Below are 288358 nucleotides of genomic sequence, written 5' to 3' on the forward strand. Positions count from 1 at the left end.
GCACGAGGTGAGGAGTAGAGACAGCTGTCCTCTACAGTCAAGTTTTTGCTGTGCTGTGTTTGCAATCTAAATGCAGCTGTCCAACCCAAGTGTCCATTCACAGATGAATGGATAAAGAAGATGTGGCACATATATACAATGGAATATTACTCAGCCATAAAAAGAAACGAAACTGAGTTATTTGTAGTGAGGTGGATGGACCTAGAGACTGGTCAGAAAGAGAAAAACAAATACCGTATGCTAACACATATATATGGAATCTAAAAACAAAATTTCCTGATGAACCTAGTGGCAGGACAGGAATAAAGACATAGACGTAGAGAATGGCCTTGAGGACACTGTAGGGGAGGAGGAAGCTGGGGCGAAGTGTGAGTAGCATCGACATATATACACTACCATATGTAAAATAGATAGCTAGTGGGAAGCGGCCGCATAGCACAGGGAGATCAGCTGGGTGCTTTGTGACCACCTAGAGGGGTGGGATAGGGAGGGTGGGAGGGAGGCTCGAGAGGGAGTGGATATGGGGATGTACGTGTGCATGTGGCTGATTCACTTTGTTGGGTGACAGAGGCTAGCACAGTATTGCGAAGCAGTTATACTCCAATAAAGATCTATTAAAAAATAATAGTAAAAATAAAAATAAATGCAGCTATCTAAATGCAGCTGAGATTACCTCATCCTTCTGGATTTTGCTGCTATTAGATGGTAGAAACTGCTGACTGAGTAGCCCAGCTACCACTTCTGGACTCATGGGAACTAAATCCAGAAAGTATATATAGAGAGAGATACTATGTAATATATATAGAATACATAGTATTATACATATACAACACATACATTATATAAATTATATAATTTATAATGTATAACTTATATAATATCTCATATGACATTGTATAATGCCTAATATGTGTGTGTGTATATATATACATATATCAAAGCCCAATTACTAGCTGCACATACACAAAAATACACAAAAGTTAAAACTATTTATAGATCAAAACAAGTACTTATATGACTGAATTAATACATGGCATGGATATAAAATACCCAGGAGAATAAATTTTAAAGGAATACAAACTTTATCTAATTATAGTTCTTGAGAGGAAACATGGTGGAAAGAGCTTGGTTTTCCTCCAGCTCTGCCACTAACTAGCTCAGTAAATCTACAAGATCCAGTGAGGTCCATAACAAGCTTATGGGTCAGACAATTTAAATTATGGTGAGGCAGGGCACTGATATGTGCAATACAATTCACATGTGCAACAAAAACAAAAGTCCTTTTTGTCCCATAACTAATCACATCTTTATGGGGCTCTCATTCCCACCAATAGTGGAAAGAGGAAATAAATATGACAATTCAAGGTTATTTAGTTTCAAGTTTTAAAAAGCCTCCTTCAGTGTAAAACTTCATTTGAGCAAATAGTCTACTCAAACTCCCTCTCAGCAGCTTTTCCCTCTTTCTTCAATTTCAGTGTTCTCCTATTCCCTCCTTCTTCCCAGTATAGTATCTGAGTATGCATCCTCTCCTCATAGGACTGGGACATCTAGTCTACCTGCTTTCCTTACCTCACAGTTCTACAATGCAAGTGTTGGTGCAGACAGGCTCCTAGGCACTCTCTACCAGCGTCTGTGGAGATGCAGCTAATCCTGGTGATGTAGGGTGTCATGCTGGCCCCTGCTCCTCAATCTCCTAAATAAAGTGGTCAAAAGAGTTCCAGAAATAAATGTCTGAGAAAGTACAAGAGATGGAATCTTATTCATCATTCCAACTACACCCACGACACCAATAACCATTTACAGTAGGTGACTCAACATGTTTTATCTCCAGCCCAGACTACTCCTACATCTGACATATGTAGCCAAGTGAAACTCATATCTCTATATGGTGTCAAATTGAATATACTCAACCAAATTCATAACCTTAATCTCCCCAAATCTGGCATTCTCTTGGAATTCCTTAAAACAATAAGTTCATTTACCATCCCCCAGCTATTCAAGCTAGAAATTTAGAGCTAATACTGGCAAGTCTCTCTACCTCAGCCTCTATATATAATTCATCATCAGGTCCTATTTCTTTGACCTCCTAATTACCTCACAAATCTGCCCCTTTCCCTCTGTCTTCACTGCCACCTCCTGCTCCATGTCACCATTGTCCCTCATTTGGACTGCTTCAAACCAGTCAGGTGGCTGGTTTACCTGTGTCCACTCTGGCCTTCTTCTAATCCCTTCTTCCCACCTCAGCCAGAGAGATGTGTGCCAATCAGCTCACACATACACATACACACACACACACACACACACACACACACACACACACACACACACACACCACACACCACACACATACTCCTCTTAAGACTCTAGCTGGTGTCCTATTACTCTAAGGTAAAGACCAAAGTATTTAACATGCCTCTCAGAATCCTGCGTCTTCTGGTCCCCTGCAGCCTCCCTTCACACACTCCCCTTCACTCTCATTCTGGTGACACTGGTGTGTTTTCAGTCTCTCAATCTGAAAGGCTTCCTCCTGACACAGGGCCTTTGTGTATACTATTCCCTCTGTCTTGAAGGCTCCTCTCCCCACTTAACCCTCCTTTGCCTGGCTAACAGAACTCTTCCTTCTGATCTCACCTGATCATCATTTCCTCAGGGAGCCTTTTCTAACCTTCCTAAAAATGTAAAATCATCTTGTCATATGTACTTCTTCTCAGTGGTAAGTTTACATGTATGTATATGATTTTTTGATTAATGTATCTCTCTCTCACTAGACTGTAAACTTCATGAGAGCAGAAAAATCATCTGTTTTGGTTCACAATTTTCTCCTTAGCACTCAAAACAATGTATGGTACATAGTAAGATGCTTCCGCATATATTTTCATTTCTATTCATTGTATACATAACTGAATGAATAAAATCCCACCAGAAACTGATGATTATATTTTTAAAAACTCAGTTATTGATGTTTGTGGCGTTGACTCTCAACAGGAGAAATGTTTTCAGACCAGAGAATGAGTGCAGTCTATACCACCTGTTCGCCAGGTAACCTTTGGAAAATCAATTACCACAGCAGTTGCGTTATAATAATACCAGTTTTCAAGCACAGGGCTATAGATAAACTGTCAAGTGCTATACAAATGTAAGACATTATGATTTATTAGCAAAGTTTAAAAGCTTATGCAAAGGCCACCAAAAAATACATAAAAACACAAACTTAATGTTGAGAAAAGCCTTATGATTTCCTCCCACATGCTTCAATTTTATATTAGTTGATATTGATGCTTAATCAAATGATACACTGAAATATTTATGGAACATTCTTTAGGTTCCAATACCTTGAAAAAAATCTCTTTATTTCCTATTTTTTAATCATTATTATAGTTAAGTGGGTGAAATCAGTCCCTTCCTCATAGCTGAGGAAACTGAGCTTTAAGAGAGCAAGTACGTTGCCCAAGGTCACAAGCTAATAAGGGATGAACTAGGGTTCCAACACCTGTTCTGTGACTTCAAAATCCATCCATGCTCTGGAACTCTGGATAAATTTAAAGGAGAAATTTTATCAAACAAAAGTAGCATTTCACTTTTTTGTGGAGGATCCATATTGAAACCAGAATTACTAGCCTAGAAAATGGCCTGCAAGAAATATCCCAAACACTTGAGGAAAAAAACTATAGAAATGGTAATCATGAAGAAAAATTTTAGAGACTTAGAGTCTATATCCAGGAGACCTAATATATGAATAACAGATATTTTAGAAGGATAAAGGGAGATAGATGAGAGGAGGTAGTATTTAGACAAATAAAAGGAAAAATGTTTCTGAGATAATGGAAGACTTTGGTCTGCAGATTGAAAGGGCTCTCTGATTTCAAGGACAGGAATAAGAAAAAGAGACACTGAGGCATGCTGTAATAAAGTTTTTGATCTCTTAAGGATAAAGAGAGATATCTTACAAGCTCCCAAGCAAAACAACAATAACAACTACTACCTACACAGGAAGAAAAAAATCAGACTAGCATTTATAACATTGGAAGTTAAACAGTAGAATCAAATCTACAGCTAAGAGCAAAGACTGCAACTTAATTCTATGCCCTATCAAGCTATGATTGCCCTTTCAGGATGTGCAAGACCCCAGAGAGTGAATCACCTATATATTCCATCTAAGGAAAATACTCAGGAACATTAACCAACTAATAAGTGAAACCAAAAACTGACCGAAAGATGGAAAAAGAGAAAGATAAAAGAGCAGTGAAGAAAATAAACATGATGTATTTGTACATAAAGATGGATAGAGATTGACAGCTGAAGATACAGACATAAAAAGATGAGGATAAACTACATGATATTGCTTACCTAAGGGGTAAAGAAGGCTTTTGAAATAGCAGGGACATACTCTAAGGAAAACTCTAATAGGTACTAAATTGTGATAACAAAATGTAGGCATTTGGAAAAACGAAAAGCATTCCAAAAGATTAACGGTAGCAAGAGGGGAAAGAAAGGTGAGAGAAGTGAAAGTATTTTAATGGTCTCATCCTGTAGGGCAGGGAGAACTGGAGAAACAGCATCAAACAATGAGTGCACACCAAGTCAGGGTTTATTCATCTGGTGGAAGACAACCATTACTAAAAGAGAAAAATACACAAGAAATTCCAATTTAACAAGGGGAAAGAAATAGAATGAATATAAACTTAAACCAGCTAGGCTAAGAAAAAGGAAACAGAAGAAATAAGAAAATGACTAATGAAATGCAAAGATTGAAGAAATAAAGTCATTACATTGAATGTGAATAGACTGAAGTGTCCTATTAAAATATAAAGACTGTTGGATTACGTTGTGTACATTTTGTTATTTGCAAACTTGCATTTAAGTTGAAGTGGTAAAGAAGATGGAAAATAAAAGGATCAGCAAGGAGATACCAGACAAGAAAACAGAAATGGCAACATTAATAACATATAAGGTGGAATTTAAGGCTAAAACATTATATACGATTGAAAGAATCACTATGTTTTGATAAAAAGTATAATTGAGGAATTTAGCTAAATCACTACAAACTATACATACTAAAAAAATTGCAGCTAAATATGTGAATCAAAAACTATTAGATATACAAAGAAAACTTGAAAAACACAATTGAAATAGGAGACTTCAATACAATTCTTTCAGAACCTAGTGGTCAAAAGTTAGTTAAGGTTACAGAAAAATTTAATAATACGGTCAATAAGGTTGATTTAATAAATTATGTGGTAGGGTAGAGGAACTAGTTTGTACCAGCTTTTGGAAGCCAATTGTGAGTATCTCTTCCCATCTTCATATTCAGTGATGTCACATTAGTAACTAGAAATAGGTCATGGTGGGAGTATATACACCATGGAAAACAAATGCTACAAGTGCTACAAATCGTATCTAGAGATTTGGTTGTTAAACATTTATCAGCACACCACTGAGTCTCTGCATGAACATTTACAATCAAATAAGGATACAATTTTTCTTGTATATCAATGGAACATGTTGAAAAGTTAATCATGTACTCGATTCAAAAACTTAATGGATTCCAAAAATGAAGATTTTTACAAACTATGTCTTTTTGATCATACACCAATGAAACTTGAAATAAGTGACAAGAATTACCACTGAAAAATTTAGAAACATATTTCTAGTAAGTCTTAGATCAAAAAAGTACAATAAAAGAGAAATCAGTATCATCTAGAAAGCAACGAGAGAACCATTTATTCAGAATCTATGGGATAAAGGGAAAGCTCTTCTTCATAGAAATGTTATAGCCTTAAATGCCTTTATTATTAAAGAAGAATGAGTAAGAAAGAATAATGCAAAGGGGCTAAGTACTAATCTTAAGAAATTGGAAAAAAAGAACCATAAAATGAACCAAGAAGCAATGATGAGAGAATAAAGATAAAAACTGAAACTAATAAAATAGAAAACAGAAAAAAAGGATTGAAAAAAGATAAAGAAATCCACAAACTGGTTCTTTGGAGGAAAAAAATAGATAATTTTTTCCATCAGGCCCTTGAATAAGAAAAAACAAGAGCAAAAGTAAAGCAATATTAGAGTTGAGAAAGGAAATATAACCACAGATGTAGGGGCAATTAAAAGAATTGTAAGAGAATATATCACGAAACTGTTTACGATGCATTCAAAACACATTTGAAAATGCTTTTCCTGAAAGCACAAATTCTTTAAACTGACCTAAGAAAAAATGGAAAACTCAAATATTCCAATCATCATAAAACTGGAAAGGAGATTAAAAATCCACCATTCAAAAACGCATCAACACCAGATGGGGTCATAGCCATGTATTGCTATCTTTTAAAGAACAGACAAATATTTATTTAATCTATTCCATTCCTAGGAAGAAGATGAAAATTTCTTCAGTTAAATTTTGGAAGATAAAATTATTCTAACATCAAAACTGATAAAGGTATTAAACAAAAAAGAAGAAGAAAAAGAGGAAGAGGAGAAGGAGGAAGAAGGGATGGAGGAGGAGGGGGAGGAGAACGAGAAAGAGCCCTTTCCCTTAGATATAAACTCAATAACGACAGGGATGTTTATGCTTAAATACTACAACCTTAGTACCCAGACTGATACATGACATAAAGCAGGTGCTCAATAAACAACATTTGAGTGAATAATGAACCAATTCTCCTCGTGAACATAGATGCCAAAACTAAAAATAAATTTTTTGCAAACAGAATTTGATGACACGTCAAAATATTTATATCATATCAACAGATGCTGATATGATATCCTAATGTCATATAGTATTTTAAATTAACCAGTATTACAGAGGAAATGATATATAATACCAACATTCTTTATTATTTCCATGAAGCATCTAGAAAATCCAGTAAGTAAAAAAAAGTAAAACAATGAATGTGAGCATTAAAAAAGAAAAAAAATAATATGTTATTCCTGATATATGTCTCTATACCTAGAAAACCCAATTATCCTAGAGAAATTTCCATAGGAATTATTAATTGATAAAATCCAAATGCACTGAAATGGGAATAATATCTCATTTTCTAAAACAATGACAAAAAGAAACATGCAAGAGAGCTACTTAAGCATGGAAAGATATATACAAGGTTAGCATTTTGCATTACCATGTGGCAGGGAACGGAATCAAGGAAGAACAGGAAGGAAATGCCAGGTGAAGTTCAAATGCAAAAACTATGTAACAAGTTCAGATTTTAATTTTATTAGTAAAATGGTTCTTAAAAGATGCATTTGTTTATTTTCAATGGATTGCATTGTTCCAAAGGAAGGTATAAAATGAAAGAATTAAGAGGTCATCCTTCCCAACTCCAACTTGAGGTGGTGAGACACAGGTCGAGAGCATAAGAAGCATAAATTTGAACTCCAACATCTCTCCTTCCAGGGCCCTGGCCTACTTTGCTGCGTAATCTTTCTCTGTAACTTTCTATAGGGTTGCAACTTTCCACCTGTGATACATTAGCCATAAGAGGGAAGGAACCGGCCAACCTCAGGTGTGTGCTGCTTGATTAGAATTCTCCACCAATGGGCCCCATCAAGGACTGGTTTCATTCCTCTATGTTGCTACCCCAATAACTGCATGATTAAAATGTTTAATTGTTTACTCTCTCTAAGCTTCTTCTAATCCCACTGCATCACACTTATGAAACTAGTAGTCTTACTCTCCTACTGAAGAGCCTTCATTCTAAAGCAGCATCCTTCCCACCACTAGCCACCACCACTCATCTGACCATGGTATTTGATTAAAAGGTAGTTTATCGGGCTTCCCTGGTGGCGCAGTGGTTGAGAGTCCGCCTGCCGATGCAGGGGACACGGGTTCGTGCCCTGGTCCGGGAAGATCCCACGTGCCGCGGAGCGGCGAGGGCCCGTGAGCCATGGCCGCTGAGCCTGCGCGTCCGGAGCCTGTGCTCCGCAACGGGAGAGGCCACAGCAGTGAGAGGCCCGCATACCACAAAAACAAAAAACAAAAAAACCCCCAAAAAAACAGGTAGTTCATTGAACACATTGAGATAGGCGCTTATATGACATAATCCATGATTGAATGAACATAATTTTAAAAAAAGAAGAAAAGTCATTCAGATGTGTTAAATGATGCTAGAAATGTTCAGCATATTTTACTTTATGAAGTAACAAAAATATTAGAGACTTAAATCATCTTAATTTATTAAGATCAAAATTATATATTTAATCTTACATTTTTGTTATAAATTTTGGATATAAAATATTTTACTAAAAGAAGTGGCTTTTTCTTTTATTACAAAGCCTCTAACTATTAGGAATATTTCTGATTCTGGTACAGTACCAAGATTATTCTTATATTTATTTTCACTATGGCATTATGTAGAAATCCCAGTTCACACAAGTCCATGGAGTAAAAGATAGAAGCACACAGGTTTTATGTCTTGAGATATTTGGATATTTTTAAATTGCACCAACCCAAGAAGTATTCATTGTTTCATCATTGACAACCACCTCTTCCTTTTTCAAGAAACTAAGGGCTTTGATTGTTCATCTTCTATGTTGTAATAGTCCTCCATTGTGTTTTTTAAACTGAGATACAGCTTTGAAAAACCACAAATGTATGCTGTTTTGATTAAAACTCTTTAAGCTATAGCTAGAGTCATGACAGACTAATTTGTTTAGTAAAAATATTGATAACAATTAACATCTAATAGCACAATAACGTTCATCACCCTCAACCACCCTGCTGAAATCAAGGGAGACCTATACGTAGGGATTAGAGAGAAAGTGAGGAAGTCTGGAGCCACTTCCTGGCAGTCCCCACATTACAGCAGAATCCAACCCAGCTGACAGCACAGAACTTACCACGATAAAGGTAAATTTCTTTCTAAAGATCAAGATATCTGGTCTATATACATTTTTTTCTTTTTTTTAAATTGAAGTAGAGTTGATTTACAAGTTGTGGCAATCTCTGCTGTACAGCCATGACTCGGTTAAACACATAGAGACATTCTTTTATTCATATGCTTCTCCATGTGGTTTATCACAGGATACTGAATATAGTTCCCTGTGCTACACAGTAGGACCTTGTTGTTTATCCATTCCAAATGTAATAGTTTGTATCTACCAACCCCAAACTCCCAGTCCACCCCTCTCCCTCCTCCTCCCCCACACTTGGCAACCACAAGTCTGTTCTCTATGTCTGGTCTATATACTTTTTTAAAGTTTGATTTCTCTTATTAATATGAATTTAACCCAATTCCTTGCAAAACAATATCCATTTGTCCTCTCCCTTCCTCATAGTAGTAAGCAATAAATAGCTGCACACTGAAATCACTCTTTTCTAGTCCCCAAATTTCCCCTTTGTCCACCAAAAAGGATACAGATAGACATTTCAGCCCATCCTGACACAACACATCATTGTTAATACTTAATGAATACCCTGCTTTCCCCACGAGAGTGTAAATTCTGTGAAGTCAGAATCCTTGTCTATCTGGAAACCCAATGTCATCATATCCTGAGTATTATATAGTTCCTGAAACATAATAGGAACTCAGTATTTGTGGAAACAAGAAGAGGAAGAGCTGGGAGGGGAGGGGAGAGGAAGAAAGGAAAGAAGGAAGTCAGGAAGCAAGCAGGCATATAATAATAAATGATAATAAATGGTGGCTTATTATTCAAAAAGTAGGTGTGATTATTATTGCTGTCACTATGCACGTTTTATGAAGGGGGTTGTAAATCCATTTGCCTGCATTTACAAAGACATCATTAGTCCTTCAGATGTTTTGTTGGACCTTAGCCACAACAGAATCATATTTCCAGGCTAACGTCTCTGAAAGAAATTTATTTTGGCTTCTGTTTATTTCTAAGCTAAGTATAGGGTAACCATATTTTAAAACAAAAAAAAAAACTGTCTCTGAAGCTATCTGAACCAAGAACAGCAAGTTCTGTTTTTATGAGGAAATGGATTTTCCATTAAATGGAAAACAGTATTTTTTTAAATTTATGTTTAAATTTAGAGTACTGAAAGTCCAATTTAAGAATGTTTTCTGACCATGGAAAGATCAACTTCCCTCAATTGTGAAGAATGCCAATTTTCATTGACTTCATATTTTCACTCTAAGTATTGTGTCCTTCTGAGCTAGGAAAACAAGCAAAGGCATTCTATTAGGCTTTAAAGTTTCTCTCACAGTCCATATAATCATCTCAAGAGTACTGTTCTATTTTAGCACATTTTTGGAAAAGTTATCATACTCAAAAAATATGGCTATTTGTCAACATCCTCTTTCCTCTGTAGCAAGATGGATTTTCCCCTGCCTTTGCTCACCAGGAACCCTTTCTCATTGTGTGAAGTCATTTTAAACTGAAGAAGTAATTCTCCATCTCTGCTGATTTTAACCAGGAATGGAAGTTATGTATCAGGAGTATCAGCACTTTCCTATCCCTTGCCCGTGTCAGACATCACCAATCAATCATGGCAAATCCAGAGCCTGGATTTGATCACAGAATTCATATCAACATAGGCTTTCAGGCAGTCACCTGCAATTAATTAGACTATTTATATGAGTCTAAACTTGTTTTGCCATTTCTGGTCTAGAAACTACCTGAAAGCAGTGAGGTCTATTAGATATCTTAAGATTCATTTTAGTTCTATTATTCATTCTTTTTTTTAACATCTTTATTGGAGTATAATTGCTTTACAATGGTGTGTTAGTTTCTGCTTTATAACAAAGTGAATCAGTTATACATATACATATGTTCCCATATCTCTTCCCTCTTGCATCTCCCTCCCTCCCACCCTCCCTATCCCTCCCCTCTAGGTGGTCACAAACCACCGAGCTGATATCCCTGTGCTATATGGCTGCTTCCCACTAGCTATTTATTTTATGTTTGGTAGTGTATATATGTCCATGCCACTCTCTCACTTTGTCACAGCCCAAGGATCTAGGAGAGACAATTCAAGCAATCTTCCATACTCTAGAATAACAAAACATCAACATTCTTTGTGCTGATGTCAGCAATCAAGTTAGAGAGTAGTGACCAGGTATAAGTTTAAGTAGTAGGAGTTGTGTGTCCTGGGAAAGACATGTAACCCCATGTATCTTCTGTAAAATTGGAATGAAACTCCACGACCTGAATTATACTATTCTTCCCCAACCCAGCCTTTCAGTGATCAAGATTTCAGGGTCTATTTAGATCTTGTATAAATACAAGAAAAATGAATTACACGAGAGGTAGGTAAAATGTATGCTACTAGAAATGTGGAGTAAAGTTGGTCTTGGGGAAAAGGGAATGGAAATAAAATCCTAAGAACAAAGGGACAGAGTATGGAACTAACCCTGCCACCCAGGTTGACAGAACATGGGACAAGAAAGGAAAAAATGCTGCTGCAGGATGGAAGGTCCAGGGTGGGACGATGTGAAATTGATGAGAGGATGGGGGAGAAACAGAAACTCTGCTTCTGAATCTTGGTTCTAGCTATTTAGGAGACATTTTGTTACCATCAGTGAGTGAAGTGATGGGTAGTGGTGAAAAATGGTATATACTACAATGAGATATACAACCAATGATATATGCAACCAGCTGGATATCAACCTTTGGAATCTCCAGATGTTTGGCTGGTTCTATTACAGATACAAGCTAGGGCAATAGAACAAAGTGAGTTACCTCAAGTACCAATACCCCAATACCAAGAAATATCTCAAAATCAATCTTAGCTACAAAATATTTGAATCTGTGACTCTAGAACTATATCCACTATACCTTTTCTAGTTTTCCTCTTCACATCATTTCACATCATGTACCAGAGATGACAAAAATGCTGTCATGAGATGAATGCTGCGAGTGACAGTGCCCCTTGAGCCCCATCATATAGAGAAGTACTGAAGCACCGCCACTCCCTCCAGGACAGGCCCATGACTCACAGCATACCTGCCAGACCCATATGATGGTTTAGGAAGATTCAAAATCTTACCCATATTTTTCTGTTTTGCCAAATATACAACAAAATGAATCAAATGAATGGGTGTACTCAGTGTTCCTCTCCCCAGCACCAAGCTTTTTTCCTTTCGGGAGGGGGCAGCTTTAAGAGTGGGACACTGCCTTGGTTTCCTTTTTAATCTCTCTGCTCTCACATCAGAGCAGTAGAAATCTAGAAACTGTTACCAATTTTTCCCTGGTCCAACTGGATTGCAGGAGAGAAGAATCAAACAGTCAAACCTAACAGTCTGCAACAGTCAGAGTTCTTCTGAGAAGCAGAATCATTCATATATATATCTGTATCCATAAATATATGTATATGTGTATATCCATATACATGGAGAGATACGGACAGATATAGATATAGGAGATACACACACACACACATATATATCCTATGTGTGGTATATACCTATATATGGTATATCCTATTTTATATATATGGAAAGATTTATTTTAAGGAATTGGCTTATTCAATTATGCGAGTTGGTAAGCCTAAAATCCCTAATATAATATTGTTAGTGAAGTATACTTCAATTAAAAAGAAGTCACTAGGGCAGACCAGCAACCTAGAAATTCAGGCAAGAGGTGATGCTGTAGTCTTGAATCCAAAATCTACAGGGCAGGCCAGCAGGCTGGAAACTCTGGCAAGATTTCTATGTTCCAGTCTTAAGGCAGAATTCCTTCTTTTCTTGAAACCTCAGTTTCTGTTTTTTAAGGTCTTAAGTGATTAGATGAGTCCCAATCACATTATAAAGGGTAATCTCATTTACCTAAAGTCAACTGGAACTGTACATGTTAATCACATCCACAAAGTACCTTCACAACAGTATCTAAAGCAGTGTTCGATCAAACAACTGGGCACCATAGTCCAGCCAAATTGACACATAAAATTTCACCATCACCCAGTCCTACTGATGTCTCAAACTATTGATCTTCTAGAATTTAATTATTTACATATCATTCTACCAGAGTAATAAATATATAACTTTTCTTGTTGTAAAAGAAATTCAAGAAATGTCAAAATGATCGTTTCATACACTTGGCATAGCTCTTTTAGTAGTAAAGGAGAAAATTATGTCACAAGTAAGCTTTAGAGTTGTTTAAAGAAAAAGCTCTAAAATATTGCAAGGTTCTTCTTTATAAATATAGGAATAAATTGGTAGAATGTTTTGGAAAGCATTCTAAGGTCAGATATCCAATGCCATATCGCCACAGAAGTACAAGACAGGAATTGAAGCAACACAGGCAAAAATCAACACACACATAATACTCACTACACCAGAAACCTGAGGATTTTTTCCCCTTTTATATGGAAGAGAAATGCAACTTTTTTCAGGAGTTTACATTCTCTGTGATTTTTTTTGATTTCAGAAAATAAGATCAAGAAAAAAATGAAAATGCTTTATTATTGCCAAAAATTCAACAGTAAGTAGAGAAAATGTGGAATTGACTTATTCTATGACACCACAGATTCAACATCCTATGGTTCTAAAAGTCCCTTTCATTTATCCATTAATGTTATTGAACATTATTGCATGCCTGCTATGTCCCAGGCCCTCTCTTATGTGCTGGCAATGCAGAGATTCCCAGCACCATGGCAGAGATCCTGAGAAGGAACTGTTTGTGTTTATGAAATAACTGTGAAGCAGTGAGATAACATTTTTTTCTCTGCATAAATGCATAAACATTGCGTAAATGCCTACCACCACCTGCCAGATAGGTGAATCTACCAAGCTGAGGCGATGTTTGTATGTTTAGGAACATCCCTCTTTAAAGTATGCCTACCTCCTGACACACCCACCATCCACACTCCCAAACCCATTATTTTTCCCCCTCCTAGTCCCTTGGAGTTTTTCCCCAACATAGCGTATCATTTACCTGTGTTTGTCTGTTTCTTGTTTACCATGCTAACTCCCGCTCTTGGCACAGTGCCTAGAAAAGGGCAAGAGATTCAGTTACTTGTTGAGTGAATGAATGAATGGCATTTCACAATTATATATATGCCAAAACCTGAACTGAGTCGAGGGGTTGAAGAAAACATATCCTACCGCCTGACCAAAGAGGCATCCCCAACCATGGGCTGTCTATATTACTAGCCCCATCTTTGAAACATGCTATGCCAAAACAGTGGGGACACTTTCTTAACCTGAGAGAATTAAGATTTATTGCCCTAAGGCATCCACTGTATGTCATAAATTAATGTCTCTCTTATTCATCTAGAATGTTCTATATTATCCTTAGGGAATCTGAGAAAATCGGCACCCAAATCCTCTTCTGTGTTCAGTTGAGAAAGGCTGAGTGGAGGTACCCCACACGGCTCGGTGGCAAACCTTCCAGACTGTATAAATGCAATTACACTGACCAACTGTGCATAATTACTCTTTACTCTTGGCTATCTCCCTACACGTCCTTCTAACCCATTTAACTCTGACCATTTTAATTCTGCACTGGTGGCAGGAACACTCAGCTCTGTCGTTTTAATGCATCACTATGAGGTAACATCTCTTCTCTCCTAAGTCAAAGGCCTCTTTGTCAACTTTTCTAGTGCATCATTATGGGGCCCTGGGCAGGGGGAGTTCCAGGCTTCCAGTCCCTTCTTAGAGTAGCCATGCTCTTCATGCAGTTTCTGATATTTCTGAGTTAGCCATAGAGGACAGTCAATGTCAGGAATTTCAGGAGATGAGGGAGGTGGGATGAGCCTAGAACCCCTCTATCAAGTCTGTTGCATTGTACTCAGCAATAGGAGCTAATTCAGGAACAGCCAGGATACCAGGTGGAGGAGAGGGCGAGCAGTACCGAGCGTTCCCTACGCAGTAGCCGCCTGCTGGCCGGCTGACTCACCATCTTATTTTCCTTTCATCATTCTGAGAAAAATAGGACTCCCTCTCCCTATGTTATGCTGCTCTCGGTAGGAGCCCAAACCTCAAAGAAGCTGGGACAAGAAGGTGAAAACGAGGATGTTTGATCACTTTATAGGAAGTCTTGATATAAGCAGAAAAGAGCCTACTTCTGCTTCCATTAAACAAAAACTGGCTCAGTGGTCTGCTTAATCAGGATACCACTTGGATATTTTCTCAGCTATTTTACCATTTTCATCTTTCAAACATTCTTTCAAGACAGATGTGACAGGAACAGTGCAACCTGTGTGTCTCTCCAGGAACAATAAGTAGAGAATTATTATAGATACAGGAGAGGTGAGTTTTGCATCTATCCTTACGGTGCTACTGAATTTCTAAAGTTAAGATCCTCGTCTAAAATCCCAAGCAGGATACATACGTAACAGTCTAGAGTGGTTTTCTGATGCCATTCCAAATACTTGTGGGAATAAGTGATGCTGATTAATAAAACAAATCATTCAGTTAGAGTTTGTCTTTGTGTGTGAGAGATGTTTGCCATTGCTGAATAGATTGAAAAATAAAAGATCAGCCCTACACAGACTACTCCCTTCCTCTCCAAAGCCTAGTCTGCTGTGGGCGTGTGGACCAGACCAAGTAGGTCCCCATTCGGCATGGTTGACAGAGGAAAATGAGATAAAGTGTACTTCCACACTGCTTGATGACTTTTCTCTTCAGAGGAACTATCAGAAGCATAATGTATTTGGTCATCTAAACACAGTACTTATTAAACATAAATGTATATTGTAATAGCAATAAAAGCAAATACTGTGAGCGAGCAGGCACTATTTTAAGCATTTTGCGTGTGTCAGTTCATTTAATCCTCACAAGACCCCCATGCCATAGATGCTACTATTAATCTCATTTTACATATTAAGAAACTAAGGCACTGAGAGGAAAGTAACTTACCTAAGATCACATGATGAGCAGGTACAGTTGTCCCTCGGTATCCATAGGGGATTAGTTCCAGGGCCCCTCATGGATACCCAAATCCATGCACGTTCAAGTGCGTGATGTATTATAAAATGGCCGAGTACAGTCCCTCCTCCCTCCTTATTCGCGAAACCTGCGGTTAGGGAGGGCTGACTGTATTTTGAAATAATATTGAAACAAAGATAGGTGAAGAACAGTACCTCTTGCCACTAAATTTTGTTTCCATCGTCACTTAACTAAACCTTGGTTTAGGAAAATTTTTATTTTCTCGAAAAAAGAGATAATTCCATGCCTGAGGCCAGGGCTCCTCTCCTAACTATTTGTAGTTTGCGTGTTATATAACACAGGGTGTGTCCTCCTGCTGACAGAGTTAAATTGAGGCTAGTTCTCACTAAATATTCATACTATGGGTGAAGAAAACTGCTATCTGTTCCTGGGGGTTGTGTTACCTGTGGTGATTCCATACTCTATTTCTTTTTCTGCATCAGAAAGAGGAAAATTGAGACTTTTGAAATCCCCAAGAGTTTCCCCCAAATGGCTATTCTAGCCATTAATCATGACTCAACCTAAAAACTCATGAAGGAACCAAGTTGCTGATTCATTCAACTAGCCCTCCTCCCCGGGCCCAGGAGGTGCCTGCTACACCACTTGATCCCTCTGGCTTAGCTGTGCTTAGCAAAAATGATTCCTTACTGGGGTCTTTGCTCCTGGAACATTTAAAAGCACAATTTAGAAAGAGCAGTAGCTTTTAAATACAGTTACATACTGCTTCCCTCACTAGGTGCAAATGTCTTATGAATTTTAAGTGAGACTTTTACCTAAACCACTATACAGACCTCGGTTTCCAAAACAGAATTTGCCACATTTTAAGTCCTAGGTAAATTCTAGCTGACAAATGGCCTCAAGTTCCAATACGTGCAACAAGGAAAATGTATAGCTCCTTAGCTTGTGTTTTACTTCCTACTTCAGTCCCCAAATGATGAGGCTACTATAATGAAGGATTCTAGACTCCCAAGCTTTTAAACAAGGGTCCATTTAGTGCTGGCAACAGAAAGCAACACACTATTTCTCTCCCTTCTCCTACCCCCATCTGCCCCTTGACCCTCCAGATGGAAGCATCTCACGGACATATCCTGTGGTTTATTGAATACAGAGAATTCTCAGACTAGTCCTAAGTACGTGGCTTGTTGTAGGGACTCACGGGTATTTGTCTGGGAGGACACATTAAGAAGATTCACAACACAATGAACCTCATAATCAATAATAGCTACCTTTGAACACTCACTGTGTGCCAGGCACCTTTCTAAATGACTTACATGTTTTAACTCCTTTAGTCTTCACAGGGCAACAATGAGGTAGGCACTCTTCTTATCATCCACATTTTATAGAGGAGAATATTGAAGCACAAAGAGGTTAAGTAACTTGCCAAGGTCACACAGCTGGTTAGAGGCAGAGCCGACCGTTTGGACTCAAGGCATTCCAGCTTCAGAATTCCTGAGTTTAGCCACTGTGTTCCAGCCTCCTCTCAGAGTAGAAGTTTTATGCTGACTGCCCTCCTCTTCCAGGCCTCAGAGATAAAGAAATGGTCAGCTACATACTTGCCTGGGGGTTCGTGGGAGGGGTAGATTTCAGAAAACCCAGTTCTGGGGGCTTTTGTTTGGTTTTTGGAGGGGGCCATTGTTTCTGTTACTGAAAAAAGACTCTTTATAACAAGTATCATAATGTTTGTCTAGCAGAGAACCTTTGGACATGTTTATCTGACCTTCCAGGGCAGAAATAAACAAGAGTCGAGATCTGCATTTGCACTTACAGTTCTGACACATTAAGAATCCAATGAATACCCAAAGCACCAACATAGGTCACAAATGATACAAGCAGAGCAGCATACCTGGAGGGTGGGTGATTTCTAAGCCTGTTTTATCCCTCTGCATCCAAACAATATGGATTTGTTGATAGAAACATGTCAGTTTCAACTTTTTCAGTATTCCTGACATTTACTTAGACTCGAGGAATAGAGAAGAAATATTGTAGTCTACAAAAGCAATCAAATCATTGGACTATCTCCACTACAGAGTTTCATACTGGCAAACTCCATTCCTCTTTGGAAATCCAGCACGATTCTGGAATTTTCAGAGCCTAAAATAGAAACCAGAGTGTAAGGAGAGCTGGAGCCTTATGTATCTTGCTCACAAATGTGTTGCAGTTGCCTAGCAGCAAGTAGGCACTGAATACACCGACTAAACGTTGGTAAATGAATGAGTTGGGACAACAGAGTTCCCTGTGAGTCTGGTTCCATTCCTGCTTTGAGGCAACCAGGTAAGACTCCTATTCCAATTTATTCTAGAACTTCTGCAGGATATGCAACCTGAAACATAGCAGCCAAGGAAAATCTTTGTCCAAACGCATACCTCTAAGACAATTTCAGTAGCCACAGAACTTGTTGACTATAAGACCAGCATCTGACCACAGGTTAAAGGTAAAGGCCTCTGCCCACCCATGTACCACAAACCCACTTGCAAAGTAATTTAGTGTAACTGGTCTTTGGGGTCAGACTTAAATTCAAATCTGAATTCCACCATTTATGAGCTGCATTTTGAACCTCTCTTAACCTCCTGTTTCCTCATCTTTAAAATCAAGAGAATAATTCATACCAGAGTTGTTGTAAGAATTATATTAGATAATATTTTTTAAAGGCTAGCAGAGTACCTGGCATACAGGAAATGCCTAATAAATGGCTAGGAAGAGTAGAATGGGAAGAGGCTGAATACTTTTTCATTCTAGGCGCCTCCTCCATGTAATTTTTTAAAAGGCTCACAGCACACGGATTAGATGATTACCAATTTGTCTTTCTTTTTTTTTTAAAAAAAAAACAGTGGGCACTTGGTTTATTTATCTTCCTGAGACTTAATCTATTTTGAATTTCAAATAACATCCTACAGCTTGGCTTGGGTTGTTATTCTTTTTAAATTTATTTATTTATTTTATTTTTGCTGTGTTGGGTCTTCGTTTCTGTGCGAGGGCTTTCTCTAGTTGTGGTAAGCGGGGGCCACTCTTCATCGCAGTGCGCGGGCTTCTCACTATCGCGGGCTCTTTTGTTGCGGAGCACAGGCTCCAGACGCGCAGGCTCAGTAGTTGTGGCTCACGGGCCCAGTTGCTCCGCGGCATGTGGGATCTTCCCAGACCAGGGCTCGAACCCGTTTCCCCTGCATTGGCAGGCGGATTCTCAACCACTGCGCCACCAGGGAAGCCCACCAATTTGACTTTCAAACAGTCTATGTGTATCCTCCATGTGATACTGAACCTCTCAGAAGAATTGTGATCTCTTCTAGCAATGTGCCAAGGGAGCTTTGGCAAGAGTGGGGCTCATCACCATGGCGCTGGCAAGTCAGTCGTGTTACGCTCATAATGAGAATACGTTTCACTAAATGAAAGGATTTATGTAGTTTCCAGAAATAATTAGCTTGCTGCTAGGCTGGGGTCCTCATTGATGTTACTCTCAGACCACCTTCCCAAATAACTTTAATAAAGAAAAGAACTCTTGACTTTTCCATATTCTGAAGATTTCAATCTAACATGTTATTCTGATAACGTATGGAGAAGCCTCTTAGATTATCTTGGTTCCCGTCAGGAATTTTGTTTCCTGTACTGAGAGCATCTTAGTCACAGAAAATATTTGTGCTTATATGGTGATAAGGGCCATAAAATATGAAAAACATGTTTTGCCTATCAAACCATTTAACAAGCGTACAATGATGATTGCTACCACTAGCAATGTGATCCTAAGAGAAGCAGACCCTTGGATTCAAGGAGGAAAGGAAGAGAAATGAAGCTACTATTTTAAAATGCATATAATGTCCCAGAAGCTAGTATATTTAACTACCATCACTCACTGAGTTTCCCATGTGCCAAGCTCTTTGTTAAGCACGTTTATGCCCACGTTCTCTCATTTAATCATCACACCTATTCTCTGACATGGGTAAAAACAGACCCTATTTTCCAACTGGGAAAACCGCAAGGCAAAAGTTAACTTGCCCAAGGTTCCTTATCTAAGAAGTGGCAAGTTCAGAACTTAAACCCTGAAATCTGGATTTGAAGTCTAAGATTTCTCATGCTACCACTTCATGTTTCCTACTGTTGAATTCAGCAGATGGTAAAATCTTGACCCTTACAATTGGAGCAAGCAGGGGTGTAGGATCTCATTTTCTGACTAATATACAGTAACAGATATAATCATATAGGAGGACAACTTCATGACCTCTCTATGTATACCAACAAAATGAAGGTGTACCCCAAATAGTCTGTCAAATGAGGAATAAGCTAGATCTTGATCTCTCTAGAGATCAACGGGTTCCAACAGAACTCTAAAATCCTGGAGTCTCTACTTACAATGATTTTGTTGTGTTTGTATCATGGTCCAGTTTTAGATCAACTGCTTACATATAGTAAGTTTTCCTCACTCATCAACTTCTCCCAACTCATGGCTTTTCCTCCAACACCTTTTCCGTTTACAGGCATACCTCACTTTATTGCGTTTCACTTCATTTCACTTCACAGATACTGTGTTTCTTACAAACTGAAGGTCTGTGGCAATCCTGCATTGAGCAAGTCTATCAGCACCATTGTTCCAACAGCATCTGATCACGTTTTGCTAATTCTCACAATATTTCAAACCCTCCACCAGCAAAAAAGATTTTGACTTGCTGAAGGCTTAGATAATAGTCTAATTTTTTAGCAATAAAGGATTTTTTAATTAAGGTAGATACATTTTTTAGACACAATGCTATTTCACAGGTAATAGACTACAGTATAATGTAAACATAATTTTATATACACTGGGAAACTAAAAAATTCACGTGACTTGCTTTTTTGCAATATTTGCTTTATTGTGGTGGCCTGAAACCAAACCTGCAGTATCTCTGAGGTCTGCCTGTATTTTCATAAATAGGTTTCATAATCAAAAATACAAGAGAATCATAGCAACACTAATTCCACCCCCCAGGACTAGTTCCTGAAGGCATGCTTCAGACCTTGCACTTGCTTTTCAGACAAGAGTGGAAATAATTGGGCTGCACTAGGTCTATTTTTACGAAATTATTCTGAAGAACAGTCATTAAGTTGGGAAGAGTCTACCTTATCCATCTCCACGGGTTTGCTAAATGAGGACAGTGGTTTGTGAAAAAGCAGTTGTGAGCTTTTAAAACCACCATGTTTCATACAGTAGTTGATTTCTTATACACTTCAGTGGGCCTGGTCTCAAAGCCCAAACTTAAAAGAAAAAGAGCCATCACTAGCTCTATTTTAATAACAATTCTTCTCTACAGTATCCAGAACTATGTGACATGCTCAGAAAAAATATCCTTATAAACATATAAATTCACATCATAAAAGCAATGTTGTGATTCTTAAACTGTGGGGTAGCCTGTCCATTAGTGGGATATTCGTTTTTATGATGGGTCTCTAAAAAGTGGTCCAGAGTGTGAGGTGGACTCGTGCAGCACATGATTTCCCAACAAGGCTCTTTCTTCCTGAGATTTGCAGAGTCACCTCAGTGGTTTTCACAGCTGCAAGTGGTTTAGGGCAACTAGAAGGGTTTCCAGGCCAAAGACGTTGGTTCTAATCCTGGATCTGCTGGTAGAATTCACTTCATTTCAATATATTTCCTCATCTCCAACACGTGTGGTTTGGACGAGATGATTTCTGAGGTCCTCCACGAACCTCAAGCTCTAAGGTTCCTTCTTCTACCCTCCCCACCCCCCATCCCATACACACCCTGGCTTCTTCCCTTCCCATTGCAAACACCACTGGAAACAGGAGTGACATCTCAGACTGGTCTGATGATCAGACTCCAAGATACTGATAGTGGCCCTTTCACTGCTGAGCGGGGTCTCCGTGCAGTCAAATGCCCACTTGGGAGTGGGATGCACTTGGCCGTAGCTCCCTTCCCTGCTCTTAGCCATGCAGATGAAGTGGAAAGTTGGCCCAGGGCCTGTTTTCCGTACGACTCTGCCCTCCCTTGTTCCCTGTCCACAGCAGAGCTCAAGCCCATCTGCAGCCTCCGCTATTTTAGGCCTCGGATTGTGAAACAACTGCATTTTTCCTTACAGTCTCTCTCTCCTCCCTCGCTCTGTAGTTCCGTACCCCTGCTGCTGCGGATGTGATAAACTGGGTATAACCAGCTGGGGGGGAATTAAAAATTAGGCTGATACAGTCCCATTAGCTTTCCCAGAGTTCTATGAACTGAGAGCTCAAGCCCAAACCCCCTTGCAAACATGTAGCTTTTTTCTCAGCTTACTTTCTGCATGTTCCATATGGTTGCCCCTTCCCGGAGAACCTTCTAGGGAGGAGAGGACTCAGGCTGAAGTGAGAAGCAGAAGCTCTCAATTCCTTCGCTCTGACACTCTACTGTCACCAATCATGCCATACCAATGAGATGGTTAGGAGAATACCTTTGAGTTCAGAAACAAATATAGAAAACCGTTTTATCAGAAGTTAGCTTATACCCTAATTAATAGAGAGTTTGCACGAAATGGAAGCTCTTACCTGACAAACATATGGCAAAAATTCCTTTGTCTGAACTAGTTCACATGAAGCTCAAGGCTCTTTTTCTCAGAGTATCTCTAGCTCTATCGTTTTCTTTTACCGTGTGTCTGTCTCTCTCTCACACACACACACACACACACCACACACGCTCTGCAGGGTGACCATGTAGGTACATCACTGCATCGCATTGAGAGGGACTGAGAATTTACTCCTTCCCAGATAAGCCACCTGAACAGGGAGCCTGCTTGGGAAGTCCAGAGGAGAAATAATACAATTGGTCCCAGTTTTTCCTGTCCGCAGCCCACATATACACCCCCTAACACACGCACAGCATCTGGCTTGCACACCCTAGCATTTTCCCACCCAGTGGGAGCTGTGCACCTCGAATCGTTACCGTAGCTATGAAGACTGACTTCTCGAGGACATACCTCTGGACTGAGGAAGTGTGCTGGCCAGAGGCAGCTGCTCGCTCTGCCCAGTGGGGCTCAGGCTACCCTCCTCTCTTGCCAAGTTGAACTGGGCTCCCTTCCAGCTTTTCCCTGAGGGCAGTGACTTATCATTAATGACATTTTCCAGGTCCTTAGCCTCTCATCCTGTCATGGGAATCCTATCATTTGCACACCATTGACTGGGGCCTAAACGCTGCTTTGGGTGTAGAAGAAAAAGAAAGCAAGCTGAAAAAAAAATTCAACAGCCACGTCCTCAGGCAGTTATGAAAACTCAGCTGAAAGGATTATGTCTGGCCTCCCAGAGAAGGAGAAAGAAGAAAGACAAAAAACATTCAAGAGCTGTCAAATTCCAGAGTTCCTTCTGTAAGTCCTTCCTTCCCCTAGTGATAATAAATGCGGGCTGTGTCGAAAATTTCTCATTTTTCCTAACACTCCCTGAGCAATTCTCAAGCTGTTGTCATTAAGCTAATGTTTTCTAAAGCATAAGAACATTTATAGTAATTAGACATGGAAGGCTTCTTACCTTTCCAGAATCTTAATGCCGTAGCCTAGCAGAGGAAGCTAAGGAGTCTTCTCAATTACAACGGCTACTCTCTTGTACCATCTTTTTGTTTTTGTTTTTCAAGAGGATGGGGAGACCCGGGGTACGATGACAAGGTAGCACAAACCTAGGGCAGAGCTGGCTCCCCAGAGAACCCAGAGAGGAAGACCTGTGCCAGGGACCACCCTCTGCACCGCGCCACAGCTGAGAGAAGAGGAAAGATGGGAATTGTGTGACTTAGAGACTGTCCCATTTCACCTCAGTGCTAACCAAACGTTCTTGGTGACACTGTATTCCTTAGAGTGGCAGGCGGTAAGAAGTCATTCTTTCTGGAGTGATCCCATGTGCTTTGTACCCCATCCAGCTTTGTCAACCTAGAGCTCCTCTACATAATGGGCTGCCCTGGCCAAGACTGGTCCCAAAGATTAGATTCGCTACATATTGTAAAAATATTACATATTCAGAGTAAAATCTTCAATAATGCAGAATGGTATATGATGAAAGGTAAAATTCCTCTCCTTATATCCTTTAAGAAATGATTTATACATATGCAACTGATTCTGTAGATAATAATTTTTTAAATATTCAAATGGGGATCACACAGAGCACACTGTTCCATTGCTTGCTTTTTAAACTTAATGTATTTGGACATTTTTCCATATTGGTATGCTCAGATCTAATTTGTTCTTCTTAAGAACTGAACATTGCTTGGGCAGACTGTAATTTAATGAATCCTCTCCTAAGAGACTGTTAGGTGACTTTCTGTTGTTTGTTGTTACCAGCCATGCTGCAGTTAAATTGTTTGTACACATATATTTGTGTAGCTGTGCACGCGGATCTTCGAAGTGGAATCCTAGGCTTAAAAAGTATGTACCTTGTAAATTCTGATAGATGAAGTCAGATTGATCTCAACAATAGTTACAGGTAAAGTGTTGGCTTTTCCACAGCTTGGCCCATGCCCAGTTTTCACCACTAACTGAAAATGGGATTTTATTGTTTTAATCTCCATTTCTTTAATTATGAATAAAATTGGGAATATCCCTACTCACAATAAATCTTCAGTGTGCATTTATAATGCCTTAGTTTTACAGAAACACATTTCCTCCATGAACTGCTTATTCATATCCTTGACTCATTTTCTTTTGGACTGTTCAGTTACTCTTCTGGATTTGTAAGATGATGTACATATATAGGAAATGACAATATCTTTATCATTTGCATCCACATTTTTTCCCACTTTGATCTTTGAATTTTTTTACTTTGTTTACAAGTATTATTAAAATACTAAAGTTTTACACATTTTTAAACGTAACCCAATTTGTCAACTTTGTGCTTCATAACTTCTGGGTTTTATGTCACACCCCAGGAGCTTCCCCACTCCAAAATTATTTTTTTAAGTACTGGTATTTTCTTCTAGCACTTTCATTACTTAATTCTTTAAGTATAAATGTTTTAATAATTTGGAATTTATTTTGGTATAAGACATGACATAAGGATTGTTTCCAAATTTCCAGTTGTCCAAAAATAATTTATTATATGAGGTAATTTTGCCTTAGTGATTTCAAATACTACCCAGCATGTCTAGTCTGAAAACATATGCAGGTCTATTTCTAGAATCTGTAGTCTGTTTCACCGATTTTTTATTTACACCTTGATTATAAACCGACTTAATTACTCTAACTTTATTATGCATTTTAATACTTGGTAGGATTAGTTTTTCCTCATAATTCTTCTTTAGTATATTTTATTTTCAAGCTGGAAGAGTTGCAGGCAGACTCCCTCTTCAAGGGTAGTGGCTTGAGCTTTTGATGACTGTTCTTTAGTTCTGTGAAAACCCAGTTGAGTGGGTCCTTTGGTTGTGCAATGCCCACCCATTGGCTCTGGGGAAGACCTAAATGTAAACCCAGAAGCAATCTGGGGTCTGTCTAGAAATGTAAATTGGGCAGATCTTTGAACAGATCTATGTTTCTATAGTTTATATAGCCAGTAGAGAAACATTTCTTCCCTAAGTGTGATTTATAATGCTGTATTCATATACACGAGTGCATGTGGCAGAGTAAAGTGTGTCTCTGTTAGCATTTGTGTCCAGGAGTTGCAAAGATGGGATGGAAGAGCCAGCATCACAGACGAGCCTGAGTGGAGTCCTGATGCTCTCTTCACCTACAGTGCAAGAGAGAAGGTAAAAAGGAACAGGCCAGGACTGGTGCTGTCCATGCTGGGCCTGGGTTCTTCATTGCACAGTTGGTGTCATGAAAAACTGAATTAGGAACACGAATATGCTCAAACCTCAGACTTCTGGTTTATTCTAGAGCCTTCAGAGAAAACCTTCTTCCTGTGGAGTTTTCTCTACAGGGAATGAATATCTCTAGTCATCTTGGAAGGAGAGGTAGGGAACATGAATGTTTGGAGGTCTTTATGGCAGGGGGGCTAGACTCTAGGTAAGAACGTGCTCAAGGGCACTGCACTATGGACGGTTAGGCAGCAGGCTGGGGACTCCACTGAAAGGGGAGTTGGGGAAAAAGGTACACCTTGTAGATGACCTCATGGAGGGGCTTTGAACCCTGCCACACCTGGAATCCTTTTTGCATTCTCTTTGCTGTTATTCCCTTCTGAAACCCCGAAGTCTTCATAAAGCCTCAGACCATCTAACAGGCAGTTATGGGGGGTTAAGGGAAGTGGCTGTGCCCACCTGGGGAAAACAGTCAAGGGCCATCCAGCTGCAGGACGAAGAGGGCTGGGAAGCAGCAGGCTGGGGGCGAGTTGGCAGGAAATGAACTGACAGAGGGCAGAGGTGGCAACAAGAACCATAACCGATGTCTGTAATGTGAGCGTTTCCCAGAAGCCCCAGAAATACCAACATAGGGAAACCTGGAAACCAGTGGAATTTCTACAGGCAGTCAAATTTGGTCACTAAGGAGAAATGTGACCTCACACCTGTTGAAGAAGGGTCGTTTCTGTAACAAACGTGTAACCTCTTGTAAATACGTTTTGTTCCTTAATGTGAGGTATCCTTTTCCTCATTAAACTAAGTTTTTCAAATAGGCCAGTTTCTGTCTAGGCCTCACCTGACAGACTCAGTTTTCAAATAGTCCAGTAAATCCTATCCAGGTAGGTAGATTCTTTATCCTAAATAGATAACCAAAATTTAAAATCCATCTTATCCAGGTGGTTACCTCAACTCCACTCTTAACAGACGGGGGGCTTGGACATCAATCTTGGCTGCAGCCTTTGCTGGTGAGCAGGGAGAAGTTGTCGTGATGGACAGCTCCGGCATCTTCTCATGGATACTGCCTGTGGAGACAGACTTGGCTCTTCCAAGTACTGCTAAATAAAAATAATTAAAGAATTGCAGTTCCTATGAGCCCACACTATCCTTCTTTCCGTCCTACCCTCCTCTATGTAGGTGAACAGATCTAACCTCCCACCCTCCACGCTGCCCTTAGACAGCCTTTAAAGGACTCGTTCAATACAAGCTTCCTTTGACATTCCCTTCAACTCAGGTTAAACCAGATATAAATTTGGATTTGGGAAGATCCTTGTATCCCGCTTACAGACAACTCTGTAATGCAATTATCACTTAACGTTACCCAGTTCTTAAGCACCCAGGAAAAACCGTCTTTTGGCTCAGTTGCCATTAGCCTTCATGAGTTCACTCATCCATCAAATAAGCACTTATTGAGCATGTGTCTACTGTATTCACAATCTTATACCATGAATAACAGAGATGATGGTAAGAGTAGCTTTCATTTTTATAGTGTTTTTATTTTTTAAATAATTTCCAAATGTATTACCTCATCTAATCCTAAGTAGAAAAAAAATGTCTGTGTCTTAAAATAAATTTAGAATCCTTGGGAAACAATAATATTCCACGCCAATGTTAAAAATATAATAAACTTGATACTTTTTGTTATGTTTTACAAAATAAGAAAATTAACATAAGGTCAGCTTAATCTTAGAAGGATAATTAGAGGAGTTGACTCAGAGCAATTTTTTTTTAATTTTAGAGATGAATATGAGTAAATTTTTTTAAGTTATTTTTCATATAATCACAATATGGAAACTTTGGAAAATGAAAAATAAGACACCACTATCCTAATTGATATTATTAGCATGGATAAGAAAAAAATAATGAAATGGAGTACGTACTAGAATGTTTCCTTCCATTGATTTTTCTAGTATGTACTAGAATGTTTCCTTATATGCTATTTATAAATATACGTGGATATCTATCTATATATATAATTTAATGTTCTGATTTTTAACTAACATTAGGGTGTAAATATTTATATGCTCCCTCAGAGTGTTATTAACCATCATTTTAATACTTATATCACAGTGACTATATCATAATGTACCATATAACCACTGCTCTATTACTAAACATACAGAGATTTCCAACTTTTCAACTATTCTGAGCAAAATAGTCCTCCCATATTGTTGTTTCCTTAAGTTCCCTACAAGAAACCTTTTTTTTTCTTTTTTGGAAACCTATTTTGAGTAATCTATCTTCTTTTGAGTTCAAGCTTTCTTGCTGAAACTATGGTAAGTCCTTGCAAAATTAAGGTGATTAAAATCTTTTTTTTTGCGGTACGCGGGCCTCTCACTGTTGTGGCCTCTCCCGTTGCGGAGCACAGGCTCCAGACGCGCAGGCTCAGCGACCACGGCTCACGGGCCCAGCCGCTCCACGGCATGTGGGATCCTCCCAGACCGGGGCACGAACCCGTGTCCCCTGCATCGGCAGGCGGACTCTCAACCACTGCGCCCCCAGGGAAGCCCAAGGTGATTAAAATCTTAATGAAGATTTTTGCTGCAATTTTCACTAATTTAAGTCTACATCCATTCTTGAATGACTAGTCCTCCACAATTTTTTCTGCCTGCTTTATTCTTCTGCCAGGTAAACAACATATTGTTTTCTGTCAACGGTTTGTTATACAAACACGAAACCATTACCATCAATAAAACACACTAATTAAAATAAAAGTTGGGGTATCTTTAAGGACTAAACATAAAAAACGAATCAGTAGCGAAACTAAGCCTTTTTTCTGGGTTGAATTAAACTGTACAACATTTTGACCTGTGGAATCACTCTGGTGCACTGAAGACAGATTTAGGAAAACATTTTCCTGAGTAATCCAGTGGATTTGCTCTGTTTCTGTTTAGTTTTTGTCTCTTTTCCCCAAGTCTGTTTGCATGAAAATAAGAAATGTTCCTGATTTCCCACCTGCATGGCGCCATTCTGCTACTCCTTTAATTAACCAGTCCTCTTGAAATCACCTTTCACTTTCCTCCCACATTGTTCTAATTCTATCCATAGATCCCGTTGTTGAGCTGTTCACAGTACTTGCTAGCATCCCATTTGGTGGTTGATTTTATAAGCAAAAGCAAATCAACAGTTTTGTTACATTTAAAGTTTCACATCCAGATATATTTACTGCAGTAACTTCTACACATCTTTTTCTTGCAGGAAATTTCAGTGCAGATCATTTAAAAAGTGGAGAAATGGGCAGTTATTGCAAAAACAAATGCTGCAGGATCAAATTCCTCCAACCAAAAATAAATAAAAGGTCCACAGGATACATGCATTTTAAAATGTCTCTCTATAAATGTCAGGATGTTGAATATAACTAGGAGTACTTCGTAAGATTGGTTAGCTATTTAAGCTTTATATACAAAGAAGTTGAAGAACAAATATTTTTATGTTTAATGTTGTTACAAAACAAATACATGTTTACTGTAAATATTCAAAATTCACAAAAAAGCACAAAGAAGAAAATAAAATCAAATCCACCAGTAATACTTTAATATTCTCTGTCAAGAGAACCACACTGTTAACATGATGGTTTTCTTTTTTATAAAAATGGAATCATATTCTACATCAGGATCTACAATCATGCATTTTTCAATTAACAGTATACTGTGAGCAATTTCCTGTGTTATTAGTGTCCTAAAACATGATTTTTATCTTATTCTATATATAAATACACCATAGATTATTTAATTCCCACTTTTTAACAGTCGTGAGGTTCTTTTTCTATTATAAGTAAATGTAATTGTGACCTTACATACATTTTTTGTACATCTCTTATTATTTCCTTAGAAGAGATTTCTGAAAATCTAGAAAAATTAGAAAAATTCCTAGTTTTGCTGGTCAAAAAATATGAACAATTTTAGAAATTTTTAGTAAATGCTGTGGAGTTGCTCATGAAGGACTTTTCATTCTTTCAATCTATGAAAATGTACTGCATCTATTCCTTCCTACATTTAAATTTTTAAAAATCAAGTGTGAATATTGTTAACTAACTTCATCTGTTTGCCTATGTATTCATCCTTCAGTCCCTTTACATTTTAATCCTTTTGTTTCTGTAAAAATTATGCACCTAGAAACAATGGCATTTTGTCCCATCATGCTTATAACTGGAAGAAGCCCACAGTTCATTTCAACCTTAATGCTTAATTCCTTCAACCAAAGACTGTTCTCTCCCAGGAAGGGACTCTAAGATTAATGGAAAATCACCACTTCTGACTGAAAAAAAAAGACTTTATACTCTAAGATAGGCACCTAATATTTTAGCTGCCCAGTATCCCTTCCTTCCCTGAGTTAATATTTTTGGTGGGGCACGGGGGGAACAACACCTGCCCCATCCTCTCTGCTTAGAGCACAGTTGCCAATCAGTGTCCTGCTCCTGGTCATAGTGATTTATTCACCCCTTCAGTAATTATTTATTGAGTGCCTATTTTGTGCCATGAGCTATTCTAAGATCTTGGAATTCAGCAGTGAGCAAAAAATGAAAAAGTTCCTGCTTTCTTGGAGTTTAGATCCTAGTTAGAGGAGTTGGGCCAAATTAGACCAGTTGGAGTTATTTTCTAGAGTTTTACATGCAGACAGTGAAAAAAATACTCCTTTTCCCCCCTTGATTGAGAGCTGTAATGATACAATCCCAGAGCTCCCAGCAGCCATGCCTCTGCCCTGTGATGGCACTAGAAGAAGGAGGCCAAGACATACCGTAGAAGCTCAGAAAAGAGCTGAAGAGTGAGAGAGAGCCACAGTCCTTAAGCTGTTTTGCATCCCCAGACCCATCCCTCTGTTGCCTAGTTACAAGAGACAGTGTAGTGTTCCCTGTCTTTTTTTGTCCGTAACCTATTTGTCCAACACAGACTCTGGTCCCACACTGATAAGTGCCTTACTTTCTTTTCTTCTGTCCTAGAAGATGGAATCTAGGAGTGCTAGAAGCAGGAGATAACATATGCTCAGCTTTTGTTTACGTGTTTGTTTTTTTTTTTTTTTTTTGCTATTAAGTAAAAGTACTAAAGTACTAAATAGCAGTACTTTATTTAAGTATTTCATTTGCTTGTACATTTCATTCAACAAACATTCATTGAGCAACTACTATGCATCAGAGAGTCTCAGTGCTAAGGACACAGCAGTGAACAAAGCACACAAAAATCCCTATCCTTAGGGAGTTCAATTTCTAGTGGAGCCAGATGACAACCATCAAACCAACAAATAGAGTGGTTGGCGATAAGAAAATGCAAGGACGGAAGGAGAATAAGGAGTGCTGAGAAGGGGCAGTCAGGGATCATTGTTTTATTAAGAACAGCCTGGGAAGGCCTTGCTTTTTAAGGGGAGGTTTGAGCAGAGCCTTGAAGGAGAGACGGGAGCAAACCACAGATCACTGAGGGAATGCGATTGGTTAATAGAGGTGAACAGCTGAGGAATGCCCTGACACTGCACAGTAAGTCAGCTCATGCTGTCTATTCACTGGGAAGAGTCTTTGACTCTAAGACAATTAATTTTAAATAAGAAGGAAAGCGGGAGAGACCTTCAAGATGGCAGAGGAGTAAGACGCGGAGATCACCTTCCTCCCCACAAATACATCAAAAATACATCTACATGTAGAACAACTCCTACAGAACACCTACTGAATGCTGGCAGATGACCTCAGACTTCCCAAAATGCAAGAAACTCCCCACATACCTGGGTAGGGCAAAAGAAAAAACAGAGACAAAAGAATAGGGACGGGACCTGCACCTCTGGGAGGGAGTTGTGAAGGAGGAAAAGTTTCCACACACTAGGAAGCCCCTTCGCAGGCGGAGACAGGGGGTGGGCGGCCGGGGGGGGAAGCTTCAGAGCCACAGAGGAGAGCGCAGCAACAGGGGTGCGGAGGGAAAGGCAGACAGATTCCTGCAGAGAGGATCGGTGCTGACCAACACTCACCAGCCTGAGAGGCTTGTCTGCTCACCCGCCAGGGCGGGCGGGGGCTGGGAGCTGAGGCTCAGGCTTCGGAGGTCGGATCCCAGGGAGAAGACCGGGGTTGGCTGTGTGAAGACACCCTGAAGGGGCTAGTGCACCACAGCCAGGAGGGAGTCCAGGAAAAAGTCTGGACCAGCCAAAGAGGCAAGAGACCATTGTTTCCAGGTGCATGAGGAAAAGGGATTCCTTCCCCACATGCCCACAGAAGGCAGAGCACTGCCTAAGCGAGCTCCAGAGATGGGCGTGAGCCGCAGCTATCAGCTCAGATCCCAGAGATGGGCATGAACTACTAATGCTGCTGCCACTGCCACCAAGAATCCTATGTGCGAGCACAGGTCACTACCCACACCCCCCTGGGACCTGTGCAGCATGCCACTGCCAGGGTCCCGAGATCCAGGGACAACTTCCCCAGAAGAAAACACAGTGCGCCTTAGGCTGTTGCAATGTCATGCCAGCCTCTGCTGCTGCAGGCTCACCCTGCATTCCAACTATACTACCATACCCCTCCCTCTTCCAGCCTGAGTGAGCAAGAGAGCCCTAATCAGCAGCTGCTTTAACCTCCTCCTGTCTGGGCAGGGAATAGACTCCTGATGGTGGCCTACATGTAGAGGTGGGGCCAAAACCAAAGCTGAACCCCAGGAGCTGTGATAACAAAGAAGAGAAAGGGAAATTTCTCCCAGCAGCCTCAGAAGCAGCAGATGAAATCCCCACAATCAACTTGATAAACCCTGCATCTGCAGAATACCTGAATAGACAATGAATGTTCCCAAAGTTGAGGTGGTGGACTTTGGGAGCAACTGTAGACTTGGGGTTTGCTTTCTGCATCTAATTTGTTTCTGGTTTTATGTTTATCTTAGTTTAGTTTTTAATGCTTATTATAATTGGTGGATTTGTTTATTGGTTTGGTTGCTCTCTTCCTTTTATTTTCTTTTTTTGTATTTTTAATTTATTTTTTATTTATTGTTTTTCCTTTTTCTCTTTTCGTGAGTTTGTATCTGTATGCTTCTTTGTGTAATTTTGTCTGTTTAGGTTTGCTTTTACCATTTGTCCTAGGGTATTGTGTGTTCATTTTTTTTTTTCTTTCTTCCTTTTCTTCTGAGCCATGTGGCTAGTAGGGCCTTGGTGCTCCAGCTAGGTGTCAGGCCTGACCCTCTGAGGTGGGAGGGCCGAGTCCAGGACATTGGACCACCAGAAACCTCCCATCCCCACATAATATCAATTCGTGAGAGCTCTCCCAGAGCTCTTCATCTCAACATTAAGACCCAGCTCCACCTAACGGCCAGCAAGCTCCAGTGCTGGACGCCCCAGGCCAAACAACTAGCTAAAAAGGAACACAAACCAACCAATTTGCAGAGAGGCTGCCTAAAATCATACTAAGTTCACAGACACTCCAAAACACACCACCGGACACAATCCTGCCCACCAGAAGGACAAGATCCAGCCCCACCCATCAGAACACAGGCACCAGTCCCCTCCACCAGGAAGCCTGCACAAGGCACTGAACAAACCTCACACACTGGGGACAGATACCAGAAATAAGGGAACTATGAACCTTCAGCCTGTGAAAAGAAGACCCCAAACACAGAAAATTAACAAAATGAGAAGACAGAGAAATATGCAGCAGAAGAAGGAGCAAGGTAAACACCCACCAGACTAAATGAATGAAGAGTAAATGGGCAGTCTAAGTGAAAAAGAATTGAGAGTAATGATAGTAAACATGATCCAAAATCTCGGAAATGGAATGGAGAAAATACAAGAAACATTTAACAAGAATCTAGAAGAACTAAAGAGCAAACAATGATGAACAACATAATAAAGTAAATCAAAAATACTCTAGAAGGGGGCTTCCCAGGTGGCGCAGTGGTTGAGAGTCTGCCTGCCGATGCAGGGGATACGGGTTCGTGCCCCAGTCTGGGAAGATCCCACATGCCGCGGAGCGGCTGGGCCCGTGAGCCATGGCCACTGAGCCTGCGCGTCCGGAGCCTGTGCTCCACAACGGGAGAGGCCACAACAGTGAGAGGCCAGCGAACAGCAAAAAAAAAATAAATAAATAAATACTCGAGAAGGAATCAATAGCAGAATAACTGACGCAGAAGAATGGATAAGTGACCTGGAAGATAAAATAGTGGAAATAACTGTAATAGGAGCAGAATAAAGAAAAAGAATGAAAAGAATTGAGGACAGTCTCAGAGACCTCTGGGACAATATTAAATGCACCAACATTCGAATTATAAGGGTTCCAGAGGAAGAGGAGGAAAAGGAACGGTCTGAGAAAATATTTGAAGAGATTATAGTTGAAAACTTCCCTACATGGGAAAGGGAATAGTCAATCAAGTCCAGGAAGCACAGAGTCCCAAACAGGATGAATACAAGGAGAAAAATGACAAGACACATATTATCAAACTATCAAAAATTAAATTCAAAGAAAACATATTAAAAGCAGCAAGGGAAAAGCAACAAATAACATACAAGGGAAACTCCATAAGGTGAACAGCTGATCTTTCAGCAGAAACTCTGCAAGCCAGAAGGGAGTGGCAGGACATATTTAAAGAGATGAAAGGGAAAAACCTTCAACCAACATTACTCTACCCAACAAGGATCTCATTCAGATTTGACGGCGAAATCAAAACCTTTACAGACAAGCAAAAGCTAAGAGAATTCAGCATCACCAAACCAGCTTTACAACAAATGCTAAAGGAATTTCTCTAGGTGGGAAACACAAGAGATGGAAAAGGCCTACAATAACAAATCCAAACCAATTTAAAAAATAGTAATAGGAACATACATACCGATAACTACCTTAAAGGTAAATGGATTAAATGCTCCAACCAAAAGACATAGACTGGCTGAATGGATACAAAAACAAGACCCATATATATATGCTGTCTACAAGAGACCCATTTCAGAACAAGGGACACACACAGACAGAAAGTGAGGGGATCGAAAAAGCTATTCCATGCAAATGGAAATCAAAAGAAAGCTGGAGTAGCAATTCCCATATCAGACAAAATAGACTTTAAAATAAAGACTATTACAAGAGACAAAGAAGAACACCACATAATGATCAAGGGATCAATCCAAGAAGAAGACATAACAATTGTAAATATTTATGCACCCAGCATAGGAGCACCTCAATACATAAAGTAAGTGCTAACAGCCATAAAAGGGGAAATCAACAGTAACACAATCATAGTAGGAGACTTTAACACCCCACTTGCACCAATGGACAGGTCATCCAAAATGAAAATAAATAAGGAAACACAAGGTTTAAATGACACATAAGACCAGATAGACTTGATGCTTATAGGTCATTCCATCCAAAAACAACAGAATACAGTTTCTTATCAAGTGATCATGGAACATTCTCCAGGACAGATCATATCTTGGGTCACAAATCAAGCCTTGGTAAATTTAAGAAAATTGGAATCATATCAAGTATCTTTTCCAACCTCAATGCTATTAGACTAGATATCAACTACAGGAAAAAAACTGTAAAAAATACAAACACATGGAGGCTAAACAATACACTACTAAATAACCAAGAAATCACTGAAGAAAGCAAAGAGGAAATCAAAAAATACCTAGAAACAAATGACAATGAAAACATAATGACCCAAAACCTACGGGATGCAGCAAAAGCAGTTCTAAGAGGGAAGTTTATAGCAATACAATCCTACTTCAAGAAACAAGAAACAACTCAAATAAACAACCTAACCTTACACCTAAAGCAATTAGAGAAGAAAGAACAAAAAACCCCCAAAAGTTAGCAGAAGGAAAGTAATCATAAAGATCAGATAGGAAATAAATGAAAAAGAAATGAAGGAAACGATAGCAAAGATCAATAAAACTAAAAGCTGGTTCTTTAAGAAGATAAACAAAATTGATAAACCATTAGCAGACTCAACAAGAAAAAAAGGGAAAAGACTCAAATCAATAGAATTAGAAATGAAAAAGGAGAAGTAACAATGAACACTGCAGAAATACAAAGGAACATGAGAAATTGCTACAGGCAACTGTATGCCAATAAAATGGACAATCTGAAAGAAATGGACAAATTCTTAGAAATACACAACTTTCCAAGACTGAACTAGGAAGAAATAGATAATATGAATAGGCCAATCACAAGCACAGAAATTGAAACTGTGATTAAATATATTCCAACAAACAAAAGCCCAGGACCAGATGGCTTCACAGGTGAATTCTGTCAAACATTTAGAGAAGATCTAACACCTATCCTTCTCAAGCTCTTACAAAATATAGCAGAGGGAGGAACACTCCTGAACTTATTCTATGATGCCACCATCACCCTGATACCAAAACCAGACAAAGATGTCACAAAAAAAAGAAAACTACAGGCCAATATCACTGATGAACATAGATGCAAAAATCCTCAACAAAATACAGCAAACAGAATCCAACAGCACATTAAAAGGATCATACACCATGATCAAGTGGGGTTTATCCCAGGAATGCAAGAATTCTTCAATATATGCAAATCAATCAATGTGATACACCATATTAACAAACTGAGGATAAAAACCATATGATAATCTCAATAGATGCAGAAAAAGCTTTTGACAAAATTCAACACCCATTTATGATAAAAACCCTGCAGAAAGTAGGCATAGAGGGGACTTTCCTCAACATAATAAAGGCCGTATATGACAAACCCACAGCCAACGTCATTCTCAATGGTGAAAAACAGAAACCATTTCCTCTAAGATCAGGAACAAGACAAGGTTGCGCACTCTCACCACTATTATTCAACATAGTTTTGGAAGTTTAGTCAGAGCAACCAGAGAAGAAAAAGAAAAAAAAGGAATACAAATCAGAAAAGAAGAATTAAAACTGTCACTGTTTGCAGTTGACATGATAGTATTCATTGAGAATCCTAAAGATGCTACAAGAAAACTACTAGACCTAATCAATGAATCTGGTAAAGTCGCAGGATACAAAATTAATGCACAGAAATCTCTTGCATACCTATACAGTAATGATGAAAAATCTGAAAGAGAAATTAAGGAAACTCTCCCATTTACCACTGCAACAAAAAGAATAAAATACCTAGGAATAAACCTACCTAGGGAGACAAAAGACCTGTATGCAGAAAACTATAAGACACTGATGAAAGAAATTAAAGATGATACAAACAGATGGAGAGATATACCATGTTCTTGGATTGGAAGAAACAACATTGTGAAAATAACTATACTACCCAAAGCAATCTACAGATTCAGTGCAATCCCTATCAAACTACCACTGGCATTTTTCACTCACCTTATCTTTGACAAAGGAGGCAAGAATATACAATGGAGAAAAGGCAGCCTCTTCAATAAGTGGTGCTGTGAAAACTGGACAGCTACAGGTAAAAGAATGAAATTAGAACACTCCCTAACACCATACACAAAAATAAACTCAAAATGGATTAAAGACCTAAATGTAAGGCCAGACACTATCAAACTATTAGAGGAAAACATAGGCAGAACCAACTGTGACATAAATCACAGCAAGATTATTTTTGACCCACCTCCTAGAGAAATAGAAATAAAGTCAAAAATAAACAAATGGGACCTAATAAAACTTAAAATCTTTTGCACAGCAAAGGAAACCATAAATAAGATATAAAAAGAACCCTCAGAATGGGAGAAAATATTTGCAAATGAAGAAACTGACAAGGGATTAATCTCCAAAATTGATGAGTATCTCATTCAGCTCAATATCAAAAAAACAAACAACCCAATCTAAAAATGGGCAGAAGATCTAAATACACATTTCTCCAAAGAAGATATACAGATTGCCAACAAACACATGAAAGGATGCTCAACATCACGAATCATTAGAGAAATGCAAATCAAAACCACAATGAGGTATCACCTCACACCAGTCAGATAGGCCATCATCAAAATATCTACAAACGATAAATGCTGGAGAGGGTGTGGAGAAAGGGGAACCCTCTTGCACTGTTGGAGGGAATGTAAATTGATACAGCCACTATGGAGAACAGTATGTACGTTTCTTAAAAAACTAAAAATAGAACTACCATACGACCCAGAAATCCCACTACTGGGCATATGCCCTGAGAAAACCGTGATTCAATAAGGGACATGTACCACAATGTTCATTGCAGCATTATTTACAATAGCCAGGACATGGAAGCAACCTAAATGTCCATCAATAGATGAATGAATAAAGAAGATGTGGCAAATATATACAATGGACTATTACTCAGCCATAAAAAGAAATGAAACTGAGTTATTTGTAGTGAGTTGGATGGACCTAGAGTCTGTCCTACAGAGTGAAGTAAGTCAGAAAGAGAAACACAAATACCATATGCTAACACATATATACGGAATCTAAAAAAACAATGGTTCTGAAGAACCTAGGGGCAGGACAGGAATAAAGATGTAGAGAATGCACTTCAGGACATGGGGAGGGGGAAGGGTAAGCTGGAATGAAGTGGGAGAGTGGCATGGACATATATACACTACCAAATATAAAACAGATAGCTAGTGGGAAGCAGTTGCATAGCACAGGGAGATCAGCTTGGTGCTTTGTGACCACCCAGAGGGGTGGGATAGGGAGGGTGGGAGGGAGATGCAAGAGGGAGGGGATATGGGGATAGATGTATACATACAGCTGATTCACTTTGTTTTACAGCAGAAACTAACAGAACATTGTGAAGCAATTATACTCCAATAAAGATGTTAAAAGAAGAAAAAGCAAAGGAAGGGAAAAAGAGAAAAGCATTAAAGGCTATTGTAGATTTAGTTTACACTGAAAGCTTTTTTTTTTTTTTTTTTTTACTATCACCTTTAAAGACATGGTTGATGAAATGTTTTTAAAATTCCTGTTCTTTTGGTAAGGAGATAAAATGTTATCTCCACTAAGGGTGGGATATCAAAATGATCCTTTTGGGAGACTTAATAAGAGATCCATGTCTGAGTGCCCCTGGTGTCTAATTTAGCTCCCTTAGCATGGTCCTTTCCTAAAAAGTCACTGAGAGTCTAGTTTCCACTGGATTGAAATTTAGAGTGGGGTGTCCTCAACTGAGATGACAAGAGACACTGACACCCATAAAATCAGGCAACATGCACAACCTCAGGGCCAGAAAGACCAGAAAGACTGTGTGTGTGTGTGTGTGTGTGTGTGTAAACATATATATATGTGCTAATGTGTATGAATATATATACTAATATGTATGCATACATGTAGTATATATATACATACATCATACATATAGTGTGTGTGAATATATATACATATATACATATATCTAACACTGAGACCCAGGGTAAATTGAAACAAGGCTTCCCTTCTCTAACAAAGATAAATGATTCCACTATTAGCTGAAACCCCAAACTCCTCCCCTCAGAAGAAGTGAATTATGAATGTGCCCAGAATTGCTGCCCTTCTAAATCACAGGCCCTCCCTTTCTCTATATCACGTGTTTATGAACAAAGACAAGATCAAATTAAAATGCTCAGAGAGCCATCGAGAGAGCGCCTGGATTTAAAACCGTGGAGAATCTCAGAACCAACTTGTCCAGTGACGTGTCACTGTCTTGTGGGCTGCAACCCTGATGGAGGAAAGCCTGTGAAATTGGTCAATCAGAGAATCACAAATGCCTTTTAAAACGTGATGCCTTTCTTCCCATTCAGGGCACCCTTTATTCATAGGCACCTAATACCCTCTTCTATCCTCTGCTGCTTGGCCTTCATTTCCTCACTTGTAAAATATAATGGTTGGATCAGATTTTCATTAAGGTCCCTGAAGCTTGAAGTGATAAACTCATGCACTCTTCAGTGTTAGAACAAAATGATCACCCTGTAAGGACTGCACTCAACACCAATACTGAGCGCAGCTCAAAAGAGCTCCCTCTGGTCTATAAGCAAGACATTTTTTTTTTTTTTTTTGCAGTATGCGGCTTCTCACTGTTGTGGCCTCTCCCGTTATGGGGCGCAGGCTCCGGACGCGCAGGCTCAGTGGCCATGGCTCACGGGTCCAGCCGCTCCGCGGCATGTGGGACCTTCCTGGACCGGGGCACGAACCCATGTCCCCTGCATCGGCAGGCGGACTCTCAACCACTGTGCCACCAGGGAAGCCCTAAGCAAGACGTCTTAAACAGCTTTCTACTTAATTGGAAAGTTTCATATGTTCAGAAGAAACCAGTCCAGACTCCTTTTTTAAAAGAAAATCTTCTAGTTAGAAGAAAGAGGAACCATTTTCAACAATATTGGGAAACTCTGAAGTAAGGTTAGAAATCCTGTGGCAAGTGATAAAGTACCACTCCCTTCTGTGATTCACGTGTGGATAGAACACAGGAAACCCAGAGGCAAGCTGAAAATAGCCCCAAGCACAGAGGCTGGGAAAGTGATCAACTTCTGCTCCCCAAGACTCCACGGGCTGGGACTGGCCCGAGAGAACATCCGGGAGCCGAGCCCTGAGGGCACTGCCATTCCACTTACTTCTACTTACTTCTACTGTTTCCAAGTAGATGGTAGAGCCCAATTCTGCTCTTTTTTAAAAAAAAGTAAATAAATAACATTTTACATAAAAAGCACAAGGCAGCAGATGATAATCCTTGCCCTTCTCACATATTTCTACCCCTATAAGCCTACCTGGCAGACATAAGTTACCCAACAGATGCACAAACTACCTGAGAGGGGATTAATCCTGGGAGGGAACTTCTTCACTCTCATAAGCTGCATCAAAATTCAAAATTCCCCAGACCGTGATGCTGAATGGAGATTCCCAAATCTGCACAGACCTTCTGACTCAGAAGTACGGAGCCCACTGCAGTCACCACGCTAGGTCATACTTCCACACATAGAACTGAGGACAGCAGAATCATATCATAGGGAACACCCGAACAGAAGGCCAAGACACTGAGGTTCTAGCCCAGATGTCACTGTTAGTTGTGTGGCGTTAGGGATTACTTTTTCAAGGAGTCTCTCTCTAGTTCAGTTGTCTAAAGAATCGGTATGAACACCTTTATGGCCACTCATACTTCGGTTGTATTTGACATTTAAAGATGAAATCTTAATGGGGCAATGACTCTCCTGGGGAAATATTGCATTCACAGCACAGTTCCAGGCATCTGGAGCTAGCAGGAGGGAGAGAGACCCTGCTTGTCCCTGAGTCATAACACGTGGGCAGCCACTTGGCATCAACAGGCAGGAGCTGAACCAGTTCTCATGCCCACACTGCCACATCATCCTTGACTGTGAAAGTTCTAGAATCAGTCCAGCACCTGGGTGTGCAGCAGGGTTACCCCTGACATGGCACAATTAACGTAACTTCTCCAGGATATCTCTGGGGTCATTTTTTTGCTCATTCTCAATCTTTAAGTGCCTATCATGTAAAAGAACCTAGAGAGTTACTACAGATGCCAAGTCAAATAAGACACAGCTCCTTCCTTCAAGAATCTACAGGTTCAGGACTTCCCTGGTGGCGCAGTGGTTAAGAATCTGCCTGCCAATGCAGGGGACATGGGTTCGAGCCCTAGTCCGGGAAGATCCCACATGCCACGGAGCAACTAAGCTTGCAAGCCACAACTACTGACCCTGAGCTCTAGAGCCCGCGAGCCACAACTACTGAAGCCTGTGCGCTTAGAGCCCGTGCTCCGCCACAAGAGAAGCAACCTTAATGTGAAGCCCGTGCACCACAACAAAGGATAGCCCCCACTCACCGCCACTAGAGAAAGCCCGTGCACAGCAACGAAGACCCAACAACAAAGAGCCAATACAGCCAAAAATAAATTAATTAAATAAATAATAAAATATATTTTAAAAAAAAGAATCTACAGGTTCGTGGGAAAGACAGACAAGTTCACAGGTGACTAGAGTCCCAGGCGACATGTGCTGTGGGACAAGTGAGGCTGGACGGCAGGTGAAAGTGGTGGCATCTAAGCTGGCTGGGGGAGAGAAGAGGCAGGGGAAGCTAGCCAGAGAAAACCAGGCTTCTCTGGAGTTGCGAGGATGTGAGAAAGCCAGCCAGGTGCATGAGGTGGACAAGGACGTAAGGGACATGGAACAGCACAGATACCATGGCATCTTCAGGCAACTGCAAGTGATTTAGTTTGTCTGGACACAGGGTACCTGAGTGAGAAATGAAGCTCTAAAGGAAGTAAGAGCCAACATCCGGAAAGTCTTCTGTGCTAAACTAGTGAAAATTATAAGGAGACGATGGTGAAAGAGTCTAAATAGGGAATACCATGATAAGAACTGCATTTTATAACAATCCCTCTTGGAGAGCACAAGGAAGGGCAGGTGGGAGAGGAGCCAAAATGAAGGCAAAGAGACCCGTTAGAATGTTGATGGATTGATGCATTTGAGAACTGCACAAGCCTGAACCAGGGCAAAGGCAGGGGGCTCCAGAGACAGGAATGGAGGTACAGCCTTGAAAAGATGGGCCATACAGGTTGGATATGGTAGTTGAAAAAGAGAAGAACCCACTATTATTTAAAAAAAAAAAAAAAAAAGGAAGAAAGAGAAAAGAAAATAAAAGAAAAAAAGAAAACAAATTCAATGAGAACTGGAAACATTTGGTTCAAACATGCTAAATCAATAGTCTGATGAGTGTCTGGGTGCTGTCTTCTGTTGCCACTCTGAATCCCTCTAATGGACAATTCCTAAGTTAATGTGTCAGGAAGCTAATCTCCTCTTGGACATAGACAAGTAAGGCAAAACCCGAAAAGGGCTTAGAAAAGTCAATGACGGGAGAGCTTATATCTTCATACAAGAGAAGGAAAAGATGTCAAACCCTCACATCACGTGGCTAAAGCTTCTTCAGGAAATACTATTTGTCACTTCACTGTGCTCCAGGATGTCGGCCACCTCCATCCACTGTCAACCAACAGCAGGATAAAAAAAAAAAAGAGAGAGAGACAAGAAACAGGAGGAATATTCCAGAGAACTTCATACCATTGAGAAGCAAGGAAACAAGATTAACTGGATTAATAACAGAAATAAACAAAAGATAAAAGAAAAATCTTCCAAAGCATCCCTCCCTCTCACTTTTCCAAACCCTCCACTCATTGCATTCACAAAATACCTTCTAGGAAAAGTTGTTGATGTGTTTGTTTTATTCCAAAATAATTAAGGCTCAAGGTATTGGTGAAGCACAGAGAGGTTATAACATGAGAATCCCCAGGAAGTTCATAACATAAGAGTGTCAGGGAATCATGTCACAGACCACGTCAAGGTCATGTGGCCAAAACGCTCCCTTAGTTTTGTTTGCATTCTACTCCTGCAGCAGCAAGAGTCCTGCCAAATCACTAGACTGGTGGAGGGACAGGACACTCTGCTGAGAATCAGGATATTTGGATTTCAGTCTCAGGTGTGTCATGGAATCTCCCTAAGCCTTGGTTTCCTCCTTTGTAAAAGGAGGAATTCATAATCCTTGCCTCTTCAACTTCAAGGGGCTCTTGGTAGGATCAGATTAAGAGAAGGTAAATAAAAATCCCTTTGTGGGCTTCCCTGGTGGCGCAGTGTTTGAGAGTCCGCCTGCCAATGCAGGGGATGCGGGTTCGTGCCCCGGTCCGGGAAGATCCCACATGCCGCGGAGTGGTTGAGCCCGTGAGCCATGGCCGCTGAGCCTGCGCGTCCGGAGCCTGTGCTCTGCAACGGGAGAGGCCACAACAGTGAGAGGCCCGCGTACGGCAAAAAAAAAAAAAAAAAAAAAAAAAAAACCTCTTTGCACATTACAAAATGCTACAGTAACGTAAGTCTGTTTAATTGTCACTCTTCTTATTATCATCATCAGAGGAAGTGTGGGCTAGTTCAACCAGCAGAGCGTGGGTGGTCTGAGCCAAATCTATCTTCATTCCTGAATATAATCCCCAATCCCTCACCTCCTTCTTAAGGTGAATTACTATGGTCTCATTTTCATATAAGGAGGATAATATTTGTGGAAACTAGTGAGCTTAGAACAATAACAAATTTGTTCTAGTGCTCATTGTGCTTTTTTTTTCCTTTTTCAAATTTTATTTTAAATGTTTACTTTTTTTAAAACATCTTTATTGGAGTATAGTTGCTTTACAATGGTGTGTTAATTTCTGCTTTATAACAAAGTGAATCAGCTATACATATACATATATCCCCATATCTCCTCCTTCTTGCGTCTCCCTCCCACCCTCTCTATCCCACCCCTCTAGGTGGTCACAAAGCACCAAGCTGATCTCCCTGTGCTATATGGCTGCTTCCCACTAGCTATTTTACGTTTGGTAGTGTATATATGTCAGTTCTACTCTCTCACTTCGTCCCAGCTTACCCTTCCCTCTCCCATGTCCTCAAGTCCATTCTCTACGTCTGTGTCTTTATTTCTGTCCTGCCCCTAGGTTCATCAGAATCTTTTTTTTTCTTTTTTTAGATTCCATATCTATGTGTTAGCATACAGTATTTGTTTTTCTCTTTCTGACTTACTTCACTCTGTGTGACAGACTCTAAATCCATCCACCTCACTACAAATAAGTCAATTTCGTTTCTTTTTATGGCTGAGTAATATTCCATTGTATAAATGTGCCACATCTTCTTTATCCATTCATCTGTCGATGGACACTTAGGTTGCTTCCATGTCCTGGCTATTGTAAATAGTGCTGCAATGAACATTTGGGTGCATGTGTCTTTTTGAATTATGGTTTTCTCAGGGTATATGCCCAGTAGTGGGATTTCTGGGTCATATGGTAGTTCTATTTTTAGTTTTTTGAGGAACCTCCATACTGTTCTCCATAGTGGCTGTATCAATTTACATTCCCACCAACAGTGCAAGAGGGTTCCCTTTTCTCCACACCCTCTCCAGCATTTATTGTTTGTAGATTTTTTGATGATGGCCATTCTGACTGGTGTGAGGTGATACCTCATTGTGGTTTTGATTTGCATTTCTCTAATGATTCGTGATGTTGAGCATCATTTCATGTGTTTCTTGGCAGTCTGTATATCTTCCTTGGAGAAATGTCTATTTAGGTCTTCTGCTCATTGTGCTTTGTTGACCTCAGATGGATGTTACTGAATATGTTTCCATTTTATTTATTTATTTATATTTTATTTTTGGCTGCATTGGGTCTTCTTTGCTGCATGAGGGCTTTCTCTAGTTGCGGCGAGCGGGGGCAACTCTTCATTGTGGTGTACGGGCTTCTCATTGTCGTGGCTTCTCTTGTTGCGGAGCACGAGCTCTAGGCACGCGGGCTTCAGTAGTTGTGGCATGTAGGCTCAGTAGTTGTGGCTCACGGGCCAGTAGCTGTGGCGCACGGGCTGTGTTGCTCTGCAGCATGTGGGATCTTCCCAGACCAGGGCTCGAACCCGTGTCCTCTGCATTGGCAGGTGGATTCTTAACCACTGCGCTACCAGGTAAGTCCTCCATTTTATTTCAACGTGTAGAACAAACAGAGAAATACACGTCATGGGCCTCGCTGCTGTGAACTGAGCACATCTCTCATTATTTAGAAACTATATGAACAAAATTCTAGGAAGAAGCTTGGTTGATCCCTAAGAACTAATGGGTTTGCTTCTATTTTCTCCTAGTTTATGGTACTTCTCAATAAATCAGTAAGTCATTTGATTACTAGTATGAGATTCCTTGTGGATAAAATGGGATTAAAACATTGTAACAGAAATCACCCAGTAAGTAAACTCCTTAACAATTCCAAATTATTCTTTGGATTCTGGATTTTTCTTAATGCTCCAAAACAGATGAATCAGTGTAAGTGGTGATGCTAATGTCCTCTGCTATGTAATCCCATCCTCAGGAGAATATGCCAAGAAAGGAATTGATTATAATCAGAATTTCATGCCACGGTAGCTTAGTCATACTCTTATACTAACATCTAGTTCTAAAATAATGCCTCCCCTCTTGGCATATTTACAGAAAACAAAGAGCAGCAGTGAGATGACAAGATGCACCAAAATCAAAATAAATGAATTATTCATATTTATTGATATATCTAAAATGATAGCAGCAAATCAGGACATGTAAACTACTGATGTATCTAAACAGCACTGCACATTTTAGTGATGAAGGATCTAATGAATCATCTAAATGTCTGACCTGTGTAATATATAAACATCCAGACTAATGGCTATATCCCCCCTCCTTTTGGTCAAAATGTATTGGACTCCTATAGACCCCAGGCAAGTGTAGATAGGGAAGGAGTGTTGTGTAACAAGCATAACCATAATGTAATAATCAGTAACAAAGTCATTTTAGAATCACAAAGTATAGAATGACAAGGGGAGAGACTTCTGATCAGTGGGCAGATTTTTACGGACACTGCTCCTGAAACAGCCCTAAAACTTAAAATGCTGGATGAAATCTTTTAAAACCTTTAAAAATTTATAGCTGAGCTTGTGGGGAAAGAAGAAATACAGGTCAAAAGTAAGCACCAATCTACCATTAATCCTGGGAGGTCTAGAGCTGGGATTTAACAGGCATAAGGAGGCTGGAAACAAACCTATGAGAATAAGATAAGAGGTCAGTCAGAGACCTGGAACCGCTCCCCCCACCAAGGATTTTCACCCTTGAAGGAGAGGACAGGAATGCCTGACTCCCTTGGCCTTGGCCGTGGAAAGAGCTGGGGAAAAGGCTCCTTAGAATTCTTAATCATAAGTTCATAACCAGGCAAATTGGGGCTAAAACTCAAGTAGCCTGCGTGGCCCAGGAAAGCCTAAACTAAAATTTTAGTTTAAAGTGGTTTAGGTTTGTTATGCCCCCAGGAACATGGCATTAGCAAAAGAAAATCCTTTCTGTATTAACATATTTTAGGCAGAGGACTCAAAGAATTTAAGATAAAGTTCCCAGGAAATTGAGCACACAATGAAAAAAATCCCTAATCTTATGAGGTAAGAAGACACTATAGTAAAAATTCAACAACTGGGGGAAAAAAAAAAAACCTATAGAATCAAATCCACAAAACTTCAGGTATTGGAATTATCAGATACAGAATACAAAATAAGTATGTTTAATATATTTAAAGAAATAAAAGAGGCTTCTTCTTAAGTATAAGACAAGAACAAGTTACTATCAAAATTGACCTGACATGAAATAGAACTAAATAAAATTTCCACTTTCGATAATTACAGACTAAGGAAAACAGGCAAACCCTTCCACCAGGGACAATTAGAGAAGCAGGGTGGAATGTCAAACACATCTGCTTAGGAACACTGGAGAGCTCACAGGATATTGAGGAGTGTGATGCAAAGATTCTGGGATAATTGGTGGTCCAAGAGTGTTGGAGGATGCTGTTCTGCTATGAGTGTTTGCCCATTCCAGGAGAAAACTGAGAGGTGGGAGCAAAATGGTCTAAAAGAGCTAGGTAGTTAAGTCCAGGGCATGCCAAAGGTGAAGACCGGTGAATGCCCCTAGCTTTGTTCTAGGGCCTGAGGAGCTACACTCAAGGAGTAGGAGTTTCCTAGAAATCAATAGGCTTTCACAGAGCCTGCAGCTCAGCTTCGAATCATATCAACCTCTGAAGCTTATCTTGGATTCCTATGTCCCCAGATGCCTAGCAAAAGCAAACTTAGATCTTCACTGGAGGAAGATACTATCACCTAATGTTATTTTTGCAAACAATTATTTCCACAAAGAAATCCATAACAAAAAGATAAGAGAGAATTCTCATTTGTTTGCAACTTCAGAAATACCACTTTTCAGTAACCTCGGAGTCAAAGAAAAAAAATTCAAATGGAAATTTGAAGGTATGTAAATTGTTTTTTAAATGACATATCAAAACTTATGAAAAACAACTAGAGGCAAATTTATAATTTTAAAGCATGTATTAGAAAAGAGGAAAGACTCAAAATCAATGAGATAAACATCCTAACGTCCATCTCAAGAAATTACAAAAACATACCAAATGAAGATAAATAGAAGATGGAAGATAACAAAATTAATGAACTAGAAATAATACATACAATAGAAAATATCAACCAAGCCAAAATGTGTGTGCTTTAAAAAAAGGAATAAACTTATCAACTCTTGGAGATATTAGTCAACTAAAAAAAAAAAAAGAGATGAGGACTTCCCTGGTGGTGCAGTGGTTAGGAGTCTGCCTGGCAATGCAGGGGACACGGGTTCAAGCCCTGGTCTGGGAAGATCCCACATGCCGCGGAGCAGCTAAGCGCGTACGCCACAACTACTGAGCCTGCGCTCTAGAGCCCGCGAGCCACAACTACTGAAGCCCGCACACCTAGAGCCCTTGCTCTGCAACAAGAGAAGCCACCGCAATGAGAAGCCCGTGCACTGCAGTGAAGAGTAGTCCCCACTCACCACAACTAGAGCAAGCAATGAAAACCCAACACAGCCAAAAAAATAAAGAAATTAAAAAAAAAAATTTTTTTAAGAGATGAATTAAATAAATTCCTATAAAATAAGACTTACAAAAACTGATACAGAAGGTATAGTAAATTTGCAGTCTACTAACAATTTAAAAGTCTGACTCTGTAATTAAAAACCTTGTAACCCCACAAGGCTCACAGAAAGTTGGCTCACAGGAAAATATTACCAAAGAATATACACAAAGTGTGAACACGACCCAATTCATTTTATGATTCTGAAACCATGTAGGACCCTATGGGGCCCTCCCAAGTATATATACAGGCCTTTCTGTGCTCCCCATTTCTTGTTTGTAGGAAAAAGGCTTCAGCCTCCTAGACCTTCTCTGAGTTACAAAGGGCAGGTTCAAACAGTTAGCAACTAGAGGAGTGAGGGAACACAGAGAAATGAAATGCAGCGATGGGGCGGGGTCCTAGTTCCTCTTTGGCAGGTGTTCATAGCAATCTGATACGTACCTCTGAGTTCTTTTACAGGAACTATGGCCCCCACCCAGGTGGAGGATGGTAACTACAGGCTAAACACAAGAACATGGACCCCAAACTGGTTGGAACTAGAAGGCTAATGATTGAGATTCCTGGAACACCACCCTGTTACCTCACCACCAACCAGTCAGAGGAGAGTTACACTCCCTGTAACCCTCCTCCCAAATTTTGCCTATAAAACCTTCTTCCCTGAAACCCACTGGGTCGTTCAGGTCTTTTGAGCATGAGCCACCCATTCTCCTTTCTTGGCCCTGCAATAAACTTTTCTCTGCTTGAAACTTCAATGTTTCAGTTTGTCTGGCCTCACTGGGCATCGGGCATGTGAACTTGCTTTCGGTAACAATACCATAATAGCTTTATTATCAAAACTTGAGAGACACTGCAAGAAAGAAAGTTACAAGCAAAACCTCAGTCCTGAACACAGACACAAGAAATCCTAAACAATATATTGGCAAAACAAACCTAGTAACTTATTTTTAATGGCTGGGTTTGGTGCAGGGGTTTTATACAAGAAACAAGGTAGGAGACTTTATTTATGAAGATAGAAAGCTACATTAAATTAGATTGTGCACAATAAGAAAACTAATGACCCAATTAAAAACTGGACCAAAGACCTTAACAGACACCTTGTTGAAGAAGATACACAGATGGCAAATTAGCAATATAAAAGATGCTTCATATCGTATGTCGTCAGGGAAATGCAAATTGAAACAACAATGGAATAGCACTACACACCTACTAGAATAGCCAAAATCCAGAAAACTGACACCACCAAATACTAGCAAGGATGGAAAGCAACAGGGACTCTGATTTATTGTTGGTGGGAATACAAAATGGTGCAGCCACTTTGAAAGACAGTTTGGCATTTTCTTACAAAACTAAACACACCCTAACCATATGATTCAGCAATTGTACTTCTTGGTATTTGCCCAAAGGAGTTGCAAACTTATGTCCACACAAAAACCTACACATGGATGGTTCTAACAGCTTCATTCATAATTGCCAAAACTTGGAAGCAACCAATACGTTCCTCAGTAGGTGAATGGATAAATAAACTGTGGTCCATCCAGACAATGGGATATTATTCAGTGCTAAACAAGAATAAGCTATCATGCCATGAAAAGACACAGAGGAACCTTAAATGCATGTTGCTAAATGAAAGAAGCCAGTCTGAAAAGGCTACATACTGTGGGATTCCATACCATATGATATTCTGGAAAAGGTAAAACTATGGAGACAGCAAAAGGATCAGTGGTTTCCTAGGGCTTGGGGTGGGAAGGAAAAAAGGATGAATTGGTGGAGCACAGGGAATTTTTAGGTCAGTGAAACTATTCTGTACGATACTATAGGGTAGATACATAACTTTATGCATTTGTCAAAATCCATAGACCTATACAACACATAGAATGAACCTTAATGTAAACTATGGACTTTAGTTAATAATAATGTATCAGTGTAGGTTCATCAATTGTAACAAATGTACCACTGTAGTAGGAGATGTTGACAATAGGGGAGGCTATGCATGTGTGAGGGCCAAGGGGTATATGGGAAATCTCTGTTCTTTCCACTCAGTTGTGCTAAGAACCTAAAACTGCTCTAAAAAATAAAGCTTATTTTAAAAAATTAGACTGCAGTATTGATGAAAAGATAGAAAGAGCAGAAAGTATAAGTATAGAGAGCCCAGAAACAGACCCATACACTTATGGAAATTTGATTTATGACAAAGATAACATGGCAGAGTAGTGGGGAAAGGATATTACTTACAATAAATGGTCCCAGCACAATTGTAAATCCATTTATAATAAAAGAAACATAACCCCCTAATTCACACCATACAGAAAAATGATTTCGAGGTAAATTGTAGATCTAAATGCAAAGCCCAAAAATAAAGCTCCTAGAAGGTAATGAAGAGAATATTTTCATGGTTTAAGGAAAAGGAAAGACTTCTTAAACCTGACACACAAAATGGTAACTATCAAGGAAAACTCTGACAAATTTGAATAAATTAAAATCAAGACACCTTTAAGATAGTAAGAAGATAACCCATGGAGTGGGAGAAGTTCTTAATATTATTTATAACTGACAAAGTGCTCATGTCTGATGGACATTTAAAAAGAAAATTATCCCTACAAATGAATGAGAAAACGTCAGACGACTCAACAGAAAAATGAACAAGAAATTTGAACAGGTACTATATGAAAAATCTATCCAAAATGCTGATAAACATATACAAACACATGAAACCTCATCGATGATCAGAGAAATGCAAATTAAAGTCACATGAGGTACTACTATATACCTACTAGAAGGGCTAAAAGTAAAAACAATTTTTTTAAAAAACTTGACAATACAAGCTATTGGTCAGGATGGGAAGCAAAAGGAATTCTCACCCACTACTGGTGGAGGGTGTAAATTGGAAGAACCACTCTGGAAAACAGTTTGACATAACTACTAAAATTGAAAATATGCAGACCTTATGACCCAGGAATTCCACTTCTAGATAGAGATCCCACATAAATGAGTGTAAGCGTACACATAGTGCAAGAATGTTCCTTGCACCATTATTTACAGTTGCTTCAAACTGGAATAAGCCAATGTCCATCAATAGTAAACTTGACAAAGTGTGATGTGTTCATACGATGAACTATTATAACACAATAAAAACGAACAAGATAAAGCTACACACTGAACCTAGGTGAATCTCACAAACCTAATGTTGATCTAAATAAAGCAAACCTGGAACACTTTAAAAAAGATGGTTCCAGGGCTTCCCTGGTGGCGCAGTGGTTGAGTCCGCCTGCCAATGCAGGGGATGCGGGTTCGTGTCCCGGTCTGGGAAGATCCCACATGTCGCAGAAGCGGCTGGGCCCGTGAGCCATGGCCGCTGAGCCTGCGCGTCCGGAGCCTGTGCTCCGCAGCGGGAGAGGCCACAACAGTGAGAGGCCCGTGTACTGCAAAAAAAAAAAAAAAAGATGGTTCCATTTAAAGTAGCTGATTTTTAGTGTGATAATTTCTAGGTCCATCCATACTGCTGCAAATGGCATTATTTCATTCTTTTTTATGGCTGAATAATATCATGCTAAGTGAAGTAAGTCAGGGAGAAAGATAAATATCATATGATATCACTTCTTTGTGGAATCTTAAAAATGATACAAATGAACTTATTTACAAAACAGAAACAGACTCACAGACATAGAAAAAAATCCTACAGTTACCAAAGGGGAAAACGAGGGAGGGAGTATTTTAGGAGTTTGGGATTAGCAGATACACACTACTATATGTAAAATAGATAAACAACAAGAACCTACTGAATAGCACAGGGAACTATATGCAATACCTTGTAATAACCCATAATGCAAGAGAATCTGAAAAAGAATATATATACATACATATAACTGAATCACTTTGCTGTACACCTGAAACTAACACAACATTGTAAATCCACTATACTTCAATAAAGAAAAAAAAAAAGATTGAGTTCTGACCCTATCAAAAGTGTTCTAGTTAACACTTGTAAGAGAACAAAGCAGAGAGAACTTTAACATCTACACAAACCAACAGGACAAACTGACCGATAAGAGTGTATATACCTCGGGCTTCCCTGGTGGCACAGTGGTTGAGAGTCCGCCTGCCGATGCAGGGGACGCGGGTTCGTGCCCCGGTCCGGGAAGATCCCACATGTCGCGGAGTGGCTGGGCCCGTGAGCCATGGCCGCTGAGCCTGCGCGTCCGGGGCCTGTGCTCCGCGGCGGTGAGGGGCCCGCGTACCGCAAAAGAAAAAAAAACAAAACAAAAAACAGCACAAAGAGATAAAGAGATAAAAACATGAAAAAGTAAAGAGGCAAGAAAAATTACATGAGTTCCAAAAATGTCTGTTGGGAATTCATGGAAGAGAGAGCAGAGATAAGAAGGGAGAAACAATATGTTTAAGATACAATGTTTTGTTTTGTTTAGTTTTTTGAATTTTTATTTTATATTGGAGTATAGTTGATTTACAATGTTGTGTTAGTTTTAGGTGTAAAGTGATTCAGATACATATGTATGTGCCTAAGAGGAAAGATGAAGGAAATGGGACTACAGCATAATGTTCTCAAATCTGATTCTCTTTTCCCTGGGCAATGCCTGCACCTGGGATAAGAATGTTTGGCGGCATTCCAGGGAATCGATCTGCCTTTCTTCCTTGAGCCCATGTCCTGTAGCTTCTACTAAAGATGCTTTCAGTTGTTCCTGAGAACCAGGATAGAGAGTGCTTTTTTGGAAAGAGATAGAGTCTGATGGCAGAGTCCACTATATCAGTTCCTCCTGGGCAAAATAACAAACTACCCTTAGGAGTGCCATGAAGAGCCCCACCCCATGAGTGAGAAAATAGAAAAGCAAGTCCAAATGAAATAAATCGAGGCCATAGCACAGAATGCATGGCATCACAGAAAGAGTAGGGAGAAATGGAAGGAAAGCAGGGAGGAAAGAAGCAGAGAGCAGCATAAAAGCAAAGTGAAAGAAGAAAGTGAGGGAACAAAGAGAAGATTAGAAAGCTGATAACGACAAGCAGACAGCGAATGGTCCCCAGTGAGAGTAGGTCGCCTCCAAGATGACAGCCCAAGGAGCAGCACAATCAGCAAATCTTTGGGAACTGATTGCTCCAAAGGAGAAACCAGCAGAAATGGCTAACAGGTGAAGAGATGGAGTACGGAGAGACACCAAGACCCTGTTCTTTGGCACATCAGCTTTTGCCAGCTCCCTATGGATCTAAGGACAAAATGCAGCGTTTGTGCAGGTCTACCTGTAGATATAATGGCATAACACGTTAGGAGTCAATTTTGTATAATTCTTTATGTATAGAGAGTAGAAAAGAATGACTAATAGTTCCATAAAAGTATACATTCTCATGAAACAATTCTAGAAATACTGAATGGTAGAAAAAAAGACGATAAAAAAGTACCCAAATCCCACCTACTGGAGATTAGCATTGCTACCACATTGTAGACATCATTTCAGGTAAATCAGATATGTCTATATCTATATCTATCTATATATACACATATATATATAAACATATATATATATATATAAGCACACACATCTAAGTACACACATACACATATATGTCACACACATAACTGTATGCATGGTTGGATGAACAGAAGGATGTACACAGATACAAAACAAATAGATAAAAGATAGAAAGAGGAAGCAAGCAAGCAAGCAAAAATAAAAGACAAAGGAAGGAAGGAAGGAAAGAAGGGAGGGAGGGAGGGGAGGAAGAGAGAGTGAAAGAAAGAAAACTTTTGCAAAATGAACTTACTCTACCTGCTGTTTTCATTAAAATATTTCCACGGAGTCACATTATCTAATGTGGATACAGCAAAAATTAAGATTGCTAAGACAGAGAACATTACTCACCACTCAGTTCTACAAGGGCTAAGTCAGAACCCACTGCAGCTGACCACCAACAGCAAACCCAGAAAGGAATTCAGGATGAAAAACAGGATGAGGCACTCTGTGCTTCCTGAGAAGCAAGCCCTTCAATAGTTAGATGCATACTTCAGGAAGAATTTCAATGACCCCAGATTCTCACATCTTCCCATACACAGAAAAGCACTAAAATCATTCATCTGAGATATCTGTTCCTCACGATTAGCAGCAATCTTTTACTAAGATGTATGCTTGACGGCATGAATTTCCTAACCAAAAATCATGTATAAACTCGTTCCTCCCCTACCTTCTTGGAGCAGTTTCCTCAGAGCTACTGAGTAGCTGACTCTCAGGCTCTAGTCCTCAGCAAGACCCTGAATAAAACTTAAACTCACAAATCTTACGCTTTTTTTAAAGTCAACACTACGCATTTCTTTCACTTACACATATACAACCATACACTTATATAAAGAGAGAGAAAGAGACAGAGAGGAAAATTAAAAATTTACATAGTACAGACATTTCAACTTACCTTCCCTTTCACTTAAGGAGCATGAGAGACATTTCTATCTGTTCCTCATTCACAGTCAAGGACAATGTACCTCCGTAGGGCAAGTATCTCGCTGAACTGAATAGGAGCTTTGGCATTCAAGAGGACATACTGTTTGCATAATATGCCTCCAAACACAAACTTACTACCTTACCTAGTACTCTAATGAGGAAACAATGATTTCTTCCAAAGCTGGAGATTAAATTGGCCGTGCTGAACTTACTAAGCAAAAGTGGCCTTCACTGCCACACACTTTCTGAGATTTTCAAAGAAAATTTTGATTACATGTAATATTCACATTCTGGGATCATGTTAAAACCTATCTCTTAAGCAAGATAAAATTTTTCACTATAAATTCAGTGTTCTTGAAATTTGCCGGAAGTTACCAAAGAACTGAAAAATTACTAAATCTCAAATCAATATTTCTGAGAGTTAATTTATAAAAAGGAACCCAAACAAAAAGACATAGAGTTATTTTTTTAAACTATGCTAAGATCCTTTCTTAATTACTTATTTTAAGTTTAGTTAATGCCTAGTCATTCCCTTCTTGAAAGATATGGAAATTAACACCATACTTTCTCCCACCATCCCTCCCTCAATTCCCACTTTTTATTAGTTACATAATTATTTTACATTGTCAAAGTTTATAATATTACAGTCTGTTCTGTGGTCATATTCCTCATAGCTGTTTGGTCTCTAATTCCATGAGTTTCACCACTACTCCACAAATCATGACATCATCATCTATCTCTTGATGTACTACATTTTGTCATCCTGTAGATTTTTCAAGATTGGATCACAGATACCACGTGATTTAGAATGTCTGTTTTTCACCTTTCCACTTGCATAACCAAGCCACTTGATATTGGTAGATACTGTTCCATTGTCTTCAGACACTGACTGGTCCCGTTAAGAAAGCTGGGATCAAACGTATTTTTCCCTTGTATAAGATCTAAATTTTCTGACCACTGAATTTCCTTTATTCCTAAAATATAGTAATTTCTCCTAGATATGCCTTAACTATCAAGGTTGTTATTTTTTTCTTCCTAGGATAAACTGTGTCTTTTTTATCTGTAACTTCATGTTTTTATTTAGTTCAAAAAAGTTGTCTTCTATTATATTTTTACTCGATAATTTTTCCTTTATGTCTAGAGTTATGTAAGTATGCAATCAATACTCCTTGAATGCATAAATGATATGTTGGAATACTTTTTCTCTTCCATTTATTGTTCTCTTCTTCAGAGAATCAATTCTACTTTTGTTGATTATGCTTTCTCTGTCTTCCAATCTGACCACTTTTTTAATACCTTTCTTTTCTTTTTTTTCTTTGGCCACACTGTAGGATCTCAGTTCTTCTACCAGGAACTGAACCTGGGCCCTCAGCAGTAAAAGCACTGAGTCCTAGCCACTGGACCACCAGGGAATTCCCATATACTCTTTTTAATATCTCTGTCTTTTCCTTTTTGTCTTTGTGATTCCTCAAGCCTATTCACCACTTTTACCTCTGGCTGTGTTTGCAGCACTGTGTCCTTTACTCTTGTCACTTCTGAAGTGTGCTTCATCTCTGTAATGATTTTGTTTCCTTGCGGTTCTTCCCTAAATTCTACTGACACACTATTCATTTCCTGCTTGATGTATTATAGTCTCTTCACAGAACCCTTTGAGCTCTCTTTTGGAAAACATAATGTAATTTCTTAAAAAATATGTACACTTATTTGTCTGAACTCTTCCTTTCTGTTGGTAGTTTTTGGGGGTTGATTCTTTTTGTGATGTATTTTTTTCTACCCTTTAAAATGGAAATAGTGAGTCTTCTTTAAATGGAGCCAACTATTGGCTAAGGAATAATGTGGACAGGGGAGAGCGATCTAGAGCAATCCACAAAGTCAATTCAGGTTCATGGCTGTGGACACAGTCTCACTGAGTCTATCTCAATTTATATGGTGGGCTGGGAGCTCTGGTGCATATGTTAAGCTAACAGTTTTAATCAGAATGAAAGGAAACAGCCATCTGGACACCTTCATCCACTTTGAAAGGGTGCTCATCGCCAACATTCCTGGCTGATGAAACATATAGATTACCAAAGAGATTGGAATATATACAGCCCCTGCTGTGGACCCATCACTTTCAGCTACAGGCAGACCCCTCTATCTTTCTCCAGCCTTCATGTGGAGTGAAAATTCATGGAGGTTAACACTTCTGCTCAGTGTTGTTCAGCATCACAGTGGAATATTTTCTCATCCCCAGTGAAATACTGAAATGGTAATGAAAACTGCTGGTAAATAATAAACCCAGGGATAGGCAGGGGCAAAATGAGTTAGAACCAAAAGATGTGTAACTGAAAGGGGTGCTTGGGAGAGGGAGAAAGGGGATGACTCATACTCAGAATTATGCAGGAGGCAGAGTTAAGTGTATAAGAAACTCTAGTATTGGGATTTAGAGCTTGAGTACTGCAGAATTTCAGAACTGATCTGTGCCACTGGTTAGACAATCAATTACGCTCTGATTACGCACATTTATCCTCCTGACTCATACTTCTAGTACCTACATGGAAAAGCCAAAAGCTGAAGAAGGATTCAAATCACAGCCCTGACTGCTCTGCTCCTTCCCAAGTGCTTCCTCTTGCCATTCCTAGGAATTCAGAAGCCCCAACTGATTCAGACCAGGAGCTGAGAAGCGGTGGGGAGGGGGGCGGTGCGGACGGGGACATCAAGGTGGAAGGAGGAGGGTGTGGTTGCTGAAATCTGCCAGAGGGCAGATCCGGAGGTGGGAGACCTAATGCTTTGCCCTGGGAGGATGTCTGCCCTTTGTCTCTGAGGGTTAGTGCCGCTGTCCATCAAGTCCTTTCTAGGTTATGAGTAGGTGAAAAACAGCTTCCCTGCTCTCCTTTATCCTGCTGCTGTTTGGATGGATTTAGACAAGAGGAATATCCTAGACTCTGACCTCAGCTCTACCTTTTACTTCCTTACTCCCAGGGTAAACTTCGACACTTTAACCTCTCTGGACCTCAGTTTCCTCATATGTGAGAGGTACAGTCCACTGTGTTTAAAATAAATAGGCTACAAGGATATACTGTACAGGGAATATGGCCAATATTTTATAATAACTATAAATGGAGTATAATCTTTAAAAATTGTGAATCACTATCTTGTACACCTGAAATTTATATAATATTGTAAAGCAACTGTATCTCAATAAAAAAGAGAATTAAACTCGCAAAAAAAAAAAAAAAGGAATGTCAGTGAGACTTTTCTTTTAGAGATGGCATCACTGCCAGTGAGAACTATTAACCTGGGTCTCCATAGGGCATTCCTCACTTAGGGACCTGTGTCCTGTCATAGCATAGAAGATATCCTGGGAATCTAAAGAATTATAGGATGAGCCCTTTAGGTTTGGGACATTTGAGAGAAATCTGGGGCAGTTTGGGGCAGGTTGCAGTTGGGGCCATTTTATTGTTTCATTGAATATAAGGGGTTTTCCCCCCTGTTTTTCATTCTTTTTGCCACTTTAGGTGAGGTTTTTTTTTTTTTTTAGGTGAGTTTTAAGGGAGGAAAGAGGAGTAAAAGTGCTTTTACAAGTATTTAACCAGAAACTCCCTAAGTTTGGCTTAAATATTTAGCACATTTTGATTACAATTCACAGTGTATGTGCAGAGGGAGTTTGGGGGTTTATAGCATTGAGTTTCAAGTCAGTTTAAACACTGCTCCCATCACTCCTGAGATCTTGGACCAGTGACTTAATCTCTCTATGCCTCTGTGTCTCCATAGGAGAAAAATGGAGATAATAAAATCTTAATGATAAGATTATTTGGGGGCTTAAATAAAATAACCCTTTTTTTTTTTTTTTTTTGCGGTACGTGGGCCTCTCACTGCTGTGGCCTCTCCCGCTGCAGAGCACAGGCTCCGGATGCACAGGCTCAGCGGCCATGGCTCACGGGCCAAGCCGCTCCGCGGCATGTGGGATCTTCCCGGACTGGGGCACGAACCCACGTCCCCTGCACCGGCAGGCAGACTGTCAACCACTGCGCCACCAGGGAAGCCCTCATTCCTCATTTTGTTTTTGTGGGTTTTTTTTTTTTTCCGGTACACGGGCCTCTCATTGTTGTGGCCTCTCCCGCTGCGGAGCACAGTGTCCGAACGCGCAGGCTCAGCGGCCATGGCTCACGGGCCCAGCCGCTCCGTGGCATGTGGGATCTTCCCAGACCGGGTCACGAACCCGCGTCCCCTGCATCGGCAGGCGGACTCTCAACCACTGCGCCACCAGGGAAGCCCTAAAATAACTCATTTTAAACTCTGAGCGAATAGGAGGGGAACCAAAAAAATCCTACTTAACTGTTATTATAAATTTGCCTTAAAAGTGCCAGTTTAAAGAAACAATGAAGTATTGGTTGATTTGCCAAACCTAAATCTGGATAGACCCTACTAAGGTGCAGAAGGAACATAAGTCATCCTCTTCCTCCCGCAGGTATTGGAGAAAATAAAATACCAAAATAGACAGAGGTGGCACACCTCTCCTCTTTATAGCCATGCAGTTTAGGAAGGCTTAGAATGAGTGACTAGAAATTTTCTCAAGTCCTATATAGAATAAGGTAAGGTACAGAAGGAAGAAAAGGAAGGAAGGAAGGAAGGAAAGAAGGCTACTTCTGCCCTAAGAATATAAGTTGCCAATCTTATACTCTCACTGACCTGTATTATTTAAGAATTTTATTTCCTACTATCTCTGTGAAACCAACTTATAGTCATGCTTGACATTATCAATTGATTTCAAACTTAACTTCCCCCTGGTATCTGAGAAAAGGATGAAGCCTGAAGAGATGACAGCAAGAGATATTAGGAATGTAAGCATACAAATTGCTCAATATCAGGCTACCACTGGGAGCTGAGCATTGCTTCACTGATGGGAGACTGGCTAGGGAAGCAGTGATTGTGAATTAAAGAAAGAGCTTTAAAACTGTCTTCTCCTCTGTCTATAGACAGTGGGTGAGCATCCAGAGCAGATATTTGTCTGTTACAATAGATGGAACAGTTCTTTAAGACATGCCTTTATGGAGATGCCAACGATTTTATGAGAATGACTAATCCCAATTTGTAACAAGACCCATGTACAGCTTTACAATACAGTTAACTTAAGCACATGGACAGGCAGAAAATATTTAAATGGGTTTTCCCCCAAAAGATGCTCTCTCCTTAGCTCTTCTACCCACGTTAGTCCACGTCCCTGTGCTGATTCATTTTACAGCATAAAGGAAGTTTCATTTCTTAGCTTTGGGGAAAGAAACATAACTCCCAGATTGAGTTTAAGTTGAAAACAGGGATCACTATTAAACATCCTCTGTGGATGTCAGTGCTTTAAATGTGTAACTGTCCACTAATCATGCTCATTAATCAGGGAGGCTAACTACAGAATAGCTGCAAACAAAGAAAAGCTCTGTGAGGAAGATCTGTTTAGGACACCTAATGACACTTTTGCTGGGGGACTTCTCTAAAAACAGCTAAGGAAATAAGCTAGAGACACATAATATTCAATAGGTCAGCCTTTCTATTAGTTGAATTTGCATGTTTTTATCTTTATCTTTTTATCTCTTAAACTAAGGAAACAACGTCTCAGAAGATAATTAGGCATCACAGGCACCATGAAGCCATTCATCTTCAAAGCTTCTGCCTGGCAATTTGATACGTTGAGACAACTTCAGTTTCTTAATTTCCTTCATATAGTTATCACTTAAATAACTGGAACAAATTTTCTACGTCATATCCTTCCCTATTCATTTATAATTATCCAATGAATTGAAGTACTTTCCCTATTCATTCATAATTATCCAATGAATTGAAGTACTTTCCTGTAATTTCAACCATAATATAATAAGTGCTATAATCAGATAAGTTTAAAGTTTAATCAACTCAAACTTCTATATCTATGGAAATCTTTTAGTAATCTAAATTAAAATCACCTCGGATACTTCACTCACTCCTCTCAATGGTATTTGGTAGTTCAAGGAGGGGCATGGTGTTAGCATTCAATGGCTTTGTATTGTATTGAGCGACAGTTATTTTCTTTAAGCACAACATAAATTACATTTTAATATTTCTATAGATTTCCATATTGACAAGAAGAAAGCAAAGCAAATTTACTAAATAAATTTGAACGGGATGGCCTAGTGTTATTACATCTCCATACTTTAAGGACATGAATTTGCTCACTTAAAAGCCATCTGATGAAATTCTAGTGCCTGTATTTTGAAGGGCAGGTAAGCTCAGTCTCATTAGAGTCCATGGTGACAGTCTGGGAAAGCATATTCAAACTGCACTTCGGGAATAATCCATTTTGTTGTAAAAATCCATTTATGATATAAATACATACACACACACACATATACACATACACATACATTCAGGTCTACAGATCTATTGGAGGCAAAAGTCTACTAAATTAGGAAGCCACTTCTGCAGACAGTCTCTCAGTACACAGTGATATCAATACTGTGAATTAATTGATGCTTTTTTCCAGTTATACATTCTATGCAGAAAATTATAAGGAAAGGGAAAAGAATAGGCTATAAATCGCACTCACTATTAAAAAATACTTATCATTAACATTTTGAAAATACAGAATAGTATAAAAAAGGAAATAAAAATTATCTATAATGTCAATATTCAGTAATAACCACTTTAACAGTCTGGTATACACACGTATACATACATACACAAGGACTTACACATATAAGCTTTTCTTCAATTGGGATTTTACTACTATATATGCAAATGCAGCTTCTTACCTGGAAGTTTTCACTTGAAATTGTGCCATTAATTTTCTTTTTGTATTATGTACGGTCAGGCCACTCAAGATGGCTGTTCTCTCGCTCTCAGAACATCCTCTGCGCGACCAGTGGCCTGCTTCTCCTATATCTTACTCACCTGACTGACCTTCCTATGTACTTGCCCCAGGCCCCAGCTGGTGATTGTTCTTATCAAAGGGGCCGGGAGGGGCGTGCCCTTCTGCTAGTTTCCCTGGTAACTAATGAGCCCACCTGACATCAATTCTCCTTATAACTGGTAACCTCTCCCCCACCAACTCCCAGCGAAGACTGCCGCCGCGTCCTGCCCATCATTCGCTGCACGTGGTGGGGTGTTGCTCCAGGACCTTGCTTCAGACGTGTAAGCTCCCCCCTCCATTAAATCACTGATGTCTCTGTTGCTGACTCCGAGCTCTTTCTTTGTTCTTGAAGCTGGGCAAGCACAGGCCTCGTAGGCCTGCGGGGTGCAGCCCAACATATTATTAACTATATTTCCAAAACGTGTTTATTGTTAATGGCTGTTAGACTATAAGCTCCATGAGCATAGGGACTATCTTGTTTGTATAACCAGTAACAAGTATGACATAATTTATTTAACCATTTTCCTATTGTTTGACATTTAGGTGGTTTCCAAATTTTCACTGTCATAAAACAGTATTCTTTTTTTTTTTTTTTTTTTTTTTTTTGCGGTACGCGGGCCTCTCACTGTTGTGGCCTCTCCCGTTGCGGAGCACAGGCTCCGGACGCACAGGCGCAGTGGCCATGGCTCACGGGCCCAGCCGCTTCGCGGCACGTGGGATCTTGCTGGACCGGGGCACGAACCCGTGTCCCCTGCATCGGCAAGCGGACTCTCAACCATTGCGCCACCAGGGAAGCCCTACAGTATTCTTAATGTATGACTTTTCCCAGTCTTTCCCCATTACTTGACAGCTGTTTTGTTTCTCTCTCTCCCACACTCAGAGGGGAGCTCTATTTTGCCTGTTGAGTCTTTGAGCTTTTGTGATGCAGATTGAGAAGGAAAGAGGTGAAGCTGAAGTTGAAGAACAAGAGGTGTGTGGGCGCTAGGAGTGCAAGAGGGATTTTCTGAGAATTTTGGAGGACAAGAGATGTGGGAGGTAAAAAGTATTGCAGTGGTCTGTGTAGCCTCTTCACTGTGTTCTTAAAATGTAAGTACAGAAATTGAAGTGAATCAGGTGGGTTTCTTTGCCTGCCCAACATTCATCCTTTAGGATTAGGGAATCCTAGCTTCTGAAACAAACAGCCCCCAAATCTCAGTGGTTTAACATCATTAAAGTTTAGGACTCGCTCATGTCACTGTCCTTTGGGGTGTTCAGTGGGTGAACTTCAGGTGGTGACACAGGAACTCAACTCCTTCCATATGGTGGATCTGACATCCCACAGGGTCTCCGAGTCTTGCACTGGTCCTTCTACATCCTGCGTGGAGGTAAGGAAGCAGAGAGAGCACCAAGGGCTCGGCAGGAGGTTTAATGGGCCAGACCTGGAGGTGGAGTATATCGCTTTTGCTCCGTTCTGTTTTCCAGAATTCAGTCAGGTAGCCCCCATCTAGCTGCAAGGGAAATTGAGAATGTAGTTTATTGTGTCCCAGAGATGGCTAGTCTCTGTTATCACTTCCTATTCTCTGAAGTCCTGATAAAACTGTTACTCAAGGTATCTGTGTTCTCTTGGCCAAATGGTAGACGGGGCCCAAGTAAGGCTATTCGGAATCTCCTTCCTTCCCAATTATTTGAATCTTGAGTAGAGTGATAAAAAGATGGAAAACATTTGGGGCTGGTTCATTCTGATGACAGTGCCCTGTAATAACCCTTCCTTCCAAGGAATGCAGGAACCATTCCTTCCTGCGAGGGGGACCACCGTAGCCTGGGAACTGTCTTTTACAAGAACTAGATATTCGACTTTTCCTTCATATCCATAATCTACCCACATCCTTACAACAAATTCCTTTGCTGCCTAAGTTAGCTACAGTTATTTTTTGTTGCTTATAATCAAAGGACCCTAATACAGAATTTGAACTCTCTTTGAATTATGTTCCTTTGTTATTATTACTCATCTGTGTTTCTTCACTTATAGCACCACTTTTGGATGATGGTTTTATAAATGTTACAGAAATAATGTTGAGATAAACTGATGTGTACATAAATCTTTACCTTATTTCCAATAATTTTCCTAAACCAAATGCCTAGACCAAATATATTTTTAAAAAGCATTTTAACCCTAATTATGTATTTCAGTCATTTAAAGACCGATACAAAATCTTTTCACATCATAAACATTCCATTTCAGCTTCAGAAATTGTGTTTTCAACATTATAAGTAATAGCAAACACAAGAAAGCACTCATCACACAGCCTAGTGTTAAAGTTAGGTGATGAATCTAATCATAAGTGAGGAAATCCTTCCAGAAACTTTAGATACAGTGTGAGTTTTCTAGAATGCTGTGTCCTCAGTTGCAATAGGATGGCAAGAAAACTTGTGTCATATCCTTAGTGAGCCATCAGTCGCTTATTTGCTTTTGGTCATGGTCAATTCAGATCTCAGTTTCAGTGGAAGCCATTCTTGGTCCTCTCTCTTTTATTCGTGTCTCTTTTCCTCCACACTGGGACATCTCTTAACCTCCGTGAAGCACCAGGCCATTAAGGTCTGCCCACATAAGTCAGTCAGGTCTTTATGAAATTGCCCAGGAGGTTTTGCTGTTGCATGAAGACAAATTCTTTCATAGAGGGTTGGTTTGTCTTCTTGGTTTAGGAAAGAAAATAGGAAAATCTGGCATACAGATATTCATGTATCCCAAAAAGAAAGATAAAGAGAATTTTTCTTTTTAATTTCCAAAAAGAGGAAAAGCTTTTTTGAGCCCTGCATACCTTGGGCAATTCTTTTTTTTTTTTTCATCTACAGCATTACACTTTATTGACATATAATAACCAACTTTTAATAACACTTTATCATTGTAAAGATCTCGCCCTTTTTTTAAAACATCTTTATTGGAGTATAATTGCTTTACAATGGTGGGTTCGTTTCTGCTTTATAACAATGGGAATCAGTTATACATATATATATATGTTCCCGTATCTCTTCCCTCTTGCGTCTCCCTCCCTCCCACCCTCCCTATCCCATCCTTCTAGGTGGTCACAAAGCACCGAGCTGATCTCCCTGTGCTATGCAGCTGCTTCTCACTAGCTGTCGATTTTACGTTTGGTAGTGTATATATGTCCATGCCACTCTCTCACTTTGTCACAGCTTACCCTTCCCCCTCCCCATGTCCTCAAGTCCATTCTCTAGTAGGTCTGTGTCTTTATTCCCATCTTACCCCTAGGTTCTCCATGACCTTTTTTTTTTTTTATCTTAGATTCCATATATATGTGTTAGCATACGGTATTTGTTTTTCTCTTTTTGACTTACTTCACTCTGTATGACAGACTCTAGGTCCATCCACCTCACTACAAATAACTCAATTTCGTTTCTTTTTATGGCTGAGTAATATTCCATTGTATATATGTGCCACATCTTCTTTATTCATCATCTGTCAATGGGCACTTAGGTTGCTTCCATGTCCTGGCTATTGTAAATAGTGCTGCAATGAACATTGTGGTACATGACTCTTTTTAATTATGGTTTTCTCAGGGTATATGCCCAGTAGTGGGATTGCTGGGTCATGTGGTAGTTCTATTTTTAGTTTTTTAAGGAACCTCGTCTCATAGCGTTGTGGATGGAAAAGATACTTGATACGATTTCAATTTTCTTAAATTTACCAAGGCTTCATTTGTGACCCAAGATATGATCTATCCTGGAGAATGTTCCATGAGCACTTGAGAAGAATGTATATTCTGTTGTTTTTGGATGGAATGTCCTATAAATATCAATTAAGTCCATCTTGTTTAATGTGTCATTTAAAGCTTGTGTTTCCTTATTTATTTTCATTTTGGATGATCTGTCCATTGGTGAAAGTGGGGTGTTAAAGTCCCCTACTATGATTGTGTTACTGTTGATTTCCCCTTTTATGGCTGTTAGCATTTACTTTATGTATTGAGGTTCTCCTATGCTGGGTGCATAAATATTTACAATTGTTATATCTTCTTCTTGGATCGAGCCCTTGATCATTATGTAGTGTCCTTGTCTCTTCTAATAGTCTTTATTTTAAAGTCTGTTTTGTCTGATATGAGAATTGCTATTCCAGCTTTCTTTTGATTTCCATTTTCATGGACTATCTTTTTCCATCCCCTCACTTTTCAGTCTGTATGTGTCCCTAGGTCTGAAGTGGGTCTCTTGTAGACAGCATATATACAGGTCTTGTTTCTGTATCCATTCAGCCAGTCTACGTCTTTTGGTTGAAGCATTTAATCCATTTACATTTAAGGTAATTATCGATATGTATGTTCCTATTCCCATTTTCTTAATTGTTTTGGGTTTGTTATTGTAGGTCTTTTCCTTCTCTTGTGTTTCCTGCCTAGAGAAGTTCCTTCAGCATTTGTTGTAAAGTTGGTTTGTTGGTGCTGAATTCTCTTAGCTTTTGCTTGTCTGTAAAGGTTTTAATTTCTCCATCAAATCTGAATGAGATCCTTGCTGGGTAGAGTAATCTTGGTTGTAGGTTTTTCTCCTTCATCACTTTAAATATGTCCTGCCACTCCCTTCTGGCTTGCAGAGTTTCTGCTGAAAGATGAGCTGTTAACCTTATGGGGATTCCCTTGTGTGTTATTTGTTGTTTTTCCCTTCCTTGGGCAATTCTTATACAATAATATGCAACTGTGAAATTGGAATAACTGTCACTGGGTAAAATTTACCTCAGCTGTGGCCAACTCAGGCAAGTATTTTGTTATTGTTGTCCAACTTGTGTTGCTTGAAATACATTCTTTATCAAAATGTTAGCATAAAATGTTTAATTAGTATTTAACCCAAAATATAATATAATATATATATTTAAAGAAAAACAGGCACAAAATTAATTAACAATAGAAAATTTTAACAAAGCAATACAAAAGTAGGAGTGAACACTTTTAATAAAATTAGACTGAAACAAGTCTTTCTTAACTTGAAAGAAAGAAGAAAATGAAAAAGCTTTTAAAAGCCACTTAGCAAAAAGTCCTCATAGAATAATTTTGTGAGCAAATTTTAAACATCTATACAGAATAAATTTTGTTACTGAGCACTGGAACAGTTTAAAGGAAAAGGAAATATTCCAAATACATGGTACAAACAACATTACACTATTGCCAAATCTTACTAAACTAAAAGAAAGCTACTGACCAATCTTACTTATGAATGTCAACAAAAAAATATCCTAAACAAAATGTTAGTAAATAGAATTGGATAAGACACTGAAAGGATAGTAGATCATGAATAAGTGTCATTCATTCTAGATTGCAAGGATAATTTGATATAAGTAAATAAGTTAACATACTCTTTTAGCTGCCAAAAACATTTAATTCCAAATCTTTTCCTGATTTTTTTAAAAATTTGTGAAGTTGGATGGAATGGATATTGCCTGAATGTATAAGATAAATACATATTGAAAATTTAACGCCAGTATTTAGTGGATAAATAATGGAAATGTTTCCATTAAAGTCAGAAATAAGGATTTCTTAGATCGTCGCAATTATTTAGTACTATTCTGAACATTTGAGACAATGCAATTAATCAAGGAAATGAGATAAGAGGTATCCATCCTTGAAGGGAGGATGCAAAATTATCATAATTTCCAGCTAATATAATTTTATACTCATAAACGCCAGGAAAACAAACTGTAAAACTTTTGGAACTATTAAGAGTATCAGTAAGGTAGCTAGTTTTAAAATAAATATACAAAAATGCAGTCAGTCTTTTCGTTTACCAGTGATAACTAGTGAGAAAACTACCATGTTTACAACAACTAAAAACAAAGAAAATCAAATAGAAAAATAACTGAAAAGAAATATACAGTAATACAAGTTATAAAACTCTACCAATGCACAAAAATTAACTCAAAATGGATTAAAGACTTGAACATAAGACCTGAAACCATAAAGCTTCTAGAATAAAACATAGTCAGTAAGCTTCTTGAAATACATAGGTCTTGGCAATGATTTTTAAATCTCATACTAAAAGCAAGAGTAACAAAAGCAAAAATAAAGTGGGACTACATCAAATTACAAAGCTTCTGCACAACAAATGCAGCAATCAACAAAATTAAAAGGCAACATACTGCATAAGAGAAAATATTTGCAAATCACACATCTGATAAGGGTTTAATATCCAAAATATATAAAGAATTCATACAACTGTGGTGATCATTTCACAGTGTATACAAATATCAAATCATTATGTTGTACACCTGAAACTAATATAATGCTTTATCAATTATACCTCAATAAAAATGAATTTAAAGACATACCTTGCTTCTGGACAGAAAGATTTGGTGTTGTAAAGATGTCACTTCTCTTTAAAATAGACTACAAATTATATGAAATTTCAATAAAAATCCAACATGACAAAAATCACTTTCAAGTTCATCTGCAAAGACCATAACAAAGGAGAGGTAGGGAGGGGACACACACTTTCCCTATTAGATAGTAACATCTTGTATTTAGCAGTAATAGTAATAACAACAACAGCAACAACATGGATGGTATTGGCATAGGAAAAGACAGACTGTGAAGCGGGGCGGTGAGGGAATAGAAAATCACAGAAACAGACTCAAGTATTATGAAAGCTTAGTGTTGTTGGTTTGCAAACTCAGGAGCTTCCTGGGTGACATTTGAAACTGTCCCCCCCACCCCTCCATGAGGAGGCAAGCCACTCCCTGTTGGTGGGTGGCAGGTTTAATAAGGAAGGGAACTTAACGATGCTTGCCATGGGTGGCTGCAAGATGAGTAGCTCTCTGCACCTGCCCCCCAGAATCTTAAAAGTTTATACAGAGGCCTTAACTGGGTTCAGTCATGCATACAGTCCAGATGGTCTCAACAACACAATACTCTCTCAAAGCTGTATCCTTGAAGGGCTTCTAGGTGGGCAGAGTAGGTGGTACATACATTCTGAGGATAGGGAAGGGGGCAAGAAGTCTCTGATTGCCCGGTGTCCAGCTTGCAGGTCAACTAGTAGTCAGGTCCTCACCATGACCTCCTCCAACAAGTGTATGATAAATGTGGCATTTCAAATCACAGGGGAAAGATTTGCTATTCACTAAATAATTTGGGGCAACTGGCAACTTAAGGGAGAAATTACATCTCATGAATTCAATTCCAAGTAGATTAAAATTTTTAATAAATGTCAAAAGTGAAACAGAAGTCTGAGTACACATTTTTAATAACAATAAAGTGCAACAAGTCTTTCCTAACTTGACACCAAAGCCAGAAACCATAAAAGAAAATGCACTTACATAGAAATTAAGTACTTCCTGGCAGCAAAAACAAAAACAAAATAACACAATTATAGAAGTGGAAAAAACTTAGAAAAAACTAGTAACACACAGGATGGACAAAGAATTACTACTACAGGATGAAGAGCTCTTACAAATCAACTATAAAAAGAAAAATGGTCAAAGACTATGAATAATCAATTCATGAAAGAACAAATTAAAATGGATGAAAAGTATGAAAAGATGTTCAGTTTCATTATTTTCTAAAATAAAAAAAGAACAACAAAAAACAAATCTTTTTAAACCATAAGATTGGCATCAGGTGAATCAAAGGTTGGTCTAGAGGAGGCAAATTTTTACCTCCACCCTCTTACTATTGTTGGCTGGGCCTGAGAATTAAACTGACATAGACAGATTAACAGGAGAAAAGTATACACATTTAAATTAAGTTTTACATGACACAGGAACCCCCATAAGGAATGAAGACCCAAAGAAATGGCAGAACCTACATGCTTTTATATTAGGTTGAAAAAAAGAAGCAATTGTGGAAAAGTAACTAAACACTGTAGAGAGGGTAAAGGAAGGTAAGAATTATTTGAACAAGGTCTGTTTGTACAGAGTTCTTTCTGTCTCAGTTCCATGTCTCTGGTGATAAGAACGTCTTCCTCTTTCCTGGCACAGAGATCACACCTTTCCCATGGGAGTTTTATCTCCTGCTTTCAGGAATAAAAAGGAGGGTCTGAATGCCCATCTTGCCTCTGCTGTTTCTCACATGCCTTTAATGCAAAATAAGCAATATGCCATATCTGCGTATTTTGGGGTGACATGGTCTGAACTCCTTCACTGGCAAAGGGGAAAAAAACTGGCATTTTTCCAAAACTTCTGATAGGGGTATGAATGGATACCTTTCTGGAAGGCGTTTTTATCAATCCATATTGCAATTATAATGGCACAACTCATTCAATCCAAGATCTCATATGGAGAAATTCTCCACAAAGACATAGTTACAGCATAGGGGGGAAAATGCATAAACATGCCCGTTGTTTTAATAATGATAAAAGCAAAACTGAAAAAACAAAACACAACAAAATGTCCGTCACTAGGTGATCAGTCAAGTAAATGAGACACTTGGCTACCATTAAAATTTAAGGCCGTAGTTTTTTATCTTTTGAGGTGGAAACACGAAATCAGCACACTTCTGAGTGGGGAAAAAAGTAGGCTGCAGTAAAGGATGAATTCATTTATAAAGCATATGTCCACATATCTATACATGTGTCCATACATTTAGAAATCTGGAAGTTTATCTCTGGATGGTGAGATTTGGTGATTTTATGGTCTTAATGGTTTTTTTCTCATTTGATTTTTATTTGTTTATTTACTTGCTAAATGAGCATGTACCCTCTTAACTGTAAAATATTAAGCTTTTCCAAAATAAGTCACCTTGCCAACCAGTTCCCCAACCCTTTTGGTTCTGTCCCTCCCTCTACACCAACAGTAGCACATTTCTTCAGTACTAAACTGCACATTTTTTTCTCACTAGGAGCCATCTTAAAATATATGGCATCTCACAATTGCTGTTGGCCAGGAGGCTGACATGACATAGCTGTCAGTGCCTGTGTATGTGCAAACGTGGTTATAGTTATTCATATTGTCATCACTTCAGTTAATTGCAGGCATCACTGGTACTACATCTGTTGAGCATAACTGGCATTTAAAATTGCTTTGGTTACTGTTGCTACATAACTAATCACCTCAAGACTTAATGGTTTAAAACAACCATCATTTTATTATCTCTCACAGCTTCTGTGGGCCAGGAATTCAGGAAGAGCTTGATCGGATGCTTCTGGTTAAGAAATCTCTCATGAGACTGCAGTCCCATAGCGGCTGGAATCAGAACAGCAGAGGCGGAGGGTGCAGGAGCACCTGGAAACTGACAAAGCATCTTTCTCTCTTTGCTAGTCTCAGGGCTTCTCCATGTGATCCTTCTGAGTTAGAATAGTTTGGGCTTCCTTGCAGCATGGCGGCCACAGACCAGCCAGACTGCTAACATGGAAGCTCTGGGCTCTAGAGCAAATATTCCAGCAAACGAGGTGGAATTTGTATCATCTTTTTCAGACCTGGCTTCAGGAGTCATGCAGTGCCACATCGATGCTTTCCACTGGTTACACGCAAGTCACAAACTAGCCTAGATTCAAGGAATGAGAAACTAGACTTCCCCTCTTAATGCGGCAGTAGTAAGCTTCTAGAAGCACACGTGGGACAAGAGTTATTACTGTGATCATCTTTGGGGAAAAAAATATCTGCCACAAAATGTTCTCAAAAAGATTATACTTGCGTTTAGCATTAAAATGTAAAGTTATCGGGCTTCCCTGGTGGCGCACTGGTTGAGAGTCCGCCTGCCGATGCAGGGGACACGGGTTCGTGCCCCGGTCCGGGAGGATCCCACATGCCGTGGAGCGGCTGGGTCCGTGAGCCATGGCTGCTGAGCCTGTGCGTCCGGAGCCTGTGCTCCACAACGGGAGAGGCCACAGCAGTGACAAGGCCCGTGTACCGAAAAAAAAAAAAAAAAAGTAAAGTTATCTTAAATCCAGAAAAGTACTACATGATAAAAACAAATCCCTTTCTTTATGTCTAACAGAACTCTTTCAATAGGTGTAAAATAAAACTTTCAAGTGATAAGGGAGCGGTGTCTCATAGTTTAATTGGCAGAATTTATTCTGTCTTGGTGTCTATTGCAGAGATGTCTTCCATTCGCCCGTTCGGGTCCACTTCCCACACTTCTCCTTGTGAAGCGGATGGACGTGCTCCTGTGCCCACTGGCTTCAGGTTGGGTTGGACCAGTGGAGAGGCCCGGCAGGAGATGGGTGGGAGGGTGGGAGGGAGGGAGGGCAGGCGGACAGAGCATTCACTTACCTGTTCTCTGCCTGTGAGCTCCTGACTCAGGCTGTCGCTTTACAATTCGCTCCCCTTCCAGGTTTATGTAACATCCCGCATCCCTCTTTCTTTTATACTAAGGTAGTGACAGTTCCTCAGATGTTAGCCCTAGGTTTCTACACTTTCCTTTCTGGTTGCTCTACATCTTTGTAATTAGTGCCTTTGTAAATAAGTCCCTGACTGGTCAAGAGGTATATAGAATAATGCTGCATTTTACAACTAACGGCATCTTAGAATAGATTAAACACAGCTTTAGAAGTGACTTCACTTTACACGTTAACAGGATGAACAGAGACTGGCCTGTCCAAGGCCTTCCCACTGTGGGGAGGTAGGCTGGTGAAGCTGGAAGCTAAGCAGGGAGACATCAGGCAAATTCCCTCCTGTAGAGAGGCATGGCCACTGGGCTCTATGGGCGTGATCCACTGTAATATTTTCTGTTGTAATGCCCTTGTGCTACAAACACACTTTCAGTTATGTCTGCTTGGTGTTACAGCCTGATCTCATCTATAACATAGGCAAGGCCCAAACCTACCCTTGTTGTGTAGCAGAAATACAAGAGCAGCAGGAAGGAGAGACTGTTGCCAAAGCAAGAAATGACCTAAGCAGGATGGAGAATGCTCACACAGAAACAGCTGACTGAAGGGATCAATAAGAATCAGAATGGACAGGACATGGATGATTTCTTCGTGGAGTCTCAGATACCTGGGGAACCTCTGCTGCCGTATGTGACTCGGGGTCTCAAAGGAGAGGGGAGCTCCCTGAAGTCTGGGGACACCTAGGTTTCATAGTTTTAAACCTACTTAGGTGAGCCTATTCGTTGAACACTTTTAGGCATGAGCCCACTCTTAGCCATATCTCTGTGTCTTACTGGTGGGAAGCAAGCCAGAACCTCCTAAATCACCTTGAAATCTGCTTAAAAATTTTAGCCATTTCAATTCTGCCAGATACACCAGTGGTACACGGCACTGAAAACTAGGCATATTCTTTGCAAGTAGAAATGGGTAAAGGGACATGTTCTTGCTTTCATTTGACACGTTACTGATTCTTCTGAAACTTACCAAAATAGAGCATGCAGACTCTAATTGGTTGTGGAAACTGCCTTATAAAAATGCAGTTAACACTTTTTTGAGTAAAACATTATTTCAAAGGTGACTGTCAAGTTAATTTCAACAATTATGAATCCTGTTTTTTCAATAATTCTAATTATTGAAATGTCAAGGAAAAATAGATTATATTCCCAAAAAAGGGATTAAAAAGATCATTAGGAGAGCCAGAGCTTTGGCGCAGCGTGTACTGTTTATACTGAAAGAGCTCTTGCAACTCCCTCTTTCTCCACTAACTTGTCTCTTTCCCATATTATAAGAATCCTCTATGTGCAAAGATCTCTGTTTCCACAACTGCAGCAGTTGTTACTTAACTTTCTTCCCTCAGGGTATTTATAGTGTCTCCTAAAGATTAGCTGTGATGTTCCATTTTGCCAAAGGTGCCCACCTCCCTTGAACAAGACCTCCTCCAGGGGTTTCCCTGGTGGCACAGTGGTTGAGAATCTGCCTGCCAATGCAGGGGACACGGGTTCGAGCCCTGGTCTGGGAGGATCCCACATGCCGCGGAGCAACTGGGCCCGTGAGCCACAACTACTGAGCCTGTGCGTCTGGAGCCTGTGCTCTGCAACAAGAGAGGCCGCAATAGTGAGAGGCTCGCACACCGCGATGAAGAGTGGCCCCCGCTTGCCACAACTACAGAAAGCCCTCGCACAGAAACTAAGACCCAACACAGCAAAAATAAATTAATTAAATAATAAACTCCTACCCCCAACATCTAAAAAAAAAAAAGACCTCCTCCAGCAAGATAATTCTTTAACATTTCAGAGTTAAAAAGAAAATGTACTGAAAATGAGAATTATCTGTAAAACAATCCCATTCTGACGGTTGTCTACTTTCATTTGTGAATGGATTAATAAACATGGAAGATTAAAAAATAGGTTTATCTTTATATCATTTGGCCCTGACTTAAGATCATTCAGGTCTAGAAAACCTACCTGCAACAGTAACCCTGGGCAAATAGTCCCAGGAATTCCAATTGTCCACATATGCCATGTTTGATACATACATTTTATGTCATAATTAGTAGGTAGAGAAATATAAAATATTATACAATGTGGCTGGTGAGGCAAAATGTTCGCTTTCAAAAATCTGAACTTTGAGACCCTAGAAATAGACTGGGAGAGCCTCTGCAATATTCTTTCAGCAGAGCTTCTCTATAAGGCAGGATCCTCCTAGGTGCTCATGTCAGAAACCCAATTCAAACTAACTTCTTTCAGAAACTCAAACTTGTCTAATAAGATCGTTCTAAAACTCTGGTTAAGATATTTTTCAAGAAAACATGTCTTTTTCTCAGCTTTCCTCACCAATGGTAGATAAATTAAATAAATGAGTGCCCTTTTTTATCTTTGCTGTGGTGAAATGGAAATGAAAACATTTTACCTCAGCCTATATTAGGTAGTGTTGCTATAAAAGCTCACGCTCCACTACAGTTCATGTTATAATGTTGAAGAGATAGTTTACATCCCAAAGATCTGTGCTTTGCATGATCCAAATGGATGATTGGGAATTAGGCCAAATGTTCCCTTAATTGATTTAATTTACTAAATTTTTTTATTTTTGCAGATAAGTTAAAAGCCAATATTTAAAAGCTTGCTACAATTAAATTTCTAAGAGCCAAGCAAACAAGTATAAAGAGTCATCTTTGACTATGCACCCAGAAATAGTTTCAGGTGTTAATTTTATCTCCACGTCTAAAATATATTCTAACATTCCATTCAGAGCCATTGATGAGAAAGTCGATGGAGTGACGGGGATGAGAGGCAACATTCCTCAATAGAATTGCTCTCTTGAGCCAGAAAAAGCAGTCAAAGCTGTCTCACAGGTGCAGATCTCCCAAAGACCAGGACTGGGGGCAACTGGCCAAATCTTCCTGACAAACCTCAGCTATTACCTAATTACCCTCATTTGTCTTTGCTTTAAAAAGCTAGGGAATTCTCTCAGTTCTCAGCTCCAATGGAGCGGGAGAGAGACCTGGTCCATGGCGTAGATGGATTTGGTTAACAGCTTGCTTTCAGCTGCAAGGGACCGTGGGGGGTCTGTAAGTAACTGAAAAAGGTCTGATTTGAGCTACTATTGCCAACACTGTCTGAAATTTCTATAAACACTCTCTCAGGTTCAGACATCGATCCAAGGAATGTATCTTGTAAGAAGGTGACATTGCCTCTGAATAATGGATTAATCTATTTGACCAACTGGCTGACCATAAAGAGACAGCAAAAGAGGAGAGAATGGGACACAGGTGAGTTAAGTTTTAATAAGGAGACTATAGAAAGGCACACATTAAAGGGCAATAGCAGTTAGGGCAGTATATTAGGGTTCTCCAGAGAAACAGAACCAGTGTTATTTTATATATATTATATATAGGTTTTTAATATACATACATCATATATATTTACATACATATCAACCAATATTCTATTGAGATATATATATGCATATATATAGATATCTATGTCAATATCTATACATATATAGGGACAGAGAGTTTTAGACACATACATATATAAAGAGATTTATTATAAGGAATTGCTCACGTGATTATGGAGGTGGAGAAGTCCCTCGATCTACCATCTGCAAGCTGGAAACCCAGAAAAGCTGGTGATGCAGTTCAGTCTGAGTCCAAAGGCCTGAAAACCAGAGGGCTGATGGTCCCATTTCAAATGCAGGAGAAGACTGATGTCTCAGCTCAAGTAGTCAGGCACAGAGTGAATTTTCCCACCCGCCATCTTTTTGTTCTATTTAGGCCCTCAATGGATTGGATGAAGCGCACCCACATTGGGGAGGGCAATCTGCTTTACTCAATCTATGGCTTCAAATCTCATCCAGAAACACCCTTACAGAAACACCCTGAAAAAACACTCAGCCAAATATATGGACACCCCATGATCCAGTCAAATTAATACACAAAATTAACCATCACAGGCAGGCTGCAATAGAAAGGGATAACCAAAGAAAGCACTGAGATACTAGGTACCTAGAAATGCAGGAATCCAAGAAAAGGATTTGGAAGCAGGAATCACAACCTTTGTTCCCTTCACCATGATCTGGGATTTAACCTTGAACAACTGCTTTTGGGTATTCAGTGTAAGACGAAGTATTTGGAGAAGCAAGAGTGAGTCCCCTCTGAGTTCAGATGCATATTTCCAGGCCCACAAAAACAGTCAGTAACCAGTGAGATGCATTTTGTGGAAGGGAGAATGTAAGGAAAAGTACACATCAGCTGGAAAGCTCACATTTATTACTTACAAGTTAATGTCCTTGAGCTCCGTAAACCTCAGTCCCCTTACCCAAAAAATGGAGACAAGACCTTTTAGGGTTGTTTTGAGGATTAGCAGAATGACTGGTGAGTAAAAAACACTCAATTAATGTAAGCTGTATCAATCGCTGCCATAACACACACACACACACACACACACACACACACACACACACACACACACATGATGGTGAAAGCCTGGATCTTGGCCAAGGTCAACATCTCATTCTCAATGGCTAATATTCAACACATATTTGACAAAGATCAACTCTTTGTTTTGTTGACAACATTCTGATCAGCTGCTTGGCCATGGGGACACGAATATGATGCACTGATTCTTAGCCGACCCTGTGCTAGCACCAATATTAATTAGTTTACGCCAGGAATTCCTCAATAATGTAGGAATTAGCCAGGTCTGCACTTAAACTTAAAACCCATATGTCTTTAAATATAACTGAAAACTATCTAAGATGGCCTGTGGGTTATTTCCTTCCACAAGCTTGCTGGATTTTTGGTACCAACAGTAGCATGGAATCCTAAAGGGTACTTACAAGAGAGTCTGTGAGAATCTTGTGTATTCCTCTGACAAGATTCTGTAACCATATACAAATGATTTAAATATTATTTCACACTCATCATGCTTTCCATACTAATTGCACACAGAATCAGCTAGATGATTCAGTTTTCCGGCATCTGTGGGAACAGCGATTCTCAACATTTGGAACCCGGATGAGCTGTACCAGAATCACCTGTTAGGCACCCTCCACTGCCCCCCAGGGCATAATGAATCAGAATTTCTGTAAATGGGGCCCAGGAATCTTTACGTTTAAGAAGCTCCCTGGATCATTCTTATTCAGAGTGAAGTTCAGAAAACACTGGGTTTAATAAGGTGGTATGGCTAATGTTAGAATTAACATTTCTAGTATCAGAGCCCTTCGCCTTCAAACTCTGTGGCTGACATTCTATCAAAATTCAGTCTCTTTCTTTGCCTTATTTAAGAACAATTCAGTTAACAGAATCATTCAAAAAATTAAACAGTTTTCCGTGCCTTTGGGTCAGCATTCTGGATTCAATTCAATTGTAGATAATTAAAGAGCAGAAACACAGAAGTGGGGAAAGTTCAGTTGTTTAAAGGCTGTGATTTGTGACTGTGGGTAACTTCTCTGCACTTCTACTACCCCAGGGATAGTTCTCAGGGGTGAGCTGTTCCTCACCCGCCCCATCAGTACACTCTCCCTATATCACGCTCATCACATGTGTTGCGTCCTGCCTTGCATACGTGCCTTGCACACTTGGTGTTCTGCACATGTCATGGTTATGCTACAGTCATTTCTCAGCTGGGGAAGTGCTAGGCTTTCCCTAATTGAGTAACTGCACACTCTCAGTGGATGATGGTCAGTTCTGTGATTCATTTCTTTTCCTCCACGTGATGTTTGCTCTGACCATATTTACTGAAATGCAGTTTTACATCTATTGAACTTAATAAGGGAAAAAATTGAACTTGTATTTTGTAGGTTTTTTTCACTTCATTTTTCTTGTAATAATCATTTTTATTATATTTTTAAATGCATAGCTGTGTCACAGATTTAAAAAACATTCCTTCACCAAAGATAGTTTGCAAAGCACTGCTCTGTATCACATTTTGTCAACAACTTCAGACAAAACAGCTCTAGTTTACCATGTTCTCACTTGCTAACCAGGAGGGGGTTGTATTAGATCAGCCATGAGCTTCTCTAGGTCTGTAATTCTCTGTGTATACAGTATATCTCGTTTACCTATGGGTGGATTATTCACTTGTGAATCATCCATGACAAACTTTTATATCTCCACTGATGTTTTCCTGCCTCTCCTCATAGCTCTGCACCATCTCTCCCACTGTGAGACTGTGTAGGTCTAAAGAACATTTTAATAATAGCCCAATCAAAATGTAATTAAGAAAGGTAATTTGGCACTAAAAATATATAATACATAACAAAAATGAATTCTAGATAGTTCTTGCCATCTGCTATTTTGAATTATCACTTCTCTCCTCCACTGAGATTTAAATATTTATATAAATGTATTGAAGTATGCATTTCTTTTTGAACTCCCTGCATGTGCCTTATCACAGTAGACATCATAATTTATTATAATCATTTGTGTAATGTTTCAGCTTCCTTGCTAAACATTTAGCTTCACAAGAATGGAATGCATTTCTGTCTTACCACTTAGTTCTACTGTTTAGATAACCTCTGACATATTAATAAATACTTATGTGATTGAATGAGTGAATGGATGAATAAATGAATTTCTTAGAGGAAGAAACATGGATTAGTCTTTCATTTCTTTATTGTCTCCTGAGTATTTCTTGTCCACTACCTTCCTTTTGTTCCATAATCTCTGAGCACAAATTATATAGTTTGAATAGAATCTAAGATTTCACGTGTCTGTTCAGGGAGCCCTAGTTACAAGATGTCTTAATTCCTTCTCAGGTTTTTGTTAAGTGTCAAATGCCCAGAATAACTGTTATCTGTTAAGTCTACTTCTGATAAGTTATCAACCTCTCTCCCTTTCTGTTTTGGATTAGACATCATAAATTTTGCTTTTAGATTTTTATTGATGATCACATCACATCTCTCTTGCTTGCATTGTATAAGCAGGGTTTTGGTTTTGTCTTCTTTTTTTAATGTATTTAGCCAGCAGGAGCTTAAAAAGCGAAGTGTTTTAAGTTAAGAAATTACTTTTTTTCTCCAGAGAAAGTGTAGACAAAGCAAGTTGAAAGAGAGACCCAATTAAATAAACTTCTGTCTCTGGGCATGAGATCCCAAGGTCTGCATGCTTCACATGTAATACTAACAAGGCCTTCCTTTTTGGATTTACTCTGCTTGGAGTAAGAAATGACATCACAATATGCATTACTCCCAGTGCTTTCAAAATGTGCTGACTTGCTGAAAGTTTCCAAATGGCTTCTTTGTAAGCTGTTAATGACCATCTGGCTTAGCTGTAGATAAACAAGTTTCAACATATGGACCGTAACACGTACATGGCACTGCTTCACTAGTGCAGAAAATTAAGAAAAGGTCACTCTCCTGACATGAGAAACTCATGCTAAAGATGCAGCACCATGTAGCGGAGGGCCCGCCCTAAGTTGCACATAGGAAAGCTTAATTCCAGCTCCTTCCTGCCCACTCACTGCACGTGTCACTTGATTATACCAAGTCTCCTGGATTTCCTCATCTGAAAATTAAAAAGAATACCAGGTCAACATTGGCTTTCCTCCTTCTCTTTCCCTCCTTCTTTCCCTCTCTCCTTTTTTTCCTTCCTTCCTATTAAGAAATATTTATCGATCTTTTATAGTTCTCAGCACATGGGTCTTTTACCTCCTTTTTTAGGTTTATTCCTAGGTATTTTATTGTTTTTGAAGTGATTTTAAACAAGATTGTTTTTTACTTTCTCTTTCTGATATTTCATTGTTAGTGTAAAGAAATGCAACAGATTTCTGTATATTAATCTTTTATCCTACTACCTTGCAGAATTCATTTATTATTTCTAATAGTTTTGTCTGGAGTCTTTAGGGTTTTCTCTATACAGTATCATGTCATCTGCAGATAATGACAACTTACCTCTTCCCTTCCAATTTGGATACCTTTGATTTCTTTTTCTTGCCTTACTGCTGTCATTAGCACTTCCAATACTATGTTGAATAGAAGTGGTAAGAGTAGACATCCTTGTATTGTTTCAGATTTTAGCAGGAAGGCTTTCAGCTTTTCACTGTTGAGTATTATGTTGCCTGTGAGTTTGTCATAAATAGCTTTTATTATGTTGAGATATGTTCCCTCTATACCTACTTTGGTGAGACTTTTTGTCATGAATAGATGTTGAATTTTATCAAATGCTTTTTCTGCATCTATTGAAATGACCATGTGGTTTTGTCTTTTTTTTATTAATGTGATGTATCACACTGATTGATCTATATATGTTGAACCATCCTTGCTGCCCTGGAATGAATCCAACTTGATCATGGTGTATGATCCTTTTTATATATTGTTGGATTCGATTTGCTAAAATTTTGTTGAGGATATTTACATCTATATTCATCAAACGTATTGGCCTGTAATTTTCCTTTTTTGTAATACTACAAAGCTACAGTAATCAAAGCAGTGTGGTACTACTGGGCATATACTTAGAGAAAACAGTAATTCAAAAAGATCCATGCACCCCAATGTTCATTGCAGCACTATTTACAATAGCCAGGTAATGAAAGCAACCTAAATGCCCATCGACAGACAAATGGATAAAGAAGATGTGGTACATATATATAATGGAATATTAGCCATAAAAAGGAACAAAATTGGGTCATTTGTAAAGACGTGGATGGACCTAGAGACTGTCATACAGATGAAGTAAATCAGAAAGAGAAAAACAAATATGCTATATTAACACATATATGTGGAATCTAGAAAAATGGTACAGATGAACCAGTTTGCAAGGCAGAAATAGAGACACAGATATAGAGAACAAATGTATGGACACCAAGGGGGGAAAGGGTGGGGTGGGATGAACTGGGAGATTGGAATTGACATATATGCACTAATATGTATAAAACAGATAACTAATGAGAACCTGCTGTATAGCACAGGGAACTCTACTTCATTTCACTGTACACCAGAAACTAACACAACACTGTAAAACAACTATACCCCAATTAAAAAAAGAAAAAAAAAAGTGTGGTATTGGCACAAAAAAAAAGACATATAGATTCAACAGAACAGAATAGAGAGCCCAGAAAGAAACCTATAAACCTATGGTCAATCAATCTTAGACAAAGGAGGCAAGAATATACAATAGAGAAAGGACTGTCTCTTCAGCAAGTGGTATTGGGAAAGCTGGACAGCCGCATGTAACTCAATGAAGTTAGTGCACATCCTCACCCCATACACAAAAATAAACTCAAAATGGTTTAAAGACCTAAATATAATACATGATACCATAAAACTCCTAGAAGAGAATATAGGCAAAAGTTTCTTGGACATAAATCATAGCAATATTTTCATAGATCAGTCTCCCAAGGAAAAGAAATAAAAACAAAAAAAAGTACATGGTACCTATTCAAACTTAAAAGCTTTTGCACAGCAAAGAAAACTATCAACAAAAAGAAAAAACAACCTACAGAATGGGAGAAAGTATTTGCAAACAATGCAACTGACAAGGGGTTAATTTCCAAAATATATTAACAACTTACACAACTCAATGTAAAAAAAAAAAAAAAGCCCAAACAACCCAATCAAAAAATGGGCAGAAGACCTAATAGACATTTCTCCAAGGAAGACATACAGATGGCCAGCAAGCACATGAAAAGATGCTCAACATCACTAATTATTAGAGAAATGCAAATCAAAACCCCAATGAAGTATCATCTCACACCGGTCAGAATGGACATCATCAAAAAGTCTACAAAGAGGGACTTCCCTGGTGGCGCAGTGGTTGAGAGTCTGCCTGTTGATGCAGGGGACACAGGTTCATGTCCCGGTCTGGGAAGATCCCACATGCCATGGAGCGGCTGGGCCCGTGAGCCATGGCCGCTGAGCCTGCGTGTCTGGAGCCTGTGCTCTGCAACGGGAGAGGCCACAACAGTGAGAGGCCCATGTACTGCAAAAAAAAAAAAAAAAAAAGAATCCGCCTGCCAATGCAGGGGACATGAGTTCGAGCCCTGGTCCAGGAAGATCCCACATGCCATGGAGTAACTGAGCCCGTGAGCCACAATTACTGAGCCTGTGCTCTAGAGCCCGCGAGCCACAACTACTGAGCCTGTGTGCCACAACTGCTGAAGCCCAGAAACCTAGAGCCCATGTTCCACAACAAGAGAAGCCACCGCAATGAGAAGCCAGTGCACAACAAAGAGTAGCCCCCACTCGCCACAACTAGAGAAAGACCACGTGCAGCAACGAAGACCCAATGCAGCCAAAAATAAATAAATAAAATACATTAATTTTAAAAAAAGTCTACAAAGAATAAATGCTGGAGAGGGTGTGGAGAAAAGGAAACTCTCCTACACTGCTGGTGGAAATGTAAATTGATATAACCACTATGGAAAACAGTATGGAGATTCCTTAGGAAAGTAAAAATATAGCTACCAAACTAAAAATAGAGCTACTATATGACTCACCAATCCCACTCCTAAGCACATAACTGGAAAAGACAAAAACTCTAATTTGAAAAGATACATCCACCCCAATGTTCACAGTAGCACTATTTAAAATAGCCAAGACATGGAAACAACCTAAGTGTGCACCAACAGATGAATGCATAAAGATGTGATACACACCCACACACACTAGAATATTACTCAGCCATAAAAAAGAATGAGATAATACCATTTGCAGAGATTGGTTCAAGATGGCAGAGTAGAAGGACGTGCTCTCACTCCCTTTTGCGAGAGCACCGGAATCACAGCTAACTGCTGAACAATCATAGACAGGAAGACACTGGAACTCACCAAAAAGATATCCCACACCCAAAGACAATGGAGAATCCATAATGAGATGGTAGCAGGGGCGCAATCACAATAAAATCAAATCCCATAACTGCTGGGTGGGTGACTCACAAACTGGAGAAAACTTATACCACAGAAGTCCACCCACTGGAGTGAAGGTTCTAAGCCCCACGTAAGGCTTCCCAACCTGGGGGTCCGGCAACAGGAGGAGGAATTCCTAGAGAATCAGACTTTGAAGGCTAGCGGGATTTGATTACAGGACTTCGACAGGACTGGGGGAAACAGAGACTCCACCCTTGGAGGGCACACACAAAGTAGTGTGCGCATCAGGACACAGGGGAACGAGCAGTGACCCCCATAGGAGACTGAACCAGACCTACCTGCTAGTGTTGGAGGGTCTCCTGCAGAGGTGTGGGGTGGCTGTGTCTCATCGTGAGGACAAGGACACTGGCAGGAGAAGTTCTGGGAAGTACTCCTTGGTGTGAGCCCTCCCAGAGTCTGCCATTAGCCCCAACAAAGAGCCCAGGTAGCCTCCAGTGTTGGGTCGCCTCAGGCCAAAGAACCAAAAGGGAGGGAACCCAGCCCAACCCATCATCAGGCGAGAGGATTAAAGTTTTACTGAGCTCTGCCTACCAGAGCAACAGCCAGCTCTACCCACCACCAGTCCCTCCCATCAGGAAACCTGCACAAGGCTCTTAGATAGCCTAATCCACCAGAAGGCAGACAGCAGAAGCAAGAAGAACTACAATCCTGCAGCCTGTGGAACAACAGCCACATTCACAGAAACATAGACAAGATGAAAAGGCAAAGGGCTATGTACCAGATGGAGGAACAAGATAAAACCCCAGAAAAACAACTAAATGAAGTGGAGATAGGCAACCTTCCAGAAAAAGAATTCAGAATAATGATAGTGAAGATGATCCAGGACCTCAGAAAAACAATGGAGGCAAAGATAGGGAAGATGCAAGAAATGTTTAACAAGGACCTAGAAGAATTAAAGAACAAACAAACAGAGATGAACAATACAATAACTGAAATGAAAAATACACTAGAGGGAATCAATAGCAGAATAACTGAGGCAGAAGAACGGATAAGTGACTTGGACGACAGAATGGTGGAATTCACTGCTGTGGAACAGAATAAAGAAAACAGAATGAAAAGAAATGAAGACAGCCTAAGAGATCTCTGGGACAACAGTAAACTCAACAAAATTCGCATTATAGGGGACCCAGAAGGAGAGGAGAGAGAGAAAGGAGCCAAGAAAATATTTGAAGACATTATAGTCGAAAACTTCCCTAACATGGGAAAGGAAATAGCCACCCAATCCAGGAAGTGAAGAGAGTCCCAGGAAGGATAAACACAAGGAGAAACACACTGAGACACGTAGTAATCAAACTGGTGAAAATTAAAGACCAAGAAAAATTATTGAAAGCAGCAAGGGAAAAACGACAAATAACATACAAGGGAACTCCCATAAGGTTAACAGCTTATTTCTCAGCAAAAACTCTACAAGCCAGAAGGCAGTGGCATGACATATTTAAAGTGATGAAAGGAAAGACCTACAACCAAGATTACTCTAACCGGCAAGGATCTCATTAAGATTCAATGGAGAAATCAAAATCTTTACAGACAAGCAAAAGCTAAGACAATTCAGCACCACCAAACCAGCTCTACAACAAATGCTAAAGGAACTTCTCTAAGTGGGAAACACAAGAGAAGAAAAGGACCTCCAAAAACAAACCCAAAACAATTAAGAAAATGGGAATAGGAACATACATATCGATAATTACCTTAAACGTGAATGGATTAAATGCTCCAACCAAAAGACACAGGCTTGCTGAATGGATATGAAAACAAGACCCATCTATATGCTGTCTACAAGAGACCCACTTCAGACCTAGGGACACATACAGACTGATAGTGAGGGGATGGAAAAATATATTCCATGCAAATGAAAATCAAAAGAAAGCTGGAGTAGCAATACTCATATAAGATAAAATAGACCTTAAAATAAAGAATGTTACAAGAGACAAGGAAGGACACTACACAATGATCAAGGGATCGATCCAAGAAGAAGATGTAACAATTATAAATATATATGCACCCAATATAGGAGCACCTCAATACATAAGGCAACTGCTAACAGCTATAAAAGAGGAAATCGACAGTAACACAATAATAGTGGGGGACCTTAACACCTCACCTACACCAATGGACAGATTATCCAAAAAGAAAATTAATAAGAAAACACAAGCTTTAAATGACACAATAGACCAGATAGATTTAATGGATATTTATAGGACATTCCATCCAAAAACAGCAGATTACACTTTCTTCTCAAGTGCGCACGGAACATTCTCCAGGATAGATCACATCTTGGGTCACAAATAAAGCCTCAGTAAATTTAAGAAAATCGAAATTATATCAAGCATCTTTTCTGACCACAATGCTATGAGATTAAAAATCAATTACAGGGAAAAAAATGTAGAAAACACAAACACACGGAGGCTAAGCAATACGTTACTAAATAACCAAGAGATTAATGAAGAAATCAAAGGGAAATCAAAAGGTACCTAGAGACAAATGACAATGAAAACATGACGATCCAAAACCTATGGGACGCAGCAAAAGCAGATATAAGAGGGAAGTTTACAGCAATACAAGCCTACCTCAAGAAACAAGAAAAATCTCAAATAAACAATCTAACCTTACACCAAAAGGAACTAGAGAAAGAAGAACAAACAAAACCCAAAACTAGCAGAAGGAAAGAAATCATAAATATCAGAGCAGAAATAAATGAAATAGAAACAAAGAAAACAACAGCAAAGATCAATAAAACTTAAAGCTGGTTCTTTGAGAAGAAAAACAAAATTGATAAAAAATTTACAAGACTCATCAAGAAAAAGAGGGAGAGGACTCAAATCAATAAAATTAGAAATGAAAAAGGAGAAGTTACGACAGACACCACAGAAATATAAAGCATCCTAAGAGATTACTACAAGCAACTCTATGCCAATAAAATGGACAGCCTGGAAGAAATGGACAATTCTTAGAAAACACAACCTTCTGAGACTGAACCAGGAAGAAATAGAAAATATAAACAGACCAATCACAAGCACTGAAAATTGAAACTGTGATTAAAAATCTTCCAACAAACGAAAGTCGAGGACCAGATGGTTTCATAGGTGAATTCTATAAATCATTTAGAGAAGAGCTAGCTCCCATTCTTCTCAAACTCTTCAAAAAACTGCAGAGGAAGGAACACTACCAAACTCATTCTATGAGGCCACCATCACCCTGATACCAAAATCAGACAAAGATACTACAAAAAAAGAAAATTACAGACCAATATCACTGATGAATATAGATGCAAAAATGCTCAAGAAAATACTAGCAAACAGAATCCAACAATGCATTAAAAGCATTATATACCATGATCAAGTGGGATTTATCCCAGGGATGCAAGGATTCTTCAATATACGCAAATCAATGTGATACACCATATTAACAAATTGAAGAAGAAAAACCATATGATCATCTCAACAGATGCAGATGTTGACAAAATTCAACACCCATTTATGATAAAAACTCTCCAGAAAGTGGGCAAAGAGGGAACCTACCTCAACATAATAAAGGCCATATACGACAAACCAACAGCAAACATCATTCTCAATGGTGAAAAATGGAAAGCATTTCCTCAAAGATCAGGAACAAGACAAGGATGTCTACTCTCACCCCTATTATTCAACATAGTTTTGGAAGTCCTAGCCCCAGCAATCAGAGAAGAAAAAGAAATAAAAGGAATACAAATTGCAAAAGAAGAAGTAAAACTGTCACTGTTTGCAGATGACATGATACTATACATAGAGAATCCTAACGATGCCACCAGAAGACTACTAGAGCTAATCAATGAATTTGGTAAAGTTGAAGGATACAAAATTAATGCACAGAAATCCCTTGCATTCCTATACACTAATGATGAAAAATCTGAAAGAGAGGAAACACTCCCATTTACCATTGCAACAAAAATAATAAAATACCTAGGAATAAACCTACCTAGGGAGACAAAAGACCTATATACAGAAAACTATAAGTCACTGATGAAAGAAATTAAAGATGATACAAACAGATGGAGAGATATACCATGTTCTTGGATTGGAAGAATCAATATTGTGAAAATGACTATACTACCCAAAACAATCTACAGATTCAATGCAATCCCTATCAAATTACCAATGGCATTTTTCACAGAACTAGAACAAAAAGTTTCACAATTTGTATGGAAACACAAAAGACCCCGAATAGCCAAAGCAATCTTGAGAACGAAAAATGGAGCTGGAGGAATCAGGCTCCCAGACTTCAGACTATACTACTACAAAGCTACAGCCATCAAAACAACATGGTACTGGCACAAAAACAGAAATATAGATCAACGAAACAGGATAGAAAGCTCAGTGTTAAACCCATGCACCTATGGCCCACTAATCTATGACAAAGGAGGCAAGGATATACAATGGAGAAAAGACAGTCTCTTCAATAAGTGGTGCTGGGAAAACTGGACAGCTACATGTAAAAGAATGAAATTAGAACACTCCCTAACACCATACACAAAAACAAACTCAAAATGGATTAAAGACCTAAATGTAAGATCAGACACTATAAAATTCTTAGAGGAAAACATAGGAAGAACACTCTTTGACATAAACCACAGCAAGATCTTTTTGATCCACCTCCTAGAGTAATGGAAAGAAAAACAAAAATAAACAAATGGGACCTAATGAAACTTAAAAGCTTTTGCAAAGCAAAGGAAACTACAAACAAGACAAAAAGACAACCCTCAGAATGGGAGAAAATATTTGCAAACGAATCAATGGACAAAGGATTAATCTCCAAAATATATAAACAGCTTATGCAGCTCAATATTTTAAAAAATGAATAACCTAATCCAAAAATGGGTGGAAGACCTAAATAGACATTTCTCCAAAGAAGACATACAGATGGCCAAGAAGTACATGAAAAGCTGCTCAACATCACTAATTATTAGAGAAATGCAAATCAAAACTACAATGAGGTATCACCTCACACCAGTTAGAATGGGCATCATCAGAAAATCTACAAACAACAAATGCTGGAGAGGGTGTGGAGAAAAGGGAACCCTCCTGCACTCTTGGTGGGAATGTAAATTGATACAGCCACTGTGGAGAACAGTATGGAGGTTCCTTAACAAACTAAAAATAGAGTTACCATATGACCCAGCAATCCCACTACTGGGCATATACCCAGAGAAAACCATAATTCAAAAAGACATGCATCCCAATGTTCACTGCAGCACTATTTACAATAGCCAGGTCATGGAAGCAACCTAAATGCCCATCGACTGATGAATGGATAAAGAAGATGTGGTACATATATCCAGTGGAATATTACTCAGACATAAAAAGGAATGAAATTGGGTCATTTGTAGAGACGTGGATGAATCTAGACTGTCATATAGAGTGAAGTAAGTCAGAAAGAGAAAAACAAATATCGTATATTAACGCATATATGTGGAACCTAGAAAAATGGTATAGATGAACCGGTTTGCAGGGCACTAATTGAGACACAGATGTAGAGAGCAAACCTATGGACACCAAGGGGGGAAAGCGGTGGGGGGTAGGGGTGGTGGTGTGATGAACTGGGAGATTGGAATTGACATATATACACTAATATATATATAAAATGGATAACTAATAAGAACCTGCTGTATAAAAAAATAAATAAAATATAATTCAAAAAAGAAACAAAAAAGAAAAACAGAAAAAAATAAAACCACTTACAGGCATCTCAAGCACATAACATCATGGTAAACGCTTTAAGAATTTATGAAACAATTTCCAGAAAACCTAGGCTCTATGAGTGCCTCTTGTTTAATATTTACAGAATCAAACTAAGGCAACAGTCACTATGTTATCTCTTACAAGTACATTACTGCTCAGTAATCCTTTCCCAACATTCAGCCTTACCAAAAGATGATAGCTGATATCCTAGAGTGAGAAGAGAGATTAGAATAGTCATTCTTGCTGAACAGTCCAAAAATATATGTAAAATGTTTATCTCAGTGATCTTCCCAATTCTTAGTTAAAACAAAAGCTGTACCTTTGGCACAAATTATATCATAGGTGAAATAGTATAAATTGTTTGACATTTTTTCTCATTCTCTCTCAATTTCTACCTTTTCCTTTCCTTTGGCTGCCATACATGGAAAGCACAGTGTCCAATGTCCAGCTTCTGTAGCCAGAATGAAGCAGAGAGTTCAAGGATCAGGCGTTCAAGTCAGGCAGGATAAAGAGCCAATATGAAAATCTAAGGTCCTAATAAAAAAAATTAAACACATATGAAAACCTGCATCAACCCAATTAACCATTATGTCCTGTCTTAAACTACAGGAAAGAAACATGTCGTTCCCTACAAACCGCTACAGCACGTACTATACTATATGGTGACAAGCTGAGAAATGTCTGCCTTCTGATGGCAAATTCCTCAAACGGAAGGACTGACTTTACGCATTCTGGTTCCCTCGATGTCCGCAGTGCTGAATGTAGCAGGAACCCAATAAATGCTCATTAATCAAATCAAGGAGTCACTATTTTTTTTAAAAGTTACAAAATGGATGCAATTAATTACAGAACTGTCTTAACTACCTGTTAGGATTGTAGCAGATATATAAAGTTTGCCCTTCTGTTATTCCATGTAGAGCGACATTTATAACATCAGACCTTCAATTAAAAGTCATTTAAGTTGCTTTATTACAGCTACAAATAAACTTTATTTGATGTAATGTAATAAAACATTTTCAAATTTAACAACATTTATCTGACCAGAAATAATCATTTAAATTATGAATATAATTATTTACAGTTACTTTAGCAAATCTGCGGTTCAGGAATTTGTACAAGCTTTGTTGGAAAGGACAGTGCCCACCTCCCCTTTCAGAAAGGCAGACCCTTCCCCGTGTGTTGTAAGAAGCAATGTCAGTGAAAGTTGGAAGAAATCCACCATCCACGTTGGAATTCCACATTATCCTGTGAGAGAACAGCTATATATATTATAGGAAAATAATATTCTCTTTCAGTTCTCTTTTGTCAAATGAAGGTTGGTATTCATTTTGTCCCCTTAGAGGTACTCTTCTCTGATCTACTGTCTTTCTGTCTCCCTAGCTCATACATATTACACAGAACCATTTTAAAAATATATACTATCTACAAAGGGATCATTTCTGTTTCCTGCCCTGCCCTGAATGTCTACCACTTTGGGGAGAGGGAGAGGAGAAGAACAGAATTGCCCAGGCGCACATTTGATTTAAGATACAGAGAACACAAAAACCAATCCTCCAGAAGGAGCAGAATGGTACTCTGGAGGGCTCCTAACACTGGCCCAGGTGACCTCCGATGCACACAGTTTAATAAAACGCTGCTCAATGAGAATTAACATGTGGATGTTCCATCTCCAGAAGCGTCACAGTCTTCCATGGAAACCCCATTATTCCCATACTTCCTCCCCCAATTCTCACAGTTGGGGACCAGCCTGTGGGCCCACTGCACCCAGGTGTAAACAACAGTCACAAGTTCTGTGCCAACAATCATGTTACTATATGGTGTGGTGAGGTAGCCCCCGCTCTTCATCCAGGGAAAACTCCTCACAGGAGGAACTGCCCTCACCTCTCAGGATCCCCCAGAAGAAGAGCAAGTGCGAGAAAAAGCTTTATCCAGGTTTTACTATTCTCTCCATCCTGAGATGTTCCTGAGTTAACACCATAATGAGAGAAGCGAGTTAACAAAGAAAGTACACTGGTGGGGACGTCACAGGGACCCTGCAAAAAAGCCAAACTGTTTGACAGAAGCTGAACAGACACTGCTCTGGGAGATCATTAGTGGTAGCTGATGACGGGGTTCTGTTTTCTAACGTGGACATGCAACGTATTCATCACTATGCTTACCGCAGTTTGCTGGGGAAAACACCCTTCTGTCCCACAACAAAATACATCTGTCTCAAAAACAAACAAAAACAAAAACACATCTGGCTCATACATGATTCCTGAATATTCACCACAAGGCCTAGACTCAGAAGCATGGGAAGCGTGCATGGGAACTTTCTTCACTTGCACGGACTTGGACAGAAGCAAAGCACCAGAAACTGTTTCCTTTCTGGAACTCAGTTCTGTGCGTGTGCTCACTGCTGAGCTGATGGGGCTGTTTTCATCTGCACACAATAGCAGTGATCCACAGGGAAAAAAGGAGAGGTCACCATCCCCCTCATAGTATACTTGGAACAGCAGGTATACTTTGCTGGTCACATTTTAGCCATCCCAAGAAAGGACAGAAGCCTCATTCCATTCCGAAGTCTCAGCAACTGATTTCGTTCTGTTTCCACCTCTGTCTTGCCTTGTTTATTTCATCTCCATTATTCTGCTTTTGATCATGAATCATGACTTTTTTTTCTACAGTAGTCAGAGTTTTGTCTATAAAGAGAAAGAGAGAGAGAGAGAGAGAGAAAGGAGGCAAGAAAATGATTTAGCAGAACTGTAAATGTGAGTTTTCATTTTGTGGTGGGTGGATTTAATATTTACTGCATTCAGTCATTTGAATTATTTGTGGTTTCTAAGGGGTTATGAGCATCTAAGGGGAAAGAAACAGTGCTATGGCTCTTTTCATACATTTCATAGCTTCTGTAAGTTGCCAGGGCCTTAATATATTTGCAAATCAGCTCCAGATAACCCTTTAGAAATTCACTTTTATAATATAGCTTTAGGCCAAAATGGCTCTACTCTCAATAATCCTTGCAAAATACTACTTGCCATACTTGAAGATAATAATGTTGACTACAGTGCGAGTATTCTCCCCGTCAAACCTAGGAGGGGGCACTATAGTAAACCCTGTGTGCAGAGACCGGGAAACCCCACCTCCCTGACTTCCTTCCTCCCTAGATTCACAGAAGTACCATGAGTCATGGAGAAGTTTTGGCCAACAGCTGAGGAAGTCTCTCTCTCCTTAGTGCAGAGCCACAGTCCCTCTAGATACACACTCTCCTACTTCTGTACCATCACAGGACTCAACTTACCGAACTATATCCATGTGCATGAGAGCCAGGTCTTAGAGGGTCCAGGGCCTCTGCCTTCCCATCCCATTGAAAGTGCCCCTCTCACTTGGCTGTCAAGACTTGTCGGATGGGTTTCCCTGGTGACAGGATCAGTTTCTCCATAAGACACCATCTCTCGCTTTGTGCCTTACCCCACGTGACGGTGCCTGAGGAGAAGCACCGCGCTTCAGCTCGGACCTGTGGCTCCAGGCTGCTGGGTGTGTAGGTGCAGGCACTGGAAAAAGGCTGTGTCCCCAGTGGGGCTCCACACTTATTCTTAGCCTGGGGCCTCTGCCTCTTCTCCCATAGAGGAGGCTGCACTTCCTCTGCAGCTCACAACGGCTCCTGAACTTTCCTGAATCTCTCCCGGCTCCAGCACCATCTCTGAAGTCCCCCTTTCCTCACCACCCACCTGCTAGTCAACTTCCAAATGTCCAGACATCCTTGGCCTCTTTCCTAGTCTCAATGCCACCCTCCTCGTGCAGGCCCTCCCGACAGGAGACCTCACTTTTACATTGGTCTCCAACCCATCTCCTTTCTCCTGCTGTGAACCCCTATTTACACTGCATACCTTGTCTCACTCCAGCTCAAAAACCTTCCTCTCTCCCCACACCCACTTTGCCTACCTGCCCTCCAAGCTGACCCCAATTTACTCAGTTTCCAGGTCCTGCTGAAGACATACCCCAGGTTCTTTATGTACCTCCATCCATTTCTGTGTCCCTCTGTCCATACTGTCCCCTCTGCTTTGAGTAGTCCCAAACCCACCTCCACCCCTGCCATCCCTTAATCCTACTCTTTATTGAAGACCCACCCCAAATATCACCTCCTTCATGATTTGCACCATGGATATCTTCTTTCTAAGACAGGCCCCCGAGGCTTATTTTTCTTGTAGGTATGTTTGTATTGCTTCATTTTATTTTGTGCTATGTGTATTTACTGTCTATTAAGAAAACAAACAAACAAAAATATTAGAAAAATCAAGAGAGGTCAATTGCCTGCATTTCCTACTTGAAAGAGACTGCGAAGTTAAAATGTAGGCAACTGCAAAGCATGAAGCGAACAAGCTATTATTAGTACTAATTGATGATTTAATAAAAATAAAGAGCTGAATTCCAGCTAGTTAATGATGAGGAAAATACTACTCTGGGGAAAGAAAATCTATGAAACAGCCACATTTTTGTTTGTTTCTGTCTTTAAGACAACATCCCACCACAGATATCCAGGTGCTTGAAGCTTCTTCCTAATTTCCACTGGGACCCGTTTCATCTTTTTTTTTTTTAATCACTGGTTTCTGTAAAGAAAAGGTAGAATCACCCTGAGCTCCAAAGCTTCAGTACAAACCAGGGAGCAGCATATTGACAGAATTCATGGCAGGAACTCAAGGTTATTCCACTAGAATTGCAATTGACAGGGATTATAAGAGGCTCATTGACGAAAAGAAGGGAGAAGGGAAGGCAGAGCTACTTCAAAACCATTTCATGAAATTCTTTTATATGGAAGTATTTTAGAAACTGCTATTCAATATTGTTCACAGTAATGGTGTCAAAGAACAAAAGTCATCTAAATGTGACACTTAAAAGCCATTTATGGTGATTCAAAGCAAATCCATAAATAAAGCCATCAAATTTTAAAAAAAAATCCCTGTTTCTATCACATTATCACATTTGGTTTTATATTACCAGTATCTGAATACTTGTGAAAAGGTGACAAAGACTGTAATTTAGACTAGTGAATTACAATTACCAGTGAAGTATTTATAGCCTTTTCCCTCTATTCACTCCCTACCCAAGGAAGACTCCTGAGTGCCTGCCAGACTCCTGAGCCTCTCACTACGTTGATCAAGAAAATGGGGAAATATTTGGAAGTAGCAATACACAATCCAGTAGATTGTTTTTACAGGAAAGGAAGAAAACTATTATATAGGAGAAAAAATAGAGCCAAGAAGGTGGAATTAGGGACAAAAGTAAAAGAGACTAGAACCCAAGCAGCCAGAGGGGAAGAAAGAGCTAGAGAGATTGGAGGGAGCAGCCCAGAGTCTCTAGGTTGGCCAAGAAGTGTGAGCGCTAGAGAGATAGGGTCGGGGGACAAAGGGTTCTAAGGTTTGCTGTGAGCTATGGACTGGATGCCACATTATTCTTCCAGAGACTCCAGTAAAGTTAGGACTGCTTGGGCTTATCCAACTGGTGTTTACCTGAATGCAGCTGTGCAGAGCATGGACCATGGTGGGAGTTCTGGTTACTAGTCTTTTACCAGCCACCACCACATCTACAGCCACCCAGCCCACTGGACTGTGAGCTTCCAGAGGCAAGGACTGTCGCTTATTCATCCTTATATCCCAGACATTCCTGGCGCCATGCCTTGTACACAACAAGCCCTCAAATGTTTCTGGAGAAAACAAGCCAATGAAGAGATGCCTTACTTCCAGCCTCTAGCTTCTAATTCATTCCCCATGATGCCACTAAATCAGTCTCCATGGCTTTGGTGAGTCCATTTTCCTACTTGCAGAGATTCAGTTGATGGCTTCCTTCTGCCCACACTAGGGCTTCTCAACCTTAGCACTATGGACGTTTGGGGCTGGGTGATTTTTTGCTCTGGGGGCTGCCTATGTAAGCCAGGATGTTTAGGAACGTCCTCAGCCTCTACCCACCAGATGCCAGGAGGTCTTCCCCTCCCCCAGTTGTGACAACCAAAATGTCTCCAGACATTGTCAAATGTCCCCTGGGGGCAAAATCACCCCAGGTTGAGAACCACTTATCTACACTAAAAATCCCAAATTTCTGGGGCTGGAATGGAAGATCCTTCATAATTTAATTTATTCGACCTTTCCATTATGATCTCTAAATCTCCCCTACAACAATGCTTAGCTTTGGGCAGCCTGTCCTTTGCGTAAGGTCCCACACTGACGCCTCTATAGCAAATGTCTCCTTCATGTGGAATGCCATCTCTAGTCTCCTTTAGTTATAAATGCTTTAACTTTCATAGATGTACTCGAGCCCATATCCTTCCGGAAGTCTTCTCTGATCAGTTAGGGAAATCACTGAGTTACTTTCCTCTCTTCTGAATCCTATAGCTTTTCCTGTCTCCACTTTTCCTGTGTTCTCAACACAAAAAGAGTGAATGAGCATGTGCGTGTTTATGTGCAGTCTGTGCAATAGAAATACATGCACTAAGGCAGGAAAGACATCATGTGTTTTCTGTATCCTCCTCAATGCCTGACACAGTTATAAACAAGAATTTAAAAAGGAGTCCTCCCACATTGGAACTGAAAAGAAAGCAGCCTGGTATAGAATTTTTTAATAGCAGCTATTCCAACTCTCTAATTAGAAACTTCCTAGAGTTAATAAATATTTAGGCCATTCATCCCAAATGATTTTAACATTCCATAATTATAAATAAGATCAATAATTATAAATTCAAACAGAGAGATGTAGTGAGGACACAGTCATTTTCTGAGGCCAGGGGAGAGCAAACTATGACCCGTGGGCCAAACCCAGCTGGCTACTTGTTTTTGTAAATAAAGTTTTATTGGTACACCACCATACTCATTTGGTTACTTGTGTCTGGGACTGCTTGCTCACTACAAAGCCAGAAATAAGTAGTTTCAGTGGAGAACGTATGGCTAGCAAAGCCTAAAATATTTACCATCTGGCCCTTCACAGTGAAAGTTTGCTGAGCCCTGTCTTAGATTAACAGGAAAGTAATACCCAAGACTCCGCATTAGCTAAAGACACAGAGGCAAACATCCTTGGATGTTATGTTGGCTGATTTACTTTTATAAAAGTCATAGTAGTGTGGACGTTAAAAGTACATTTAAACACAGATGTCCTGTGCTCAAATTCAGCTCCACATGGATGGCTGAAAAAATTATTTGACCTCCCCAACAGAATGGAGATGAAGGAACCCACCTCTCATAAAGTCATAAGGATTAAGTGACATAATTCACATGGAGTGCCCAGCGTAATACGTGAGAGTGAATCATCAATATATGTGGGTGACTATTATTTCAAACTGGAAAGCCTGTTTGTGTGACATTTGAAAATTAGCGTTTTGTAAACTATCTGAATTATGTGTGAATTATTAGCTTAAATAATCAATAAAATTATTCTCAAGTTCTTTGACTGTACAGGAGGAAAACTAACAGAGTGGTGTTTCCTAGTTGAGGATTTCTATGGTTCTTTCCTAGTTTCTATATTGGCTACTTAACTGGACCCCCGGCCACCAGTCTTTCTATTTTATCCACCCTTCCCACTGCTGCCAGGGAGACTCTCTTCAAACGCATCTTTCAGCATGTTACTCCTGGGAACTGAAACCAACATGCTTTTCAGCTCCTGTGCTAAACAGCTCTGGGGCCAGGCAAAATCACCCAGTACTTGGTTCCAGGAAACAGTTGTTTCCAAAAGATAAGACTGTGCACCAACTAAACAAGCTTACTCGTCAATAGTAAGACTATTAGACTTACTGATAGTTTGCTCATTAATACTGGCATCGAGGTGCCTGGATGGGAGGGGAGTTTGGGGGGAGAATGGATACATGTATATGTATGGCTGAGTCCCTTTGCTGTGCACCCAAAACTATCACAGCATTGTGAATCGGCTATACTCCAATATAAAATAAAAAGTTAAAAAAAAAAAAAAGGCCCTCACTTAGTTATACCCACCAATCCAAAGCTATCATGTCATAATCCCTGCCCAGTCCTTACTAGTTCCCTACCTTAACATGACCCAGCACAAGCTCTAAAACTCTATCAATATCCTTTGCTTATTCCCCCCATCTGAGAAGCTATCAAGTCTCTGTCAAGGAGGTGTCCTCCTAAGCTACAGTGAGTCTAATAAACTTAACTTACTTCTATTAACAAGTTTTTTCTAAATGTCTTCTTAGAGAGCTGATGGCTAAAATCCCCAGCTCAAAACATTCCATAGCTCTTCACTCCTACAGACTCAAGTCATTTGACAAGTAGTGTTGCGTAATAGCTAAGAGCACATGCATTGGAGTGATTCATACCATACCTACCACTTAGGGGCTATGGGATCTGAGGTAAGTTACTTTACGTTCCTGAGCCTCAGTTATTCTTCTGAAAATTGGGGATGCCAGAAGCACCTACTTTACAGGTAGAACGATGTACACCATGACAGCATGTAGTAGGTGTTCAATAATTGTTAGAAATTATTACTTTTATTATCTAGTACAGTGTCAGGCACTGTACTAGATTCTGCAAACAGAAATTTGACTAAGACATAGCTCCTTCCCTGAAGGAATTTAGAATCTGGTCCTGGTGAACAAACACTAGTGGTCAATTCAGTAAGACTCTTATAGGCCTGGAAATATCCCTGGGGATATAGGTTGCTCATTGCATATATTCTGAAACCTAAGATTGTATTCTTTCTTAAAAAAAAAAAAACTCTAATTTTTTACTGTGAACAATTTCATATGTACCAAAGAGTGTATATAATAGAAGTAAAAATAAATACCTGTGAAGCTATTTCACAGCTCAAGAATTAGCATATCTGTAGTCTTACAACTTTGAGTTCCTAGGACAGGAAATGATGATCTCTGGTTTCCCTTATCCATATTAAGGAGATGTTTCTGCCTCCTTCATCCTGGTGATGAGTTAGAGAACAAGCTGAGTTCCTTGAGGTTTTCAGAGTCATTTGGGGTGTATCCTAGGTTGGGAGCCCCTAGAGTCTACTGTAATCCATGAGGGCACTTTGGGACCCTGTTCCCCTCAGACAGTTGAGAGCACAGAGGTCTCCCTGGCCATCTTGATCACAGATAAAGGCTAGTATATGGAGAGTATATAGAGGCAAGACTTACATGATGTGGGATGTAGACCCAGTGGTAACGCTAATCACTGTGGGATATCTCACTTGCCAGGACTCAGTTACCTCTTCTGTCATATGAAGGGATCGGGCAAGATGACTGAGGAGGTCCCTCTAAGCTACCACCGTCCATGGTTCTCTGGTCTATTCCAGAGAATCATGTTAGTGAAGAGGGATAACTCTTCTCTCACATCCAACACTGATCTGCTCTCTCTCTCACCAGCACCTTCTATTTCCACAATCCAGTTTCTTCCCCTCAGCTTTCAAACATGAAGATATCTCCTCTACCTCAAATTTAAAACAAGGTCTTCACTGGACCCGCCAACTTTGCTATATTGTCTCCTTCCTTCTTTACAGTGCCAAATTCAGTCATATGTGTGTTACATGTAAACCCCATTTCCTTATCACCACTGGCCCTTTGTGGTCCTTTTTTGGATCCCAATGCCCACTGTAATTGCTTCTTGGAAAGCTACTAGTGCTTCCCAGACAAACTCAGCAACTCTCTATCAATTCCCAACTCCTAAAGATGGGTAGTACTTTCTGAAAGCTCTGTAGTTTCCAAGACTTTGCTCCATCCTGGCATCTCCCCACACGAACCATTCCATACTGCCCCAGACTACTCGGGCCCTTCTCCCACCCTCCTCGTGCAGGCCCTCCTGACAGGAGACCTCTCTTTTACATTGGTCTCCTACCCACTTCCCTTCTCCTATTTATACGGCATACCTTGTCTCACTCCAGCTCAAAAACCTTCAGCTCTCCCCACACCCACTTTGCCTACCTGCCCTCCAAGCTGACCCCAATCTACCCAGCTTCTAGGTCCTGCTGAAGACACACCCCAGATTCTTTATGAACCTCCATCCATTTTTGTGTCCCTCTGTTCATGCTGTCCCCTCTGCTTTGAGCAGCCCCAAACCCAGCTCCACCCCTGCCATCCCTTAATCCTACTCTCTATTCAAGACCCACCCCAAATATCACCTCCTTCATGATTTCCACCAGTGAAGGACGAGGTCATCAAAACAGTTTTACTGGATCTAAGAGTAATAGCAACTAAAATGATAATGTTACAAGAATCAGAGCTATAAGGACCTAAATAACATCCAATTTACGGAGAAAGGATAAAAAACATCACCTTCCTTGTCAGCACTGACATCAACTGCAATTCATCAGCGAATCAGTCTCTTCTTCCAATCCAACTAAAAACCTATCTTTGGCTTTTGGAATTCTACTGGGTGGAAGACTGGAGTCTACAGTATTCTAAATTCAAATTTGATACGCTTAGTAGAAAATAAGCTTGCTACTGATTCTGGAAGCTTTCTACGATGTGCTTCCAAAAGGAGTCCCATATAAGGGTTGGGGGGATAGAAGGAAAACAGTGATAAATGACCTTACAGCACAAGCTCAGGTCTCTCAGGCCTCTCGGCAAGCTTCAGGGCCTCGTGCATGCCTGCAGCCGAGAGCTTCCGGTTAATATTCCGGTACTGGCACTGGAGCAGGCTGCGGTAGGTGGTCCTCAGGTCCCGGTTGAAGAAGGCATATATAAAGGGGTTAATGAGAGAGTTTGCATAGCCCAGCCACAGAAATGTCCTCTCCACCCACAGCGGGATGCAACTGCACGCGGTGCCACAGATGAAGGGTCTGGCCGTCGAGAGGAGGAAAAACGGCAGCCAGCACACAGTGAAGGCCCCGACGATGATCCCCAAGGTGGTGGCCGCTTTCTGTTCCCTCTTAAAGATGGAGATGTTTTTCCGTTCATGTTTGAGGAGTCTCGAAAGGTTTGCACACTCCTCCACCTCCTTCTGGAGCTTCACCATGCCATTCAGGGAGACGACGCCGTCGGGCTCCACGGGACGCGGGAAGCCGGGGAACTTGTGTTTGGCGGCGCTCTTCCTGGCGGCCTTGTAAATCTGGTAGTACATGAAAAGCATGACGGACATGGGGATGTAAAACGCCACTGCGGTGGAGTAGATCGTGTAGCCAAAATCCTGGCTGATCAAGCACACCTTGTCATCATTTACGTTCTGAGCCCAGCCAAAGAGCGGTGGTAAAGTGATGGAGGCGGACAGAAGCCAGACAGAGAGGATCATCTTGGCCATGCACTTCCCGTTCTGTCTCACGGGGTACGTCAGCGGCCTCGTGATCCCAAGGTACCTGGGAGAGAAATGGAAAGAGAACACGTGACTGCCGTGATCACAGCAGATCCACTGGGGAGTACCACCAGCCAGGGACTAGGCTGTGTACCTAGTAGCTCTCTTCTTCACACAGCCCTTCCAGGTAGGCATCATTATTCCCATTTCATAGAAAGGTAAACTAAGACTCTGAGAGGTTACCTATTTTTTTCCAGGTCACACAGTCAGCCAAAGGCACTGCCAGCATGTCCATGCTCTTTTCATACCTTGTAGCTTCTCACAGACTGTGCAGTCAATGAACTATAGATTCAACATATGCCTTCCCCCGCACCATGATCACTGCCACTGAAGTCAGCCAGGAACAAAATGTCAGGCCTGATGGGATGTTGTGATGCATCCTCGTGAGTTAGCCGAGCTTTACCACACTCGGATATTACACACCCACTGATCTCCTCTGTTGTCTTAATTCAGGCCAGCTCTGAATTCATTTTCAGTTCCCCTTTGCACTGAAATGAAAGCACTTCTTTAAGATCAGAGAGAGCTGTGAGATATTTAGGAAATCCTAGGGTTTTGGAATGGAAAGTAGCAAGTGATCATTTTTTTATCCCCAGAAAATTCTCACGCAAGAGTTATGTCCGAGGAACAGTCTATGAAACGAAAGCAGCCTGCCTCGTCTCTCCAGTTCTAAGGAGGATCACAAGGAAGGGCATAATTCTGAAAAATATTAGGCAAATTCTGTGCTTAGTTCTATATAGAGAATAGATATTTCTCTGTCTCTGTTATCAAGGATTTATAACGCAAAAGAGACTCAGCAAACAGAGAAAACACAGTCGGCAAGATGTTCTGTCAAATGCTTGGTACTTTTCCGCTTTCCAAATTTGTTTTCTCCTCTGTATTTAATAGTCTTAGCTTCTATTTGGGGGAGGATTCAAAGAGCACGTGAGAAGCTAAGATAGGTAAAAGCTGGCCATTTTGTTGGTTTTCTACTTCATTTATGTACATAAAAGATACACTCGTGAAACACGAAAAGTTATTTTCTGAAAGTAGGTCACTTGGTGGTTTGGAATTTAAAAAATAATTATTTTGGGGATAGAAATAGCCTCACATGTTACGTTTGAATTATTTCACAAAAGTCGCAAATCATGCTTTCACGATGAAAATTAGCATCAATGCAACACTTACAAGGCAAAACTGAAATACGGTAAAAAATGAATAAGCCAGATTTGCTTATACAGTGAGAATATTCATTCCATCCTTCAACAAATGTCAACAGAGTTCCTTCTATATGCCAGATGCCGTTTTAAATGTTGGGAATATGGCAGTGAACAAAAGAAACAAAAATCGTGAATGCAGGCACATGGGGAGATCATGCAGGGGGTGAATGGGAGGACTGAGCCTCGTGGTAATGTTGAAGGGACTTCTGATCCCTCCTCCCAGGGATGCAGGGGTTAGTGGTACCAGTTCTTCATTTCACCTCTGCCTTCCCTTGTCCTTGATAAAGCTGACTCACAAGCACTATCTCTAGGTTTTTCAGCTGTAACTAGGATTATGTTTTGGTTCCTGGATAGAATGAAGGATGAGAAAGAGGGAGGTTCTCCTGAGAACTCAAGAATAAGAGCTGAAAAGGAAGGGAAAAGAGAAAAGGAAGTGGGAAGGAGGGAGCAAGGGAAGAAGAGGGGAAAGATAGAGAGAAGGGAAGTGTGAAGTAGCTTCGACCTTATGTGGAATTGCCAAATTATCTGAGTTTTAAGCTATGGGGAAAAAAAAATTTAAGGAAAAGAAAAGAAAAAAAAGGTAGATGAGGAAAGCCCTGAAGAAAGGGGTTAGAACTCACTGCACGGCTCACAATTAAGCTCATCCCTGCCCTGAGGCTGAACGCAGAGTTTCCACCAGAAAAAAAAAACAAACAAAACCTCCCCTTCTTTGCTTTGGTTCAGGAGCTCTCTCCAAGCTTTTCCTGCTGGAACTCCTTTGCAAACCTCCCTTTTTGGACCTAATCCTTGCTCTCTATCAACTCCTGTGAATGGAGCCTTTGGGCTCCTTCCCAGATTCCCCAGGCAGCCTTTGCCAGGGCTTGGACTTTGATTATTTTCTCCCTTTGCCTGTAGTTACAGGCATAAACTGCTTGTTCCCAAGCCAGGACCTGGCTTCCAGGATATTGTACCAACCCAGGTTGGAGGTCCAATGACAGCGATTAGTTCATATAGTTTCCTAGGTGGCCACCAGATGGCACTGTCAGACCATCTTACATCTACTCACTGGGGGGTTGGGATGGTAGGTAGGTAGAGCAATACTGTAGGTGTTTGTTGGAAGGAGGAAGAAGGAGGATTACTCATGACAAGAAAATAAATTATATTGTATTTGGGGGGGTCATACAAAAAATTAGCAAGCCTGGAACTCACAACCTGGTAAACTCCAATTCTTGAGGAAGTCAGTTCCGTTTTCCCTTCCATCCTTCACATTTTCATTACTTAAATAGGGACTTATACCTTCAGGCTTACTTAAATCTAGCTTCTCACCTGCTCACATAAGTAATATCAAATCTACAAAGATTAATCCTGAGAGATTAATTGAGTATCAAATGACATCTCAGAGTATTAAATAATCTCATAAGAATGACATACTTATTCATCCTAATATATTTAGTCTGACTTACATTACATTTCAGTGATGAGGACTCAGTCCTTCCTGGATATACAAATTATATTTCATAAACTTCCCTATTTTAGGCTCCATTCTCTAACAGCCTCAAGTAATGTCTTACAGTAAAGGGAATTATATTTTCTTCTTTAGTCTCCTGGATACCACCTGGGACTTTTAAAGGCTAAAATCAACCAAAAGATGATCAGAAAAAAATATGAGTGCTCATTAAAGTGTCTGGAAAAAAAATAAATAAACAAAAGTCAACAACTTTCTAAGAAAGGATTAACAATCAGAAAATATCATGGAAGAAAATAATTTCATTCACAGCAACAATCAAAAAATTAAAATATCTAGAAAAATCTTTTTAAATGACCAGGGCCTATACGAGAAAACATAAAATGATACCGAGAGACCTAAGGGAATGCCTGAATCCGTGAGAAAAAAAAACTTTTAATAAGAAAATCTAGTATTACAAAAGTGCCAATTTTCCCTTAATTAATATAAAAATATATAACTCTAGCTGAAAATCTTAGCATTTCTTTTGTTAGTCCGACCTAATGATTTTTAAGTTCATCAAGTAAATAAGCAAAAACAGACAAAATCTGAAAGAGATGAAAAATGAAGGGATGCTTATAAAAAAAAGTATAAAGCCACAGAAATAAAAATTCAATAATAATTATTCAAAAATAGACAGATCAATAGAACAAAAGAGATCCCAGAAGTATATTCAAATATATAAGGGAATTTAATATCAGAAAGCAAGTCATTTTAAATCAGAGTAAAAGATTAGATATTCATGAAGTCTGACAACTGGCTAGCAATTGGGGTAAAAATAAATCTGAATTATCTTTCTCCTTACTCAAAAATAAATCCCAGATGGATCAAAGATGATCATGTAAAAAAATTAAACCCTAAGACTACTATGAGGAAATATAGGTATTTCTGCAATCCGGCCAAAGGTCACTGTTAACCATGATACAGAAGCTTGAAACTATCAAATGATGCATCGATAAATTTTTGACAAAAATTGTATTAAATAAATAAATGACATTTAGTTTAATTTTTAAAAAATCACTACATACAGAATTAAGTCAAATGACAAACTTGCAGTCCAAATAACAATATCTCAACATTCACAGATCTCTTACAAGTCAGTAAGAAAAAGACAACCATCTCAACAAAAATAGTGAAGCAATTAAACAAAAAAGAAATAAGAATATCCAATAAGCACTTGGAAATATGTACAACTTCATTAATAATTAAATATACAAATTTTAAAATAAGGACAAGTGCTCTATCATTTTGCTGACAGGAGTTTCAACTGAGATAACAGTTTTGGAGGGCAGTTTGGTAATTAATATACATTAACATTTGCCTTTTGGCTCAGTCAGGTTTCTAGGAATTTGTCCTGGGAATATAATTGTACAGGTGCAAAATGATTAACGTGCAAGGAAGGATGTTAACTAAACATATAATAGAGGAGAAAAGAGATGCAAGCTAAATATCTATCAGCAGATTAAAGTATAGTGTGTGTGTGTGTATATATATCATGTAACGATTAAAAATTAGGATGTATATATCTATTTACTGATATGAAAACAACCCAACCAAAAGTAGATAGAAAACAATGACTAGCCCTAAAGGACAAGAAACAGAGTATCATATATTCTATTAATCTGTTTATGTAAAACTAGGTGTTTGTATGGGTGTGTGTGCATGTATATATACTGAGATGTCTCGGAAAATATCCACCAAAATATTAATAGCAATTTTATCTGAGTTGTAGAGATTTGATTAGTTTAAACTTTTTTCTCTTTGCTTTTTTATGCATATTTTTTAACTATATAATTTTTAAAAAGCCATTTTAATTCTAAGAACAAAATGAAAGGTTTAAGAGAATTCTTAAGTCCTAAGTCACATAAGTGATTTTGGCAACACAGATGATTTGGTGCATAAAATCTGTAAGAAGCTGATAATTAAATCTTAGATAGTTTTATTCGATTAGCTTTTCAAAAGTGTTTTATTACATTCACAAGTTCACACAAAGAAAACAGAACTCACTGGCATTTAAAATCCCATAATTACTACATAAAGTAATATTGGTATTCAGGGAAGTGTTTGTCCAAATTACAAATTCATTCTCCCCAATCTTGGATAGTATAAACCTGACCTTTCGGGGCGGGGTGCGGGGAAGCAACCTAGATTGATTCTAAATATTCCCTAATATGCATGGTTACCATTTGTCACACTAGCATTTTATGCTCACTGTTAATTAGAAAGTGCTGTGCTTATAAAGCCTTCAGAATTTTACTTTAAAATGCATACAAATGTGAAAGTACAGTAAATCTCAGAGACAAAGGCACCAAAGTATTATATAATTGAAAAATGTATGCAGCTCACATTAGGGGTTCCATTATAGTGGGGGTTTAGAGAAAAAGAGGATTAGGGAGTTAAAATACACATGGAGAGGGACTGGAAAGCAGATTAACTCGCTGCCTGTCTTCTATCCTAACTGTATAGAAATTATACATAATGGTTCTTTAATTAAATGGCTTCTCCTGAGTTTTGTTGCTATAGAATAATACTTTATAGGGTAAAGGAAACTGGGTAGAATTACTCTGTAATACAGTGTTTTGGGGAATGTTAGGCTTAAAAAAGGTTTGCACACTTAGAATCTCTCTTCCATGAGACCTCCTCCCTTACAGCAGGTGAAATTCACTGCAAGCTCCAGCCTACATCAGTGGTTCCCGAAATTATCAGATTATCAGACTCACCAAGAATCTTCGGAAACATACAGACTCTGGGGCCACCATCCACAGATTCTCTTTCGAGGTCTGGAGACTCAGGTTCTGTATTTAGGACTGATGATTCTGGTTCTTTACCCCATGCACTTTTAGGGTAACTTTCCTTCATTCAATTACAAAGACTTTACACTTATTGTATGAAGGACTTTACTTTTACTTTTCATATTTCATCTTAATGGTGTGCTTCCAGTTTGGCCTAACAAAATTGTCACAAATCATATTTCCAATATCTCAGTTATGAGTTCTATCTTTCAGAACTGTGCTAAATGCAAATGAGGTAAGCATGGTTTTTGTCTTCATCAAGTTGTAGATTTGTTTAAATGTGTAATACACAGTAGGGTTTCATAAACCTTTCTGACAATAAGAAATAAGAAGATTTTTACAACAAGAAATACATTTCCCACAGTTGCAATATACATATTTATGTATACAAATAAGAAATTGATATACATATGGGTGTACATCTATGAAGGTATATAGATACAGATGCATATATTTATATGTATGAAACTGAAACAAAGTTTCATATGTATAAATATATACCATACTTACCATGACAACTTGCAATTCACTCTCTTCTACTGCCTGCTATTCTACTTCAGATTTTATAAATGCTGGTCTTAATGCACTAATTTCATTTCATGACCCAATAATGGAGCATGACCCAAAGTTTGAAAATTACTGCACTTCAATAAACACATGGAAAGGTATTAAACATCACGAGTCATGAGGGAAATGCAAATTAAAAACACACTGAGATAATACCAACATACATCAGACTGGTTAAAATTTTAAATAATGATGATGGTGACAATAATAGTAAGAATAATAAATTATAATGCCAAGTGTTTTGTGAAGATACATAGCAACTGTCATTGTCATGCACTGCTGGTGGGAGTGTAACCTGATGTAACTTTGGGAAACCATTTCTTAACACCTACTAAAGCTGAAAAAAAAAACCCGATACATATATATTTTTTTCTGTGACCCAGCAATTCTTCTACGTATACAACGAACATTCATCAGAATACATGTATAAGAATGTTCAAAGCAGTGCTAATGGTAATAACCCCAAATAAAACCAACCCATTCTACAAGAATAAAATAAGTACAATTCTGCAACGGTTGAATGGGTACATAAATTGTGGTACGTTTACACAGCAAATTCTAGAAAATAACAAGAATGAACCAACTACTGCATCAACATGGATGACTCTCACAAACATAACACTGAGCTAAAGAAGCCAAAGCCTAAAGAGAACACAACGTTCCCAAACAGGCAAAACTAACCTATGGTGATAGAAGCCAGAAGAGTCGTTGCCTTGAGGGGAGGGCGCATGTTCTGGAAATGTTCTATTTCTTTATCTGGGTGTGTACATAGGTATGTTCACTTTGTAGAAGTTAAGTGAGCTGTGCAGTTAGCACTTATGTAGTGTTCAGAATATATATAAATAAAGTTAATTTTTAAAATAAAAAACACCATGGACTTAACATATGCCATTGAACCGGATGTTGACCTGTTCTCTAAAACTTTTTATTTTTATTGGAGTATAGCTGATTTACAATGTTGTGTTAGTTTCAGTTGCACAGTAAAGTGAATCAGTTATGCATATACATATATCCACTCTTTTTTAGATTATTTTTCCATATAGGTCATTACAGAGTATTGAGTAGAGTTCCCCGTGCTATACAGTAGGTCCTTATAAGTTATCTATTTCATCACCCGGATACCAAAAACAGACAAAGATACCACAAAAAAAGAAAATTACAGGTCAATATCACTGATGAACACTGAAGCAAAAATCCTCAACAAAGTGCTAGCAAACGGAACCCAACAACACATTAAAAGGATCATACAGCATGATCAAGTGGCATAAAACTATTTTCAAAATGGGGTTCCACTATACTTTTAAACCATTTTCATCAGTGTGTCCAAGCTGTAATTATAGTTAAAACCAGTAAACAATCTAAAATCCCTATTCTGACCTCAGTATTGAGGAAGAGAAGTGGGCAGAGGAGCGGGGACAAAAAAGTAACAAAATTCAACAAAATTTGGAAAGTAGAACAAAAGCTTCCTCTTTGAAAAAGTAAATTATGAAACAAGAAATGAGCTTTTCCCTTTAGGGAGAGAATCAGAATTAATTAAAATAAAGCAAATCGCTTTTAAAATATTCATATATTGTTGCTACCTAATTAATGACCACAATTTAGTGGCTTGACACCAATCCTGTAGGTGTCCTCACAGTTCTGTAGGTCAAAAGTCTGGACACAGCACAACTGAGTTCTCTACTCAGGGTCTCACCAGGCTGAAATCAAGGTGTTGGCCAGGGCTGAGGTGTCACATGAGGTTCAGAGTACTCTTCCAAGCACATGTGTTTGTTGGCAGAATTCATTTTCCTGTAGCTACAGAACTCACAGAGGTTACCGCCTTCAAGCATCGGCTGCAGTTCTCAACCTCTCTGATCTTTAAACCCTCTTTGAAAAGCACTCACCTGATTAGATCAGGCCCATTGACATTCAAGGGGAAGGAAGTATACAGAGCATGCACACTCGGGAAGGGGAATCTCGGGGCCATCTTAGAACTCTGTCTACCACAGACACTTGGTCATAAGAGAAGCTAAGGAGACAGAAAATATCCCACCAAGGGAGCTCAGCAAAGACCTATTTGCTACCTACTCAAGTTGAGACAAGCCTTCCAGTGAGACTAATGTTGTCTACACTCTATCATAAAGCAATGGTTTTTCTGCTGAATTTTTCTGTCATTTAATGCAAAAACATAAGGGTCCTTTTACTGTCCACTTGGTTTTTAGTCACCTATTACGTAAAACTCTTTATGTCTATTAAAAACTACCAAAGCAGTGTTTTTAGGTAATTACAGAAAGTCATGAAAATGAACAATATAGGAGATCACTACTGACCCCTACATTATGCCTGGTGTTAATCACTGCAGTTGTATCTGAACTTACAACAGACCCTGAATTTTCCCACCACAGAATTTTTCCACTCAGAGAAACAGAGAAATGGCAAGGCAAAGAGTGAGCCCCAAACTTACCAACAACAATAAAACAAAGGAATGGGGCTTCCCTGGTGGCGCAGTGGTTGAGAGTCCGCCTGCCGATGCAGGGGACACGGGTTCGTGACCCGGTCCGGGAAGATCCCACATGCCGCGGAGCGGCTGGGCCTGTGAGCCATGGCCGCTGGGCCTGTGCATCCGGAGCCTGTGCTCCGCAGCGGGAGAGGCCACAACAGTGAGAGGCCCACGTACCGCAAAAAAAAAACACAAAAAACCCCACAAAGGAATGGCATAAAAGCTTAGCTAAAAAGTTCAAAGATTACAGGAAGGGAAAAAAATATATATATATATTTTTTTCTGTTGTATGATTGTACTAAGGGGCTTCTAATCCCACCTCACCCCCAGGAGCAGTACTGAAGAAAGAGGGTAAGTGAATAAAATCCTTAAAATTCGGACTAGTACCCTCTTGTTTGGAGAGAAGCAAACTGAGGTGGTAAGAAGCCAGCCTGAAAAAAAGTAATGAAAAACCATGGTAAACAGAAGCCCCAACATACCATTTCAGCAAAGGTAAGAAGGGCCACCAGAATTTGCTCTCTTTTAGGACCCTGGGCTGAACCGGGATACACCAAGGTCCACAAGGGGTAACCCTCAGCTCAGTGGAAAGTACTCCGGTACAGGACATTGAACGAGAATTCAGAAAAAAGAACAGCCCTCCATTAAAGGCTACACTCAGCTGCAGTGAAGTCTACTCCCTTCCCTTCCTCCAGCCCTGCACCTTCAGGCTATGGAGAAGTAGATACAATAAACGGTAGTCTAAAGAACAGAATGAACCGATATCAAATAGGGCTGAATATCAAGAAGAAGTCAACCACACTACGTCAGAACAAACATTAAGCTTTATATAACCCATGAATGAGCAAGATGGGGAAAAATGATATAGTAACTATACCAACATGCTACAAAAACAACCCTGGTGGAAGAAGCAACTGAATATGCATAAGACTGTTGAAAACCAAAGTTCAAAAAGGAAACACAACCCTCAGAAGAGAGGCAGTTTTCCTACAAATACGTTTTTTCACTGTGAAGGAGCTTAACAACTATATGTTATCACTACAGTAGAGACTCAAAGATGAGATGTTAAAACAACAGAACAAGACACAAAAAGGGACTGTGGGGACTTCCCTGGTGGCGCAGTGGTTAAAAATCCACCTGCTAATGCGGGAGTCACGGGGTTGAGCCCTGGTCCTGGTCTGGGAAGATCCCACAGGCCGTGGAGCAACTAAGCCTGTGAGCCACAATTACTGAAGCCCACGCGCCTCGAGCCTGTGCTCTGCAGCAAGAGAAGCCATCACAGTGAGAGGCCCGCACACCACAGCGAAGAGTAGCCTCCGCTCTCTGCAACTAGGGGAAACCCGCTTGCGGTGACAAAGAGCCAACACAGCCAAACATAAATAAATAAAATAAATTAAAGAAAAAAAAAGGGGACTGTAGAGTTAAGGAAATAAACTGAGGCCAAAACACCACCAGTGCAGATTTAATAGATAAATCAGAAGCAGCTTGGAATAGAACAGACACACCTGAAGAGCAAATCAATGGCATGAAGTAAAGCCTTGAGGTAATAACAATAAATAAAACACAGAGGGAAAAATGCATTCAAGCAATTAAAAAGAAGATAACAGTCATACAAAGAGAATGCAACGTAAACATCACTGGTGTTCCCAAAGAAACGAAAGAACCCAACAAACATAAACAACAAAATTGAAAACAGAGGTGCAGAGGTAAACAGAGGTACAATACATAAAAAGGATATTTTCCTTAATGAAAGAGCTGAATGTTATGATCCAAGGGACACATAACATAGTGGGGGAAAAAATAACAGAATTATTATCAACGAGATCTATCCAGGTAAAGTCACTGAACTTCAGAACGTGGAAAGACGTACGCAGACATCTGAAATGAAAAAAGAAATCGAGGAATATGAAAGGGTGGGAAAAAATCAAGCTGGTTCTCAACAGCATCAATCCGTAACGGGACAAACTTTAGAAAAGCCTAGAAAGCTGTGAGTGTACAATAACATTATACCTGCTATTTAAGGTTATGAAATCAACAAGGAGACTTTCTCAAACATGAAAGAATTTGGGGGGGATATAGTGCCCTTTATGGGTTTATCACTTTTGGGGGTGGGGGGAAACCAAAATTCATCCAACCAAAAGATGAATCAAATTGAAGAATTTAGAACCATGATTCTAAACCAAGGTTATCACTGAACCTGTTTAAATGTAGAAACTAACACCTGTGGGAATGATATTAGAAAAACAGAATGTAAATTTCACAAAGTAAAAACAATATAAACCACAAGAATCAGGAGCTGAGGGAAACAGCGTAGGATACAGCGTTAGAATTCTAACCATGTCAACTTTCACAGTGGGGAACAATTGATACTGTCTAAAATTTTAATATATAGTTTATGTAAATCCAATTTCTCACCGGTTTTCATATTTTCCCCATGACCTTCATATAATCTTTTAGGAACTACTAGCTCTAAAATTAATAGCTCTTACTTGAAGTTCTTCCTTCTTTTTCATTTTTCTTCTTTTAAATTCAAGTAAACTCAGTTTCAATATTTCATGAAAATAACATGTATAGTGTGATCTCATTCTTATAAGTTTTTATCTATCAACTTTCTATCTACCTGCCTGTAGAGTCAGCCAACCAGACCGCCAGCCATCCTTCTAAGTGGACATAAGCACAAAGAGACAACTAAAATGACGCTCACCAAATGTTACCATGGTTTTTTTGCTCTGCACAGGGAGTTTAGATGATTTGTGGTTTTATTTGTATTTTTTACAATTGCTTGAAATTTTTATAATGAGCACATTTAATTTTCACAAAAATTATTTCTCTAAAATATAGCAAGACCTTTTTAGAAATAATGATTTCAACCAGTCATTTAACTCACCTGCCAGTTGGTTCCTTACAAATCTCTCCATGAACTCGGCAAGTTTGGAATTAACTGTTAATTTAACCGTATTCAATCCCTCAGAAAAGTTTGCAAATTATCTGTGCTCTCTGAATTCTCACTAACTTCTTGGATTGCAAAGTAAATTGGGAGAGAAAGCCACTTCTAAGCATCCTAACAATACAATCTCCTAATGAGATGCGGTGGACTAAAGATGCCTATGTATTCTTTGTCCCCTCTCTCTTTGAGAGGTAAACTCTTCCCCTCTCCTTTATTCTAAACTCACCTTGTGACTTATGTTTACCAACAGAGAGTGGGGCAAGTGATACTGTGTAACTTCTGAGGCTGAGCCTTAAGAGATCTGCAGCTTCCACCTTCACTGCTTGGAAAACTCCCCCTTAGGAGTCCACCATGCTGTGAGGAAGCCCAAGCTAACCCTGTTAAGAAAGACAGTGCCACGTGGGGGAGCACTGGGGAGTCAGACATATAAATGAAGCCTTCTTGGACCTTTCAGTCCAGCCTAGATACCAGCTGAGTGCAGCCAAGTGAGTAATCCCACACGATGCCTTTTGGAGTCAACAAACCACCCACATGAACTCTGCCCAAGTTCCTGACCCAGGAAATTAGGAGCAATAATAAATAAAGTTACAGTGTGGTTTATGAGGCAACAGTAGATAATTGAGACAGCGATAACAATGCCTTAGTCTCCTAACTAGCACGTGACCTTAGAAATTGGATTCGCTGGCAAGTCCTTCACCACACCACTAGGAATGAGTCTGTCCAACCCTACTGTTTTAACTTGACGCCTGCATCCTCTAAAAAGTGAGCCACAAACACTAGTGTTTGAAGCAACTCTAAAATCCATTCCATGCCTACACTGGGACTTTGACTCCATCTTGACTGATTAATTTATCCATTCAAAGACTATTATCTGCAGGACACCAGGTACTGCTTTAAGGACTGGGGAGATACAGTAGTGAATGAAACAGACAAAAATCTATGAAGCTGACAAACTGGTGTGGGGCGGAGAGAAAACTCATAAATAAATAAGTAAAAGCATATAGTAGGGCCAGATAATTACGAGTGCAATGGAGGAAAATAAGGCAGGGGAGGGGACTAGGGAGTTCAGGGTGGAGTTGGGGGCAAGCTGCAACACCGATTTGCATTGTGATCACAACCTCGAAGCCCTTTCACCTCTACCTGCCAGGCTAGGTGTCTGGACCTCAGCTTTTCCTTGAAATTTGAGATTGGCATGTCCCTTTGAGTTGAAGATCCTCATTATCTCAAGCAGGAGTTTCCTACACAAGTTTTATTCAACAGAATCTAAACCTTCCCCGTGCAAGGACGTATTTAAAGAACACTGACTGTGGGCCTGTGCTTTCTTCCCTCCTCTAAGGCCCAGCTTCTAAATTATTTCTCTTCCTCTCTCTCTAACTTTCCAAGTCTACAGGTTTATTCTGTTCCACCTACAGGTATAAATGTATGGGTGGGTGCATGTGTTTCTACTGTGTGTCTATATTATATTCCATTCAATCCTCCATAGTTCTCATTCCTTTTCACCCCAGTTTTATGGAACACCTTGTCTATCTCAGCTGCTTTTATTTCCTACCCACCCACTTCCTTCTGATTCTCCCAATAATCTGGTTTCCACCCCCATCACTCAAAAGCATTTTACTATAAAAGGTTACCTCCCTTTTAGTCAATTCTAATTGTTTTTTTCTCATTTCTAACTTTTGTTGTTGTTGTTGTTGTTGTTTTGTGTGGTACGCAGGCCTCTCACTGCTGTGGCCTCTCCCGCTGCAGAGCACAGGCTCCGGACGCGCAGGCTCAGCGGCCATGGCTCATGGGCCCAGCCGCTCCGCAGCATGTAGGATCCTCCCAGACCGGGGCACGAACCCATGTCCCCTGCATCGGCAGGCGGACTTTCAACCACTGCGCCACCAGGGAAGCCCTCTCATTTCTGATAAGGCTTGACTTCTGTCCTCCCTGAAGTGGGATTGCAGACTGCCCAGTCTTTCTCAAAATGCTCTCCACCCTCAACTTCTGTGGCACTGCCTTGCCCCCTTCCTTATCTTAGGCTGCATGGAGAGGTACCATCTCTGGAGTGGCTAGATGATAGTTAACCTCAAGAGACAATGAAAACAATCTAAACCTTGCACTGGGCAGATCTGGTTTGAATTCTAGCTCTGTCCCTTTAACTAGCTAAAGTATTCTGAAAAAGATCCTCAACGTTCCTGAGCTTTCTCTGCCTCACACATAAAGCAACAGGAAAAGAATATCTATCTTGTGATTCACTATGATGATTACATGCCAACATGTATGTAACTAAAGCTTTTGCCCCACTCTCTACCTAACAGCCACTCAAAATATATAGCTGACTTCCTTTCCTCCGAACCCCCTTTTAAAGAAAGGAATGGGTAAATAAAACTGTAACCTGAGTCGATCCAATAAGAGAGTAAGAGGGCTGTAATACAAAGCATCTGAGAAAGGAAGTAAGACTAGAGGGGAGTTATCTCTACATACAACAGAGTATAGCAGCACACAGTAGGTGTTTGTAGAATTCACTGGTGCGATTGCTGGCTGGATCTGAATTGGTGAAGTGGCAGTACGAAAGGTGAAAAGAAGACAGAAGCAAGAGATAATGTTGAAACAGAGTAAACAGAACTTGAAAATGGTTTAGTAAGGATGAGGGATAGGGATAAAGATAAAGGAAGAATTGAAGAAGCTCATGTGTTTTCAAGCCAGGATGACAGGGAAGATGGTGGGCCAGTATCTGAAGTAAGCAGTTCTCAATCCACTGTAATCCACCTTTCACCCAAGAGGCCTCTGAGATGGATCTCGCTGGGATGACTGATGCCCTCTCTAGATCCCGAGGACATTTCTCCATCCTCATCATACCCGATAGCTCTGCAGCTCTCAGTATACCCTCACTGCCTCCTTCTTGAAACTCTTTCCTTGGTCCAATATTGCCACACTCTCCCAGTTTTCCCACCCCTCTGCCCACTCTTGCTCAGTCTTCTTTGCTGCCTTGTCCTCCACTAGCGGGCCTTGATGTTTCGGAATTCCTCAAGGCTGCGTCCCAACCCCACTTTTCTTCTATTTCTAATTCCCTAGCTGTCCTCCACAATTACCAGTGCTTCAAAAACCTCTATTGGCTGGTGATCCCAAAATTTGAATCCCTAGCCCAGACCTCCCCTTGGAGCCCCGGACTGACAAATCCAACTGCCTCCTTCACGTCTCTACTTTGCTATCTCTGAAATATTTTATTCACTCCTTTGTTCAACAGACTTCTATTAAACACCTTGTATGGGTCTGGCCCCATCTCGACATGTGCAAACGTATCATCATCTCCACCAACTGAGCCTTCTTCTATTCCCCTGATTCGTGAATCCATCTAAGGGTGTGGTCCAGAAACCTGGGAGTCACCCTTGACTCCTCCTCTTTCATCATTCCCCTCCCCATTATCGCCACAGCCCTGCCTGTTTTACCTCCTCAGTGCCTCTAAAACCCACCCGCTTCTGTCTGTCTCCACTGCTACCACTCTAGAATCACTCTCTCTCCAGGGATCACCACAACAGCCTCTAAATCGGCCCTCCATATCTCTTCTCCTCCTTCCTAATCCATTCGCTTCATGCATCCAGGGTGATATTTTCTTTATAAATTTTTTAATGTTAACTTATTTCATTGGATAAGTAACATCTTCACATACTTCAAAATTTTACATATAATTAGGTGTATATTGAGAAGTCTTACTTCAAATCCTATTTCCGTCCTCGTATATGTATCACTTTTATTAGAATCCTGCGCACTCCTCCAGCTTTTCTTTGTACAAAGGCAAGCAAATAGAAATACGTGTTCACGTCCACTTTCTTACACGTGAGACAGCACACTGGACACACTATTTTGCATTCTTCACCTAACAATATATCCTGGAGATACTTTCACACTAGTGCATTGAGAGCTCCCTCATGCTTTTTCAGAGCTGCATAGCATTCCATTGCAGGGCTTAGTCATCGTTTATTTATCCAGTAATCCAGAAATAATAGGATAAATAAATTCAACTGGTATCAACAACATTTTTACCTACGCCACCCACCAATCAAGGACATCCACACTTCAGATGCGAACACCCAGACATATAAAGGATGAAACGATTCCAACATCTTGGTGATACGAACCCTAAAACTTAGGGGCCACCTGTCCTTCAGTTGGCCTTTGAAGAAAAGGAAGGATGTGGTTGGCAAAGGCTGGTGTTCAGCCACTCAAGGTCCCACTGACACACAGCGCAGAATTGATGTTTCTTCCCATTAGCCAAGGACACTCCCATTATCTGGAGCCCAGGGCCCAGTTCACAAAAATCCTGCAACGGCTGAAGGTGTGTGTCCCTGAGCCATCCTTGTAGAAAAGACAAGAAGGCAAGTTTCCTTAATGTACCCCAAGTTGCTGCACCATTTGAATCTGAACATCATTTTACTCCTGCGTTAAGAATATCATGCATAGCAGTCTAAATTCATCGATATTCAAGTTATTAAAAAGCACAGAAAAATATGGCATATATAGCTTTGGGAAAGACACATGTCTCTCTATTTAATATTTTGAAAACACCATTTCCCCTTAAATGAATTGTATGGAAAGTTACAAATGAAATTTACTCTATACTCTTTTCTATTCATTATTGTTGATAATTAATTTGCCCATTTCCATGAATCTTCCCCCAAAGCAATCAACTAGCAAGTATATTTCATCTTCAAAAGCATATATGTATGCATATGAATACATAATTCCAACGTATTTTCTTTCTGAACTCAATTGCTTATCTGACCTAGGCCCATCACAAATGTTCACATATTTCCACTGAAATAGAGTAGAATATAGATCAGCCTGTACTTACCAAAATGCATTTTCTCATTTAAAGTTTTAAACATACTCAGCTTTATACCTCGTGACTAACTATAACCAAATACATACTTAAAATAATTATGAGAACAATGAACAAAAGATGTTTTGCAATTAGAAAATCAACGATATAATATATTCCAACCTACAAAAGGAATTTTAAAAATTAGGTTCTAAAAACATCAGAACCAGTTGGCAAAACACCAAATGCCAAGAGTCAGTGCTTTGAACAAAATGAGTAAAACTGAAAATCCCTTTTGTGGACCGTGAGATGAGAAAGAAATTAAAAGAGGAAAGAAACGAAAAGAGGAAGAAAATATCACATAGAAAGACCAATAATTTTCAAAGTAAATTAAAACATACAAGAAAGAATTAAGAAAAACCTCTTGGGAAGAGCCATAAATCAGTATATCTTTAAAAATAATATTTGGGAAGGCATCTCAATTGAAAACTGATGACAAAATTACCATCAAATAATTCAATAACCTCCTAAGTTCAGAGGATATTAAGACAAATTCTTAAAAACAAAACCTCCACATCATAGCAGCACAATTTTATTCTTATCTACATAATACTTTAAAACAGCAAATAGGCATCAGGTATTTGGTTACTTATTCTTGTCTTTCATTTTAATCCTTTATTCTTGCATTTTAAAAAATTATTTCCCCACAAAATGGCATTACTTATCAGTTTGAAATAATATTCAGTATTAGTAGTCTATATGAGCCATTGCAGAGTCTAATAGCTTAGCTGTCTTCCTCTCCTAGGATACACGACGTACATCAGTAAGAGAGAGACGTTCCCCTCCTCTTCCTTCCTCCTTTGGCACACTGATCACTAAAAACCCACTACAACTTTAATTTAAAGGTTATCTGGCATATGAAAGGGACATTTATCCCCCAAGGAGAGAGGGGAACTACTTAAAAGGAATAAGACTTTTATTAATATTTTTCAATCAAATGTTGCAATCTCTTTATCCTTTTTCCTTTTGTAATTTTCATGTTGGCCTATGTAAGTGCTTTGTCCAGGTAATACTCACCCTTTCTAGGAAAGTCATCAGATGGGACGAGTTTATTGAAAAAGAAACAGAATTAAAAATTCAATGACCAAAAAAACAAAAAAAAAAAACCCTACAACTTTAGTGCAGAGGTTGTTTCTATTCTCTTCTTTCCCTTAGTCCTGTTTCACGACATGCGTCTTTACACTAAAGTAAAAACCTTCCAGAATTAAAAATCATAGCTGATAAACTTACTTTCTACATGTATGGGGAAAAAATTGTGTTTTTATACATTTGTCTACCCATAAACCCACCCTCCATTGTGTAAGTTTAATGAAATATGGCTTATTTTTTCCTTTTATCCCCAGAATGATTATGCTAAAAGAACAAGAAGAGCAAAAATAATTCTGCCTCATGTTTTCATAGCATTTGAATAACACCGGCTGATATCTACTGAGCATACAGCATGCCAGGCTCTGTGATAAATGCTTATACACAGCATTGGATTCAGTCCCTACAACCCTAAATGGTAGGTATTATCCCCATTTTACAAATGGGGAATTTGAGGCTCAGAGAGGTTAACTTACTCTCCCAATGTCACATAGTTAATAAAGCTCAAAACTGGGTTTCAAACATGGGTTTTTCTCCAGAGCCTCCCCTTGATCAATACACACTTCTCTACTGAATCAGTTACAAAACGCATCCATATACCTGGTCTAGTATAATCCCTGTTTCCCATTTATACTGGAGAATCATTGAATATCTAGCTGGAAAGAGCTTAGAAGCCCTGACTCTAACTCAATATGGAAATTCCCACTTAGAGCATGACTAGCTTTTAGTTAAATTCATACACTGACAGAGAAGTCACAGCTGCTTGAAGCAAACAGCTACACTGTTGGATGGTCACAAATGTTTAAAAAGTTCTACGCTAAGTCCAGGACAACTGTACCTTTTGATGGATTCCCTTCCATGGGTGTTATTCTTTTAGAGCAACTGAGACTAATTCTTCATCTTTTCCATATGACAACTATTCAAATGACTGCAGCCATCTGTGATCTTTTCACATCTTTTGTTCAGTTAGGTCCTTTCCATTGGAAATGACAAAACTCCACGCTCAGACAAGATTAAGCAAGAAGGCAAGTGTAAGCAGATAAAAAAAGTTCACAGATAAAAAAAGTTCACAGATAAAAAAAGTTCTGGTTACACTTCAGGCACGTCTCAATCCAGGGGCCCAAAATGATGTCACCAGAATCTGGGTTCTCTCCAATTCTCATCTCTATTCCCATCAACGTGGCTTAATTCTCAAGCTCAGCGAATGGCAATATGGTGTCCAGCAGCTCCAGAATTATATTTTGCAAGGTTCAATCTGATTCAAAAGTGTATGCTTTCCCCCGGCACAGCCAGAAAATGTCTTACTGTGTTTTGTTGGCTCTGATCAGTTCACACATCCATCCCTGAACAAATGCAGGCCAGGACCCAACACCCCAGACTGGGGCATCCACTTCACCAAAACACATGGAGTAAGAATAGGGGTAGGGATAGTTTCCCAGACAAAAATAGTAGTTCTATTGAAAACAAATCATCCTTCTTTTCAGTAGAATTTGTCAGTGATCTTACAGCATGACTACAGACTTGAACTCACGACTCCAAATGTGCCTGAACCAGCATAGATGATGTGAAAAGCAGAATCATTTTTTCACATTTGTGTTAGATTTATGATTCAAGCTTATATAATTATATTGGTAATTCAAGGTGTTTCTTCTTTGTTGGAGTTGTTCTTCTCTCAAGTACTGAGCGCTCATTTTGTGCTGTGTCCCTACTGTAGCCTATTCCTTAGGGAGATTCTACAAGCGTATTTCTCATTATGACTTCTGCACTTTTGTCTGACAGGTTTATAATTTGGAGGCTGCTTCACTTGAATTTTGTTATAACAGAGGATCAGTTAGATACATTTGGCTAGGAAAAAAATTTTTTTTCAGAAAAACCAGCTCAAAATGGCCTAAACACTGAGAATGATTTATTATCTCCCCAAACATGAAGTCACAAAGTTGGCTGGCTCTGAGGTACTTAATTTGCCAGCCCAAGAACATCATGCAGGACTGGGTTTCCTTCCATCTTTTCGCTCTGACATCCTCAGTGCTGGGACCGGCAGCTCCATGGACAGGATATGGCAACCGCCATTCCAAGCATCACACACAAACCAAACCCAGTGGGACTCTGATATACCGTTTCTTCATGAGCATCTCTTTTTAAGCAATAAAACCCTCCCAGATGGCCTTCTCCACAGCCTTCTGCTCAAAGCTCTCCAGCTGTGAATGACATCACATATTTATCCCTAAACCAATCACAGATAGAAACACGAGACAACCATGAGTGGTTGAGTGAAACATGACCACGTGTAGAAGAGGGGGCACCTGAACAAAATAAGGTTCTTTTTTTTTTTTTTTTTTTTTAACGGTACGTGGGCCTCCCACCGCCACGGCCCCTCCCGTCGCGGAGCACAGGCTCCAGACGCGCAGGCCCAGCGGCCATGGCCCACGGGCCCAGCCGCTCCGCAGCACGCGGGATCACCCCGGACCGGGGCACGAACCCGCGCCCCCCGCATTGGCAGGCGGACCCCCAACCACTGCGCCACCAGGGAAGCCCCAAAATAAGGTTCTTTTAACAAGGAAGAAGAGGGGACATACTTGGGGAGGTAGCAGAAAAGAGTTAAAATCAATCATACTCTCATCACCCCAGAAACAGATCTGATTAACACTGTGGTGTATTTCCTTCCAAACTTTTTTTCCGTCTTTTTTGGTTGCTTCTCTTAAAGTGTTTTCATTCATTCATTTGCCTGACAAATATTTATTGAGAACCTACCTGCTTCCCACTACTGTTCTAGGCAATGGAGATACGGTGGTGATAAAGGCAAGGAAACAATCGGATATGGGTTTTCCAGGCAGTGTTAGGTGCCAGGTAGATGAGCTAAAAAGGGATTGAGAGCGAGGACAGTGCAGTGGGCGAGAACAGGTGGTGAGGTGAGGGCAGGCCTATCTGAGCAGAGTCCTGAGACAGGTGAGAGTGAGCCACAGGAGGATCCAGAGAAAGTGAATCCTATATGCAGAGGCCCTGAGAGCAGCACACGGCCATGTCCAAAAGCCAGCTGAGGAGCCAGAGCGGCCAGCATCATCGGGTGAGCAAGAAAGGGAGATGTGAGTGACACATCTGGCCAGGAGCCGGACCTTGTGGGGCCTGGCAGGCCCTTATGAGGCCTTCGGTTTTATTCTCAATGAGATGAGAAGCCCTTGGAGGGCTGAGCAGGGGAGATGGGGCCTGACTTACATTTTGCAACATTCACTCGGGCTGCTCTATGCAGGAGAGACTCCGTGGACACAAAATTCTAGTAAGCAGACTTCTTTCAAGAATTTCTGACAGCTTTTTAATGTCATTTTTTCCTCAATTATAAGAACAATGCTGTCTATTCACAAGCTTTCTCCTATGTCTCTGAGAGTCTGTTTCAATTCCTTATTGTAGACAGGCACTGGCCAAGAGAAATATATAATGAGAGCCACAGATTTAAAGTTTCTAGTAAAAAAAAGAAGTAAAAAGAAATAGGTGAGCTTGAATTTAATATTTTATTTAACCCATATTTCCTAAATATAATTTCCACATATAACCAATATAAAAATTTTAATGAGATATTGTACAGTCTTTTCCTTGTAAAAAAGCCTTTGAAATCTAATGTATATTTTACACATATAGCACATCACAATTCTCACTAACCACATGTAGTTACTGCTTACCATACTGGACCTGGAAGTTTGGGACAATAGTTCTGTATTCCTTCTAATGTGTCCCTTATGCTATATCATACCTTTAATATTTGAGGACTTAACTTCATAAATATTTTAATTTTAAAAGTTCTGGCTAACTTTAATATCCAGTATCACTGAGATCTGTTGGGTGGAACTTGTCTCATTCTATTATCTCTTTAGATTAACTTTTTAGTTTCAAATACTTTAATTAAAAAACACACTCATATAGTTGTAGGCTGGCTAGCTCTAGTTGAGGATATTTACTTGAAAAAAGTAGAATACTGGCAATCTTTATATCCTGCAATTAACTGGATAAATTTTATTAACCTTCAAAAAGACGTGAAGCTGAATTATTTTTTCTTTCAAGTTCATGACCTAAATTTAATTTAGTCATGTAAGTAATTTCATAAACTTCACACCTCATAGGTTGAAAGAACTTCTCATAGGTTGAAAGAACATAACATCGTTTTTTAATTTTAAAAGCAGCATTTAAGCAGAGGAAAATAAAATTATCAGGTATAAAAATGCTGATTAACCAGAATACTTAGGGAATAAGATGGTTTTGTTAATTGAATTCTAAAGTTAATGTTTGTTCCTAATTGTGAAAAATCTTTCTAAAATATATTAGGCAGACTTCCACTTAAATAAGTATAGTCTACTTACTATAACATAATTTTATTTGATGATTCTAGAAGTTGTGCAGCTTCGGTGTTATTATTCTGACTAACAGCCATTCTTGTACAGAGATATAAAGAAAATCCAATTATCTGAGGTCTTAGTTTAGCTGAGGTCTGGCCAGAATTCCCTACAGCACGGCAAATGAGAATAACTATTATTTTATAGAGTAAGTGAGAGTGTACCAGTTAGCAATGCCATCAGGGACCTATCCTTCTAAATTCCCATTCCCTATCCTTCTAAATTCCCATTCTTAACAGACTTATTTTGTGACCTTAAGATAGCTCCTACAAAGAGAGGCATAACTTCCACATTCCAGGCAAAAAGACAGGAGAAAGGCCAAACGGCAAAAGATTAAGCCAACCAAGACTGTCCAGTTGTAAGCCCTTCTCCAGGAGCTGCCCCCAAGAACTTCCATCCCAGTCTCCTTGGCCAGGACTGTGTAAAATGACCGCTCTAGTCCCAAGAGAGGCCGGGAGGCTAGTAGTTCAAGTGGAAGCATTGCCATCCAAACCAACCAGTGTCTTGTTAATAAAGAAAACTGGTAGAATGTATTGGAAAAGACAACTGGCAGTTGCACACAAGGAATTCCTACTGTGGGAAACAGGGAGTTGGCTCCTGGATCCCCTATGTTTTGTGGCAGCTGAACAGGAAGTGAGAAGCAAATAGGATCAGTAATGAGGGGACACAATTTGTATCGACAAGTAACAATGCCACCTCACATCCACACAGGCCTCTTCATCAATTCCTCTTCACTTGATGTTGGAAAGTCCTCCATGGACAGACACTCCCAAGTGTACAATTCCTACTTGTTCTTTCCTCCTCTGATTCCCCTGAAGTTGATTCTAACTAGCTGAACCATGGATCCCAAAGGATGTGGACAATGGCATGACTCTCTACGCCAGCCGTGTCAGCCAGCAGGCGAGACCACTGGACATGCTGAGGCTCCTGACTCTCCTAAAAACAGAGACTAATATTAAAACGAAAGACAAGCCTCACGGCTCCAGATGCTCAAACATGACCCCTTTAAACGAACTGGGGTCCCCCACAGAAACATACGCTAGATATTCGCCTTCTACCTCTATAATTAATCCAGGCCACTTCCCACTTGCCCGCACCCACCGCCTCTCACACACGGCTTTCCTGTTTCTTCCACCGTCCAAATATGGCTCAACTCTGAACCTGATTTTTCAGCTTTGACTGCAATATCCCTCCAGACTTTAGCACACTCTCCCTCCAGCCCCAGGCAACCTGACCTTTGCCTTGCTCCTGGGTGACCCGCAGCTGGTGTTGTCCCACCTGTCAAAGAGGAGATCAGGCACCCCTAAATTTCTACTTGGAAGTGGGAGAGCTGCCACCCCGATCCTGGCTGGGAACACTGGTGAAGCGCCCGTGGGAGGGAGAATTTCACACAGGCCACTTGATGGCGCTGTTGTCTTGCACAGCCCCCAAGCGTGGTCCCTGGGGAAACGTGTGTGCCCCCGAAGATTCATAAGAAGAATTCCAGGGACTTCCCTGGAGGTGCAGTGGTTAAGAATCCACCTGCCAACGCAGGGGACACGGGTTCGACCCCTGGTCCGGGAAGTTCCTGTGGCGCAACTAAGCCCATGCACCGCAACTATTGAGCCTGCGCTCTAGAGCCCACGAGCCACAACTACTAAACCCTGCATGCTCTAGGGCCTGCATGCCGCAACGACTGAGCCCGCGTACTTCAACTACTGAAGATTGCGTGCCTAGAGCCTGTTCCCCGCAACAAGAGAAGCCACTGCAATGAGAAGCCCGCGCACAGCAACGAAGAACCAAGACAGCCAAAACGCTAAATAATAATAATAATAATAATTTAAAAACCCAGAATTCCAGCAAGCTCTCTTCCTCTTTCTTCCCCTTTGGAGCAGAGAATGCTGGAACAGAAGAGGGTTACAAATGACAGGGGAAGAGGGACTAACATCATCAGAAATGACAAAACGAAACTCTCTACGTTTCTGAGTCTGCTAAGAAGTAAAATCGGATGTGACTTTGGAAAGCAGCCAGTGTTACATCCCAGCTAGGAAATAGCAAGCGACAGCCAAGGCCCGCTGTGATCTGACCCCTGCCTTCTGCTCCAACCTCACCGCGGGCTACTCCTGCCCTACACCTGCTTTTTGTTTCTCACATACTGTGTTGGTTGAAAGAAGCTGGGTTATGTTCTGAGCAAAAGCAACTCTAAGATCACAACAGTTGTTTATTTTTCACTCATGTCACATCTTCTGTGAGTCCAGGCAACACGGTAGTCCAGCTCTCCACCTTAGTGGTGGCTAAGCGGTGCATCTCTGTGTCAAGGCATGCTTCCACCATCCCCGTGGCAGGGGAAGTGTGCTCTGGAGCCCCACACCCACAGATGAGCGCTCCCACCCAGAAGGAATGCTTGTCACTTCCACCCACATTCCACTGGCTATGGCATATTATGTAGCCTTAACTAACCACAGTGGGACAGGAAGTCAATCCGCCACGTGTCCAAAAGGAGGACGATGGAAACACTGGCGAGCAAGGCTAATCCCTGCCACACAGTCCATGTTCTCTTCCACCTCCACATTCTAGGTCCTCAGAGTGGACCTTGGTTAACTTCCGTTCCCATCACTTATTCCTCACCCTCCAGCCCGGAACCCAGGCTAAGTGAGAACTGTGCTGATATCATTATACTTGTCACAGCATGTTATTATTTGTCTTACTCACAAAATTGCATGCTTCCAAAGGGATTTTACTTGTCTTTTAAAAATTCAAGTATGGAATTCAGTACATGGTATAGAAGGGGCACATAGTAGGGGATTCATCAATGTGCAATAAAGGGTTAAGTGAATAAACACAGAGCAGCTCAGGGGGTACGAAGGAATAGTGAGAGGCACAATGCCACAGGGAAATGGAACAGACTCATGTCCAGTGTGAAGGTCAATCATCACTAAGACTGACAAAATCAAGCTCCCTACATTTGTAAATCTAAGAAGTAAAACCCAATGGAATTATGGGAAGTTATCTGATTTTTTGTTAGTTTTTTAGGTGGTGCTGTAGTTGTTTGTCCCAGCGAGAGACAGACATAGCCCAGTGCCTAGAACATTGTAGGATTCCGTATGTCTTAAGTTTCTCCCTCTCTCCTAAGAGTACCACTGGTACTCTTGAAGAAGAAAACAAGGACAATCAAAACTCCCTTACAAGGAATAAATATTTACATATATGATTGAAATTTTAAATTTTGAAACCTTTTTCAGTTTTTATATTAGAAAGTAATATGAGACCCATAGCAAAAATTTTGAATAATATGAAAAGGTATGAATTCAAAAGTGAAAGTCTCCTTGCCCATTTCCACCCTAGATTCCCAATACTACTCTCAGAAAAAATCGCTATAACGGTGTATTCTTCTAGAAAGTCTCTGCACATACTGCATTCAGACGTGTTGATATGTAATCTTTTCACATAAATGAGATCATACCCTACAAATTCTACAACCTGCTTTTTTCTCTTCACTGTATATATCGGACATGTCTCTATTATGTCTCCTTTATTTTAAAGCTGAATAGTGAGAATAAGGAATTTAAGCCAAACCAATAAGCCACAACTTTTTGGAGTTTTGCTTTTAAATATATCTTTCAAAGAGAAGAAGAGTTTAAGACATTCTCCTGTGGAAACAATGAGAAAACTGAGCTCATATTCCACAGAAAATCCAGAAGACATCAGAAGAGTACTATATGGTCAATACAGACCTCTCCAAAAGTCTTTAGAATTACTGACTTCCTAAGTAATTAACTCCCTAGAATCATGCCCCATTACCTTTCCTAGATATCAAGGAATGAGATGCCTGGATCCTTCCAAAGGAAAGGCACTCTGACAACGCTATGACAGTGCCCTGGAATGGCCAAGTAGACTCAACCAGGATCCTCCAAAACAAGGCAAACCTTTGCCCCTTTCCATGTTCTTGAGGCTCCCAAGAGCTCATCTGAGGCTCGGACAATTTTCTAACACTCATCCTGGGGCCTTTTATTTCCTCTTCCCACAAATCTGCCTGGTCAGTTTTGATTGTTTTTGTTCCTTGCTCATACTTTCGATTGCATCTTTTACTTCTTTAAAAACAGTAAACATGGGTATTTGAGGTTCAGTATTTTATAATTACATCTAAAGTCTACAGACCCAACTGGGCTGTGAGTAGTGGCTGCTAGCAGTGCCTGGTTTCCTGAGGAGTTTTATGATGTGGTGATTGTGAGCCTGGGCTTCCTGGGACTTTAACTGCAGGGACTCTCTGAGGCCTATAATGAACGTGTGTTTCTCCAGAGGCCATTTGCCTCCATTTCTGCCGGGCCGGGCAGCATTGTCAATCCATAATCCCTTTATACCAAATTCTAGTTTGGGGTTTTTTGTTTGTTTTCCTTACACCTCAGGAGTAGTATGAACTTGAACCTAAACCTCCTCAGTGCCTGCTTCTGGTTACAAATCCTTAAGAGAGATTTTGCACCATACAGTGCCAGGGTTAAGAAAAGCAAATTTCCCTGCTAACTCCCTGCAAGTCCCCACACCCACAGGGCATCCTTGCAAGGGTCCTGAATTCGAGTGGCAGCTTCAATCTCATTCCCCGTTTTGTAAAAACCCAGGGTTTATCTCTTGCCTACAGATTGCAGTCTTTGCAGTCAAGGTTCTAGGTCGCCAAAAATCAGCAGCTCTCCCCAGGGAGGCCACCAGCTTCCATGCTGGTTTTCCCCCTCTGACTGCTTGCTTTCTCTCCATTTCAGGCTTATAAGGATTCCTCTCACTTTCTGGCCAGATCAGCCATGCAATTTAAATGACATATATTCCTTTTAATTTTATCTGGCATTCTAGGGTTTTGCATTAGATAGGCTTTACAGAATAACTAGTCCATCCATAATACTACCAGAAATAGCCTGGATTTTAATCTGATGCTAAAATTTACTCAGTATTTTGTTCACCCCATTATTTGAATGGTTTGTTTCCCTCTCCTCGTCATCTGCTTCAGTAATCATGATGTTCCTGCTATCCTGTGGCGCCCCGTCAAACTCACCTCTGCCTGAGTTGTCTCTTATTATCTCCTCTCATTTTCCATTAAGCTCTGGCTCTTCACCATGGATTTTTCCAACCAGGTCTGCCCAGAGGAGAAAGGTTACTGTATAATTATTATTTGTATCATGTGACTTCAAGCAAGAGTTCTAGAAAATTTAGTTCGTGACAGGTACAATAAAATTACACACAGAAAGATGGGGATTAATTACATTCTCACTAAGACAAGTCCTACTGTAGAGATGATGTGGAATAGTATGGCATTTTATACATTATCTGTCTTAAAATACACCACACACAAAACTATCTAATTATGTTGCCAACCACCTCAGGGGATATAACCATCTACATCCTATAACGCTTTCATTACCTTAAAATTAATCACAAAGGACTCTGAAAAGATCCATTAATAGCCCCCGCAAAACATACTAAATACCTCCATGTTGTTCTTTCTTTGACGCTCAAGCATTGGGATTCCAAGCCCAGCCTCTGAGATAAACAGCCTGGGTTTGAATCCCTGCTCTACATCTCTATGAGCCTCTGGTCCTCATCTGCACAACAGGGATAACAGCTCCTCCCTTACAGGACCACATCAGGGTTTAAATAAGAACATCTATAAAATCCTTGGTACAGTTCCTGGCACATAGGTTGTCTTCAATAAACAGCAGCTAAAAGAACGAATTCTATTAATACATAGTTTTAAAAAAAAAATTCCCAGAATTCTCACAAATGGAGTAGTGAGCACAACTGGGCCAATATCAGTAAAGTGTAAGGAAGCCAAGAGGTTTGCTGAAGGAATGGGAATTAATGTGTGCTGACCTGACCACTCTTCTACCTGGTCCTCTGTGGAACTAACTCACTCTCCAAGGTGATCAGTCAGGATAAAGCCTCAATTCAGAATCTGTAATAGCTGGTTGTGTGATTCAGCGTCATTAGCACAAGTACATATAGTTCTATCCTACTGCCCAGCTCATGCATCAGCCGTTCGTGCTCTTGACCACTCTGGGGAACACTCACGCTCCCAGCTATCGCACTGGATGCTACTCTGCCTGGAATACTCCACAGTCTTTCCTAGGCTAAGTCCTACTCATTCTCTACATACCAGCTTGGACGCAGCTTCCTCCAGACTCTGCAGTGTTACTGAGAGCCCTGCTCTGAGCTCCTAGAGCATCTCCTCATCACAGCATCAACTACCCTGGACCATGACTACACACTTATTTGTTTGGATCCTCAGTAAGGTAAGATGCATTAGGATAGCAACCATGTTCTTCCTTGATCAGCACGAAATCCAAACCCTGGTACAATGGCTGACAGGCATTAAATACTGGTTGGATGAATGAATGAATGAAACACACAAACAACTGTAGCAAAAGACTTATCTGTCCCACAGACATCACTTAGAGGTATAAGAAATATCAAAGGTGTTTGATCACTCAGACAGACCTAAATATCTAATTGAGGTAATCGAACTGAAGAAGAGGCAGAGACATACACATTGAATGCTGTCTTCTTGGTGAAAGCCAAGAAGAGTCTAAGGGATTTTTAAATCCTAGATGAAATTCCTTTTCACCTATTTAAGGTCCCCATCGGTCTGTCTGTTTCTTTCTCTCTCTCTTTTTTCTCTCTCTCTGATACACACACACACCTCCATATAATACATGACTTGTTACCTGGTACGTAGCCACTAAATAAATATTATCTGAGTAACTGAGTGGCACCCCTATATTTTCCCCCCATCAATCCTAACACTTTGCCTGTGGTTAAAGTGTTAACTTCCAGCAATCCACCTCCAGCCTCCATTTTTGTGATGTATTTTAAATAATATTTACTATAGTTGATCCTTTTGTATTTCAATGAACATACACAGTATTTTATTAATATCATTTAAGGACTTCTAAAAATAATACATGCTATATCAGGCAATCACTGATATTTCACTAGTATATGGCCAGGTATTTTTTCCTTTCATTAATTTTGGGATTTGGGCATTTTTTTAATTTATTGTTTTTACTGAAGTATAGTTGACTTATAATGTTGTGTTAGTTTCTGGGGTACAGCAAAGTGATTCAGTTACGTATTTTTTTAAATTATAGGTTATTACAAGATATTGAATATAGTTCCCTATGTTATACAGTAGGACCTTGTTCATCTATTTTATATACAGTAGTTTGTATCTGCTCATCCCAAACTCCTAATTTATCCCTCCCCACCAACTTTCCCCTTTGGTAACCGTAAGTTTGTTTTCTATGTCTGTGAGTCTGTTTCTGTTTCATAGATAAGTGCATTTCTGTCATATTTTAGATTCCACATATAGGTGATATCATATATTTGTCTTTCTCTGACTTACTTCACTTGGTATCATAATCTCTAGGTCCATCCATGTTGCTGCAAATGACATTATTTCATTCTTTTTTATGGCTGAGTAATATTACATTGTATATATAGACCACATCTTCTTTATCCATTCATCTGTTGATGGACATTTAGGTTGTTTCCATGTCTTGGCTATTGTAAATAGTGTTGCCGTATGAATATAGGGGTGCATGTATCTTTTTGAGTTATAGTTGTTTTTCTGGATACATGCCCAGGAGTGGGATTGCTGGATCATACGGCAACTCTATTTTTAGGTTTCTGGGGGGAACCCCCATAGTGTTTTCACAAATGAACTTATCTATTAAACAGAAACAGACTCACAGATATAAAGAACAGACTTGTGGTTGCCAAGGGGAGGGGGGAGGGATGGATTGTGAGTTTAGGGTTAGCAGATGCAAACTATTATATATAGAATGGATAACTCTCCACAGTGGCTGCACCAATTTACATTCCCACCAACAGTGTAGGAGGGCTCCCTTTTCTCCACACCCTCTCCAGCATTTGTTGTGACTTTTTATTATAGTTGATCCTTATTCTTTACGCAGTCTTAACATCATGGGGTTTTTTCCCCGATATTTCTTACTGCTCTTCAAAGTGCCCTGTAATGCCTGATGATAAGGACTGAGCCCTGAGTACAGAGGTCCACAAAGTCCTCCAGCCCTCAGCAGCACTTCCCAGGAGAGCTAGGAAACAGTCACTGTGTGGCCTGCTAAGCAACCCAACGTGAGAATGTACCTGCCCCTGGAGTGTGCTTCCCAACCTAGATTCATGTGCCCATGGGGATGTGGCCTTTCTGTGAGGAGCTTTCACACCACCTGGCTTCCAGCTAAAATACTGCTCCTTCCAGGCCTTTCTGGGGAGGAACTTCCTCAGCACATTCTGCCCAGGTTGATCTGCAACCTGAACCAACCTGTGTTTTCATTAAAAACACATAATTTAGAAAAGCAGCTGGAGGACCACCAGCTCAGCGTTTGCCCACACACCCAACAAGCAGGATAACCGCCTTGGGGGCCTTCACACTCTGTCAGTGCCAAGTGGCCGAGGGTAGGCCTCAGCTAAGAAAGGTTCATCCGCTTCAGCCGCAGGAAAAGGCTGGGTATACTTGCCTGCTGCTAGAGACCTGTTCATATTTCTCTACGCAGGTCAGGGATGTTTTTTCTTCCCACACACATTCTCTTGGGAACTTTGAAGCTAATAAAGAGGCCAGCTGTGATGCCTGGGTTAACACTCCATGTGTGTCTCTTCCTGACATCAGGGTACATGACATAGGAACAAGGTAAGAAATGCTTAAAAAATGGAAAAGCGATGAGATGGGGAAAGGGTGAGAAACCCTGACAGAGTCTAACTTCCCTTTACTCTCGGTTATTACCTGAACTTTTATTTTTAAAACCACAAAGGCTTGAAATTCATGAATAATACAGGAAATCTGTAAAATGCCACTTTTCTGGAATAAGCAGGACATTAAAATGCAAAGTGCAGTTCCACACACAGCCGCACTCAATGTGACAAATTAAGCTCCTAGTCTTGACATTTACCTTCAAGATGTTTGTTCAATGTAGAGAGAAAGAGCAGGGAAGAAGCAGATGACAGGAGTGGCCACAACAACCCCCAGGAGGCCAGCCCCGCATAAGATGCCCTCAGGAGGTGAAAGGTTACGCTGGGAGCCCTCCTTCCCCTCCAGCAGAGGACACGGGAAGAACCATCTTCTGTGCTGTTGCATTTTCTCAGGAAGACCTTCTCATAAAAACGGCATTCTTTAATCATAACGATCTCTCTTCCGAATGAGCAGGACAGAAATCTAGAAACTGAGTAAACTAGAAAGTTTCTGACTCCCTGTTGGACCCGTAACTCCATCGTTTACTCACTCAGCTAGACTCACAAAGCCCATCGTCACACCCTCCCTTATCTTTCAACATATTTATTCAGGAGGAGTGCCTACTATGTGCCTGCCATGCTTAGGATCCCTCAGTCAACAGTGCAGACCAAGCTCACCGTCTTCTGCCGGCAGCTGGGGATGGGCATGAAGAGCCAACACTTCCATCAGCTGCAGTAATGCGTGTTTCACACGTTAGCTTACCCAATCCCCGTTGCAGCCCTGCGAGGGAGGTACTAGGATTATTCGCATTGTACAGATGAGGAAACTGAGGCACAGAGACGGTATCTGGCTGGCGAACTGGTAAGCAGACGAGCTGGGATGGGAACCCACACACCCTGGCTCCAGAATCAGCACGCTTTAACCACTTCACTAGTTTACCTCTCGCTATGGCCTCCTGCTGCCTTACTATTTGTTTACAACAATGAGCGCACCCTCCCAAGGGCAGGGTCCACACCCTAGTTATTTGGTAAATCGCCATTCACAACCCCTACAGAGTCTGGGTCGTGGGTACTCAATAAATATTTACTGAATAAATGATTCACCTTCTATTACTATTAAATTACCCTGGAGCTACAACAGCCAGTTGTAGTGGAAAGAGGCCTGGCACAGGAAAGACTACCAATATTACCGAGTGGTTGATGGCATTGTCAAAGGCAGCCAAAGGTTATGGCAATTACCTGGCATGCTTAGGGTCCATCAGCAAACAGTGCAGACCAAGCTCACTACCTTCCACCGGCAGCTGGGGATGGGGATGAAGAACCAACACTTCCGTCAGCTGCTAAGTGTTTTACACATTAGCTCCCCCAATTTCCATTGCAGCCCTGTGAGGGAGGTACCATTATTATTCGCACTTTACAGACGAGGAAACTGAAAACGTCAGGAAAATGTCTCCATGTAGGTGCCTTGCCATCATGCTACACACCTCACGCTTGATTTGATAACCGACGCTAGTTGCCTAGTATATAAAGTTAACATTCCAAACCTAAAACCAATCGATCCGTGGTATTCTTAAGGGGTCAACAAAGCAGAACATTTTAAACAGAGCTCTTCTGAAAAATCCATGATCATGGACACAACATAACAAGGAAGATCTCAAATTCTTACAGGAAAAACCTACATATGTGTAGCTACAAAAGACTGTACTAATCTTGTGAAAAGCAGATAAAACCAATCATTTGGAGACCAAGAATTCAACTGGGTCCAGATATAAAGCCCAAAAGAAAATGACTGTTCCTGATGTCTACTTCTGCAGGAACCCAATTCTCTTTGCACATTTTTTTTACTAATACATTGTGATATCAATGTATTAGTATGAGAGAAGAATAAAGGTACTATCTAAACCAAACAAACTGAATTAACTGCTTTTTTAAGACCTCTTATCAAAAATAATAGAAAAAATAAGAGTATCTTATTTCAGTTAGTCACTTGTGGTTGCTTTTCCCCTCTGACATAAAGTGAAGATAAAGAAAGAGAAGAAGTCAATGAAAAATGCTGGGAAGCACTGTCATGGGCCAAAATGCAAATGTCCAGAAGAGTCTGTACACTTCTAATCCCCACTTCCTAACCTAGTAAACTCCTATTCATCCTTCAATACCTTGCTCAAGTGTCACCTCCACTGTGAAGCTCTTCCCTTCTGTGCCCCACCTCCAGCTGCTCACTCTCATTACTGAGATCCTATAGCACCTGAGAAGTAACATTATCATATCATATCATATCATATCATAACTATGTACTGACATCCTTCTCCCACAGAGAATATGAGGCCTTCCTTATGAAGTTTCTCAGTACGTCCACCAGCTAAATAACTACTGAAACGAGAAGTAAACAATGATCATTTAAACAAATATTATTTCCTTCTTTCTAAGCTATTTGTATTATTGCACAACAAAAAGCTCTTCAAAGCAGCATAAAGACCCAGCAATTCTCAAGGCCTTTACTTTGACTCTCCTTTTGTGATTTTTTTTTTCCTGTATGGTCTTCAAAACTAGTCCTGCTGAGCTACAAAATCAACCATCACTGAAATGTAAAGAAGAAGAAATAACCAAGGACTTTGGTTTTCAATGCTATTTTTGTCTGTTCTGCCCACGATAAAACTGTCAGTAAGGACACCCCACACACATCAGTGCATCTGCCTGAACTGAAAAGAATGCGGAGAGGCTCACTGGGAACATCAAACATACTTTATAAATCCAAGTGCCCAGACATGATCTCTTTCTTTAAATGCTCTTGGCAAATGTACGGCTGAAGGTTAACAGACAATTAAGAATCACTGTAGTTCAATGAAAATGATGAATAAAACAGAAAGATCAGTCTTGCATGGTTGCATAAAATCAGCTACAATTAAACAAAAATAAGCCACTAGAGAAAGCACTGTGCTTGCTAAATGCATCTCGCTGGTATAGTGCCATGGTTAAATGTTTGGATTTAGGGAGATCACAGAGCCAGAATTTAAATCCATGCTCCGCCATGTATAAGCTGGGCAACACTGAACGTGTTACGTGATCTCTTTATGCCTCAGTTTTCTTATCTGTAAAATGGGAATAATAATAGTACAATCCCAGGTTTGTTATAAGCACTTAGCAGAGTGTCTGGCATATGGTAAATATTCAATAAGTATTAACACTTACCATTCTTTCTCTTATCTCATTTATTTATTCATTAGTTCAAGAAAATAAACATTTAATGCAGACACTAAACATTGTGCTGGAGACTTTCACACACCATTGTGATTCCTATCTGGAAAAATGAAAGGGTTAGACATGATGAAACTTTCCAATGCCAACATCTTTTATCCTAGTTGTGTGAGTAGTCAAACATGGCTACCAGGGTTCTGCAAATATTTGGTTCAAATTTCATTGTTAAAATATATCAATCATTTTTTTGGAACTGTGCTATAGAGCATCAGCCACACTCACTTGTGTTCTCTATCAAATTTTAACAAAAAGCAGACCCCAAATGATTTAATTTGTGCTGCCTGGTTACCTCTGCCTTTTTCTGGAGCCCTCATGATAAAGTTTCCTTGTGGATATATTTGAACTTCTTGGGAATGTGATGCTGATTAAGAAGACTGCAGGTCTTTTCTTGTTTTGTTTTGCTAAAATTCAGACCTACCCATGTCTACTCACATAAAATCATACAAGCCAATACAGCACAACAGACGTGTGCTCCTCTCAATTAAATGACAAGATACATTCATATGGTATTTTCTGCTAAATGGTGACAAATTAAGATGGCCAAGGAACACATTAATTGACTCTTTAAACTGAACACTTAACAATTAATAATTGCATGCACTTGTTACTTGCTGTGATATTAATTTGAAATGAGCATTTCCTACTCTTTTGAGCTACTGTAACAGTTAAATTGAAGAGCAAGCTATTAAAAGATACTACCATGTGCAGCTACTCATCTGTGTGAACCCAGATTTTCTGGATACCATGTAAAGAGAGAGTGTGTGTGTATATGAGAGAGAGAAAGAGATACAGAGAGACACAGAATGAAAAGAGAGAGAAAATTAAATCGGATGCTTAGATTGATGTGACTAGAACTGTTTTCTATAAACACAAATTTCATTGGAAGTTTATTAAATCAGCCTCATTGATCTTTTGAATGACTTTATAGTAATCGAATGTCGCAAATTCAAACGAACAGCTTATACTAACAAAATGTCCTTTTAATCTCTTCTCCATATTTGAATCTTACATAATATTTCATTTAAAAGGGGGGGTTCAGAAAACTTTGTTCCAAGCTATTCTCTTTAGTGAGCAATTACCAAAGGCCAGTAACTATTATGATTCCTAGGTGGGACACAAAGAAAAATATTACCAAGTACCTGTCCACAAGCTTTAAATCTAGAAAAGACAGACATATGCACATTTACAATAAGGCAGTACACGGGAAGTGCCACCAAAGTGTGTGTGTGTGTGTGTGTGTGTGTGTGTGTGTGTGTGTAATTATATATAATACCTGAAGGAATGAGGAGGTAGATTGGGGGATGATCAATTTGAACTGGGAAGTTAAAGGAAAAGTTATATAAATAATTAGTATTGAAGTTGCACATTGAATACTGAATAGAATTCAATAGGAGGGTTAAATGGAAAGACTCAAGGTAGCAGATTCAGGAAACGTTCAAGAAAAATGCATGGTCCAGTGTGTGTATATACTTTTTTGTTCACATGCACTGAAGGGGGGAGGGGAGGAGAGAGAACAACCTGAGATAAGGCTAGCTTAAATTAAAATATGTTGTAGCCCTTAAAACTGCACGTAGAATAAAGATGTACATTTGGTATTTATCCTATATCTAATGAGCCCAAAGAGAAAATGTTTAAAGTGAACTGTTGATATTCCCTTCCAGTTTTTTCTTTCAGTCAAGGTATCATTATCATTTCCAGTAAACTGAAGCTTGATAATCCTCCTGTTTCTTGATCTTTCCTCACAAATGTGAAAATTATTCCAGTATTTGACAAGAGTTTTAATTCTTCAAATTTGAAGTATCTAGTCACAGCTGCTCCCTATAATTCTTTGGTATTTACCTGAGAAATCTCCAAGTCTGCTTTCGGTATAGTCTACAAAAAATACATCATGAAATTAAAGAACTTTGAAGAGGGAAGAAACCATAAAATCATGTAACTCCAATTCCTCATTTTCAAAGGCATCTATGACCCATAAAGGTTAGATGACGCTGTTGAAAGGATGAAATGAAACGGAGCATGAAACCATTTTTTAACTCAAAAAACACTAAAAAAAATTTTTTTTAAGTGTCAAACAAGTTCATCACACAAGTTCTCAGTGCTAGGACTATAAACATGATAGCATGATTCCAATATTTAAGTTTCTTGACTTCTGAGCCAAGCTTATCTTCTTGCAGGGTCCAGTGGGGGATTAAAAATAAGGCAACACCAAGTCCCTGGTTCCAAGACCTCTATGTCTAATTGGGGAGATAACAGATAAAGTCTATAAATAGAAGACTTTTTTTTGGCTACAGCCATACCAGATGGAAATAATCATAATTCTTCATTTATAACACATTATCAACATTGCTCCGTGTATGACTCTCCTTTTATTTTATTTATCTTTACAAATACAGTGAACACCATGAATGCCCCATCCATCCCAAGAACCACAATGCAGATGATCATATCTACCCATGGGCACCTTCCTGTCCCTTTCTCTGCCTTCCCTCACACAGGAGCGGAAGCCCACTTCCTGCTGTTAATAAGGGAAGACTCAGTGGAGTCGGTCCAACTTGAGCCGAGGATGCTCACTAGCATCTGGATACATGGAAAATAATATCCAAACGTGAATAAAATCTTGAACAAAGTTCAAACACAAAAAACTACAAGGCAGGTTTGTGGAGGGAGTAGGAGGGATACAAAGACTCATTCAGCGGAACAATAATTTGTGAACGGGCTTAATGAGAAACAATAGAAGATACACCTTATGGTTAGAGGGCTCTAAACACCACCTAAGGGGTCTTAAGTTTATTCTGGAGACAACGGGGAGATTCTCAAAGGGGAAATGAATGATCAAAGTAGTGTTTGGGGAAAATCAGCAGGATGGATATAACCAAAACAGTCCGAAGGGAAGGAAACCAAAGTCAGAAAGTTCAGAGTTGTACAAGAAAATGTCACAGAAAATGACAACTGGCCAACATTCCAGTAGCAGCCACTCCCTGCTTCCCACAAAAATAACCACCCGTCATGAAAAACAAAGACGTAAGACTTATAAAATCACTTAAGTAAATAATCTAACTATTAACAAGAACGCTCAGATTATCTTTAAAAATATTCAACAAGAGATAGCTTAAAATAAACACATCTATTAAAATCACAAAGAGTTAAAGGATAAACGGAGTCACTAGGCAAACACTAATTTTAAAAAAGCAGATGGCCATATTAATTTCAGATGAAGTAGGGTATACAATTCAGCTGACCTGAAATATCTATAGGAAAATATAAATTTCACAGATAACCCCCTCAAAGAAGTACACAGTGTAAAGAGACTAATTAGTAGTGAAAGAAACTGAAAAATTAAAGGGAAGAAAAAGGCTCCAGAACCAGATGTTCTAATATGGACAAAAAGATGTAAAACCAACCAATTCATTCTATAAATCTAATATAATTCTAATATCTGAGAAAACGAGCTCCCATTAAAAACAAATTGCTGAGGGGCTTCCCTGGTGGCACAGTGGTTGAGAATCTGCCTGCTAATGAAGGGGACACGGGTTCAAGCCCTGGTCTGGGAAGATCCCACATGCCGCGGAGCAACTAGGCCCATGAGCCACAACTACTGAGCCTGTGCATCTGGAGCCTGTGCTCTGCAACAAGAGAGGCCGCGATAGTGAGAGGCCCACGCACCGTGATGAAGAGTGGTCCCTGCTTGCCACAACTAGAGAAAGCCCTCGCACAGAAACAAAGACCCAACACAGCCCTAAATAAATAAATTAATTAAGAAAAAAAAATCCTATAAAAAAAATTGCTGAAATTAACTATGGACCAGTCCCATGTCTTTAATTTTAATATCCCTTATCTACCAGGCACTATGCTAAAACATAAGAAAAAATATGTTCTCTGTCTTCCTGGTACTTACAGTCTAGCCATTAAACAAGTAATTATTAGTGTCATGAAGTACATATGTGAAAATCACAACAAAACATTGACAAACATTTTTAAAATAAACTAAAAGAATCATTCATAATGACCACAGAGGAGGTTAATCCCAGGAATGCAAGTATAGTTTAATGTTAATTTATTTATGAAAATGACTATACTGCCCAAAGGAATCTACAGATTCAATGCAATCCCTATCAAATTACCAATGGCATTTTTCACAGAATTAGAACAAAAAAATTTACAATTTATACGGAAACACAAAAGACCCTGAATAGCCAAATCAATCTTGAGAAAGAAAAATGGAACTGGAGGAATCAGGGTCCCTGACTTCAGACTATACTACAAAGCTACAGTCATCAAAACAGTATGGTACTGGCACAAAAACAGAATATAGATTAGTGGAACAGAATAAAAAGTCCAGATATAAACCAACGCACCTATGGCCACCTAATCTATAACAAAGGAGGCAAGAATATACAATGGAGAAAAGGCAGCCTCTTCAATAAGTGGTGCTGGGAAAGCTGGACAGCTACATGTAAAATAATGAAATTAGAACACCCCCTAAGGCCATGCACAAAATAAACTCAAAATGGATTAAAGACCTAAATGTAAGAACAGACACTATAAAACTCTTAGAGGAAAACATAGGCAGAAGAACATGCCTTGACATAAATCGCAGCAAGATCTTTTTTGATCCACCTCCTAGAGTAGTGAAAATAAAAACAAAAATAAACAAATGGGACCTAATTAAACGTAAAAGCTGTTGCACAGCAAAAGAAACCATAAACAAAATGAAAAGACAACCCTCAGAATGGGAGAAAATATTTGCAAACAAAGCAACCAACAAAGGATTACTCTCCAAAATATACGAACAGCTCATGCAGCTCAATATCAAAAAAAACAAGCAACCCAATCAAAACATGGGCAAAAGATCTAAGTAGACATTTCTCCAAAGAAGACATACAGATGGCCAAAAAGCACATAAAAAGATGCTCAACATCACTAATTATTAGAGAAATGCAAATCAAAACTACAATGAGGGCTTCCCTGGTGGCGCAGTGGTTGAGAATCTGCCTGCCAATGCAGGGGACATGGGTTCGAGTCCTGGTCTGGGAAGATCCCACATGCCGCAGAGCAACTAGGCCCGTGAGCCACAAGTAATGAGCCTGCACATCTGGATCCTGTGATCCGCAACAAGAGAGGTCGTGATACTGAGAGGCTCGAGCACCACGATGAAGAGTGGCCCCCGCTTGCCGCAACTAGAGAAAGCTCTTGCACAGAAATGAAGACCCAACACAGCCAAAAATAAATAAATAAATAAATAATTAAAAAAAAAAAAAACTACAATGAGATATCACCTCACACAGGCCAGAATGGCCATCATCAAAAAACCTACAAACAATAAATGCTGGAGAGGGTGTGGGGAAAAGGGAACCCTCCTACGCTGTTGGTGGGAATGTAAATTGGTACAGCCACTATGGAGAACGATATGGAGGTTCCTTAAAAAACTAAAAATAGAACTACCATATGACCCAGCAATTCTACTCCTGGGTATATATCTGGAGAAAACATTAATTTGAAAAGATACATGCACTCCAATGTTCATTGCAGCCCTATTTACAATAGCCAGGACATGGAAGCAACCTAAATGTCCATCAAGAGAGGAATGGATAAAGAAGATGTGGTACATATATACAGTGGAATATTACTCAGCCATAAAAAAGAACAATGTAATGCCATTTGCAGCCACATGAATGAAACTAGAGATTGTCATACTGAGTGAAATAAGTCAGACAGAGAAAGACAAATATCATATGATATAGCTTATATGTGGACTCTATAAAGGGGGTACAAATGAACTTATCTACAAAACAGAAATATAGTTACAGACATAGAAAACAAAGTGGATATATGTATATATATAACTGATTCACTTTGCTGTACACCTGAAAATAACACAACATTGTAAAACAACTATACTCCAATAAAAATTTTAAAAAATAAAATAAAGTTCTGGGGCTTAGATTCAGGTACCTAAATCAATAAAAAAATAAATTTATTTATATAATATAGTTGTATGTCAACATATCTAATATATATATATATACACACATGCTAATGTATAGCTAGTGAAAAGTTTAATTATATTAAAAACAAATTTTTTAAAAAACAAACAAAAATAAAATCAGCTCAGAATTGCAGACCAGTGTAAACTGTGGCCTTAACACTTATATGTTAATTCCTTGATGTATAAAAGAGTATTTTTTTAAAAACCCATAACAGTGTTGGAAAGCAAGAAGGGGAACCTTCAGCGAACCAAAACTCATATGGAATACCTTAAAGATAGAAAGTAGACTGGATAAGATGAAAAGAGGAACCACAGTCCAAAATACTCAGAGAAAATGACTGCTGAACAATGTGGTAGAGCTTCTGGGGGTGTTCTAAGCTAAGAAGTAGAATGGATATAGGAGAGGGATCCAGGGCAACCAATAGTGTGATCTGAGTGGAGATAGTTATCACAGTAGGAACAGACAGGCAAAACCTGTCACTGCCCACTCACCCCTGTGCCCCAAACACTGACCAGTAGAACAGCCCACTGGAAATGCATCCTCCCTCCCTTATCATTACTAGGCTGCTTCAGTGAAAGAGACACCATTAGCAGACAGGCAAGATGAGTCCACAACCAAGAACTCCAAAACATTTGGGGACAACCAAAATCACCAAACTCAACAAGACCTAACACCAGAGGAAGAATTATTGGAACAAACAGGGAGAGACTTTAAAATAAGTATAATTTTTAAAAGCATAATTAATAATCCCAAAATGATCAGGCAAGATATTAGTCATTAAAAAGTAGAAGTTTATAAAGAAATTGTATCTTCGAAATATAATAGGATATTTGTTTTCTCAAAATGAGTCAAGTAATTCTAAAGCTCATCTAGAAGAATACCTAGATGATCTTAGCCAAGAAATTTTGGAAAGGAAATAAATGGTCTTATCAGATAATAAAAAATTAAAACAGCAAGATAGTGGTATAAGAATTGATAATTAATCAGGTAGGATAATAGCCCAGAAACAGACCTCAGTATGTATTAAACCTTACTACAACAACGAAAATAATGAAAGAACTGACTGTAAAAAAAAAAATCCACAAAATAGCTAAAATAATTCACAAATATTTAAATTATCAAAGGATAAAGACATCCTAAGCAAAAATGCAATCTAAGAAATAAAACAAGATAGTTTTGACTGTATTAAAAATACTACACAGGGCTTCCCTGGTGGTGCAGTGGTTGAGAGTCCGCCTGCCGATGCAGGGGACACGGGTTCGTGCCCCGGTCCGGGAATATCCCACATGCCACGGTGCGGCTGAGCCTGTGAGCCATGGCCGCTGAGCCTGCACGTCTGGAGCCTGTGCTCTGCAATGAGAGAGGCCACAACAGTGAGAGGCCCGCGTACCGCAAAAAAAAAAAAAAAAAAAAACTACACAAAAATAAAAAGCAAACAATAAATCAGAAAAATATATCTGCAAAATATATGACAAAAAAGGGATTAGCCTCCAAATATAGAGAGTTCTTATGACTTAATTTTTAATTAGTATAGATACTGAGATACAAAGAAAAAAGATTCCTTGAATATTCACCATTTTAATGGTATTTATCTCTAAGTCGTAAAAGTAAAATTTTACTTCCTTTATATATTTTGTATACCCCAAATTTTCTACAATGAACACAGTATTTTTATAATCAGAAATAAAAGTTATTTCCAAATCAGTAAAATGAAGATGAACACACAGGCAAAGACAATTCACAAAAGAAGAAATAGAAGGCCAGATAAGATATGATAAAAGGTGGACATCTCTAATCAAAACGACAAAATAAAATAGAATGCCATGTTTGTTTCTTAAATTGTCGAAGTTTAAAAAACAATTTTTTTTAAATGATACTACCAAGTGTTGACAAGAATTCAATGAAACATACTCTCACATACTCTTGGTGGTGGAAACTAAACTGGTATTATCTTTCCAAAGAACGTGGCAATATATACAGTAAGTATTAAAAATAACAAACTCCTATAATTTCTACTTACAGGAGATTACCCTGAGAAAATAATCATAGCAGCAAACAAGTATTTTCGAATTTTATTTTATTTTTTTATAGAGCAGGTTCTTAGTAGTTATCTATGTTATACATGTTAGTGCACATATGTCAATCCCAATCTCCCAATTCATCCCACCATCACCACCATCACCACCCCCGCTTTCCCCACTTAGTGTCCATCCATTTGTTCTCTACATCTGTGTCTCTATTTCTGCCTTGCAAACTGGTTCATCTGTACCATTTTTCTAGATTCCACATATATGCGTTAATATACGATATTTGTTTTTCTCTTTCTGACTTACTTCACTCCGTATGACAGTTTCTAGGTCCATCCATGTCTCTACAAATGACCCAATTTCGTTCCTTTTCATGGCTGAGTAACTTTCCATTATATATATATACCTCACCTTCTTTATCCATTCATCTATCAATAGGCATTTAGATTGCTTCCATGACCTGGCTATTGTAAATAGTGCTGCAGTGAACGTTGGGATGCATGTGTCTTTTTGAATTATGGCTTTCTCTGGGTATATGCCCAGTAGTGGGATTGCTGGGTCATACGGTAATTCTATTTTTAGTTTTTTAAGCAACCTCCATACTGTTCTCCATAGTGGCTGTATCAATTTACATTCCCATCTACAGTGCAAGAGGGTTCCCTTTTCTCCACACCCTCACCAGCATTTGTTGTTTGTAGACTTTCTGTGATGCCCATTCTAACAGGTGTGAGGTAATACCTCATTGTAGTTTTGATTTGCATTTCTCTAATAATTAGTGATGCTGAGCAGCTTTTCATGTGCCTCTTGGCCATCTGTATGTCTTCTTTGGAGAAATGTCTATTTAGGTCTTCTGCCCATTTTTTCATTGGGTTGTTTGTGTTTGTTTTTTTAATATTGAGCTGCATGAGCTATTTATATATTTTGGAGATTAATCCTTTGTCTGTTGATTCATTTGCAAATATTTTCTGCCATTCTGGGGGTGGTCTTTTCATCTTGTTTGTAGATTCCTTTGCTGTGCAAAAGATTTTAAGTTTCATTAGATCCCATTTGTTCACTTTTTTTACTTCCATTACTCTAGGAGGTGGATCAAAAAAGATCTTGCTGTGATTTATGTCAATGGGTGTTCTTCCTATGTTTTCCTCTAAGAGTTTTATAGCATCCATTTTTACATTTAGGTCTTTAATCCATTTTGAGTTTATTTTTGTGTATGGTGTTAGGGAGTGTTCTAATTTCATTCTTTTACATGTAGCTGTCCAGTTTTCCCAACACGACTTACTGAAGAGACTGTCTTTTCTCCTTTGTATAACCTTGCCTCGTTTGTCATAGATTAGTTGACCATAGGTGTGTGGGTTTATCTCTGGGCTTTCTATCCTGTTCCATTGATCTATATTTCTCTTTCTGTGCCAGTACCATGCTGTCTTGATTACTGTAGCTTTGTAGTATAGTCTGAAGTCAGGGAGCCTGATTCCTCCAGCTCCGTTTTTTTCCATCAAGATTGCTTTGGCTATTCAGGGTCTATTTTGTCTTCATACAAATTTTAAGATTTTTTTGTTCTAGTTCTGCAAAATATGCCATTGGTAATTGGATAGGGATTGCATTGAATCTGCAGATTGCTTTGGGTAGTATAGTCATTTTCACAATATTGATTCTTCCAATCCAAGAACATGGTATATCTCTCCATCTGTTTGTATCATCTTTGATTTCTTTCATCAGTGTCATATATTCTGAGTACAGGTCCTTTACCTCCATAGATAGGTTTATTCCTAAGTATTTTATTCTTTTTGTTGCAATGGTGATTGGGATTATTTCCTTCATTTCTCTTTCTGATCTTTCATTGTTAGTGTATAGGAATGCAAGAGATTTCTGTGCATTAATTTTGTATCCTGCAACTTTACCAAATTCATTGGTTAGCTCTAGTAGTTTTCTGGTGGCATCTTTAGGCTTCTCTATGTTTAGTATCACGTCATCTGCAAACAGTGACAGTTTTACTTCTTCTTTTCCAATTTGTATTCCTTTTATTTCTTTTTCTTCTCTGAATGCCATGGCTAGGACTTCCAAAACTATGTTGAATAACAGGGGTGAGAGTGGACATCCTTGTCTTGTTCCTGATCTTAGAAGAAATGTTTTAGGTTTTTCACCATTGAGTTTGATGTTTGCTTTGGGTTTCTCATATATGGCCTTTATTATGTTGAGGTAAGTTCCCTCTATGCCCACTTTCTGGAGAGTTTTTATCATAAATGGGTGTTGAATTTTGTCAAAAGCTTTTTCTGCATCTATTGAGATGATATGGCTTTTATTCTTCAATTTATTAATGTGGTTTATCACATTGATTGATTTGCATATATTGAAGAATCTTTGCAGCCCTGGGATAAATCCCACTTGATCATGGTATATGATCCTTTTAATGTGTTGTTGGATTCTGTTTGGTAGTATTTTGTTGAGGATTTTTGCATCTATATTCATCAGTGATATTGGTCTGTAATTTTTTTTTTTGTAGTATCTTTGTCTGGTTTTGGTATCAGGGTGATGGTGGCCTCACAGAATGAGTTTGGGAGTGTTCCTTCCTCTGCAGTTTTTTGGAAGAGTTTGAGAAGGATGGGTGTTAGCTCCTCTCTAAATGTTTGATAGAATTCACCTGGGAAGCCATCTGGTCCTGGACTTTTGTTTGTTGGTACAGTTTTAATCAATTTCAGGGATTGTGATTGGTCTGTTTATATTTTCTATTTCTTCCTGGTTCAGTTTTGGAAGGTTATACCTTTCTAAGAATTGTCCATTTCTTCCAGGTTGTCCATTTTATTGGCATAGAGTTGCTTGTAGTAGTCTCTTAGGATGCTTTGTATTTCTTCCATGTCCATTGTAACTTCTCCTTTCTCATTTCTAATTTTATTGATTTGAGTCCTCTCCCCTCTTTTCTTGATAGTTTGGCTGAAGGTTTATCAATTTCATTTATCTTCTCAAAGAACCACCTTTTAGTTTTATTGATCTTTGCTATTGTTTTCTTTGTTTCTATTTCATTTATTTCTGCTCTGAGCTTTATGGTTTCTTTCCTTCTGCAAACTTTGGGTTTTGTTTGTTCTTCTTTCTCTAGTTCCTTTAGGTGTAAGGTCAGATTGTTTATTTGAGGTTTTTCTTGTTTCCTGAGGTAGGATTGCATTGCTATAAACTTCCATCGTAGAACGGCTTTTGCTGCATCCCATAGGTTTTGGATTGTCATGTTTTTGTTGCCATTTGTCTCTAGGTATTTTTTGATTTCCCCTTTGATTTCTTCAGTGATCTCTTGGTTATTTAGTAACATACTGTTTAGCCTCCATGTGTTTGTGCTTTTTACGGGTTTTTTCCCTGTAATTTATTTATAATCTCATAGTGTTGTGGTCAGAAAAGATGCTTGATATGATTTCAATTTTCTTAAATTTACTGAGGCTTGATTTGTGACCCAAGACGTAATCTACCCTGGAGAATGTTCTGGGTGCACTTGAGAAGAAAGTGTAATCTGCTGTTTTCGGATGGAATGTCCTATAAATATCAATTAAATCTATCTGGTCTGTTGTGTCATTTAAAGCTTGTGTTTCCTTATTTATTTTCTGTTTGGATGATCTTTCCCTTGGTGTAAGTGGGGTGTTAAAGTCCCCTACTATTATTGTGTTACTGTTGATTTCCCCTTTCATGGTTTTTAGCATTTGCCTTATGTATCGAGGTGCTCATATGTTGGGTGCATAAAAATTTAAAATTATTATATCTTTTTCTTGGATCGATCCCTTGATCATTATGTAGTGTCCTTCCTTGTCTTTTGTTACATTCTTTATTTTAAAGTCTATTTTATCTGATATGAGTATAGCTACTCCAGCTTTCTTTTGATATCCTTTTGCATGGAATATCTTTTTCCATCCCCTTACTTTCAGTCTGTATGTGTCCCTAGGCCTGAAGTGGGTCTCTTGTAGACAGCATATATATGGATCTTGTTTTTGTATCCATTCAGCAAGTCTGTGTCTTTTGGTTGGAGCATTTAATCCATTCACATGTGATTATCAATTACATTCACATGTAATTATCAATATGTAAGTTCCTATTACCATTTTCTTAATTTTTTGAGGTTTGTTTTTGTAGGTCATTTTCTTCTCTTGTGTTTCCCACTTAGAGAAGTTCCTTTAGCATTTGTTGTAGAACTGTTTTGGTGGTGCTGAATTCTTTTAGCTTTTGCTTGTCTGTAAAGCTTTTGATTTTTCCATCAAATCTGAATGAGATCCTTGCCAGGTAGAGTAATCTTGGTTGTAGGTTCTTCCCTTTATCACTTTAAATATATCATGCCACTCCCTTCTGGCTTGTAGAGTTTCTGCTGAGAAATCAGCTGTTAACCATATGGGAATTCCCTTGAATGTTATTTGTCATTTTTCCCTTGTTGCTTTTAATAATTTTTCTTTGTCTTTAATTTTTTTCAGTTTGATTACTATGTGTCTTGGTGTGTTTCTCCTTGGGTTTATCCTGCCTGGGACTCTCTGCAATTCCTGAACTTGGGTGGCTATTTCCTTTCCCATGTTAGAGAAGTTTTCAACTATAATGTCTTCAAATATCTTCTTGGGTCCTTTTTCTCTCTCTTCTCCTTCTGGGACCCCTATAATGTGAATGTTGTTGAGTTTAATGTTGCCCCAGAATTCTCTTACACTGTCTTCATTTCTTTTCATTGTTTTTTTCTTTATTCTGTTCTGCAGCAGTGAAATCCACCATTCTGTCTTCCAGGTCATTTATCAGTTCTTCTGCCTTAGTTATTCTGCTATTGATTCCTTCTAGTGTATTTCTCATTTCAGTTACTGTATTGTTTATCTCTGTTTGTTTGTTCTTTAGTTCTTCTAGGTCTTTGTTAAACATTTCTTGCGTCTTCTCAATCTTTGCCTCCATTCTTTTTGCGAGGTCCTGGATCATCTCTACTATCATTATTCTGAATTCTTTTTCTGGAAGGTTGCCTATCTCCACTTCATTTAGTTACTTTTCTGGGGTTTTATCATGTTCCTTCATCTGGTACATGGTCCTCTGCCTTTTCATTTTCTCTGTCTTTCTGTGAATGTGGTTTTTGTTCCACAGGCTACAGGACTGTAGTTCTTCTTGCTTCTGCTGTCTGCCCTTTGGTGGATCAGAGGCTATCATTCTTTAAGTACAGATCAATAATTTCCCCTAAATACGTTTTCTTGTATTTGCTCACACTGAGGCTCACTTGCCACTTCTCTACCCACATAATTTTGTGAGAGCCTTCTATAATTTATTCCCAAGTCTTGTTACTTTTTAAATATACCTTCTTTCTTTTAATAAGTGTATGGGAATCATTGAATTATAAAGCTGGAAAAGACCACAGCCTCTTTATCAAATTCATCCTTCTCAGTTTTATAGTACAGCTTGGAGGTATTAAAACACTTGTCTAAAGCAAACGCTCTCCACCTTGCTGCCTTTCTTGGCGGTCGCCGCATTCCCCATGACTGAGACAATGAAAGGAAGTGGTTAGGGAGGGCAAGGGGAGCCGGCGCCATCCCCGCTGCTCCACAGGCTGAGGCAGCTCCTGCTTCTGCACCGGTCAGAGTGGTCAGTGCTCCCGGAGCTGGTGCCTGTAGCGCGGGCGGTAAGACTGGGCTGATTCTGAGGCCAGGGCTTCGGCAAACTCCTCAGCCTCAGCAGCAGCAGCGGTAGCAGCGGCAGTGACAGTGGCGGCAGCGGTGGCGGGAAGACACCAACAAGTATTTTCATCATACTCTTTAATAACAGTCAAAACCCAGAAATAACCTGAATATATCAATAAATAGGGAAATAACTACATATATTATGGTACACAATTATGCAGTCTCCAAAAGACATACTTTTGAAAAATGACTTAATTGTGGGGTAACTGCACCCAAAATAATTTTAAATGAAAACAGCAAGAGATAAAATTCTATGTACAGTGAGAATTTAAAATGGTGCAGCTGCTGTGGAAAATAGTATGGTGGTTCCTCAAAAATTTAAAAATAGAATTAGCATATAATCCAGCAATTTCACTTCTGGTTATACACCCAAAAGAACAGAAAGCAGGGTCTTGAAGAGACATGTGTATACCCATGTTCAAAGCAGTATTATTCACAATAGCCAAAAGGTGGAAGCAACCCAAGTGTCCATCAACAGAGGAATGCATCATCAAGATGTGATATATCCATACAATGAAATATTATCCAGCCTTAAAGAGGAAGGTTATTCCGACACGTTACAACATGGATGTACCTTGAGGACATAATGCTGAGACAGATAAAACATTCCCAAAAAGACAAATGCTGTCTGATTTCCACACAGATGTGGTACCTGCAGTTGTCAAATTCATAGACAGAAAATAGAATGGTGGTTGCCAGGGGCTGAGGAGAGAGAAGAATGGAGAGTTATTTAATGGGTACAGAATTTCAGTTTTGCAAGATGAAGAGAAGTGTACAGTTAATAATGGTCAAGATTGTAAATTTTATTTGTACCCTACCACAGTTTTTTAAATGGGGGGAGAAAAATAAGCATGAACCCACTTTCGAAAGACATTGATATGTAAGAGAAAAAAAATTATCACCTCCCTCAACCAACTCCACTACCACAATTTACTACGTAAACTGATGGTACGAGCGCAAAGCTTAAAAGTTCTCTGAATAATGAAAAATAAAATAGTATCTTCCATAAGATAGTAGAAGTCTAGGAAAGAGGTAGGTGGAAGAAGGCAGGATCTAGTAAGATGGGAGCCCACAAAAGAGAGAGGAGGATTAAAAGGAAAACAAAAACTCCATTGCCAAAGAAAATTTACAATACATTAGAAATGGCTTATAAATACTTCTGTGCAAGTGGATTCTTCTGGGGAAGCTCAGAGACGAGGCTGAGTGGCAGCTGACACCTGGGTTATATAAGAAATGTCTAGGAAAAAAGACTGGAAGGATACCCCCTAATGGTCAGTGATGGTTATTTCTGGATAACAGGACTCCTGGTGATTTTTTTTTCCTTTTCACGTGTATTCATTTATGTATTTTCTAAACTTTCTACAACCAGCACGTGGGGATTTATTTTTCAGTGGTTGTTTTGGAGTGCAGTAAAAAAAAAACAGGGGAGGGGTGATGGGCATGAAAGAAAGGTAAACAAGAGATACTGCCTTGTGAAAGACAAATCTACAGGATTTAGGGGCAGGGCCACTGAGGAACTTTATCCTTTTGCAGGTCATTCATTTGCTGATTCGCTGATCTAACACACATTTATCGATATTCAAAGGAAACTAAAATGAAGAAGACCCAGTCCTTGCTCTCAAGTAGCCGTGAGTCTAACAGACTCATAGTCAGCTCACCATAAAGCCATGTGAGAAGCACTGCAAGAATGCTTCGTACCAAGCACACACCATAAGAAGAACTAGAAATCTTGTCAAAGTACCAACTAGAATCTAGGATGGAAAAATACTTTGAATTAGTATAAACCAGTAGATGCAAGATATTGTCGTAACTATCTGAATTATTCCACTGAGGAACAAAACCCCCATAAAACCACGGAAAATATATCAAGGAAGATGTCCCTCTGAGCGGCTTGTTCAAACAGTACACGTTTGGGCAGCAAACATTTTGATAAGCATTTTTGAATTAAATCTTTCAAAAGTAATGTGCTTTATTTGCATCCTGAAACAGCATATGCAGAACAAAATCTAATGCTTTCCTGATGACTCAGTGCCATCATCCAAAGAATCAAGTATTCTGCTGCCTGTGACACAGCTCTCACATGCTCTCAAGAGCTATTGGTTTCTCTAGGGTTATTTCCTCCAGACTGGGTCCAGATTTCTAGGTTTTTCTCATTCTTGTATGTGTTTTTGGCAGCTTTTTATAAATTTTATCTTAAATACATTGAATTTTAGAGCTGGAAGGGAACTCAGAGATTAACCAGTTCAATGCACTCATCTCAGAGGAGGAAGCTGTTTCCTCCTTCACTCTGAAGTTCTGCCTCTAACTTAGTGCCATTTTAATGCTCCTGCCTTGATGAACTCCTCTCCATTTTCTGATTTTCTGCCTCTAATCTGACAACTGGGAAACCAGATAAGCAATCTTGTTAGAACTACACCAAAAATAACAATAATCAAAATGGAAAAAAATATGCTAAGAATACAAAGTATGACTTTTTTTTTTTTTTTTTGTGGTACGTGGGCCCCTCACTGTTGTGGCCTCTCCTGTTGTGGAGCACAGGCTCCAGACACGCAGGCTCAGCGGCCATGGCTCACGGGCCCAGCCGCTCCGCGGCATGTGGGATCTTCCCGGACCGGGGCACGAACCCGTGTCCCCTGTATTGGCAGGCGGCATCTCAACCACTGCGCCACCAGGGAAGCCCCAAAGTATGGCTTTTAACGTTGTTCTCTTGGGCCATACGTTGTGGGAACATGGAAGCCTCTTTTCCAAACTTCAGGTTTTGCAATTCTGTTTGCAATAAGAAACTGAAGGTTTCCAGGACTGTCACATGAAGAACGCTCATCCTCTGAAAAGGAGGACTTCTTCCCCTTATGAACTGTGTGATCTTGAGTAATCACACATGTAATCATGTGATTCTGAGCCTCAGTTTGCTCACGTGTATAAAGGGAACAAAGTCTACCAGGATAATAATTAGTGGATTACATGAAGTCATGTGCTTTAACGAGTGCTCAAAAAACGGGAGTTGCTGCTGCTGCTTCTCTCTGCTTTTCCTCAAGCAACACAAGAAGGCATGTTTGCAGATGCTCCACAGTATCTTCATTTTACTTATCTCCTTCAGGACTGGATGCAATCCTGCTCAAAGCAAAATGGGTTCTCCCTAGGGCTTCTCAATGTAGACACCATTAGAATCATCTGGGCGCTTTTAAAACGCTTGCTGCCTAAGCCCTGCCTGCAGATATTCTGATTTGACTGGCCTGGATTGGGACCCAGGTGCAGACACTTTTTAAAAGCTCTCCAGATGATTCTCATAGGAGCCCAGGTTGTGAGTTAATACTCTAGAGAAAGACCTCGAGCCGTGCTGAGCCTCCATGCCTGTCTGCGTTGGATCAGGACCCCTAAAAGTCCCCTGTCCACCGGCCAGACTCCGGGTTGGTTTCTTCTTGGTGCTTCCACACTGATACTTTGAGACCCTCCCCTGACTCAACTCCTCTTTCCCTCAAATTGCATGACAATGTCTGGTGTAAGTCTGATCTCATACCAGGTATATACACTGGTATGACTGTACCATTTGTTAATATAATACTTCCATTCTAGCTGGCAAACAGCTACTGCCCCACGCTCTCTGAGTGGCCCCCACTATCTCCATCATCCAGCCCTAATACCCACATCCACTGTAATTGGTCAGTGGTCATAGTTAAATATCTTGAATATCATCCCTGGTGTTCATGACCTAGGACTTTGTCCCAGAGCAATGAAATTTAGAGTCATGATTTGTAAAGATTATGAGTGGGACCCTTTGCATAGACAGCCATGCAGTTTACAGCCTAATTTTATTCAGGTCTTTGTTCAAATGTCCAAGTACTGGAGAAAATGTGTCCCAGACCCACTCACTCTAAAAAGGCACTTCTCTACTCACCTCACCATGTTTTAATTTGCTGCAAAGCACAAATTACTCACTATTACACTTTTTAGTTTATGTGTTGTTTGAGTCCCTCCACTAGATCCAAGGTTCTGTGAGAACGAGGATTTGGTCTGGTTTGTTTGCTCTCTATTCCCAAAGTGTTGAACAGAATCCATTCCACAGTAAGTGATAATCAATATTTGCCAACAATAAATGAATAAAATAATTCACATACTACCAAGAAAATATATGGATGAAAGAAAATATCTGCAAATCATATATTTGATAAAGGACTTGTGTCCAGAATATATAAAGAACTCCTACAATTCAATAATAAAACCACAAACAGGGCTTCCCTAGTGGCACAGTGGTTGAGAGTCCACCTGCTGATGCAGGGGACGCGGGTTCGTGCCCCGGTCCAGGAGGATCTCACATGCCGCAGAGCGGCTGGGCCCGTGAGCCATGGCTGCTGAGCCTGCGCGTCTGGAGCCTGTGCTTTGCAACGGGAGAAGCCACAGCAGTCACAGGCCCACGTACCAAAAAAAACAAAAACAAAAAAAAACCCACAAACAATTCAACTAAAAAGGGGGGTGGAGTTTTGAATAGACATCTCACCAAAGAAAATACACGATTGGCTAATAAATTGCTCAAAATCAGGAATGGATAGGAAAATGCAAATTTAATGACAACTAAATTCCACTATACACCCACTAAAGTGGCTATAAGCAAAAAAGACGTGTGAACATAAAGAAACTGGACTCCCATACATCGCTTTTGGGAATGTACAACCAATTTGGAAAATAGTTCGATAGTTTCTTAGAAAGTTAAACATATTCTTACTAGTAATTCCACTCATAGTTATCTGCCCAAGAAAAATAAAAACAATATCCACACGAGGACTTAGAACTGTTCATAACAGCCAAAAAAGTAGAAACATTTCAGATGTCCTTCAGTTGTTGAGTAGATAAACAAAACACGGTATATCCATTCAACAGAATACTATTCTGCAAATATATGTGTGTGTGTGTGTGTGTGTGTGTGTGTATAAAAGGAATGATCTACTGATACATACTACAGTATGGATGAACCTCAAAAATATTATGCCAACTGAAAGAAGCAAGACACAAAAGACCACATATTGTATGATTCTATTTACATGAAATTTCAAAAAAAATGGCAAATCTATGGATACTGAAAGCAGAAGACTGGTTGCCTAGGAATGGGAAATGGGAAATAAGGGCACAGGGAATTGGGGGATGTACTGAAAATTTTCCAGAACTGGATCGAGGTGATATATACACAACTCCATAAATTCACTCAAAATCACTGATCTGTGTACTTTACACGTAAATTTTATGGTATGTAAATTATCCTCACTAAAGCTGTTAAACAACAATGAAAAGATGAAATAAAAACCACTATGGAAATACGTGTTCATTGCACTCCCTCCCAGAAAATCTCTCCTACTTCCTTTTCACAAATACTGCTTCTTTATCCACTATGGCAAGCAGACATGTCTAGGGCTGGGAACCAAGTCAAGAGGGATCTGCTGGGCTTGGGACATTGTCTTTGAACAGCATACCCCATTCCGCCATAACTTCTCCCAAACAGCCAATGATTTGTGGGTAATTTGGAGTCACAACCCCAAATTGCCCCATGAAGGCTTAACCTGATATATGGTTTCTACTTTTGTGGCGTACCTGCTTCGAACTGTCCTCGTAGTTCCCAAGCTCACTTTTGTCCTGGACACTAGCTTTAGTTCAGCCTTATTCTTCACTGTATGAACCTGAAACAAAACCCCTCAGTTCCATCCTAGATCCTGCTCAAAGAACCTCACTTATACTGGCACCAGCTAGCTTCCCACTAGTTCTGGGGAGGAATAGAGTGCAGGCAGTATCTCACAACCTAAAAGGTATATCCCAGGGATTCCTATCCTCCTTCAAAAATGAGGACCCCTTTTAAATGTCAAAACATTTTTCAAGCCCACACTTAGTAGTAATTGTACTTTTAGTATCGGTTGTCTGAAAAAATACAGAATGACGAAAAGCTATGATAGCTTAAATGCTCTTAAGTAAATTTGCATTTTATTAATCATAACTACATCTATATTTATCAGGAAGGAAAATCTCCTATTTTGAAAAAGGGGGAAACATTTACTCCAGCTGCTTCTGTGTTCTAAGAAAGTGAAGAATTCACCTCTGGGGGAAAAAGTCATTCTAGGTCGTGAAAGGGAAGGTTCTAGGCTAATCTGATGAGAGAGAAAGGGGCTGAAAGGAAACAAATTGTTCCACATAATAAAATAATACAGATCTTTTAAGTTGTTCCCAGGCAGATTAAGAGAGTAACGGCTTGGGCTTCCCTGGTGGCGCAGTGGTTGAGAGTCCGCCTGCCGATGCAGAGGACGCGGGTTTGTGCTCCGGTCCGGAAGGACCCCACATGCCGCGGAGCAGCTGGGCCCGTGAGCCATGGCCGCTGAGCCTGCGCGTCCGGAGCCTGTGCTCCGCAATGGGAGAGGCCACAACAGTGAGAGGCCCGCGTACCGCAAAAAAAAAAAAAAAAGAGAGAGTACCGGCTTTTAGGTTTTGTTTTTGTTATTGGAGGGTGTGGGCAAAGAGGGAAGGAAGGACCCCAACACATTGAAAGAGATGTTGCGGGGGAAAGAGTTGATGAGAAGAGGAATTGAACATGAATTCAGACCATTATTATTTGGAGCAAGGACTTGGAGGCTCTTAGAACGACCCAACCCACAAAAGGGGAATATCCACAATAGGAAATGTGGTTTCTGATCATTTTCTTGAGTTATTTCTTTAGAATCATGAGAACTACAAGTGACTTTTACAGATACCGGGAGAGGATCCCAAGCATCTGAACTAGTACACACAACGATTAAAACATCAACACAGACCCCACAGTCCTGCCAAGTCTGTTGTTTCAAAGGACAGCTGTAACACCCTAATACTACAGTAAAAGCAACAATCTCCACAACTTACAAGAAAAGCACTCTTGCATATACATTTTTATTTTTACCACCAAAATACCCTAAGAGAAAGGTATTACCAACCCAACTTCACAACGGGGAGAGTGAAATGATACCTTACAGTTACTAAGGAAGTCACAGAATGAGAACAAAAAGCAGGGCCTTTCCATTCTGAAAGCAGTGCTCTTTCTATATCAACACAGGTATGGAAAAGGAACAAGAAAAAAAAGGGCGTCAATAAAATTTTAATTAATTTATCAGATTTCAATAGCCAACAGAGAACACCTGAGAGGTCAAAGAATGAAGCCCTGCTCTAGACAGATTAGGTGCTACTGCTAACTTTAAACCATCTCCCACTAAACAATAAGAATATTCATTCATTCAATAATTCAACAGACTTTTATTTATTGACTATTTATCTTGTGCTAGTGCATTGACAAAAGCCAAGTTTCAGTAATTACAACTTGAATACAGTTCAATAATTGGTATCAATAAACAGTGTAATGATATTCTTCCCTTGATGGTAAGAACCTGATTCACTGCCATATTGGTTTGTGGATGTTATTAAGCTGATGAAAATCCTGCCTTTCCTAAAGAACAAAAAGCATTTACCCTGAAAGACATTAATTACAATCGCACACAAACCACCCGCCTACACTGCTTTTCAATTTGTAACCAGATAAACACAGAAGACTATTCATGAATTTTTTTATTCTAGAGCACCCAAGGTAAGGCAAAAGTCATAGCTGAGAAGTTGCCCAAGTGCAGTTGAGCAATGACATGGCCCAAAGTCATCACAGGAAGATGTGACCCAGAAAAGTTGCTCTACAAAAAAGGGAAATAAATGAACAACTTCCTCAACTTATGTTGTGCCAGTCACTGTCTTCTGTCACTGGAGTCACTGGACAAGTCAGTCCAGTGTGCCTTCCAAGTTCTGGTTCTGCCACTTAGTTGTTTCAACAGGTACTTACTTTCTCTGTGCTTCAGTTTTCTCTTTATAGAATGTAAAGGTTGGACTACATAAGCTCTAGAATTCTCTATCAGTCAGGGTCTCAGCAAGAAATAGACTCAAATTAGGATAATTCAAGGTGACTATTTACGGAGGTATGGGCAGGAGGTAGGGAAACTACAAAGGACAGGGCAGCCACAGAAGAATAATCACCATCCCAGGTCCAAAGGCAGGAGGGAAGGAGGCAGTTACAGGACCCAAAAGGAAGGAGTCATGTAGCAAGGGCCACCTTGAGAGGAGCAGTGACTTCCCATCAAGGGGCACAGTCAGTGCAAGGTGATCACCTTGCAGGAAGGGCTGGATCTCCCTTTGATATCCTTCCCTGGACTTGCCATTGGCTGAACTCAACAAGAAGCCAAAGAACATATCAGTTTCCCAGGGAAGAGAACAGAGTGGAGAAGGGTAGAGAGTAAGACCTGGAGATGGGAACTAGCACAGGTCCCTTCCAGTTTTAACACTCACTGATTCTGTTTGTCTGTTAATTTGACCACTGACATGCCAAACCTGGAACTTCTGGGCAGTTAGGAATGGGTATGGAGCAACATACACACCAAGGTCGGTCCCTATGCTATCACTGTACAGAATATTTCAAGGTGCTGATATCATGCTCCTAGATGAACCTCCAAGGTCTAGATATGTTATCTGATTTTTATCTTTAAAAGAGGATACATGACCTAAAAGGAATAGACCATATTTTCTATCCACTTCTCGGTGAAGCATAAGAGTTAAGACGCCAGCGCTGAAATCAGATACACCCAAGTTTGATTCCAGGTTCTGACTCTGGGTAACCTGATTAAACTCTCTAAGCCTCTCCTCGTTTGTAAAATGGTGATAATAGAACCTAGTGCATGGGGCTGTTGGGAAGATTCGAAGAGACGGTCAGCATGTAGCCCAGAGTCTGACTGATACAAGGCAACATTTAATCCTCCACTGGGCATTTATCCAACAAAAATTTCTTGGGGAGTTGTTAATGACTATTACCTGAGTTACCTTCCTCTTCCTTCATTCTGACTCTGAAGGACTCCTTCATATGACTGACTTTCTAGGGTTCCCAAAATGCCAACAATCAATCATAGATTTTTACCGAAGCTACACATTAAACGGATTTGTTTGAAGTTATCACCTTAGACAAGATGAAATTAATAGCTTTCAGTGTAAAAACTGTTCATTTTGAAAATATAAATCTTCCACATTGAAAATAAAATCAAAGAAAATATAAATCAATCATCATGTAATGCCATTTGAAAACTATAATTTAGAAAAAGGAAACTTGGATTCCATCAAAAGGATTTATTCCAGCAGCATCTTTTATGACTATATAATCCTATTTTTAAAAAACTTGGGGGACTTTATTATCTATAGATACACAAAGATAGGATAAGGATGGGAAAAAGACCACCATAACTATAAAAGAGAATGTGAAAATACAAAATGTCACGAGTATAGCAAACATCAGGTTTTGGATTCCTAGCTGGGGAGTGGGGAAGAAATAAGTGAAGAGACTGTTGGTGACACAGAAGCCAAGACCCAAAGACATCACAACTGAGCTGCACATTCTCATCTGGCCCGTCCACATTTCCAGAGCGCGTTCTTGGTCCAGGCACTGGGATAGGCCTTAGGTGAGCAAATCCTATTAGCCCTGCGGACACCACTGCTGCTTTTGGAGTATCCAAGGTCTGCTGCGAAGGTAGACTTATAAACAGTCATCCAGAGAACATTATGGACATTGTGCTATAACACAAACAAATCAACATGGGAACATAAATTCAGGGGAAAGGAGGGTCAAAATACTAAAGGCTTGCTGTCGGTTAGCCTTTGCTGTGTAAAAACTAATCGAAAACCATGTGGTTTAACACCAGCCATTTATTCAGCTCCCTATTGGCAGGTTAGGGGGGCCGTTCTGGGCCAGGCAACGTCAGTCCATCTCGGGTGGGTTTTCTTATGTCTGTGGTCAGGTGGTAGACCTGCTGGTGCCTGAGTAGTTTAGGATGGCTTCATTCACCTGCGTGGTAACTGGCAGCCAGGGAAGTCGGAGGACTAAGCCCTGGGTCTCTCGTTGTCCAGCCTGGGCTTCCTCACATGATAGCAGTCACAGGGTTCCCAAAACCAGCAAAAGAAGGCAAATTCCAAGTCTCTGCCTACACCATGTTTGCTAAAGTCCCATCAGCCAAAGCAAGTTAGACGGCCACGCCAAGAGTCAACATGGGAAGGGTTATAAAGTCACACTTGAAAGGCACAACAGACATGGGAAGAGCTGGGAGCCATTTCTATAATGTATCACAAGGCTACACACAAATGATATCTGAGGGGAATGTAACAGTCTCCTAGGAATTTACCAGGGTAGGAGCTGTTCCCTGGAAGAAGAATCAAGACAGGAACCAGCACGTAAATGGAAAAATGCCTCAGACTCACCAAAGATGGAGCAATGAGAGGTTCTGGAGGCAAGGTTAGATTCAAAACGTGATTTCTTTTTGTACAAGTATATCTGAAATATCTGTGGCTGTAGTGCATCCCATCATACTGTCTCCAGTGTCTAATCTTGCCCCTGGGGCTTGGAAGCTAACCCAATAAGGCTGCTGGGGACGCTCATATAATACGCTCTGCAGGTAAAAACTCTATTATCCTGACCCTCCTTACAGGGAGACCTTGGTGACAGGACATCCTGGAAATGAAATCCACAGCATCTTCATAAGCCATGAGAAGCAGAACTGTGCCTTCAAAGATATAGAAAAAAGGCTCTGGCAGCTATGATGAGGTACCCACTCAAGGGAGTAAGGAAACAAGACCCGCCGAAGCAGAACTGTGTCATAAATGGTGCAGCTTCTATGTCCCTCTTTCATTTTCCCTTCCTGTTTCATACTCAAGACACAATTAAATAGTCAATTGTTGCCAGTTTCATTCATTCATTCATTCATTCATTCACTTCTCCAGCCAATATTTATTGAGACTTTCCACATACCAACAGAAGCTGGAAGCAAACAGAGATGAATAAGATGTCTCTGTTCCCACGAACCTCAGCACTTGATCTGTGGGGGACAGAGAAATATAACCAACTACATTTCAGCCTGATGGTAATAGAGAAGGAAGCTCAGAGTGGTCAGGGAGAGCCTGGGAGGAGCACCTAAGCCAGACCAAGGTGTCAGGGACAGCCTCCTGGAGACCATGACACTTTCGCTGCGTCATGAAGAATGCTTGGGAAATAGGCAGAAAAGAGGAGGGCATTCTAGGCAGAGGAAACAGAATGTACTGGGACATGGAAGCAAAGGAGGACATGGTATATGCAGGAAAACAGAAGCAGCCCCTATACCTCCTGTGACACATACGAAGTACACAGAGGAAAGGGCAAGCGCAGGAGACAGCTAGGATGTTATCTGAGGAGTGACGGTGCACCACAAACCCTCCCCTCCCCATTCTCTACAACATTATACAAGGTACCAGTCATTTATCCTTCCCGACTGACCCACTGAGCGCACCTCAGCATGAATGAACTCAAGTCCCTGACGTGCCTCAAGCAGCATCTGAAGGAAATCATGGAACTGACCTTGGCCCCTATTTCTGGCATCACTGGACAGGTAGGGTGGTTTGCAGGCAGGCTGGCATTCCCTGAAGCCTCATCAAGACCCCATATAGACTTTTCCTAAAGGCAAACTTGATTTATTGATGCTTTTTCCTTTTAGGATGAAAGAAGAAAAGACTCAGAAAGGGCATCAGTGAACCTTCCCATTCAAACAACTTTCCAGTCCCAGAGAGCTGCCCTGACTAGCTGGTAGAACTCAATTCCCTGGCACAGCTATTATTAATATTAATATTAGTAATAATAACAATGCTCTCAATCAGTGGTTGTTTTATATGAGTCAGGCTCTTGGCTAAACTCCTCAAGTATATAATCTCATTTATTCCTTATGTTAACTTCATGGAGATATTTCTACCATGCATGAGGAACGAGGTTTAGAAATAAGGTACAGTGACTTACGCAAGGCCACAGTTAGGAGTCACAGAAACAGAATCTGTGTCCTGTCCCCTGGCTTCTGTCTTAACAGAGCTTTCTGTGCCCTTCCCCAATCCTACGGGAATCCTGGTCTAAACAGCCCCGATCCCTGACCTTTCCACACCAAGCTCCCCTACTCTACTCCCAAATTTACCAGACTCATTTATTCATTCAGGGATATTTTTGCATTCCCACTAGTGTACATGAGCCTGAGGAAGATGAATCAGACACTGTCTTGAGCCTAAAGTGTTTCTACTCTAGTAGGATATTCCTTAATCCATTGATCCATTCATTCAACAAATATGATTCAGCGCCTACTGTGTGCCAGGAACTCTGCAAATACTAGGAAAATCGAAGTCAAAGTTCTTGCCCCTTCTAATGGAATTTAAGACAGGCACATAAACAATTATCACGAAGGTACAACGCAGCAGATACAGGGTTGGAATGCAGGTTTCCCGACTCCCAGGTGAGTAGCTAAACTTCTTGAAAGAGCTGTTTCTAGTCAATGTCTCTCCTTCCTTCCTCCCAGTCTCTCCTCACCTCTCTCCACCGGGGCTTCCATTCCACTGTTTCACTGAAACCTCTCTTCTCAAGATCACCAGTGACTTCAAGGTCACCCAATTCATTGGCCATTTTTCTAGCTTTATCTTACAACAGCGTTTGACACAGGTGATATTCTATCCTTGTCAAAACATTTCCCTTAATTTCCATGATAGCACTCTCCGGGTGTTCCTACTTCACTGCCCATCCCTTTTTAAACTTTGCTGGCTCTTCCTCTTCTCTTGACCTCTAAACATTTTATCTTGCTAAGGACGGGTAGCTGGACCCCACCCTATGGCTTTAAATATCATTTCCAATGAAGCCCAAATTTGTATCTCCAGTCCTGACTTCTCTCTGGAACCCGAGACTCTTATATCCAAATGTCTAATGATATCAAACTTAGCATTCAAAATAGAACTCTTGGAAATGCAAATCAAAACAACAATGAGGGATCACCTCACACCAGTCAGAATGGCCATCATTTTTTTTTTAAAAGACACATTTATTCAGCACCATGATCAGACTATTACATTTAACGATCAACAGCATGGGCGCAAAAAAAAAAAAAATCTACATTAAGACCCTTTGTTGGAATGCTTTACACTTTCCACAGAACAGAAACTAAAATAACCTGTTATACAATTAGTCACAAATACAGTCCTCGAGTTTTTTTGCCCATACACGAGTACTGTCTAAAACATGTCTTCTTTGTAGCAGCTAGGCCCTGCCACCACTGTGCTTGGCTGAGTTCACAAACCTGTAGCTTCCCTGTCACTTCCCTGGCTCTCCTCTCCTGCAAAGCTTTGTTTCCTGGCGGTAATCAAAACCTCCTGCCACTGTCATAGCTCCTGCTGCTGCTGGAACAGCCATAGCCACCTTGGTTTCATGGTTTGGCAAAGTACTGACCTCCACCACCATAGGGGCCAGCACTTCTGCCTCCAAAGTTTCCTCCTTTTATGGGTTCAAAATCTGAAGATTGATTGTTGTAAATGCCAAAATCATTGTAGCCTCCACCACCTCCAAAATTGCTCCCATCATTACCAAATCCATTACAGCCATCCCCACTGCCACCATAGCCACCACCACCACGGCTGCCACCAAAGCCAGCTCGACCACTGAAGTTTCCTCCATGACCAAGGCTGTCATTCCCACAAAAACCCCCTCCACGACCACCACCAAAGCTTCCAGAACCACTTCGACCTCTTTGGCTGGATGAGGCACTAGCCATCTCTTGCTGAGATGGGGCTTTCCTTTGTTCACAGTTGTGGCCATTCACAGTGTGGTATTTCTGACTGACAATCCTGTCTATGGAGTCATGGTCATCAAAGGTTACGAAAGCAAAGCCTCTCTTTTTGCCACTGCCTTGGTCAGTCATGATTTCAATCACTTCCATACTGTTCAAAATAATCTCTTAGGTGATGTTCTTCAGTGTCTTCTTTAATGCCACCAACAAAAATCTTTTTCACAGTTAAGTGGGCACCAGGTCTTTGAGAATCTTCTCTTGAGATGGCCCTCTTTGGTTCCCCAACTCTTCCATCCACCTCGTGTGGCCTTGAGTAGCATACATGACAACCCGGAAGCCTCTGGAGTGCCTGGTGCTTGGATCCCTCATTACCACACAGTCTGTGCACACTCCCGACTGCTCACAATGGCTCCTCAGGCTCTCATCACTTGTTTCAAAGCTCAAACCTCCGACGAAGAGCTTCCGCAGCTGTTCGGGCTCTTTGGGAGACTCTGACTTAGACATGATGGCAGTGGAGCTGGGGGGAGACATCAATGATGCTTACTCGGTGGCGTCCACAGGCAGAAAGCAGAATGGCCATCATTAAAAAGTCTACAAATAACAAATACTGGAGAGGGTGTGGAGAAAAGGGAACCCTCTTACACTGTTGGTAGGAATGTAAATTGGTGCAGCCATTATGGAGAATAGTATGGAAGTTCCTCAAAAAAAAAACTAAAAATAGAGTTGCCACATGATCCAGCAATCCCACTCCTGGGCATATATCCAGACAAAATTATAATTCAAAAAGATATGTGCACCCCTATATTCACAGCAGCGCTATTCACAATAGCCAAGACATGGAAACAACCTAAATGTCTATCAACAGATGAATGGATAAAGATGTGGTACATATATACAATGGAATGTAGCGGTCAGCCATAAAAAAGAATGAAATAATGCCATATGCAGCAACATGGATGGACCTAGAGATTAGCACACTAAGTGAAGTCAGAAAGAGAAAGACAAATACCAAATGATATCACTTATAGGTGGAATCTAAAATATGACACAAATGAACTTATCTACAAAACAGACATAGAGAACAGACTTGTGGTTGCCAAGGGTGGGGGGAGGGAAGGATTGAGAGTTTGGGGTTAGCAGATACAAACTATTATATAGAGAATGGATAAACGACAAAGTTCCATTGTATAGCACAGGGAACTATATTCAATATCCTGTGATAAACCATAATGGAAAAGAATGTGTGTGTGTGTATTATATATATATAAGTGAATTATTTTGCTGTACAGCAGAAATTAATACAACATTGTAAATCAACTATATATCGATAAAATAAATTTTTTTAAAAACCCAAGATAGAACTCTTGATTTTCACCACCAGTTCTGCTACTCTCTTATTTGATCAACAGCATAACCATCGACTGAGTTGCTCGAGCCCAAAGCACATAGTCATCCTTTTTTCTTCTCTGTCCCTCACCCCCCAGATCCAATCCATCAGTTAGTTCTGCCAGTGTGCCTCCCAGACGTATCTTGAACTCCTCCACTTTGCTCCATCTTCACTCCTCTCAATCATCTTTTATCTCAACAACAACAGAAGCCTTCCCATTGGTCTCCCAGCTTTCACTCACACTACTTTCCATTTCATTCTCCACAAAGTAACCACAAGGAACTATTAAGATTACAAACCAGATCATGTCACCCAAGACTTCAAACTCTCCAAGGCCTCCACTGCATTTAGAATAAAATCCAATCTCTTTACCTGTCCCAAATCCCATTATGAGTTGTGACCACTGCTTTACTCTCATCTCCTTCTGGGCTTTCCTTTGATCTCTCTACTCCAATCACACTGGCCCAGGGCCTTTGCACCAGCTGCTGCCTTTGCCTGGAATGTTCTTCCTCCTGATCTTCACATAGGCAGCTCCATCACGTTATTTACATCATGATGTATATGGCACCTCCTCAGACAGGCCTTCCATGATCAACCACTCTAACACATCACTCTGTTTTAATTCTCCATGTGGCACTTATTACTAATGAATCAGTGTGTGTGTGTGTGTGTGTGTGTGTGTGTGTGTGTTTAGTTTATATGTTTCTTGCCTATTTATTCTTACTAGAATGTAAGATTCAAGATAGCAGAGGCCTTATTTGCTTTTGCTGAGGATATAAAAGAGTAACCAATAAAGATTAAGTAATCAATAAATACTGAAGATGTGAATAGATGAATCCCCTAGGACTCCCATAATAAGAAAAGGCAATTTTTCTGTCAAGAAATTGCTAACATTCACAGGAAGACAGACAAAATGAAAAGGCAGAGGGCTATGTACCATATGAAGGAGCAAGGTAAAACCCCAGAAAAACAACTAAATGAAGTGCAGATAAGCAACCTTCCAGAAAAAGAATTCAGAATAATGATAGTAAAGATGATCCAGGACCTCGCAAAAAGAATGGAGGCAAAGACCGAGAAGATGCAAGAAATGTTTAACAAAGACCTAGACAAATTAAAGAACAAACAGAGGTGAACAATACAATGACTGAAATTAAAAATACACTAGAAGGAAACAACAGCAGAATAAGTGAGGCAGAAGAATGGATAAGTGACCGGGAAGACAGAATGGTGGAATTCACTGCTGCAGAACAGAATAAAGAAAAAAGAATGAAAAGAAATGAAGACAGACTAAGAGACCTCTGGGACAACATTAAACGCAACAACATTCGCGTTATAGGGGTCCCAGAAGGAGAAGAGACAGAGAAAGGACCCAAGAAAATATTTGAACAGATTATAGTCGAAAACTTCCCTAAGATGGGAAAGGAAATAGCCACCCAAGCACAGAGAGTCCCATACAGGATAAACACAAGGAGAAACACGCCGAGACACACAGTAATCACACTGGCAAAAATTAAAGACAAAGAAAAATTACTGAAAGCAGCAAAGGAAAGACGACAAATAACATACAAGGGAACTCCCATAAGGTTAACAGCTGATTTCTCAGCAGAAATTCTACAAGCCAGAAGGGAGTGGCATGACATATTTAAAGTGATGAAAGGGAAGAATCTACAACCAAGATTACTCTACCTGGCAAAGATCTCATTCAGATTTGATGGAGAACTCAAAAGCTTTACAGACAAGTAAAAGCTAAGAGAATTCAGCACCACCAAACCAGCTCTACAGCAAATGCTAAAGGAATTTCTCTAAGTGGGAAACACAAAAGAAAAGGACCGACAAAAACGAACCCAGGGGCTTCCCTGGTGGCGCAGTGGTTGAGAGCCCGCCTGCCGATGCAGGGGACACGGGTTCGTGCCCCGGTCCGGGAGGATCCCACATGCCGCGGAGCAGCTGGGCCCGTGAGCCATGGCCACTGAGCCTGCGCGTCCAGAGCCTGTGCTCCACAACGGGAGAGCCCACAACAGTGAGAGGCCCGCGTACTGGGAAAAATAAATAAATAAATAAACCCAAAACAATTAAGAAAATTGTAAGAGGAGCATACATATGAATAATTACCTTAAATGTGAATGGATTAAATGCTCCAACCAAAAGACACAGGCTCGCTAAATGGATACAAAAACAAGATCCATATATATGCTGTCTACAAGAGACCCACTTCTGACCTAGGGACACATACAGACAGAAAGTGAGGGGATGGAAAAAGATATTCCATGAAAATGGAAATCTAAAGAAAGCTGGAGTAGCAATACTCATATCAGATAAAATAGACTTTAAAATAAAGAATGTTACAAGAGACAAGGAAGGACACTACATAATGATCAAGGGATCGATCCAAGAAAAAGATGTAACCATTATAAATATATATGCACCCAACATATTAGCACCCCAATACATAAGGCAACTGCTAACAGCTATGAAAGAGGACATCAACAGTAACACAATAATAGTGGGGGACCTTAACACCTCACTTACACCAATGGACAGATCATCCAAGCAGAAAATTAATGAGGAAACAAGCTTTAAATGACACAACAGACCAGATAGATTTAATTGATAATTATAGGACATTCTATCCAAAAACAACAGATTACACTTTCTTCTCAAGTGTCCATGAAACATTCTCCAGGATAGATGACATCTAGGGTCACAAATAAAGCCTCAGTAAACTTAAGAAAATTGAAATCATATCAAGCATCTTTTCTGACCACAACGCTAGGAGATTAGAAATCAATTACAGGGAAAAAAATTGTAACAAACACAAACACATGGAGGCTAAACAATATGTTACTAAATAACCAAGAGATCACTGAAGAACTCAAAGAGGATATCAAAAAATACCTAGAGACAAATGACAATGAAAACACAATGATCCAAAATGTATAGGATGCAGCAAAAGCAATTCTAAGAGGGAAGTTTATAGCAATACAAGCCTACCTCAAGAAACAAGAAAAATCTCAAATAAACAATCTAACATTACACCTAAGGGAACTAGAGAAAGAAGAACAAACAAAACCCAAAGTTAGCAGAAGGAAAGAAATCATAAAGATCAGAGCAGAAATAAATGAATAGAAACAAAGAAAATAGCAAAGATCAATAAAACTTAAACCTGGTTCTTTGAGAAGATAAACAAAATTGATAAACCATTAGCCAGAGTCATCAAGAAAAGAGGGAGAAGACTCAAATCCATAAAATCAGTAATGAAAAAGGAGAAGTTACAACAGGCACCACAGAAATACAAAGCATCCTAAGAGACTACTACAAGTAACTCTATGGCAATACTCTATGGCAATAAAATGGACAACCTGGAAGAAATGGACAATTCTTAGAAAGGTATAACCTTCCAAGACTGAACCAGGAAGAAATAGAAAATATGGACAAATCACAAGCACTGAAATTGAAACTGTGATTAAAAATCTTCCAACAAACAAAAGTCCAGGACCAGATGGCTTCACAGGTGAATTCTATCAAACATTTAGAGAGGAGCTAACACCCATCCTTCTCAAACTCTTGCAAAAAACTGCAGAGGAAGGAACACTCCCAAACTCATTCTGGGAGGCCCCCATCATCCTGATACCAAAACCAGTCAAAGATACTACAAGAAAAGAAAATTACAGACCAATATCACTGATGAATATAGATGCAAAAATCCTCAACAAAATACTAGCAAACAGAATCCAACAACACATTAAAAGGATCATACACCATGATCAAGTGGGATTTATCTCAGGGATGCAAGGATTCTTCAATATATGCAAATCAATCAATGTGAAACACCATATTAACAAACTGAAGAAGAAAAACCATATCATCATCTCAGTAGATGCAGAAAAAGCTTTTGACAAAATTCAACACCCATTTATGATAAAAACTCTCCAGAAAGTGGGCATAGAGGGAACTTACCTCAACATAATAAAGGGCATACAGGACAAACCCAGAGCAAACATCATTCTCAGTGGTGAAAAACTGAAAGCATTTCTTCTAAGATCAGGAACAAGACAAGGATGTCCACTCTCACCCCTATTATTCAACATAGTTGTGGAAGTCCTAGCCACGGCAATCAGAGAAGAAAAAGAAATAAAAGGAATACAAATTGCAAAAGAAGAAGTAAAACTGTCACTGTTTGCAGATGACATGATACTATACATAGAGAATCCTAAACATGCCACCAGAAAACTACTAGAGCTAACCAATGAATTTGGTAAAGTTGCAGGATACAAAATTAATGTACAGAAATCTCTTGAATTCCTATACACTAATGATGAAAAATCTGAAAGAGAAATTAAGGAAACACTCCCATTTACCACTGCAACAAAAAGAATAAAATACCTAGGAATAAACCTACCTAGGGAGACAAAAGACCTGTATGTAGAAAACTATAAGACACTGATGAAAGAAATCAAAGATGATACAAACAGATGGAGAGATATACCATGTTCTTGGATTGGACGAATCAATATTGTAAAAATGACTATACTACCCAAAGCAATCTACAAATTCAATGCAATCCCTATCAAATTACTAATGGCATTTTTTACAGAACTAGAACAAAAAATCTTAAAATTTGTATGGAGACACAAAAGACCCCGAATAGCCAAAGCAGTCTTGAAGGAAAAAAACGGAGCTGGAGGAATCAGACGCCTTGACTTCGGACTATACTACAAAGTTACAGCAATCAAAACAACATGGTACTGGCATGAAAACAGAAATATAGATCAATGGAACAGGACAGAAAGCCCAGAGATAAACCCACACACCTATGGTCAACTAATCTATGATAAAGGAGGTAAGGATATACAATGGAGAAAAGACAGTCTCTTCAATAAGTCGTGCTGGGAAAACTGGACAGCTACATGTAAAAGAATGAAATTAGAACACTCCCTAACACCATACACAGAAATAAACTCAAAATGGATTAGAGACCTAAATGTAAGACTGGATACTATAAAACTCTTAAAGGAAAACATAAGAACACTCTTTGACATAAATCACAGCAAGATCTCTTTTGATCCACCTCAAGAGTAATGGAAATAAAAACAAAAATAGGGCTTCCCTGGTGGCACAGTGGTTGAGAGTCCGCCTGCCGATGCAGGGCACACGGATTCGTGCCCCAGTCCGGGAAGATCCCACATGCCGCGGAGTGGCTAGGCCCGTGAGCCATGGCCGCTGGGCCTGCACGTCCGGAGCCTGTGCTCCGCAACGGGAGAGACCACAACAGTGAGAGGCCCGCGTACTGCAAAAAAGAAAAAAAAAAAAAAAAAAAAAAACAAAAATAAACAAATGGGACCTAATGGAACTTAAAAGCTTTTGCAAAGCAAAGGAAACTACAAACAAGACGAAAAGACAACCCTCAGAATGGAAGAAAATATTTGCAAACGGGGCTTCCCTGGTGGCGCAGTGGTTGAGAGTCCACCTGGCGATGCAGGGGACATGGGTTTGTGCCCCAGTCTGGGAAGATCCCACATTCTGTGGAGCGGCTAGGCCCGTGAGCCATGGCCACTGAGCCTGCGCGTCCGGAGCCTGTGCTCCGCAACAGGAGAGGCCACAACAGTGAGAGGCCCGCATACTGCAAAAAAAAAAAAAAAAAAAAATTAAGAAAAAAAATATTTGCAAACGAATCAATGGACAAAGGATTAATCTCCAAAATATATAAACAGCTCATGCAGCTCAATACTAAAAGAACCAACAACCCAGTCCAAAAATGGGCAGAAGACCTAAATAGACATTTCTCCAAAGAAGTCATACAGATGGCCAAGAGGCACATGAAAAGCTGCTCAACATCACTAATTATTAGAGAAATGCAAATCAAAACTACAATGAGGTATCACCTCACACCAGTTAGAATGGGCATCATCAAAAAATCTACAAACAAGAAATGCTGGAGAGGGTGTGGAGAAAAGGGAACCCTCTTGCACTGTTGGTGGGAATGTAAATTGATACAGTCACTATGGAGAACAGTATGGAGGTTCCTTAAAAAACTAAAAAGAGAATTACCATATGACCCAGCAATCCCACTACTGGGCGTATACCGAAAGAAAACCATAATTCAAAAAGACACATGCACTCCAGTGTTCATTGCAGCACTATTTACAATAGCCAGGTCACGGAAGCAGCCTAAATGCCCATTGACAGATGAATGGATAAAGAAGACGTGGTCCATATATACAATGGAATATTACTCAGGCATAAAAAGGAATGAAATTGGGTTATTTGTAGAGACGTGGATGAATCTACAGACTGTCATACAGAGTGAAGTGAGTCAGAAAGAGAAAAACAAATATCGTATTTAACGTATGTATGTGGAACCTATAAAAATGGTACAGATGAACTTGTACAGAGAAACAGATGTAGAGAACAAATATATGGACACCAAGCGGGGAAAGCAGCGGGGGAGGGGTGTTGTGATCAATTGGGAGATTGGGATTGACATATATACACTAATATGTGTAAAATGGATAACTAATAAGAACCTGCTGTATAAAAAAATAAATAAAATAAAATACAAAAAAGAAGAAGAAATTGCTAACCAAGGACTATCACCTTTGACCCAGAAAGGAAGCCAGAGTGGTAGGAGCCTGGCAGTATTCAGAAAACTATCAAGTATAAAACCGTGAGGTAATCTGTTTATTAAACGGGAGAATCTGCAAAGACTTCTCTTGAGAATATCAGAGACTTTTTCAAACCTAACGTATAGAACATACTTCTCCCAAAATACAATTCTGAAATATTCAGGCAGCTGGGCTGGATTGATTATAGATGGATTGAAGCATGCCATTTAAGTCTCCCCATGATAGGCTATAAATATTGATAGCCCCCTTTAGGTGGACGGTTCTGCCTGATGCTCCACATGAAAGAACCATTTGGAAGGAAGAAAGCTATCCAGCTGCCTCTCTTTGAAAGATTGGGAAATATTATCAGAATGCCCAGAAATACAGAATTTGAATCAGAACAGAGGCCAGGATGAAAGTGAGAATACAAACTGGCTAAATGGGCAAAAATAAGCTCCCCAAATAGATGCACTGGAGATGTTCCCCCAAAGTCCCACAGCTGCTCAGCCCCCAAAGGCTAGCATCCTGTACTTCAACAGGCAACATCAGAAGCATGAGCGCTTAGTTCTGACCTAGCAGTCCTCGTTTTGCAGCAGTCCTTAACAAGAACTCTCCAGGCACAGAAAGGCTGTTCAAAAACAGACCATAGAGTACTGGGGGTTTTATTGATGGAAGTGCTCAAACTAGCCAATTGTTTGCAAACAGAAGCTAAATGACTCATAAACTCTTTCAAGAAAGGTCATATCGCACAGGGATTGACTGCAAAGCAACATGTACAACCTAACTTTTTAAAGGTCCAAATTTTCTGGTGTGTGAATAAAATAATCTTAATTTAGGCTCAACTAGATAACCCCTTGAGGACGAGGCTGCGTCTTTATTCAGCTTTGTATCCCCACAGTACTTCAATACCCAGTAGGCAAACAACAAGGGTTTGCTTAGTAAATAAATCTCACCCCCACCATCTCCTCTAGCTTGCTCGCCCATGTATCCTCTCTCTCCCTCTCCCCTCCCCTCCCTCTTTCTCTCTCTCCATCCATATCCCCACCACCTACCTAACCCTCTCTCCACCCCTCTTCTCTCTCTCTCTCTCTCTCTCTCACACACACACACACACACACACACACACGTATATACACTTGGCCTCTTTGTTAGGACCTCCTACTCATCTAACTTAAAACTATGAAGATGTGGATCTTAACATTCCACAGCGACCTCACCTTGACCATAACCCCAAAGCTAACAGATGGACTGGAGTGGGAGATACCACGGATGAACACTAGAGAAAAATGTGACAAAACACATCTGGCCCCAAGGATATTAGATAAGAGACTACGGACTGATATGAATATAATAATAATTATTATTAACATCATCACTGTCCTGTCTGAACAGCAGGAGAAAACACTTCTCACTTGACACGGTTCAGAGATGATGTTCACAAAGCCAACAGCCCTCTGAGCTGGAGTCAGACCTTCCCTCAGCCAAGCAGGATTCACTGCTTTCCTCCTGTGTGCTCTTAGGCAAGTTACTTAACCTCTCTCAGCCTCCCTTTCCTCATCCTGCAGGAGTAGCAGGGATGAGAGTAACCACAGAGTGGTCATGGGGATGAAATGAGATGCATCACATAAATCCCGTGGCACTGGGCCCGGCACATAGTACGTGCTCAATAAATGATATTGCGACTGTCAGTTACTGTGCTTCCCTACTTGGGTATCTCCTTCATGCCTGACACCTATGGCTTTCCTTCTGGGATGCATGAGCTTGGTCGAAATATGTTTTGTTCATTGAAACGAAAAGGATCTGGGATTTTTGCTTCATTTTGCCTGCCTTTTCACCCTGCTTCATGGCACAGCAATGATGACAATAAAGAGCTGACTCCTGGCTCTAAGCTGCTAAATCTTTTGCATCACTAGGGCTTTATTTATGTCAGTGTTCCTCACCCACGTGGAGAGCAGAAAGTGACTCACCAGCCTACTATGCCTTGATGGGACGACCCCCTGGGACTGTCCCATTGCCTCCACGCCGTTTCTGTTTCATTACACAATCTCCTGACTCTAATTTAGTTTCCCTAAAAAACTTCACCAAGAAGAACATTTCATAAGAAGCTGGAGAATAAAAAGGCAAGGCCAGGGCTTCCCTGGTGGCGCAGTGGTTGAGAGTCCACCTGCCGATGCAGGCGACACGGGTTCATGCCCCGGTCTGAGAAGATCCCACATGCCGCGGAGCGGCTAGGCCCGTGAGCCATGGCCGCTGAGCCTGCGCGTCCAGAGCCTGTGCTCCTCAATGGTAGAGGCCACGGCAGTGAGAGGCCCGTGTACCGCAAAAAAAAAAAAAAAAAAAGAAGTTAGGGCCAGACATTTGGGAATCAGAGGCACCCACCTTCCCTCTCTTCCTTCCTTCCTTCCTCAGTCAATCCACACGGATTAACTGAACACCTACTATGTGCTAAGTACTATGCTGGGGGCTGGGGATTCAGTCTCCAACAAGAGAGACCCTGGTCCTACCATGCCTGCTGTATGGATGACCCCACAAATCATGAATCCATTACAATTAATTTCACAAACCAGTCATTACAAATTGAGGTGAGTGCAAGAAAGAAAACATGCAGGGAGTTATAAGACTGTCTAAGATAGTCTGGGGATTCTCGGAATGCTTCCATGAGGCAGTAACATCTAGTTGAGGACCTGTCTGAAGAGTGATAAGAATGAACCAGCCCAAGAGGCACATAAGTGTGTCAGCGGAGTGGGGTGGGGAGTAGGCAATAAAAAGACTTGTGAAGTCCCTGAATTGCAAAATCTCAAGGAATAGAAACAAGCTCAGAGTTGCCAGAATATGGGGGGTGGGGGGGGGAAGGAGGGCAGGGGAGGAAGAGAGACGACCTACACGATAGTTAGAGAATTGAACTGACTTGAACAGACACTTTGGCAGAAGTCGGCAAACTCCAGCAGGGTTAAATCTGGTCCCTTTCTGTTTTTGTATAGCCTCCCCACACACACCAGCTAAGAATGTTTTCATATTTTTAAATAGTTGAAAAAAATTAAAAAGACTAATATTTAATAACATTGTGAAAATCTTATGAAATTCAAATTACAGTAGCCATAAATAAAGTTTTACTGGAACACAGCCATGCCCGTACATTTACATATTGTCTATAGCCGCTTTCACACTACAGTGGCAGAGTTGGGGAGCTGCGACAGAGACTATATGGCATACAAGCCTAAAATATTTACTATCTAGCTCTTTGTGGAAAAAAATTGCCAACCCCTGATCTAGTGAGATAGGCAGAAGTCAGATTATAAGATCTTTTAAATCATATTAAAATTTTAGGAACTTATCCCAAGAGCAGGGGAACTCACTAACCCATTAAAGAGTTTGAAGAGGAGAACAGCATAGTTCAGCAGCGCCCAGACCTGTATGCACATTGGGTTAACCTAGGGAGCTTCCAGAATATAATGCATGAGTCTCACCCCCAGAGACTGTGCATCAGTTGGGTTTGTGTATGGCCTGGGTATGGGCTTTGGAATTTTTTGAAGATTCCTAAGTGATGCTAATGTGCAAGTAAACTTTGGGAACCATGGATAGAATCGCATTTGCATTTTTACAAGATCACGCTAACTCAGGGCTTCTCCCTCTGGCTGAATACACATTAGAATCATCTGGGGGATATTTTCAAAGATACTGATGCCAAGGTCCACCCAGACCAATTACATCAGGATCTCTAGAGATGGGCTCCGAGCATTGCCCAGGTGATTCTAACGTGCAGCTAAGGTTACACACTCTGCATTAATGTGCAGCAAGGGTAGATACACGAAAGCCCTGGGAGGCTACTTCACATGGTCCAAGTGAAAGATGGCAGAGGCTTGGCTTGAGTGTCTGGCGCTGGGACTGGGGAGAAGAAAAGTGAAGGGACAGTGAGCAGGACTTGGCGATGCACTGGTGACAGTGGGGGGCTGGGTGGAAAGTTTCAAAAGTGATACCTAAATGTCTAGCAAAGCAAATGGGTGCAGCCTGATGCCACTTATTGTGATGGGAACCTTGGAAGAGGAAGAAGTTTGGGGGGTAAGAACATTAGTTCTGTTCTGACATCTTGTTAAAAGGGAGGATGCCTATGATGGGATTAGTCAGATTGAGGCTATAAAGAAGGCTGCGTCAAGTCACAAGAGGCCTTGAATGCTATCTTAACAATGTTCTCTTTATACAGCAGACAATGGCTACAATGATGTAGAGGAACAGATATGGGCTTTTGATTCAGATGGTGTTCCTGCCACATACAGTGTGTGTGTTCCCTCAGCTTCCTCATCTACAGAATGGGATTTAAAATGTTCACACTCTGTCTCCTATACCTTTGGCCAGCCGACCTCAATGACAGCACAGGCCTCAATAAATGCCCTTACAAAGGTGTTGTGAAGATTAAATGAGATATTATGTGAATCTCTAGAAATTTATGTAGCACAAAAGCCCCTCAAAAATGGTAGTTGTTATTCCTAAAGGAGAATGACACAGTGACACCTCACAATGATGTTTTAGGAAGTGTATATGGACAATGGTGTGAAGGATAAGCACATAAGATAAGAAACTGGCACTTAGGTTTAGCAGTTATGACAGACAACATGATGGTATCTGTTCATCCATCAGTAAGAAGTCAGAGTCCCGCAATCCTGTGGAGCCCACAGTCCTCCAGAATCCCAGCTACCCTCCCGGTGCACTGCTTCTCCTTCCCAAGTGTGGCTCTGGTTGTCTGTCTTGACCAAGATGAAGGCCAGAGCTCTAGCTACCATACTCACAGCCCAGGTGACAAGATGGAGAAAAAGACCGAAAGAAGAGGATTCTATCAACTCTTAAAGTGTATATACAAGCTGAAAATTAATTTTAGAGATGAGCAAGAATGACTTCCTTCAAAGATAAAGGGGATCCAGAGACACCAGAATGCACCCTGCACTGCTGATCACAGCAGAATTAAGGCCAAGAGCAGAACTCAGATCATCGAAGCAAATGAGTCATAGTACCTGGCAAGGAAGCAAGGCTTCAGCCAGACACCAGTCAGAACTCAAGCTTATGGCTCTTGCAAGTTAGCCACAGGAGTTCCTGTAACTGTGGACAACCCAAAAATGACCCCTGCCCTCAAACATGAGGCTAAAAACTAATGGATGCTGAGAGCATTAAAACAATAACTGTATCCGCTCAGATTAACCATACATCTGATGTAAATCCATATACACCTCACAAGGTGTCATCAAATAAATACTTCTGTCCCTTTAATGTAAAACAAAATACATATGTAGGAAAGTGCCTAAAATATACATGAATATTTTAATAGTAATTTTTAAAGTGAACCCTCATGTAACTACCTCTACAGGCAAGAGATAAAACATTACACCACCTCAAAAGCACACCTCTCTGATCACAGCACCCCTCCTTCCCACCCAGAAGTAATTAACTACTATCCTTGTTCTCGTGATGTATACTTCCTTCCTTTTCTTTACGATATTTACACTTATGTATGTCTCTAAACAATGTTGTTTCTTTCATTTTTATATGAAGGGAATCATGTGTTCTTCTGGACTCCACTTCTTCTGCTCAGCATTATGTTTGTGGCCCCAAAGAATTTATGGGTGAAATTACATGATGTCTGACATCTGAGTTAAAATACTGTGAGGAAGGAGGAGTTGCAAAGTATACTTTGAATACGGTGGTCACAAATTCATCACTGTTGAAGCTAGGCGATGGATAGATTAGGCTCTTTATACTATACTCTTGACTCTTAAATAAGTTTCAAAAATTTTGTAATAAAAAATTGTTTACATTACTTTGTGAGATTCATTTTACTACAACAATTTTCATTGCTATATAGCAACAGTTTTCTAAGTCAGGTCCCCAAACCAGGAGCATCAGAATCATTGGGGAATTTGTTTAAATGAAAATATGCAAATAATTGGGCTCCACCCCAGACTTACTCAACCAGAAACTCTTGGAATGGGGTCCAGTAATCTGTGTTTTAATAAGTCCTCCAGATAGTTCTGATGCAGGCTCAAGTTTGAGAACCACTACTCAATAGTATTCTATTCTGTGAATGTTCCACAATTGATTTATCCATTCTACTACGGATACACTTATATATTATTTCAAGTTTGGGAGTTTCAACTTTGTGGATATTATAAATATTCTTGTACAAGACTTTTGGTGACAAGAGTCTCTCTGACATATACCTAGTGGTAAAATAGTAGAATCCCAGAATCATAGGGTGTATGTATCGTCAACACTACATGATAATGGCAAACTATTTTCAAAGTTGTTCACCAATTCACAGTCCCACTAGTAACGTACGAAAGTTCCCGCTGCTCTACATCCTCGCCAATATTTGGTATTTTTCATACATTTTAATTGTTGCCATCTTAGAGGGTTTAACACTTTTAAGCTATCCAAGTTGGGATCAAAAAACATGTGTTAGGGAACAGAACTCCAGACATGAAATCATAGTATTGCAAATATATTAGTTGGTGGGCTTACATGGAATAGGCCTGATGTAGGAAGAATTTGGCATGATGGAGAAACTGAAAAAGGTCGATATGACTATACTATGGAAAGCAAGGTGAAATACAGTACAAAATGTTGTTGGGAAGTAAGGGAGGAATAAATCAGGGACCTTGTAGGTGTGCTAAAGTCTTTGAATTGTATTCCTAGTGAAATGAAAAGCCAATGAAGGGTTTTAAGCACAAAATTTACATCATTATATTTCTATATCTACATACATTTAAAATCTTTCAGGCACACATCCACTTCTACCTATGATGGGGTTGCTTAATGCTTCAGACCAATGCTTCTGCTGAAAACAACTAGAAAAGCTGGATAAAGCACAAATACACACACACACACACACACACACACACACATACACACACACACACACACCTGCCTAAAGGCATAACAGAGTTTTTGAGAAAACCAGGAGTGGAGGGGACAAAATCCTAGAAATGAGAGAACCACAAAGAGATGAGCCAAAATTCTGCAGCCACTCTTTCCCTTGGGACATTTGCCTAAGCTAGGTGAGGGGTAAGGAGCTGAGGATCTAGGCAAAAAGCCTCAACAGAAATGCTATTAAGAGGCAAAAATACCAGAAGAAATTTTGGTAGTCTCTTGAGGAAAGAAAAACAAAAATTAGAGACCTGAGATGCCAAGATCCAAATAAGAAGGAAGGAACAGAAAACTATGCCCAACACTTGGCTGGTATTCCTCTCAAGACATTTGCTGAATTCTGAAGCTCTGCAGGGCAGGAGGCTAAGAAGCCAAGGAGAAATCTCCCAAAAAAACTTTCAGTGAGAGTTTTGATAGTCTCACACTGCTAAGGAGAGAAAGAAACAGAGTTCTGAACTAGCCAAGGGGAGAAGTCATTGAGAACTCCCTATGCTCTTAGCTGAATTTCCAAGAAAGTTACACCCTAGAAAGAGGCATTGGCCAGTGGCAGACACAGCTTTATCAAAACTAAAACAAAGCCTACAGTCAGCTAAGTCCCTAACTGGATTACAATAATCAGTCCCCCAACATACCTGCCTAGAAGCTATTTTCTCTGGAGTAGAATAACATCATATACAACATCCACAGTTTTTCATACAAAATGTTGAGTATACAATTAAAGTTTATTAAGCATGCCAAGACACAAAGCCAAAACCCAGAGCTGAGGGCGGGGTTGGGGGGGGGGGGGAGAGATCACACACAAAGAAACCAGAAGTGATTCAGATATTAGAGTTGGTAGAAAAAGAGTCTAACTATGATTAATATGCTCAGAAGTAAAATAGCAAGTTGGAGAAATTCAGTTAAAAGGCAAAGAATTTCACCAGAGAGTTAGAATCAATAAAAAGGATGAAATGCAAAAAGTAAAAAATAAAGATCAAATATAATTTCTAGTACTCTAAAATTAAGAACTCAATAGATAAGAGCAAACAACCTATTAAACAGAGCAGAAGAGATGATTAATAAATTGGAAGGTAGGTCAAAATTCTTCAAAGCTGAAGAACAGAGAAAAATATAAAATGGAAAAGAAAGAAAAGAGTGTAAGATACATGTGTGATAAAGTAAAACAATCTAAATTATGTAACTTTGAAGACATAGAAGAAGAAAGAAGAGGATAGTAAAAGTATTTAAAGAGATACTAGCAAACTGATTAGAGATATCAATACACAAATACAAAAGTTACTAAGAACCTCAGCAGGGTTGACAGCAAATAAACAACAGAAAATAATCAATAATGCCAAACCTTGGGACATCACAGAAAAATGTATAAAAACTAAAGACAAAAAGAAAATCCTGAAAGCAGCCAGAGGAAAAAAGACACATTATCTTCAAAGAAGTAATAACAATGTTGGTAAATGACTAATTTTTCAACAGAAATGATGGAAGCCTGAAGATAATGGAATAATGTTTTAAAGTGCTGAACAAAAACTCAAACATAGAATTCCATACTTAGAGAAAATATCATTCAAAATGATAGTAAAATTAAGACATTTTTAGATAAGTAAAAACTGAGAGGATCTGTCACCAGCAAACCCTCACTTTAAAAAATGCTAATGAAAGTCTAACAGGCATAAGAAAATGATCCCAGACGAAGGCATGATAATATAGGAAAAAATAAAGAGCAGTGGAAAAGGTAACCATGTGGGTAAATAAGAATGAATACTGACTGCTTAAAATAACAATAAAGATAATATCTAATAGGTTTTTAAAATATGTAGATTAAAATGCATGACAATAACACAAAAGATGTCAGGGGGGTATATAGAATTAAAATTCAATAAGGTACCTTATAATCCAGGGTTATATTTACCCAAAAGGAATGACAATATGTACACAGGATGACATAAATAAATATTTATAGAAGCACTGTTAGTGATATATAGAAAATGGAAACAATGCAAATGTCCATCTACAGGTGAACTGATAAGCAAATTAAATGGAATACTACTCAGCAAAAATAAATGAATAAAACGTTGACAGGCTAAAAACTATGGATGAATCGCACAGCAGACATTACTATTGAGCAAAAGATGCCAGATTTAAGAGTACACACTATATGATGCCATTTTATGAGGTTTTGTCCAAGAAAAACTAATCTATGATGCTAACAGTCAGGACAATGGTTATCTTTGGGAGTATTAGAAACTGGAGAAGAGCAAGAGGGGACCTCTAGGAGGTTGGTGATGTTCAATTTCTTGATCTAGCTGCAGATTACCTCCATGGGTTCACTTAGTGGAAATGCATCAAGCTCTGCATCTAGGATTGCTCACTTTTCTGTATGTATTTCAAAAAATCGTTTGAAAATATATTTCGTAAGTACAGAAAGTTATATGCAGGATAACAAGATTGTATCAAGCATCAAGATTAAGAAACAAAGTACGACGGATATCATTGATATGTATGTTACTCCCTGATTACACCTCCACCCACCCCACCAGAGATAACTACTCTCATGAATTTGGTGCTCACCATTCCTCTGAACTATTTTATACTTTGACTCCTTATGTCAGTTCACCTAAACAATATATAGAACTGTTTTGCATGTTTTTAAACTGTATATAAAAGATAATTTGACTTCTATTGTTTAAAGATTATTCTAAAAAGGGCACAAGGAAACTTTCTGGGATGACAAAATATTCTATATCTTATTTGGAGTGTTGGTTACATGGGTACATACATTTGTCAAAACTCATCAAAATGTACATTTAATATCTGTGCATTTCACTACAGGGAAATGTTATCTCACTTAAAACCATTTTTAAAAAAATAGATCATTCTAGCTTCTTCATAGGCAATGGATGAAGACTGGACAGAAGTGGAATCAGGAAGGCCAGTTAAAGTATTACAGCAGACCTAGTGAGGGTCAAACGCACCTATCTGAGGAGTAAGGAAATAAAGTCAGGTTGTGGTCACAGTTCTTTGAGCAGCTTAACTGTGAAGTGGAGCAGTAACTGGAGGGAGGAGTGAAGCCAAAGAAGGAGTTCTTAAAAATGGAATATCAAGCTTGACCCTGTTGAGAGGCAACACTGAAGGCAAAGAAGAGATGAGGACTCAAGGGAAAAACCAAGTCCTCCAGAATGTGAGAGGGAATAGGATGTGAAGTGCAGGTGGTTTGGTCTTTGCTGGGATACAGTGTCTTCTTGTTTTTTAACTGGAAGGAAATAAAAAGGGTAGAGATGCAGGAAAAATCGTTTGGTGGTGGAAAGACAAAGTAGTTTCCATCCAATGGCTGCTACTTTTTCAATGATCATGGGTCACTATCTATAAACGGTGGGGATCAGAGTGTTGAAGCCTGTGAAGAAGAAGGGCATGAAATTCCATTGGAAAAGGCTGGAAAAGCATCCCAGCATGGTGGGAAGGGGTTAAGAAAAATCAAATGTTCCATTTTAGACAGGTTAAATGCCCAACAGGTAACCAAATTCTTGTAACATAGCATGGGCTCAGAATATTATTATTCATCTTTGCTTATGCTGCACGAAGCATAGCATAACACATATTAGGTACCCGAGAGAGAATGGATAAATGAATGAAGGAAGATTAAATTTTTTCATATTTTCTTAGCACATTTTTATATCATTGGCCATATTCCACAATGGAACTGAAGAAAAAATAGAAATAATGCACCTTATCAGTCAACCGATAACAAATGCATTTTCCTTTTTCTCATTTTTAGTTCTGTGTGTTCTTGGAAGAAAGGCAATCTGTGTCTTCCGATGCTATAAATTCTTCATTTTATCTAAATAAATGACATATTCATCTTCTAAGATAACTGTTAAGCAGAATTCACCAATGGGGCAATTCTCATTAAAAAACTAAGAGACAGAATCTTCATCCCTATGTTAACACAATTTGTGACAATCGTAAGGATAGAGTTGACAAAGAAATTAGAAGCTCTGGCCAAGGTGGATGGACCTAGAGTCTGTCATACAGAGTGAAGTAAGTCAGAAAGAGAAAAACAAATACCATATGCTAACACATATATATATGGAATCTAAAAAAAGAAAAAAAATGGTTCTGAAGAACCTAGAGGCAGAGCAGGAATAAAGATGCAGACGTAGAGAATGGACTTGAGGACATTCTCAAGGGGGGGGGGAAGGGTAAACTGGGACTGGAATGAAGTGAGAGAGTGGCATGGACATATATGCACTACCAAATGTAAAACAGATAGCAAGTGGGAAGCAGCTGCATAGCACAGGGAGATCAGCTTGGTGCTTTATGACCACCTAGAGGGGTGGGATAGGGAGGGTGGGAGGGAGATGCAAGAGGGAGGAGATATGGGGATATATGCATATGTATAACTGATTCACTTTGTGATACAGCAGAAACTAACACACCATTGTAAAGCAAGTATACTCCAATAAAGATGTTAAAAAAAAGAAAGGATTAACCTCATCTCTGTATTGGAGATGTTCCTGCTGCTGCTAAGTCACATGTGCATCATGAGTAAAGAAAACCTTTAGCTCATGTACAGGAATCTCAGCGTGGTCCCACCCAAACCTGGTCATCCTAGGAGACAAATTAGCACACTGTGCTGTTTGCTTATCATTTATCAATTATGAAATGAAAAAAGCTTATAAATGCATTACTTGCAGCAGAAATTGTTATTCGCTTTATTACACTAAGTTCCATTTAAAAGGACTCCATTCATGCAAGAAGCACCGTTTTCGTTGGATGAACAGTCGGATTTTTACGCTTATAATTCAAGCATATACTTACTGTGTATATTGAGTGCACTCTCCCAGTTCCTGTTGCCACAGCCAGACTGCAGTCAGACTGTAAATGCATATCTGTGGTCATGCTTAACTACAGTCATTCAGAACTTCAGCTGTCAAGTTTGGAGCTAATATTCTCACGTATGCAGTTCATGCTCTACTCTTAAAAATAATTCCTTGTTTGCTATTAGAAGCTCCTAACATAACATACAAAATGGCAGGATCAATTTTTTAAAATAATCTAGATCTTTAACTAAATGCAAATACAATGTATTTTTCTTCCCTGAAAATATCCCCTTCCTTCAGTAACTATAAACCCTGGCCAAGCAGTAAAATAGCACAACATGTTAAATATTAAAAAATAAAACAAACAAACAAACAAAAAAAACCCACACACACAATATAGCAGTGTTTACAGGGAGGAAAAGGAGGAAAACCTCAGTTTTGTGCTACACCATCCTTTGAGACACTCTCATTTTAAGTGTGGAGGCATCAATTACTTCTCCTTTGCTGTAAGGTCTACACGTTTAAAGGTTCTGTAGGTCCACTAAGAAAATAAGCAACTGTTTCTCTGTATCATTAAACACAACAGGATACCAGCCTGTGCTGGTTTTAAAACACTAGCAAAACTCCAGCTGTGAATATTAAGGTTTTACTATTTCAGTCTCCAGAGAAGCAGAGAGTTGTTTTGTTGCCAGAGCATTAGGACCGTACTTCAAGTTGTCAACTGCACAATATTTCTAAGACCAACAACTAGCTCCACTGCAGAATCTTGTAATCCTAGAGTCTGAAGAAACCTTGCAGGTCTCCTATTCCAATCTGACATCCAAGACAGGAATTTTTTCCCTCAGCATCCCTGACAGACAGTCAGCCTCTGTTTCAATTACTCCAGTGGGGGAGTTCTCAAGAGAAGATTCCCAAGGGATATGATGAAATGCTAGAACCAACCATTCAGACAGGGAATAAGGCTCCAGTAAGCCTGGAGGATACAGACAGACTTGCCAGACAGTAAAACCAGACTTCCAAAAGAATGTGACTCAGAATCAGCAATCACAGAGGTGCAACGTTAAAACATGTAGACCCCCCAATTTTGGGGCCATTCTAGGTCTTTTTATTGGCCTGAGAAGTAGCTTGTGCAATCAGGAAAGCAAGGTGGCTCTTCTCCCGCTGATTTCTTAAAGAACTGATTCTTTCAGGCTCACAGCAAGGATTTGTCAGGCTCAGAGAGGATCAAATCCCTTCCTTCTGAAAACCAAGACAAGGAACCCCCTGGTGGAACTTCTAACGCTTAAAATACTCTTAACTTTGGTCTTAAAATTCTCACTACCGTAAACCAGAACATTTCGAGCTCTTCTTTTAAAGGTGTATATAGGCTACGCTGTAACTGAAGTTGTTTGGTTGGTGTCGGGTTGATGTGTGTGTGTGGCGGGGGGGGTGGTTAAGCGCAGCCCTTCCTCCCGCAGGGGAGTCTGGTTTATCCGACCAAGAAAGGCAAGTGTGTGGGGCTGAGCTGCCAGCACATCCCCAGGCGGACCCCGGGACGGGGCAGCCCGGCCCTTACCTGTCGATGCTGATCACGCACAGGGTCATGATCGAGGCCGTGCAGCACATGACGTCCATGGCGATAAAGACGTTGCAGAAGAAGTGGCCAAAGATCCACTTGCCCCCGATAAGGTCGGTGACGCTGACGAAGGGCATGACCGCCACGGCCACCGAGAGGTCGGCCAGCGCCAGGGACACGATCAGGTAGTTGGAGGGCTGGCGGAGCTTCTTGACGAAGCACACAGAGATCACCACCAGGCAGTTGCCGGCGATCGTCAGCAGCGTGATGAGCGTCAGGATGGAGCCGATCACAACTTTCTCGGCTCTGCCGTAGTTGATCTGCTCCCCGCAGCCGGAGGCATTGTCCGGGAGTGTGTCCCAGGTGGGCACGGGGCTGGCCGTCACCTCAGGGACCCCGTGCAGCAGGTGCGGCGCCCAGGAGCCCGCGACCGGGCCGGCACCGTCGGAGCTCAGGTCGGGCAGCCCGCGTCCCACCTCTGGCAGGAGAAAAGAGCGGAGGTGCCCGTAGAGGTCCGGGCGGCCGCTGCTGTTAACGTCCATCATCGTGCCGCTGTGCGTCGCTGCCCATGGAGCCGGCGCCCCCGCCACGCGCTCCGGCTGCCGGCCCGGGGGCTTCACCTCGTCGGTTCCGCTCCGCTCGGCCCAGCCATGGGGCCCGCGCAGTCCGCTGGAGGGCGCCCCGGCTCGGCCTTGCGGCCCCGCACGTCCCGGTCCCCCAACAGCAGCGGACGACGCGGGAGCGCGGCCACCCGGGGACTCCCTGCGGGAGGCGCCTCCAGCACCCGACGGACCCCCGGGACGCGCGGGATCGGGGGCCGGCGGGCCGGGCTCGGCTGGCCGCACCGCACCGCTCGTACCGCTCGCAGACTTCAGCCGCCGAGTGGCTCGGCCGAGAGCGCCCGGGAGGCAGCGGCAGAAGTTGCGGAGAGCGCCCCGCCCCTCGCGCCCGCCGCCGCCGCCGCCGCCGCCGCCGCCGCCGCTCCCCTGCGGCAACCGCGCCGCGTCCCCGTCGCCGCCGCCGCCGCCGCCGGCCGCTGCCCGCCCGCCCCGGGCTCCGGGACGGGTTTCCCCGGCTGGGCAGGGGCCGCCGTCTCTCCCGCGCGCCCCGGCACTGGGCGGGGAGCGGTGCTCCACGTGCCTCCCGGAATCCCGAGCCGCTTTGCCCGGGGATCTTCCGCAGGAGGCTCACACTCCCTCCGACAGACCCGAACCTTCTCACTAGTGAACGACAGTTTGGTGGGGGAGGACTAGGGAGCCCGTGGACGCTCGGACTCATTGCAAAATGAAGAATCCGGGGAGGGATTTTTTTTTTCTTTAATCTTGATTTAAAATAAACCTTTCTTAGCACTCCACCAAGCAACAAACAGATACTTCCGTTTCCTATTTTGACCACTGATGGGAGAAAGCGAAGATGGAGAAAAGAGAAGCGGCTGAATGGGGGTGGGGGTGGGAGCTCAGAAGGAGAAAAGGGAGAGGGAGGGACGCCCGGGTCCTGACACCTAGGATGAGATGGGGGCTCTGGGGAAGGGACCTCCAGAGGGCTTAAACCCATTGTGACCAACACTCCAGGCGTCTAGAAACAGGCCTCTCAGCTCTGAAAATAGACCTTGGCTGCTTTTACATTCAGACTTCAGTGCCTAATGTATTAAAATGAGGGTTAATTCTCCCATGGCATTCTGGAAATCTTGCACGTAAGAGAAGAAATGACCGGTTATAAATGTTTTGCAGAATCCTGGGTGTGTATGTTGATTTAATTAATGCCTATTGCCTAAAATCCCCTTGGTATTGAAACCCTGTCAGAGTGGCTGATTTTTATTATGTGTGAGACTTATTTCACTCCATTTTGTTTAAAGATTTTATCGGAAGCCAGCAGTGATTTCTTTAGTCTAAAGACTAAGAATAATCAAATCTGTTTTCTTTTCTAGTTAGACCCTAGCGGATCATAAATAAGAAAAGGAACAGAAACCTCAAAATGTATTGACGTGAGTGCTGGGTGACACTCTTCATTCTTCAGGGTGGGTGTTAGCCCTGTTTTTCCAGATAAGGAAACACAGTTGCTATTGCAATCAGCTGGTAAGTAAGAGGTTTCAAACCCAGGTTTATCTGATTACTATGTTCATATTCTTCCCTCTACACATTCCAAAAAAAATTTTTTTAAGTAGAAGAAATAAATCCCTAAATCATGGGCCAATGCTGACAGCTCTTTCACTACTGTGAACATGTCAGCGGCTCTCCTCTGTCTGGGGTAAGCAGATCAACACATTCAGAGGAAGAGTGCAGCGTAACATGTAGACCACAAAAAAATACTATTTCATGGTTAAGAGGATGGGTGAGGAAATTTCTTCAACCTTACTTAAGTTAGTATTAAACATAATTTCAGACAAAAGAAAACTAGTTTGTAGCTGGAAGGCATCTGAGAAACCATTTGTTCACCCTGCAATACAGAGAGGGAAATAGAGGCTGGGACAAGTTTAATGACTTGTCCAAAATCACTCATGACTGCATTGAAACGTCTCAGGTTTTTGGTTTTTGAGGTTTAGAATTGTCTCAAGGCCTCTTAAAAATTCCTTAAGGTGGCAAATTTCACAAGCTACTTGGGACTTTTCTCATTTTAACTTTTTAACTTATTTTAACTCATTTTGACTTTTCTCATTTTTTTATCCCCCTTGAGTACTCTAATCAGGGTCAGCTTACTTTATGTCTTGGCTCTTTTAAGTAATATTCCACATTAATTAATTATACAAAGAATTTGAAAAGCAATATTTTTTATTTGAGTTTAACGTCAATATAATTTGCCCCCTACACTCTGGTCAGCCCTTACCCAGCCCACTTATGTTTCATAGCTTCTTCTGATGTTTTTTGCTTTTGTTTTTTCATTGTAGACATATAAATGCACCAAATAATCAGTAAAATACTACTTTCAAATTTACTTCCTCTTCCATTTGCAATATAGCATCAGGTCCAAACTCCCCTTTTTATACAGAAGTCACTTATATTATCCCTGGTGATGGCTGAGTGTATTTCCTAAGAGTTGCTAGGTTTTTAATTTATAAGCTATCACAGTGCATAAACACAGTTATTGAAAATCTTAGCTTCTGCAGCATTACGTTGCTATGTTGAGTTTAAATTTCATCTATCATTGTATCATTCCAAAATCCAGACAGAACAATTTGGAATTCTGTTTCCCTCTAACATTGAATAACAAATAATCATATCTTAATAAAAATATTAAAATCTCATTTATCCTTTTCCACAATTTTCTCACACAAAAAAGCTAAAGATACAGCTTCACAAAATATTCATAAAAATACCTAAACATTCACCTAAATGTGTTGTTTTGCCCTTGGTTTCCTGGGGTTTTAAAATCCGTATCAAGGTGTTGCTGCCTTTCCCCTCCCCCTGCCACCCTACTCTGGCTCTTATATTGGAGATAATAAGAGAGGGGTTGGCATCTAAATCAAATCACATCTTTAGTTTTTAATCCCTTTGATTTCTTTCATTGAAAAAATAACTCTGCTATTTTAAAAAGTACCAAACCTTGTGTAGACTCTCATTTCCTATAACAGCATTTTCCTAAAATTGTCAATGAGGGCACCTGAAACGACAGCTTTCTGAGGTTTCCAACTGGCAATCTCCTGCACTCAAAACTGTTCTGGGGGAGTACAGAAGAGTAACCGCATCCTACAATAAGAATTATCGTCTTGGGCTTCCCTGGTGGCGCAGTGGTTGAGAGTCCGCCTGCTGATGCAGGGGACACGAGTTTGTGCCCCGGTCCGGGAAGATCCTACATGCCGCAGAGCAGCTGGGCCGGTGATCCTGGCCGCTGAGCCTGTGTTCCACAACGGGAGAGGCCACAACAGTGTGAGGCCCACGTACCGCAAAAGAAAAAAAAAAAGAAAAAAAAAAGAATTATTGTCTTTTTATAAGCTCTTCTTCCTGTAGGTACACCTCTGGCTCATCTAAAGGTATGTGCTGAATCATGTCTCTGCAGGCCCACACATACCCAGCCGGAGGACATAAGCTTAGGAGAGTTTATTTTCCCATAAACCAGCATACTCTGACCGTCTAGATTTAATTTAAGAAACACAAGGAAAATAAAGCTTTCTATGCCATAGGATGCATTGGCAACACACTGGTCAGTTAAGCATACTAACGTCATGCTGACTGGGGCTCTAGTAATTTCCAATGCCCGATGAGGCTGACTTTCTACAGGACTACTCTTGCACTTCTCCAAAGTTTTTCAGCTATTTACTTGTACACCCTATTGGTTCACTCAACTAAACTAATTGTCTGGGTGTTGACCGCAGAATTGGATGAGAAAAGACTAGGAAAACAGTGCTTAGATAGGTATAGTACTAAGATTAGTGTGTATAAATATCGAAATCCTACACTGTGTACCAGTTGGGTTGTAGAGCAGTAGCACAGAGCCAGAACACCCATCCTAGCAACTGTCAACAGAGATATGGGGAGGCCCAGTTGGGATAAATGGTAGTCTGGGACACAAGAATGTCCCCATCTCTGTGAAATCCCCCTCACCATGGCTAGTCTCATCCTTTCTAGGCTCTGAAGGCTCTTAAAACACTTTCTACACATCTTTATTATAGCACTTACTGGTGCATTACGCTTTATGTTTACATGACTGTCTTTTCCAGCAGACTGTGAACTCCCCAAAGGCAAGGATATTTTCTTATTCCCGCTACATACTAGGTGCTCAATAAATGTTTGTCAAAATGTAGGAAAATGCCTATAACCAAGAGTCGTTCATGATTTAAAATAATTCCTCATCTTAAAATTGAATGGTGAGTTTTGTTTTGATTCAGATATATGTGTCCTTTAATTGTGATACTTTCACTTGCATTTTCCCTTAATGCTAACTAGAAAAATGTATTTTTTTTTCCTTTGGTTCCATTTAGAAAATGTTCATTCTCTTTACAAAGTAAATGTATCCTTTAAAATTTTTCCTCAACAGCAAGAAAATATGAACAGAAAATCAGAGAATGGATAGATCCAAGAACACTTAACTAATTTTTCTAATTACTCCATTTTTTCTTACCGTGACCTTCTCGAAATATAAGTGGTACATGCTCACCCTCTAGTGGTGAATCTATTCCTCATACAAATTCCACACAGAGAGAACTTCCATGGAAAGCTCTTTTCAGGGAACAAATTGGACAATGTCAGCTTCCATGGTCCAAATCTGAAGGACTAATTGAAAGAAAAATTAAGTCCTTCACCTTAAAGAAAAACAGATAATATGAGCATTCACTCGATTGAGTCAATATTTATTGAGCATCTAATACATGCCAGGTATTGTTTTAGGAGTTCTTTTTAAAAAGGACACGGTAAGTTGGAGACCCTATTGGACATCCAAGTGGAGATGTCATATAGTCAGATACAAGTTCAGGAGAAGATCTCTCAAGAAGAAGAGCGGATAGAGAAGAAGCCTGAGGAATTAACCCTAGGATGCTCCAACATCCTGAGGTTGGGGAGAGGAAGAGAGACCAACAAAGACTGAGGAGAGACCATTGAGTTAGGAGGAAAACCAAGAGAGATTGGATGCTCAAAGGGAAGGGAGGAAGATGTTTCAAGGAGAAGAAATTGATGAACTCGGCCAAATGCCAAGTAAGGAAAGAACTATTCCAGTGAAGTGGCAGGAATAAAAGTAGACTAGAATGGGTTCAAGAGATCATGAGGAGAGAGAAAATAGCAACTGGGAGGGCATACAACTTTTGGAGTAGTTTTATTCAAAAGAGTAGCAGAGAATTGGGCAGAAGATAGAGGGACATGTGGTATTTAAAGATAAGTAGAATAGAAAGAAGTAAGAAAGTCTTTCATTGAAGAATTGATAGGCTGCATCTTATACTACATTTTCTAATCCCCTGTAGAATTTTAGGAATCCTTCTACAGTCTTCAAAATAATGTGATATGAAAATTGCCATTATGTTCATGTCCCCATTTCCAGGCAAAACTATCCCTGATCCAGTCATTCAATAAACATGTACCAGCTATATATTAATAGGCACTGTGCTAAGTGCTAGGGATGAACAAATAAGGCAAAATTCTCCACTCTGCAGGTGTTCATTACCTGGTGAAAGAGACAGACTAGATACAGTGCAATATGAAAAGCCTCATAAGTATGAAACAAATATGTGGGAGTCCAGAGGAAAGAAGCATTGGCTCTTCCTGGGGAGACCAAAGAATTCACAGAGCTAACACTTCCCCTCAGGCAGAAGTTTCATCAGCAGACTGGAGCAAAGGGGAGTGCAGTGCCAACAGGGGTCCATTAACATGTGGAACACTTGCCATAACTGCATCATATAAAATGCATTGGAAACGGCGAGGGTAGACTTCTTGGGGGCCAATCATAAAGAATCACGTGTGCCATGCAAGGTACATATGAACTTTACTCTGTAAGAAGTGTCATATTTTTCTAAAATTAAATATGATTCTGAGCCCCCACCCTATTTATCTGATGGGCAATTCAACTTGTCATTATTGTGGCTCCCTCTTCCCCTGCCCTACCCTGAGGTTCCACTGATGGACCTGGAGTCTTGTACCCAAAGCAGACCATTCCACAAGGCTGCTCTGTTTCTCCCTGTTGTCTAAGCCCACATAATCCCACGAAGCAGTACTGCTGCTCCTGTGTCCTTCAGGAGCATGGGAACCTTGACTGAGGCTGTACACCCAGAGTCTAAGGGTCCATGGCCCTCGGTGAACGGAGCACCCATCCCGCAATAGGTCTGCCCGCTTCCTTGAGGGTCCCTACTACGTGAGGAAAAGCAAACCACATCTTCCCTATAGTCAGGAAATGTATTCCTTTCACTTTCTAAAACCACCCTCCCCAAAAATCAGACACTGACCCTACAATTACCTGGCATGAACACTTAAATATTACTGGCCTGGGATTTTGCCCTTTGGGATACATTTGGCAATGTGTGGAGACATCTACTGTTATTAAACCAGACGGATGCTACTGGCATCAGTAGTTAGAGGCACAGGACAACCTCCCACAACAAAGGGTTATCTGGCCCAAAATGGCAACAGTGCTAAGGTTGGGAAACTATGTTATTGACTACATTTTAAATTGAAAATGCACAACTTGAGAAATAAAAATATTTAATTGATTTTTTAAAAATCAGTATTCCTTTGATTTATAAATTTAAAAAAAAGTTTTTATTTATGTATTTATTTTTGGCTGCGTTGGGTCTTCATTGCTGTGCACAGCCTTTCTCTAGTTGTGGCGAGCGGGGGCCACTTTTCATTGCGGTGCTCGGGCTTCTTATCATGGCGGCCTCTCCTGCTGCGGAGCACACAGGCTCTAGGTGCGCAGGCTTCAGTAGTTGTGGTGTACGGGCTCAGCAGTTGTGGCTTGTGGGCTCTAGAGTGCAGGCTCAGTAGTTGTGGCACAAGGGCTTAGTTGCTCCACGACATGTGGGATCTTCCTGGACCAGGGATTGAACCTGTGTCCCCTGCATTGGCAGGTGGATTCTTAACCACTATGCCACCAGGGAAGTCCCTATTCCTTTGATTTAGACTGGAAACTTGATGAATTTTTTTCCTGAACCAAAATAAAGTACAGAGTTAGTTTCAGGTATTATTATTATTTTGCATCGTTGTCTACAGTACAGAATCCAACCTTGATTCCTCCAACTGGAAGCAATATTTAGTTTTATTCATTTTTATAACCAAAGACTATTGTGCAGAAATAAAAATACTTCTGAACACAGATAAATTCTTTGCACAATGGATTTTATATTTGAGGCAAATTCTCAACTTATGAGATTCAGAACCCCCTGGTTTAGTCAGTTCAGACTGCTATGGCACATTACCAAAGACTGGGTGTCTTAAACAACAGAAATTTATTTCTCACAGTTCTGGAGCTGGGAAGTCAGGTTTTGGTGAGGACCCTCTTCCCAGTTTGCAGGTGGTCATCTTCTTGCTATGTGCTCATATAGCAGAGATCAAAGAGAGAAGAAGCAAGCTTTCTCATGTCTCTTCTTACAAGGGCACTAATCCCATCATGAGGGTTCCACCCTCATGACCTAACTATCTCACAAAGGCCCCATCTCTAAGTACCATTACATTTGGGGTTAGAATTTCAGCAGATGAATTTGGGGGCACACAAACATTCAGTCCACAGCACCTTTTTTTTAAATAAAATATTTTGTAGCGATAGAGGAGAGAATAAATAAATATGTACTTAAGTATATGAATGCTTGGGCACCACTGTATCAAAAATATAGCAGATGCCTACATCTACTTATAACAAATATGTTTATATTTTTTAAATGTTTAAATATAGACAAGATAACTAACTGAATATTGTCAATAGTTCTAACTTATGCATACTATTTTGAAGTAAGGTCTAAATACATAAATATATTTACTTATTTAACATATATCAGATAGCATATAAGATGATGTATGTATGTATGTGTGGGTATGTCTGGTAATACGTACATATATGAATCACCATGAATGTGACTGCTGTAAACGCATAGTGATACAGGTGTGCTGCATTGTCAACTCGAATAACAAAAGTAGTGTTGCTGCAATGACATAATTTTTTGAAATTGGGAACAACTCTTATAGTTCTCTTATATATGTAGTTCCAACCAACTCTCATAGTTCCAAGCAAAGAAAAGTACAATCTTCCCTCATTTACTCAATAGTTATACTCCTAGAAAGTTCTGTGCCTATAAAAATTGTGGAAAAATTGCCGTGCTTTTATATGTAAAACCTATTTAGGTTCTAGGCTCAGGTAGTGATAAGCAAGCTCTACCCCATGTGAATGCCTGGCTTGATATTCAAAAGTCATACAAGATGAGGGACAAGTGTTCATTGTATGAGACTTTCTCATTCACTGCAGCATAGTTAACACTTCTGGCCTCTTCCCACTAAAAGCTAGTGTCAACCACCTCACTTCTCAATTATAATGACAATGATAAGATTAAAACAACAAATTACTATGACAAGCGAAAAAAAAAAAAAAACATACCCACACAAATTTTCAAGTGCCCCCCTAGGGTTAGCTGAGAGGTAGAATACAGGGTCTGAACACTGTTGTGGACCTCTGATTTAAAGAGGGTTGAGCAGCTAAAAACAAGGTCCTACTGTACAGCACAGGGAACTCCATTCAATATCCTGTGATAAACCATAATGGAAAAGAATATGAAAAAGAATGTATATATATATACATATATATATGTATATATATGTATAACTGAATCACTTTGCTGTACAGCAGAAATTAACACAGCTGTAATTTTACAGCTGTAAATCAACTATACTTGAATAAAATACTTAAAAAAATAACGAAGGGTTCAGTCAACGTTTTCTGTAGTTTACAACGGATAGTAGATATTTTAGGTTTCGTGGGCCAAGATGCAAAATTGAGGCTATTATGTAGGTGCTTAAATAGAAAAACTTCCTTTTGTAATCTTTAATCACATTAGTGATATTAATTGAGAAGGGCAAATTAAGCAGATTGCCATAAAGTTTCAAGGTTTAAATCTTAGTATCTTTTTTGGATCACAGTCTTCAACTCCACATTGGTGCTGCACTATGAGGTTAGACCATAATTTTCACATCTAGAAACCAGTTTCTATGCCAAAAATGAGCTAGATTATTCCTAGCCAGATCATTTTGCCAAAGACACGATTTTGCTATATATGAACAAATCAGTTTATATGCTTTTTCAAAAGGTGGGAAGAGAGAGTATTTAAAGGGGTTATAGCATCGACAAAAGAAGCAAATCTGGTCCAGCCTCCACTGGTGAGCCGAGGTGGATATTTTTTTCCTTGATAGCATCAATAAGTAAATTTCTTTCAGCAGTTCAAAATTTTCTCAGCATCCACTATATGCACTACAGCTATTTTGAGCACAGACTGTGGGTCATGGTCAAGTATGATGGCTATCATTTGTATAGATTTTAAGTTTTAAAGCTCAAAGTGGTTCTGGCCTATAGTATAATAAATTGGCTAAAATTCTGTGTCTTGACAAAATGTCACATTGTGCTTATGTTTCATGAGTCTGATGTTAACACTGACCGCTGCAGGAATCCCATCTGTAGTCATGGTTACCAATTCTAACACGTCTACTTTAAAACGCGCAAAATTTTTCTCCATACACAAAAATAAGCCACTTCCTAATGATGTGCCTTGTTTGAGCACCATTTCCAAAAGATATTTAGTCATATCAAAATTCTCAACACAACTTTTATATATCTACTTACTTATCAACTGTAATAGAAAATGCCAGAAATAACCTAGTTTTTTCATGCAATTTACCCTGCAAGTTCTAAGCTATATTTCCAACATACTGAGAATAGAGTTTGCAAATGCTAGTTTCTGTTTAGGACCTGTTCTTTCTTTTGCCTTCTATAAATATTCTTTGCAAACTAGTCTTCAGGAAAAGAAAACAAAGTTTTAGTTGCCTGAGCAGTTTTTTTCTTCACTTAATACACAACAATTTCCCACTACGGGGCATATACCCAGAGAAAACCATAACTCAAAAAGACACATGCACCCCAATGTTCATTGCAGCACTATTTACAATAGCCAGGTCATGGAAGCAACCTAAATGTCCATTGACGAATGAAGAAGATGTGGTACATATATGCAATGGAATATTACTCAGCCATAAAAAGGAACAAAATTGCGTCATTTGTAGAGACATGGATGGACCTAGAGACTGTCATACAGAGTGAAGTCAGAAAGAGAAAAACAAATATCGTATATTAACACATATTTGTGAAATCTAGAAAAATGGTACAGATGAACCAGTTTGCAAGGCAGAAATAGAGACACACATGTAGAGAACAAACGTATGAACACCAAGTGGGGAAAGGGGAGGTGGGATGAACTGGGAGATTGGGATTAACATATACACGCTAATATGTATAAAATAGATAACTGATGAGAACTTGCTGTATAGCACAGGGAACTCCACTTCGCTGTACAGTAGAAACTAACACAACATTGTAAAATAACTATACTTCCCCCCACAAAAAAAATCCACAACAATTCAAGGCAGCATCACTGTAGTGGTTCTGTCAACTTGACTGGGCCACTGGATGCCCAGATAAGTGTCAAACATTCTGGCTGTGTATCTGAGTTTTTTTCTGAATGAGATTAGCATTTGAACCAGTAGATTGAGTAAAGCAGATTAACCTCCATAATGTAGGTGGGCTTCATCCAATCAGTTGAAGACCTGAATAGAACAAGAGGATTGACCCTTCTAATAGGAGAGGATTCCTCCTGCCTGACTGCCTTCAAGCTGAGTCAGGGGTGTTCCCCTTTCAGTGGACTCAAACTGAAATATCACCTCTTCCTGAATCTTGAGCCTGCCTGCCTTCAGACTGGAACTATACCATCAGCTCTCCTGGGTCTCCCGCCTGCCAACTGCCGGTCTTGGGACTTGTCAGCCTCCAAAATCACACAAGTCGCTTCTTTTTTAAAATTCCTCTCTCTCTCTCTCTCTCTCTCTCTCGATATATATATACATACACACACACACACACACACACACACACACACACACACACACACACACTCTTGGTTCTATTTCTCTGGAGGACCCTGACACTAATACAATCACTTATTTTACTTGCATTAAAAAAACAACCATATTGAAATTTTAGCCCTTTTCTTTCCATCCGTTTCCATCACACATCTTTTCCAGATACCAATCATAGCTCTTTTGATTTCTTTCGTAATAACGTCTTAAGTTGTATTCTTTTGTCACAGGCACACTTTGCATCTTAAAAAGGTAGGAATACTCCTTATTTTTACAATGATAATTTTTATAATACACTAGACTTCTTCACCTGTGTTTCGTTTTCAAACTTTTGATAGACACATAGATATAAAAAAAATTCACTTTCATCTTAATTGCAATTTAAAAAAAAAAAAAACCCCTACCATTGCAAGCAGGGATACTCACAGCCTAGAAGATGGACAAATTCTTATGCTATCAGGTCAGTAAGGGGAGTTTCTGAGGGAGGAATTATTGAGAGAGGCTCCTTGAATTGGTGATACCCTGTGGAGTCCCATTTGAGTTCTAGACTTAGCAATTAACTCCTCTAGTATGCTTTACCAGGGCCCCTGGGAAAAGCTGGGCAGGTGATTCACTGTACAGACTTACCAGCCATGTGATAAACAGGGGCAAATGCGAGTCTGGTCGGAGGAAGGGCATCTTTTTCTGATCGGCACAGGAGCTCCAGTAAGTGCTCCATCATTGGGAACAAGAGGGGGTGTTCTATTTGGGTTGCTGGTGTATCATGCCAGTCTACCACATGCATAGTTCTGTGAATTTCTGGCCATGTGTTTAGGTAATTGAATACATCCAACAGTGCTACAACTGGGTTGACATGGGTATGAAGGTAAACAAGAGGTCATGGGTTCATTTATTAAATCTGCAACTTTTTACTGAGTACCACCTAATTTATGCCAGTTCTGGATACATGCCAGACCTCTGAATCTTGTTGCTCCTCGATTTCATGCATCAAAATTTAATTCAAGCATCACCTCCTCCAGGAAACTGTCCCATATCCCCTCCAAATCTCCCAAACTTCTCCCTCAATCTGGAAAAGAAGACCCTGCCAGATGTTTTTGACACACCTGTGCAAGTCATGTTATAATATTGCTTTCTTGCCTTGCCCCACCTCAGCCTTAAGCTGACAGAGGACAGGAAGCCCAGAGGAGTGTTTCTCAGCTCCCTCAGGAAGGGTGAGCCAAGTCAGAAGAGGATAAGGGCACAGACCAACTGAGCATGCACTGACACTGAGGGGCCAGCCCAAGAGAGGCCCTCAGGAAGACCCAGAAGGGCTGGAACATGGCCTTGGATGCTAAAGCCCATTTTCTCTTTCTTAGCTCCCTAAGGAAGAGGAAATAACTGAAGAGTCATCCTCTTTGAGCCCAGGACTCCTACTTGATATAATAGGAATAACAATAACAATATTGGCTGGTTGTGAGGATTAAATCAGACAGTAGATAGGAAGTCTGTAGAGTAATTATACAGTACAATTATCTTCCAGTCAGAAATTTCCAAGGTCTTCTAACTCCAGATCCTTTTTGCTCTAGGAACCCAGCCCCCCAGGCCAACTTCTGACCCCTCTTCCCTGCTCCTCTCCCCTATGCCATCATCCCTTTTCCCTCTTCCCATCCCTCCTCCCCTCTTCCATCTCCATCCTTTCCTCCCCGCTCCTTCCCTACTTCCTCTTTCCTCTTCCTCCAGCCCTCCATTCTCTTCTTCCTTTCCCTCTTCTTCTCTTCCTCCTCCCTTCCTATCCTCCAACTCTCCTCTCTGCTTGCTTTGCCCAGGAGACAGTACACCAAGTGAGAACTGAACCAAACTACCCGGATCCAAATGTAGGTCTACCACGATTAACTAAGCCTTAGATGACTCAGATGTAAAATGCAGATGTTGCTAAAAAGCAGGACTTAACTCACAGTTGCTTTGAAAATTAAATAGATATGTAGGTAATTACTTAGCAAACAGACTTGCCCTCAGTAAAGTGCTCAAGTGTTATCCATCCATTTTCCTTCTTGCCCTTTTTCTTCCTTGTCACCGAAGCCCAGGGTGAAGATGAGAAAAGAAGTCTAAAGGGTACAGTTCACAGCAACAGCACCATGACTTTCAAAGAAAGAAGCTCTTTGTAGTCTAATGCTGGCATCAAATAATGAGTCATCTTATTCACCTTCACCACACATATTTCTGGCCAATCTAGATTTTGTGGTCATAGGTGAAGACCTGTGAAATTAACACCAGGTTTTCTGATGAAAAGCAAAGGGTTTGCTTTATATGACTTTGCTCTATTTGCAGAAGTACATTTTTCTTCTGTTCTTACTCAGGAAATACCAAGTATTGGGAAAGAAAAAGATTTCGTCTTCACTAAATTAAACCAAAAGGAGAATTACATGCTATTACATGGGACAGATCCCTCTTAGAATTCTCTTCTGAGACCAAGAAAGAAATCATGAACAGGAGTACAAATCAAGATGTGGCCCTATAGACCAGAGACTGTGTATTGTTTGTGGCAAGTTAGCACAGAAATTGGAAATGTTTAGAAACTTTCACAGCCATTAGGCGTTGTCTGGATGCCCAAGCCCCCAGTTAGTGGACTCTTCTTATTCAGCTGAGTACAGAGCAGTTCAGATGTTAGATTAGTCTTTTGAGGACAGATCTGCCTATTGGTAATGCACAATGGACCACGTACTGGTCCTAGAAGAATTGGGGGGGGGGCAGGGGGCGGCAGCGACCTGGCCCTTCATCACAGACGTTTGAGAAGCACTGATGTAAACTATAGTTCCACAGTTTTATGTTCTCGGATCACTGATTTATCAATCTTTAAGAAGAGTTCATTTACACGAAGTTCAAAAATGTGGAAACATCAAATGTGTGGGATTTGATTGTACATTTCTTAGATGGAAAACTGTAAAACGTTTTAATTTTGCCCCTCCTTGTCTAACTGGTTTTTGGCTAAACCAGCGTTGGAGCTAACCGCTCATCCTAGAGAGAATCCTGTCATCTCGTGGCTGAGAGCGTTGACTGTAAGAAAGAGTAGCGTGCTGGGGCACCGCCAGTTGTGATTGGGCAAAAAGACCTTTTTCTCGGGCAGTGCTCTTTTAGGTCAGTTTCTCCATTTCCCCGTTAAGTCCATTTTATAAACAACGGAATGGACTTTAGGGGAGGGAAAGAAAAACGGGTTCCCTACTACTTTTTAAGCGTTTCCGGCCCTTAGCAAAAGGGTTTGGTTCACGGTAGGCGCTCAATAAATGCTGTATACGTACATTTTGAAAGAATCACTTTCTACATTATTTCATAGGAGGAACGGTGGAAGATGTGAACTCCTCCGGGAGAAACCAAACATTCTCATTCGGAAAAAGACGAAGAAGGATTGAAGTGAGGCTGTAGATTCCCACACACTAATTTCTGCCGGTACTTGAAGGCGAGCGAGGAACCTGCTGATCTTAGTCCACGGGAGTCGGGGGGGGGCGGGGGGGGGGGTCAGACCGCGCAGGTAAACTGCAATTCCCGGCATGCCCGAGGGGGCGGGCCCGGCGGCTGCGCAGATAGGCGCGCGACCGTCACGTGATTTCGCTATGGCGGCGTTTGCGGATTTGGACCTGCGGGCGGGTTCCGACCTGAAGGCGCTGCGCGGGCTAGTGGAGATTGCTGCTCACTGTGAGTCTCCCCGGCTTCGCGGGCCGCGGTGCCTGCCCAGTCTCTCTGTCCCCCCAGACTGTCAGGCCACGCTCGGGAGGGACCCGGGCGGGCCTCGTTCCCGTCTCATGGGGTCTCCTGGCTGTCCCTGGAAGCTGAGGGCCCCTGCGGTGTCGCTCTGATTCTGGGCGCGGGAAAGTCGAAAGCACTGGGGAGCTGTTACCCAGTCTAGCTTCTTATTTCTTGCGAATTGAGGAAACTGAGGGCCTGACAGGGCGGGGAATTTGCATAGGGCCCCACAGCTGATGGATGGCAGAAGCCAGGGCTTCCAAGTATAGTCTACTATGTCAGTGCTTTTAATATCGCCCCTTTCTGCGTCTCACGACAGTGTTCTGACACTCAGATGCAGGAAGCTGGTGCACCTGTGGGTCCGAGAAGTGAGGGAGGGACATGGGGTCGCGAGTGTTTGAAGTATACTATGTCGAGGGAGGGTTGGTGGGGGCGGAGGACATACTAGGAGAGTGAGAGGGGAGCAGGATGGCCAGAATGCTAGAATGTTACGCATATTTGAATCCAAGGGAAGCAAAAGCTCTGAGAGTTAAGACCCCCATTTTAATTACTGGAGTTAATCGCGACTGCTGTCTCTTTCCTTAGATTGTAAAATGTCTACGTGGGAATAGAGGGAGTTAAAAATAAAGAGGTTTCTGCAGGGCCTGTTAAGTAATGGTTGCTCAGTAAATAATTGAGGGAGGAAGAAAAGAAGGAAACTGGACAAACTAATGAGAGGGGGGACCACTATTTTGGCATTAATATGCATTAGCTTTTAATATTAATATCCTGTTGTTCCCATTGGTGTTTAAATAACTTAAAGATTGGAGTCATGATTTAGGCATGTTTTTGATAGTCCACATGTCCAAAACAAGGCTGTGTTGAGGCTGATAAAGCAAGGCCCTGGCTTCAAAGAGTTCCCAGTCTCTTGGTGGGTAGCTCAGAGGCGTATGTGGACAGTGGTGTGAGGGAGTCGTTACTACATTTTTCCTTAGCAAAAGGGCCTTTGAAGTAGAAAGGGTAAAAAGCAAAAGAAACGAGTAAGAATGAAGGTGAAAAAGTATACATGTGATGGGATGAAAATGAACAAAAGGACACGAAGGAGAATGATGGTTTAAAGGAGTTGCGCAAAGTGTCTTTGGTATAATGCTAATGATACACCACCAAAGTCAAACAAAGCCCTGACTCTGTGCCAGCCACTGTTCTAAAACATCCTTTGTGTGTTATCTCATTGAATTCTGCCAGTCGTATAAGGTGAGTTCTGTTATTATCACCATTTGGCAGACGAAGAACTTGAAACTTAAGGTTAAGTAACTTCTAAGTAGTAATGCATAGATTTGAAAATGGGCCATCTGACTCCAGAGCCCATAACCATTCTTCTTAGTACCTTCTAGTCTTGACATGAATTGGGATGAGCTTATGTGTAAAAGAGGTTGTTGTATTTAACAAGAATGTTCAATTTTTCTTTTCAGTGGGCTATTCAGTTGTTGCCATCAATCATGTTGTTGAATTTAAGGAAAAGAAACAGGTAAAATACAATTTCTTAAGTTAATAATAACCAGCATTTATAGTTATTTTGTGTATATTGGTAATATTGACGAGCGCTCTTTGTGCATTATCTTATTTTAATGTTAATAGTTGAGCTGATGCGTATTTGTACAAATGATAGTTTTTTGTGAAGTGCTAGGGCATGGTATAAGGATTCTTAAAGTTGATTTGATGTTAAGTAACTTTCAATAATTTCTTAAAAGTGCATTGTTATTCATTAAACTGTAATCACAATATTTAATCTTTTTTATTGTACTGTCATGGACTCATTACTAATTGATTTCCCTCCCAAACATACTAGTAAATATGTATATCTCCCTTTAGGCCAACAACTGTTCCTTACAGATTGTTTCATTCTAACAACTATTGTTCATCCCTCCTATCCATTGGTGTTCTCAGCTGCTTCTCTGCTTTAGCTTTCTTCGTTAAAAAACACACACATGCACATACACACAACTTATTTAGTGTTTCTGAGTGCCAGAAATTAGCTTTTTAAAAAAAATATTCTTCTTTGTTGTAGGAAATTGAAAAACCAGTAGCTGTTTCTGAACTCTTTACAACTTTGCCAATTGTACAGGTAAGTGTTTTGTTTAAGAAACATAGTACTTATTCATCCAGCTCAGACATGCCCAGTCATATATGTGGTTCTCTAATCTGTACTGCCCCTTCCTCTGTCTACTAGTCTTAGCTTTCCATGAAGACTCAGCTCTTCCACGAAACATTATGTACATCTCTTTTTCTCTGGCTGTACAGGTATACCTCAGAGATATTGTAGGTCTGGTTCCAGACCACCACAATAAAACGAGTCACACGAATGTTTTGGTTTCCTGGTGCATATTAATTTACGCTTACATTGTACTGTAGTTCAATAAGTGTGAAGTAGCATTATGTCTAAAAAAAAAAAATCAATGTATATACCTTAATTTTAAAATATTTTATTGCTTAAAAATGCTCATCGTCGTCTCAGTCTTCAGCAAGTTGTAATCTTTTTGCCTGTGGAGGGTCTTGCCTCAGTGCTGAAGGCTGCTGACCGATCAGGGTGGTGGTTTCTGAAGGTTGGGGTGGCTGCGGCAGTTTCTTAAAATAAGACAACAGTGAGTTTGCTGCATGAATGGACTCTTCCTTTCACTATGATTTCTCTGTAGCATGCAACGCTGTTTGATAGTATTTTACCCACAGCAGATCTTTCAGAATTGGAGTTAGTCTTCTCATACCCTGCTATTGCTTTATCAACTAAGTTTATATAATATTCTGAATCCTTTGTTGTCGTTTCAACAATTGATTAAGTTCGATGTCTTATATGGGTATGGTTTTTTTCACTGAAAACAATTACAATAGTACCATCAAAGATCAGTGATCAGGGAATTCCCTGGCAGTCCGGTGGTTAGCACTCGGCACTTCCATTGCGAGGGCCCCGGTTCGCATTGATCATAGATCACCATAACAAATATGAAAATAATGAAAAAGTGTGAAATACTGGGAGAATTACCAAAATATGACACAGAGACATGAAGTGAGCGAATGCTGTTGGAAAATGGCGCCAATAGACTTGCTCAACACAGGGTTGCCGCCACCCTTCAATTTGTAAAAAATGCAATATCAGTGAAGCACAACAAAGCAGAACAAAATAAAACTAGGTACACCTGTATTATAAATTCCTTGAGAGTGAGGACTAGGTTTTACTGATCTTCACTATCTTTTATTGTTAGTACCTTTTAATGAGTACTTTCACTGCTTAGGAGGAAAATCAGTCATTTCTATTTTGTGCTTTTTTGATTACAGGGAAAATCAAAACCAATTAAGATTTTAACTAGACTGACAATTATCGTTTCGGATCCATCTCACTGCAATGTTTTGGTAGGTTAGTTGTTTTTCTTCTCTCTTGGCCTTGTAAGTTGTATTGATTTCTGCTGAATACTGTTGTTTTTCCAACTCCTCCCATTCTTCCATCTCCCCCGACCCCCAGTGTGTGACACTTGACTGCTTTCCTTAGCTCAGAATTCACATAGTATAACAGAATCTCTTCTACTCATGGCACATGTATAAGAATACCACAATTAAAGAATCTTTCAGCAAGTGGTTTTCATTGAACTTACATGAAGTAGACATAGGTGGGTACTGGGGATATTGCTATGAATAATACAGACACAATCCTTTTAAAAATGGGAGGGGGGCTTCCCTGGTGGCGCAGTGGTTGAGCGTCCACCTGCCGATGCAGGGGACACAGGTTCGTGCCCCAGTCCGGAAGGATCCCACATGCCGCGGAGCGGCTGGGCCCGTGAGCCGTGGCCGCTGAGCCTGCGCGTCCGGAGCCTGTGCTCCGCAACGGGAGAGGCCACAACAGTGAGAGGCCCGTGTATCGCAAAAAAATTAAAAATTAAAAATAAATAAAAATGGGAGGAATGTTTAAAAAGTGGGAGGTAGCAAATAAGGAATGTCCTGGGAATGTGCAGCAGGAGGCCCACCGAGGAAGCTGATGTTCAAACAGGGGCCAGAAGAATCAGTGTTATAGGTGCCAAGTGAGGGAGAGAATGTTTCCACAGACAGGATGGATTATGCAAGGTCCTGAATCCAAGAAGAAACATGATGCATTCTGGAAAATGAAACACCAGTTGAGTTGAGCCTGATGAGCTGTCTATCCTGGGATGAGGTTAGGGAGGTGGGTCTGGGTGAGCAATTAGAAGAAGCCTTTGAAGGTTTTAACCAAGGGAGTACAATTATGAAGTTTGCATTATAGAGAATAGATTAGAAGGGATAAAGGAGGGGATTTAAGAGGCACTGGGGCTGGGGGAGACAGGAGGATTGATAGGATTTGGATGGATTTGTTGATTGGATAGAAGGTGATGACTCCCTGCCTTGGCCTGAGCAGCCAGGTAAGTAGATGGTACCATTTCCTGAGATGGGACATAGAAAGAGAAGTAAGTTTAGATCATCATGTTTCAGACGTGATGGGTTATTGTGAGAGTTCCAGTGGAGCTGGAGGGGTTGGAAAAAAAGGTGTGACCCTCAGAAGAGGGACCCTAATTAAAGATACTGATTTGGAAGTGGTCACCCTGTAGAGAGTAATTGAAATGATGAGACTGGATGAGACTTCTTGGTAAGAATATGTGGGAAGAGAAGGTCTAGGACAGAGCCCTGAGGAAATTCGGTATTTAATGGTGGAGTAAAGGATGAGGGATGAGCTAGGATTAGAGACTGAGGCAGGACTGTCTGAGAAGTAGGTGGACAACGAGGAATGTGAGAAGGCTCAGCAGCATCAAGGTGCCTAAGTAGTTAAGTCAGAGAAGGGCTAAAACATGTGTTGAATGGGCAAGTCTCCTAATGACGTGGAGGTCATTGGTTGCCTTAGTAAAAGCCATTTCCACGGAAATGATAGGGACGTGAGAACAGGCAGCCAGTGTGTGCTGCTGACTTTGCTTGAGAAAATTGCTTCTGTGGAGGAACAGAAGGCATAGGGAGGCTGGTGGATGAGAACCTGCTGTCTAGATTTTGTTGGTTAGATGGAGACTTGAGAATGCCTGGTGCTGATGGGATGGGTCCAGTGAGGGAGAGAGAAAGTGAGATCTCTGAGAAGGTGAGCTGTTTCATCTTTAGCTGGAATGGCCTCCTCTATCATAGAACAGGAGTAATCAAGGAAGGGCTGGCCTCCTTTCTAACATTAGCATTGCTAAAGAAATTACAGAAAGCCAAATTTTGGGATTTTATACAACTGCAGGCAGCATTCTGGTTATCTAAGCCCAGGGAGACATAAATGGAGCTGACTTTTTATGGTCACGAAGAGTTTGATTTTCTCTTGTTATCATGAACATCCTGGTGGCCCCTATTTGTCCACATTCCAGATGGGAGTGGGCAAGCAGAGGACAAAGAGTCCTGGATCCTGACTTTTTCTGAGACCTGGAGCCTGCCCTGTCTCAGCATACATCTGCCCAGCAGGTTTTCTTACCTGCTCAAGCACAGTACCTGCTGCTTCTCTTCAACCTATCTCTTTCCTCCTCTAATTTTTATCATGACTTTTCTTTTTGCAGAATAAGAGGTAAAAAATTTTAAAGGTGCCAACAGGCAAAGAAGAAATATCCCATATCTCATCACTCAGAGATTGTACTCTTGAATATATATTTTTCCAGCCTTTTCACATGCATACACATATAAGTTTGAGACTTTCTTTTATAAACAATCTTTAACGGATAAATTCCTCTTCTTCTGTCTTAGGACTCTCGGGTATTTTCTTGCATGCTTAGCAGTTTAATTTGTATTTAACAGTATTCTCATTGTGAACCTAATCACATCACACTTAGTCACGTGTATTTCTTATCTCACCAAAAAATGGTGAGTTCCACTGAGAACAGACATATGCCTTAAGTGATTTTGTATCCCCAGTGCCCCACACACAGCAGGTGCTCAGTAAATTTCTGGCAAGCTCCTCCACTAGCTTGTAAGAGCAGCAGCTATCTAATTTGATTTTTCTATCTCAAACAAAATGTTTGGTACACAGTTAAAGCATAACAATGTGGGAAGGAAGGAAGGATGATTCCTTCCTCCTTGGTGGGATGGAAGTTGGTATCTGGAGTCTCATGTGCTGAGGAGGTCTTTTCTGACAACATACAAAGCAAAGCAGAAATGTCAGTGGCATATTAGAAGTGTTACACAATTGAAATATAAGTGCAGCCAGGACATTAGTCAGAATTCCATATGCATTTGTTGTTGCATAAGTATGATAACATTCTTTTTATATTACTAGAGAGCAACTTCTTCAAGAGTCCGGCTGTATGATATCGTTGCAGTTTTTCCAAAGACAGAAAAACTTTTTCATGTAAGTAACAGATAGTAAAAGAAAATAGTACTCATTATTTTATATAAGAAGTTTGATGTTATACCTTTGTAGGTGACCTGTATCATCTCATCTGGAAACTTTGAGGATTTTTCATTTATACTTGGTGTTCTGGAATTGCACAAGGGTGTATTTGGGTGACATATTTTGTTTTGTTTTATTTATTCTGCTAGATATTTGATGGGCTGAGATTAAAAGAGTCCATCAAGTTTTCTTCTGTTTCTTTATCTCTGCTTCATTCATTCGTTTGAAACTTCTCTTAGGTAAATGATGGTCCATCACTTTTCTAGCTCTAAAAGCGCTTCAGTTTCTGCCCTTCTTACTATTCGCTGCTGCCTGTGACAGAAGAAGGGAGCAAGGTTCTACTGTGGCATAGAAGGTTCCTTCTCTGTTTTAGCTTTCCCGTTTGTGTGCTCTGAGGTGTGGTCCATATGCCAGCATGATCATATCAGCCTTTGGTCTTCTAGAAATCCTTCAGAATCAACCATCTGCTGATACTATTCCTTTTTGTATAAGAGAACCTTTATGAATTTAATTTCTTTTGTCCTTTTCAAATGGCCATTTCTATGACTTTTCAGGAGGGAAAATTGTTTAATGTGTATGGTCATTTTGTCAACTTGAGACAGAACACACTGGGCATTGTAAGTGATCACAGAAAAGAAAAAATCAAATGTAATATAGTTTTTCAGGAATATGTTTTACTGTGTAAAGTGTGGTATAGCTCCTTTAAGAAGTTTGGAATGTTGTCTTTATTTAGGTAGCCATCTGCCAAAAGTGTATCCACTAAAGGGATATTATGGGGGGGGAAAGAAAGCACTAGTCTTTGATGTTTTACTTTTACAGCATAATTTGTTTTTAAGCGAAGTCCGTTCTAAAATTATAAGATTTTCCCTAAGTTTATCCAGTAGATGGAGTTGCTGATTAAGGAGACTCGTGTGTGGCAAATTTCACTTTCAAGGCACATTAACAATTCTTAATTGTTTATACACTAAGTACCCTATATACGAATGAGCTCTGTTCCAAGAGCTCGTTCGTAAGTCCAATTTGTTTGTAAGTCCAACAAAGTTAGCCTAGGTACCCAACTAACACAATCGGCTATATAGTACTGTACTGTAATAGATTTATAATACTTTTCACACAAATAATACATAAAAAACTAACAAACACAAAAAATGAAAACATTTTTAATCTTACAGTACAGTACCTTGAAAAGTACAGTAGTACAGTACAACAGCTGACATACAGGGGCACGTTTGTATCTTTGAAAGTTCGTAATTTGAAGGTTTGTATGTAGGGGACTTACTGTATTAATGCAGAGAAATAGTACAAGTTATCTGTGAATTCCTGTTTTTTGGTGACTCCTTTTCTAAAATGCTCAATTATAGTAATTCTCAAGAATTTCATTTCAGAAAAACGGGGAGTAGGCTTGAGTAGTTCTTAGTCATCAGAGACCCCTGTGGAACCTTTTAAAATCAGGCACGTTCAGATTTCCACTGTTGGAGATTCTGATCCAGTAGGTTTGGGGTTGAGTTTGGGTATCTTTTTTTAAGTTCCACAGGGGTTCTAATTCAGTGCTGAAACCCTAAAATGGACCATGGGTATGTCCAAATTTGTTAAACAGCAATTTAGTTTTGTTATTAAATATTAACAACTCAGTTATACTGTAGACTAAAAGTTGGTAGTGTACCCAGTTTTTTATTGTACACTTGTTTTTCGAATGGATTTTGAAGAGCATACAACTTAAAATTTCCATAGCCATTTACTGGTGATTAGAGAAAACAACAATCCTGGGGATAATTGGGACAAAGGCCTATTATTATCCCCATTTTGTAGAAGAGAAAATTGAGACTTAGGCTCAATGATTTGCTCTAAACTTAAGGTAGTTATGTCATAGAGATAGGACTTTGGAGTCTTAGAATACATTATAATTTGATTTAGTGAATTTATCTTATTACTTGTTTTTCTCAGATTATTCACAAGTTTTAATTCAAAACTGTGAACACATAATTCATGATGATGGGTGGAACAGTCAGAAATATTCTGGAAGATGGAAGAAAGCTATAAATAATTGACAGAGTATTTGTTTGGAATTGACTGCAGAGAAAACAGTTTTTAAAATCAGAACATCTTATCTTTCCAAATCTTACCCATCCTTTAAGACTCAGTTGAAGTTGACATTCTCCCCGTTTTATATAGAAAATCAATTTAAAAAGACTTTTTTCTTTTAATTATAAAGCTTTTGTAAGCATATCATGGTTTGGAATTGGGTCAGATGCAAGCAGTTTGTTGCTTAACAGGTTATGTTCTGTTAAGTGATTTTATTTGTTTGGTTTGTAAGTTGATTATCTAGAATGTAAACAAGTGTCCGTAGATACGATATTCTGTAACTAAGGTCTCCAAAATGAGTTATAAAAGCATTCCTATACACATGTTAACAATTAGTAGTATAAAATCTAACCACCTTAAATAGAGTTGTTTCCATGGGAAATAACATACTCTTTTCCACTCAGAGGATCTGGAAGATATCTCATAGATAAATCCTTTTTCTCCATAGTTACCCCAGGGGATAAGGCAAAGATGAAAGACTGTAAGCAGATTCCATTGGCTGGGGCTTCTTAGGATGGGGGTGATGGTGGAATTTGGCAGAGAGAGATACATAGAAGTTTCAGGAGCTTCTGAGTTAGTTATTCCCATTTAGGATTTTTTAAAAAATTTTTATTGAAGTACAGTTGATTTACAATGTTATGTTAATTTCTTCTGTACAGCAAAGTGAATCAGTTATAGACATATATATTCTTCTTCATATTCTTTTCCATTGTTACTCCCATTCAGGACAAGACAGGGTGAGGAGAATTCAGGTTATTTAGTCCAGTGGTCTCCAAATTACCTTGAGTGTGTACTGTATCAATTAAAAAAAATAGTGATCCGACATCCCCAATATGTGTATGTTTATTTTCTTTTAAATTATTTGCATGTAATTTCATAACTTGTATGGAAACACAGAAGACCCCGAATAGCCAAAGCAATCTTGAGAAAGAAAAACGGAGCTGGAGGAATCAGGCTCCTGGACTTCAGACTATAGTACAAAGCTACAATAATCAAAACAGTATGGTACTGGCACAAAAACAGAAATATAGATCAGTGGAACATAATAGAAAGCCCAGAGATAAACTCACACACATATGGTCACCTTATCTTTGATAAAGGAGGCAAGAATATACAATGGAGAAAAGACAGCCTCTTCAATAAGTGGTGCTGGGAAAACTGGACAGCTACATGTAAAAGAATGAAATTAGAACACTCCCTAACACCATACACAAAAAAACACTCAAAACGGATTAAAGACCTAAATGTAAGGCCAGACACTATCAAACTCTTAGAGGCAAACATAGGCAGAACACTCTAACATAAATCACAGCAAGATCCTTTTTGACCCACCTCCTAGAGAAATGGAAATAAAAACAAAAATAAACTAATGGGACCTAATGAAACTTAAAAGCTTTTGCACAGCAAAGAAAACTGTAAACAAGACAAAAAGATAACCCTCAGAATGGGAGAAAATATTTCCAAATGAAGCAACTGACAAAGGATTCATCTCCAAAATTTACAAGCAGCTTATGCAGCTCAATATCAAAAAAACAAACAGCCCAATCCAAAAATGGGCAGAAGACCTAAATAGACATTTCTCGAAAGAAGATACACAGATTGCCAACAAACACATGAAAGAATGCTCAACATCATTAATCATTAGAGAAATGCAAATCAAAACTACAATAAGATATCATCTCACACCGGTCAGAATGGCCATCATCAAAAAATCTACAAACAATAAATGCACTGAGGGTGCATAAACCCACTGAGAGGGTGTGGAGAAAGGGGAACCCTTTTGCACTGTTGGTGGGAATGTAAATTGATACAGCCACTATGGAGGACAGTATGGAGGTTCCTTAAAAAACTAAAAATAGAACTACCATATGACCCAGTAATCCCACTACTGGCCATATACCCTGAGAAAACCATAATTCAAAAAGAGTCATGTACCACAATGTTCATTGCAGCTCTATTTACAATAGCCCGGAGATGGAAACAACCTAAGTGCCCATCATCGGATGAATGGATAAAGAAGCTGTGGCACATATATACAATGGAATATTACTCAGCCATAAAAAGAAACGAAATTGAGCTGTTTGTAATGAGGTGGATAGACCTAGAGTCTGTCATACACAGTGAAGTAAGTCAGAAAGAAAAAGACAAATACCGTATGCTAACACATATATATGGAATTTAAGAAAAAAAAAATGTCATGAAGAACCTAGGGGTAAGGCAGGAATAAAGACGCAGACCTCCTAGAGAACGGACTTGAGGTTATGGGGAGGGGGAAGGGTGAGCTGTGATGGGGCGAGAGAGAGTCATGGACATATACACACTAACAAACGTAGTAAGGTAGATAGCTAGTGGGAAGCAGCCGCATGGCACAGGGATATTGGCTCGGTGCTTTGTGACAGCCTGGAGGGGTGGGATAGGGAGGGTGGGAGGGAGGGAGACGCAAGAGGGAAGAGATATGGGAACATATGTATATGTATAACTGATTCACTTTGTTATAAAGCAGAAACTAACACACCATTGTAAAGCAATTATACCCCAATAAAGATGTTAAAAAAAAAAAAAAAGAAACAAAATTGAGTTATTTGTAGTGAGGGGGATGGACCTAGAGTCTGTCATACAGAGTGAAGTAAGTCAGAAAGAGAAAAACAAATACCGTATGCTAACACATATATATGGAATCTAAAAAAAAAAAAAAGTCATGAAGAACCTAGGGACAAGACAGGGTTAAAGACGCAGACCTACTAGAGAATGGACTTGACACGGGGAGGGGGAAGGGTAAGCTGGGACAAAGTGAGAGAGTGACATGGACATATATACACTACCAAATGTAAAATAGATAGCTAGTGGGAAGCAGTCGCATAGCACAGGAAGATCAGCTCGGTGCTTTGTGACCAGTTAGAAGGGTGGGATAGGGAAGGAGGGAGGGAGGGAGAAGCAAGAGGGAAGAGATATGGGATATATGTATATGTATAACTGAGTCACTTTGTTATAAAGCAGAAACTAACACACCAGTGTAAAGCAATTATACTCCAATAAAAAAAATTATTTGCATGCTCCGTTATATCAGTGTGCTTTATGAAATAATATACACACACTGAACAAAACATTTTAAGGGAAGGAATTAAAAATAAATGAAAATAGAAGTTCTGTTTTCTTCTTGCTTCCAAAATCCATGCCTTACTCTCTGCAGAGCATTATTGTAGTATATGCTGCTAACACCTGAGGCTACTGAAAAGGCGTATCTTTCAAGGCAGTTCTTCTTAAGGTATGCTCTGGCTCCACTGGTGTCAGATTTCCCAGGAAACTTTGTTAGAATGCAGGTTATTAGACCCTGCTTACTGAATTTACTGCTGAGAGTAGGGCCTGGTAATCTCCATTTTAAATAAATTCTTCAGGGAGGTTTGTTTTTTTTCTTAAAACAGTTTAGTTTGGGAGGCCCCATTTACGGGCATCTCTTTTTTCCCTGGGCAAGCCTGGCTCTCCCTTGAATAAAATATTAGAATGTACTAACCTGACATCCATGAAGGGGAGTTGGGGGAGACTGAACCCCCTTCTCTTATTCCGCTTGTTCCATAAAATCAAAGATAAATGTATGTGTGCATATGTGCAGTTTGGGGAATACCTTCCTTAAATCCTCATAGGAATCCTTGGCCAAAGAAAAGGTTAAGAACAATTGATATGAATTCATATACAACCTGCCAAAACCACTATAATCAAATTCTTAATCACAAATATATTTGGACATAATTTAATCTTTTTAATGATTTAGAAAGCATTTCATTATAGTGTGACCATTAGCTCTTATTTTATAGTTATCTAAATGTATCAGTTGAACATTTGGATTAATAGAAAGCTAAATAACAAAAGAATTCGGTTTGAAACATTTTAAGTCTGAGGTATCAGAGGGAGCCAAGTGGAGCCATTCTTTGTAACTGAAAGTTTATTATAATGAGTGTACTTAAACCAACACAAGGGATATTTTTTAATTAGCTACTGTTATATAAAAGAGGGAAGAAAGGAGCAATACATAAATAAAAAGGTAACCTAATTTAGCTTTACTCTGGGGAAGAATGTTTAACAGGCTTTTAAGAAATGAATCAACTTTTTGAAATGAAAAATAATTTGTGTTTGTAATAATGAATTGAAACAGTGCAGAGAGGTATGCACTGAAAAGTACACCTTCCTCCCACCCAAAACGCTCTCTCCCTTTTCTCCAGAGGCAGCCACTGCTAGCAGTTCTTGTGTTTCTTTTTAGAAGTATTTTTACCTAGTCCGTCCTTCCTTTCTTCATTCTCCTCTTCCTCTCCTTCCTTCCTTCCTTCCTAATACCGTGGTTTTTTCACCTGGCAGTGTATCTCGGAGATGGTTCCATAATGTCCACTAGAGAGGTACCTCATTCTGTTTAAGGAGTCAGCATATTCTCTTGCATAAAGGGACCATAATTTGTTTTAAGTAAAATTGAGGGATGTTTAGTTGTGTCTAGTCTTTTGTGATTGGTGTTGCAGCGACCGTCCTTTCACCAATATCCTCAAGCATTTGTAAGGTATATGGCTATAGAATGCATTTCTAGTCTCTGTAGGATACATTCCTGTACGTATAGGAATTTGCTGGTGTGTGCTTACAAATTTTGATACCTATTGCTGAAATGCTTTTCAAGACCCTGTACTGATTTAAAGACCCTGTGAGTCCCTGTTTATTTATTTTTGTGTCACCTGTATATTGCTAAACTTTTTGATCTTTGCCAATCTGGTAGTTTAAAAATGGCAAACAGAAGCTGAGCGTGTTTTATGTTTTATCTGCTATTCAGACCTTTACTTCATCCATTCTTATCGAATTTTCAATGACTCTTTTATGAGTTGGACAGCTGTAGCAGTTGGGATGGGGCAGATTCTTTATGAGCCAAGTGTTTCTGCCAAACCAGCCTTATTTCCCAGGCTTACTAAGTTACTATGACTGTCTTAAAGCCAGGCAGCCTCTGATCACTACCTGCTTCCTGGAGCCCTGGGGTGGGGGTAGGAACGACTGAAGTGGGGATTCTGAAGACAAAGGATAAGATGTGACATTCCTGTCACTGCTGAAGGTCGAGCTGACCCTGTGGGGCATTGTCACCCCCTCTTGACCCCTTTCTCTTGGTCCATGCCACGGATGTTAGTTTGCCAGTACAGCCACCCTGGCAGCTTGGATTTACACCAGCATTGATAGTAAGGCTTATTTTTGTCATGGTACAAAACAGCCAATTCCTTTTATTGCTGTAAATCAAATAATGGCAAAATGAGAGACGGGTATGCAGCTTCTAGCCCTGTCTTTTGGCCTGTACTGTTATGCTAGTAACCTTTCCCTGGCTTTATGTTCCTTCCCTGGTTTTCCTTTTATCCTCATTTCCTTATCTATTTATTTTATCTTGCATGTCTTTTTTTATAAGCAGCTTTAAATCTCTTTTGGAAGTAAATGCAGAGTATCAACAAATAATAGCAAAAATGAGAACAAAGGAAAGGAAAATTAAAAGTTGAAAAAAGTGCATTCAGTGTCATTTGATTTATAACAGCTCTGCTTTGACCATTTATGGAGATGCTCTGTTTCTATTAGCATTTGAACAAAATGCCATTAGTAGTGCTATGTATTTCTTTGGCCAGTCAATAGACTGATAGGAGCCACAGGCGTGGGCCAATTGCTGGCATAAAAATAAATAATTTCTGGAGTAAGTGGACCATGCATACATTCCTTTTGGCTTATTTATTTATTTTTTCTTGGATTTCAGAGCAGTTAGTTTCCTTTTTCTAGAACAATCTGAAGTAACCTTCCAGAAACTCAGCCTCTCTTAGCAACTTCTCCTTATGTAGCTGACTATGAATTAGAGGGTCTCTAGACCCTATCTGTTGAGATGGTCTATAGACATATCACTCTGCTTCAGCTAGATTACAGCTAAACCATTCAAACCAAATGTGAAGGAATGGCTAAGCATTGACTTTGTAAAGGGACAGATGTATTTGAACACAGAACCGTGTAATGCCTATGGAGTGAGCCATATCTATTTACATTTCTTTGTATCACGTTTGACCCTACCCCATTCTTAACATGTGCCAATTTTCCTTTTGGCTTTACCTGTTTTTTTCTTCTTGACAGGTTGCTTGTACACATTTAGATGTGGATTTAGTCTGCATAACTGTAACAGAGAAGCTACCATTTTACTTCAAAAGACCCCCTATTAATGTGGTAAGTGTCACAGTTTCCATTCTATATGTGAATCTCTACATGTGCGTTAACACACTGGAAAAGGGGCAGAAGAAACTGCTGTTCTTAGAGGGGAAAAAACAAAGGCTAGTAATAAATAGGCAACTTAAAAAGAGGATTTTTTTTTCTAAGCTGACTAAAGGTAGAAAAGAAAGCTTAAAATAAAAAATATCCAGTGAATTACCAAGATGTGTTTGAAAGGCCTTAGAAGCTCAAATTTGTGAAGGAAATTTCCTAAGAGGATAGCTAATAATGATGGACACTTACAGTCTGAATGTTGAACATTAAGGAGACAGAGCAGCCAAGAAAGGCGTAGGGCAAAATAGAGAGAGGGTTCCCAAGGCACCAGCAAACGGAAAAGGTGGGGTGGCAGGGACTGGAGGGGGCAGGGCCTGGAAAGCACGGTAGGCATGGTCTCTGCAGAATTAAAATTTGCATTGAAATGTGCTGGCTCACACAAAAGCCCAGGGTTACCTTTATGATAACCTAAGAGGGGGACCATGCATTCAACAGATCTTGTGCTCCTTCCTCTGCTATAGAATTTTTCTTGTTACCTTTCTAGGTAATTTCTCTTGTTTTCCTCTACTCCTTATCTTCCACCTGTCACACCTTTTTATGTCTTACTCCATCATAAAAGTGATACTGTTTCACAATGGGAGCTGTAAGGTTGGCAGAGCTGTCAACTATTTGCATTGACAACCAGATCCTGGGAGGAGTTAGGATGCTTTTTTAGAATAGAGGCTTCCAAAGCTCTCTCCCATTCTCAAGAAGTGCTGTTGAAGGAGAAAAAAGGTTTGACAGACAATCTAGATTACACCCCCAATCCTGTCAGAATTGGAAAATTAAAAATTTATGGATTTTTCAGGATAGATAACTCCCCTATTCTTTTGTCTCTGTAGAATCACAAGTTCCTCAATTTTTGTTTCCCTCTCCACTGCTAAGGAATTAGCTTGATGCTGAGAGTAGGGAGATACCGTGAGAGGAGAAAATGATCTGTATGGTATGGAAAAATTGAATGCAGTGTGGAAAAATTTAAGATGGCTTGTGTTCTACCCCTAAGTGTGTGCTACTAAAGCTGTACTTGAAAAGTATTCAGAATTTTAAAGTTATATATTTAAAGGGCAAACTATAAAACAGCTCTTTTCTGATCAATAATGAGAGTACTACTGAACATATAACAATATTGGTTAAGCTCAAATCTTTGTTTCCCCACATTCTTGCCGGTACTTAAATAAGTAAACACTAAAAAAAAAAGACCCTTAATCATCACATTTTAGAATTGGAGATATATGTTGTTAAAAGTGGTAAAATGAAGAAGGAGAAGCTGTTCAGCTCTCCAGACACAGGGATGGGACAGACCTGGTTGACTCCCCATCAGATGAGATCTCCGACGTGCCCCAGCTACCATGATAAAAGGCTCAAACTAACACAGTTCCCAAGGTTATGACAGTCTTACTGGCCTCACATGTTGTTGCTCCCCAGAGCTAGTAGTGTCTGTCTCTAGAAGTTGCCAAAGCTTTTTACCAGCTTCACACTGCCAGTCCATTTTCCATGTAGATGGCACCCTCCTTAAGTTGCTCTTAAACTTACAACTGTTTTGCTTTTCTCTTCACCTTAATGAACTAGGAAGGCCATTTTCTAGATGGCTTTGCCTGAGTAAACCCACATACGATACTGTGTCCTTGGCTGGGAGGAGATAGTGCATGTGATGCTAAGGCCAAGTCCATGGAATGCACAGCAGTGCACAGCACATAATTCCTCATGTCCCACAACAGTGATAAGCTGCCCAGTGGCTGTTTTGGCTTCGTCCTTTGATTGGTTTCTTAGGAATGTGCCCTGCTGTCCAACCCAGATTGTGAGCTTCTAGAGAGCACCAACTGTGTCATGGTCCTTTTTTCATTACCCAAATACCTTGCTTATAAGAGGTCTTCCCTAAAATCTGTCAATTGAATGAGTATATGTCTAATTTTGCATGTCTGGGTACAGCTTGGGGAACACAGCCAAATCCTGTGAACCGTTAGTTCTTAGCTGGTTGTCAGGGCTTGGCAGGCAGCATTCACTGTGAGGGGGGGTGGGGCATTGGGGCAGCGTGAGGAGGAGATGCACTGGAGGCGGCAGCACTAGTACAGCCCACCTTCTGATTCCATCTGTAAGTTCCTGAAGGTGCTATTTTTTGATGGATATTTTTGGCTTCATTCCCACATTTTTCAATTTAAGAATTCTGAAAAGTAAAAATTTGACAAGTGAGAGGGATAGGCAGTACTTAACACAGTGTCTGCTTTTTTAAAAATCTGGTATGAACATTTTACATATGTTGTTTAATAAAAACTAGATGATGGAGTAGAGGGAAGGCTGTGCAGGATTATTTTTAGCCCTCGTCTAGTGTAGAAGTAGGCTGCGGTGTGAATTGGTCAGGAAGCAGAAGAGTCCCTATTCATTCATTCACCTCTTTTTCATGTAAGAGAAACTGGAATTAAAAGTTAAATTAATTAAAATTAAATTAAAAGCTAGAAGCATACAATAAAAAGTGTCCACCTTATTGTTCAGGGTAAATAGTACTAGTTGTATAGGTATCTTAATCTGGATGGGGTGGTGAGAAATAGGAGCATTAAGATATTTAATTCATTAGCCTTTAACCTAGAGGCCATAAGCCATGTGCGAATTATCAGCTCAGAAGATTGGGATTGTAGGTCAAAGGGTATAGATTTTCACTTAAAACAAGAACAAGTTCTGAGGCTCTAACGTACAGCGTGGGTGACTGTAGTTAACAGTCCAGTATTGTAACTCAAAAGTAGTTGAGAGAGTATCCTAGGCACTCTCACCACCATCACCACACACACAAAAAAACAAAAAAACAAAAAAAATGGTTAACTATGTCAAGTGGTGGATGTGTTAATTATCTTGATCTCAGTAATCATTCTACAGTGTAGAGTATATGTATATCAAATCATCACGTTGTAGACTTTAAATATATGCATTCTATTTGTCAATGATCCCTCAACAAAGTTATAAAAAAAAAAAAGGTTGGGATTATAAAGGAGGGCCCAGGAGCTAAAACATACCAAAGCACTCCTTATGTATAACTTTCAGCTCTCAATCCTTTTGTTATTTTCACCACATGCTTAATTTCACCATAATTTCAATTATGTTAATTCCCTCTAAAATCTCCTGCAAACCTCCTCTGGAGTCTTAAGTAAGTTGTATGGGAATCATTTTATCATGTAATAGTTGGGTTTCAAAAAAGTTGAATTCAACTCCTCTTCTTGGATAGCCAGATGGCTTCTAATTATTTAGCATTTTAAGGGTTAAGCACTTTCACACCTGCTGTAGCCCAGCAGCTTTAGGGTGGGGTAGATGTGAATTACCTCTGTGATGCAGGTGATGGAATTGAGACTCAGGTAGTTTGTGGCTCACAACAGGTACATGTCTCTCTCAAAGGTTGACTTGGGATTTGTACTTAAGCTTTGATTCTAAACCTGCTGTCATTTCCCACTGGGAAATGCTATTTAAAATTACTTTACAGCAGAGCTCTTTGTTACGCACAGAATAATTTCATATTTTAAAACATGATCTTTATGAATTCAGGTTTTGAGAAGAATTTTTTTAAGCAGCACGTATCTTCACCTTTGATTTTTTTTTTTACAGTGTTAGTGCCATTCAACAATAACTTCAAGTTTATTGAGCCATTTCCAGTGATTGTATGTTTTATGCTCTCTTTCCGATGTTTTCCCCTCAGCATTTCCTTTAACCCTAATCCATTTCTGTCTTCATGATCCAGTTAGTCCCCACTGAGAGAAATCCAGTAAATAGTATCTGAAGCAGTGAGGTTGTTCCAGGAATCTTGCCATATATCCTTGAGTTGGGTGTGAGTGCTCTATAAACTTTATTTTTCATCACACATATTGTGAACCTAACTATGTTAAGTACTTTATTGATCCAGTACTTGGAGCAGTGCCAGCAAACCTGTCACTACCAAAAAAATGTCTGTGTGGCCAAAAAAAAAAAAACCATCAGAAACAAAGTTAAAAGGACTAATGACAGACTGGTAGAAATAGTTTCACTTATATCATAGACAGGTGACTAATCTCTGTAATATATAAAGAGCTCCTAGAAATTGATAAGGTTAAAAAAAAGAGAGAGATGATCAATCCAAAAAAATGGATTAAGAATATGGAAAAGACATTTCACAGGAAAGGAAATACAAATGGCCTTTTAACAAATGAAAAGATGCTTAAATTCATCATGCTAAGAGAAATTCACGTTAAAATCACCTATCTGATTGGCACAAATCCAGAAGTTTGATGATACACTTTTGTGAGGCTGTGGGAAAGCAGGCATTCTCATACTTTGACGGTAGCAGTGTAATTGGAACAGTCCTTATGGGGCAGTGGGTAATTTGGCAACAACTATCAAAATTATAAATGCTTTACCCTCTGACCTAGTGTATTAGTTTCCTGGGGCTACCATAACAAAGTACCACAAATGGGGTGGCTTAAACTAACAGAAGTGTATTGGCTCACTGTTCTGGAGACTGGGAGTCTGAAATCAGGACATTATTGGGGTTATGGTCCCTCTGAAACCTTAGGGGAGTCCTTCTTTGTCTCTTCCTAGCTTTTGATGGTTTGCTGGCAATCTTTGCTGGTCCTTAGCTTGCAACTGCATAACTCCGATCTCTACCTCTGTCTTTACAACATGTTCTTTCTCCCTGTCTGTCTTCACATGGCCATCATCTTATAAGTACACCAGTCCTACTGGATTAGGGGTCTGCCCTATCCCAGTGTGGCCTCATCTTAACTAATTACATCTGCAATGACACTATTGCCAATTAATGTTACATCCTAAGGTACTGAGGATTAGGACCCCAACATAACCTTTTATGGGGGGAAACAATGAACCCATAATATCCAGCAATCCCCCAAAACACTAAAAAATTAGTGTTTATGCTATAGATTGACTGGAACAACCCAAAATCTATCAGTAGAGGCTTGGGTAAATGCCATACCTCTGCAGTGGAGTACTCTGCAGCTGTAAAGCAATGCTGAAGTTAGGAGCTGACGTGGAAAACCTTTCAAGTCAGAACCAGAATGTAGTAGGCTACCTTTGGGGTAAAAGAGAGGAAAAATAATAATATATATTCATATTTGCTTGTATCTGAAGAAACGCTAGAAAAAGACACAAGAAGTTAGTGAAAGTGATTATGGGAGGTGTGGGTGGGGCAAGTGGGAGCAGAGATACAGTGAAGGCTTTTTTGCTTTCTTATGTTACTTGATTTGTGAATCATATGAACAAGTTACCTATCTCAAAGAAGGAAACCAGGAATGACACCAACAGTATCATCCTTTCGAATTCAATAAAGAACTAATTTTTATGAAATTAACAGGGAATCTGTGTATTGTCCCAGTAATCAACCCCCTATTTCCTTTCTCCTTTCTCTTAAGCTTTGCTTAGTTCTTGGAATTTTACCACCACCATCTCTTTTCAAATATCACACACCTGTTCTTGGTTTGTAGCATCGTTATGACTGTTATTTCTCATTAGTAAAGAAATCATCTACATACTCCAGAACCTTTGGTCAGAGATGCAAACAAAAGCCAATCAGGCAGGCACTGGCATTCTTCATGAAAAGGCTGTTAGGAACAATCAGGTGATGAGCTTAAGGCAATTTGCATTAAAATGGGCTTAGAAGCAGGAGCTCAGGTAATGAGTCTATTTCATCTATCTAAAAATTTTAAATAAGGTGTTATGAAAGAAATGTTCACAGCCTTCAGTAGCACATTATCTTCAGTTTCTCTGAGAGTTTCCAGCTTGAAAGTGAATTTGATTAATGTACTAAGATCAGAATCAGAACTTTTTTCTTAAAAAAAAATTAAGTGGATAATTATGTCCATCTAACCCTCTCCAACCCCCAAAAAAGGAGTTTGTATTTTGATCTGGTCCCCAAGGAGGGGGGGCAGCAAATTTTCCAGAATTCTTTGGGACCTGGTCACCTAGTTCTGTGTGTCATCCATGTCTTTTATGTCCCCTCTTCTCCATCCTACCGACTTGTGTTTTAGTTCAGCAACTAGAGGGATGAGGAAAAGAAATACCTGTAAGTAAGCCTCTTTGGCTAATTAGTAGTTTTGGTAAGAGAAATAGCCAGGGGGATAGTTGAGACTACGCTTAAAGGACATGTTTTGGTTTATCTGTGAATTTCAGTTTGCCAAGTTAACCCTGGTTTCTTTTGTGATGGCTAATCCATAGTGAACAGCATTATCACATGACCTCTTTTCCATAAGCTACTATTTATTCACTCAGAATATAAATGTATTAAATGCTTTTTGTATAAAAGACAGTTCTGTGTTACAAAGAAGTATCATGATACCAGCTCTCAAGTGTACAAGTTAGGCAGGGAGAATGAGATATATATTTATGGCACAAAGAGTATCATAACAGACATCATTCCCAGATATAATTAACACAAGCCAAAGAATTGGAGGCAGGAAAAAGTTGTCTGAAAAGGGGAGAGGGGGAGGTTGCAGTGTGGAAAATAGCATGTAAATGCTAATTAAACTAATATCATATATATAGGGTAATCTAAAATAAATTCTGGGCACCTCAAGGCAGGCAGAAAAGTTAAGGAAAGGGAAGATTGGGGGGTGGGGCAGAAGAAAAGAAGTCTTTGTTCAGGAAGGGCAAGTGGAAGGAATCTGCCAGTACATGTGAATTAAATAAGGTGGACTGCCAGATCTGAAGAAGACAGGTTTTTCCAGTCCTTGTAACACGCAGGAGTAGACCTCCAGCAGTCACAGCTGGACCAGTCCCAACTCATCCTCTGGGTAATAAATAGAAAATCGTTTGCCAGGCAGAGACTTGGACCATCCTGCCTGGTCTTTGCCTGCTTTTCCTCCTTTGCTAGACCACTGAAACCAAGCGACTTTGCCGTCCTGACTCTGATTATCCCCTCCATGCTAAAATCCTTAGATGCTTCGTGTGGCTGTTAAGATTAATTCTGTCTCCATTTGGCAGTTCCCATCCTCTTCAGCCCCCACTCCCACCACAGGGCTCTCCTCATTCTCTCCTCTCCAGCCTTTGACCTTCTCTACATGCTACATGCTTCCTCCAACCCTGGAGCTTCTTCACATACTGCCCCCTCCCTCTGCAGAGGCTTCTCTCTGCTAGTTAATTAAGTCCTTCCTCACCCGCTCCCAGACTTCTTGATGGCACTTAGCACAGTGGAAGTTTTGGATTTTTGTGTAATTATTTGATGGTCTCCTGCACTAAACTGGAAGCTCTTACAAGAGAGGAACCATGTCAGCTTTTGCTCACCCATTCCCACACACAGCTGGCTTAAAAACCTATCTGTTGTGAATGGATGAAGATTTGAATCACTCATCAGGGAAGCTGCATAGTGTAGTAAATCCCATTGCCACTTCTTCCAGGCTGTTTTCTTACCTGTGGATGCCTGCCTATTAAGAACATCTTAAATAAGAAAGAAGTTTCTTTTTCTCATGTAAAACGCCAAGCTAGTATGGTAAGCTTGGCAGAATTGTCAAGGGCCCAGGTTGCTTTCATCTTCTTTGCCAGGCATCCATGAGCCCCGTTTAAGATCAGGGGCTCTGTTAGTAAAGAAAAAGGGGAGAAGAGAAGAGATAGCGGGGCAGTTAGCTGTCTCTGCCACAGTGCCTTCTAAAGGTATTGTAGGGGTTAAATAAATACATAAGACTCTTAGCACAGTGCCTAGCACATGGCACTCAACTGTGGCCCGTTAGTTTCTTCCTTCAACATATGCATAATAAATGACTTACCCGAGAGGCGTTCCACTCCTGTTCTTTGGACGTTTTTCAGCTCATTTCTTTGTCTCTTCATTCTTGGGTCAAATTACTTGGTTTACTATGTTTGCAAACAGTTTATCCTGCGTGTAAGGAACACATCTCCGGTTTCCTTTTGATAATTCATGGAGTAGTAGCCCTTCTGCCACCCCACTGGGACGTTGCTCTCCTCAGCTTCTTGATGATTCCTGTTTATATAAAGTCAGCTTCCCCACAGCTAAGATAAACTCTGTTGAGACAGAGCCACAGATCTGTTTTCTTCTCCTGTAGATGGTGCCATTCGGGCACAAATCCGCCTTTATTCAAGGCTGTACCTGGACATGCAGGAGGTGGGCAGTGCGGGGGAGGGGTGTGAGATGAGGGGGAAGTTCAGTGAAAATAAAGTAAGACAGTGTGTGTTTAGCTTTAACAGTTTATTTTCTTCATTTCCTGTGAAGGCAATTGACCGAGGTGTGGGCTTTGAACTTGTCTATAGCCCCGCTATCAAAGACTCCACAATGAGAAGGTACACAATTTCCAACGCCCTCAATTTGATGCAGGTCTGCAAAGGAAAGGTATGGTTCCATAATTTTAGGATATTTTTCAAACCTAGCAGTTTATTATTATTAATATACTGGGGTTATCAAGCTGACCCCATATCCTTAAAGCAGAAAGTTCTTAATGCACAGCAACAAATTCTCCCATGTCAATGAGCTTTGCAAGTTTTAAGAGAAAGAAAAATATCCTAAGGAAGAATAATACCAGGGGGGAAAGTTATATTGAAAGTCTTTATCTTTCAGTAAAGAATTGGCCGTTTACCTACTGTGAAAGAATCATCTAGATACAGTTGTCATCATTGAGTTGAATTAAGGTTATATGACCTTTTCAACTAGTTTTTTAAACTAATGCATCTTTTCTAAGAACTGTTGGGAAGGCTTCTTGTTCTGTTTCTTATTTTAGGCTGCCTTTAGTTTGACATGAGGTCTTTCATCCTTTCACTTTATTTACCTTAACTTTAGAAGTTGGTATTTATGTTAAAACTTGATTACTGGTTATTTGTATTATAAGACTTCAATTTTTTGACATTTATCTGAGATTAATATTGATTACTTTCTATTTCGTAGAATGTAATTATATCTAGTGCTGCTGAAAGGGTAAGTCTGGCATTAAGTCCTTTTTTTTTTCCCTTTTCAAGTTAAATTAGTCATGTAATAAAGGTTTATTGCATGTTTTCGTTTTTAATTGCATTTGCTCATTGTAATTGCTGAAGAGTAAAATTTATCTCCATTCCTTTGGGGCTTCAAAGTTTGTTTATATAAATAGTTTTTCCTTTAAATTGTTGCAAAATGCTTTTCAGGGATCTTTTATATTTTCAAAAATGTAAGTAACCCGTCAAAATTATAAGGACTTAAATTTATGCAGTTGACTTCCTTGTTTTTAGATACTTAAGCATCCTATTTACTGCAGATGAAGTCACTGAAATGTTACGAATAACTTCTTTCATATCTATTTTTTGTTCATTTTATTTTAGCCTTTAGAAATAAGAGGCCCATACGATGTGGCAAACTTGTATCCTTTTCTGAGTAAGAAGTCATTGAAATTTTCTTTTAGGAAATTTGGAATTTGGTATGTTATACTTTAACAAGATTTTTTAACCTTTTACTATAAATTTATCAATTAATAGCTTCAAAACCAAATTACATCAGGTTGTGAAAACTTCATCCTTTTGTTTTCTGGATTAAGGGTGAAATAGAAAAAGGGGGAACGAAGGACTCTATAAAAGCTTAGAGTTAAATGAGTCTTTTCTCAAATGCCTGTTCCATTTGGAGTAAGAACTATAGAATTAAAGTGTCTCTCTCAGTGCCTCTCTCTGGTGAACTGGCATTGTCAGTTATGTTTCTGTTAGTCTCCTGTCCTCAGCTGACGCTGGGTTGAAATCTTTAACGACCCCCCAGAGGGTTGCTGTTTGGGCTGTCGGAAAGTGACGCCAAGGCCGCAGTGTCCACCAACTGCCGAGCAGTGCTTCTGCACGGAGGTGAGCAAGTCCTTCCAAGAAAAACACCGGGTGGTCATGTTAAGAGCCAGTCATTTCTGTGAAACAGTTGAGCCATATCTACTTTCATTATCCTGCCCCTCAGAGTTCCATTAGGATCATCTTTTCTGAACCTGTTTAGCCATACCCATCAGTGCTTTCTCGCCCTTTACTTCAGGCTTTATTTTCAGTAGTTTGTGGAATGAATGTAGTTTGCCTTCCAGAAATGAGTATTGAATGCGTTCTTTCCAGTTCTGCACGTGTGTCCCCGCCTGCATTTTGATAGGCGTCTCATCTCCCTTTTTCCTCCATAGGGACATGCTTTCCCTGCTGAAAATCACTGTTTTAGAGAACTGAACGGTGAAAAATATATGTTAAGCCAGTTATGAGGAACACAGAAGCACCAAATACGTTTTTAAAAATCCCGCTAACAAACTCAAATCATAGCTTCTCACATTTATTACTTGCGATTATTGTCTCATGTGCGGTTTACCTGTTCAGTTATGCACAGACTACACATTCGTTACTCACATTTCATTTATATATGTCTTCCTCCTCACCTTAATTTCACTACTTGAAGGCACTGAATTTCTTACTCATCAGATGATAAAAATTGAACTAGAAGTGTTTGATATGCTAGGACTTTGGAGAGTAAAAATGAGGCTTTTTAAAAGAAAAAAGTTTACACTTTTCATCTGCTGTTTTATCTTCATTCTCTTTGTAATTTTTAGCACTGGTGGTAGTGGTCAGGAAGCAATTGACTTGATATCACCCAGATGAATGTTAAACTTCAGAATTGGTTGCTACATATAAACTGGGTGATTTAGCATATGAATAGTTAGGTTATTGAGAGCTTGTGTATTACGTCTGGATCTTAGTGATCTGATTTCCACTTCGTAGAACTGGTTACTGTATTACGATGAATTAGATGATTTTGCTTTTGTTTTCAACATTTTTAGTTTGAGATTGTTGTATTACATAACCTAGACCCATCACATAAGCTCTGGGAATGACCAGATTAATTAAAACTTTATCAGGATTTTCTTGAAATTAGGGAACAGTTGGTTCACACTGGTAGTTCTGCCATTATTTTTGTCTATTTTAAATGAACATAAGGAATCATCAAGATTTTGGATAACAATTAGTGGTTTAAAACAGACTGAGACAAGGAAGGGAAGTTAATTTTTAAAATTTAGTAGGGAAAAATATGAAGATCTGTGCTTCAAAAAACTCAGCTATTCAAAATAAGTTATATATAAAGCTAGGCTTTTACAGAAGCTAAACTAAAAGAAGCCTTGTGGACTTTAGCATTCCCATTCATTCTAGTTGTGCCCAGGACAGTCCTAGTGTATGCCTGCTGTCCCTGAAGAATTAACAACCCATCTACAGGATGTTATAATTACCCTGACTTTAGTTGACATTGGGATCAATTTGAGACAGCAGTTTCAAAATTCAGTCTACTAGGATTGCAAATTCAGCCTAAGGTTACATTAGAAGAAATACAAGATTCTGAGGCAGGAAGATTCAAAGTGTCATCATTATCCTCTGCACTGATAAGTCCTGACTGGCATCTCTATCACCCTGAGTGCCACATTTAAGAAGGACAGCACTGCACTGAAGCACTACCAGAAGATGGTTAATTCTTGGAGGGTGTGAAAACCTTATCATGAGAGCAATTGTTGAAGGTAGTGCAGGAATGGATACCTGGGAAACAGAAGACTTGGGACATGCAGTAGCTGGGCTTCTACATGGGAAGGCTTGCTACAGGGCATCAGAGTTAGATGGGTCCTGTGGGATTCTAGAAACCAATGAATAGCAATTCTAAGGAGGTTGTGGGGAGGGGACAGAGGAAAGAGGTTCAAGATCTAAAAGAGTTACTTTATCTGATAATTATAAAAGTCTTGTTTTTCAACGGTTTATAATCCGTTGTCTTAGATTAAGAAGTAAATGTTCATGTGATGTAAAAAAAAATATTTCTGAGATGGAACTAATATAATTTTGAAACTAATGCATTTAGTTTTGTTACAAAGTGTTGATTTTCGCAATTTAATTTTTATATTTTTTATTCATTCTACTGATTTTTAGACGTTTACTCATAATCATAGTGATAAACATCTCTAAATGTAACATTTTTTGGAAATCACGGGCAATTGCTGTTTATTTTGAGGTTCTCTGATTATGTTGTTATTTTAATGACCTTGAGAGCAGTTTTGTCCCTTTTATAAATTAAAATGCTTTTAAATAACTGGCAAAGATTTAGTAGACTTGGTAAATTAATCCTGATAAATGAGAAGGTAATATTTAACTTTTAGAATTGACTTTTGTACATGAAATAAGAAATAATTCTTAACTAAATTTATGTTTATCAAATCCTTTTGATTTTTATCTCCTTTGTATCCAAGGGGTCTCTCTTTCTCTCCTCCCCAGTCCTTCCCTGTTTCCTAAGGACTCAGTTTAAATCTCTTTTCACGGCATTGTGGCCCTTCACAAGTACCAGCCTCGTTTCCCCCTAATTTTTTCATGTTCCTCCTTTACACCGGCCATATTGTCCCCTAAGTATATTAGATTCTTCTTACCTCTCTCCCTATGCCTTTGCAAAGGAACACTTTCCTCTCCTTTCCTTTTCCTTCTTCCCTATTCTTAGCATCACTTCTTTCATGATACCTTCCTGATTCATCCAGGCAGAGTTACTTCTTGTGGTGCCTCCATTCCTATTATATTTGCCCCTGATGTGCTATCTCAGTGTGTGGTAGGAAGAAGTACTGTGTTAGGCATCCTAAGATCCTCTGTAGATGACACAGAGCCTGGCCCCTTAGTACATTTTTAGCAGAAGTTAGCTACATTTAAGTTGAACTCTACTAGCAACCTGACCTAAACTTTTAATAATTCCCATTCTTCTTTGTTCATTGTCACCAATATATAAGAGATCAATAACCATGTGCGTTATTCCTCGTTCACTCAACAAGTATTTCTTAAACACCTGTTAAATAACCAGGCATTGTTGGATGTTCGCCATACAATTGATTCTTCAGAGGTATAATCATGATCTAGTGGGGAACACAGATAATGAATGGTCTGTGCTATAAAATGAAGTGAGCACACACACAACCAGGGAAGCAGACTGTTGTAGTTGCTGTCTTGATTCATTTGTGTTTCTACCACACTTTAAGCATGTGCTGCACCAAGCTCTGAAACTTGGGTTCTGGCTACCTAAGATGCCTCGGACAGACCATTAGAGATAACCTGCCCTATATAGTTTTACCCTTGGGGTAGTCCCTTTGGAATGAACTAGATGTTAAAAATATACAGATATTTGTAGAAGCTGGTGGTGGGGCAAGGTGAGAACTGTAAATGGCATCAACACTCATAGCAGTTTATTATGGTTTCATCATTTACTCATGCTGTAAGTCACAGTAACATGGGGATGCTTGTTAAAACCACCTCTTTTGAAATCATGGCTTAACTTCAGGCACTTTGGTTTCCCTGTTTGTCTTATAGAAACTAGAAAAACTGCTTTTGGAATTATTTCCACGGTGAAGAAACCTCGGACATCAGAAGTAGATGATGATTCTCTTCCAGCCTGCAAGAAAGCCAAGTGTGAGAGCTGAAATGAGTCGCCGTCTCTGTCAACACTCCCTTCTGCCTTTTGAGAATCCATCAGCCGCAACAGAAATGGAACCTCCGTATGACTCACTATTTTCACTTGGAGCTAGATACCGGTAGTCTATAAAAGCAGTCTTATATTTAAGCCATTAAAATAGCAAAACCTAGTAAAGCATTTAAAAAAAAAAAAAAAGGCTGTCCCCGTAAAGAATTTAGATATTTTAAGAGAAAAGCAAAGACTAGTTCATTTATCCTTTCCGTTAAGTGATAAATGGAAGGTATAATTGAATAAGATGTTTCAATATTCAAGAGACTCTTTAAAAATGTTTCTTGCTCATTTAAAAGTTCATGCTTTTCAGCTTTACTTGATATACATGGCTTATTTAAATTTTACTACTCAAAAAGTGGTTATTTTGAGGACTCTTAAAACTTATGTTAAGGGGTTGGCTTTTAGTTGATCTTCTCTTGCTTTAAGCCTCTCTTTCATTATAATCGTCAAGTCCAAGTCCTTTCTAAAAGGAATTGCTGTAAAATTTGCGGAAGGAAAGGAAAAGTGCACGTAAAATCACACTTGGCCTCTTCGTTTGCTGGTTCTTACCTCCGTGATATCCTTGAAATAGGATTCCTTTGAGTTGGAAGCCCCTGAAAACCTAATATTGATTTTTCTAATTGCTATAGTAAAAATCTCAAAGCACTGGACTCAATCAACTTTGGAAATAATTTTTTTAATAGCAGGATCATTATATTAAGTAGAAGTAGCCTTTTTTGTAAATATCTGCATTTATGCTATATTGATATTAAGAAAATCATTTAGATGAAGATATGAACACTGTTCTGAGAGTCAGAGAATAGATAATTTTAAAAAGAAAGCTTTACACCAAACTCACTTATGAATTTAGATCCTTAAATAAGATCTTGGTAAAACAGAGTATACCATAACCAGGTGAGATTTATTCTAGAAATGTAAGGATTTTTCAGTTCTTTTCAATGTACTACACTTTATCATATTACTAGGTCAAATGAGAAAAATCAGACTCATCTTAATAGATGCCTGTAAGACATTTGATAAAATTTAAAGTCCACTCCTGATTTTTGAAAAATAAACAAGAATAAAAACCCTTGACAAAATACAAATAGAAGAATATTTCACACATATGTGTGTATGTTCATTTCTCTTTATATATTAAGCATCATGGTTCTAAAAATAAAGCATTTTTTACTTCTTCTTAAGCAATATGATGGATTAGCCTACTACACTCCCTCCATAAAACTCATGGCCACTGCTGCTGAGCCCTCACACCCAGAGTCTGCCACTTCCTTGAGTGCCAGCTTGCTTCTGCCTTCACCCCACTTGGATTCACCAAAAGTTAGGTGTGTGTTTATTCACAAGTCTGTTTATGCCATTGTATTTAGCATTGTAAAATTAATCCAAGTTAATTTAAAATTATAAAAACTGATGAACCAGGAGGGGAAAAAAAGGAATTCCCTGGAAAATTAATGCTTTTGAAAAGTTTGGAAAAGATGAGTCATTAAAAAGAACTGTCAAAATAGTTGTGAGCAAGACAACTAGATTTAGAGGAGATCCAGTGGAAATTCTGCACTTGGATTGCTTTACCAGAGTCTTTATAAGTTCTCTTTTTTCTTCTTTTTTTTTTAAATTGAGGTAACATTGTTTATAACATTGTTTTATGTGTATACATTATAATTCAACTCATGTGTACATTACAGCTTGCCAGCAAAAGTTTCCATCCATCACCATACAGTTGACTCCTTACCCGATTTGCTTTCCCTCCATCCCTCCTTCCCCTCTGGTAACAACTACTCTGTTCTCTTTATCTGTGTGTTTGTTTCATTTAGTTTGTTCTTTTTCTTTTTTTTTCCCCACATAAGAGTGAAATCATATAGTATTTGTCTCTCTCTATCTGACTTATCTCATTTAGCATGATACCCTCAAGGTCCATCAGTGGTGTCACAAATGACAAGATTTCCTCTAACTTTATGGCTGAGTAGTATTCCATTTTATATATGTGGTGTGTGTGTGTGTGTGTGTGTGTGTGTGTGTGTATATACACACACACACACACACATACACACCACATCTTTATCCATTCATTTGTTGATGGACATTTAGGTTTTTTCCATATCTTGGCTATATAAGTAATGCTGTAGTGAACATAGGAGTATGTATATATTTACGAATTTGTGCTTTCATATTCTTTGGATAAATTCCCAGAAGAGGAATAGCTGGATCATATGGTAGTTCTATTCTTAATTTTTTGAAGAATCTCCATAGTGTTTTCCTTAGTGACTGGACCAATTTACATTCCTACCAATAGCACATGAGGGTTCCCTTTTCTCGACATCCTCTCTATAACATTTCTTATTTCTTGCCTTTTTGATAATAGCCATTCTAACAGGCTATCGGGCGTGACATAGGTATTAGCATTATCTTTCCACATATATCTCCGCAGGCAAGGGAAACAAATGCAAAACTAAAAAGCTGCACAGCAAAAGAAACTATCAACAAAACGAACAGACAACCAACAAGGACCTACTGTATAGCACAGGGAACTATAATCAGTATTTTGTAATAACCTATAAAGGAAAAGAATCTGGAAATATACATATATATATGTGTGTGTGTGTGTGTGTGTGTGTGTGTAAAAGTTTTTGTCAGGTTAAAAAAAAAAAACTACCTACTGAATGGGAAGATACTTTAAAATCATATATCTGATGAGGGGTTAATAGCCAAAATATATAAAAAACTCATACAACTCAACAACAAATACCAAACAACCCAATTTAAAAATGGGCAGAGGGGGCTTCCCTGGTGGCGCAGTGGTTAAGAATCCACCTGCCAATGCAGGGGACATGGGTTCAAGCCGTGGTCCGGGAAGGTGCCACATGCTGCAGAGCAACTAAGCCCGTGTGCCACAACTACTGAGCCTGTGAGCCACAACTACGGAACCCATGTGCCACAACTACTGAAGCTCATGTGCCTAGAGTCCATGCTCCACAGCAAGAGAAGCCACCACAATGATAAGCCCACACACTGCAACCAAGAGTAGCCCCCACTTGCCACAACTAGAGAAACCCCACGTGCAGCAACGAAGACCCAACGCAGCCAAAAATAAATAAGTGAATAAAATAAAAATGGGCAGAAGATCTGAAAAGTATCCAATATATCTTTGGAAGATGTACCGATAGCCAATAGGCACATGAAAAGATGCTCAACATTACTAATTATGCAAATCAAACCTAATGAAATATCACTTTTCTTTCTTCTTTAAAGAGACTGGAACTCAACAAACTGTAGATCTCCCATCAGTGGAGCCATACTTCCAAGAATAGGCTTTGACCTTTCTTTAAAAGATTGGCACGTGAGTGTACATTTATATATTTTAAACTTAAAATGTTTAAGGGGATGTATGTTCAACTTTTTTTTGATGCCCCACAATGATCTACTTTTTCAACCAACTGACTATATTTTAGCCCCAACTGTACCAGGTATAACATTGAGGTCTTTCGTGTTATACTAGAAAGGAAGAAAAGTTAATGGCACAATGTGAGTCTTGAAAAACTCAAGAAAAGCAACTGGGTAAAGGATAGAAATACAGGTGCTTTTTAGCACCTGTATTTAAAATACATTTGTTATGTATTTGCAGTTGTGCCTGCTTTCTGTTTATGAGCAGGTGCTTATCCTATTATTCAAAATAAGAGGGCATGATGGCTGGTCACCAGTGAAGAACAGCAAGTGGGTTTCTTTAAAGTTTGCTTTGGTTAGAACGTGAAATGGTTTAGTTGCAACAAGGTGACATTACCTTCAGTAAAAGTTCAGCAAAGTGGTCAATTATAAAATAAATATAAAAGCCAGTAGTTTTCATTAACAATAACATGTTATAAAATACCATTTTAAAAGATGCCCCTGAGGGAGGAGCTTCAAGATGGCAGCAGAGTAAGACATGGAGATCACTTTCCTCCCCACAAATACATCAGAAATACATTTACATGTGGAACAATTCCTACAGAACACCTACTGAATGCAAGCAGAAGACCTCAGACCTCCCAAAAGGCCAGAAACTCCCCACATACCTGGGTAGTGCAAAAGAAAAAAGGAAAAACAGACAAAAGGATGGGGCCAGGACCTACACCATTGGGAGGGAGCTGTGAAAGAGGAAAGGTTTCCACACACTAGGAAGACCCTTCATGGGTGGAGATTGCGGGTGACGGAGCGGGGAAGCTTCGGAGCCACGGAGGAGAGCGCAGCAACGGGTGCGGAGGGCAAAGCAGAGAAATTCCCGCACAGAGGATCGGTGCTGACCAGCACTCACCAGCCCAAGAGGCCTGTCTGCTCACCTGCCGGGACGGGCAGGGACTGGGAGCTGAGGCTTGGGCTTTCGAGGTTGGATCCCAGGGAAAGGACTGGGGTTGGATGCGTGAACACAGCCTGAAGGGGGCTAGTGTGCCACAGCTAGCTGGGAGGGAGCCTGGGAAAAAGTCTGGAGCTGCCAAAGAGGCAAGAGACCATTGTTTCGGGGTGCGTGAAGAGAGGGGATTAAGAGCACAGCTTAAAGGAGCTCCAAAGACAGGCGCGAGCCGTGGCTATCAGTGTGGACTCCAGAGACGGGCATGATACGCTAAGGCTGCTACTGTAGCCACCAAGAAGCCTGTGTGCAAGCACAGGTCACTATCCACACCTCCCCTCATGGGAGCCTGTGCAGCCCACCATGCCAGTGTCCCGTGATCCAGGGACAACTTCCCCAGGAGAACACATGGCACGCGTCAGGCTGGTGCGTCATGCTGGCCTCTGCCGCCGCAGGCTCACCCCACATTCCGTACCCCTTCCTCCCCCCCGTCCTGAGTGAGCCAGAGCCCCCAAAGCAGCTGCTTCTTTAACCCTGTCCTGTCTGGGCAGGAACAGACACCCTCAGGCGACCTACACGCAGAGGCGGGTCCAAATCCAACGCTGAACCCCGGGAGCTCTGCAAACAAAGAAGAGAAAGGGAAATTTCTCCCAACATCCTCAGGAGCAGCGAATTAAATCTGCACAATCAACTTTATGTACCTGCATCTGTGGAATACCTGAATAAACAATAAATCATCCCAAATTGAGGAGGTGGACTTTGTGAGCAACGATATATTTTTTTTCCCCTTTTTCTCTTTTTGTGAGTGTGTATGTTTCTATGTGTGATTTTGTCTGTATACCTTTGGTTTTACCATTTGTCCTAGGGTTCTGACTGTCCTTTGTTGTTTGTTTTCAATATAGGTTTTAGTGCTTTTTATCATTGGTGGATTTATTTTTTGATTTGCTTGCTCTCTTCTTTCTTTTCTTTTTATTTAAAAAAATTTTTTTAATAATTATTTTTTATTTTAATAACTTTATCTTATCTTCTTTCTTTCTTTCTTTCTTTTTCTCCCTTTTATTCTGAGCCGTGTGGATGACAGGTGCTTGGTTCTCCAGCCAGGCGTTAGGCCTGTGCCTCTGAGGTGGGAGAGCCAAGTTCAGGACACTGTTCCACCAGAGACCTCCCATCTCCACATAATATCAAATGGCGAAAATCTCCCAGAGATCTCCATCTCAACGCCAAGACCCAGCTCCACTCAATGACCAGCAAGCTACAGTGCTGGACACCCTACGCCAAACAACTAGCAAGACAGGAACACAACCCCACCCATTAGCAGAGCGGCTGCCTAAAATCATAATAAGGCCACAAACACCCCAAAACACACCACCAGACGTGGACCTGCCCACCAGAAAGACAAGATCCAGCCTCATCCACCGGAACACTGGCACCAGTCCCCTCCACCAGGAACCCTACACAACCTACCGAACCAACCTTAGCCACTGGGGACAGACAACAAAAACAACAAGAACTACGAACCTGCAGCCTGTGAAAAGGAGACTCCAAACGCAGTAAGTTAAGCAAAATAAGACAGAAAAAAACACAGCAGATAAAGGAGCAAGGTAAAAACCCACCAGACCTAACAAATGAAGAGGAAATAGGCAGTCTACCTGAAAAAGAATTCAGAATAATGATAGTAAAGATGGTCCAAAATCTTGGAAAGAGAATGGAAAAAATACAAGAAACGTTTAACAAGGACCTAGAAGAACTAAAGAGCAAACAGTGATGAACAACACAATAAATGAAATTAAAAATTCTTTAGAAGGGATCAGTAGCAGAATAACTGAGGCAGAAGAACGGATAAGTGACCTGGAAGATAAAATAGTGGAAATAACTACCGCAGAGCAGAATGAAGAATGAAAAGAACTGAGGACAGTCTCAGAGACCTCTGGGACAACATTAAACACACCAACATTCGAATTATAGGGGTCCCAGAAGAAGAAGAGAAGAAGAAAGGGACTGAGAAAATATTTGAAGAGATTGCAGTTGAAAACTTCCCTAATACGGGAAAGGAAATATATAATCAAGTCCAGGAAGCACAGAGAGTCCCATACAGGATAAATCCAAGGAGAAACACACCAAGACACATAGTAATCAAACTGAAAAAAATTAAAGACAAAATATATTAAAAGCAGCAAGGGAAAAACAACAAATAACACACAAGGGAATCCCCATAAGGTTAACAGCTCATCTTTCAGCAGAAACTGCAAGCCAGAAGGGAGTGGCAAGACATATTTAAAGTGATGAAGGAGAAAAACCTACAACCAAGATTACTCTACCCAGCAAGGATCTCATTCAGATTTGATGGAGAAATTAAAACCTTTACAGACGAGCAAAAGCTAAGAAAATTCAGCACCACAAAACCAGCTTTACAACAAATGCTAAAGGAACTTCTCTAGGCAGGAAACACAAGAGGAGGAAAAAACCTACAATAACAAACCCAAAACAATTAAGAAAATGGTCTTAGGAACGTGCATATCGATAATTACCTTAAATGTAAATGCATTAAATGCTCCAACCAAAAGACACAGACTGGGTGAATGGATACAGAAACAAGGCCTGTATATATGCTGTCTACAAGAGACCCACTTCAGACCTAGGGACACATACAGACTGAAAGTGAGGGGATGGAAAAAGATATTCCATGCAAATGGAAATCAAAAGAAAGCTGGAGTAGCAATTCTTATATCAGACAAAATAGACTTTAAAACAAAGACTATTTCAAGAGACAAAGAAGGACACTACATAATGATCAAGAGATGAATCCAAGAAGAAGGTATAACAGTTGTAAATATTTATGCACCCAACATAGGAGCACCTCAATACATAAGGCAAATACTAACAGCCATAAAAGGGGAAATCTACAGTAACACAATCATAGTAGGGGACTTTAACACCCCACTTTCACCAATGGACAGATCATGCAAAATGAAAATAAATAAGGAAACACAAGCGTTAAATGATACATTAAACTAGATGGACTTAATTGATAGTTATAGGACATTCCACCCAACAACAACAGAATACACTTTCTTCTCAAGTGCTCATGGAACATTCTCGAGGATAGATCATATCTTGGGTCACAAGACAAGCCTTGGTAAATTTAAGAAAATTGAAATCGTATCAAGTATCTTTTCCAACCACAACGCTATGAGACTAGATATCAATTACAGGAAAACATCTGTAAAAAACACAAACACATGGAGGCTAAACAATACACTACTTAATAACCAAGAGATCAATGAAGAAATCAAAGAGGAAATCAAAAAATACCTAGAAACAAATGACAATGAAAACACAATGACCCAAAACCTATGGGATGCAACAAAAGCAGTTCTAAGAGGGAAGTTTATAGCAATACAATCCTACCTTAAGAAACAAGAAACATCTCAAATAAACAACCTAAACTTACACCTAAAGCAATTAGAGAAGGAAGAACAAAAAAACGCCCCAAAGTTAGCAAAAGGAAAGAAATCATAAAGATCAGATCAGAAATAAATGAAAAAGAAATGAAGGAAATGATAGCAGAGACCAATAAGACTAAAAGCTGGTTCTTTGAGAAGATAAACAAAATTGATAAACCATTAGCCAGACTCATCAAGAAAAAAAGGGAGAAGACTCAATAGAATTAGAAATGAAAAAGGAGAAGTAACAACTGACACTGCAGAAATACAAAGGATCATAAGAGATTACTACAAGCAACTATATGCCAATAAAATGGACAACCTGGAAGAAATGGACAAATTCTTAGAAATGCTCAGCCTTGGAATGAGCAAGGAAGAAATAGAAAATATAAACAGACCAATCACAAGCACTGAAATTGAAACTGTGATTAAAATCTTCCAACAAACAAAAGCCCAGGACCAGATGGCTTCACAGGCGAATTCTATCAAACATTTAGAGAAGAGCTAACACCTATCCTTCTCAACCTCTTCCAAAATATAGCAGAGGGAGGAACACTCCCAAACTCACTCTACGAGGCCACCATCACCCTGATACCAAAACCAGTCAAAAATGTCACAAAGAAAGAAAACTACAAGCCAGTATTACTGATGAACATAGATGCAAAAATCCTCAGCAAAATACTAGCAAACAGAATCCAACAGCACATTAAAAGGATCATACACCATGATCAAGTGGGGTTTATCCCAGGAATGCAAGGATTCTTCAGTATGTGCAAGTTGATCAATGTGATACACCATATTAACAAACTGAAGGAGAAAAACCATATGATCATCTCAATAGATGCAGAGCAAGCTTTCGACAAAATTCAACACCCATTTATGATAAAAGCCCTCCAGAAAGTAGGCATAGAGGGAACTTACCTAAACATAATGAAGGCTGTATATGACAAACCCACAACCACCGTCATTCTCACTAGTGAAAGACTGAAACCATTTCCTCTAAGGTCAGGAAAGAGACAAGGTTGCCCACTCTCACCATTCTTATTCAACATAGTTTTGGAAGTTTTAGCCACAGCAGTCCGAAGAGAAAAGGAAACAAAGGAATCCAAATCGGAAAGGAAGTAAAGCTGTCACTGTTTGCAGATGACGTGATACTATACATAGAGAATCCTAAAGATGCTACCAGAAAACTACTAGAACGAATCAATGAATTTAGTAAAGTGCAGGATACAAAATTAATGCACAGAAATCTCTTGCATTCCTATACACTAATGATGAAGAATCTGAAAGTGAAATTAAGATAACACTCCCATTTACCACTGCAACAAAAATAAAATAGGAATAAACCTTCCTAATGAGACAAAAGACCTGTATACAGAAAATTATAAGACACTGATGAAAGAAAGATAATACAAACAAATGGAGAGATATACCATGTTCTTGCATTGGAAGAATCAACATTGTGAAAATGACTCTACTACCCAAAGCAATCTACAGATTCAATGCAATCCCCTATCAAACTACCACTGGCATTTTTCACAGAAGTAGAACAAAAAATTTCACAATTTTTATGGAAACACAAAAGACCCCGAATAGCCAAAGCAATCTTCAGAAAGAAAAACGGAGCTGGAGGTATCAGGCTTCCTGAGTTCAGACTATACTACAAAGCTACAGTCATCAAGACAGTATGGTACTGGCATAAAAACAGAAATATAGATCAAGAAAGCCCAGAGATAAACCCCAGAGATAAAGGAGGCAGGAATGTACAGTGGGGAAAAGACAGCCTCTTCAGTAAGTGGTGTTGGGAAAACTGGACAGCTACATGTAAAAGAATGAAATTAGAACACTCCCTAACACCATACATAAAAATACACTCAAAATGGATTAAAGACCTAAATGTAAGGCCAGACACTATCGAACTCTTAGAGGAAAACATAGGCAGAACATTCTATGACATAAATCACAGTAAGGTCCTTTTTGACCCACCTCCTAGAGAAATGGAAATAAAAACAAAAACAAATGGGACCTAATGAAACTTAAAAGCATTTGCACAGCAAAGGAAACCATAAACAAGACGAAGACAAGACAGAAGACCTAATGGGCAGAAGACCTATATAGACATTTCTCCAAAGATGATATACAGATTGCCAACAAGCACATGAAAGAATGCTCAACATCATTAATCATTAGAGAAATGCAAATCTAAACTACAATGTGACATCATCTCACACCAGTCAGAATGGCCATCATCAAGAAATCGACAAACAATAAATGCTGGAGAGGGTGTGGAGAAAAGGGAACCCTCTTGCACTGTTGGTGGGAATGTAAATTGATACAGCCACTATGGAGAACAGTATGGAGGTTCCTTAAAAAACTAAAAATAGAACTACCATATAACCCAGCAATCGCACTACTGGGCATATACGCTGAGAAAACCATAATTCAAAAAGGGTCATGTACCACAATGTTCATTGCAGCTCTATTTACAATAGCCAGGAAATGGAAGCAACCTAAGTGTCCATAGACAGATGAATGGATAAAGAAGATGTGGCACATATATACAATGGAATATTACTCAGCCATAAAAAGAAACAAAATTGAATCATTTGTAGTGAGGTGGATGGGACTAGAGTCTGTCATACAGAGTTAAGTAAGTCAGAAAGAGAAAAATACCATATGCTAACACATATACATGGAATCTAAAAAACAAACAAACAAAAAACGGTCATGAAGAACCTAGGGGCAAGACTGGAATAAAGACGCAGACCTACTAGAGAACAGACTTGAGGATATGAGGAGGGGGAAGGGTAAGCTGGGAGAAAGTGAGAGAGTGGCATGGACATACATACACTACCAAATGTAAAATTGCTAGTGGGAAGCAGCTGCATAGCACAGGGAGATCAGCTCGGTGCTTTGTGATCACCTAGAGGGGTGGAATAGGGAGGGTGGGAGGGAGGGAGATGCAAGAGGGAAGAGATGTGGGGATATATGTATATGTATAATTGATTCACTTTGTTATAAAGCAGAAAGTAACACACCATTGTCAAGCAATTATACTCCAATAAAGATGTTAAAAAATTTATAAAAATTTTTAAAAATAAAACAAGTCTACTTTAAAATGGGAAAAAAAAAAAAAAAAAACGTGGCCCTAATCACAAAGACATAAATTACCAAGAAATGATGGGACTCTGTGAGGAAAACTGTTAAATAAAAGTGACGTGGGAAATTAGACTGGAATACATGAAGGGAGATGTGGTACATCAAATTCTCCCCCGATTTAATCTATGAATTTAACAAAATCCAAAGCAAAGTGTCTGTATGTATTTTTGTTTGCTTGTGTATGGGTTTTCTTTTTAGGCTTGCTATTTTGAAAGAAAAAAGTTTGAGAATAGCTAGGGAATTTTGTAGAAAAACAATGAAAGACACTTGTACAGCTGAGTATTACAGAGTACAACAGAACTCTAGTAACTAAAACAGTGTATAATTGGTACAGAAATTCATATAGAAGAATGAAAGAGCTGGGAGTCCGGAACACTTCAGTTATAGGAAGTAATGATGGATTGTTCAGTAAGTGGTGTTGGAACAACTGGTTACCTGGCAGGAGAGGCAGGACAGCACAGTACAGTACAGTTAAGTGCAAAGACTGTAGACACACTGCCTGTGTTAAAATTCCAACTTGCTAGTACTTACTACCTGTAACCTTGGACAAGTGACGTAACCACTCTGTGCCTCACTTCCTTCTTCTCTTCTCCCTATGGCATTATTGCAAGGGTTAAGTGGATTAAAATTTGTAGAAGGCCCAGAGCAGAACCTGTCTCATAGAATGTACCTACTAAATGTCAGCTGTTATTCTGTCATTTAGGGAAAACAACAAGTCCATTCCCTACCTCATACCCAGTACACACGCATAATAAATTTAGGTGGATTAAAGATTTAAATTTTTTTAAAGTGTAAAATACTAAAGAAAAAGGTAATTATTTAAAAAGAAAATAAGCTTGGATTGGAAAAGACCTAAACGTGGTCACCAGAGCCAGGAAACATAAAAGCTTGATCAATTTGTCTATAAAAATTTAGTGTTAGAAAAGTACGAACAACTAGGAAGGAACATTTACAGTGCATATTCCAGAGAGGAATATGCTTCTTTAAAGAAATTGCTTTTAAAAAACAAATATGCAACATGACAAATACTGCTAGTGTCCATCCAGATCCTTTTTTTTTTTTTTTTTTTTTTTGCGGTACGTGGGCCTCTCACCATTGCGGCCTCTCCCGTTGCGGAGCGCAGGCTCAGCGGCCATGGCTCATGGGCCCAGCCGCTCCGTGGCATGTGGGATCTTCCCGGACCGGGGCACAAACCCGTGTCCCCTGCATTGGCAGGCAGACTCCCAAACACTGTGCCACCAGGGAAGCCCCAGGTCCTTTTTACCAGGCTGGTGTACCCCTTCTCCAGCTGCTGCAGATGTTGGATATTAATGGTTTATCCTCACCCTCCCCTGGAGGTTGGCCCATGGTGAATGCCTGAGCAGGGCCTTACAGCCTGGCCTTCTGGCCTCTGTGGTGCAGTTTATGCTCCTGAGCTCCCCATGGGATTAGGTTTAGGAGAGACTTCTTAAACCATGTCTTTGCCTCTTTTCTTTTCTTCTCCTGCCCTGTCCTGTTTTCCTCAGTCCCTTATAGACCACTGTCAAGAAATCACTTCCACAAGAATCCTTATTTCAAGCACCGCTTCCAGGGAACCTGACTTAATAGAAAATTGAGCAAGGAAGACTGGCCCAGAAAAATGCTCAATAAACCTGAAGATGCTGAACTTTTTTAGTAATCAAGGGAAAATAATCAAAAATATATCTTTCTTTTGCTAATTGGGTTGAAAAAATAAGACATTTATAAAATGAGTATTTTCATGATTGTGGGGAAAGGCAATAACATTGTGGAAGGGATAATTTGATACCAACCTTATAGGTATTTCTATAAATGTATTTCTTCAGAAATAACTGGTTAGGTGTAAAGGATGCATGGATAAGAATATTCATTGCAACAATGTCTAAAATGGGAAAATGGAAACAACCTGAATGTCCAATAATGATAGGATTGGTTAAATTCCATTGTACATTGAAACATAAGACTACCATTTATAAGGATGTCTAGAATAAGTTGTTCAATTGAAAAGAGTTATAAAGCTAAATGTACAGTGCCCATATGTAATGTGCACAGAAATAATCCGCGTCATTAAATTAGGATTATTGGTGATGTTTGCTTTCTTCATTCATTTCTATGATTGGCTTAATACTTAATGAGCATGTATTGCTTGTTCAAGGGGAGAGGAAATTTTTTCATTTGGGGGATAAAGGCAGTATGACAGATGTTATGACATGGAGAAAAAAAGTACAGCAGAAACACACTTGAGACTAACAAAGTCTTAGTAAGAGTTAAGGATGGCTTCCTGGAGGACATACAGCTACCCTGAAGGGGAGGAATGAGGAGAAATGATGCAGTGGGGTGGGAAGAAGAGCCTTCCAGGGAGTTGGCACAATATATGAGAACAAAAACTAGTGCCTGGATTTTTTAAGAAACTGAAAATTCAGTAGAGTTGAAATTTGCTGTTTAGCTAGGAAAGTAATGAGAAATAGATGAGAATAAAGAGTTAACGGCAGCCAGATTTCAAGAGTTTTAGAAAACGTTAAGGCACTTTTATTTCATCCTGAGAGAAGTGGGCAGCCACTGAAAAATTCTGAAGTGGAGAATGACTTGATCATATTTGCATTTTAGAAAAATCACCCTGGCTGCAACTTGAGGACCAGACTGGAGGGAAGTAAGCTGAGGGCATTTGAGTAATCTGGGAGCTGCTGTGGTGATCTGAACTAGGGGAGTGGCTCCTAGGATGAGAGGAAGTGGACAGATTACAGCACCCCTTAGGTAGTATGCTTGGTAAGAAGTCTTGGTGGTTGGTTGAAAGAGGGATGAGGCAAAGGGAAAGTCTAGAACAACTTCCAAGAGTCTCCATTGTCCAGTGGGACATTCCCTTCACTGGTAAAAGGACACAAGACGCGGACTGTGGGTCTGGCTTAGGTGGGAGCTGGCTTAGGTGGGAAGACAGGGAGCTTATAAAAGTTGAGTGCCAGGGCCTTCCCTGGTGGCGCAGTGGTTGAGAGTCCGCCTGCCGATGCAGGGGACACGGGTTTGTGCCCCGGTCCGGGAAGATCCCACATGCCACGGAGCGGCTAGGCCTGTGAGCCATGGCCGCTGAGCCTGCGCGTCCGGAACCTGTGCTCTGCAACAGGAGAGGCCGCAACAGTGAGAGGCCCGTGTACCGGAAAAAAAAAAAAAAAATGTTGACCGCCAGTGTGACAGAAACTTGAAGATTTTGCCTGAAGTGTTTATCTTTTCCATTAGCAAAGGTCACTGAGTTGGCCTTGTTATAATGGGACTTATTCCATGTTGATTCTCATGCCCCCTACCTCTGTACTAGTGCAAATCTTTATATGCAGCAACACAAAAGTGTTTTAACCCCTTAATTCCTTCTCTCCTTTAGCTTCCAGCTCTTGTGGGGAGGGGAATTTGAGGAAGACATCAAGAGAAAACTTAGCCACGTAAATAATAACACACCCAAGCTATGCTGTGGGAGACATCATTGCAGCAGTGGAGATGCTGCCTATGTTGTAGGTGCTTTACTTGGAAGAAATGGAAGGACCCCAAGCCTTAAGGATCTGACGGGTTAGAGCCAGGACCCTCAAGGGAGAGCAGGGGGTGGCAGAAGGGGATTGAGAGGGAGATAACAGAGAGAATGAAGCTCCTGACGCCCCCAGGAGGTGGACTCTACAGATTGTTCAGAGACTAGATAGAAAAGGTACAAAAATATTTCAAACCATCCTCACAACTCCATGATCAGCTAACTGGAGGATCTTCTGGTTATGGACTGTGCCTACATGCCCTCTCAAAGTGTTACAGGCATAGCAAAGAGGTTATGAATTTTATCCTATCTGGGGTGTTTTATGGGAGGGGTACTAGTGCGAGTGTTTCACGTTGGCCTTCATACTTTTCCCATAACCTTGCCCTTTTCTGTGTTCTCTCTGCTGCCTGAACACTGTGCTTGAATAACTCCAGTTTATCCTTCAGACTCCCCTGAAAGGTTCCCACCTCAAAGAAGTCTTTGTAGAAACCCTCTCCGCGGCCTCCCCATCGAATGACGGGCCTCCACAGCTTAGACTCTCAGCACTCTGTACTTTTTACTTCTTTATATACTTACTGCAGATTGTTACCGTATATTTATTTCTGTGATTATTTCTTTAATATTCATCTATTCCAGGAAGGCAGGACGGGGACAGTTTGGTTTTCTCGTCACAGGTCATAGCACCTGGCCCAGCACGTGGCGGCAAAGTAGCTCCCCTTGGAGGTCAACAATCATTGGCCAGGTGTGTTTTCTCATGGGCAGGCTTTGCCATTACCGCGGGTGTGCACAATAATTGTTAATCCTCAGGTTAGTTAAGCCCCAGGGGAACATCTTAAGGGAACACCTTAACTTGCAGTAATCATTTTGCCCACCAGAGGTCTCTTTCTCCCCATCACTGGGGCCAAAAAAGCTTGAACTCCTGGGTATCTTTATGGTTTTCACAGCTGTGCTGCTCAATGTGGCTGTGCTATACCACCACTTCTGCATCGCCTGGGGGCTTGTCGGAAATGCAGAATCTCAGGCCCCACCCACACTGGAGGAATCGGAATCTGAATTTTAACGAGATCCTCAGGTGATCTGTGTACACGTTAAATACTGAGAGGTGCGGTTCTACAGGACACTCCTAATATGAAAAGCTTGGAAGACAAAGAAAACCCCATCTAAATGGCCTTTTTGCATGATTCTCACTGAAAGGAGGGAAGAGGGTTAGGATTTGCTTTTATTATGAACATAAAATATACATACAGCATAATATACATTTACACATTTACAATTCGCAGTTACTTTCATCTGTTTTGAACTCATTCAGTTCTGCACGGCCCAGCGGCCCACTCCTTCCACTTACACTCAAGACATTCTCTTTACCTTGGTACGTACAGCGTGTGACCTAGTAAGAATTACCAGGCCCAGGCGTCGAATGGCGGGCTTTACAGTCCTCACAGAATCACTTTCATTCTGTTTCCTTTCCTGTCGCTACAGGCTTTCCATGGCCTCACACTTCAGCATGAAAAATTCAGGAGAAAAGAAGGCTGCAATAATCCCCTTTGTCTTTCAAAAACACCCTGAAACATCTTCCATGAGCGAGGTGACACGTAAGTCGGCACTGACAGCGCTTCTGGTTAACACAGTTTAAGGGCTACCTATGGGAAGAGGCTCTGATGCATCCCATAGAAACTAAGCTTGTTCTCCAAATGGGTGACCACAAAGGATCTGAATGTCGGTGGTATCACAGTAAATAAATAAATAAACAGTAATAAATACAAATAAATAGAGTGGGTTTCACTAAGGGAAATGTCAATACCTACGTCCCTGTGCTTTCTCAAAACATAATTAGGTGCCGCTTTACAACAGTTGATAAAGGGAAGCTGGTTTTCATGATGAGTTGCTCTTCGGGGCGGTGAAGAGCAGCCAATGGAAGCTTCTATCGTCGTTTTCCTCAGAATGTCTCTATGCGAGAGGCTTTGTAGGAGTTCTCTTTGAGGCTGTCAAATATTGCTTTGGTTCCATTCTGCCACTGTAGCACCAGATCTATCGGGGTCTTCCCAGCCTAATCAAAATAGAGGAGGGAATTTGACTTCCAGGGGGGAGGCGTCTATAAATTCATCTCGTGTGAGTGTGTGTGTGTGTGTGTGTGTGTGTGTGTGTGTGTGTGTGTGTGTATTTAGTGAGGTAATGGATAGGTGTATGTTATTGAAGTGTTTTATGTTTTCCATTATGAGTGATTTGCAGTTTATATTCAAACCAGCCCTTCACTGTTTCTCACGGGAATGCTTTTGGCATTTCAGATTAGCAATGGTTTTCTTTCCTGTGGGATATCCCAGGTGGTGGTAAAAATCCCCAGTCCCTACACACGAAACAGTAAGAGTAAGCCAAGTCATTTTCAAACTCAAAAACTGCCTCCATACTTGCCCAGTATCCTGCAAAATGGGTGTGGGGAGGTAGTAGTATCCCTCTTGGTCAAGAACCACTTCCTATCAATTTGGAAAATGATTCCTGATTGATAAAAACTGGAGGAGAATGAGCTGCTTCAACACCTTGGCCTAAGTACACAAGTACCACTCCAAGGGGTAGATTTTTCACAGCTGCTCAGAACTTACATTGGTCTCTCCCAGGAAATTTATTTTTCTTGGAGATGATATCAATGATGTATGAATAAATAACTTTTGAGACCAAAAGTTTTTTACCTTAAGCATACATCTCAAGATATTTACAACAATTAAAACTGTGTCACCTCTCAACTCTTGTCTTTAAATTTGAGAAGTCCTAAAATTTTCCATCTCTATTCATTCAGAAGTCTCTCTTTATCCCAGAGACTGCAGACTGGCAGCTTTGAGATGCAAATAAAGCTAGAGACCTGTTTTGGCCCAAACAGAGCTTAGATTTTTTTTTAAACCTGGAATTAATTGGCAACAGTTGGAAATTAAGAGATTTCCCAGCTGAATTTGTGATCTCTGTGAAAAAACTGGGAGACCTGGCAGCACAATTTCTGTGGTTTCACGGAGCAGCAATGGGCTGAGTTGGGGAAGGGCTGCTACCTTTAAGTAAGCTGTGTGCATGGCACCAGCAGCCACCATGTAAGTCATCTATGCCATCTGCCTGGAACCTGTGCGGATTTGAGTTAGTGGCCCTGCAACCTTCATTCTGGACCTTCTCACCTTGTAGCATCGCACCTTGAGGGACACTCATCAGCAAACATGAAGACAGAGTTTTGGACAACAATACAGTAATGTATTGTTTCCAGTTCCCTTCAAGATGGTGTCCAATAGCTTAGTGGTCTTTTTGGGGAACATCCATCCATTGGGTCAGTGACATTAACAGTTCCAGAACCTTTATGCTGGGGTCTTACTGATAATTCAGAGCCCTGAGCACTATTTGTATATTTGGAGCTATTCTTTCATGAATTCCTCGAACTCCTCTGTATTGAAATTTATCTCGTGATTCCCTGGCTACTTACACAGTCTCCCCAGATCTGTACGCTATTTATCTCTGCAGGTGGTGTCTCTCACTGCCTGAAAAAAAATCATATTTTCTGCAGCCTTGGGGATTTCATTAAATCTACTCTTTCTGATAGTTTAAATTATTTATTTATTTATTTATTTTTTTGCGGTATGCGGGTCTCTCACTGTCGTGGCCTCTCCCGTTGCAGAGCACAGGCTCCGGACGCGCAGGCTCAGCGGCCATGGCTCACGGATGCAGCCACTCCACGGCATGTGGGATCTTCCCGGACCGGGGCACAAACCCGTGTCCCCTGAATTGGTAGGTGGACTCTCAACCACTGCGCCACCAGGGAAGCCCCCTCCCAGTGATATTTTTAAAGCCTAGATGATGCTTGAGTGGGAATTGGGACCATGAGGAAAATTTGGTTACATTCCCTGGCTTACAGATGAAGCTTAATTAATACATACTTATAAAGGGGACTTATACAAGCATTTTCAGGGCTTAAATACAGGAAAGTATTTTGAGGGATGTGCAGATAAACCAAAGAGGAGAATGAACAGAAATTATCTCAAAAATATAGGCAATGGAGCTTCCCTGGTGGCGCAGTGGTTGAGAGTCCGCCTGCCGATGCAGGGGACACGGGTTCGTGCCCTGGTCCGGGAAGATCCCACATGCCGCGGAGCAGCTGGGCCCGTGAGCCATGGCCGCTGAGCCTGCGCGTCCGGAGCCTGTGCTCCGCAGCGGGAGAGGCCGCAACAGTGAGAGGCCCGCGTACCGCGAAAAAAAAAAAAGGCAAAAGCATGGCTCCCCCTGGAAAAAGTGGTAGCCTGTCATGCTGCTGTAAGGAGGGGAGGACTATTCAGAATTACTTGGATTAGATGTTGATTAATTTGAGTTCCTTGGCCCTTGGTTGCATTGACCACTGTGGAATTTTTGACAACTTCAGCAGTGGTGGGTGTCTTTATTCCTGACTACCCCAAACCTTGCTCAGCCAGGGATGGCCAAGGCAGACTGTGCTTATGTCTGTAAGCATGGGCGGTTTGGCCATCTTTTATCTTCAAGGCCAAATTTTTAAAGAATTACTACAGGCTATGTTAGGCACCGAGGTCATAGCAGTCACGATGTCTTCCCCATCTCTGACCAGGTGATCTGAGTCCTTGCCAAACTCAGCAATGTCCTTATGGGAATGACCAGGGGCATTTAAACCATCAAGAGACCCCTGAAATATCAACACTACCGTTGTAAGAATCTTTTCAAGTATGTGAGCCATATTTTTGTTCATTAGAAGGCTGGCAAGCAGGGCCCCTTGCTTGAGCACTTACACAGTTCTTGATGTTGAGGTCGGCGCCATACATGATCAGGAGTCTGATCATCTTGTACCGGTTCAGCCTCACGGCGTCATGCAGGGGGGTATCTCCTTCCTAGAGAAGCAGAGTGAACAGACAAGGTGAGCCTGAGGCCAGGAAGTGGGTCCCGCAAGGGTGCCCGGCTGGGGCAGTTATTCCAAATATGTAAATGAGTGAAGCTTTAGGAGGCCAAACTCTGCCGGGCTACTCACTCGGTCCTTGGCGTTGAGTTCCGCCTCGCAGGCGATGATATGCTCTGCGCACTCGTAGTGGCCGGTCCTCACCGCCACGTGCAGCGCCGTGCTGAGCAACTGCAAAATGCAAGAGCCTGCTGTGTCCCTGGGCTTGAGGACAAAGGCTGCCCAGACCCCAAGGCATGTGTGAAGGGGAGAAGTGGAGGAGGGACAGGGTGGAGGAGGGGAAGAAGGAGGGGGACAGGAGGAGGAGAAATACCTTATCCCGTGCACTGATTTTTGCTCCTTTGTTCAGCAACAGTTTTAAGACATCCAGGTTTCCTCCGCGGCTTGCCCAGTGAATGGCTGTGGATTCAAGCTATACCGGGAAGGTAAAAGGACAGGAGTTAGTGAAAGAAGAACCTAGACAGAGGAATTAGTACTTCATTTCTAAAGCCCAGGAACGCCAGGTTTGCTAGGGCATCCGTGAGTGACACTGGGCTGTCCTTGTCTAGGTTTCCAGTTGTAACTATTGTAGTCGAAGGCTCTTGCCTAATGTTTTGGCTAAACTCTTAAGTGTGTGAATGTGAGTGTATGCGCTCCTGTGTATGTATCTATGTGCGTATTTGCATCGTTAGGAGGTTCTTAATAAACCTAATAAATCTTTTTAAAAGAGGATAAGAACTACAATTTATTGGGAATTTCCTCGTGCCAACATAGTGCCGCGTACTTCAGACACAATGATGCTCCCAGCAACATTATGAAGTGGGTATTCTGTGCTCGTTTTGCAGATGAGAAAAACAAGGCTCCGAAATATTCAAGTTTCTTGCCCAAGGAAACACAGCTAGTAAGTGGCAGAAGAGATATTCTAACCCACAGTCTGCCTGGAACTTTTAACCGCTTTTGCCAGGTAGACTCAAAAGTTCTAGACAAATGTATTTTAAAATTCTGGCAGAATAAAAGTAGTCCCTTCCAAAAGATGTTCATCTGGATCTGACACCTCTCCCTTGTCCCTGTTGTTTTTTCCTCATCCCTTGCTGGTTCTCTCCTGCCATTTGTGCCAGCACACCCTCTGTACCTTGACCATCATCACTCGTGGTCACTGCGCTTACTCATAGGAGTAAGTCTGGTATATCCCTGGCCCTCCAAATCCCATGCTCGTGAATTTTTGTGTCTTTCTATACAAACTTTATATTTTGTTTCTTTTCTTGTTTTTCTGTGTGTACGTCTTTTGGGTTCAATTTTGGCCAGTTCCTTTGGACTTTTCCAGTCCCTTTTCCACTTTGCTGAAAAGTCAAATTGAGCTGTATTTAAATAAAGCATTTTCCCAGCTCAATCTTCAGGTCGTAAAATATGCTGTGTACCGGTCTGTGTAGAAATCACAGTGGTTGAATTACTGAGGTCTGAATAGCAGCTACTTTCCGTAGATGAAATTCATTTTGTATGCAGTCTAGCCCCAAATCTCACAGATGGCAATCAGCATCTATCATATAAGGTGTGCAGCTAGAGAATTCTGAGATGCTGTTGGCAGCCAAGGGGCCAGGAGCAGGTGGCCACATATGGTGGAAGGACATGGAGGCTGAAAGGCAAGTGTTGACTGCGTTACTTCTCAGTAAGGCTACTGACGTGATAATGACCCAAGTCTTCGATGAGGTTATTGAATTCTGTCCAGCAGCTCTCACTTCCTTCGTTTCCCTGGAACACTCCTCTCCTTTCAGTATGTGTAGAAAATACTTCCCACATGACCTAGTCCCATCTCCCAACTTCCCTTTGTACGGAGAAACGAGCTTCTGCCTAGTTCTTGCAGATCAATTTTCAATACAGTCAGCCCCCTTTTCCATTGTAGGTTTTCTCAAGTTTCATATAGTCTACTTACTTTGGCTCACTTCCAAACAAAGAAATATATTTACCATATCACGGAATTCAATCTGGGCTCCAGCTTCTATTAACTTCTCCACAATTGCCAAATGTCCTTCTAAGCATGCTCTATGAAGAGCTGTCCGTTTATACTGTCAAAATAGAGATTTAAGAAAGAGAGAGGGAGCGATGCATATAAAAATGAGCATAAATCCTTTCTAAGAAGTATGAAGCTGGGGACTCTGATGACCTAGCTGATAGAAACTTGAGTGCTTCTTTATGAATTAGAAATGTCAAATTTACTAAACTCGTTGTCTACAACGATTATTTTGCAACTGAGATTTGCGCCTCCTGCAACATACATTTCTAAGTGCTTCGAGGTCTACATCGAGGCACATGGGCTTAAAGATTCAAAACTACCTAAATGCTGACATTTCCCTTTCTTGTATTTTGTGCCTTCATGGTGTCTGTAGTATTTGCCATGCAGTTCAGGCTGTTTTCTTCCATCTGGGACAGTTGATAGGTTGAATATCAAAAAGCATTCAATTCATTTTTAAGAAAATGGGAGACATTTTTCATTCCACTTCAGAAATGATTCCTTATTCCAATTCATGGGGGAAAGGATACAAAAAGGGTTAGTGATTTCTGGTAAATGGCTTCATGTAAATGGATTAATAGACCGTGCTGGAACACCTTTTAGGCATTTCACTCCAATGCCCTCTATTTTCAGATAAGGAAACTGAGGTCCAGAAAATGCAGATTGGCTGCTAAAAATCAAATAGGCCAGTAGTGATAGAGCTAGCACTTGAACTCCAGTCTACAGATTCCCTGTGTGGAGCTGATGTATTTGAGTCCAATCAAAGATAATGCTAATAATATATTTCTCCATTGGTGACTCGTTCGTCCTGCCATATTAAGAGTCTATCCCAAAGATCTAAAAATTAAAGACAAGCTGAAAAAGCAGTCAGAAGTATATTAGAGTGCAAAAAATAATGCAATCCCTAGCACTAATCCAGCATTTTCTTTTTTTGGACCACTGCACTCCCCTGTTATGCTATTGGCATATGTGGCAACAGCTGGGGAGACTGTTTCAGGTGGATTGATTTTTGGCACTAGATTAGCAAGGCTGCAGCAAAGCATAAGAAACACAAAATTAATGAGCTGGATTTTGCAGTGCTTTGTATAAGCCTTACCTCATCACAGACATCTGGATTGTTCTTGTCTGACAAGAATTTTTCTACTACTGGCAGTTTATTCTCCAGGGCAGCCTTCAGAAAACTAGGCACATCCACAGGTTCTGTCTAAAGCCGAAAAAACAGTGTGAGAGTTACCATGGGTTTTCCAACATTCAATCACACCCTCCACAGATATTTATTCCCCTGTAGCCTAATGCCGAGGTGTAATACTGCAAAACCAAGCAGCCCTTACGATGATTTCGGGTTCAGGTTCCTTCACAACTGGAACTTTAGTTTTCCTGTATTTTTTCCTTTTCTTCAGTTGAATGATGATTTCAAGGTCTTCTAAATTTTCAAGCTTTGATCTTTGTTCTAGTTTTTTCTTCTTGAGCTAAAAAAGAAATCCATGTTTCAAAATACAGTGAGTTCTACTGACAAGCATTCTGGTTGTGTCAAAACAATCTGCAAGGTCTGAGCTAAGTACGTGAACAGTTTGTGCAAAAAGATAAAAAATTTATAATAAGTCTTTGACTTGGATTTAGTGACTTCTTATTCAAGTACTTAGGGGTCAACTTTTTCCGCTAATTGCCTTCATCTTCACTTTCCTTTCTCATAGCATCAGCTTTTCACTGGAGATAGAATCTAGTCTCTAAGTGATGATTTTGTAATTATTTCCATAAACAAACCCCAGATTTCTGTAGAATTTTGTATCATGCTTATGAGTTTTGTTTTTTTTTTTACCCAGAAGACTCCACTAATAAGTTTTAAGCTCTAAAATTCCAATGCCATTGTCTTTCAGGTGGCCCACTAAGCAGGGCTCATGAAATAGACTATCCTGGACTACAGCTAACAAATGCATGTTTTATCTGTGGTTAGTAAGCAGTGAAAATTCACCCAGCAACACATTTTGTCAACACAGAAAGCGGCCACAGTCAAACGATGATCCTTGGACCACAAACCACATTACTAAGAAGAAGAAGGCTCCCTTGTTTGGGATTAACCAGACAGTGTAAGACATCAGAAATTCACTGGACACATTTCTCTTTCCAAGTCTTTCAATCAAAACACAGTCACAGAACATACAGTGATTGATTTGGAATCCAGAGGTCATAGTCTTGCCAAAGAATTATTTTCTGCAACCTGTCACATAGAAGTTGCCTCTTTATAGGTTAGAATCTGGTAAAGAAACATCTTTGGAATGGTTGCATTTGTTTGGTTTCTCTCTCTTCTCCTTCCTGTCTGGCACCTCCATCCTCTGCCCCGTCCCCAACCTCCCACGCATGAATTTCATGGAAGGGTCTTACCTCTGCCTCTCGCTGTTTCTCAGTTTTCCACTGTTGCTCCCGCAGGCTCACAAAGTGGGCTGGAAGTGTTTTCAGGTCATCTTGCTTCTCTAAAGTGACAGCAGCTTCATACTCTCCATCTCTGAAATCCTCAGGAAGGAACTCCCCAGCGTCCCCACTGCCATTCTTCTTCCCTGTAACCTACAAGGGAAGATGGCAGAGTCAGAAGTAGCAGGCCTGTCCTGGGGTCATTCTCCACAGAAGATGCTGCAGGCAGCCCCCAGCCCTCCCTCCCTGCTGACAGTGGCCTCCATTGCAGCACATTCTCCTATCTCCGGCAGCAACGAGTTGCTGCAGTGTTCCAGGATAACCTTCACATGCTTGTCCCCCTCTCTTGGTTAAATCAAGGTTTAGGTTAGGTTGAAATGTTTAAATCTACTTTTAATCTACTTAATCACATTTCTCCTAGGAAAATCACAATCTGTCCTCCGCATCCCCACCGATTATTTAAAATTCTTTCATTTTAGGTTGATGATCCCTTGCCTTGAGTTATAGTTTCCAGACATATATTCTTGCAATAGAACTTCTCCCCTAAGGCATTTTGATAACTATACATGATTGCACACTTTAGTAATAAAAGCAAAGGAGAAGATAATAGATAGGAAATATGTAGAGAATTCATTACTGCCAGCTCTCTTTTTCCAGTTTCACTTATTTCATCACATAAACCAACCATTTTCCATATATGACATTTTCAGAGTACCAGCACATTATGCAAGAAAGAAAAGGGCATTTCAATTTTCAAATAAAAATCAAGGCTGTCCCATTTTTCACTTCGTAGAAATAATGTGCTTTACATACCAGCTCTTCTACTTTCAGAACCATCATGTTGACCTAAAGTTCCTCTGTCTGTTTTCCTCCTGGGGGTTGAAATGTTGAGTCGGCCCTGGGGAGCCCCCTTGCTCTGGTCAGCTTATATAGCTAGGGCCGGGTGAGCTAATCTTCCAACCTGGGAACCCAAGTAACACCCCTGCCCCCACCCGGGGCCAGCTCAGAGGCAGGTGAAGTTTCATTCCAGACTCAGTGTCTGGGAAGCAGGAGAGGGAGGGGATGACAAGTAACCCCACTGAATATGTGAATCAGGAAGAAATGTGAGAGGGCCATTCCTTTGGCAGTGACCACACCGCTCAGCAATGCAAGTCATCCTATTTATCGGGAAGCCAGGGGACAGCTGTCTGTTGACTTTGCACCACACCACTGCTCCTTTTCCTTCTTTGTCAGCTTTCATATGACTAACCCTATCAAGAAAATGTAAATGCCCTGCGTATCACACCACCAATAATATCTTTCTGATAACCAGACTTATCGACACGTCACTTGAGGGAAGTGTTGCTTCAGGACATCCTATTCCCATGGGTAAACAGCCTGAGAGGAAAGGATCCGGGTCCTAATTGCCCTTGTCTATATCTGTTTGGAATTCTCTGGAGTGATGTCTGGGGCTAAAAAGGCCCCATGACATGCCACCTTCCCATCATTATAAGAAATTGAAAGCATTCAGTAATGCACTTTTATTTTATGGTGTCACAGGCCATAATTAGCACATGACATGCTTACTGTCTTCTTAAACAGCATGCTTACTGGAGCAATTTTTATTCAAAAAGTTTCCAAAATGTCCCAAGATAGGTTATATGAGACCGGTTATTAGTAACAATATAACCTTGATTAGGTCATAGAGCCAAAGTGCTCAGGTGCTGTGGATAAAAGACTAACCTGTGGGAGCTGGTCAATGGAAAACTGATGAATTCATAAAAGTGCTAACAAAAGATCAAGATAAAAAAATTAATTATATGGGACCGAGTGAACTGATGAGGATGATTATAATTTTTGTGACTCTCCGTTTTAATAAAAAAAAAAATCCCACAAGGACTCAGAGGCAAAAAATATACAAATCAATTTTCACTGCAAAGTAAAGGAGCTGTTACAGTGGAGGATTCCTGGATTGAATGTCAATATTATGACATAGTATGAGTGTGTTTCGTGTTTGGTAATTGCAATCATTGTTGCTTTTGTTGCGGTCATCCATTTACAATGCTTGGTGTCAGTTTGTTTGTCTTGTAAAAATAAAATACAGTGTGTGTGGGTGAGTTGTGGGGAAAAAAAAAAGGAAATTTAAAATTTCTGGAAAAAAAAGTTAATTAGTAAGTAAAAAATAATAATAATAAATGCATATCCCTGGGCCCCACCTCAGGCATTCTGAGTTGATTTGTGGTGAGTCCTAGGAATCTGTATTTTTCAAAGCACTCAGGTAATTCTGATGCATGAATGCTTGAGACAGGTTGCCAGAGGAGCAAAGAGCTTTACTTTGGGATGGGGTGAAAAGACCTCTGTTTCTGGCTTCTCATCTCTGAGGTGTTTAATTATGTGAAAATACTTAGGTCTCTTTACAGTTCAAGGAGAAACTGAGATTACTATCTCCAAAGCCATTTAAAACCTAATTTTTCTTAGTAAAAGAAAGGAGTGGGGGAGTGAGAGTCTGAATGGAACAAGTGTGTTCATTAGGATGTTATGTTGACCTATGTTTATCACTCCCTTAAACGTGCCCACACAACAAACATGGCTGCCAATCTCTTCCCCCTTCAACTGATGTTTTTTCTGGAACTTTCAGAATGAGACATTGACACACACACCCCAAAACCAAAGTGCTGGCAAAGAGGGACCCTCGCAATAACTCCTGTTATCTATTCTGGTCTCCTAAAGTTCTATCCTAAAAGGTTTTACTTAAAGGAAATTTCCTGGCATTTTCTTTGAGGTGGAGACAGCTATAACCATTTTCATTGGTCTCATTAAATAAGAAGTGCCCATTTAAGGTTTTCCTACCATTTGTGTTATGCCTTTTTGTTCCAGGCCTGACCCAAACTGAGGGGAGCCTTAGGAGATATCTTTGAGGGAAGGGTTGTGTGTTGTTTAAGCATCTTGGATATAGAATCCCAGAGCTGTTAGTGCCCTCAGAGTTCAAACAAGACCAGTGCTTTCATTCTGCAGAGAGGATGCCGAGGCACAGAAATGTGTTGTCACTGGCTGCAGACACACAGCTAGTTGGTGGATGCTAGGTTGAAGAGTTTGGATTCCATCCATCAGAAGCAGAGAATCACTGAGGCCAGAGCAGATTTCCCATGGTGCTTCATACCTAGACCCACTCAGGGCCCAACCAAAACTGATTAAAGGGCTCTTCTGTGTTCAGATCACCTCAAAAACTGGAAGTGAAAGTGGGTGGGATGGCTCACCAAGCCCATTCCTTCCTCTGGTCAATTAATCATCCCCTCAAACCTGACTGGTTGTATGCAGGAGAGTCCAAGAAGTATTAAAACTTTGCAGAGGATGACGCTTGAGGAAGGGTTGATGGAATGGGCAGAACTTAGAGAAGGAGCCAGCTGGCCAGATCCTCGGGTATCTCCAGACGAGGAAAATCATAATTTGTCATTATAAAACATGAGAGGATTTTGCTCTTCAGAAAGAAATTGTAGATACATTTAGCTCCCTAACAACACATCAGACAAAATTGTATTTTCAAATCATTCTTATTCATCAAAATTGAGAACCAAACTTTGCAACTGGAGGAGAGTTCTCTGTCACTTGTTTTTCAGGAGCTTCCCTCCCATAAAAGTTCCCCTAGTGGGATAAGTTCTGAAATTTGTATATTTGGCTTGATCATAACCTCAAACTAGGTATAACCTTTCCTTACCAAGATGAATTAAGACAACAGACCTGCAAGTTGGTTCTAGAATGATTTAGCAACCCAGTGTCAACTATCTATGGCTGGAATGAGCAGGGGAATAGTCCTGAGCTTGGCCAGAGTTACCTGACGAACCTTTTCCCTCCCCTCAGGATTTATGCATTTCAACAAGACCAGACTTATAACCCTGTTTACCGGTGAGGAAAGTTAGAGGCAGAGAAGCAGGGCCTAAAGCACCTATTGCTGTCCCCCAGGGTTTGAGAGACATGCCCAGACACCACCAGGGTTCGTGGGCCACAGCTCAGCTCCAAAGACAATTTTGTCTTTCCAAATTTTAGGATATTATACTTCTACTCAGACTTTTTACTATATTTTCTTGACTGTGTAAGTAATATATAAATATGTTGTTGAAAATTAAAACAACACAGAGAGAAGGTTGCTTAATTGCAATCTTGCTGAGTGTTGATTCGGTACTTGATTTGTTTCACTTGATCCTTGTCTTAGAGATCATCTTCTAACAGCACAGTTAAGTCTGTTTCATTATCTTCAACAACTATACGGATTTCTCTGTGTGGACATACCCTTGCTTATTTAACCATGTTCCTATTTATGGACATTCAGGCTGTGTTTCAAAATGGTCCTTTTATTTGCTACAATCCAAAGTATTTTATAGCACAAAAATGTTATTGTTATTAATACTCCTTGCCCTTAGAGCACCCACCTTGATACTAAAAGGAAGGACTTGGGGGACTGTAGCCAGATTCTGACTTGGAAGCCACATTGTTCTGCTGTTGCACCTGTAATTGCTCATTTTGCCGTCCCTCCTAATTGCCTTCCCAGTCCCAGCTGCTACTCACCACTGTTGGCTCAGTGAAATAGCTGACTTTGTGCAACTAGGAACCCAAGTATCCCTACAAGGAAGCCAAGGCTCAGTTACACACTCAGAAATACCAAAGGGAGGTCATAAGGCTGAAGCAAATGAGGTTCAAGGTTGTTTCCCCTCCCCTGCCAACCAGGGATGGAATCACCTGCATTTGAAAAGCCGCATGTACTGAGACATTTTGAGCAGGATTGTGGCATCTGCCTTTATCTCCTCTCAAAGGACAGAGTCAAGGGCTTCCCTGGTGGCGCAGTGGTTGAGAGTCCACCTGCCGATGCAGGGGACACGGGTTCGTGCCCCGGTCCGGGAAGATCCCACATGCCGCGGAGCGGCTAGGCCTGTGAGCCATGGCCGCTGAGCCTGCGCGTCCGGAGCCTGTGCTCCACAACGGGAGAGGCCACACAACAGTGAGCGTACCGCAAAAAAAAAAAAAAAAAAAAAAAGGGACAGAGTCAAGACCAAAGTCCTCCTGTATCCAGGGCTCTGTATAGAAAGTGCATGCACATTGCTGTGAGCAACCCAGGACAAGCTGCCTTTTTGCAGATATCGGCGGCCTCCTTTGGTAGATGTAGGTGAAGGCTGTAGGTCTCTCTTCCACACCTTACAGCAGCAGGTGCCTTGTTGTAAATTATGTAAATTGTGTCTCCAGCCAAATTCTGCCACACATATGGATTCATGTCAGCCAACAGGTACACACAGCCACATGACTATTCTGTAAACTCAATGAAGCAGCCCCTGGCCATTTAGATCCTAAGACAGTGCCCGGCACAAAAAGTTTACTTGAGGCAAATGAAAGCATTCTAGCAGTAGATTTCAGCTGACTTTCTAGTCTAATCAGATGACAGAACCTTTCGTGGATGACCCAACACAAGATCTGACCAATTCCTATTACTGAATATAGGCCTAGGACTCTAAAGGGCACAGCAAAGTGCCTGACACACAGTGAGGCTAAATATTTAGTTGACACCTGGCAGGAGTCTTACATTCTTTTCTAGCCAAACCACATATCTTGAATCCTCCTTTCTTAAATAACAAATAATCTGCTAATACTAATTAGAGGTAAAGATAGTTAAAGTGGGTGACCTACTCTGGAGTGTGAGCAACTTATTAGCATCTTTCAAACGCCAACTAACCACAGCAAGCGTAACCTCCCAGTTAGGGCACCTCAGAAGTGCCCTTTCCTAGGGTGTGATTCCAAGGCTGGGTGTATCTTAGAATCGTCTGTGAAGCTTTTAAAAGGTGCTGATGCCCTGACCTCAACCCAGGTGAATGAAATCTGAATCTTTGCTTTAATATCCAGGTATTATCTTGGAAAAAAAAAACAACTCTCCAGTTGATTCTAATTTCCACCCAGCATTGAGAGCACCGCTCCAGGGCATAGATTTAAATGAACGTGTACGTAAATATGCATACGTGTATCCTTGAAGATGTAGAAGGCGGTCAAGCATCCTTATCCCAGCCTCAGGATTCTGATTGTGAAAGGCTTTGCCTTTACTACGACTATGGGAAACAAACACACACACACACATAGAATTTACTCATCCGTATTTATTTGGCCCTACTATGTGTCAGGCATTTTTTAGAGCTGAGATATACCAATGCCCACAAGAGACAAACTCTCCTGCCCTTGTGGAGTTTTCAGTTTTACTGAGCTATTTAAGGAAAACTGCAGGCAATAGAATATGCTGCTTCTGGCACAAAGCCAAGGAGGGTCAGGGAAGGCAGCAGTTGTATATATATGAAGCTGTAAAGGATGAAGGGTGTAGGGTGAGGAATTAGGGAACCTGGCTTTTAATCCTGCCTCTGCCATGGGACTAGTTGAGCAAGTCCCTGCAACTCCTCAAGTTACCAAAGGAGAACTTTGAACAAAATGATTTCTGGGCCCCTAAAGTTTTATTGAGGTCTCAAAACCACTGAATCAAAAGATAGAAATAAACAACACTCACGTGTGAAGGTCACTTGCAGACCACAAAGTTGATTCTCCAAAACCTCTAAAACAGGAAATGGCCGGTAAAGCCTTCACTTGCCCAGTGTATTTCAACCATTTTTAAGACATGCCCCACTTGATAAACATAAAGATCTCACACCCTCTGTTAACATGAATAGAAATGAGAAGATCAGCCTGGGGCCCAAACCAATGAAAGAAATGGTAATATGCTTTTCCAAAGTTTCCCAGGCCTTCGAGATATCGATAAGGCTCCTTCCCTCCTCCTTTCCCTCTGAGAATCTCTGCCCAGATTCTTGCTTTTGCCAGAGTCCATGCAGGAAAGGTATCAATAAGCAGGAAGAGCTGTCAGTGACTTTATTTCCTCAATGTGTTCTCTTTTAGGCTTCTGTCCTAATTCCCAGTCTTAGGAAGGCAGAGCCTTTAAAAACCAACATTCTGAGATGGTGATAAAGATGAGTGGACTGCCTGTTACCACTCGGAGAAGAATGGGTGTGTGGAAGAAGCAGCTAATGTGAGTGCATAATGACTCCCCCTCCTGCCCCTAAGCTTTCTGAAAAGCTAAGCTTACTTCATGCGATGAAATTGTACTGAATGGACAGTGGGATGATGGAGAGTTTGCATTGAAGTGGTTTTTAAAAAAGAAGTCTGATTGTCATAGTAACACTCTGAAAAGATTTTGATGCAACTTTGGAATTACTTCACATTCAATTACATAGGACATCCACTTGGGGTGAGAGATAAGTGCTTCTGTCACTGCAAACGGAAAGAAAGTCCATTTAAGCTTTCTAGTCCATTTATTAAAGCAGAGGAGAATTATTTTTTAAATACAGTTTCTGACTTTAAGGAGTGTTAGAAAAAAATTTTTCTTGGTGTAGTTTGGAGTTTCCTAATAAAAGAGAAAATGCTGCAAAACATCTTAAGTTTGGGAAGAAGAGAACTCGAGGGCCAGGAAAAGCACTGAGCACTCATTGAGTCCATTTGGTAACCATCAGGAAGGGCCAGGTTTAGGCAGGTAGGACCCTCTTACTTTAAAGATTAAAACCTCCCTTTGTAAACATCCCAATGCTTAAACTCTCACTTTAACATAGTTTTTTTTTTTGTGGTTTACCTAACTCTTGGCAGTTCAGTCTGTTTGTTTCATTCTAGCTTCAGGAAAGACCATCACCACCAAAAACATTGATTGAGCACATTTACAATGAGTTTTGTTAGATCAAGAGGAGGAAAAGCTAAAAGGTGAAGTTTCTGCCCTTGAAATCTTACAGGAACAAGCCCCTCTATGGGCTCAAAACCCTTCTTATAACTATGTATTGTTAAACTCTTCAGGACGTCAAATTTTGGAGCATAGAAAGGGTTTCAGTACTGTCTAGCCCAGTCCCCAAATTAAACACAGTGGAGCAAGTGACACCAGAAGAGATTAAGTACCTCATCCCAAATCACACACAGAGTCAGGATCCAAGTCGAGGTCTCCCTACTTCCAGGCCAGTACTCCATCCCCAGCTTACAAGTATCTTGGTTATTTTTCTTCACGCTAGCTGATATTCAGTGGTCTATTCCCTTCCAAGTATTTAAATGCCCACACTGTATCATTTCATGTTTTGTCTCCTCCTATACAGAGGTTTATACCTTGGTCACTTTAATATATATAGGCTCCCATTCCTTGGAGAAATAGCTGATTCCAGGTCTGGAATGGAGAAGGTACAAGATGAGCTCAGACTACACTGTGCTGGAAAGCAAGGAGGTACTCATGGAGTATGGGGAACTTGCCCAAAGATGCAGCTGTAACGGCTGTAAGGGCTCCTGCTCTCCAAATTTGGGATATGTCATGTCAAAAAGAATGATGGGGGCTTCCCTGGTGGCGCAGCAGTTGAGAGTCCGCCTGCTGATGCAAGGGACACAGGTTCATGCCCCGGTCCGGGAAGATCCCACGTGCCGCGGAGCGGCTGGGCCCGTGAGCCATGGCCGCTGAACCTGCGCGTCCGGAGCCTGTGCTCCACAATGGGAGAGGCCACAACAGTGAGAGGCCCACGTATCACAAAAAAAAAAAAAAAAAAAAAGAAGTAGCATCACTTATGTAATATTCTTACCAAAAATGTTTAACCTGAATCCAATCATGAGGCAACATTCCGACAAATCTAGAATGTTGGACAGTCAACAAGACAACTAGCTTAGGCTCCTCAAAAGGTCAATGACTTGAAAAACCAAACAAAAAAGAAGTGGGGAGTTGTTCTAGAGTAAAAGAAACAAAAGGGACAGAACAATCAGACAAGATGTGTGAACTTTAGTTGGATCCTGTAATTTAAAGAACAAAAGCCATAAAATACATTTTGGGGCCAATTAAAGAAATCTGAATTTGGGCTGTATTTTAGGCACTGTATTTGACTTGATGATAGTTTTCTTGTGTGTAATAATGATTTTGAGGTAGTATAGGAGAATGTCCTTATTCTTAGGAAATACATTCTGAATTATTTAGGGGCGAGGTGTCATGATACCTGCTTTCAAATGGTTCAGCAAAAAAAGTGTGTGTGTGTGTGTGTGTGTGTGTGTGTGTGTCTGTTTGTGTGTTGAGAGAGAGAGGTGGAAAGAAAAAGAGCACAGCTTTAAAATATTAACAGTTGAATCTAAGTGAAGAGTATACAGGTGCTTACTGTACTATTTCAATGTTTCTGTCCCTTTCAAAATTTTAAAATAAATAAATAAAACCTCTTAGTAAAATAGGAACCTTAGGACATAGCTCCATGAAGCAAGGAATGTATGTTTGTCTGTTTCTCTCACTGGTGTTCTGCAAGTCTTTAGAGCAGCCCCTGGCACATAGTAGGCACTCAATAAACATTGTTTAATGAAAAACAAACAAAAAAGGTGGCCCCAGCCTGGACTCAGGGGGCTGGATGGAGGCCAGAGAGCAGGCGTGTCTGCCCAGCAGCGCCCTGCCTGTCAGCCTGGTTCTGAGCTCCCTCAGGAGGCTCCAGCGCTGCCAGCTAGGTAGAAGGTTGGGGGAAAGAAGAGTCACTCAGCCAGAATGGCTTTCCCATGACCTGCTTTCTCACCATTCGCCACGATCCAACTGGAAATGACACGGAGATGTTTCTGATGAGAGTATTAAAATGTAGCACCCGTCGGCACACGGGTTCAGCCACCCCGTGGACTCAGGGGAAAACCTCCTGGACCACAAGCTCCAGGAGACCCCGGGCAAATGGGGAAATGGAAAGTCTTACAGGAGAGCCACAGCTGACTTCTTTTCTGCGTTTTATCTCCTGTAATGCCACCAAAACAATACATTGTTTTTCAATGATGAGTTTTCTAAGATTCTACCAGTTGATGGCTTACTACTTTGTTTTTAAATTCTGGGGTTAAGGAAACGTATATATTAAGAAATGATACAATATGAATTCAAAAAATGAACTGGAAGTTAATAGAGGAGTTGGTGGTGAGGGACTAGGGGGCTCAGTGAAAGTCCTGCCACTAAAAATGTCTCCATCCTCCTCTTTATTTTTCTTTCTCCTTCTCTTCTTTCTTCTATCCTCTTACTGTCTCCTTTCTTTCTTTCCTTCCTCCCTCCCTCCCTCCTTCCCTCCTTTCCTCCCTTCCTCCCTCCCTCCCTTCCTTCCTCCCTCCCTTCCTTCTTTCCTTCTTTTTTTCTCTTTCTTAAAAAAAAATCACGTGAAGCTCAGGCTGAACCCAGCCTCCACCCCTACACCTCCCATAAGTGGAGCCATGTCCCTCCTAATAGTGACAGTTGGAGAAAGAGGTTCAGACCCTCTTTAACTCAGAAAATCCCCCCAGGCCTGTCATCTCTTTCCTGTGTAGACCTGCAAAGGACGTGATCTTACCTCTCCCACTTAGAAGGAGACTGGCAGTGCTTTGTGAACTGAATTCACATAAGAAAGGGAAGAGCCTGTTTGGAAGAACATCCCCTTCTGCTGCCAACACAAGCAGATCTTTAGAGAGGAGGGAAACTGTAACCCCTCCAAGATCTTTGCTCCCCTTCGGAGCCCAGGCGCTCAGGTTTCACAAAGGAATTTATAGAGCAGACTGACGCCTCTGGGGTTGGAATGGGCTCAGGACTGAGTGGAGAGCGTGAAGAGGGACAGGCACCCCTCTCTGCTTTGTGTGGACTGGGATTGTTTACCAGGGGATGAAAACGTCCTCTCACTGAAAAGGAATGTTTGGCAAGGAAATGACCTTTGGAGGCTCAGCCCAGTGGCTCCCTGGGGAAGCAGTTTGGGTGAGTGACAGATCAGAACCGCCAACCTGGGCAGAGCACACTAGGTGGGGCAGGCGAGGGGGCTGGGATCGCAGGAGCTTTGTGATGTTTAAAGCAACTCCTGCCTTCAAAGGACAGCTGTCCTCTTGGTAAATTATGTTTTGCAAAAGAAGAAAAAGAAAAAAAATTTGAGAGGTGAGAAAGCATATTGAAAACTAAAAGAAACGTTTCCTAATGTACCACTTAGCTCAGAGCTTGTCCTAGATCCTTTCAAAACCACGTTTGGGGTTCCTGAGATGGTGTGGGGTGAGTTGCTCTGGTGGCTGACATTTACACTTGGGTGAGATGGAGAGAGATGACATTCTTCCTTATTTGGTGGCTCTGGAAGCCACATTCCCTCCTCATCTCTCATCCCATAAGACCCTGGCCCTGGTCAGCAGAAGCCCAAGCCATTCAGCAGCTTCCCCCCTTGGCACTTCCTTATCTCACAGTCTTCACTGTGGAATTCCCAGGCCCACCCCAGTGCTCCGGATGTGCTTCAATCCATGGCCTGCCACTTGGCTCCCCTTGTGATGACAAGCAGATAACATAGCTCACATGCCTTCTCCTTTTCCTGCATACCAACCAGACCCCAGCTTCGAAAAGGAAATGCACCACAAACCAAGAGAGATGGAGTTTTTATTTTTATATAGACATTGTTAAGACTCTGCAATAAGCCTAGTGCTTTCCCATGTTACCACTGTTCCCTGAGTTAATCCCCTCAATCATCTCAGGATTTTTACAGATGAGGAAATTAGTGGGTGCAGAGGTTAATTAAATATCCACAGTCACATAACAAATGTGTGTGTGTGTGTGTGTTGACGATGAGGGGCAAATTCAAACCCTAGGCTGACTCCAAGTCCAAAGCACTTTTATTGTAGTTAAATCCCATCACAACTATGCACGACCCCGATGGCAATCACTCTCAAGAAGATTCACCAAGTTCGGACATCATTAACTTCAGGACAAGTATTCTTTCTTCAAGGCATGCTAGCAAAAGCGGCACTTTCATCATTCATCAACATCACTATGGTTACAACCACAACTCAAATGCAATTTACAAATTTACAAAGACTCCATATCTGAGAAACAACAAGAAAGCAGAGAAAATATTTGCTAAGCACGTCAGTAAATGAATAGGTGTAAACGTGAAATAAAGTGGCAGGAATATGTCCAAATCAATAAATATGAATGAGTTAAATGCCTCTTTTGAAAGACAGATGCTCTTATATGGGGTATAACAATATGAACCAAACTATCTGCTGTTTTGTAAGAGACACACTTATATCAGGATGACATTGAGAGAATGAAAATAAAGGGATGGACAAAGAGATACCATGTAAATGCTACCAAAATAGGCAGAAGGGGCAATGTTAGTATCAGACAAAATAAATTCAAAGCAAAAAAGCACTAAATGAGACAAAGAAGGTTGCAAAACACCATCCAACAATTATTTCTACCAATAGTTATTTTTATGCAGTCAACAACATAGCATCAAAATTTCTAAAGACCAAATCTGTGTACTCAGGCATGCTAAGAACGGGTACACTTGAGTAAAAAGTACTCTTTGGGCTCGATAGGAACTTGCTGTCTCTTCCAGTGGATAATTTGTATGCAGTGTATTTAAAGCAGGGAGCTTAAGCTCAGACTTCCAGATTGGAAAGATTCAAAGTATTTCAGGGAGAGCTTATTTACGCGTTACCAGTGTTTTACGTCAGGGAAGCATTATAACAAATAGACCGTGAAGATCACACCACATCCTAAGGAAAAACAAAAAGCCACAGAAGGTTCTTGGAGTGTCTCTTCAGGAAATCCTCAAGCACTCAAGGCCCTTGCCAGTTAGGGTAATGCGTTCATAAATTTCCCCTAACAAACTCATTCCAGCATCAGAAAATGACAAATCAATCAAACTTTAAAGGATTGATAGCTAAACTCTTCCAGGACTGTGGGCATGAATCCAGGAAAGGAATTTATGCCAGAAAATTGAACCCCTTCCTGCCAGAAATGGAAATACGTACAGAAAGAAACCCAGTTACTTCAACTCATATATACCATGTTTTAGGCAAGAGAGTGAGGATGTAGCTTAGGGCTTCTCACAGATGAGAAGCAAGTAAGGAAAAGTAAGGAACTAAAGTGTTCAGTTCTTAAACCTCATCTTCTCCAGCAGGGCTTGGGCCAGTGGAGGAAAGGGGTCAAGAGGCTGATGAGGGTGAAGGTTGTTTGTGGACTAGGCACCTAGGTTCTAAATGATGTCTTTTGAGGGGGACACAATTTGAGTTGATATTAAAGGAAACTTAAAACTAGTAAGTGCAAATCTATAGTATTTTGTCTGGTAAGTGTAAATTAGGCAATGAATAAATTAGGAACACTTGAGGGAAAATTAATGTAGTTGAGCTCACAGGTACCTTATGTTCTACATCCAAATCCAATAAATACTTCCAGGACTTCCCTAGAGGTCCAGTGGTTAAGACTCTGCGCTTCCACGACAGGGGGCAAGTGTTCGGCCCCTGGCTGGGGAACTAAGATCCCACATGCCACGTGGCAAAAAAACCACAAAAATCAATAAATACTTCCAAACTCTGTGGGAATGTAGAATGGAAATCCTGCTAGGTGATGGACAAACAAGGTTTTTTGGTGTGTAGATGGATTGAACACACGCGCACACATATGTATTTTTATTTGTATATGTGTATGTCTATACATGTATATACCTATACGTAGATAGGCAGATATTAATTTGGGTCCTATTTCTATCTCTCCCTTTCCATTCCTTGCGTTCTCTTTTCTCTTTTCCCCCCTCTCTCTGGCCTAACTCTCTGCCTCTGCTTTTCATTCCCTGTGTGTCTGCCAGTAGGTAGTTCTTTTCTCTGCGTGTCTCTTCATGGAGCTCAGTGCATTTCTGTCAGTCATAGGCTGTCTGCCCTTCTCTCTTTCTCTCTCTGTCTCCCTCCTCTTCTTACTTTTGCCTTTTGCTCTGGATGTGCTGCTGCCCCTGCTGCTATGATGCATTTTCTGTTGATGGCGTGAGCATTCAGGATGACCAAATACGGTAACAGGTTTCAGTCAGGGTTGAGATCATGGTAGCCAAGCAGTGATTGTACCCTGCACAGTGCTCAGGAAACTCAGGACTATCGCAAACACTGGCCCACCTCACATCCAGGCTCCTGAGATCAAGAGGAGACAGAGAGATGTAGCCAAATCCTGGTTTATAAAAGGCATCAGAGGCTCTCTGTTGGCAGCAGCCCCTTGTTAAAATTCAGTCAATTTTCCATCCCAAAGCAATTTACATTCATGTCTCCATAAGGATCACTTTGCTGTGCCCTTACTGGAGGGGAAACTCTCTTCCTTAGAATCATTTAGATAATTAGAGTAAATCCACTGGATAAGGAATGCTCAGGTACAACAATGAAACTATTGAAAGATCTTTTTTTTTTTTTAATTCACCCTCCTTTTAAAAGAATGTTCAAAGAAATTGCCACATCAGAGTTCTGAAATGTCAAGAATTCCTCTCATTTCTTGCTGTAGCTAATGCCAGGAACATTCTAGAACACTGCAATTGCTTGTTCTTTAGAGTGAAGGATAAAGGGTAATTTTGTTTGCCTGAGCTTTAACCCACCTGAGAAGTATTTTTCCAAGGTCCTCCTTGAGCAAAAGGCTGATGGAAAAACGTTCAACCAACCTATGGGGAAATAACTTTTTTGTTAAAGGACTTTGCTTAATCAAGCATTCGTCTATGGTATTTTAGGGATTTCACTTTTACTGAATCCTTCCAGAACCTGCAGAAAGACCAAAATGGACGGCACTAACTTCAGCTGCAGAACACAGCTGCAGTGAAGGGTAGGGGAGATAGGCTATAGTGCAGTATGTCAAGGGTACAGCTTCATTTTTCTGTATTTCCCTTTTGTGATTTATTTTTTTAAAGAGGAGTCCAAATCAAAAAGGCAGGGAAGCCTTTCCCTTAAATTCATGGCTCATGAAGTTGATTAGAAAGGTTTTCTTAAGTCTTGTGGAAGGGCTATGTAGGGTGTGAAACTTCCCACCTATAGGACAAATTCTAAACTGTAATGGGAACTTCCCCTCAACCCAGCCTATTTATTACCATTTACTGAGCATTCACCATATGCCACATCATGGGGTAAATGTTTAATTAGCTCATTTAAATCTCACAATAATCCTTTAATACAGATAAGATTAATATTCCCTATTTTACAATGAAGAAACTGAGCCTGATGAGTTAAAGCAGTTTGTTCACACAGCTAAGAAGGAAGAGATCTGGGATTCAAACCCAGGTCTTCTGACCTTACAGTCTGTATTTTTAAATACCTGTCCCAGGGCTAGACTTGACATCAGGAGTTCAGCTACAGGGAGAAAATTGGCTCCAAGCCACAATGGGAATGAATGTCCCAGATGGGAAGATTATGGAGACCATTGTAGTAAGAACTATTTAGCTTTGTTAAGCCCTATACATTTGCAAAGCCTGATATCTGTTATCTCAGGTGATTTTTTCTAGAATTTAGTGATTTAGAGGTTATTGTTCCCATTTTAACAGAAAAAGAGACTAAGACTCAACGAGGTTAAGTGACTTCTTCAAGGTCACATACCTGGGAACTGACAGAGCCAAGACTTGGGCCAAGGTTCATCTCACTTGTCCTTTGAGTGGCTTCTCCTGGGCCAACTACACTCAATTGAGCATTACTAGTCTGAAGGGTTGTTTTGAAAAATAGTCTCAGGATGGATCAAGACTTGGCAAGAAAAAAGTGTCATGATTGATTAGTCATGTCGGCATGGACACCAGAATGAGGATTGGCAGCACACTTGCCACAATTATGTCACCACTGATCTATTTTGTGCAGTCCCATAATTTTACAGAAGAGGAAATGGAGGCCAGCTTCAGAAATTGAGAATTCTCAGAATTTGAATTGAGTTGATTCTAACTGAAATGGAACTGAATTGAATGAACTAAGGTAAAGTAAATGTACCTGGACCAAAGTAAATATGGTAGGCCTGGTGATCAATGTATTACAGAGTGAAATAGTTCAATAAAACAGGAACAGAGCTAGAATTTATGAGAAGGAAAACACAGAGCATCTCCCTATCTGACATTTCCAATATCCAGAAATCACCAATAAATTAATAATATTAAATATTATTCATTACTTTATACCTGTAATAAGATGTTACATGGTAAGGAGGGCAGGTGCCAAGAGAATTGAGTATAGAGATTGAGGAAGCATGAAAAGGAGATTGGCATCTCCTTCCCCCCACTGGATATTCACAGCAGACCAGCTCCTCTGTCTCTGCATCAAAGAGGATTGGAGAGATGTGGAAGGTGCAGAGAAATGATCCACCACTTGGAGCTGCATGCCCACCACTGGGCCTGGCAATGAGCTTGAGCTGCCCATGGGACAGCTGGACACAGTGCACTGCAGGGAGCTGGGCCTGAGCCATCTTGCTGTTATTCCACCTAAGAGGGCTGTCTATCCAGTGCAAGTACCCACCAAGAGGGTGTTGCCTATGCCACCTTCAGTGGGAGCTGAGATGGAAGGAGAGCCCAGGAGCAGAGGACATGGAGCTGGAGCCAAATGTTTTAGTCAGGGAGTTACACAGCAGCAGGGGGAACGGGGTGGCATAAACTGGATAATTAGCAACGCAACAGGTGAGGACCTTAACTAGTTAAGTGAAGACAAGTTTTCCGTTTCTTCCTTCCTCTTCTCCACTTGCAATGGCTAATTTTATGTGTCAACTTGATGGGCCACAGGGTGCTCAGATATTTGGTTAAACATTATTCTGGGTGTGTCTGTGAAGGTGCTTCTAGATGAGATTAACATCTGAATCCATAGACTGAGTAAAGCAGATTGCCCTCATCTAACCCGTTGAAGGTCTGAATAGAATAAAAGACTGAGTGAGCGAGAATTTGATCTCCGCCTGACTGTTTTTGAGCTGGGACATCCATCTGTCTTCACCTGCCTTCAGACTCAGACTTGGACTGGAATTATACCATCAGCTGCCCTGGGTCTCCAGCTTGCCTCTGCAGATCTTGGGACTTGTCAGCCTCCATAATCACCTGAGCCAATTCTTACAATAAATCTCTGTGTATATATTTATTTTTCTTTCTTTTCTTTTCTTTATTGAAGTATAGTTGATTTACGATGTTGTGTTAGTTTCAGGTGTACAGCAAAGTGATTCAGTTATACATACAGATATATCTACTTTTTTCAGATTCTTTTCCTTTATAGGGTATTACAAAATACTGAGTATAGTTCCCTCTGTATATATTTAGCACCCTGACAAGTGGGGAGGAAAGGTATAGAGCTTTGAACCACGTAAGAGATTGAAATTTTATACCGTATCAGGCTAAATTGTAACAGCAGAAAGTGACAGGAAGGTTATGGAATATAGCTAACTTCTGTTAAAGCCTAAAGAATGATTCGATGGAGTATAATTGGAACTTGGGAACAGCTATTGAAAGAAATCAAAATGTTTCATGTTTATACTCCAACAAGTCATAATTGTTCAGTAACCTAGTTACATGCCTGACCTTGTCCCACAAAAGACTTAAAGTCGTTTATAAGAAGCCATTTGATACAATGGAAAATGAAAACTATGATAAGAAAAAAAAATACAAACTGAACAGTATGATAATCAAGAAGAAAGAAAAGTCGAGTCAAAGATCCACAGGCCTTCCAGTCCTGCCCTGCCATTAGGGTTAAGTCACTAATTTGGTTCTGATTTTCTAGCAGCCAAAGCAGAAAGAGGAACTTGACCCCTTAACTGATAACAGGGATAAAATACGCTAACAATTTCCAAAATAAAAATGCTCTGGACGGTGTGCAGTGTGATTAAGCAATGAACACCAGTGGCTGTCACCATCCAATTCCCTGTCCTCCATTGCTTTAATGCTTAGCTATGCCCTCCAATTAATAATATGCATTAGATGAAAAATACTGATGACCAAATTGGAGATCCATGTGCTGAGTACAGTGCTAGTACTTCTAGTTGCTGTCCTCACTTTATAGATGGGGACCCTGAGGCTTGGAGAGATTAAGTAACTAGGCTATATCGACCCAGCTAGCAAGTGGCAGAGCCAGAGTCTAAGTCAGGTCTGCTGGTTCCTAAGCCCACACTCTTCACTAAGCCCAACTCTGTAATGCTGTTATGAGAAATGAGAAAATACTGATAGCTCCCTCTTAGCCCAGATGCTCAAGGACCAGGGTGCTCTGGTCAACTGAGGAGTGAATACACTGGTGACATCTCACAGTATGGGAAACACAGCAATATGACGACGATGGTTAACAGTGTTTGAAAACTCCACCCACTATGGGATACGCTGCATGCTAGTTCGTCTTTCATGCCACAAAATGAGAATCCATATCCCTGTCACCAAATTTAGGGCAGGAATTTGAGAAATATATATGTATATAAACGTACATACATACATATATATTTAAAATATATAAAATATATTTATAAGTAAATATTGGTTTAAAAAATAAGTTGACTCATAGAGCTTTTACAGTGAAGCTTTGGTTTCACAACTTAAGGTGAGATCTAATTTCCTTGATTCTGTGGTCCAATTGGCTTTGTATTCTGAGATGTCTTCATTCATTATTAGGGAGGCAGCTGAAGTATGGTAGAAAGTGGATCGAGTTTGGAATCTGAAGACCTGAGTTCAAGTTCTGTCCACTTAAATTGGTTATCTTTTTTAAAAAATATTTATTTATTTATTTGGCTGTGCTGGGCCTTCACTGTGACACGCAGGATCTTCGTTGCGGCACGCGTACTCTTAGTTGCGGCATGTGGGATCTAGTTCCCTGAAGACAGATCGAACCTGGGCCTCCTGCATGGGGAGTGCAGATTCTTAGCCACTGGACCACCAGGAAAGTCCAAATTGGTTATCTTGAGTGATCTTGAACTCCCATTTCTCACCTATAAAACTGAGATAATAAATCCTATCATTCGGGACAAAGATGAGAATATATATGTAAAAAAATATATAAACCCTAAACTGAAATTATGCAATATGACATTTCTCAGTTAAATTTAAAAGAAGGAGACGAGCTAGCTGGCTGGCAGAAAGAGCACTTGGTCAAGAATTTAAAAATCACAGTTCTTAGGGCTTCCCTGGTGGCGCAGTGGTTGAGAGTCCGCCTACCGATGCAGGAGACGCGGGTTCGTGCCCCGGTCCGGGAAGATCCCACATGCCGCGGAGCGGCTGGGCCCGTGAGCCATGGCCGCTGAGCCTGCACGTCCGGAGCCTGTGCTCCGCAGCGGGAGAGGCCACAACAGTGAGAGGCCCGCGTACCGCAAAAAAAAAAAAAAAAAATCACAGTTCTTGCATAGTGGGTCCCAGGAAATGACCTAACACTTTGACTAACTTCCTGGATTTAGATAAATCATACATATTTTTTGAACTTCATTTTTCTCAGCTATTAAGTGAAGTTAGACTAGCTGTTATCAAATACCCCTTTTTAAACCTAAATATTTTAATTATTATTATTATTATTATTATTATTATTATTTTTTACGGTACGCGGGCCTCTCACTGTTGTGGCCTCTCCCGTTGTGGAGCACAGGCTCCGGACGCGCAGACTCAGCGGCCATGGCTCACGGGCCCAGCCGCTCTGTGGCATGTGGGATCTTCCCGGACTGGGGCACGAACCCGTGTCCCCGGTATCGGCAGGCGGACTCTCAACCACTGCACCACCAGGGAAGCCCTATTTTGATATTTGACTGTTGGTTTGCTTCAATTTATGTTTTCATGTTTGTGTAGGAATATAAATTAAGATCAAGAATATTGCCTGAATTTCTATTTTGAAAAAGTGTGATATGTGAAGATTCCCAACCCTTGGTATTTGTAGCTAACACATGTAAAATCCCTCAAAGTGACTTCTGAAATATTTTTATCTGTCAACAGATTTGAATAGAAGCATCTGAGTGCTGAACTTCAAATCTTCAACGTGTTATAACCTGTCATTGATTTCTAGTTGCAGCTTCAGCTCTTGAAAAATTGCCTTTTACTTATGGTTATTGTATTAGTTTTCTAGGCCTGCCGTCACAAAGTACCACAAACAGAGTGGCTTAAACAGTAGAAATTTATTTTCTCACAATTCTGGAAGGTAGAATTCTGAGATCAAGGTGTCAGCAGGATTCGTTCCTTCTGAAGGTCTTGAGGAAGACTGTTCCATGTCTCTCACCTAGCTTCTGTTGTTTTACTAGCTGTTATGGGATGATTTATGTTCCCCCTAAGTCCATATGTTGACATCTTAACCCTCAGTACCCCAGAATGTGACCTTATTTAGAGGTAGGGTCTTTATAAATTTAATCAAGTTAAAAGGAGGTTATTAGGGTGGGTCCTAATCCAATATGACTGGTATCTTTATAAGAGGGGAAAATTTGGACACAGATGCACACAAAAGAAAGAGGACATGAAGACACAGGGAGAAGGCAGCCATCTGTAAGTCAAAGAGAGAGGCCTGGAACAGATTCCCCCTCACAGCCCTCAGAAAAAACCAACCCTGCCAAAACCTTGATCTCAGACTTCTAGGCTGCAGAACTATGACACAATAAATTTCTGTTCTTCAAGCCACCCACTTTGTGGTGCTTTGTTATAGTAGCCCTAGGAAACTAACATACTGACAATCTGGTGTTCCTTGGCTTGTAGACACACCACCCTGATCTCTGCCTTCATGTTCACATGGCGATCTCCCCATGCGCATGTGTGTCTCTAAATTTTTCCTTTTGATAAAGGACATTTCATATGGGATTAGGGCCCATCCCCTATTCCAATCTGACCTCATCTTAGCTAATTATATCTGCTACAAACCCTACTTCCAAATAAGGTCACTCACTCTACTCCAATGATTTACCCTACTCCAATATGACTTCAACTTAACTACCTACATCTGCTACAACCCTATTTCCAAATGAGGTTGTAATCTGAGGTACTAGGAGTTAAGACTTCAACATTTGAATTTTGGGGAGACACAATTTAACCCATAACATTTACTCATTATGGTAGAGTGAAAAATATGGCCACAATATTTTACGGCTCCTCTCAACAAGAGGTGGAGTCTATTCTCTCATCCTTGAGTGTGAGCAGGACTTGTGACTTACTCTGACTAAGAGAATATAACGGTGTTGATGTTTGAGGACTGGCGCCTAGGCCTCAAGAGTCCTTGTAGCTTCTGTCTTCCCCCACTTGGAATGCAGCCCTGGGACAGCCAGGAACCGAAGCCGAGGATAAGAGGCCTTGTGGAGGGAAACCAAGGTGCCCCGGACAACAGCCAGCAACTGCCAGGCATATGAGCGAGACCATCCCAGACCTTGTAAATAGGGGTTGGCAAACTACAGTCCTTGCACCAAATCGAGCCCAGCTCTTCTTGTATAGCCTATGAGCTAAGAATGGTTTTAACCATTCCAATGGTTGGAAAATATCAATAAAAGAAGAATATTTTGTGACTCATGAAAATTATATGAAATGCAAATTTTAGAGTCACAAATAAAGCTTTATTAGAACATAGCCACACTTACTTGTTTACAAATTGTCTATTGTTTCTTTTGTGTTACAATAACAGACATGAGTATTTGTGACAGAGATCATATGACCATAGAAACCTAAAATATTTAATAGCTGACCCTTTATAGAAAAAAAGTAAGCACAGCTGAGTCTCCAACTGAATACAGCTGGGTGAGTGGGCACAAAGGAAGCAAGCAGAGGCTAGGACCTGATCCTGATGCAGGATCAGAAAACAAATCCTTATTTTAGAGCACTAAGTCTAAGGGTGGCTTGTTATACAGCAATAGATAACCAAAACACTTATTTATCTGACTTCCAGTTAAGTGAAAAATAATTTCTAATACGAAGCCAAAACAAAACATGTCTGTTTTAGCAAAAAACCAAAAACCTCTCAAAACATTGAGGATCTAAACCAAACTTCTCAAACTTTTTTTTTCATGTGCACATTTGTGATTTTTCAGGTAATTATATTTAACAGTCTAGAGAGCAAATAATTAGTAGAACCAAAAGTCTCCACTGAACTATGTTAAATGCCCTCGGTTCACAATGGATTTCTTCCTTATCTCTGATTTTCAGGATTTCATGCCAACAGACTGGTAGCCTGTGATTCAGATGAGAACGCCTGAAAACAGCTGAAAACAGTTTATTCCTTCCTTCGGCGTCCTCATCACTGGTAATTGAACTGCTCCGAGACGAACCTGAGAAGAAATACCTTGCATCAGTTTGCTTTCTGAGTACTGCCATGGTTAACTGACATCCTGTGCAGGAGACGCAGCCGTAGCCTAACCACAGAAACAGAAACAGAAACGTACAGTTTCCGGCCTCTAACAATGAGAGCTGGGACCTGTGAGATCTGGGAAAACCTGAGTCTGAATCTTCCCACTTGGAGCTCCTGCCTCGAACGCAGCAGTCAAGTTCCCAGAATGTATCAGAGGGATCACAGAATTAAGAGGTAAAAGACCCAAGTTCTCATCCTGGGCCATTTCAGGCATCTTCTGTACAAATGAGGAGTATGATAACGCCTCACTTATTACCTAACAGTCATAATGCCTAATAACACCTGACAATATCTAATGTTCACATATTGAATATTAACACCATGCCAGGTAATGTTCTGGGGATGCAGCAGACAAAACTGAGTCCTTGCTCTCACGGAGGTAAAATGTTATGGTGGGAGTGACAACTCCTGATGTAAGTTTTACAGGGATCTTCTGGCCACTCTGATGAGAATTGATTGCAGAAAGAGAGAGACCAGTTAGAAAGCTATTGCAGTAAGACAGGTGACATTTGACTGTGGCTTGATGATGGTAGAAGGAAAAGTGAGGAAAGGTGATCAGAGCGTGGATGTGTTTTGAAGGTGGAACCAACCAAATGTTTCTGCTGGAAAAGTGGTGGAGTGTGAGGAAAAGAGGAGAGTCAGAGATGACCCCGAGGGAAGTGGTGGAGTGTGAGGAAAAGAGGAGAGTCAGAGATGACCCCGAGGAAAGTGGTGGAGTGTGAGGAAAAGAGGAGAGTCAGAGATGACCCCGAGGAAAGTGGTGGAGTGTGAGGAAAAGAGGAGAGTCAGAGATGACCCCGAGGAAAGTGGTGGAGTGTGAGGAAAAGAGGAGAGTCAGAGATGACCCCGAGGAAAGTGGTGGAGTGTGAGGAAAAGAGGAGAGTCAGAGATGACCCCGAGGAAAGTGGTGGAGTGTGAGGAAAAGAGGAGAGTCAGAGATGACCCCGAGGGTTTTCTCTGAGCAATTGGGATGGTGGCACCTCCATGTGGAGTACGGAGATGGAAGACGCCACAGGACGACCTCTTTGAACATGGCTGCTCAGGCAAGGTCCTTCCCTGGATCCCGGCTCCTTCTCTGTGGGTTGGACACGTGCTAGACACAGTGACCCCCAGTGGGCAGTTATTCAGCTCCAAGCAGCTCGCCCATTTTTCTGGGGCAAGCACCTCTGTGCCCTTCACTATGGTGGTCCCTGGCAGCCCTGTTCTCCCTCTGGTGCCCACTCTCATCTACCCTTTGGAGACAAGAGGACTCCATTTTATGTGCCTTTAGGGGAATGAGAACCTGAGGGTGGCGTTCTTACCCCTCTTTGCCTCCCCGCCTGCTCCTGATCTCTCCCCAGGGCTCAGACTACTGGGGTGGGTCTGTAGCTCAAGAGGCAGTGCAGACTTTCATCTCTAGGGATCGAAATGGCAACCTATCCACCAGAGTTTAGACAGTTATCTGGGGCTTCACTTCCCTAGCTGGAGGGAGAGATGGTGGGTGACCTTCTCCCTGAGAGAGGGGCAGCCTCTCTTTGAAAATGATGCATTTTCTTAAAGGGAACCTCCTTCCAGATTCCAGTCCCCTCTTATATCTCTTCTCCCCATGGGGCCCTGTCTTGCACAGGTGATGATGGTGAGTGGTAGCAGGTGAGAGGAGTGGTCCTATAGCTAGAATGGGACTTTCTTTGAATTGGAGCTCTGAGAACTTAAGATCTCACTAGTATTATCTCTGCTCCATAAAGCAAACTCAGGAGCAGGGAAAAAAAAAACCTTAATCAATACTTCGCAACATCCCATGATGTACAGGATGAGTTGTTGCCATGAAGAGAGCCCTGTCTGTCCCTAAGGACACACATCAGAAATAGCAGTCCCTGCCCAAGGCAATGAGGGAAATTCCTATCAACAGCAGAGATGTGGAAATATCCATTTCCCACCGATGTCAAGGCCGGGGTGGAGATTCTGGCCTAAAATAACTTTCTCTGGGCCAAGCAGCCTAATGGGACTTTTAACCTCTCTAAGACTCAGTTTCCTGACCTGTAAAATTAGCGTTGAATTAGTCTGCCTGGTTTTCCCAGCTCAGATTTTTAAGAGTTAAGATGATGGAATGTGCTGATGTTGTATAAATAAAAGAAACCAGTCATTTTTTTTAGCTATCTGGAAATCCCCTTCACAATTTGTGACTAGAGATAGAATTCAGATTTATAACCCGAGATAATATTTTCCTATCTCAAATATCCCCAGTTACTCTCTGGCTTACTGTTATATTCCATTGTGAGTCAAGCCAAATAGATGTCCTGATTAAATAAAAGCAAAAATCAAGTAACTTGTACTTCATACTGGTAAGTAAACTCATAAAACTAGAGTGTCACGGCAAAGATGTCAACGGTAACTCATAGAATCTCTTAAAGGAGTCCAATGACAAATGGAGAAGGAACAAGCAGGGATGTCTTTGTCCAGGACTATTAAAATGATCTTAAAACTACAAGTTGGGTTTGTTGGAAGGACACGTGGGATCTCCTGGAACCCAGGGGGAGGCCGGGCAGCAGACCCCATGGGGACTGGTCCCAGGGGCTGGGGCAGTACTCCTTACCAGCTATCCAGGCACATGGCCTTTTATCTCGGCTTCTGTCTGCATATCTACAGGCAGACCTCAGAGATAGTGTGGGTTCAATTCCAAACCACCACAATAAAGCAAGTCACATGAATTTTTTGGTTTACCAGTGCATATAAAAATTATATTCACACTACGCTGCGGCCCATTAAGTATGCAATAGCATTATGTCTGAAAAATGCACATACCTTAATTTAAAAATACTTTAGTGATAAAAAATGCTAACCATCATCTGACAACGCAGCGTTGTCACAAACCTTCAATTTGTAAAAAATGTAACAAAGCAAAGCACGATAAAACAGAGATATGCCTGTACTTCCCTTTTACTGAGGAGGTGTAGGCAGCGTTGACAAACTGATGACACAGTGTACGACAAAGTGCAAATATCTCAGTGAGCCTTTTTCTTAATAAAACTAAGTCTTGAGTTTTGATTACTGTGCTGCTGGCTTTAATGGCCTTTGCTGCCAAGGAGTGCCTACGAAGCTTAAATTGTAGGTGCCTGAGGATCACCAGAAAAAAAAAGATAAAGCACTGGATAACAAGAAAGAGTTGACTGAAGACTTTCAACTCCCTGGGCTTCCCTGGTGGCACAGTGGTTAAGAATCTGCCTGCCAATGCAAAGGACATGGGTTCGAGCCCTGGTCTGGGAAGATCCCACGTGCCGCAGAGCAACTAAGCCCGTGCACCACAACTACTGAGCCTGCACTCTAGAGCCCACAAGCCACAACTACTGAGCTTGTGTGCCACAACTACTGGAGACTGCGCACCTAGAGCCTGTGCTCTGCAACAAGAGAAGCCACAGAAATGAGAAGCCCGTGCACCGCAACTAGAGAAAGCCCGTGCAAAGCAATGAAGACCCAACGCTGCCAAAAATAAATTAATTAATTAATTAATTTTTAAAAAAGAAAACTTTCAACCCCTGAAAGATGGGAACAAGGCCTGAAGACTCCCACATCCCTAGTTCATGATTCTGGAGACAGTTGTCCTGTTGAGTTAAAGATGTCATTTAAAAAGTTTGGCTAGAAATAATGACAGTGTCAGAACCTGCTAACCACGTTAAGATTTGAGAAAGAGACTTCAGTAAGAAAAAGTGAAACTTTGCCTATTATTCAGACATCTTTGGCCATCTTCCTTCCTTCCTTCCTTCCTTCCTTCCTTCCTTCCTTCCTTCCTCCGTCCCTCCCTCCCTCCCTCCCCCCCTCCCTCCCTCCCTCCCTCCCTCCCCCCCCCCCTCCCTCCCTCCCTCCCTCCCTTCCTTCCTTCCTTCCTTCCTTTTTTTGGAAATAATTTCCAGACCTCACAATAATTTGAGCCAAAAGTTACAGGCCCAGATCCTAGCCCAGGCTTTGACGCTAATTTTCCAAAAACCTTCTCCCTGGAGCCTGGAGTTTGATGAATGGCACAGAGCTCCTTCGCTGCTGCGAAGGCAGCAGTGGCAAAATGCTTTGATGTCTTAGGGCTGGTGGCAAAATGCTTTGATGTCTTAGGGCTAGAATGCTGGTTCCATCGCTTACCAGCTCTGTGCCCTTGGTAATATACTTAACCTCTCTAAGTTTTTCTCATAAAGACTTGAATGGTTAGCTTTTCTTGTGGTGTGTCATTTGTGTTATATTCTTTAACTCTTTAGATGCAGTGTTTATCACCTACAATACTTCATCCTATCTCCTCCACCACTGTTGATACAGTGCCAAGCTGGGAGCCTATGTTCCATAAATGTTTATCATTTTCTTGATTTTGGCAAAAAATATTTATAATCATTTATTAAGATTTCACTCTGGGCAAGACATCAAATCTGGTTACTTTGCTGGGGGGAGAGGGAGAAGGAAAATCAAGGAATAAGCTTTGGGGGCTTCCCTGGTGGTGCGGTGGTTGAGAGTCCGCCTGCCGATGCAGGGGACACGGGTTCGTGCCCCGGTCCGGGAAGATCCCACATGCCGCCGAGCAGCTGGGCCCGTGAGCCATGGCCGCTGAGCCTGCGCGTCCGGAGCCTGTGCTCCGCAACAGGAGAGGCCACAACAGTGAGAGGCCCGCGTACCACCAAAAAAAAAAAAAAAAAGGAATAAGCTTTGTCTTTAGGTCTTTAGGAATGTTCAAATCAGGTACCTGGCAGTCTCTCCTCTTCTCTCCCACAAGGTGTGACTCTAGGGAATTACTTGGGAGTAGAAACTGTTGGGACCAGAGTTGTGGTCTAGCTAGATGATTCTGGCTTTCTGGTGGCCTACAGAGAGGGAGCTGCTGCTGCTCGTTAGCTGCCCCGTTTTCCTAAAACAAATACGTATTGGACGTTAAGGAGCTATGCAGTTATTTTCTAAAATGTTCACTTATTGCCTCAGAGATCTGGAGCTGCAAAAGCTGGGGGCCAGGGCAGAGGTGAAGAGGAGAGTTATTTGTGCATCGTCCTCCTGGCTTTGCTCCCTCTCCTAATTTCCTTGCACCCCAGAAAGGAGCAAGTCCTCACCCTGCAGGCACCCAGGGCCTCTCCCGTGGACACCCTCCCGCTTCTCCAGCTCTTTCTCCTCCAGCCAGTTCTCTCTGATCTTCCAGGGTGGAAGGTTAAGGTTGGAGGAGTGTGAGTTCTGGTCCCATGGATGAGGGGAGGGCGATGCAGCAGAAGAGAATGGGAGGGGGAGGGAGGGGGAGGGGAGGGGGGAGGGGGAGGAAATTTCCATTTCAGGTTGCCATTAATTTCCTCCTCAATAATCTAAAATCACACACTATTGGCGAGCCAGAAGACTAACTTTCCTCCGCTAATACCCACTGCAGTGTAACCTGGGTGAGGAGTTCCTACTCCTTCTCTGAACAGAACTTTGGACCTGCTTCTGGTGAAAAAAAAATCTGGCCTTATCGAGCAGAGAGAGTTTGTCTCCTCCATATTCTGGGTAATTGTGAAGCTTCCTGGCATTAACTGACAATGATGGATGCCTATTATCCCTGATTTCTCCCCCCTTCCAGGTTGAAGAATAGGAGGCAGGTAATGGTGGAGGTTCAGCCAAGGTAGAACTATCTACCTCTCAGGTGGAACTGGTACCATCTCATCACAAGTTCCTATACCCGGCCAATATGAGAATTCCATGAGCCTGGTCTCCGGGGCTTGGCCAAGTCCCCCATGGAAACTCAATTCCTGAGATCTTATTGGAATCATGGGGAAAAAGAAGCTCTTCTTCCACTGGCATTGCTGTCTGTAGGGTGATATAAGCCTGGTGGTGCCAGGAGCCACCAGGTGGGGAGGCAGGAGCCTGAGAACAGAGGTACCATAGAAGAGAGCAAAGCCAAGAGATGGAAGGAAAGAGACTGAGTACTGATGAGAATATTTTTTAATTTTTAAAATTAAAAAAAATTTTTTGGCCATGCCACTCGGCATGTGGGATCCTAGTTCCTCAACCAGGGATCGAACCCGTGCCTCCTGCATTGGAAGCGCAGTCTTAACCACTGGACCACCAGGGGTGTCCCCACTGATAAGAATTTTTGAATTCTTAGTTCCAGCCATGGCTAAAGCTAGACCAAGTCGTGGGTTTTCTTAGTAGACCTAATATAGTCCCTCTTTTCTTGATTAAGTTGAGTTTCTAGCCACTCTCAGCTGAGGGTCCTGATTAATTCAGTGTATGAGAAAAGTAGAGAGAAAAAAAATTAGCATAGAGAAGAAAAAATAAGACTAGTAGTAAGGTGAGCATACATACTCACAAAATGCTTGCCATGAACACAGTATCCTTGTTAGTGCTGGCCCACAAACTCACCTCAAACTCCATAGTAGTCAGCAGGGGTGGAATCTGCTCACTAATATTAAGTAGAGGACTCAGAAGAAGAAAACTAAGCAAACGCTCAGGAGAAAGATTACTATCCCTGATGATAAAAATTGAAAGGAATTTCCCCCTTCGGCTCCTTGTAAAGATGCTGTGTGAAACAGTGAATCACACCCTCAATAATATTCTTACAATAAATCCAACAATGCATTAATAACTTACATGGGACTGTTTCTCATAACATCTTGCGAAGTGGATTGATGACCTAACACCAAAGCCCAGTTCAACAAGGACAGCTGTAAAGTGGGGGGAGTGATGCCAGTCTTGTATATGGCTCTCTGCTAACACGCTTGGTCAAAGTGACCCCTCTAAGATGAACAAGCTGCACACTGTACCTCTAGGTGCCTGAATGGCTTGGGGCCATAAACCAGTTACAATTCCTTTGCTTTGGGAAGCTGATCTGCATCTTATATTCTATGGTAATTAGATGGATGAATCATTGTCTATTAAAGCCATTTTTACTCTGATGCCATAAAACTCTGTCTTATGCAAAGAAGAGAGTGGGCCAGGAGAGGGAGGCTTCCTTTCTAGTTTTCCTAGAAGGGATCCCTCCCTGATTTAAAGGAGCCTTCCTGCCTGCGATCTGACAGAGACACAGGATTTTTGTGGTTTTTTAATCTAATGAATTTCTTTTTTTTTTTAAATGAGGCTGCTATTTTTTTTAATTGAAGTATAGTTGTTTACAATGTTGTGTTAGTTTTTTCTTTTTCTTTCTTTCCTTTTTTTTTTTTTTTTTTGGCCATGCCATGTGGCATGTGGGATCTTAGTTCCCAGACCAGGGATCGAACCCATGCCCCTGCATGGAAGCTCAGAGTCTTAACCACTGGACCCCAGGGAAGTCCCCATGTTGTGTTAGTTTCTGCTGTACGGAAACTAATGCAAAGTGTAGAGCAAAGTGATTCAGTTATACATACATATATATCTATTCTTTTTCAGATTCTTTTCCCTTATAGGCTTTTACAAAATATTGAGTATAGTTTCCTGTGCTATACAGTAGGTTCTTATTGGTTATCTATTTTATATATAATAGTGTGTATATGTTAATCCCAAACTCCTAATTTATCCCACCCACCCTTTCCCCTTTGGTAACCATAAGTTTGTTTTCTATGTCTGTGGGTCTATTTCTGTTTTGTATATAATTTCATTTTCATCATTTTTTTTTTAGATTCCACATATAAGTGATATATGACATTTGGCTTTATCTGGCTTACTTCATTGACTATGATAATCTCTAGGTCTATCCATGTTGCTGCAAATGGCATTACTTCATTGATTTTTATGACTAAGTAGCATTCCATTGTATAAATATACCACATCTTCTTTATCCATTCATCTGTTGATGGACATTTAGGTTGCTTCCATGTCTTGGCTATTGTAAATAGTGCTGCAGTGAACATAGGGATGCATATATCTTTTTGAATTATGTTTTATTTCCAGATATATGTCCAGGAGTGGGATTGCAGGGTCATATGGTAGTTCTATTTTTAGTTTTTAAAGGAACCTCCATACTGTTCTCCATAGTGGCTGCATCAATTTACATTCCCACCATCATTGTAAGAGGGGTCTTCTTTCTCCATACCATTTCCAGCATTTGTTATTTGTAGACCTTTTGATGATGGCCATCCTGACCGGTGTGATGTGATACCTCATTGTAGTTATGATTTGCAATGCTAACCGTGTGGCTAGCATTGTGGATTTCAAAGGCAGGCAGCCCCTGCTTGGTGACAGGTGTTTCTTAACACATGTGAGTTGAATGTGTGATAATTGCACCCTAGAAGTATATCTAATAAAGGTTTTCTGCTCCAATTGAGATCGAAAAGTCTATAAAATCCCTAATAACACTTCACCCTCTGAATATAATCTTGGAAGCTAGGTTTTAGCATTTTGTGTGTCTGTACAGTCAGGCCACTCAAGTTGGCTGTTCTCTTGCTCTCTGTACATCTCCTGCCTGACTAGTGCCTGCTTCACCTACACCCTAGTCATGACTGACCTTCCTAGGTACTTGCCCCAGGCCCCAGCTGGTGATTGTTCTTATCAAAGGGGCCGTGAGGGGCGTGCCCCTCTACTGGTTTCCCTGGTAACTAATGAGCCCACCTGACGTCAATTACCCTATAACTGGTAACCTCCCCTCCCCCCCCCACCCCGCGAGTGAAGACTGCCACCACGTCCTACCTGACATAGTGGGGTGTCGCTCCAGGACCTTGCTTCAGACGTGTAAGCTCCCCCACTTCGTTAAACCATGGATGTCTCTGTTGCTGACTCCGGGCTCTTTCTTCGGTCTTGAAACTGGGCAAGCACAGGCCTTATAGGCCTGCGGGGTGCAGCCCAACCAACTCTTTTTATTTATATGGCCATTATCCATTTTTAAAATGTATGAACAGGTTCATCTCTAATAGGCACGAATTTTAACTTCTTCCTTTTCCTCCTTGTATTTCCATTTCATTTCTTCCATAGAATTTCATTCTAATGTAATATATTTTTATATTTGAAAGTCTTTTATTGATATTTATCTTGAACAAATATACTTTTGTAAATCGAAATTCTTTTTATTCTTGTGACTATAAAATTCTTAGTGTTAAAATTTTCATCTGGATTCAGTTAACATTACATAGATATTAATACATAATTGATCAAAACAACATAACTATATTACAAATTATAATGAGTACTTATTAAACATAAGAAATAACATTTTATGAAATAGCTTCCTCTTAATGAGATAGATGGGACTGGTTTTTTTCAGTTAGTTCATATACTCATGGATGAGTATTACTTACTGATAGAATGAGACAGAATTCAACATCAATTCTATTTCTTCTTTTTGTTTTTATAAGCATAAGCATTAATAAACCTGGTTCACATAACTAATTAGATGGGAATGGAAAGGATTTTGTTTTCTCAACTCAATTATATTCTCAGTTGTAGTCTTATATTTATTTATATTTGGACTCTAAGTTCTTATATAATTCTAATTAATATATATAATTAATATATAATATGTTATATATTCATATGTATATGATTCTTGTATATTCTAAGTTTTATTTAGAAAATCACAGTGATCCACGTTAAAATAATTTTTAGTGATCTTTGAAAAAATTACTTGGCCTCCTTTTTTTTAAAAAATTTATTTATTTTTATTTTGGGCTGCCTTGGGTCTTTGTTGCTGCGCGTGGGCTTTTCTCTAGTTGCGGCGAGCAGGGGCTACTCTTCGTTGCGGTTCGCAGGCTTCTCATTGGGTGGCTTCTCTTGTTGCAGAGCGCGGGCTCTAGGTGCGCGAGCTTCAGTAGTTGTGGCACTCAGGCTCAGTCGTTGTGGCTCACGGGCTCTAGAGCGCAGGCTCAGTAGTTGTGGCGCACGGGCTTAGTGGCTCCGCGGCATGTGGGATCTTCCCAGACCAGGGCTCAAACCCGTGTCCCCTGCACTGGCAGGCGGATTCTTAACCACTGTACCACCAGGGAAGTCCCTTGGCCTCCTTTAATTTAGCTGAAAGCAAAGCATTGGACATCATAATACTTAGAAAATGATTCTTTAAATCCTATCATTAAAGTCATTTACTTTCTCTAAACTATCCATTTCAATTGCCCCTTTCTGCAAGCCCCAGACTTTTATACCCATTGTGAGATTCAGGATGGATGAATGGCATGTAAAGCAGAGAAGCACAGTTGTGATGAGAGTAGGGAAAGGAGGACTGGCATGATGTCTCCTCTGCCAGTCAATAGTCATATGGAAATTAAGGCTCTGGAAAAAGGCTCCCTTAAAGCTCACTCTTTATACCTTCATCCCTTAGAAAGGTATTTATTAAACCTACAAAATAAAATGTGCATCTCAGTTTGAGTGTCAATGTTCCAGTAAAGAAGGAAAAATTTATTAAAATATAGGAACTGTACTAAAAAGTTCTGTAAAGAAGCAGCAAATGGTAAAATCCTGGAGGGAGGGTGCTATGTGAGATAAGGCCATGGGAGAGGCCTCGTGACAGGTGCCACTGAATTTGAGTCCAAGGATGAGCTTAGGCAGCTTACAGAGCTGGGGAAGCACATTCTAAGGAAGAGGAACAGCAAGTACAAAGGCCCCGCTGGGAATAAACTTGGTGCGTTTGGAGTGGCAGGAATTAGGCCAGTGCCGCTGGAGCACGGTGGGTGGGGGAGGAGTGGAGGGAAGTGAGCCCAGAGAAACAGGCAGGGCCAGAATGGGCGGGACCCTGAGGGAACTGCGTATTATTCCCAGTGCAGCCCAAAGCCATTTAAAGTTTAACCAGGAGAGTGATAGGAGCTGAGTTGTGCTTTAGAAAGATCATTCCAGATGCTAGGAAAAGAGGCAGCCGATGACAGGGAAGTAAGAATAAAGCCAGCTAGCAGCAAGGCCATAGACTAAGGCAGTTGTCCATAAGGGGAAGGACAGCGGCTCAGGATAGAGGAGAAGAGTGAAGCTGTAGGAGGGGTTGAATTGGGGCAATAATTTGTAGAAAAAGCCTACAAGAATTACTGATGGATGAGATATAGAGTGTAGAGAAAGGGAAAGAATCTACCTGTAGGATAAATCCGAAAAGTAGGATGGCTTAACTATGTCTAGGACATATTTCAACATCAGAAAATTTGAACCCAGAAGTACTGGGCAGCTGTTCGGGTCATGGCACTAAGTGACCAAGAACACCAGTCTGAAAATCTACCTGGATAAGCAATGATATGGACCCCACTCATGGGTCATTCCAAGCCACCATACATGTACAAGGCTATGAAAACTGCCACATAAAATCTCTCAAAATGAGGTCCATTTTTGAAGGGGAATTCTTATTGCCACAGTTCTGGTTAGTCCAAATCTATGCCTATCAAGTTTTAAGTGAATTTTCTTTCTTACCAAATAGGAGTTGTGAAGGTAAAATAAATGTTTCGAAATTATCCATAATTTTAGAAAATTAATTTTGAATAACTTAGCAAGAGAAACAAGCTGATCTCTCTTGCTTGTAGAAAGTGTTCTTATACAAAGAGGCGGTCAAAGAGAGCACAGCCAAAGTGTAAGGAGAAAAGTGTTATAAAATGTGCCAGGCAGGCAATTAATAAAACATTACATGATCTTTCTTTTTTTTTTTTTTTTTTTTTTTTTTTGCGGTACGCGGGCCTCTCACTGCTGTGGCCTCTCCCGTTGCGGAGCACAGTCTCCGGACACACAGGCTCAGCGGCCATGGCTCACGGGCTCAGCTGCTCCGTGGCATATGGGATCTTCCCAGACCAGGGCACGAACCCGTGTCCCCTGCATTGGCAGGTGGACTCTCAACCACTGCGCCACCAGGGAAGCCCCGATCTTTCTTTTTTAAATATTTATTTATTCATTTATTTATTTGGCTATGCCAGGTCCTCCCAGCTGCGGCACCCGGGATCCTCGTTGCAGTGTGCAGGATCATTTTAGTTGCTGCATGAGGGATCCGTAGTTGCAGCGTGCGGGATCTTTGGTTGCAGCATGTGGGATCTAGTTCCCCAGCCAGGGATTGAACCCGGGCCCCCCAAATTGGGAGCACAGAGTCCCCACCACTGGACCACCAGGGATGTCCTTCCATGATCTTTCTTGATTTTGTGATGATTATGGTATTTTTCAGCATTTTGAAATTTGTAATTCATTTGATTTCTCAGCCTAAATGAATATTTATTTTCATACTCAATTTGTATTTTAATTTTGTATTCTTTATGTTAAACAGGACTCTATAAATTATTTCTGCTTTAGGCCCACAAAACCTGCCCCTGGCTAGTGGCATCACTTATAAGATGGGGAAGGCTTGGCAGGGAGCAGAAGATTGTTGTTGTTTGGGGGGGGATATGGTGTATGTGGGATTATCGATAGGTTTTTTTTTGGAGGGGTGAACCTAGGTTAAATTTGAAATGACTCTTACACATCCAAATGGATCTAGGCAGTTGGATCAGTAAGTCTGGAGCTCAAGAGTTCTGGGTTGGAGACATCAGTTTGAGTGTAATCAGTGCATAGTTGGTGTTTGAAGCCCAAGCGTCTAAGAAATTAGCTAGGGAAGGAGTTTACAGAGAAGGAAGAGAAGTGAGTTCCTGACAGAGCTCTGAGGTCCTCAACATTTAGAAATTTAGTATAAAAAAAGGACTCAGGAAAGCAGGCTCCGCAGCAGTAGCCAATGACACAGCGGGGAAGCCAGGAAAGTGGGCGGCCCAGAGGACTAGAGGAAAGGACTCCACGGAAAAGGGGAGGTCAGTCAGGCCAAACCCTGCTGCGAGGCCAAGAAAGACGAAGACAGAGCTGGCCAAGGGATTTGGCCATTGGTGACTCTGACAAGAGCCATTTCGCCAAAATGGTGGGTAAAGCACAACTGGGTGTGGAGAGAGTTTGGGAGAGTATGGATGGTGAGGAAGCAATGACGGTGCCTATAGACAACCCTCTTGCAGAGTATGGCTGTGAAGAGGAGCAGAAAAAGGCAGCAGTAGCTGGCGGAGGGTGTGGGCTCAAAGGAGTGTGTTTGGATTTTTTTAAATGTGTGATATTAAGGCATATTTGTGTGTGGATGGGAATGAGCCAATAGAGAGGAAAACTGATGATGTAGGAAAGAATGGGGATAATTGCAGAGGGATCTGGGTCTAAATGGAAGCATTTAGCTTAAGAGCGAGCAAGGACAGAGGGCTGGTAGAGAATCTGGTTACCAGTGCAGGTAGGCGGGTGGATTTGGCGTTGGGAACATGAGGTGTCCTCAGCTGATTGCATCTATTTTCTCTGTACGGCATGGGACAAGTTTGGAATCAGAGAATGACTATTCTTTTTTTTTTTTTTTAATGTTTATAGCAAATGTATTTGAAATGACTAAGAACTGGAAGGAAAAAAAACACCACCAAATGTGTATCAGCTATAGAATGGGTAAATAATGTTGTTGTCCAAAATGACTCTTCTGACCATTGGGGATGAGGAACAAGAGAAAGAGTATTGAAGACTTGAAGTGAGAAAAGAAATGTAAACAGGTCTTGAGTGGAAAAGTAACATGACTTTATTGTTTGTATACTTTTCTACAAAATTGTAAACTCTTTGAGGGACGACCCATGTGTTACCCATTTCTGGAAACCCTATAGAGCCAACATGGCCTCTTGGACAAGGTTAGGCCTCTGATGTACTCCTGTTGGGCAGGTGGGTGGGTGGCTGAATGTGGGGACCCTTGGAGAAATCCAAAGGGAGAAATGAACTTCATCAAATGAAGTAAAAGACTTCATCAAATCAGGGAGGATTTGAGTGATCAGGAGGATTTTAGATGGGAATGTGGCATGAATAAAGATGTAAGGGTAGCATCTTCTGGGAAGGCTTTTCCCCGACTTGGGCAGATATATGCATGTTTGAGAAGATGGGAAGATACATTCATATGTGCTGGTAAGATAGGCCCAAGTGTGTTGTGCCTTGAAAGTTGTGCTAAGGAGTTTGGATTCCAACTGAAATTAGCATGTATGTGGTGCCCAGGCTAAGACTTTTATTTGAAACCTTAATGAATACAACCTGGAAAAACTGAAATTTTAAAACCACAAGTAGTTTAATGGAACTCAAAAAGTAGAAACTTAAATTTAAAAAGTACAGACTTCTGTTTCTTAGGAAACGATCTGAATGAGTCTTTATACTACAAAAAATGTAAAGTAAGTGTGGCTTTCTAAAATGGAGATATTATTAACTCCAGAGGCTAAGATCCTCTGCAAGATAAGGGAAGAGGTGACTACTGATGGTGCAGAAAGAGCTGCATCTCTGCAGATATGTTTCTCCTAGAAAAATGGTTTCTTATACCCGCTGGCAGATATATGTGTTCTACTTGGATGGGTGTGTTCTTGTTCAGGCGATGTTCACAGGAGACCAGAAGGCAAAAGGGTGGGAATGGTGAGCCGGAAATGACCTCACCTTCCCGAGGGGACTGGTTTGGGTTTGGCAGTATTCAGTCTGGACTGAACTTCTGGTCTCCTGCCCATGGTATTACTGAAGGTTGGTTAACTCAGAAAGTACTATTATAAGACTGCTGTGTTACAATGTGGTTGCCCAGAAATACACCTGTGGGGAAGGGCTATGTTTCTCTTGAAAGGAGTGAACTTCACTGCTGGCAGTCACCCTTGGAAGAAGTAGATCCTAGGACAGGAAATAAAGATTGAGAAGGTTGATCTCAGACTAGAGAGGAGGAGAAGCTCCTTTCTTTCACTGAAACTCGAGTAGTGGGTCTGGCCATGCTTGGAGTAGTACTTCCAAAGATGCGTGTGATGACTTCTTTGTAGGCAGGTCAACATTTAAGCAACGGTAAGTCAGCATAGATTCAGAGAAACCATATCTTATATTAGCTGTCAGTTCTCTTCCTGTGCTTCCCCAAACCTTGAGTCAAGTTCAGCTTAAGCGAGGTTGTGGGGAATGAAGAATGGTCTGGGACATGTTTGGGTCCTAGTGAGGAAGGGCAGAGCAGGGCCCCTCCCAGAGGCCAGTGTGATGAAAGCATTATACAAAATGCCATGTGCCACAGAGCAGCAATCCCTGGGTACCATGGGCAGCAGTGGTGGGGGCTTGGTGGCTTCGCAAGGAAATATTGTTAATAGACATGGGACGTCAGACACCCCATAAGGGATTCTCTGAAATAGCTGGGAGAAAGTCTACAGGAGCAGACGGTGGCCAAAGTCATAGTTTAACAATTTAATAAAAATTGTTGGGGTTTAAGTAGGTTATGATAAAGCAATCGCATATTCCCCTTCCAAATTTGGAGTGGACAGAGATTTAGACATAGGGGTCAAAATATGAAAATGTCAGCATATTACCACTAGCACTGACTTGGATGTTACATACAAACGTGGCAAATGACCAGACAGGAGACACACCAGCTCTGATGGGGCAGTATTCCTTGGGGAAAACACAGAGACAGCAACAGTAACAGGTGTGTGGGTCCCCACTGCCCTCTGCCTTCTAGGGCAGAAGACAGTGATCAGTGGAGCCAGACATCAGATTCCAGGAAACAGACCCTGACTCTTAGGCTGTGAAGTTTAAAGCTACATTATTAAAGAAACAGCAAGCTGTCCTCTGGAGTGATTGGTGGTCAGAGTACAACACAAGGTTCTGGAATGGTAGAACCTTGGCCCTGGCCCCTCCCCTTGCATAATTGGGATTGAGGGATGGGTCCAGGCTTTGCCTCTGCAGCTGTAGCAGCAAGGCTCATCCCTGGATTCATGACTGGGGAAGTACCACCTTTCTCCTGGCCTGTTCAGGAGACTAGATCCAAGCCTAGAGATTACCTGGGATTGGCTGCTTTCAATCCGGGGCTGTAACTTGCTTCCTTGGATCTTTGCAACCACCTCTTTTTCTAGAAGGCTGATTGGTAAGAATCAGTCTTGGACAAATTAAGGCATACCTTTCTGAGTCTCACCCAGACAAGCTTTCTGTGCTTTCTTCCTGAGTTGATCTCACTTTCCCAGAACTGCAGGCCTTCTTGGGCAGGGGCAGGGACTGCCTACGTGAGTTTACTTGTTGGTGGAGCAGAAAATATGTGCGTCCTGAGGCAGGATACTATGAAAGAGAATACCCAGAGAAGGCTGAATTGCAGTCTTCTCCCAAATCATCAGTCAGCTTGGTCATTCACCTACCCTTGGGGAGGGGGAGTGAAGAGTTGAGAAGCCTTCAGAAAAACCTTCCACTGATGCTTTTCCCTCCTGGGGAAGGGATATAAGTTTCTTGTCCTTTATGGAAATGTCCAGCAGCTCTGAATCAAAAATGAACTGGATCTAAAAGTTCTAGGCATGGATGGTGGTGGTTCTACAACAATATGAATGTATTTAATGCCCCTGAACCATACACTTAAAAATGGTTAAAATGATCAATTTTATGTATGTCTTACTATTGTAAAACAAACAAACAGACTGAATCTAATCCTGTTTTTGGTTCTGTTATGCTTTGTTTTGATAATATATTCACAAGGTTTTAAGTTTAACAAATGAAATGGCACCTCTGTGGTCTATTTCCTAGCCAATCCACTTTCTTCTGCAGAGGTAAACAGTAATACCAGCATTTTGATATTCTTTCAGAGATGTTTTATGCAGACCCAAGCAAATACTTAAAAAAATTTTTTTGACACAAGTGGTATCAAATCTTACACTGTTCTGCAATTTGCTTTTTTAGCTTAATGAAATTTCTTCAGGAATGTTCCGTATCAGTATATCAGAGTTCCAACATTCATAGCTACCTATTTTGCCAGTGCATGGATGGTTCACAGTTGATTTAACTAGTCCTCCTTTGTGATGCAAATCTAGATGTTAGTATTCTTTTGCTATTCCAACGCCAAAGGGCCTCTAATATGTTTTATTTCTCACCTATATCTACTCAGAGGATAAATTCCCAGACATGGAATTGTCTAGCCATGGTTTTAATAGTTTTTAACGTAGGCAAACGTAACTCTAATACTCTTGAGTAGATATTGGAACTGAGTAAGAACTCTATAATCTGACCAAGGCAGCCAGAAAAGTGGTGATATGTATTCCACTCATAAACCATCGCACCACACGTTTGTACGTGTACTAAAGTGGGAAAATCATCAAATGAACCCCAAGAAAAAAATGTCCATTTTCAAAGAGAAACTCTTTCTGACAGAGGTCTGGCCAGTCTATAATATAACTACTTGACTATACAGACGTTTTCTTTAAATAATTTCTTACATTTTTCTCAATGTAACTTCCTTCATATTTTTTTCTTTTTTTTTTTTTGTGGTACGGGGCCTCTCACTGTTGTGGCCTCTCCCGTTGTGGAGCACAGGCTCCGGACGCGCAGGCTCAGCGGCCATGGCTCACGGGCCGAGCCGCTCCGCGGCATGTGGGATCCCCCCGGACCAGGGCACGAACCCGTGTCCCCTGCATCAGCAGGCAGACTCCCAACCACTGCGCCACCCGGGAAGCCTGTTTTTTTTTTTTTTTTTGATGTGGACCATTTTTAAAGTCTTTATTGAATTTGTTACAATACTGCTTCTGTTTTTATGTTTTGGTTTTTTTGGCCACAAGGCATACAGGATCTTAGGTCCCTGATCAGGGATCGAACCCGCACCCCCTGCATTGGAAGGTGAATTCTTAACCACTGGACCACCAGGGAAGTCCCTATTTCCATACATATTTTCTGTTTTGTTCTGTAAAAATTCAAGAATCCCATCAGGTTAGCCAGA

General features: G+C 40.4%; 3 protein-coding genes and 1 pseudogene across 6 annotated transcripts; 1 reads left to right on the top strand and 3 right to left on the bottom strand.

Moving 5' to 3' along the window:
• Window positions 1-75041: 75041 nt before the first annotated feature.
• On the bottom strand, window positions 75042-182170 carry HTR7 (5-hydroxytryptamine receptor 7; the record flags this gene model as incomplete). Of its 3 annotated transcripts, none has more annotated exons than XM_082673703.1 (3): window positions 75042-75121; window positions 98542-99300; window positions 181626-182170. In XM_082673703.1, 3 exons carry the CDS (start codon window positions 182168-182170, stop codon window positions 75103-75105), a joined length of 1323 nt encoding a protein of 440 aa, XP_082529829.1. The 3 variants fall into 3 exon arrangements, with proteins under 3 accessions (XP_082529829.1, XP_082529828.1, XP_082529827.1); XM_082673702.1 differs by lacking the exon at window positions 75042-75121 and adding an exon at window positions 90677-90719; XM_082673701.1 differs by lacking the exon at window positions 75042-75121 and adding an exon at window positions 91323-91434.
• Window positions 159933-160865, bottom strand: LOC309834672 (heterogeneous nuclear ribonucleoprotein A1-like; annotated as a pseudogene). The gene has a single exon. The product of its transcript is annotated as a heterogeneous nuclear ribonucleoprotein A1-like (transcript).
• Window positions 182171-196730: 14560 nt separating the features above from the next.
• Window positions 196731-227709, top strand: RPP30 (ribonuclease P/MRP subunit p30). The gene is made up of 11 exons (XM_082674053.1): window positions 196731-196813; window positions 198313-198368; window positions 198909-198965; window positions 200171-200245; window positions 203127-203198; window positions 211446-211535; window positions 219799-219915; window positions 220465-220494; window positions 220872-220909; window positions 221296-221375; window positions 224871-227709. The coding sequence occupies exons 1-11, from the start codon at window positions 196732-196734 to the stop codon at window positions 224978-224980; spliced, it is 807 nt and encodes a 268-aa protein (XP_082530179.1). The 5' UTR covers window position 196731; the 3' UTR covers window positions 224981-227709.
• A 12950-nt stretch (window positions 227710-240659) lies between these two features.
• On the bottom strand, window positions 240660-249659 carry ANKRD1 (ankyrin repeat domain 1). The gene is made up of 9 exons (XM_082673759.1): window positions 249580-249659; window positions 248740-248919; window positions 247689-247826; window positions 247454-247561; window positions 246314-246412; window positions 244684-244782; window positions 244443-244541; window positions 244207-244305; window positions 240660-241493 (listed from the first exon to the last, which is right to left on the bottom strand). Exons 1-9 carry the CDS (start codon window positions 249604-249606, stop codon window positions 241383-241385), a joined length of 960 nt encoding a protein of 319 aa, XP_082529885.1. The 5' UTR covers window positions 249607-249659; the 3' UTR covers window positions 240660-241382.
• Between the last annotated feature and the right edge of the window lie 38699 nt (window positions 249660-288358).

The sequence above is a fragment of the Grampus griseus genome (assembly GCF_964374135.1).
Source record: "Grampus griseus genome assembly, chromosome: 16".
In the NCBI taxonomy this organism is placed as follows: domain Eukaryota; kingdom Metazoa; phylum Chordata; class Mammalia; order Artiodactyla; family Delphinidae; genus Grampus; species Grampus griseus.

What these genes read in the sequence shown, in the direction of transcription:
- RPP30 (XM_082674053.1), top strand. Translation starts at nt 196,732, where the DNA reads ATGGCGGCGTTTGCGGATTTGGACCTGCGGGCGGGTTCCGACCTGAAG. An exon ending in CAACTTTGCCAATTGTACAG is followed by an intron (nt 198,966 to 200,170) that starts GTAAGTGTTTTG and finishes TTTTGATTACAG; the next exon opens with GGAAAATCAAAACCAATTAA. An exon ending in AGACAGAAAAACTTTTTCAT is followed by an intron (nt 203,199 to 211,445) that starts GTAAGTAACAGA and finishes TCTTCTTGACAG; the next exon opens with GTTGCTTGTACACATTTAGA.
- ANKRD1 (XM_082673759.1), bottom strand. Translation starts at nt 249,606, where the DNA reads ATGATGGTTCTGAAAGTAGAAGAGCTG. An exon ending in ATCCAGATGTCTGTGATGAG is followed by an intron (nt 246,413 to 247,453) that starts GTAAGGCTTATA and finishes CTATTTTGACAG; the next exon opens with TATAAACGGACAGCTCTTCA. An exon ending in AGATTGAATTCCGTGATATG is followed by an intron (nt 244,783 to 246,313) that starts GTAAATATATTT and finishes TTCCCGGTATAG; the next exon opens with CTTGAATCCACAGCCATTCA.